The sequence below is a fragment of the Eucyclogobius newberryi genome, unplaced genomic scaffold (genome assembly GCF_026437365.1).
Source record: "Eucyclogobius newberryi isolate DKJ021-1_F unplaced genomic scaffold, fEucNew1.0.hap1 SCAF_41, whole genome shotgun sequence".
Lineage (NCBI taxonomy): Eukaryota > Metazoa > Chordata > Actinopteri > Gobiiformes > Gobiidae > Eucyclogobius > Eucyclogobius newberryi.
In genome coordinates, this window is record NW_027316068.1 from 114,336 (window position 1) to 390,083 (window position 275,748).

Consider the following 275,748-nt stretch of genomic DNA (forward strand, 5'->3'; position numbering starts at 1 on the left):
GCTTGGCGCTGTCCTCAGAAGCTTTGGTCTTACTCCGCACCTGAGTGGCCCCACCAAGGGCAAAGGGCACACTCTGGACCTGCTAATGACAAAGCGGGTTAACATTTCAAATTACAGTGTGGTAAATGTTACTTTGTCTGATGGTTTCTGTATTTCTCCAGGTGCAATGAGTTTGCAGTCTTCTTTGCAAGACTCAGTTCAGAACATTAAAAATACCATTATTTGCAGATAACAAGCACGCAGCCAGCTAGACAACTGGAGTTAATCCATTTTGCATTTTTGGCTGACAAAACTGTCCAAGAGATCACCACAAGTCTGAGTTCCACTACATGCTGCCTTTATGCATTGCCTACCAGATTTTTAAAGTCTACGGTGAGCAGTCTGTTGGCTCCAATCACTCAAAAAGTCAACATGTCGCTTGGATCTGGAATATTCCCAAGAGCCTTAAAACTGCGGTCATTAAGCCTCTCTTAAAGAAGAGCAGTCTTGATGCCACAGTGCTAAATAATTACCGGCCCATCTCAAACCTACTACTACTACTCAGTTGTCCAATATTTTATTTTTTTATCTTTTATTATCAAAAACATCTTACAAGTATTTACATATATTTACATAATTGTACAGACAAACATCGCACACAAGTGCAAGGGAATGGGATACACAAGGGCAGGGGGAGAAGAGACAAAAAATTACAGAAAATCAAACACACAATCATTCTTCAAACTTTCTTCAGTGATGGGGGGTGATGCCGTGGATGGGGGGGTGATGCCGGGGTCAGAAGATGATGTCCAGGTTTCCAGAGGGTATAAGGTGGATCAGGGTGTTGTGGGGGACGAGGTGGGTGATGAACCGGTGCTCTGCTGCCATGTGGAGGTCTCGGAGGTGTGCGGCCAAGAGTCCTTTGAAGATGGGCCAAGGTTCTGCTGTTTTATTGTCACGGAGATGGATGTTCCTGTTGAGATATAATGTATACTGGGCTATGGAGAGGGTTACAGTTGTCCATTCAGGCGTGCAAATTATTTACAATGACAGAAAATGCGCTGCTGTTACAAATTGGAATAAGAGATGGAAAAGTATCCCTGCACACACAGATTAACTGCACTCTTTTCACTTTTTGATTCTCAGTTTGTTGGCAAGGAATGACTGACGTAGACCCATTTTGGATGAAAACCGTGTTTTGCGTTTGTGGAAATGAGCATCACGCAAGGATGTATGGGCTCTGTGGCGCAATGGATAGCGCATTAGACTTCTAGGCATTAGTTGCAAGGGCTTTCAAAGGTTGTGGGTTGAGTCCCACCAGAGTCGCTAATGGTGAGAGCTCAGAGGGCAAGAAGAAAGAGGAAAAACATGTCCGAAATACCCTCTCAGCCTGTTGTTACCCCACTTGGGCTCTCAACAGAGTGAAGAGAACCATGAAGCAGGACAAAAGGGAAACTGAACAGAGAAGGAAGGGTGTTTCTATCCCTTATGTCTCTGGCCTGTCGGAAAAACTGCAGAGAATTTTTAGACAACACGAAGTCCCTGTTTATTTTAAACCAGGAAACACTTTAAGACAAAAACTGGTTCATCCTAAGGACAAGTTGCCGACTCAAAAACAGAGCAATGTAGTTTATTCGATCCAATGCAGTGAAGAAAGCTGTAAAGAACGGTACATAAGTGAGACAAAACAGCCTCTACACAAGAGGCTTTATCAGCACAGAAGAAATACAAGTTCAGGACCACAGAGCGCCGTGCATCTCCATCTTGAAGCCTCTAATCACTCGTTTGAAGACGGTGAGGTGAAGGTTTTAAGCAGGGAGAAAAGATGGTTTGAAAGAGGAGTCAAGGAAGCTATTTTTGTTAAAAAAGAAAAACCTTCTTTAAACAGAAATGGAGGGCTAAGATTTAATCTTCCTGTTATTTATAATGGGATACTGAACCCCTGGAAAGGTAGAGGACCAGGACCAGGACATTTAGATGCTAATCAGGTACTCAGGGTGGTTGAGCCAGGGTCTCACAAAGACAAAGAGGATTCTAATAGCCCATTAAAATTCTGAATAGGCTAGCTCGGTAGATACAGGGGGAGAGTTTCTGTTGAAACAAACAACTCTTTCTTACTTCAGGAAGGCTCCTCCCAATGGGCGGGTCTTACCACAGAACAGTATTAATATCGGAGTTCTCGATCTAAATTCTTTTATTGACAATGACTCTTGGATGAGAGTCGAAACGTCTATTTTTTCAAACTGAGTCCAGATGACTACAACTGAAGCTTTTTCTACAATGGTGAGAGAACATTTTTGTTTTTTACAATGGAACGTCTGCGCGCTTTACTATCTGATAAAAGGCACTGCTGAACAAGGTTTATTGCCAAGTGTGCTTGAAAAAGTAAGCAAATACATCGGCATTATGTCAAATAACATTATCTTGCAATTTTTCCTCAATATCCAGATTAACTGCAGTATATTGAGTGCGCAATAAATTGGCGAGAGTCGATTGATTGAAAGACTTCCAGTTTTTTTTATAGCTACATTGGTACAGGGGATTTAGCTCAACGGTAGAAAGATTGATGCCCTCGCTCTCCATTAAACAACGTTGATTGGACAGGGGCTGAACTTTCAAATGTTGCTGGCTCGCTTTAAAAAAAAAAAGATGTTGCGGCTTGTCGAGTCGCAAATATTTTATTGACTGAGCTGGATGTCTCTGTGGCGCAATTGGCCAGCGCGCTCGGCTGTTAACCGGGAGGTTGGTGGTTCGAGCCCACCCAGGGGCGACAAGCTATTTTGGAAGAGCTATCGCAGGCAAAATCCATGAGGTAACATTGTTTGCTGAATATCTACCTGAAACAGGTTGGAGTAACATTTTAGAGGCGCTGTGGCTTAGTTGGTCAAAGTGCCTGTCTAGTAAATCCCAGCAGTGCTTTCATGATAGCCTTTCAAGCAAATCAGTTGTTTACATGTACAGAAAAACATATCACCCGAAAGAGCTATTTTGCAATTATAGATTGAACAGTATCCCTGAATAAACAGAGTAAATGCACTCTTTTCACTCCTTGTTTCTCAGTTTGATGGTAAGGAATGATTGATGTAGACCGTTTTCGGATGACTGTTTTCTTTTGTGAAAAAGGGGAATCAGACAAAAGTTGCAAAGGCATTCAAAGGCTGTGAGTTCGAGACCCACCAGAGTCACTGTTGTAACCCCTGTTATCTACATTGGTAAATAGGAAAGCCTGCTTGTGTTATTAACTGATGAAAGGAACTGCTAAACTTGGTTCAATTACCACAGAATCCCAGTGTGCTATAGGCTGGCCACTGCTTGGTAGGAGTTTCCCGTACGTGAGTGACTGTTCCTTCCTTCCTTCACGCCCCGCTCAACCTCGTCTTCTTCTAAAGAGCTTGGCGCTGTCCTCAGAAGCTTTGGTCTTACTCCGCACCTGAGTGGCCCCACCAAGGGCAAAGGGCACACTCTGGACCTGCTAATGACAAAGCGGGTTAACATTTCAAATTACAGTGTGGTAAATGTTACTTTGTCTGATGGTTTCTGTATTTCTCCAGGTGCAATGAGTTTGCAGTCTTCTTTGCAAGACTCAGTTCAGAACATTAAAAATACCATTATTTGCAGATAACAAGCACGCAGCCAGCTAGACAACTGGAGTTAACCCATTTTGCATTTTTGGCTGACAAAATTGTCCAAGAGATCAGCACAAGTCTGAGTTCCACTACATGCTGCCTTTATGCATTGTCTACCAGATTTTTAAAGTCTACGGTGAGCAGTCTGTTGGCTCCAATCACTCAAAAAGTCAACATGTCGCTTGGATCTGGAATATTCCCAAGAGCCTTAAAACTGCGGTCATTAAGCCTCTCTTAAAGAAGAGCAGTCTTGATGCCACAGTGCTAAATAATTACCGGCCCATCTCAAACCTACTACTACTACTCAGTTGTCCAATTTTTTTTATTTTTATCTTTCGAGTCCCATCATTGTAAGCATTCAGCTGAGTGGCGCAGCGGAAGCGTGCTGGGCCCATGACCCAGAGGTCAATGGACTGAAGCCATGCTTTGCTAGGACATTTTTACTTGCATTGAAGGGGATTTTAATCAGAATGTATCAAGCTAGTCAGTAATGTGTTGGATGACTGAAGCCGATCTTCAGTGCAAGCTCCCCTTTCCACATTACCTTTGAATCTAGTAGCACATTGCTTTTGACCATCCTATACAGACTACTATGGCATCTTTAATCAAGGGGATGTAGCTCAGTGGTAGAGCGCTATGGATACAAGTGAAATGAAACTGGATGGGTGTCAAGAGAGGCATAGAAAAATCTCATCCATTTAGGATGCAGCATGCAATATGTAGTAATCAACCTTTAGCTGTTCCATGCAATGTAGCAGCAGTTGTACTTGAAAGCATCCCTTCACAGGGACTGGAACTTAAATCTAACTCCTTAGAACACTCGGCCAGAATATGTGGAGGAGCACAACACAAACTCAGAGCTGCTTGATAGTGCTTCTTACCCCATTTAAAAAAAAAAACTGTTTTAAAAATCACAAAGTGGCTCTATTTGGCTGAACCAAAAGCAAAATACAAATCCCGACATATGTGCTTCTTTCCATTACATGCAGAACCAAGCACATTTAGATATTAAAAATGCTTGTTTAAAAGCTGGTGACCCAACTATGTACTGTTCCTTAACCTCTCAAACATCAATGAGGCTTATGTTACAATTCAATCTGTTACACTTGATCTTTAAATTTCTCATATGGTCTAGGGGTTAGAATTTGTAGTTCTCGCCGAGGCAGCCTGGTCGACATTCCCAACTTCCAGTATGGGTATGTCTTGCCAAACCTGAGCTTACAATGCTTAATAAAACATGCTGTCTGCAGATATCATTGAAGCAATCCTGCAAGAATTCATGGAGGGTTAAATATGGTAATGTAATTGCGTTGGTTTCTGTATTTCTCCAGGTGCAATGAGTTTGCAGTCTTCTTTGCAAGACTCAGTTCAGAACATTAAAAATACCATTATTTGCAGATAACAAGCACGCAGCCAGCTAGACAACTGGAGTTAACCCATTTTGCATTTTTGGCTGACAAAACTGTCCAAGAGATCACCACAAGTCTGAGTTCCACTACATGCTGCCTTTATGCATTGCCTACTAGATTTTTAAAGTCTACGGTGAGCAGTCTGTTGGCTCCAATCACTCAAAAAGTCAACATGTTGCTTGGATCTGGAATATTCCCAAGAGCCTTAAAACTGTGGTCATTAAGCCTCTCTTAAAGAAGAGCAGTCTTGATGCCACAGTGCTAAATAATTACCGGCCCATCTCAAACCTACTACTACTACTCAGTTGTCCATTATTTTATTTTTTTTATCTTTTATTATCAAAAACATCTTACAAGTATTTACATATATTTACATACTTGTACAGACAAACATCTCATACAAGTGCAAGGGAATGGGATACACAAGGGCAGGGGGAGAAGAGACAACAAAATTACAGAAAATCAAACACACAATCATTCTCCAAACTTTCTTCAGTGATGGGGGTTGATGCCGTGGTTGGGGGTGGTGATGCCGAGGTCAGAAGATGATGTCCAGGTTTCCAGAGGGTATAAGGTGGATCAGGGTGTTGTGGGGGACGAGGTGGGTGATGAACCGGTGCTCTGCTGCCATGTCGAGGTGTCGGAGGTGTGCGGCTAAGAGTCCTTTGAAGATGGGCCAAGGTTCTGCTGTTTTATTGTCACGGAGATGGATGTTCCTGTTGAGATATAATGTATACCGGGCTATGGAGAGGGTTACTGTTGTCCATTCAGGCGTGCAAATTATTTACAATGACAGAAAATGCGCTGCTGTTACAAATTGGAATAAGAGATGGAAAAGTATCCCTGCACACACAGATTAACTGCACTCTTTTCACTTTTTGATTCTCAGTTTGTTGGCAAGGAATGACTGACGTAGACCCATTTTGGATGAAAACCGTGTTTTGCGTTTGTGGAAATGAGCATCACGCAAGGATGTATGGACTCTGTGGCGCAATGGATAGCGCATTGGACTTCTAGGCATTAGTTGCAAGGGCTTTCAAAGTTGTGGGTTGGAGTCCCACCAGAGTCGATAATGGTGAGAGAACAGTTTTGTTTTTTACAATGAAAAGTCTGCGCGCTTTACTATCTGATAAAAGGCACTGCTGAACGAGGTTTATTGCCAAGTGTGTTTGAAAAAGTAAGCAAATACATCGGCATTATGTCAAATAACATTATCTTGCAATTTTTCCTCAATATCCAGATTAACTGCAGTATATTGAGTGCGCAATAAATTGGTGAGAGTCGATTGATTGAAAGACTTCCAGTTTTTTTATAGCTACATTGGTACAGGGGATTTAGCTCAAAGGTAGAAAGATTGATGCCCTCGCTCTCCATTAAACACAGTTGATTGGACAGGGGCTGAACTTTCGAATGTTGCTGGCTCGCTTGTCGAGTCGCAAATATTTTGACAACTGGGCTGGATGTCTCTGTGGCGCAATTGGCCAGTGCGCTCGGCTGGTGACCAGGAGGTTGGTGGTTTGAGCCCACCCAGGGACGACAAGCTATTTTGGAAGAGCTATCGCAGGCAAAATCCACGAGGTAACATTGTTTGCTGAATATCTACCTGAAACAGGTTGGGGTAACATTTTAGAGGCGCTGTGGCTTAGTTGGTCAAAGTGCCTGTCTAGTAAATCCCAGCAGTGCCTTCATGATAGCCTTTCAAGCAAATCAGTTGTTTACATGTACAGAAAAACATATCACCCGAAAGAGCTATTTTGCAATTAGAGATTGAACAGTATCCCTGAATAAACAGAGTAAATGCACTCTTTTCACTCCTTGTTTCTCAGTTTGATGGTAAGGAATGATTGATGTAGACCGTTTTCGGATGACTGTTTTGCTTTTGTGAAAAAGGGGAATCAGACAAAAGTTGCAAAGGCATTCAAAGGCTGTGAGTTCGAGACCCACCAGAGTCACTGTTGTAACCCCTGTTATCTACATTGGTAAATAGGAAAGCCTGCTTGTGTTATTAACTGATGAAAGGAACTGCTAAACTTGGTTCAATTACCACAGAATCCCAGTGTGCTATAGGCTGGCCACTGCTTGGTAGGAGTTTCCCGTACGTGAGTGACTGTTCCTTCCTTCCTTCACGCCCCGCTCAACCTTGTCTTCTTCTAAAGAGCTTGGCGCTGTCCTCAGAAGCTTTGGTCTTACTCAGCACCTGAGTGGCCCCACCAAGGGCAAAGGGCACACTCTGGACCTGCTAATGACAAAGCGGGTTAACATTTCAAATTACAGTGTGGTAAATGTTACTTTGTCTGATGGTTTCTGTATTTCTCCAGGTGCAATGAGTTTGCAGTCTTCTTTGCAAGACTCAGTTCAGAACATTAAAAATACCATTATTTGCAGATAACAAGCACGCAGCCAGCTAGACAACTGGAGTTAACCCATTTTGCATTTGTGGCTGACAAAACTGTCCAAGAGATCACCACAAGTCTGAGTTCCACTACATGCTGCCTTTATGCATTGCCTACTAGATTTTTAAAGTCGATGGTGAGCAGTGTGTTGGCTCCAATCACTCAAAAAGTCAACATGTTGCTTGGATCTGGAATATTCCCAAGAGCCTTAAAACTGCGGTCATTAAGCCTCTCTTAAAGAAGAGCAGTCTTGATGCCACAGTGCTAAATAATTACCGGCCCATCTCAAACCTACTACTACTACTCAGTTGTCCAATTTTTTTTATTTTTATCTTTCGAGTCCCATCATTGTAAGCATTCAGCTGAGTGGCGCAGCGGAAGCGTGCTGGGCCCATGACCCAGAGGTCAATGGACTGAAGCCATGCTCTGCTAGGACATTTTTACTTGCATTGAAGGGGATTTTAATCAGAATGTATCAAGCTAGTCAGTAATGTGTTGGATGACTGAAGCCGATCTTCAGTGCAAGCTCCCCTTTCCACATTACCTTTGAATCTAGTAGCACATTGCTTTTGACCATCCTATACAGACTACTATGGCATCTTTAATCAAGGGGATGTAGCTCAGTGGTAGAGCGCTATGGATACAAGTGAAATGAAACTGGATGGGTGTCAAGAGAGGCATAGAAAAATCTCATCCATTTAGGATGCAGCATGCAATATGTAGTAATCAACCTTTAGCTGTTCCATGCAATGTAGCAGCAGTTGTACTTGAAAGCATCCCTTCACAGGGACTGGAACTTAAATCTAACTCCTTAGAACACTCGGCCAGAATATGTGGAGGAGCACAACACAAACTCAGAGCTGCTTGATAGTGCTTCTTACCCCATTTAAAAAAAAAAAACTGTTTTAAAAATCACAAAGTGGCTCTATTTGGCTGAACCAAAAGCAAAATACAAATCCCGACATATGTGCTTCTTTCCATTACATGCAGAACCAAGCACATTTAGATATTAAAAATGCTTGTTTAAAAGCTGGTGACCCAACTATGTACTGTTCCTTAACCTCTCAAACATCAATGAGGCTTATGTTACAATTCAATCTGTTACACTTGATCTTTAAATTTCTCATATGGTCTAGGGGTTAGAATTTGTAGTTCTCGCCGAGGCAGCCTGGTCGACATTCCCAACTTCCAGTATGGGTATGTCTTGCCAAACCTGAGCTTACAATGCTTAATAAAACATGCTGTCTGCAGATATCATTGAAGCAATCCTGCAAGAATTCATGGAGGGTTAAATATGGTAATGTAATTGCGTTGGTTTCTGTATTTCTCCAGGTGCAATGAGTTTGCAGTCTTCTTTGCAAGACTCAGTTCAGAACATTAAAAATACCATTATTTGCAGATAACAAGCACGCAGCCAGCTAGACAACTGGAGTTAACCCATTTTGCATTTTTGGCTGACAAAACTGTCCAAGAGATCACCACAAGTCTGAGTTCCACTACATGCTGCCTTTATGCATTGCCTACTAGATTTTTAAAGTCTACGGTGAGCAGTCTGTTGGCTCCAATCACTCAAAAAGTCAACATGTTGCTTGGATCTGGAATATTCCCAAGAGCCTTAAAACTGTGGTCATTAAGCCTCTCTTAAAGAAGAGCAGTCTTGATGCCACAGTGCTAAATAATTACCGGCCCATCTCAAACCTACTACTACTACTCAGTTGTCCATTATTTTATTTTTTTTATCTTTTATTATCAAAAACATCTTACAAGTATTTACATATATTTACATACTTGTACAGACAAACATCTCATACAAGTGCAAGGGAATGGGATACACAAGGGCAGGGGGAGAAGAGACAACAAAATTACAGAAAATCAAACACACAATCATTCTCCAAACTTTCTTCAGTGATGGGGGTTGATGCCGTGGTTGGGGGGGGTGATGCCGGGGTCAGAAGATGATGTCCAGGATTCCAGAGGGTATAAGGTGGATCAGGGTGTTGTGGGGGACGAGGTGGGTGATGAACCGGTGCTCTGCTGCCATGTCGAGGTGTCGGAGGTGTGCGGCTAAGAGTCCTTTGAAGATGGGCCAAGGTTCTGCTGTTTTATTGTCACGGAGATGGATGTTCCTGTTGAGATATAATGTATACCGGGCAATGGAGAGGGTTACAGTTGTCCATTCAGGCGTGCAAATTATCTACAATGACAGAAAATGCGCTGCTGTTACAAATTGGAATAAGAGATGGAAAAGTATCCCTGCACACACAGATTAACTGCACTCTTTTCACTTTTTGATTCTCAGTTTGTTGGCAAGGAATGACTGACGTAGACCCATTTTGGATGAAAACCGTGTTTTGCGTTTGTGGAAATGAGCATCACGCAAGGATGTATGGGCTCTGTGGCGCAATGGATAGCGCATTGGACTTCTAGGCATTAGTTGCAAGGGCTTTCAAAGGTTGTGGTTTGGAGTCCCACCAGAGTCGCTAATGGTGAGGGAACAGTTTTGTTTTTTACAATGAAAAGTCTGCGCGCTTTACTATCTGATAAAAGGCACTGCTGAACGAGGTTTATTGCCAAGTGTGCTTGAAAAAGTAAGCAAATACATCGGCATTATGTCAAATAACATTATCTTGCAATTTTTCCTCAATATCCAGATTAACTGCAGTATATTGAGTGCGCAATAAATTGGTGAGAGTCGATTGATTGAAAGACTTCCAGTTTTTTTATAGCTACATTGGTACAGGGGATTTAGCTCAAAGGTAGAAAGATTGATGCCCTCGCTCTCCATTAAACACAGTTGATTGGACAGGGGCTGAACTTTCGAATGTTGCTGGCTCGCTTGTCGAGTCGCAAATATTTTGTCAACTGGGCTGGATGTCTCTGTGGCGCAATTGGCCAGTGCGCTCGGCTGGTGACCAGGAGGTTGGTGGTTTGAGCCCACCCAGGGACGACAAGCTATTTTGGAAGAGCTATCGCAGGCAAAATCCACGAGGTAACATTGTTTGCTGAATATCTACCTGAAACAGGTTGGGGTAACATTTTAGAGGCGCTGTGGCTTAGTTGGTCAAAGTGCCTGTCTAGTAAATCCCAGCAGTGCCTTCATGATAGCCTTTCAAGCAAATCAGTTGTTTACATGTACAGAAAAACATATCACCCGAAAGAGCTATTTTGCAATTAGAGATTGAACAGTATCCCTGAATAAACAGAGTAAATGCACTCTTTTCACTCCTTGTTTCTCAGTTTGATGGTAAGGAATGATTGATGTAGACCGTTTTCGGATGACTGTTTTGCTTTTGTGAAAAAGGGGAATCAGACAAAAGTTGCAAAGGCATTCAAAGGCTGTGAGTTCGAGACCCACCAGAGTCACTGTTGTAACCCCTGTTATCTACATTGGTAAATAGGAAAGCCTGCTTGTGTTATTAACTGATGAAAGGAACTGCTAAACTTGGTTCAATTACCACAGAATCCCAGTGTGCTATAGGCTGGCCACTGCTTGGTAGGAGTTTCCCGTACGTGAGTGACTGTTCCTTCCTTCCTTCACGCCCCGCTCAACCTTGTCTTCTTCTAAAGAGCTTGGCGCTGTCCTCAGAAGCTTTGGTCTTACTCAGCACCTGAGTGGCCCCACCAAGGGCAAAGGGCACACTCTGGACCTGCTAATGACAAAGCGGGTTAACATTTCAAATTACAGTGTGGTAAATGTTACTTTGTCTGATGGTTTCTGTATTTCTCCAGGTGCAATGAGTTTGCAGTCTTCTTTGCAAGACTCAGTTCAGAACATTAAAAATACCATTATTTGCAGATAACAAGCACGCAGCCAGCTAGACAACTGGAGTTAACCCATTTTGCATTTGTGGCTGACAAAACTGTCCAAGAGATCACCACAAGTCTGAGTTCCACTACATGCTGCCTTTATGCATTGCCTACTAGATTTTTAAAGTCGATGGTGAGCAGTGTGTTGGCTCCAATCACTCAAAAAGTCAACATGTTGCTTGGATCTGGAATATTCCCAAGAGCCTTAAAACTGCGGTCATTAAGCCTCTCTTAAAGAAGAGCAGTCTTGATGCCACAGTGCTAAATAATTACCGGCCCATCTCAAACCTACTACTACTACTCAGTTGTCCAATTTTTTTTATTTTTATCTTTCGAGTCCCATCATTGTAAGCATTCAGCTGAGTGGCGCAGCGGAAGCGTGCTGGGCCCATGACCCAGAGGTCAATGGACTGAAGCCATGCTCTGCTAGGACATTTTTACTTGCATTGAAGGGGATTTTAATCAGAATGTATCAAGCTAGTCAGTAATGTGTTGGATGACTGAAGCCGATCTTCAGTGCAAGCTCCCCTTTCCACATTACCTTTGAATCTAGTAGCACATTGCTTTTGACCATCCTATACAGACTACTATGGCATCTTTAATCAAGGGGATGTAGCTCAGTGGTAGAGCGCTATGGATACAAGTGAAATGAAACTGGATGGGTGTCAAGAGAGGCATAGAAAAATCTCATCCATTTAGGATGCAGCATGCAATATGTAGTAATCAACCTTTAGCTGTTCCATGCAATGTAGCAGCAGTTGTACTTGAAAGCATCCCTTCACAGGGACTGGAACTTAAATCTAACTCCTTAGAACACTCGGCCAGAATATGTGGAGGAGCACAACACAAACTCAGAGCTGCTTGATAGTGCTTCTTACCCCATTTAAAAAAAAAAACTGTTTTAAAAATCACAAAGTGGCTCTATTTGGCTGAACCAAAAGCAAAATACAAATCCCGACATATGTGCTTCTTTCCATTACATGCAGAACCAAGCACATTTAGATATTAAAAATGCTTGTTTAAAAGCTGGTGACCCAACTATGTACTGTTCCTTAACCTCTCAAACATCAATGAGGCTTATGTTACAATTCAATCTGTTACACTTGATCTTTAAATTTCTCATATGGTCTAGGGGTTAGAATTTGTAGTTCTCGCCGAGGCAGCCTGGTCGACATTCCCAACTTCCAGTATGGGTATGTCTTGCCAAACCTGAGCTTACAATGCTTAATAAAACATGCTGTCTGCAGATATCATTGAAGCAATCCTGCAAGAATTCATGGAGGGTTAAATATGGTAATGTAATTGCGTTGGTTTCTGTATTTCTCCAGGTGCAATGAGTTTGCAGTCTTCTTTGCAAGACTCAGTTCAGAACATTAAAAATACCATTATTTGCAGATAACAAGCACGCAGCCAGCTAGACAACTGGAGTTAACCCATTTTGCATTTTTGGCTGACAAAACTGTCCAAGAGATCACCACAAGTCTGAGTTCCACTACATGCTGCCTTTATGCATTGCCTACTAGATTTTTAAAGTCTACGGTGAGCAGTCTGTTGGCTCCAATCACTCAAAAAGTCAACATGTTGCTTGGATCTGGAATATTCCCAAGAGCCTTAAAACTGCGGTCATTAAGCCTCTCTTAAAGAAGAGCAGTCTTGATGCCACAGTGCTAAATAATTACCGGCCCATCTCAAACCTACTACTACTACTCAGTTGTCCATTATTTTATTTTTTTTATCTTTTATTATCAAAAACATCTTACAAGTATTTACATATATTTACATAATTGTACAGACAAACATCACACACAAGTGCAAGGGAATGGGATACACGAGGGCAGGGGGAGAAGAGACAAAAAATTACAGAAAATCAAACACACAATCATTCTCCAAACTTTCTTCAGTGTTGGGGGTTGATGCCGTGGTTGGGGGGGGTGATGCCGAGGTCAGAAGATGATGTCCAGGTTTCCAGAGGGTATAAGGTGGATCAGGGTGTTGTGGGGGACGAGGTGGGTGATGAACCGGTGCTCTGCTGCCATGTCGAGGTGTCGGAGGTGTGCGGCTAAGAGTCCTTTGAAGATGGGCCAAGGTTCTGCTGTTTTATTGTCACGGAGATGGATGTTCCTGTTGAGATATAATGTATACCGGGCTATGGAGAGGGTTACAGTTGTCCATTCAGGCGTGCAAATTATTTACAATGACAGAAAATGCGCTGCTGTTACAAATTGGAATAAGAGATGGAAAAGTATCCCTGCACACACAGATTAACTGCACTCTTTTCACTTTTTGATTCTCAGTTTGTTGGCAAGGAATGACTGACGTAGACCCATTTTGGATGAAAACCGTGTTTTGCGTTTGTGGAAATGAGCATCACGCAAGGAGGTATGGACTCTGTGGCGCAATGGATAGCGTATTGGACTTCTAGGCATTAGTTGCAAGGGCTTTCAAAGGTTGTGAGTTGGAGTCCCACCAGAGTCGCTAATGGTGAGAGAACAGTTTTGTTTTTTACAATGAAAAGTCTGCGCGCTTTACTCTCTGATAAAAGGCACTGCTGAACGAGGTTTATTGCCAAGTGTGCTTGAAAAAGTAAGCAAATACATCGGCATTATGTCAAATAACATTATCTTGCAATTTTTCCTCAATATCCAGATTAACTGCAGTATATTGAGTGCGCAATAAATTGGTGAGAGTCGATTGATTGAAAGACTTCCAGTTTTTTTATAGCTACATTGGTACAGGGGATTTAGCTCAAAGGTAGAAAGATTGATGCCCTCGCTCTCCATTAAACACAGTTGATTGGACAGGGGCTGAACTTTCGAATGTTGCTGGCTCGCTTTAAAAAAAAAAAAAAAGATGTTGCCGCTTGTCGAGTCGCAAATATTTTGTCAACTGGGCTGGATGTCTCTGTGGCGCAATTGGCCAGTGTGCTCGGCTGTTGACCGGGAGGTTGGTGGTTTGAGCCCACCCAGGGACGACAAGCTATTTTGGAAGAGCTATCGCAGGCAAAATCCACGAGGTAACATTGTTTGCTGAATATCTACCTGAAACAGGTTGGGGTAACATTTTAGAGGCTCTGTGGCTTAGTTGGTCAAAGTGCCTGTCTAGTAAATCCCAGCAGTGCCTTCATGATAGCCTTTCAAGCAAATCAGTTGTTTACATGTACAGAAAAACATATCACCCGAAAGAGCTATTTTGCAATTAGAGATTGAACAGTATCCCTGAATAAACAGAGTAAATGCACTCTTTTCACTCCTTGTTTCTCAGTTTGATGGTAAGGAATGATTGATGTAGACCGTTTTCGGATGACTGTTTTGCTTTTGTGAAAAAGGGGAATCAGACAAAAGTTGCAAAGGCATTCAAAGGCTGTGAGTTCGAGACCCACCAGAGTCACTGTTGTAACCCCTGTTATCTACATTGGTAAATAGGAAAGCCTGCTTGTGTTATTAACTGATGAAAGGAACTGCTAAACTTGGTTCAATTACCACAGAATTCCAGTGTGCTATAGGCTGGCCACTGCTTGGTAGGAGTTTCCCGTACGTGAGTGACTGTTCCTTCCTTCCTTCACGCCCCGCTCAACCTTGTCTTCTTCTAAAGAGCTTGGCGCTGTCCTCAGAAGCTTTGGTCTTACTCAGCACCTGAGTGGCCCCACCAAGGGCAAAGGGCACACTCTGGACCTGCTAATGACAAAGCGGGTTAACATTTCAAATTATAGTGTGGTAAATGTTACTTTGTCTGATGGTTTCTGTATTTCTCCAGGTGCAATGAGTTTGCAGTCTTCTTTGCAAGACTCAGTTCAGAACATTAAAAATACCATAATTTGCAGATAACAAGCACGCAGCCAGCTAGACAACTGGAGTTAACCCATTTTGCATTTGTGGCTGACAAAACTGTCCAAGAGATCACCACAAGTCTGAGTTCCACTACATGCTGCCTTTATGCATTGCCTACTAGATTTTTAAAGTCAATGGTGAGCAGTCTGTTGGCTCCAATCACTCAAAAAGTCAACATGTTGCTTGGATCTGGAATATTCCCAAGAGCCTTAAAACTGCGGTCATTAAGCCTCTCTTAAAGAAGAGCAGTCTTGATGCCACAGTGCTAAATAATTACCGGCCCATCTCAAACCTACTACTACTACTCAGTTGTCCAATTTTTTTTATTTTTATCTTTCGAGTCCCATCATTGTAAGCATTCAGCTGAGTGGCGCAGCGGAAGCGTGCTGGGCCCATAACCCAGAGGTCAATGGACTGAAGCCATGCTCTGCTAGGACATTTTTACTTGCATTGAAGGGGATTTTAATCAGAATGTATCAAGCCAGTCAGTAATGTGTTGGATGATGGAAGCCGATCTTCAGCGCAAGCTCCCCTTTCCACATTACCTTTGAATCTAGTAGCACATTGCTTTTGACCATCCTATACAGACTACTATGGCATCTGTAATCAAGGGGATGTAGCTCAGTGGTAGAGCGCATGCTTTGCATGTATGAGGTCCTGGGTTCAATCCCCAGCATCTCCAGGCAAACCTGTTTTCTTTGCAATTGCCAGATTGCAGTGCGATAATTTTTAGAGAACTTAGCTTAAATATGTTATATCTTAAAAAGTGGAGCCCCAGTGGCCTAATGGATAAGGCACTGGCCTCCTAAGCCAGGGATTGTGGGTTCAAGTCCCATCTGAGGTGTATGAAAAGCATTGTCAGCTACAGTGACATTCATAAGTTATTTTTGGGCTTTGAGCAGTATAAATGATATCTCCTACTCTTTGGCTAATGGATATTCAAAAATCAAAATTGCATCCACAAGCTTAAAAAACTCAATAAATCCATTGCGAACTGTCACCTTGTCATATTATAATGCAGTGATAGTATGGTATTGAGTAGGTTTATTCTCATCTGATGGCGAGATAGATGCTCAAACGCAAGCTTCAGAGTAAACTCCCAGTCCTACATTACCTTTGAACCTCGCAGCACTAATAAAATTCAAACAATATTATTTCATCCATCCATCCACACTACTTGCAGGAAGGTGAGACAAAGTGGCCCACCCAGTTGGCCTGGGTTCAACTCCAGGTATGGGAACATAGTGGTCAGCCTTTTGGAAGACTTGAATCCACAGGATGAATAAGACACGCTGTGGATACAAGTGAAATGAAACTGGATGGGTGACAAGAGAGGCATAGAAAAATCTCATCCATTTAGGATGCAGCATGCAATATGTAGTAATCAACCTTTAGCTGTTCCATGCAATGTAGCAGCGGTTGTACTTGAAAGCATCCCTTCACAGGGACTGGAACTTAAATCTAACTCCTTAGAACACTCGGCCAGAATATGTGGAGGGGCACAACACAAACTCAGAGCTGCTTGATAGTGCTTCTTACCCCATTTAAAAAAAAACTGTTTTAAAAATCACAAAGTGGCTCTATTTGGCTGAACCAAAAGCAAAATACAAATCCCGATATATGTGCTTCTTTCCATTACATGCAGAACCAAGCACATTTAGATATTAAAAATGCTTGTTTAAAAGCTGGTGACCCAACTATGTACTGTTCCTTAACCTCTCAAACATCAATGAGGCTTATGTTACAATTCAATCTGTTACACTTGATCTTTAAATTTCTCATATGGTCTAGGGGTTAGAATTTGTAGTTCTCGCCGAGGCAGCCTGGTCGACATTCCCAACTTCCAGTATGGGTATGTCTTGCCAAACCTGAGCTTACAATGCTTAATAAAACATGCTGTCTGCAGATATCATTGAAGCAATCCTGCAAGAATTCATGGAGGGTTAAATATGGTAATGTAATTGCGTTGGTTTCTGTATTTCTCCAGGTGCAATGAGTTTGCAGTCTTCTTTGCAAGACTCAGTTCAGAACATTAAAAATACCATTATTTGCAGATAACAAGCACGCAGCCAGCTAGACAACTGGAGTTAACCCATTTTGCATTTTTGGCTGACAAAACTGTCCAAGAGATCACCACAAGTCTGAGTTCCACTACATGCTGCCTTTATGCATTGCCTACTAGATTTTTAAAGTCTACGGTGAGCAGTCTGTTGGCTCCACTCACTCAAAAAGTCAACATGTTGCTTGGATCTGGAATATTCCCAAGAGCCTTAAAACTGCGGTCATTAAGCCTCTCTTAAAGAAGAGCAGTCTTGATGCCACAGTGCTAAATAATTACCGGCCCATTTCAAACTTACTACTACTACTCAGTTGTCCATTATTTTAATTTTTTTATCTTTTATTATCAAAAACATCTTACAAGTATTTACATATATTTACATAATTGTACAGACAAACATCACACACAAGTGCAAGGGAATGGGATACACAAGGGCAGGGGGAGAAGAGACAAAAAATTACAGAAAATCAAACACACAATCATTCTTCAAACTTTCTTCAGTGATGGGGGGTGATGCCGTGGATGGGGGGGGTGATGCCGGGGTCAGAAGATGATGTCCAGGTTTCCAGAGGGTATAAGGTGGATCAGGGTGTTGTGGGGGACGAGGTGGGTGATGAACCGGTGCTCTGCTGCCATGTGGAGGTGTCGGAGGTGTGCGGCCAAGAGTCCTTTGAAGATGGGCCAAGGTTCTGCTGTTTTATTGTCACGGAGATGGATGTTCCTGTTGAGATATAATGTATACCGGGCTATGGAGAGGGTTACAGTTGTCCATTCAGGCGTGCAAATTATTTACAATGACAGAAAATGCGCTGCTGTTACAAATTGGAATAAGAGATGGAAAAGTATCCCTGCACACACAGATTAACTGCACTCTTTTCACTTTTTGATTCTCAGTTTGTTGGCAAGGAATGACTGACGTAGACCCATTTTGGATGAAAACCGTGTTTTGCGTTTGTGGAAATGAGCATCACGCAAGGATGTATGGGCTCTGTGGCGCAATGGATAGCGCATTGGACTTCTAGGCATTAGTTGCAAGGGCTTTCAAAGGTTGTGGGTTGAGTCCCACCAGAGTCGCTAATGGTGAGAGCTCAGAGGGCAAGAAGAAAGAGGAAAAACATGTCCGAAATGCCCTCTCAGCCTGTGGTTACCCCACTTGGGCTCTCAACAGAGTGAAGAGAACCATGAAGCAGGACAAAAGGGAAACTGAACAGAGAAGGAAGGGTGTTTCTATCCCTTATGTCTCTGGCCTGTCGGAAAAACTGCAGAGAATTTTTAGACAACACGAAGTCCCTGTTTATTTTAAACCAGGAAACACTTTAAGACAAAAACTGGTTCATCCTAAGGACAAGTTGCCGACTCAAAAACAGAGCAATGTAGTTTATTCGATCCAATGCAGTGAAGAAAGCTGTAAAGAACGGTACATAGGTGAGACAAAACAGCCTCTACACAAGAGGCTTTATCAGCACAGAAGAAATACAAGTTCAGGACCACAGAGCGCCGTGCATCTCCATCTTGAAGCCTCTAATCACTCGTTTGAAGACGGTGAGGTGAAGGTTTTAAGCAGGGAGAAAAGATGGTTTGAAAGAGGAGTCAAGGAAGCTATTTTTGTTAAAAAAGAAAAACCTTCTTTAAACAGAAATGGAGGGCTAAGATTTAATCTTCCTGTTATTTATAATGGGATACTGAACCCCTGGAAAGGTAGAGGACCAGGAACAGGACATTTAGATGCTAATCAGGTACTCAGGGTGGTTGAGCCAGGGTCTCACAAAGACAAAGAGGATTCTAATAGCCCATTAAAATTCTGAATAGGCTAGCTCGGTAGATATAGGGGGGGAGTTTCTGTTGAAACAAACAACTCTTTCTTACTTCAGGAAGGCTCCTCCCAATGGGCGGGTCTTACCACAGAACAGTATTAATATCGGAGTTCTCGATCTAAATTCTTTTATTGACAATGACTCTTGGATGAGAGTCGAAACGTCTATTTTTTCAAACTGAGTCCAGATGACTACAACTGAAGCTTTTTCTACAATGGTGAGAGAACATTTTTGTTTTTTACAATGGAACGTCTGCGCGCTTTACTATCTGATAAAAGGCACTGCTGAACAAGGTTTATTGCCAAGTGTGCTTGAAAAAGTAAGCAAATACATCGGCTTTATGTCAAATAACATTATCTTGCAATTTTTCCTCAATATCCAGATTAACTGCAGTATATTGAGTGCGCAATAAATTGGCGAGAGTCGATTGATTGAAAGACTTCCAGTTTTTTTTATAGCTACATTGGTACAGGGGATTTAGCTCAACGGTAGAAAGATTGATGCCCTCGCTCTCCATTAAACACAGTTGATTGGACAGGGGCTGAACTTTCGAATGTTGCTGGCTCGCTTTCAAAAAAAAAAGATGTTGCGGCTTGTTGAGTCGCAAATATTTTATTGACTGGGCTGGATGTCTCTGTGGCGCAATTGGCCAGCGCGCTCGGCTGTTAACCGGCAGGTTGGTGGTTCAAGCCCACCCAGGGGCGACAAGGTATTTTGGAAGAGCTATCGCAGGCAAAATCCACGAGGTAACATTGTTTGCTGAATATCTACCTGAAACAGGTTGGAGTAGCATTTTAGAGGCGCTGTGGCTTAGTTGGTCAAAGTGCCTGTCTAGTAAATCTCAGCAGTGCCTTCATGATAGCCTTTCAAGCAAATCAGTTGTTTACATGTACAGAAAAACATATCACCTGAAATAGCTATTTTGCAATTATAGATTGAACAGTATCCCTGAATAAACATAGTAAATGCACTCTTTTCACTCCTTGTTTCTCAGTTTGATGGTAAGGAATGATTGATGTAGACCGTTTTCGGATGACTGTTTTGCTTTTGTGAAAAAGGGGAATCAGACAAAAGTTGCAAAGGCATTCAAAGGCTGTGAGTTCGAGACCCACCAGAGTCACTGTTGTAACCCCTGTTATCTACATTGGTAAATAGGAAAGCCTGCTTGTGTTATTAACTGATGAAAGGAACTGCTAAACTTGGTTCAATTACCACAGAATCCCAGTGTGCTATAGGCTGGCCACTGCTTGGTAGGAGTTTCCCGTACGTGAGTGACTGTTCCTTCCTTCCTTCACGCCCCGCTCAACCTCGTCTTCTTCTAAAGAGCTTGGCGCTGTCCTCAGAAGCTTTGGTCTTACTCAGCACCTGAGTGGCCCCACCAAGGGCAAAGGGCACACTCTGGACCTGCTAATGACAAAGCGGGTTAACATTTCAAATTACAGTGTGGTAAATGTTACTTTGTCTGATGGTTTCTGTATTTCTCCAGGTGCAATGAGTTTGCAGTCTTCTTTGCAAGACTCAGTTCAGAACATTAAAAATACCATTATTTGCAGATAACAAGCACGCAGCCAGCTAGACAACTGGAGTTAACCCATTTTGCATTTTTGGCTGACAAAACTGTCCAAGAGATCACCACAAGTCTGAGTTCCACTACATGCTGCCTTTATGCATTGCCTACTAGATTTTTAAAGTCTACGGTGAGCAGTCTGTTGGCTCCAATCACTCAAAAAGTCAACATGTTGCTTGGATCTGGAATATTCCCAAGAGCCTTAAAACTGCGGTCATTAAGCCTCTCTTAAAGAAGAGCAGTCTTGATGCCACAGTGCTAAATAATTACCGGCCCATTTCAAACCTACTACTACTACTCAGTTGTCCATTATTTTAATTTTTTTATCTTTTATTACCAAAAACATCTTACAAGTATTTACATATATTTACATAATTGTACAGACAAACATCACACACAAGTGCAAGGGAATGGGATACACAAGGGCAGGGGGAGAAGAGACAAAAAATTACAGAAAATCAAACACACAATCATTCTTCAAACTTTCTTCAGTGATGGGGGGTGATGCCGTGGATGGGGGGGTGATGCCGGGGTCAGAAGATGATGTCCAGGTTTCCAGAGGGTATAAGGTGGATCAGGGTGTTGTGGGGGACGAGGTGGGTGATGAACCGGTGCTCTGCTGCCATGTGGAGGTGTCGGAGGTGTGCGGCCAAGAGTCCTTTGAAGATGGGCCAAGGTTCTGCTGTTTTATTGTCACGGAGATGGATGTTCCTGTTGAGATATAATGTATACCGGGCTATGGAGAGGGTTACAGTTGTCCATTCAGGCGTGCAAATTGTTTACAATGACAGAAAATGCGCTGCTGTTACAAATTGCAATAAGAGATGGAAAAGTATCCCTGCACACACAGATTAACTGCACTCTTTTCACTTTTTGATTCTCAGTTTGTTGGCAAGGAATGACTGACGTAGACCCATTTTGGATGAAAACCGTGTTTTGCGTTTGTGGAAATGAGCATCACGCAAGGATGTATGGGCTCTGTGGCGCAATGGATAGCGCATTGGACTTCTAGGCATTAGTTGCAAGGGCTTTCAAAGGTTGTGGGTTGAGTCCCACTAGAGTCGCTAATGGTGAGAGAACATTTTTGTTTTTTACAATGGAACGTCTGCGCGCTTTACTATCTGATAAAAGGCACTGCTGAACGAGGTTTATTGCCAAGTGTGCTTGAAAAAGTAAGCAAATACATCGGCATTATGTCAAATAACATTATCTTGCAATTTTTCCTCAATATCCAGATTAACTGCAGTATATTGAGTGCGCAATAAATTGGCGAGAGTCGATTGATTGAAAGACTTCCAGTTTTTTTTATAGCTACATTGGTACAGGGGATTTAGCTCAAAGGTAGAAAGATTGATGCCCTCGCTCTCCATTAAACACAGTTGATTGGACAGGGGCTGAACTTTCGAATGTTGCTGGCTCGCTTTAAAAAAAAAAGATGTTGCGGCTTGTCGAGTCGCAAATATTTTTTCGACTGGGCTGGATGTCTCTGTGGCGCAATTGGCCAGCGCGCTCGGTTGTTAACCGGGAGGTTGGTGGTTCGAGCCCACCCAGGGACGACAAGCTATTTTGGAAGAGCTATCGCAGGCAAAATCCACGAGGTAACATTGTTTGCTGAATATCTACCTGAAACAGGTTGGAGTAACATTTTAGAGGCGCTGTAGCTTAGTTGGTCAAAGTGCCTGTCTAGTAAATCCCAGCAGTGCTTTCATGATAGCCTTTCAAGCAAATCAGTTGTTTACATGTACAGAAAAACATATCACCCGAAAGAGCTATTTTGCAATTATAGATTGAACAGTATCCCTGAATAAACAGAGTAAATGCACTCTTTTCACTCCTTGTTTCTCAGTTTGATGGTAAGGAATGATTGATGTAGACCGTTTTCGGATGACTGTTTTCTTTTGTGAAAAAGGGGAATCAGACAAAAGTTGCAAAGGCATTCAAAGGCTGTGAGTTCGAGACCCACCAGAGTCACTGTTGTAACCCCTGTTATCTACATTGGTAAATAGGAAAGCCTGCTTGTGTTATTAACTGATGAAAGGAACTGCTAAACTTGGTTCAATTACCACAGAATCCCAGTGTGCTATAGGCTGGCCACTGCTTGGTAGGAGTTTCCCGTACGTGAGTGACTGTTCCTTCCTTCCTTCACGCCCCGCTCAACCTCGTCTTCTTCTAAAGAGCTTGGCGCTGTCCTCAGAAGCTTTGGTCTTACTCCGCACCTGAGTGGCCCCACCAAGGGCAAAGGGCACACTCTGGACCTGCTAATGACAAAGCGGGTTAACATTTCAAATTACAGTGTGGTAAATGTTACTTTGTCTGATGGTTTCTGTATTTCTCCAGGTGCAATGAGTTTCCAGTCTTCTTTGCAAGACTCAGTTCAGAACATTAGAAATACCATTATTTGCAGATAACAAGCACGCAGCCAGCTAGACAACTGGAGTTAACCCATTTTGCATTTTTGGCTGACAAAACTGTCCAAGAGATCACCACAAGTCTGAGTTCCACTACATGCTGCCTTTATGCATTGTCTACCAGATTTTTAAAGTCTACGGTGAGCAGTCTGTTGGCTCCAATCACTCAAAAAGTCAACATGTCGCTTGGATCTGGAATATTCCCAAGAGCCTTAAAACTGCGGTCATTAAGCCTCTCTTAAAGAAGAGCAGTCTTGATGCCACAGTGCTAAATAATTACCGGCCCATCTCAAACCTACTACTACTACTCAGTTGTCCATTATTTTATTTTTTTTATCTTTTATTATCAAAAACATCTTACAAGTATTTACATATATTTACATAATTGTACAGACAAACATCACACACAAGTGCAAGGGAATGGGATACACAAGGGCAGGGGGAGAAGAGACAAAAAATTACAGAAAATCAAACACACAATCATTCTTCAAACTTTCTTCAGTGATGGGGGGTGATGCCGTGGATGGGGGGGTGATGCCGGGGTCAGAAGATGATGTCCAGGTTTCCAGAGGGTATAAGGTGGATCAGGGTGTTGTGGGGGATGAGGTGGGTGATGAACCGGTGCTCTGCTGCCATGTGGAGGTGTCGGAGGTGTGCGGCCAAGAGTCCTTTGAAGATGGGCCAAGGTTCTGCTGTTTTATTGTCACGGAGATGGATGTTCCTGTTGAGATATAATGTATACTGGGCTATGGAGAGGGTTACAGTTGTCCATTCAGGCGTGCAAATTATTTACAATGACAGAAAATGCGCTGCTGTTACAAATTGGAATAAGAGATGGAAAAGTATCCCTGCACACACAGATTAACTGCACTCTTTTCACTTTTTGATTCTCAGTTTGTTGGCAAGGAATGACTGACGTAGACCCATTTTGGATGAAAACCGTGTTTTGCGTTTGTGGAAATGAGCATCACGCAAGGATGTATGGGCTCTGTGGCGCAATGGATAGCGCATTGGACTTCTAGGCATTAGTTGCAAGGGCTTTCAAAGGTTGTGGGTTGAGTCCCACTAGAGTCGCTAATGGTGAGAGAACATTTTTGTTTTTTACAATGGAACGTCTGCGCACTTTACTATCTGATAAAAGGCACTGCTGAACGAGGTTTATTGCCAAGTGTGCTTGAAAAAGTAAGCAAATACATCGGCATTATGTCAAATAACATTATCTTGCAATTTTTCCTCAATATCCAGATTAACTGCAGTATATTGAGTGTGCAATAAATTGGCGAGAGTCGATTGATTGAAAGACTTCCAGTTTTTTTTATAGCTACATTGGTACAGGGGATTTAGCTCAAAGGTAGAAAGATTGATGCCCTCGCTCTCCATTAAACACAGTTGATTGGACAGGGGCTGAACTTTCGAATGTTGCTGGCTCGCTTTAAAAAAAAAAAGATGTTGCGGCTTGTCGAGTCGCAAATATTTTTTCAACTGGGCTGGATGTCTCTGTGGCGCAATTGGCCAGCGTGCTCGGCTGTTAACCGGGAGGTTGGTGGTTTGAGCCCACCCAGGGACGAGAAGCTATTTTGGAAGCCAAAATCCACGGGGTAACATTGTTTGCTGAATATCTACCTGAAACAGGTTGGAGTAACACTTTAGAGGCGCTGTGGCTTAGTTGGTCAAAGTGCCTGTCTAGTAAATCCCAGCAGTGCTTTCATGATAGCCTTTCAAGCAAATCAGTTGTTTACATGTACAGAAAAACATATCACCCGAAAGAGCTATTTTGCAATTATAGATTGAACAGTATCCCTGAATAAACAGAGTAAATGCACTCTTTTCACTCCTTGTTTCTCAGTTTGATGGTAAGGAATGATTGATGTAGACCGTTTTCGGATGACTGTTTTGCTTTTGTGAAAAAGGGGAATCAGACAAAAGTTGCAAAGGCATTCAAAGGCTGTGAGTTCGAGACCCACCAGAGTCACTGTTGTAACCCCTGTTATCTACATTGGTAAAGAGGAAAGCCTGCTTGTGTTATTAACTGATGAAAGGAACTGCTAAACTTGGTTCAATTACCACAGAATCCCAGTGTGCTATAGGCTGGCCACTGCTTGATAGGAGTTTCCCGTACGTGAGTGACTGTTCCTTCCTTCCTTCACGCCCCGCTCAACCTTGTCTTCTTCTAAAGAGCTTGGCGCTGTCCTCAGAAGCTTTGGTCTTACTCAGCACCTGAGTGGCCCCACCAAGGGCAAAGGGCACACTCTGGACCTGCTAATGACAAAGCGGGTTAACATTTCAAATTACAGTGTGGTAAATGTTACTTTGTCTGATGGTTTCTGTATTTCTCCAGGTGCAATGAGTTTGCAGTCTTCTTTGCAAGACTCAGTTCAGAACATTAAAAATACCATTATTTGCAGATAACAAGCACGCAGCCAGCTAGACAACTGGAGTTAACCCATTTTGCATTTTTGGCTGACAAAACTGTCCAAGAGATCACCACAAGTCTGAGTTCCACTACACGCTGCCTTTATGCATTGCCTACTAGATTTTTAAAGTCGATGGTGAGCAGTCTGTTGGCTCCAATCACTCAAAAAGTCAACATGTTGCTTGGATCTGGAATATTCCCAAGAGCCTTAAAACTGCGGTCATTAAGCCTCTCTTAAAGAAGAGCAGTCTTGATGCCACAGTGCTAAATAATTACCGGCCCATCTCAAACCTACTACTACTACTCAGTTGTCCAATTTTTTTATTTTTATCTTTCGAGTCCCATCATTGTAAGCATTCAGCTGAGTGGCGCAGCGGAAGCGTGCTGGGCCCATAACCCAGAGGTAAATGGACTGAAGTCATGCTCTGCTAGGACATTTTTACTTGCATTGAAGGGGATTTTAATCAGAATGTATCAAGCCAGTCAGTAATGTGTTGGATGATGGAAGCCGATCTTCAGCGCAAGCTCCCCTTTCCACATTACCTTTGAATCTAGTAGCACATTGCTTTTGACCATCCTATACAGACTGCTATGGCATTTTTAATCAAGGGGTAGAGTGCATGCTTTGCATGTATGAGGTCCTGGGTTCAATCCCCAGCATCTCCAGGCAATCCTATTTTCTTTGCAATTGCCAGATTGCAGTGCGATAATTTTTAGAGAAATTCGCTTAAATATGTTAAATCTTCAAAAGTGGAGCCCCAGTGGCCTAATGGATAAGGCACTGGCCTCCTAAGCCAGGGATTGTGGGTTCAAGTCCCATCTGGGGTGTATGAAAAGCATTGTCAGCTACAGTGACATTCGTAAGTTGTTTTTGGGCTTTGAGCAGTATAAATGATATCTCCTACTCTTTGGCTAATGGATATTCAAAAATCAAAATTGCATCCACAAGCTTAAAAAACTCAATAAATCCATTGCGAACTGTCACCTTGTCATATTATAATGCAGTGATAGTATGGTATTGAGTAGGTTTATTCTCATCTGATGGCGAGATAGATGCTCAAACGCAAGCTTCAGAGTAAACTCCCAGTCCTACATTACCTTTGAACCTCGCAGCACTTATATAATTCAAACAATATTATTTCATCCATCCATCCACACTACTTGCAGGAAGGTGAGACAAAGTGGCCCACCCAGTTGGCCTGGGTTCAACTCCAGGTATGGGAACATAGTGGTCAGCCTTTTGGAAGACTTGAATCCACAGGATGAATAAGACAGGCTGTGGATACAAGTGAAATGAAACTGGATGGGTGTCAAGAGAGGCATAGAAAAATCTCATCCATTTAGGATGCAGCATGCAATATGTAGTAATCAACCTTTAGCTGTTCCATGCAATGTAGCAGCGGTTGTACTTGAAAGCATCCCTTCACAGGGACTGGAACTTAAATCTAACTCCTTAGAACACTCGGCTAGAATATGTGGAGGGGCACAACACAAACTCAGAGCTGCTTGATAGTGCTTCTTACCCCATTTAAAAAAAAAAACTGTTTTAAAAATCACAAAGTGGCTCTATTTGGCTGAACCAAAAGCAAAATACAAATCCCGACATATGTGCTTCTTTCCATTACATGCAGAACCAAGCACATTTAGATATTAAAAATGCTTGTTTAAAAGCTGGTGACCCAACTATGTACTGTTCCTTAACCTCTCAAACATCAATGAGGCTTATGTTACAATTCAATCTGTTACACTTGATCTTTAAATTTCTCATATGGTCTAGGGGTTAGAATTTGTAGTTCTCACCGAGGCAGCCTGGTCGACATTCCCAACTTCCAGTATGGGTATGTTTTGCCAAACCTGAGCTTACAATGCTTAATAAAACATGCTGTCTGCAGATAACATTGAAGCAATCCTGCAAGAATTCATGGAGGGTTAAATATGGTAATGTAATTGCGTTGGTTTCTGTATTTCTCCAGGTGCAATGAGTTTGCAGTCTTCTTTGCAAGACTCAGTTCAGAACATTAAAAATACCATTATTTGCAGATAACAAGCACGCAGCCAGCTAGACAACTGGAGTTAACCCATTTTGCATTTGTGGCTGACAAAACTGTCCAAGAGATCACCACAAGTCTGAGTTCCACTACACGCTGCCTTTATGCATTGCCTACTAGATTTTTAAAGTCGATGGTGAGCAGTCTGTTGGCTCCAATCACTCAAAAAGTCAACATGTTGCTTGGATCTGGAATATTCCCAAGAGCCTTAAAACTGCGGTCATTAAGCCTCTCTTAAAGAAGAGCAGTCTTGATGCCACAGTGCTAAATAATTACCGGCCCATCTCAAACCTACTACTACTACTCAGTTGTCCAATTTTTTTTATTTTTATCTTTCGAGTCCCATCATTGTAAGCATTCAGCTGAGTGGCGCAGCGGAAGCGTGCTGGGCCCATAACCCAGAGGTAAATGGACTGAAGCCATGCTCTGATAGGACATTTTTACTTGCATTGAAGGGGATTTTAATCAGAATGTATCAAGCCAGTCAGTAGTGTGTTGGATGATGGAAGCCGATCTTCAGCGCAATCTCCCCTTTCCACATTACCTATGAATCTAGTAGCACATTGCTTTTGACCATCCTATACAGACTGCTATGTCATTTTTAATCAAGGGGATGTAGCTCAGTGGTAGAGTGCATGCTTTGCATATATGAGGTCCTGGGTTCAATCCCCAGCATCTCCAGGCAATCCTATTTTCTTTGCAATTGCCAGATTGCAGTGCGATAATTTTTAGAGAACTTCGCTTAAATATGTTACATCTTCAAAAGTGGAGCCCCAGTGGCCTAATGGATAAGGCACTGGCCTCCTAAGCCAGGGATTGTGGGTTCAAGTCCCATCTGGGGTGTATGAAAAGCATTGTCAGCTACAGTGACATTCATAAGTTGTTTTTGGGCTTTGAGCAGTATAAATGATATCTCCTACTCTTTGGCTAATGGATATTCAAAAATCAAAATTGCATCCACAAGCTTAAAAAACTCAATAAATCCATTGCGAACTGTCACCTTGTCATATTATAATGCAGTGATAGTATGGTATTGATGGCGAGATAGATGCTCAAACGCAAGCTTCAGAGTAAACTCCCAGTCCTACATTACCTTTGAACCTCGCAGCACTTATAAAATTCAAACAATATTATTTCATCCATCCATCCACACTACTTGCAGGAAGGTGAGACAAAGTGGCCCACCCAGTTGGCCTGGGTTCAACTCCAGGTATGGGAACATAGTGGTCAGCCTTTTGGAAGACTTGAATCCACAGGATGAATAAGACACGCTGTGGATACAAGTGAAATGAAACTGGATGGGTGTCAAGAGAGGCATAGAAAAATCTCATCCATTTAGGATGCAGCATGCAATATGTAGTAATCAACCTTTAGCTGTTCCATGCAATGTAGCAGCGGTTGTACTTGAAAGCATCCCTTCACAGGGACTGGAACTTAAATCTAACTCCTTAGAACACTCTGCCAGAATATGTGGAGGGGCACAACACAAACTCAGAGCTGCTTGATAGTGCTTCTTACCCCATTAAAAAAAAAACTGTTTTAAAAATCACAAAGTGGCTCTATTTGGCTGAACCAAAAGCAAAATACAAATCCCGACATATGTGCTTCTTTCCATTACATGCAGAACCAAGCACATTTAGATATTAAAAATGCTTGTTTAAAAGCTGGTGACCCAACTATGTACTGTTCCTTAACCTCTCAAACATCAATGAGGCTTATGTTACAATTCAATCTGTTACACTTGATCTTTAAATTTCTCATATGGTCTAGGGGTTAGAATTTGTAGTTCTCGCCGAGGCAGCCTGGTCGACATTCCCAACTTCCAGTATGGGTATGTCTTGCCAAACCTGAGCTTACAATGCTTAATAAAACATGCTGTCTGCAGATATCATTGAAGCAATCCTGCAAGAATTCATGGAGGGTTAAATATGGTAATGTAATTGCGTTGGTTTCTGTATTTCTCCAGGTGCAATGAGTTTGCAGTCTTCTTTGCAAGACTCAGTTCAGAACATTAAAAATACCATTATTTGCAGATAACAAGCACACAGCCAGCTAGACAACTGGAGTTAACCCATTTAGCATTTTTGGCTGACAAAACTGTCCAAGAGATCACCACAAGTCTGAGTTCCACTACATGCTGCCTTTATGCATTGCCTACTAGATTTTTAAAGTCTACGGTGAGCAGTCTGTTGGCTCCAATCACTCAAAAAGTCAACATGTTGCTTGGATCTGGAATATTCCCAAGAGCCTTAAAACTGCGGTCATTAAGCCTCTCTTAAAGAAGAGCAGTCTTGATGCCACAGTGCTAAATAATTACCGGCCCATTTCAAACCTACTACTACTACTCAGTTGTCCATTATTTTAATTTTTTTATCTTTTATTATCAAAAACATCTTACAAGTATTTACATATATTTACATAATTGTACAGACAAACATCACACACAAGTGCAAGGGAATGGGATACACAAGGGCAGGGGGAGAAGAGACAAAAAATTACAGAAAATCAAACACACAATCATTCTTCAAACTTTCTTCAGTGATGGGGGGTGATGCCGTGGATGGGGGGGTGATGCCGGGGTCAGAAGATGATGTCCAGGTTTCCAGAGGGTATAAGGTGGATCAGGGTGTTGTGGGGGACGAGGTGGGTGATGAACCGGTGCTCTGCTGCCATATGGAGGTGTCGGAGGTGTGCGGCCAAGAGTCCTTTGAAGATGGGCCAAGGTTCTGCTGTTTTATTGTCACGGAGATGGATGTTCCTGTTGAGATATAATGTATACCGGGCTATGGAGAGGGTTACAGTTGTCCATTCAGGCGTGCAAATTATTTACAATGACAGAAAATGCGCTGCTGTTACAAATTGGAATAAGAGATGGAAAAGTATCCCTGCACACACAGATTAACTGCACTCTTTTCACTTTTTGATTCTCAGTTTGTTGGCAAGGAATGACTGACGTAGACCCATTTTGGATGAAAACCGTGTTTTGCGTTTGTGGAAATGAGCATCACGCAAGGATGTATGGGCTCTGTGGCGCAATGGATAGCGCATTGGACTTCTAGGCATTAGTTGCAAGGGCTTTCAAAGGTTGTGGGTTGAGTCCCACCAGAGTCGCTAATGGTGAGAGCTCAGAGGGCAAGAAGAAAGAGGAAAAACATGTCCGAAATGCCCTCTCAGCCTGTGGTTACCCCACTTGGGCTCTCAACAGAGTGAAGAGAACCATGAAGCAGGACAAAAGGGAAACTGAACAGAGAAGGAAGGGTGTTTCTATCCCTTATGTCTCTGGCCTGTCGGAAAAACTGCAGAGAATTTTTAGACAACACGAAGTCCCTGTTTATTTTAAACCAGGAAACACTTTAAGACAAAAACTGGTTCATCCTAAGGACAAGTTGCCGACTCAAAAACAGAGCAATGTAGTTTATTCGATCCAATGCAGTGAAGAAAGCTGTAAAGAACGGTACATAGGTGAGACAAAACAGCCTCTACACAAGAGGCTTTATCAGCACAGAAGAAATACAAGTTCAGGACCACAGAGCGCCGTGCATCTCCATCTTGAAGCCTCTAATCACTCGTTTGAAGACGGTGAGGTGAAGGTTTTAAGCAGGGAGAAAAGATGGTTTGAAAGAGGAGTCAAGGAAGCTATTTTTGTTAAAAAAGAAAAACCTTCTTTAAACAGAAATGGAGGGCTAAGATTTAATCTTCCTGTTATTTATAATGGGATACTGAACCCCTGGAAAGGTAGAGGACCAGGAACAGGACATTTAGATGCTAATCAGGTACTCAGGGTGGTTGAGCCAGGGTCTCACAAAGACAAAGAGGATTCTAATAGCCCATTAAAATTCTGAATAGGCTAGCTCGGTAGATATAGGGGGGAGTTTCTGTTGAAACAAACAACTCTTTCTTACTTCAGGAAGGCTCCTCCCAATGGGCGGGTCTTACCACAGAACAGTATTAATATCGGAGTTCTCGATCTAAATTCTTTTATTGACAATGACTCTTGGATGAGAGTCGAAACGTCTATTTTTTCAAACTGAGTCCAGATGACTACAACTGAAGCTTTTTCTACAATGGTGAGAGAACATTTTTGTTTTTTTACAATGGAACGTCTGCGCGCTTTACTATCTGATAAAAGGCACTGCTGAACGAGGTTTATTGCCAAGTGTGCTTGAAAAAGTAAGCAAATACATCGGCATTATGTCAAATAACATTATCTTGCAATTTTTCCTCAATATCCAGATTAACTGCAGTATATTGAGTGCGCAATAAATTGGCGAGAGTCGATTGATCGAAAGACTTCCAGTTTTTTTTTATAGCTACATTGGTACAGGGGATTTAGCTCAAAGGTAGAAAGATTGATGCCCTCGCTCTCCATTAAACACAGTTGATTGGACAGGGGCTGAACTTTCGAATGTTGCTGGCTCGCTTTAAAAAAAAAAGATGTTGCGGCTTGTCGAGTCGCAAATATTTTTTCGACTGGGCTGGATGTCTCTGTGGCGCAATTGGCCAGCGCGCTCGGCTGTTAACCGGGAGGTTGGTGGTTTGAGCCCACCCAGGGACGAGAAGCTATTTTGGAAGAGCTATCGCAGCCAAAATCCACGGGGTAACATTGTTTGCTGAATATCTACCTGAAACAGGTTGGAGTAACACTTTAGAGGCGCTGTGGCTTAGTTGGTCAAAGTGCCTGTCTAGTAAATCCCAGCAGTGCTTTCATGATAGCCTTTCAAGCAAATCAGTTGTTTACATGTACAGAAAAACATATCACCCGAAAGAGCTATTTTGCAATTATAGATTGAACAGTATCCCTGAATAAACAGAGTAAATGCACTCTTTTCACTGCTTGTTTCTCAGTTTGATGGTAAGGAATGATTGATGTAGACCGTTTTCGGATGACTGTTTTGCTTTTGTGAAAAAGGGGAATCAGACAAAAGTTGCAAAGGCATTCAAAGGCTGTGAGTTCGAGACCCACCAGAGTCACTGTTGTAACCCCTGTTATCTACATTGGTAAAGAGGAAAGCCTGCTTGTGTTATTAACTGATGAAAGGAACTGCTAAACTTGGTTCAATTACCACAGAATCCCAGTGTGCTATAGGCTGGCCACTGCTTGATAGGAGTTTCCCGTACGTGAGTGACTGTTCCTTCCTTCCTTCACGCCCCGCTCAACCTTGTCTTCTTCTAAAGAGCTTGGCGCTGTCCTCAGAAGCTTTGGTCTTACTCAGCACCTGAGTGGCCCCACCAAGGGCAAAGGGCACACTCTGGACCTGCTAATGACAAAGCGGGTTAACATTTCAAATTACAGTGTGGTAAATGTTACTTTGTCTGATGGTTTCTGTATTTCTCCAGGTGCAATGAGTTTGCAGTCTTCTTTGCAAGACTCAGTTCAGAACATTAAAAATACCATTATTTGCAGATAACAAGCACGCAGCCAGCTAGACAACTGGAGTTAACCCATTTTGCATTTTTGGCTGACAAAACTGTCCAAGAGATCACCACAAGTCTGAGTTCCACTACACGCTGCCTTTATGCATTGCCTACTAGATTTTTAAAGTCGATGGTGAGCAGTCTGTTGGCTCCAATCACTCAAAAAGTCAACATGTTGCTTGGATCTGGAATATTCCCAAGAGCCTTAAAACTGCGGTCATTAAGCCTCTCTTAAAGAAGAGCAGTCTTGATGCCACAGTGCTAAATAATTACCGGCCCATCTCAAACCTACTACTACTACTCAGTTGTCCAATTTTTTTTATTTTTATCTTTCGAGTCCCATCATTGTAAGCATTCAGCTGAGTGGCGCAGCGGAAGCGTGCTGGGCCCATAACCCAGAGGTAAATGGACTGAAGCCATGCTCTGCTAGGACATTTTTACTTGCATTGAAGGGGATTTTAATCAGAATGTATCAAGACAGTCAGTAATGTGTTGGATGATGGATGCCGATCTTCAGCGCAAGCTCCCCTTTCCACATTACCTTTGAATCTAGTAGCACATTGCTTTTGACCATCCTATACAGACTGCTATTGCATTTTTAATCAAGGGGATGTAGCTCAGTGGTAGAGTGCATGCTTTGCATGTATGAGGTCCTGGGTTCAATCCCCAGCATCTCCAGGCAATCCTATTTTCTTTGCAATTGCCAGATTGCAGTGCGATAATTTTTAGATAAATTCGCTTAAATATGTTACATCTTCAAAAGTGGAGCCCCAGTGGCCTAATGGATAAGGCACTGGCCTCCTAAGCCAGGGATTGTGGGTTCAAGTCCCATCTGGGGTGTATGAAAAGCATTGTCAGCTACAGTGACATTCATAAGTTCTTTTTGGGCTTTGAGCAGTATAAATGATATCTCCTACTCTTTGGCTAATGGATATTCAAAAATCAAAATTGCATCCACAAGCTTAAAAAACTCAATAAATCCATTGTGAACTGTCACCTTGTCATATTATAATGCAGTGATAGTATGGTATTGAGTAGGTTTATTCTCATCTGATGGCGAGATAGATGCTCAAACGCAAGCTTCAGAGTAAACTCCCAGTCCTACATTACCTTTGAACCTCGCAGCACTTATAAAATTCAAACAATATTATTTCATCCATCCATCCACACTACTTGCAGGAAGGTGAGACAAAGTGGCCCACCCAGTTGGCCTGGGTTCAACTCCAGGTATGGGAACATAGTGGTCAGCCTTTTGGAAGACTTGAATCCACAGGATGAATAAGACACGCTGTGGATACAAGTGAAATGAAACTGGATGGGTGTCAAGAGAGGCATAGAAAAATCTCATCCATTTAGGATGCAGCATGCAATATGTAGTAATCAACCTTTAGCTGTTCCATGCAATGTAGCAGCGGTTGTACTTGAAAGCATCCCTTCACAGGGACTGGAACTTAAATCTAACTCCTTAGAACACTCGGCCAGAATATGTGGAGGGGCACAACACAAACTCAGAGCTGCTTGATAGTGCTTCTTACCCCATTTAAAAAAAAAACTGTTTTAAAAATCACAAAGTGGCTCTATTTGGCTGAACCAAAAGCAAAATACAAATCCCGACATATGTGCTTCTTTCCATTACATGCAGAACCAAGCACATTTAGATATTAAAAATGCTTGTTTAAAAGCTGGTGACCCAACTATGTACTGTTCCTTAACCTCTCAAACATCAATGAGGCTTATGTTACAATTCAATCTGTTACACTTGATCTTTAAATTTCTCATATGGTCTAGGGGTTAGAATTTGTAGTTCTCGCCGAGGCAGCCTGGTCGACATTCCCAACTTCCAGTATGGGTATGTCTTGCCAAACCTGAGCTTACAATGCTTAATAAAACATGCTGTCTGCAGATATCATTGAAGCAATCCTGCAAGAATTCATGGAGGGTTAAATATGGTAATGTAATTGCGTTGGTTTCTGTATTTCTCCAGGTGCAATGAGTTTGCAGTCTTCTTTGCAAGACTCAGTTCAGAACATTAAAAATACCATTATTTGCAGATAACAAGCACACAGCCAGCTAGACAACTGGAGTTAACCCATTTAGCATTTTTGGCTGACAAAACTGTCCAAGAGATCACCACAAGTCTGAGTTCCACTACATGCTGCCTTTATGCATTGCCTACTAGATTTTTAAAGTCTACGGTGAGCAGTCTGTTGGCTCCAATCACTCAAAAAGTCAACATGTTGCTTGGATCTGGAATATTCCCAAGAGCCTTAAAACTGCGGTCATTAAGCCTCTCTTAAAGAAGAGCAGTCTTGATGCCACAGTGCTAAATAATTACCGGCCCATTTCAAACCTACTACTACTACTCAGTTGTCCATTATTTTAATTTTTTTATCTTTTATTATCAAAAACATCTTACAAGTATTTACATATATTTACATAATTGTACAGACAAACATCACACACAAGTGCAAGGGAATGGGATACACAAGGGCAGGGGGAGAAGAGACAAAAAATTACAGAAAATCAAACACACAATCATTCTTCAAACTTTCTTCAGTGATGGGGGGTGATGCCGTGGATGGGGGGGTGATGCCGGGGTCAGAAGATGATGTCCAGGTTTCCAGAGGGTATAAGGTGGATCAGGGTGTTGTGGGGGACGAGGTGGGTGATGAACCGGTGCTCTGCTGCCATGTGGAGGTGTCGGAGGTGTGCGGCCAAGAGTCCTTTGAAGATGGGCCAAGGTTCTGCTGTTTTATTGTCACGGAGATGGATGTTCCTGTTGAGATATAATGTATACCGGGCTATGGAGAGGGTTACAGTTGTCCATTCAGGCGTGCAAATTATTTACAATGACAGAAAATGCGCTGCTGTTACAAATTGGAATAAGAGATGGAAAAGTATCCCTGCACACACAGATTAACTGCACTCTTTTCACTTTTTGATTCTCAGTTTGTTGGCAAGGAATGACTGACGTAGACCCATTTTGGATGAAAACCGTGTTTTGCGTTTGTGGAAATGAGCATCACGCAAGGATGTATGGGCTCTGTGGCGCAATGGATAGCGCATTGGACTTCTAGGCATTAGTTGCAAGGGCTTTCAAAGGTTGTGGGTTGAGTCCCACCAGAGTCGCTAATGGTGAGAGCTCAGAGGGCAAGAAGAAAGAGGAAAAACATGTCCGAAATGCCCTCTCAGCCTGTGGTTACCCCACTTGGGCTCTCAACAGAGTGAAGAGAACCATGAAGCAGGACAAAAGGGAAACTGAACAGAGAAGGAAGGGTGTTTCTATCCCTTATGTCTCTGGCCTGTCGGAAAAACTGCAGAGAATTTTTAGACAACACGAAGTCCCTGTTTATTTTAAACCAGGAAACACTTTAAGACAAAAACTGGTTCATCCTAAGGACAAGTTGCCGACTCAAAAACAGAGCAATGTAGTTTATTCGATCCAATGCAGTGAAGAAAGCTGTAAAGAACGGTACATAGGTGAGACAAAACAGCCTCTACACAAGAGGCTTTATCAGCACAGAAGAAATACAAGTTCAGGACCACAGAGCGCCGTGCATCTCCATCTTGAAGCCTCTAATCACTCGTTTGAAGACGGTGAGGTGAAGGTTTTAAGCAGGGAGAAAAGATGGTTTGAAAGAGGAGTCAAGGAAGCTATTTTTGTTAAAAAAGAAAAACCTTCTTTAAACAGAAATGGAGGGCTAAGATTTAATCTTCCTGTTATTTATAATGGGATACTGAACCCCTGGAAAGGTAGAGGACCAGGAACAGGACATTTAGATGCTAATCAGGTACTCAGGGTGGTTGAGCCAGGGTCTCACAAAGACAAAGAGGATTCTAATAGCCCATTAAAATTCTGAATAGGCTAGCTCGGTAGATATAGGGGGGAGTTTCTGTTGAAACAAACAACTCTTTCTTACTTCAGGAAGGCTCCTCCCAATGGGCGGGTCTTACCACAGAACAGTATTAATATCGGAGTTCTCGATCTAAATTCTTTTATTGACAATGACTCTTGGATGAGAGTCGAAACGTCTATTTTTTCAAACTGAGTCCAGATGACTACAACTGAAGCTTTTTCTACAATGGTGAGAGAACATTTTTGTTTTTTTACAATGGAACGTCTGCGCGCTTTACTATCTGATAAAAGGCACTGCTGAACGAGGTTTATTGCCAAGTGTGCTTGAAAAAGTAAGCAAATACATCGGCATTATGTCAAATAACATTATCTTGCAATTTTTCCTCAATATCCAGATTAACTGCAGTATATTGAGTGCGCAATAAATTGGCGAGAGTCGATTGATCGAAAGACTTCCAGTTTTTTTTTTATAGCTACATTGGTACAGGGGATTTAGCTCAAAGGTAGAAAGATTGATGCCCTCGCTCTCCATTAAACACAGTTGATTGGACAGGGGCTGAACTTTCGAATGTTGCTGGCTCGCTTTAAAAAAAAAAGATGTTGCGGCTTGTCGAGTCGCAAATATTTTTTCGACTGGGCTGGATGTCTCTGTGGCGCAATTGGCCAGCGCGCTCGGCTGTTAACCGGGAGGTTGGTGGTTTGAGCCCACCCAGGGACGAGAAGCTATTTTGGAAGAGCTATCGCAGCCAAAATCCACGGGGTAACATTGTTTGCTGAATATCTACCTGAAACAGGTTGGAGTAACACTTTAGAGGCGCTGTGGCTTAGTTGGTCAAAGTGCCTGTCTAGTAAATCCCAGCAGTGCTTTCATGATAGCCTTTCAAGCAAATCAGTTGTTTACATGTACAGAAAAACATATCACCCGAAAGAGCTATTTTGCAATTATAGATTGAACAGTATCCCTGAATAAACAGAGTAAATGCACTCTTTTCACTCCTTGTTTCTCAGTTTGATGGTAAGGAATGATTGATGTAGACCGTTTTCGGATGACTGTTTTGCTTTTGTGAAAAAGGGGAATCAGACAAAAGTTGCAAAGGCATTCAAAGGCTGTGAGTTCGAGACCCACCAGAGTCACTGTTGTAACCCCTGTTATCTACATTGGTAAAGAGGAAAGCCTGCTTGTGTTATTAACTGATGAAAGGAACTGCTAAACTTGGTTCAATTACCACAGAATCCCAGTGTGCTATAGGCTGGCCACTGCTTGATAGGAGTTTCCCGTACGTGAGTGACTGTTCCTTCCTTCCTTCACGCCCCGCTCAACCTTGTCTTCTTCTAAAGAGCTTGGCGCTGTCCTCAGAAGCTTTGGTCTTACTCAGCACCTGAGTGGCCCCACCAAGGGCAAAGGGCACACTCTGGACCTGCTAATGACAAAGCGGGTTAACATTTCAAATTACAGTGTGGTAAATGTTACTTTGTCTGATGGTTTCTGTATTTCTCCAGGTGCAATGAGTTTGCAGTCTTCTTTGCAAGACTCAGTTCAGAACATTAAAAATACCATTATTTGCAGATAACAAGCACGCAGCCAGCTAGACAACTGGAGTTAACCCATTTTGCATTTTTGGCTGACAAAACTGTCCAAGAGATCACCACAAGTCTGAGTTCCACTACACGCTGCCTTTATGCATTGCCTACTAGATTTTTAAAGTCGATGGTGAGCAGTCTGTTGGCTCCAATCACTCAAAAAGTCAACATGTTGCTTGGATCTGGAATATTCCCAAGAGCCTTAAAACTGCGGTCATTAAGCCTCTCTTAAAGAAGAGCAGTCTTGATGCCACAGTGCTAAATAATTACCGGCCCATCTCAAACCTACTACTACTACTCAGTTGTCCAATTTTTTTTATTTTTATCTTTCGAGTCCCATCATTGTAAGCATTCAGCTGAGTGGCGCAGCGGAAGCGTGCTGGGCCCATAACCCAGAGGTAAATGGACTGAAGCCATGCTCTGCTAGGACATTTTTACTTGCATTGAAGGGGATTTTAATCAGAATGTATCAAGCCAGTCAGTAATGTGTTGGATGATGGAAGCCGATCTTCAGCGCAAGCTCCCCTTTCCACATTACCTTTGAATCTAGTAGCACATTGCTTTTGACCATCCTATACAGACTGCTATGGCATTTTTAATCAAGGGGATGTAGCTCAGTGGTAGAGTGCATGCTTTGCATGTATGAGGTCCTGGGTTCAATCCCCAGCATCTCCAGGCAATCCTATTTTCTTTGCAATTGCCAGATTGCAGTGCGATAATTTTTAGATAAATTCGCTTAAATATGTTACATCTTCAAAAGTGGAGCCCCAGTGGCCTAATGGATAAGGCACTGGCCTCCTAAGCCAGGGATTGTGGGTTCAAGTCCCATCTGGGGTGTATGAAAAGCATTGTCAGCTACAGTGACATTCATAAGTTCTTTTTGGGCTTTGAGCAGTATAAATGATATCTCCTACTCTTTGGCTAATGGATATTCAAAAATCAAAATTGCATCCACAAGCTTAAAAAACTCAATAAATCCATTGTGAACTGTCACCTTGTCATATTATAATGCAGTGATAGTATGGTATTGAGTAGGTTTATTCTCATCTGATGGCGAGATAGATGCTCAAACGCAAGCTTCAGAGTAAACTCCCAGTCCTACATTACCTTTGAACCTCGCAGCACTTATAAAATTCAAACAATATTATTTCATCCATCCATCCACACTACTTGCAGGAAGGTGAGACAAAGTGGCCCACCCAGTTGGCCTGGGTTCAACTCCAGGTATGGGAACATAGTGGTCAGCCTTTTGGAAGACTTGAATCCACAGGATGAATAAGACACGCTGTGGATACAAGTGAAATGAAACTGGATGGGTGTCAAGAGAGGCATAGAAAAATCTCATCCATTTAGGATGCAGCATGCAATATGTAGTAATCAACCTTTAGCTGTTCCATGCAATGTAGCAGCGGTTGTACTTGAAAGCATCCCTTCACAGGGACTGGAACTTAAATCTAACTCCTTAGAACACTCGGCCAGAATATGTGGAGGGGCACAACACAAACTCAGAGCTGCTTGATAGTGCTTCTTACCCCATTTAAAAAAAAAACTGTTTTAAAAATCACAAAGTGGCTCTATTTGGCTGAACCAAAAGCAAAATACAAATCCCGACATATGTGCTTCTTTCCATTACATGCAGAACCAAGCACATTTAGATATTAAAAATGCTTGTTTAAAAGCTGGTGACCCAACTATGTACTGTTCCTTAACCTCTCAAACATCAATGAGGCTTATGTTACAATTCAATCTGTTACGATTGATCTTTAAATTTCTCATATGGTCTAGGGGTTAGAATTTGTAGTTCTCGCCGAGGCAGCCTGGTCGACATTCCCAACTTCCAGTATGGGTATGTCTTGCCAAACCTGAGCTTACAATGCTTAATAAAACATGCTGTCTGCAGATATCATTGAAGCAATCCTGCAAGAATTCATGGAGGGTTAAATATGGTAATGTAATTGCGTTGGTTTCTGTATTTCTCCAGGTGCAATGAGTTTGCAGTCTTCTTTGCAAGACTCAGTTCAGAACATTAAAAATACCATTATTTGCAGATAACAAGCACACAGCCAGCTAGACAACTGGAGTTAACCCATTTAGCATTTTTGGCTGACAAAACTGTCCAAGAGATCACCACAAGTCTGAGTTCCACTACATGCTGCCTTTATGCATTGCCTACTAGATTTTTAAAGTCTACGGTGAGCAGTCTGTTGGCTCCACTCACTCAAAAAGTCAACATGTTGCTTGGATCTGGAATATTCCCAAGAGCCTTAAAACTGCGGTCATTAAGCCTCTCTTAAAGAAGAGCAGTCTTGATGCCACAGTGCTAAATAATTACCGGCCCATTTCAAACTTACTACTACTACTCAGTTGTCCATTATTTTAATTTTTTTATCTTTTATTATCAAAAACATCTTACAAGTATTTACATATATTTACATAATTGTACAGACAAACATCACACACAAGTGCAAGGGAATGGGATACACAAGGGCAGGGGGAGAAGAGACAAAAAATTACAGAAAATCAAACACACAATCATTCTTCAAACTTTCTTCAGTGATGGGGGGTGATGTCGTGGATGGGGGGGGTGATGCCGGGGTCAGAAGATGATGTCCAGGTTTCCAGAGGGTATAAGGTGGATCAGGGTGTTGTGGGGGACGAGGTGGGTGATGAACCGGTGCTCTGCTGCCATGTGGAGGTGTCGGAGGTGTGCGGCCAAGAGTCCTTTGAAGATGGGCCAAGGTTCTGCTGTTTTATTGTCACGGAGATGGATGTTCCTGTTGAGATATAATGTATACCGGGCTATGGAGAGGGTTACAGTTGTCCATTCAGGCGTGCAAATTATTTACAATGACAGAAAATGCGCTGCTGTTACAAATTGGAATAAGAGATGGAAAAGTATCCCTGCACACACAGATTAACTGCACTCTTTTCACTTTTTGATTCTCAGTTTGTTGGCAAGGAATGACTGACGTAGACCCATTTTGGATGAAAACCGTGTTTTGCGTTTGTGGAAATGAGCATCACGCAAGGATGTATGGGCTCTGTGGCGCAATGGATAGCGCATTGGACTTCTAGGCATTAGTTGCAAGGGCTTTCAAAGGTTGTGGGTTGAGTCCCACCAGAGTCGCTAATGGTGAGAGCTCAGAGGGCAAGAAGAAAGAGGAAAAACATGTCCGAAATGCCCTCTCAGCCTGTGGTTACCCCACTTGGGCTCTCAACAGAGTGAAGAGAACCATGAAGCAGGACAAAAGGGAAACTGAACAGAGAAGGAAGGGTGTTTCTATCCCTTATGTCTCTGGCCTGTCGGAAAAACTGCAGAGAATTTTTAGACAACACGAAGTCCCTGTTTATTTTAAACCAGGAAACACTTTAAGACAAAAACTGGTTCATCCTAAGGACAAGTTGCCGACTCAAAAACAGAGCAATGTAGTTTATTCGATCCAATGCAGTGAAGAAAGCTGTAAAGAACGGTACATAGGTGAGACAAAACAGCCTCTACACAAGAGGCTTTATCAGCACAGAAGAAATACAAGTTCAGGACCACAGAGCGCCGTGCATCTCCATCTTGAAGCCTCTAATCACTCGTTTGAAGACGGTGAGGTGAAGGTTTTAAGCAGGGAGAAAAGATGGTTTGAAAGAGGAGTCAAGGAAGCTATTTTTGTTAAAAAAGAAAAACCTTCTTTAAACAGAAATGGAGGGCTAAGATTTAATCTTCCTGTTATTTATAATGGGATACTGAACCCCTGGAAAGGTAGAGGACCAGGAACAGGACATTTAGATGCTAATCAGGTACTCAGGGTGGTTGAGCCAGGGTCTCACAAAGACAAAGAGGATTCTAATAGCCCATTAAAATTCTGAATAGGCTAGCTCGGTAGATATAGGGGGGGAGTTTCTGTTGAAACAAACAACTCTTTCTTACTTCAGGAAGGCTCCTCCCAATGGGCGGGTCTTACCACAGAACAGTATTAATATCGGAGTTCTCGATCTAAATTCTTTTATTGACAATGACTCTTGGATGAGAGTCGAAACGTCTATTTTTTCAAACTGAGTCCAGATGACTACAACTGAAGCTTTTTCTACAATGGTGAGAGAACATTTTTGTTTTTTACAATGGAACGTCTGCGCGCTTTACTATCTGATAAAAGGCACTGCTGAACAAGGTTTATTGCCAAGTGTGCTTGAAAAAGTAAGCAAATACATCGGCATTATGTCAAATAACATTATCTTGCAATTTTTCCTCAATATCCAGATTAACTGCAGTATATTGAGTGCGCAATAAATTGGCGAGAGTCGATTGATTGAAAGACTTCCAGTTTTTTTTATAGCTACATTGGTACAGGGGATTTAGCTCAACGGTAGAAAGATTGATGCCCTCGCTCTCCATTAAACACAGTTGATTGGACAGGGGCTGAACTTTCGAATGTTGCTGGCTCGCTTTAAAAAAAAAAAGATGTTGCGGCTTGTCGAGTCGCAAATATTTTATTGACTGGGCTGGATGTCTCTGTGGCGCAATTGGCCAGGGCGCTTGGCTGTTAACCGGGAGGTTGGTGGTTCAAGCCCACCCAGGGGCGACAAGGTATTTTGGAAGAGCAGGCAAAATCCACGAGGTAACATTGTTTGCTGAATATCTACCTGAAACAGGTTGGAGTAACATTTTAGAGGCGCTGTGGCTTAGTTGGTCAAAGTGCCTGTCTAGTAAATCCCAGCAGTGCCTTCATGATAGCCTTTCAAGCAAATCAGTTGTTTACATGTACAGAAAAACATATCACCTGAAAGAGCTATTTTGCAATTATAGATTGAACAGTATCCCTGAATAAACAGAGTAAATGCACTCTTTTCACTCCTTGTTTCTCAGTTTGATGGTAAGGAATGATTGATGTAGACCGTTTTCGGATGACTGTTTTGCTTTTGTGAAAAAGGGGAATCAGACAAAAGTTGCAAAGGCATTCAAAGGCTGTGAGTTCGAGACCCACCAGAGTCACTGTTGTAACCCCTGTTATCTACATTGGTAAATAGGAAAGCCTGCTTGTGTTATTAACTGATGAAAGGAACTGCTAAACTTGGTTCAATTACCACAGAATCCCAGTGTGCTATAGGCTGGCCACTGCTTGGTAGGAGTTTCCCGTACGTGAGTGACTGTTCCTTCCTTCCTTCACGCCCCGCTCAACCTCGTCTTCTTCTAAAGAGCTTGGCGCTGTCCTCAGAAGCTTTGGTCTTACTCATCACCTGAGTGGCCCCACCAAGGGCAAAGGGCACACTCTGGACCTGCTAATGACAAAGCGGGTTAACATTTCAAATTACAGTGTGGTAAATGTTACTTTGTCTGATGGTTTCTGTATTTCTCCAGGTGCAATGAGTTTCCAGTCTTCTTTGCAAGACTCAGTTCAGAACATTAAAAATACCATTATTTGCAGATAACAAGCACGCAGCCAGCTAGACAACTGGAGTTAACCCATTTTGCATTTTTGGCTGACAAAACTGTCCAAGAGATCACCACAAGTCTGAGTTCCACTACATGCTGCCTTTATGCATTGTCTACCAGATTTTTAAAGTCTACGGTGAGCAGTCTGTTGGCTCCAATCACTCAAAAAGTCAACATGTCGCTTGGATCTGGAATATTCCCAAGAGCCTTAAAACTGCGGTCATTAAGCCTCTCTTAAAGAAGAGCAGTCTTGATGCCACAGTGCTAAATAATTACCGGCCCATCTCAAACCTACTACTACTACTCAGTTGTCCATTATTTTATTTTTTTTTATCTTTTATTATCAAAAACATCTTACAAGTATTTACATATATTTACATAATTGTACAGACAAACATCACACACAAGTGCAAGGGAATGGGATACACAAGGGCAGGGGGAGAAGAGACAAAAAATTACAGAAAATCAAACACACAATCATTCTTCAAACTTTCTTCAGTGATGGGGGGTGATGCCGTGGATGGGGGGGTGATGCCGGGGTCAGAAGATGATGTCCAGGTTTCCAGAGGGTATAAGGTGGATCAGGGTGTTGTGGGGGATGAGGTGGGTGATGAACCGGTGCTCTGCTGCCATGTGGAGGTGTCGGAGGTGTGCGGCCAAGAGTCCTTTGAAGATGGGCCAAGGTTCTGCTGTTTTATTGTCACGGAGATGGATGTTCCTGTTGAGATATAATGTATACCGGGCTATGGAGAGCGGTACAGTTGTCCATTCAGGCGTGCAAATTATTTACAATGACAGAAAATGCGCTGCTGTTACAAATTGGAATAAGAGATGGAAAAGTATCCCTGCACACACAGATTAACTGCACTCTTTTCACTTTTTGATTCTCAGTTTGTTGGCAAGGAATGACTGACGTAGACCCATTTTGGATGAAAACTGTGTTTTGCGTTTGTGGAAATGAGCATCACGCAAGGATGTATGGGCTCTGTGGCGCAATGGATAGCGCATTGGACTTCTAGGCATTAGTTGCAAGGGCTTTCAAAGGTTGTGGGTTGAGTCCCACTAGAGTCGCTAATGGTGAGAGAACATTTTTGTTTTTTACAATGGAACGTCTGCGCGCTTTACTATCTGATAAAAGGCACTGCTGAACGAGGTTTATTGCCAAGTGTGCTTGAAAAAGTAAGCAAATACATCGGCATTATGTCAAATAACATTATCTTGCAATTTTTCCTCAATATCCAGATTAACTGCAGTATATTGAGTGCGCAATAAATTGGCGAGAGTCGATTGATTGAAAGACTTCCAGTTTTTTTTATAGCTACATTGGTACAGGGGATTTAGCTCAAAGGTAGAAAGATTGATGCCCTCGCTCTCCATTAAACACAGTTGATTGGACAGGGGCTGAACTTTCGAATGTTGCTGGCTCGCTTTAAAAAAAAAAAGATGTTGCGGCTTGTCGAGTCGCAAATATTTTTTCGACTGGGCCGGATGTCTCTGTGGCGCAATTGGCCAGCGCGCTCGGCTGTTAACCGGGAGGTTGGTGGTTTGAGCCCACCCAGGGACGAGAAGCTATTTTGGAAGAGCTATCGCAGCCAAAATCCACGGGGTAACATTGTTTGCTGAATATCTACCTGAAACAGGTTGGAGTAACACTTTAGAGGCGCTGTGGCTTAGTTGGTCAAAGTGCCTGTCTAGTAAATCCCAGCAGTGCTTTCATAATAGCCTTTCAAGCAAATCAGTTGTTTACATGTACAGAAAAACATATCACCCGAAAGAGCTATTTTGCAATTATAGATTGAACAGTATCCCTGAATAAACAGAGTAAATGCACTCTTTTCACTCCTTGTTTCTCAGTTTGATGGTAAGGAATGATTGATGTAGACCGTTTTCGGATGACTGTTTTGCTTTTGTGAAAAAGGGGAATCAGACAAAAGTTGCAAAGGCATTCAAAGGCTGTGAGTTCGAGACCCACCAGAGTCACTGTTGTAACCCCTGTTATCTACATTGGTAAATAGGAAAGCCTGCTTGTGTTATTAACTGATGAAAGGAACTGCTAAACTTGGTTCAATTACCACAGAATCCCAGTGTGCTATATGCTGGCCACTGCTTGGTAGGAGTTTCCCGTACGTGAGTGACTGTTCCTTCCTTCCTTCACGCCCCGCTCAACCTCGTCTTCTTCTAAAGAGCTTGGCGCTGTCCTCAGAAGCTTTGGTCTTACTCCGCACCTGAGTGGCCCCACCAAGGGCAAAGGGCACACTCTGGACCTGCTAATGACAAAGCGGGTTAACATTTCAAATTACAGTGTGGTAAATGTTACTTTGTCTGATGGTTTCTGTATTTCTCCAGGTGCAATGAGTTTGCAGTCTTCTTTGCAAGACTCAGTTCAGAACATTAAAAATACCATTATTTGCAGATAACAAGCACGCAGCTAGCTAGACAACTGGAGTTAACCCATTTTGCATTTTTGGCTGACAAAACTGTCCAAGAGATCGCCACAAGTCTGAGTTCCACTACATGCTGCCTTTATGCATTGCCTACTAGATTTTTAAAGTCTACGGTGAGCAGTCTGTTGGCTCCAATCACTCAAAAAGTCAACATGTCGCTTGGATCTGGAATATTCCCAAGAGCCTTAAAACTGCGGTCATTAAGCCTCTCTTAAAGAAGAGCAGTCTTGATGCCACAGTGCTAAATAATTACCGGCCCATCTCAAACCTACTACTACTACTCAGTTGTCCATTATTTTATTTTTTTTATCTTTTATTATCAAAAACATCTTACAAATATTTACATATATTTACATAATTGTACAGACAAACATCACACACAAGTGCAAGGGAATGGGATACACAAGGGCAGGGGGAGAAGAGACAAAAAATTACAGAAAATCAAACACACAATCATTCTTCAAACTTTCTTCAGTGATGGGGGGTGATGCCGTGGATGGGGGGGTGATGCCGGGGTCAGAAGATGATGTCCAGGTTTCCAGAGGGTATAAGGTGGATCAGGGTGTTGTGGGGGATGAGGTGGGTGATGAACCGGTGCTCTGCTGCCATGTGGAGGTGTCGGAGGTGTGCGGCCAAGAGTCCTTTGAAGATGGGCCAAGGTTCTGCTGTTTTATTGTCACGGAGATGGATGTTCCTGTTGAGATATAATGTATACCGGGCTATGGAGAGGGTTACAGTTGTCCATTCAGGCGTGCAAATTATTTACAATGACAGAAAATGCGCTGCTGTTACAAATTGGAATAAGAGATGGAAAAGTATCCCTGCACACACAGATTAACTGCACTCTTTTCACTTTTTGATTCTCAGTTTGTTGGCAAGGAATGACTGACGTAGACCCATTTTGGATGAAAACCGTGTTTTGCGTTTGTGGAAATGAGCATCACGCAAGGATGTATGGGCTCTGTGGCGCAATGGATAGCGCATTAGACTTCTAGGCATTAGTTGCAAGGGCTTTCAAAGGTTGTGGGTTGAGTCCCACTAGAGTCGCTAATGGTGAGAGAACATTTTTGTTTTTTACAATGGAACGTCTGCGCGCTTTACTATCTGATAAAAGGCACTGCTGAACGAGGTTTATTGCCAAGTGTGCTTGAAAAAGTAAGCAAATACATCGGCATTATGTCAAATAACATTATCTTGCAATTTTTCCTCAATATCCAGATTAACTGCAGTGTATTGAGTGCGCAATAAATTGGCGTGAGTCGATTGATTGAAAGACTTCAGTTTTTTTTATAGCTACAATGGTACAGGGGATTTAGCTCAAAGGTAGAAAGATTGATGCCCTCGCTCTCCATTAAACACAGTTGATTGGACAGGGGCTGAACTTTCGAATGTTGCTGGCTCGCTTTAAAAAAAAAAAGATGTTGCGGCTTGTCGAGTCGCAAATATTTTTTCGACCGGGCTGGATGTCTCTGTGGCGCAATTGGCCAGCGCGCTCGGCTGTTAACCGGGAGGTTGGTGGTTCGAGCCCACCCAGGGACGACAAGCTATTTTGGAAGAGCTATCGCAGGCAAAATCCACGAGGTAACATTGTTTGCTGAATATCTACCTGAAACAGGTTGGAGTAACATTTTAGAGGCGCTGTGGCTTAGTTGGTCAAAGTGCCTGTCTAGTAAATCCCAGCAGTGCTTTCATGATAGCCTTTCAAGCAAATCAGTTGTTTACATGTACAGAAAAACATATCACCCGAAAGAGCTATTTTGCAATTATAGATTGAACAGTATCCCTGAATAAACAGAGTAAATGCACTCTTTTCACTCCTTGTTTCTCAGTTTGATGGTAAGGAATGATTGATGTAGACTGTTTTCGGATGACTGTTTTCTTTTGTGAAAAAGGGGAATCAGACAAAAGTTGCAAAGGCATTCAAAGGCTGTGAGTTCGAGACCCACCAGAGTCACTGTTGTAACCCCTGTTATCTACATTGGTAAATAGGAAAGCCTGCTTGTGTTATTAACTGATGAAAGGAACTGCTAAACTTGGTTCAATTACCACAGAATCCCAGTGTGCTATAGGCTGGCCACTGCTTGGTAGGAGTTTCCCGTACGTGAGTGACTGTTCCTTCCTTCCTTCACGCCCCGCTCAACCTCGTCTTCTTCTAAAGAGCTTGGCGCTGTCCTCAGAAGCTTTGGTCTTACTCCGCACCTGAGTGGCCCCACCAAGGGCAAAGGGCACACTCTGGACCTGCTAATGACAAAGCGGGTTAACATTTCAAATTACAGTGTGGTAAATGTTACTTTGTCTGATGGTTTCTGTATTTCTCCAGGTGCAATGAGTTTGCAGTCTTCTTTGCAAGACTCAGTTCAGAACATTAAAAATACCATTATTTGCAGATAACAAGCACGCAGCCAGCTAGACAACTGGAGTTAACCCATTTTGCATTTTTGGCTGACAAAACTGTCCAAGAGATCACCACAAGTCTGAGTTCCACTACATGCTGCCTTTATGCATTGTCTACCAGATTTTTAAAGTCTACGGTGAGCAGTCTGTTGGCTCCAATCACTCAAAAAGTCAACATGTCGCTTGGATCTGGAATATTCCCAAGAGCCTTAAAACTGCGGTCATTAAGCCTCTCTTAAAGAAGAGCAGTCTTGATGCCACAGTGCTAAATAATTACCGGCCCATCTCAAACCTACTACTACTACTCAGTTGTCCATTATTTTATTTTTTTTATCTTTTATTATCAAAAACATCTTACAAATATTTACATATATTTACATAATTGTACAGACAAACATCACACACAAGTGCAAGGGAATGGGATACACAAGGGCAGGGGGAGAAGAGACAAAAAATTACAGAAAATCAAACACACAATCATTCTTCAAACTTTCTTCAGTGATGGGGGGTGATGCCGTGGATGGGGGGGTGATGCCGGGGTCAGAAGATGATGTCCAGGTTTCCAGAGGGTATAAGGTGGATCAGGGTGTTGTGGGGGATGAGGTGGGTGATGAACCGGTGCTCTGCTGCCATGTGGAGGTGTCGGAGGTGTGCGGCCAAGAGTCCTTTGAAGATGGGCCAAGGTTCTGCTGTTTTATTGTCACGGAGATGGATGTTCCTGTTGAGATATAATGTATACCGGGCTATGGAGAGGGTTACAGTTGTCCATTCAGGCGTGCAAATTATTTACAATGACAGAAAATGCGCTGCTGTTACAAATTGGAATAAGAGATGGAAAAGTATCCCTGCACACACAGATTAACTGCACTCTTTTCACTTTTTGATTCTCAGTTTGTTGGCAAGGAATGACTGACGTAGACCCATTTTGGATGAAAACCGTGTTTTGCGTTTGTGGAAATGAGCATCACGCAAGGATGTATGGGCTCTGTGGCGCAATGGATAGCGCATTAGACTTCTAGGCATTAGTTGCAAGGGCTTTCAAAGGTTGTGGGTTGAGTCCCACTAGAGTCGCTAATGGTGAGAGAACATTTTTGTTTTTTACAATGGAACGTCTGCGCGCTTTACTATCTGATAAAAGGCACTGCTGAACGAGGTTTATTGCCAAGTGTGCTTGAAAAAGTAAGCAAATACATCGGCATTATGTCAAATAACATTATCTTGCAATTTTTCCTCAATATCCAGATTAACTGCAGTGTATTGAGTGCGCAATAAATTGGCGTGAGTCGATTGATTGAAAGACTTCAGTTTTTTTTATAGCTACAATGGTACAGGGGATTTAGCTCAAAGGTAGAAAGATTGATGCCCTCGCTCTCCATTAAACACAGTTGATTGGACAGGGGCTGAACTTTCGAATGTTGCTGGCTCGCTTTAAAAAAAAAAAGATGTTGCGGCTTGTCGAGTCGCAAATATTTTTTCGACCGGGCTGGATGTCTCTGTGGCGCAATTGGCCAGCGCGCTCGGCTGTTAACCGGGAGGTTGGTGGTTCGAGCCCACCCAGGGACGACAAGCTATTTTGGAAGAGCTATCGCAGGCAAAATCCACGAGGTAACATTGTTTGCTGAATATCTACCTGAAACAGGTTGGAGTAACATTTTAGAGGCGCTGTGGCTTAGTTGGTCAAAGTGCCTGTCTAGTAAATCCCAGCAGTGCTTTCATGATAGCCTTTCAAGCAAATCAGTTGTTTACATGTACAGAAAAACATATCACCCGAAAGAGCTATTTTGCAATTATAGATTGAACAGTATCCCTGAATAAACAGAGTAAATGCACTCTTTTCACTCCTTGTTTCTCAGTTTGATGGTAAGGAATGATTGATGTAGACTGTTTTCGGATGACTGTTTTCTTTTGTGAAAAAGGGGAATCAGACAAAAGTTGCAAAGGCATTCAAAGGCTGTGAGTTCGAGACCCACCAGAGTCACTGTTGTAACCCCTGTTATCTACATTGGTAAATAGGAAAGCCTGCTTGTGTTATTAACTGATGAAAGGAACTGCTAAACTTGGTTCAATTACCACAGAATCCCAGTGTGCTATAGGCTGGCCACTGCTTGGTAGGAGTTTCCCGTACGTGAGTGACTGTTCCTTCCTTCCTTCACGCCCCGCTCAACCTCGTCTTCTTCTAAAGAGCTTGGCGCTGTCCTCAGAAGCTTTGGTCTTACTCCGCACCTGAGTGGCCCCACCAAGGGCAAAGGGCACACTCTGGACCTGCTAATGACAAAGCGGGTTAACATTTCAAATTACAGTGTGGTAAATGTTACTTTGTCTGATGGTTTCTGTATTTCTCCAGGTGCAATGAGTTTGCAGTCTTCTTTGCAAGACTCAGTTCAGAACATTAAAAATACCATTATTTGCAGATAACAAGCACGCAGCCAGCTAGACAACTGGAGTTAACCCATTTTGCATTTTTGGCTGACAAAACTGTCCAAGAGATCACCACAAGTCTGAGTTCCACTACATGCTGCCTTTATGCATTGTCTACCAGATTTTTAAAGTCTACGGTGAGCAGTCTGTTGGCTCCAATCACTCAAAAAGTCAACATGTCGCTTGGATCTGGAATATTCCCAAGAGCCTTAAAACTGCGGTCATTAAGCCTCTCTTAAAGAAGAGCAGTCTTGATGCCACAGTGCTAAATAATTACCGGCCCATCTCAAACCTACTACTACTACTCAGTTGTCCATTATTTTATTTTTTTTATCTTTTATTATCAAAAACATCTTACAAGTATTTACATATATTTACATAATTGTACAGACAAACATCACACACAAGTGCAAGGGAATGGGATACACAAGGGCAGGGGGAGAAGAGACAAAAAATTACAGAAAATCAAACACACAATCATTCTTCAAACTTTCTTCAGTGATGGGGGGTGATGCCGTGGATGGGGGGGTGATGCCGGGGTCAGAAGATGATGTCCAGGTTTCCAGAGGGTATAAGGTGGATCAGGGTGTTGTGGGGGACGAGGTGGGTGATGAACCGGTGCTCTGCTGCCATGTGGAGGTGTCGGAGGTGTGCGGCCAAGAGTCCTTTGAAGATGGGCCAAGGTTCTGCTGTTTTATTGTCACGGAGATGGATGTTCCTGTTGAGATATAATGTATACTGGGCTATGGAGAGGGTTACAGTTGTCCATTCAGGCGTGCAAATTATTTACAATGACAGAAAATGCGCTGCTGTTACAAATTGGAATAAGAGATGGAAAAGTATCCCTGCACACACAGATTAACTGCACTCTTTTCACTTTTTGATTCTCAGTTTGTTGGCAAGGAATGACTGACGTAGACCCATTTTGGATGAAAACCGTGTTTTGCGTTTGTTGAAATGAGCATCACGCAAGGATGTATGGGCTCTGTGGCGCAATGGATAGCGCATTGGACTTCTAGGCATTAGTTGCAAGGGCTTTCAAAGGTTGTGGGTTGAGTCCCACTAGAGTCGCTAATGGTGAGAGAACATTTTTGTTTTTTACAATGGAACGTCTGCGCGCTTTACTATCTGATAAAAGGCACTGCTGAACGAGGTTTATTGCCAAGTGTGCTTGAAAAAGTAAGCAAATACATCGGCATTATGTCAAATAACATTATCTTGCAATTTTTCCTCAATATCCAGATTAACTGCAGTATATTGAGTGCGCAATAAATTGGCGAGAGTCGATTGATTGAAAGACTTCCAGTTTTTTTTATAGCTACATTGGTACAGGGGATTTAGCTCAAAGGTAGAAAGATTGATGCCCTCGCTCTCCATTAAACACAGTTGATTGGACAGGGGCTGAACTTTCGAATGTTGCTGGCTCGCTTTAAAAAAAAAAGATGTTGCGGCTTGTCGAGTCGCAAATATTTTTTCGACTGGGCTGGATGTCTCTGTGGCGCAATTGGCCAGCGCGCTCGGCTGTTAACCGGGAGGTTGGTGGTTTGAGCCCACCCAGGGACGAGAAGCTATTTTGGAAGAGCTATCGCAGCCAAAATCCACGGGGTAACATTGTTTGCTGAATATCTACCTGAAACAGGTTGGAGTAACACTTTAGAGGCGCTGTGGCTTAGTTGGTCAAAGTGCCTGTCTAGTAAATCCCAGCAGTGCTTTCATGATAGCCTTTCAAGCAAATCAGTTGTTTACATGTACAGAAAAACATATCACCCGAAAGAGCTATTTTGCAATTATAGATTGAACAGTATCCCTGAATAAACAGAGTAAATGCACTCTTTTCACTCCTTGTTTCTCAGTTTGATGGTAAGGAATGATTGATGTAGACCGTTTTCGGATGACTGTTTTGCTTTTGTGAAAAAGGGGAATCAGACAAAAGTTGCAAAGGCATTCAAAGGCTGTGAGTTCGAGACCCACCAGAGTCACTGTTGTAACCCCTGTTATCTACATTGGTAAAGAGGAAAGCCTGCTTGTGTTATTAACTGATGAAAGGAACTGCTAAACTTGGTTCAATTACCACAGAATCCCAGTGTGCTATAGGCTGGCCACTGCTTGATAGGAGTTTCCCGTACGTGAGTGACTGTTCCTTCCTTCCTTCACGCCCCGCTCAACCTTGTCTTCTTCTAAAGAGCTTGGCGCTGTCCTCAGAAGCTTTGGTCTTACTCAGCACCTGAGTGGCCCCACCAAGGGCAAAGGGCACACTCTGGACCTGCTAATGACAAAGCGGGTTAACATTTCAAATTACAGTGTGGTAAATGTTACTTTGTCTGATGGTTTCTGTATTTCTCCAGGTGCAATGAGTTTCCAGTCTTCTTTGCAAGACTCAGTTCAGAACATTAGAAATACCATTATTTGCAGATAACAAGCACGCAGCCAGCTAGACAACTGGAGTTAACCCATTTTGCATTTTTGGCTGACAAAACTGTCCAAGAGATCACCACAAGTCTGAGTTCCACTACATGCTGCCTTTATGCATTGCCTACTAGATTTTTAAAGTCTACAGTGAGCAGTCTGTTGGCTCCAATCACTCAAAAAGTCAACATGTTGCTTGGATCTGGAATATTCCCAAGAGCCTTAAAACTGCGGTCATTAAGCCTCTCTTAAAGAAGAGCAGTCTTGATGCCACAGTGCTAAATAATTACCGGCCCATCTCAAACCTACTACTACTACTCAGTTGTCCAATTTTTTTTATTTTTATCTTTCGAGTCCCATCATTGTAAGCATTCAGCTGAGTGGCGCAGCGGAAGCGTGCTGGGCCCATAACCCAGAGGTAAATGGACTGAAGCCATGCTCTGATAGGACATTTTTACTTGCATTGAAGGGGATTTTAATCAGAATGTATCAAGCCAGTCAGTAATGTGTTGGATGATGGAAGCCGATCTTCAGCGCAATCTCCCCTTTCCACATTACCTTTGAATCTAGTAGCACATTGCTTTTGACCATCCTATACAGACTGCTATGGGATTTTTAATCAAGGGGATGTAGCTCAGTGGTAGAGTGCATGCTTTGCATATATGAGGTCCTGGGTACAATCCCCAGCATCTCCAGGCAATCCTATTTTCTTTGCAATTGCCAGATTGCAGTGCGATAATTTTTAGAGAACTTCGCTTAAATATGTTACATCTTCAAAAGTGGAGCCCCAGTGGCCTAATGGATAAGGCACTGGCCTCCTAAGCCAGGGATTGTGGGTTCAAGTCCCATCTGGGGTGTATGAAAAGCATTGTCAGCTACAGTGACATTCATAAGTTGTTTTTGGGCTTTGAGCAGTATAAATGATATCTCCTACTCTTTGGCTAATGGATATTCAAAAATCAAAATTGCATCCACAAGCTTAAAAAACTCAATAAATCCATTGTGAACTGTCACCTTGTCATATTATAATGCAGTGATAGTATGGTATTGAGTAGGTTTATTCTCATCTGATGGCGAGATAGATGCTCAAACGCAAGCTTCAGAGTAAACTCCCAGTCCTACATTACCTTTGAACCTCGCAGCACTTATATAATTCAAACAATATTATTTCATCCATCCATCCACACTACTTGCAGGAAGGTGAGACAAAGTGGCCCACCCAGTTGGCCTGGGTTCAACTCCAGGTATGGGAACATAGTGGTCAGCCTTTTGGAAGACTTGAATCCACAGGATGAATAAGACAGGCTGTGGATACAAGTGAAATGAAACTGGATGGGTGTCAAGAGAGGCATAGAAAAATCTCATCCATTTAGGATGCAGCATGCAATATGTAGTAATCAACCTTTAGCTGTTCCATGCAATGTAGCAGCGGTTGTACTTTAAAGCATCCCTTCACAGGGACTGGAACTTAAATCTAACTCCTTAGAACACTCGGCTAGAATATGTGGAGGGGCACAACACAAACTCAGAGCTGCTTGATAGTGCTTCTTACCCCATTTAAAAAAAAAAAAACTGTTTTAAAAATCACAAAGTGGCTCTATTTGGCTGAACCAAAAGCAAAATACAAATCCCGACATATGTGCTTCTTTCCATTACATGCAGAACCAAGCACATTTAGATATTAAAAATGCTTGTTTAAAAGCTGGTGACCCAACTATGTACTGTTCCTTAACCTCTCAAACATCAATGAGGCTTATGTTACAATTCAATCTGTTACACTTGATCTTTAAATTTCTCATATGGTCTAGGGGTTAGAATTTGTAGTTCTCGCCGAGGCAGCCTGGTCGACATTCCCAACTTCCAGTATGGGTATGTCTTGCCAAACCTGAGCTTACAATGCTTAATAAAACATGCTGTCTGCAGATAACATTGAAGCAATCCTGCAAGAATTCATGGAGGGTTAAATATGGTAATGTAATTGCGTTGGTTTCTGTATTTCTCCAGGTGCAATGAGTTTGCAGTCTTCTTTGCAAGACTCAGTTCAGAACATTAAAAATACCATTATTTGCAGATAACAAGCACGCAGCCAGCTAGACAACTGGAGTTAACCCATTTTGCATTTTTGGCTGACAAAACTGTCCAAGAGATCACCACAAGTCTGAGTTCCACTACATGCTGCCTTTATGCATTGCCTACTAGATTTTTAAAGTCTACGGTGAGCAGTCTGTTGGCTCCAATCACTCAAAAAGTCAACATGTTGCTTGGATCTGGAATATTCCCAAGAGCCTTAAAACTGCGGTCATTAAGCCTCTCTTAAAGAAGAGCAGTCTTGATGCCACAGTGCTAAATAATTACCGGCCCATCTCAAACCTACTACTACTACTCAGTTGTCCAATTTTTTTTATTTTTATCTTTCGAGTCCCATCATTGTAAGCATTCAGCTGAGTGGCGCAGCGGAAGCGTGCTGGGCCCATAACCCAGAGGTAAATGGACTGAAGCCATGCTCGGATAGGACATTTTTACTTGCATTGAAGGGGATTTTAATCAGAATGTATCAAGCCAGTCAGTAATGTGTTGGATGATGGAAGCCGATCTTCAGCGCAATCTCCCCTTTCCACATTACCTTTGAATCTAGTAGCACATTGCTTTTGACCATCCTATACAGACTGCTATGGCATTTTTAATCAAGGGGATGTAGCTCAGTGGTAGAGTGCATGCTTTGCATATATGAGGTCCTGGGTTCAATCCCCAGCATCTCCAGGCAATCCTATTTTCTTTGCAATTGCCAGATTGCAGTGCGATAATTTTTAGAGAACTTCGCTTAAATATGTTACATCTTCAAAAGTGGAGCCCCAGTGGCCTAATGGATAAGGCACTGGCCTCCTAAGCCAGGGATTGTGGGTTCAAGTCCCATCTGGGGTGTATGAAAAGCATTGTCAGCTACAGTGACATTCATAAGTTGTTTTTGGGCTTTGAGCAGTATAAATGATATCTCCTACTCTTTGGCTAATGGATATTCAAAAATCAAAATTGCATCCACAAGCTTAAAAAACTCAATAAATCCATTGCGAACTGTCACCTTGTCATATTATAATGCAGTGATAGTATGGTATTGAGTAGGTTTATTCTCATCTGATGGCGAGATAGATGCTCAAACGCAAGCTTCAGAGTAAACTCCCAGTCCTACATTACCTTTGAACCTCGCAGCACTTATATAATTCAAACAATATTATTTCATCCATCCATCCACACTACTTGCAGGAAGGTGAGACAAAGTGGCCCACCCAGTTGGCCTGGGTTCAACTCCAGGTATGGGAACATAGTGGTCAGCCTTTTGGAAGACTTGAATCCACAGGATGAATAAGACAGGCTGTGGATACAAGTGAAATGAAACTGGATGGGTGTCAAGAGAGGCATAGAAAAATCTCATCCATTTAGGATGCAGCATGCAATATGTAGTAATCAACCTTTAGCTGTTCCATGCAATGTAGCAGCGGTTGTACTTTAAAGCATCCCTTCACAGGGACTGGAACTTAAATCTAACTCCTTAGAACACTCGGCTAGAATATGTGGAGGGGCACAACACAAACTCAGAGCTGCTTGATAGTGCTTTTACCCCATTAAAAAAAAAAAAAACTGTTTTAAAAATCACAAAGTGGCTCTATTTGGCTGAACCAAAAGCAAAATACAAATCCCGACATATGTGCTTCTTTCCATTACATGCAGAACCAAGCACATTTAGATATTAAAAATGCTTGTTTAAAAGCTGGTGACCCAACTATGTACTGTTCCTTAACCTCTCAAACATCAATGAGGCTTATGTTACAATTCAATCTGTTACACTTGATCTTTAAATTTCTCATATGGTCTAGGGGTTAGAATTTGTAGTTCTCGCCGAGGCAGCCTGGTCGACATTCCCAACTTCCAGTATGGGTATGTCTTGCCAAACCTGAGCTTACAATGCTTAATAAAACATGCTGTCTGCAGATAACATTGAAGCAATCCTGCAAGAATTCATGGAGGGTTAAATATGGTAATGTAATTGCGTTGGTTTCTGTATTTCTCCAGGTGCAATGAGTTTGCAGTCTTCTTTGCAAGACTCAGTTCAGAACATTAAAAATACCATTATTTGCAGATAACAAGCACGCAGCCAGCTAGACAACTGGAGTTAACCCATTTTGCATTTTTGGCTGACAAAACTGTCCAAGAGATCACCACAAGTCTGAGTTCCACTACATGCTGCCTTTATGCATTGCCTACTAGATTTTTAAAGTCTACGGTGAGCAGTCTGTTGGCTCCAATCACTCAAAAAGTCAACATGTTGCTTGGATCTGGAATATTCCCAAGAGCCTTAAAACTGCGGTCATTAAGCCTCTCTTAAAGAAGAGCAGTCTTGATGCCACAGTGCTAAATAATTACCGGCCCATCTCAAACCTACTACTACTACTCAGTTGTCCAATTTTTTTTATTTTTATCTTTCGAGTCCCATCATTGTAAGCATTCAGCTGAGTGGCGCAGCGGAAGCGTGCTGGGCCCATAACCCAGAGGTAAATGGACTGAAGCCATGCTCGGATAGGACATTTTTACTTGCATTGAAGGGGATTTTAATCAGAATGTATCAAGCCAGTCAGTAATGTGTTGGATGATGGAAGCCGATCTTCAGCGCAATCTCCCCTTTCCACATTACCTTTGAATCTAGTAGCACATTGCTTTTGACCATCCTATACAGACTGCTATGGCATTTTTAATCAAGGGGATGTAGCTCAGTGGTAGAGTGCATGCTTTGCATATATGAGGTCCTGGGTTCAATCCCCAGCATCTCCAGGCAATCCTATTTTCTTTGCAATTGCCAGATTGCAGTGCGATAATTTTTAGAGAACTTCGCTTAAATATGTTACATCTTCAAAAGTGGAGCCCCAGTGGCCTAATGGATAAGGCACTGGCCTCCTAAGCCAGGGATTGTGGGTTCAAGTCCCATCTGGGGTGTATGAAAAGCATTGTCAGCTACAGTGACATTCATAAGTTGTTTTTGGGCTTTGAGCAGTATAAATGATATCTCCTACTCTTTGGCTAATGGATATTCAAAAATCAAAATTGCATCCACAAGCTTAAAAAACTCAATAAATCCATTGCGAACTGTCACCTTGTCATATTATAATGCAGTGATAGTATGGTATTGAGTAGGTTTATTCTCATCTGATGGCGAGATAGATGCTCAAACGCAAGCTTCAGAGTAAACTCCCAGTCCTACATTACCTTTGAACCTCGCAGCACTTATATAATTCAAACAATATTATTTCATCCATCCATCCACACTACTTGCAGGAAGGTGAGACAAAGTGGCCCACCCAGTTGGCCTGGGTTCAACTCCAGGTATGGGAACATAGTGGTCAGCCTTTTGGAAGACTTGAATCCACAGGATGAATAAGACAGGCTGTGGATACAAGTGAAATGAAACTGGATGGGTGTCAAGAGAGGCATAGAAAAATCTCATCCATTTAGGATGCAGCATGCAATATGTAGTAATCAACCTTTAGCTGTTCCATGCAATGTAGCAGCGGTTGTACTTTAAAGCATCCCTTCACAGGGACTGGAACTTAAATCTAACTCCTTAGAACACTCGGCTAGAATATGTGGAGGGGCACAACACAAACTCAGAGCTGCTTGATAGTGCTTCTTACCCCATTTAAAAAAAAAAAAACTGTTTTAAAAATCACAAAGTGGCTCTATTTGGCTGAACCAAAAGCAAAATACAAATCCCGACATATGTGCTTCTTTCCATTACATGCAGAACCAAGCACATTTAGATATTAAAAATGCTTGTTTAAAAGCTGGTGACCCAACTATGTACTGTTCCTTAACCTCTCAAACATCAATGAGGCTTATGTTACAATTCAATCTGTTACACTTGATCTTTAAATTTCTCATATGGTCTAGGGGTTAGAATTTGTAGTTCTCGCCGAGGCAGCCTGGTCGACATTCCCAACTTCCAGTATGGGTATGTCTTGCCAAACCTGAGCTTACAATGCTTAATAAAACATGCTGTCTGCAGATAACATTGAAGCAATCCTGCAAGAATTCATGGAGGGTTAAATATGGTAATGTAATTGCGTTGGTTTCTGTATTTCTCCAGGTGCAATGAGTTTGCAGTCTTCTTTGCAAGACTCAGTTCAGAACATTAAAAATACCATTATTTGCAGATAACAAGCACGCAGCCAGCTAGACAACTGGAGTTAACCCATTTTGCATTTTTGGCTGACAAAACTGTCCAAGAGATCACCACAAGTCTGAGTTCCACTACATGCTGCCTTTATGCATTGCCTACTAGATTTTTAAAGTCTACGGTGAGCAGTCTGTTGGCTCCAATCACTCAAAAAGTCAACATGTTGCTTGGATCTGGAATATTCCCAAGAGCCTTAAAACTGCGGTCATTAAGCCTCTCTTAAAGAAGAGCAGTCTTGATGCCACAGTGCTAAATAATTACCGGCCCATCTCAAACCTACTACTACTACTCAGTTGTCCAATTTTTTTTATTTTTATCTTTCGAGTCCCATCATTGTAAGCATTCAGCTGAGTGGCGCAGCGGAAGCGTGCTGGGCCCATAGCCCAGAGGTAAATGGACTGAAGCCATGCTCGGATAGGACATTTTTACTTGCATTGAAGGGGATTTTAATCAGAATGTATCAAGCCAGTCAGTAATGTGTTGGATGATGGAAGCCGATCTTCAGCGCAATCTCCCCTTTCCACATTACCTTTGAATCTAGTAGCACATTGCTTTTGACCATCCTATACAGACTGCTATGGCATTTTTAATCAAGGGGATGTAGCTCAGTGGTAGAGTGCATGCTTTGCATATATGAGGTCCTGGGTTCAATCCCCAGCATCTCCAGGCAATCCTATTTTCTTTGCAATTGCCAGATTGCAGTGCGATAATTTTTAGAGAACTTCGCTTAAATATGTTACATCTTCAAAAGTGGAGCCCCAGTGGCCTAATGGATAAGGCACTGGCCTCCTAAGCCAGGGATTGTGGGTTCAAGTCCCATCTGGGGTGTATGAAAAGCATTGTCAGCTACAGTGACATTCATAAGTTGTTTTTGGGCTTTGAGCAGTATAAATGATATCTCCTACTCTTTGGCTAATGGATATTCAAAAATCAAAATTGCATCCACAAGCTTAAAAAACTCAATAAATCCATTGCGAACTGTCACCTTGTCATATTATAATGCAGTGATAGTATGGTATTGAGTAGGTTTATTCTCATCTGATGGCGAGATAGATGCTCAAACGCAAGCTTCAGAGTAAACTCCCAGTCCTACATTACCTTTGAACCTTGCAGCACTTATATAATTCAAACAATATTATTTCATCCATCCATCCACACTACTTGCAGGAAGGTGAGACAAAGTGGCCCACCCAGTTGGCCTGGGTTCAACTCCAGGTATGGGAACATAGTGGTCAGCCTTTTGGAAGACTTGAATCCACAGGATGAATAAGACACGCTGTGGATACAAGTGAAATGAAACTGGATGGGTGTCAAGAGAGGCATAGAAAAATCTCATCCATTTAGGATGCAGCATGCAATATGTAGTAATCAACCTTTAGCTGTTCCATGCAATGTAGCAGCGGTTGTACTTTAAAGCATCCCTTCACAGGGACTGGAACTTAAATCTAACTCCTTAGAACACTCGGCTAGAATATGTGGAGGGGCACAACACAAACTCAGAGCTGCTTGATAGTGCTTCTTACCCCATTTAAAAAAAAAAACTGTTTTAAAAATCACAAAGTGGCTCTATTTGGCTGAACCAAAAGCAAAATACAAATCCCGACATATGTGCTTCTTTCCATTACATGCAGAACCAAGCACATTTAGATATTAAAAATGCTTGTTTAAAAGCTGGTGACCCAACTATGTACTGTTCCTTAACCTCTCAAACATCAATGAGGCTTATGTTACAATTCAATCTGTTACACTTGATCTTTAAATTTCTCATATGGTCTAGGGGTTAGAATTTGTAGTTCTCGCCGAGGCAGCCTGGTCGACATTCCCAACTTCCAGTATGGGTATGTCTTGCCAAACCTGAGCTTACAATGCTTAATAAAACATGCTGTCTGCAGATATCATTGAAGCAATCCTGCAAGAATTCATGGAGGGTTAAATATGGTAATGTAATTGCGTTGGTTTCTGTATTTCTCCAGGTGCAATGAGTTTGCAGTCTTCTTTGCAAGACTCAGTTCAGAACATTAAAAATACCATTATTTGCAGATAACAAGCACACAGCCAGCTAGACAACTGGAGTTAACCCATTTAGCATTTTTGGCTGACAAAACTGTCCAAGAGATCACCACAAGTCTGAGTTCCACTACATGCTGCCTTTATGCATTGCCTACTAGATTTTTAAAGTCTACGGTGAGCAGTCTGTTGGCTCCAATCACTCAAAAAGTCAACATGTTGCTTGGATCTGGAATATTCCCAAGAGCCTTAAAACTGCGGTCATTAAGCCTCTCTTAAAGAAGAGCAGTCTTGATGCCACAGTGCTAAATAATTACCGGCCCATCTCAAACCTACTACTACTACTCAGTTGTCCAATTTTTTTTATTTTTATCTTTCGAGTCCCATCATTGTAAGCATTCAGCTGAGTGGCGCAGCGGAAGCGTGCTGGGCCCATAACCCAGAGGTAAATGGACTGAAGCCATGCTCTGATAGGACATTTTTACTTGCATTGAAGGGGATTTTAATCAGAATGTATCAAGCCAGTCAGTAATGTGTTGGATGATGGAAGCCGATCTTCAGCGCAATCTCCCCTTTCCACATTACCTTTGAATCTAGTAGCACATTGCTTTTGACCATCCTATACAGACTGCTATGGCATTTTTAATCAAGGGGATGTAGCTCAGTGGTAGAGTGCATGCTTTGCATATATGAGGTCCTGGGTTCAATCCCCAGCATCTCCAGGCAATCCTATTTTCTTTGCAATTGCCAGATTGCAGTGCGATATTTTTTAGAGAACTTCGCTTAAATATGTTACATCTTCAAAAGTGGAGCCCCAGTGGCCTAATGGATAAGGCACTGGCCTCCTAAGCCAGGGATTGTGGGTTCAAGTCCCATCTGGGGTGTATGAAAAGCATTGTCAGCTACAGTGACATTCATAAGTTGTTTTTGGGCTTTGAGCAGTATAAATGATATCTCCTACTCTTTGGCTAATGGATATTCAAAAATCAAAATTGCATCCACAAGCTTAAAAAACTCAATAAATCCATTGCGAACTGTCACCTTGTCATATTATAATGCAGTGATAGTATGGTATTGATGGCGAGATAGATGCTCAAACGCAAGCTTCAGAGTAAACTCCCAGTCCTACATTACCTTTGAACCTCGCAGCACTTATATAATTCAAACAATATTATTTCATCCATCCATCCACACTACTTGCAGGAAGGTGAGACAAAGTGGCCCACCCAGTTGGCCTGGGTTCAACTCCAGGTATGGGAACATAGTGGTCAGCCTTTTGGAAGACTTGAATCCACAGGATGAATAAGACACGCTGTGGATACAAGTGAAATGAAACTGGATGGGTGTCAAGAGAGGCATAGAAAAATCTCATCCATTTAGGATGCAGCATGCAATATGTAGTAATCAACCTTTAGCTGTTCCATGCAATGTAGCAGCGGTTGTACTTTAAAGCATCCCTTCACAGGGACTGGAACTTAAATCTAACTCCTTAGAACACTCGGCTAGAATATGTGGAGGGGCACAACACAAACTCAGAGCTGCTTGATAGTGCTTCTTACCCCATTTAAAAAAAAAACTGTTTTAAAAATCACAAAGTGGCTCTATTTGGCTGAACCAAAAGCAAAATACAAATCCCGACATATGTGCTTCTTTCCATTACATGCAGAACCAAGCACATTTAGATATTAAAAATGCTTGTTTAAAAGCTGGTGACCCAACTATGTACTGTTCCTTAACCTCTCAAACATCAATGAGGCTTATGTTACAATTCAATCTGTTACACTTGATCTTTAAATTTCTCATATGGTCTAGGGGTTAGAATTTGTAGTTCTCGCCGAGGCAGCCTGGTCGACATTCCCAACTTCCAGTATGGGTATGTCTTGCCAAACCTGAGCTTACAATGCTTAATAAAACATGCTGTCTGCAGATATCATTGAAGCAATCCTGCAAGAATTCATGGAGGGTTAAATATGGTAATGTAATTGCGTTGGTTTCTGTATTTCTCCAGGTGCAATGAGTTTGCAGTCTTCTTTGCAAGACTCAGTTCAGAACATTAAAAATACCATTATTTGCAGATAACAAGCACACAGCCAGCTAGACAACTGGAGTTAACCCATTTAGCATTTTTGGCTGACAAAACTGTCCAAGAGATCACCACAAGTCTGAGTTCCACTACATGCTGCCTTTATGCATTGCCTACTAGATTTTTAAAGTCTACGGTGAGCAGTCTGTTGGCTCCAATCACTCAAAAAGTCAACATGTTGCTTGGATCTGGAATATTCCCAAGAGCCTTAAAACTGCGGTCATTAAGCCTCTCTTAAAGAAGAGCAGTCTTGATGCCACAGTGCTAAATAATTACCGGCCCATCTCAAACCTACTACTACTACTCAGTTGTCCAATTTTTTTTATTTTTATCTTTCGAGTCCCATCATTGTAAGCATTCAGCTGAGTGGCGCAGCGGAAGCGTGCTGGGCCCATAACCCAGAGGTAAATGGACTGAAGCCATGCTCTGATAGGACATTTTTACTTGCATTGAAGGGGATTTTAATCAGAATGTATCAAGCCAGTCAGTAATGTGTTGGATGATGGAAGCCGATCTTCAGCGCAATCTCCCCTTTCCACATTACCTTTGAATCTAGTAGCACATTGCTTTTGACCATCCTATACAGACTGCTATGGCATTTTTAATCAAGGGGATGTAGCTCAGTGGTAGAGTGCATGCTTTGCATATATGAGGTCCTGGGTTCAATCCCCAGCATCTCCAGGCAATCCTATTTTCTTTGCAATTGCCAGATTGCAGTGCGATATTTTTTAGAGAACTTCGCTTAAATATGTTACATCTTCAAAAGTGGAGCCCCAGTGGCCTAATGGATAAGGCACTGGCCTCCTAAGCCAGGGATTGTGGGTTCAAGTCCCATCTGGGGTGTATGAAAAGCATTGTCAGCTACAGTGACATTCATAAGTTGTTTTTGGGCTTTGAGCAGTATAAATGATATCTCCTACTCTTTGGCTAATGGATATTCAAAAATCAAAATTGCATCCACAAGCTTAAAAAACTCAATAAATCCATTGCGAACTGTCACCTTGTCATATTATAATGCAGTGATAGTATGGTATTGATGGCGAGATAGATGCTCAAACGCAAGCTTCAGAGTAAACTCCCAGTCCTACATTACCTTTGAACCTCGCAGCACTTATAAAATTCAAACAATATTATTTCATCCATCCATCCACACTACTTGCAGGAAGGTGAGACAAAGTGGCCCACCCAGTTGGCCTGGGTTCAACTCCAGGTATGGGAACATAGTGGTCAGCCTTTTGGAAGACTTGAATCCACAGGATGAATAAGACACGCTGTGGATACAAGTGAAATGAAACTGGATGGGTGTCAAGAGAGGCATAGAAAAATCTCATCCATTTAGGATGCAGCATGCAATATGTAGTAATCAACCTTTAGCTGTTCCATGCAATGTAGCAGCGGTTGTACTTGAAAGCATCCCTTCACAGGGACTGGAACTTAAATCTAACTCCTTAGAACACTCGGCCAGAATATGTGGAGGGGCACAACACAAACTCAGAGCTGCTTGATAGTGCTTCTTACCCCATTTAAAAAAAAAACTGTTTTAAAAATCACAAAGTGGCTCTATTTGGCTGAACCAAAAGCAAAATACAAATCCCGACATATGTGCTTCTTTCCATTACATGCAGAACCAAGCACATTTAGATATTAAAAATGCTTGTTTAAAAGCTGGTGACCCAACTATGTACTGTTCCTTAACCTCTCAAACATCAATGAGGCTTATGTTACAATTCAATCTGTTACACTTGATCTTTAAATTTCTCATATGGTCTAGGGGTTAGAATTTGTAGTTCTCGCCGAGGCAGCCTGGTCGACATTCCCAACTTCCAGTATGGGTATGTCTTGCCAAACCTGAGCTTACAATGCTTAATAAAACATGCTGTCTGCAGATATCATTGAAGCAATCCTGCAAGAATTCATGGAGGGTTAAATATGGTAATGTAATTGCGTTGGTTTCTGTATTTCTCCAGGTGCAATGAGTTTCCAGTCTTCTTTGCAAGACTCAGTTCAGAACATTAGAAATACCATTATTTGCAGATAACAAGCACGCAGCCAGCTAGACAACTGGAGTTAACCCATTTTGCATTTTTGGCTGACAAAACTGTCCAAGAGATCACCACAAGTCTGAGTTCCACTACATGCTGCCTTTATGCATTGCCTACTAGATTTTTAAAGTCTACGGTGAGCAGTCTGTTGGCTCCAATCACTCAAAAAGTCAACATGTTGCTTGGATCTGGAATATTCCCAAGAGCCTTAAAACTGCGGTCATTAAGCCTCTCTTAAAGAAGAGCAGTCTTGATGCCACAGTGCTAAATAATTACCGGCCCATCTCAAACCTACTACTACTACTCAGTTGTCCAATTTTTTTTATTTTTATCTTTCGAGTCCCATCATTGTAAGCATTCAGCTGAGTGGCGCAGCGGAAGCGTGCTGGGCCCATAACCCAGAGGTAAATGGACTGAAGCCATGCTCTGATAGGACATTTTTACTTGCATTGAAGGGGATTTTAATCAGAATGTATCAAGCCAGTCAGTAATGTGTTGGATGATGGAAGCCGATCTTCAGCGCAATCTCCCCTTTCCACATTACCTTTGAATCTAGTAGCACATTGCTTTTGACCATCCTATACAGACTGCTATGGCATTTTTAATCAAGGGGATGTAGCTCAGTGGTAGAGTGCATGCTTTGCATATATGAGGTCCTGGGTACAATCCCCAGCATCTCCAGGCAATCCTATTTTCTTTGCAATTGCCAGATTGCAGTGCGATAATTTTTAGAGAACTTCGCTTAAATATGTTACATCTTCAAAAGTGGAGCCCCAGTGGCCTAATGGATAAGGCACTGGCCTCCTAAGCCAGGGATTGTGGGTTCAAGTCCCATCTGGGGTGTATGAAAAGCATTGTCAGCTACAGTGACATTCGTAAGTTGTTTTTGGGCTTTGAGCAGTATAAATGATATCTCCTACTCTTTGGCTAATGGATATTCAAAAATCAAAATTGCATCCACAAGCTTAAAAAACTCAATAAATCCATTGTGAACTGTCACCTTGTCATATTATAATGCAGTGATAGTATGGTATTGAGTAGGTTTATTCTCATCTGATGGCGAGATAGATGCTCAAACGCAAGCTTCAGAGTAAACTCCCAGTCCTACATTACCTTTGAACCTCGCAGCACTTATATAATTCAAACAATATTATTTCATCCATCCATCCACACTACTTGCAGGAAGGTGAGACAAAGTGGCCCACCCAGTTGGCCTGGGTTCAACTCCAGGTATGGGAACATAGTGGTCAGCCTTTTGGAAGACTTGAATCCACAGGATGAATAAGACACGCTGTGGATACAAGTGAAATGAAACTGGATGGGTGTCAAGAGAGGCATAGAAAAATCTCATCCATTTAGGATGCAGCATGCAATATGTAGTAATCAACCTTTAGCTGTTCCATGCAATGTAGCAGCGGTTGTACTTTAAAGCATCCCTTCACAGGGACTGGAACTTAAATCTAACTCCTTAGAACACTCGGCTAGAATATGTGGAGGGGCACAACACAAACTCAGAGCTGCTTGATAGTGCTTCTTACCCCATTTAAAAAAAAAAACTGTTTTAAAAATCACAAAGTGGCTCTATTTGGCTGAACCAAAAGCAAAATACAAATCCCGACATATGTGCTTCTTTCCATTACATGCAGAACCAAGCACATTTAGATATTAAAAATGCTTGTTTAAAAGCTGGTGACCCAACTATGTACTGTTCCTTAACCTCTCAAACATCAATGAGGCTTATGTTACAATTCAATCTGTTACACTTGATCTTTAAATTTCTCATATGGTCTAGGGGTTAGAATTTGTAGTTCTCGCCGAGGCAGCCTGGTCGACATTCCCAACTTCCAGTATGGGTATGTCTTGCCAAACCTGAGCTTACAATGCTTAATAAAACATGCTGTCTGCAGATAACATTGAAGCAATCCTGCAAGAATTCATGGAGGGTTAAATATGGTAATGTAATTGCGTTGGTTTCTGTATTTCTCCAGGTGCAATGAGTTTGCAGTCTTCTTTGCAAGACTCAGTTCAGAACATTAAAAATACCATTATTTGCAGATAACAAGCACGCAGCCAGCTAGACAACTGGAGTTAACCCATTTTGCATTTTTGGCTGACAAAACTGTCCAAGAGATCACCACAAGTCTGAGTTCCACTACATGCTGCCTTTATGCATTGCCTACTAGATTTTTAAAGTCTACGGTGAGCAGTCTGTTGGCTCCAATCACTCAAAAAGTCAACATGTTGCTTGGATCTGGAATATTCCCAAGAGCCTTAAAACTGCGGTCATTAAGCCTCTCTTAAAGAAGAGCAGTCTTGATGCCACAGTGCTAAATAATTACCGGCCCATCTCAAACCTACTACTACTACTCAGTTGTCCAATTTTTTTTATTTTTATCTTTCGAGTCCCATCATTGTAAGCATTCAGCTGAGTGGCGCAGCGGAAGCGTGCTGGGCCCATAACCCAGAGGTAAATGGACTGAAGCCATGCTCTGATAGGACATTTTTACTTGCATTGAAGGGGATTTTAATCAGAATGTATCAAGCCAGTCAGTAATGTGTTGGATGATGGAAGCCGATCTTCAGCGCAATCTCCCCTTTCCACATTACCTTTGAATCTAGTAGCACATTGCTTTTGACCATCCTATACAGACTGCTATGGCATTTTTAATCAAGGGGATGTAGCTCAGTGGTAGAGTGCATGCTTTGCATATATGAGGTCCTGGGTTCAATCCCCAGCATCTCCAGGCAATCCTATTTTCTTTGCAATTGCCAGATTGCAGTGCGATATTTTTTAGAGAACTTCGCTTAAATATGTTACATCTTCAAAAGTGGAGCCCCAGTGGCCTAATGGATAAGGCACTGGCCTCCTAAGCCAGGGATTGTGGGTTCAAGTCCCATCTGGGGTGTATGAAAAGCATTGTCAGCTACAGTGACATTCATAAGTTGTTTTTGGGCTTTGAGCAGTATAAATGATATCTCCTACTCTTTGGCTAATGGATATTCAAAAATCAAAATTGCATCCACAAGCTTAAAAAACTCAATAAATCCATTGCGAACTGTCACCTTGTCATATTATAATGCAGTGATAGTATGGTATTGATGGCGAGATAGATGCTCAAACGCAAGCTTCAGAGTAAACTCCCAGTCCTACATTACCTTTGAACCTCGCAGCACTTATAAAATTCAAACAATATTATTTCATCCATCCATCCACACTACTTGCAGGAAGGTGAGACAAAGTGGCCCACCCAGTTGGCCTGGGTTCAACTCCAGGTATGGGAACATAGTGGTCAGCCTTTTGGAAGACTTGAATCCACAGGATGAATAAGACACGCTGTGGATACAAGTGAAATGAAACTGGATGGGTGTCAAGAGAGGCATAGAAAAATCTCATCCATTTAGGATGCAGCATGCAATATGTAGTAATCAACCTTTAGCTGTTCCATGCAATGTAGCAGCGGTTGTACTTGAAAGCATCCCTTCACAGGGACTGGAACTTAAATCTAACTCCTTAGAACACTCGGCCAGAATATGTGGAGGGGCACAACACAAACTCAGAGCTGCTTGATAGTGCTTCTTACCCCATTTAAAAAAAAAACTGTTTTAAAAATCACAAAGTGGCTCTATTTGGCTGAACCAAAAGCAAAATACAAATCCCGACATATGTGCTTCTTTCCATTACATGCAGAACCAAGCACATTTAGATATTAAAAATGCTTGTTTAAAAGCTGGTGACCCAACTATGTACTGTTCCTTAACCTCTCAAACATCAATGAGGCTTATGTTACAATTCAATCTGTTACACTTGATCTTTAAATTTCTCATATGGTCTAGGGGTTAGAATTTGTAGTTCTCGCCGAGGCAGCCTGGTCGACATTCCCAACTTCCAGTATGGGTATGTCTTGCCAAACCTGAGCTTACAATGCTTAATAAAACATGCTGTCTGCAGATATCATTGAAGCAATCCTGCAAGAATTCATGGAGGGTTAAATATGGTAATGTAATTGCGTTGGTTTCTGTATTTCTCCAGGTGCAATGAGTTTCCAGTCTTCTTTGCAAGACTCAGTTCAGAACATTAGAAATACCATTATTTGCAGATAACAAGCACGCAGCCAGCTAGACAACTGGAGTTAACCCATTTTGCATTTTTGGCTGACAAAACTGTCCAAGAGATCACCACAAGTCTGAGTTCCACTACATGCTGCCTTTATGCATTGCCTACTAGATTTTTAAAGTCTACGGTGAGCAGTCTGTTGGCTCCAATCACTCAAAAAGTCAACATGTTGCTTGGATCTGGAATATTCCCAAGAGCCTTAAAACTGCGGTCATTAAGCCTCTCTTAAAGAAGAGCAGTCTTGATGCCACAGTGCTAAATAATTACCGGCCCATCTCAAACCTACTACTACTACTCAGTTGTCCAATTTTTTTTATTTTTATCTTTCGAGTCCCATCATTGTAAGCATTCAGCTGAGTGGCGCAGCGGAAGCGTGCTGGGCCCATAACCCAGAGGTAAATGGACTGAAGCCATGCTCTGATAGGACATTTTTACTTGCATTGAAGGGGATTTTAATCAGAATGTATCAAGCCAGTCAGTAATGTGTTGGATGATGGAAGCCGATCTTCAGCGCAATCTCCCCTTTCCACATTACCTTTGAATCTAGTAGCACATTGCTTTTGACCATCCTATACAGACTGCTATGGCATTTTTAATCAAGGGGATGTAGCTCAGTGGTAGAGTGCATGCTTTGCATATATGAGGTCCTGGGTACAATCCCCAGCATCTCCAGGCAATCCTATTTTCTTTGCAATTGCCAGATTGCAGTGCGATAATTTTTAGAGAACTTCGCTTAAATATGTTACATCTTCAAAAGTGGAGCCCCAGTGGCCTAATGGATAAGGCACTGGCCTCCTAAGCCAGGGATTGTGGGTTCAAGTCCCATCTGGGGTGTATGAAAAGCATTGTCAGCTACAGTGACATTCATAAGTTGTTTTTGGGCTTTGAGCAGTATAAATGATATCTCCTACTCTTTGGCTAATGGATATTCAAAAATCAAAATTGCATCCACAAGCTTAAAAAACTCAATAAATCCATTGTGAACTGTCACCTTGTCATATTATAATGCAGTGATAGTATGGTATTGAGTAGGTTTATTCTCATCTGATGGCGAGATAGATGCTCAAACGCAAGCTTCAGAGTAAACTCCCAGTCCTACATTACCTTTGAACCTCGCAGCACTTATATAATTCAAACAATATTATTTCATCCATCCATCCACACTACTTGCAGGAAGGTGAGACAAAGTGGCCCACCCAGTTGGCCTGGGTTCAACTCCAGGTATGGGAACATAGTGGTCAGCCTTTTGGAAGACTTGAATCCACAGGATGAATAAGACACGCTGTGGATACAAGTGAAATGAAACTGGATGGGTGTCAAGAGAGGCATAGAAAAATCTCATCCATTTAGGATGCAGCATGCAATATGTAGTAATCAACCTTTAGCTGTTCCATGCAATGTAGCAGCGGTTGTACTTTAAAGCATCCCTTCACAGGGACTGGAACTTAAATCTAACTCCTTAGAACACTCGGCTAGAATATGTGGAGGGGCACAACACAAACTCAGAGCTGCTTGATAGTGCTTCTTACCCCATTTAAAAAAAAAAAACTGTTTTAAAAATCACAAAGTGGCTCTATTTGGCTGAACCAAAAGCAAAATACAAATCCCGACATATGTGCTTCTTTCCATTACATGCAGAACCAAGCACATTTAGATATTAAAAATGCTTGTTTAAAAGCTGGTGACCCAACTATGTACTGTTCCTTAACCTCTCAAACATCAATGAGGCTTATGTTACAATTCAATCTGTTACACTTGATCTTTAAATTTCTCATATGGTCTAGGGGTTAGAATTTGTAGTTCTCGCCGAGGCAGCCTGGTCGACATTCCCAACTTCCAGTATGGGTATGTCTTGCCAAACCTGAGCTTACAATGCTTAATAAAACATGCTGTCTGCAGATAACATTGAAGCAATCCTGCAAGAATTCATGGAGGGTTAAATATGGTAATGTAATTGCGTTGGTTTCTGTATTTCTCCAGGTGCAATGAGTTTGCAGTCTTCTTTGCAAGACTCAGTTCAGAACATTAAAAATACCATTATTTGCAGATAACAAGCACGCAGCCAGCTAGACAACTGGAGTTAACCCATTTTGCATTTTTGGCTGACAAAACTGTCCAAGAGATCACCACAAGTCTGAGTTCCACTACATGCTGCCTTTATGCATTGCCTACTAGATTTTTAAAGTCTACGGTGAGCAGTCTGTTGGCTCCAATCACTCAAAAAGTCAACATGTTGCTTGGATCTGGAATATTCCCAAGAGCCTTAAAACTGCGGTCATTAAGCCTCTCTTAAAGAAGAGCAGTCTTGATGCCACAGTGCTAAATAATTACCGGCCCATCTCAAACCTACTACTACTACTCAGTTGTCCAATTTTTTTTATTTTTATCTTTCGAGTCCCATCATTGTAAGCATTCAGCTGAGTGGCGCAGCGGAAGCGTGCTGGGCCCATAACCCAGAGGTAAATGGACTGAAGCCATGCTCTGATAGGACATTTTTACTTGCATTGAAGGGGATTTTAATCAGAATGTATCAAGCCAGTCAGTAATGTGTTGGATGATGGAAGCCGATCTTCAGCGCAATCTCCCCTTTCCACATTACCTTTGAATCTAGTAGCACATTGCTTTTGACCATCCTATACAGACTGCTATGGCATTTTTAATCAAGGGGATGTAGCTCAGTGGTAGAGTGCATGCTTTGCATATATGAGGTCCTGGGTTCAATCCCCAGCATCTCCAGGCAATCCTATTTTCTTTGCAATTGCCAGATTGCAGTGCGATATTTTTTAGAGAACTTCGCTTAAATATGTTACATCTTCAAAAGTGGAGCCCCAGTGGCCTAATGGATAAGGCACTGGCCTCCTAAGCCAGGGATTGTGGGTTCAAGTCCCATCTGGGGTGTATGAAAAGCATTGTCAGCTACAGTGACATTCATAAGTTGTTTTTGGGCTTTGAGCAGTATAAATGATATCTCCTACTCTTTGGCTAATGGATATTCAAAAATCAAAATTGCATCCACAAGCTTAAAAAACTCAATAAATCCATTGCGAACTGTCACCTTGTCATATTATAATGCAGTGATAGTATGGTATTGATGGCGAGATAGATGCTCAAACGCAAGCTTCAGAGTAAACTCCCAGTCCTACATTACCTTTGAACCTCGCAGCACTTATAAAATTCAAACAATATTATTTCATCCATCCATCCACACTACTTGCAGGAAGGTGAGACAAAGTGGCCCACCCAGTTGGCCTGGGTTCAACTCCAGGTATGGGAACATAGTGGTCAGCCTTTTGGAAGACTTGAATCCACAGGATGAATAAGACACGCTGTGGATACAAGTGAAATGAAACTGGATGGGTGTCAAGAGAGGCATAGAAAAATCTCATCCATTTAGGATGCAGCATGCAATATGTAGTAATCAACCTTTAGCTGTTCCATGCAATGTAGCAGCGGTTGTACTTGAAAGCATCCCTTCACAGGGACTGGAACTTAAATCTAACTCCTTAGAACACTCGGCCAGAATATGTGGAGGGGCACAACACAAACTCAGAGCTGCTTGATAGTGCTTCTTACCCCATTTAAAAAAAAAACTGTTTTAAAAATCACAAAGTGGCTCTATTTGGCTGAACCAAAAGCAAAATACAAATCCCGACATATGTGCTTCTTTCCATTACATGCAGAACCAAGCACATTTAGATATTAAAAATGCTTGTTTAAAAGCTGGTGACCCAACTATGTACTGTTCCTTAACCTCTCAAACATCAATGAGGCTTATGTTACAATTCAATCTGTTACACTTGATCTTTAAATTTCTCATATGGTCTAGGGGTTAGAATTTGTAGTTCTCGCCGAGGCAGCCTGGTCGACATTCCCAACTTCCAGTATGGGTATGTCTTGCCAAACCTGAGCTTACAATGCTTAATAAAACATGCTGTCTGCAGATATCATTGAAGCAATCCTGCAAGAATTCATGGAGGGTTAAATATGGTAATGTAATTGCGTTGGTTTCTGTATTTCTCCAGGTGCAATGAGTTTCCAGTCTTCTTTGCAAGACTCAGTTCAGAACATTAGAAATACCATTATTTGCAGATAACAAGCACGCAGCCAGCTAGACAACTGGAGTTAACCCATTTTGCATTTTTGGCTGACAAAACTGTCCAAGAGATCACCACAAGTCTGAGTTCCACTACATGCTGCCTTTATGCATTGCCTACTAGATTTTTAAAGTCTACGGTGAGCAGTCTGTTGGCTCCAATCACTCAAAAAGTCAACATGTTGCTTGGATCTGGAATATTCCCAAGAGCCTTAAAACTGCGGTCATTAAGCCTCTCTTAAAGAAGAGCAGTCTTGATGCCACAGTGCTAAATAATTACCGGCCCATCTCAAACCTACTACTACTACTCAGTTGTCCAATTTTTTTTATTTTTATCTTTCGAGTCCCATCATTGTAAGCATTCAGCTGAGTGGCGCAGCGGAAGCGTGCTGGGCCCATAACCCAGAGGTAAATGGACTGAAGCCATGCTCTGATAGGACATTTTTACTTGCATTGAAGGGGATTTTAATCAGAATGTATCAAGCCAGTCAGTAATGTGTTGGATGATGGAAGCCGATCTTCAGCGCAATCTCCCCTTTCCACATTACCTTTGAATCTAGTAGCACATTGCTTTTGACCATCCTATACAGACTGCTATGGCATTTTTAATCAAGGGGATGTAGCTCAGTGGTAGAGTGCATGCTTTGCATATATGAGGTCCTGGGTACAATCCCCAGCATGTCCAGGCAATCCTATTTTCTTTGCAATTGCCAGATTGCAGTGCGATAATTTTTAGAGAACTTCGCTTAAATATGTTACATCTTCAAAAGTGGAGCCCCAGTGGCCTAATGGATAAGGCACTGGCCTCCTAAGCCAGGGATTGTGGGTTCAAGTCCCATCTGGGGTGTATGAAAAGCATTGTCAGCTACAGTGACATTCATAAGTTGTTTTTGGGCTTTGAGCAGTATAAATGATATCTCCTACTCTTTGGCTAATGGATATTCAAAAATCAAAATTGCATCCACAAGCTTAAAAAACTCAATAAATCCATTGTGAACTGTCACCTTGTCATATTATAATGCAGTGATAGTATGGTATTGAGTAGGTTTATTCTCATCTGATGGCGAGATAGATGCTCAAACGCAAGCTTCAGAGTAAACTCCCAGTCCTACATTACCTTTGAACCTCGCAGCACTTATATAATTCAAACAATATTATTTCATCCATCCATCCACACTACTTGCAGGAAGGTGAGACAAAGTGGCCCACCCAGTTGGCCTGGGTTCAACTCCAGGTATGGGAACATAGTGGTCAGCCTTTTGGAAGACTTGAATCCACAGGATGAATAAGACACGCTGTGGATACAAGTGAAATGAAACTGGATGGGTGTCAAGAGAGGCATAGAAAAATCTCATCCATTTAGGATGCAGCATGCAATATGTAGTAATCAACCTTTAGCTGTTCCATGCAATGTAGCAGCGGTTGTACTTTAAAGCATCCCTTCACAGGGACTGGAACTTAAATCTAACTCCTTAGAACACTCGGCTAGAATATGTGGAGGGGCACAACACAAACTCAGAGCTGCTTGATAGTGCTTCTTACCCCATTTAAAAAAAAAAAACTGTTTTAAAAATCACAAAGTGGCTCTATTTGGCTGAACCAAAAGCAAAATACAAATCCCGACATATGTGCTTCTTTCCATTACATGCAGAACCAAGCACATTTAGATATTAAAAATGCTTGTTTAAAAGCTGGTGACCCAACTATGTACTGTTCCTTAACCTCTCAAACATCAATGAGGCTTATGTTACAATTCAATCTGTTACACTTGATCTTTAAATTTCTCATATGGTCTAGGGGTTAGAATTTGTAGTTCTCGCCGAGGCAGCCTGGTCGACATTCCCAACTTCCAGTATGGGTATGTCTTGCCAAACCTGAGCTTACAATGCTTAATAAAACATGCTGTCTGCAGATAACATTGAAGCAATCCTGCAAGAATTCATGGAGGGTTAAATATGGTAATGTAATTGCGTTGGTTTCTGTATTTCTCCAGGTGCAATGAGTTTGCAGTCTTCTTTGCAAGACTCAGTTCAGAACATTAAAAATACCATTATTTGCAGATAACAAGCACGCAGCCAGCTAGACAACTGGAGTTAACCCATTTTGCATTTTTGGCTGACAAAACTGTCCAAGAGATCACCACAAGTCTGAGTTCCACTACATGCTGCCTTTATGCATTGCCTACTAGATTTTTAAAGTCTACGGTGAGCAGTCTGTTGGCTCCAATCACTCAAAAAGTCAACATGTTGCTTGGATCTGGAATATTCCCAAGAGCCTTAAAACTGCGGTCATTAAGCCTCTCTTAAAGAAGAGCAGTCTTGATGCCACAGTGCTAAATAATTACCGGCCCATCTCAAACCTACTACTACTACTCAGTTGTCCAATTTTTTTTATTTTTATCTTTCGAGTCCCATCATTGTAAGCATTCAGCTGAGTGGCGCAGCGGAAGCGTGCTGGGCCCATAACCCAGAGGTAAATGGACTGAAGCCATGCTCTGATAGGACATTTTTACTTGCATTGAAGGGGATTTTAATCAGAATGTATCAAGCCAGTCAGTAATGTGTTGGATGATGGAAGCCGATCTTCAGCGCAATCTCCCCTTTCCACATTACCTTTGAATCTAGTAGCACATTGCTTTTGACCATCCTATACAGACTGCTATGGCATTTTTAATCAAGGGGATGTAGCTCAGTGGTAGAGTGCATGCTTTGCATATATGAGGTCCTGGGTTCAATCCCCAGCATCTCCAGGCAATCCTATTTTCTTTGCAATTGCCAGATTGCAGTGCGATATTTTTTAGAGAACTTCGCTTAAATATGTTACATCTTCAAAAGTGGAGCCCCAGTGGCCTAATGGATAAGGCACTGGCCTCCTAAGCCAGGGATTGTGGGTTCAAGTCCCATCTGGGGTGTATGAAAAGCATTGTCAGCTACAGTGACATTCATAAGTTGTTTTTGGGCTTTGAGCAGTATAAATGATATCTCCTACTCTTTGGCTAATGGATATTCAAAAATCAAAATTGCATCCACAAGCTTAAAAAACTCAATAAATCCATTGCGAACTGTCACCTTGTCATATTATAATGCAGTGATAGTATGGTATTGATGGCGAGATAGATGCTCAAACGCAAGCTTCAGAGTAAACTCCCAGTCCTACATTACCTTTGAACCTCGCAGCACTTATAAAATTCAAACAATATTATTTCATCCATCCATCCACACTACTTGCAGGAAGGTGAGACAAAGTGGCCCACCCAGTTGGCCTGGGTTCAACTCCAGGTATGGGAACATAGTGGTCAGCCTTTTGGAAGACTTGAATCCACAGGATGAATAAGACACGCTGTGGATACAAGTGAAATGAAACTGGATGGGTGTCAAGAGAGGCATAGAAAAATCTCATCCATTTAGGATGCAGCATGCAATATGTAGTAATCAACCTTTAGCTGTTCCATGCAATGTAGCAGCGGTTGTACTTGAAAGCATCCCTTCACAGGGACTGGAACTTAAATCTAACTCCTTAGAACACTCGGCCAGAATATGTGGAGGGGCACAACACAAACTCAGAGCTGCTTGATAGTGCTTCTTACCCCATTTAAAAAAAAAACTGTTTTAAAAATCACAAAGTGGCTCTATTTGGCTGAACCAAAAGCAAAATACAAATCCCGACATATGTGCTTCTTTCCATTACATGCAGAACCAAGCACATTTAGATATTAAAAATGCTTGTTTAAAAGCTGGTGACCCAACTATGTACTGTTCCTTAACCTCTCAAACATCAATGAGGCTTATGTTACAATTCAATCTGTTACACTTGATCTTTAAATTTCTCATATGGTCTAGGGGTTAGAATTTGTAGTTCTCGCCGAGGCAGCCTGGTCGACATTCCCAACTTCCAGTATGGGTATGTCTTGCCAAACCTGAGCTTACAATGCTTAATAAAACATGCTGTCTGCAGATATCATTGAAGCAATCCTGCAAGAATTCATGGAGGGTTAAATATGGTAATGTAATTGCGTTGGTTTCTGTATTTCTCCAGGTGCAATGAGTTTGCAGTCTTCTTTGCAAGACTCAGTTCAGAACATTAAAAATACCATTATTTGCAGATAACAAGCACACAGCCAGCTAGACAACTGGAGTTAACCCATTTAGCATGTTTGGCTGACAAAACTGTCCAAGAGAGCACCACAAGTCTGAGTTCCACTACATGCTGCCTTTATGCATTGCCTACTAGATTTTTAAAGTCTACGGTGAGCAGTCTGTTGGCTCCAATCACTCAAAAAGTCAACATGTTGCTTGGATCTGGAATATTCCCAAGAGCCTTAAAACTGCGGTCATTAAGCCTCTCTTAAAGAAGAGCAGTCTTGATGCCACAGTGCTAAATAATTACCGGCCCATTTCAAACTTACTACTACTACTCAGTTGTCCATTATTTTAATTTTTTTATCTTTTATTATCAAAAACATCTTACAAGTATTTACATATATTTACATAATTGTACAGACAAACATCACACACAAGTGCAAGGGAATGGGATACACAAGGGCAGGGGGAGAAGAGACAAAAAATTACAGAAAATCAAACACACAATCATTCTTCAAACTTTCTTCAGTGATGGGGGGTGATGTCGTGGATGGGGGGGGTGATGCCGGGGTCAGAAGATGATGTCCAGGTTTCCAGAGGGTATAAGGTGGATCAGGGTGTTGTGGGGGACGAGGTGGGTGATGAACCGGTGCTCTGCTGCCATGTGGAGGTGTCGGAGGTGTGCGGCCAAGAGTCCTTTGAAGATGGGCCAAGGTTCTGCTGTTTTATTGTCACGGAGATGGATGTTCCTGTTGAGATATAATGTATACCGGGCTATGGAGAGGGTTACAGTTGTCCATTCAGGCGTGCAAATTATTTACAATGACAGAAAATGCGCTGCTGTTACAAATTGGAATAAGAGATGGAAAAGTATCTCTGCACACACAGATTAACTGCACTCTTTTCACTTTTTGATTCTCAGTTTGTTGGCAAGGAATGACTGACGTAGACCCATTTTGGATGAAAACCGTGTTTTGCGTTTGTGGAAATGAGCATCACGCAAGGATGTATGGGCTCTGTGGCGCAATGGATAGCGCATTGGACTTCTAGGCATTAGTTGCAAGGGCTTTCAAAGGTTGTGGGTTGAGTCCCACCAGAGTCGCTAATGGTGAGAGCTCAGAGGGCAAGAAGAAAGAGGAAAAACATGTCCGAAATGCCCTCTCAGCCTGTGGTTACCCCACTTGGGCTCTCAACAGAGTGAAGAGAACCATGAAGCAGGACAAAAGGGAAACTGAACAGAGAAGGAAGGGTGTTTCTATCCCTTATGTCTCTGGCCTGTCGGAAAAACTGCAGAGAATTTTTAGACAACACAAAGTCCCTGTTTATTTTAAACCAGGAAACACTTTAAGACAAAAACTGGTTCATCCTAAGGACAAGTTGCCGACTCAAAAACAGAGCAATGTAGTTTATTCGATCCAATGCAGTGAAGAAAGCTGTAAAGAACGGTACATAGGTGAGACAAAACAGCCTCTACACAAGAGGCTTTATCAGCACAGAAGAAATACAAGTTCAGGACCACAGAGCGCCGTGCATCTCCATCTTGAAGCCTCTAATCACTCGTTTGAAGACGGTGAGGTGAAGGTTTTAAGCAGGGAGAAAAGATGGTTTGAAAGAGGAGTCAAGGAAGCTATTTTTGTTAAAAAAGAAAAACCTTCTTTAAACAGAAATGGAGGGCTAAGATTTAATCTTCCTGTTATTTATAATGGGATACTGAACCCCTGGAAAGGTAGAGGACCAGGAACAGGACATTTAGATGCTAATCAGGTACTCAGGGTGGTTGAGCCAGGGTCTCACAAAGACAAAGAGGATTCTAATAGCCCATTAAAATTCTGAATAGGCTAGCTCGGTAGATATAGGGGGGGAGTTTCTGTTGAAACAAACAACTCTTTCTTACTTCAGGAAGGCTCCTCCCAATGGGCGGGTCTTACCACAGAACAGTATTAATATCGGAGTTCTCGATCTAAATTCTTTTATTGACAATGACTCTTGGATGAGAGTCGAAACGTCTATTTTTTCAAACTGAGTCCAGATGACTACAACTGAAGCTTTTTCTACAATGGTGAGAGAACATTTTTGTTTTTTACAATGGAACGTCTGCGCGCTTTACTATCTGATAAAAGGCACTGCTGAACAAGGTTTATTGCCAAGTGTGCTTGAAAAAGTAAGCAAATACATCGGCATTATGTCAAATAACATTATCTTGCAATTTTTCCTCAATATCCAGATTAACTGCAGTATATTGAGTGCGCAATAAATTGGCGAGAGTCGATTGATTGAAAGACTTCCAGTTTTTTTTATAGCTACATTGGTACAGGGGATTTAGCTCAAAGGTAGAAAGATTGATGCCCTCGCTCTCCATTAAACACAGTTGATTGGACAGGGGCTGAACTTTCGAATGTTGCTGGCTCGCTTTAAAAAAAAAAAGATGTTGCGGCTTGTCGAGTCGCAAATATTTTTTCGACTGGGCTGGATGTCTCTGTGGCGCAATTGGCCAGCGTGCTCGGCTGTTAACCGGGAGGTTGGTGGTTTGAGCCCACCCAGGGACGAGAAGCTATTTTGGAAGAGCTATCGCAGCCAAAATCCACGGGGTAACATTGTTTGTGAATATCTACCTGAAACAGGTTGGAGTAACACTTTAGAGGCGCTGTGGCTTAGTTGGTCAAAGTGCCTGTCTAGTAAATCCCAGCAGTGCTTTCATGATAGCCTTTCAAGCAAATCAGTTGTTTACATGTACAGAAAAACATATCACCCGAAAGAGCTATTTTGCAATTATAGATTGAACAGTATCCCTGAATAAACAGAGTAAATGCACTCTTTTCACTCCTTGTTTCTCAGTTTGATGGTAAGGAATGATTGATGTAGACCGTTTTCGGATGACTGTTTTGCTTTTGTGAAAAAGGGGAATCAGACAAAAGTTGCAAAGGCATTCAAAGGCTGTGAGTTCGAGACCCACCAGAGTCACTGTTGTAACCCCTGTTATCTACATTGGTAAAGAGGAAAGCCTGCTTGTGTTATTAACTGATGAAAGGAACTGCTAAACTTGGTTCAATTACCACAGAATCCCAGTGTGCTATAGGCTGGCCACTGCTTGATAGGAGTTTCCCGTACGTGAGTGACTGTTCTTTCCTTCCTTCACGCCCCGCTCAACCTTGTCTTCTTCTAAAGAGCTTGGCGCTGTCCTCAGAAGCTTTGGTCTTACTCAGCACCTGAGTGGCCCCACCAAGGGCAAAGGGCACACTCTGGACCTGCTAATGACAAAGCGGGTTAACATTTCAAATTACAGTGTGGTAAATGTTACTTTGTCTGATGGTTTCTGTATTTCTCCAGGTGCAATGAGTTTGCAGTCTTCTTTGCAAGACTCAGTTCAGAACATTAAAAATACCATTATTTGCAGATAACAAGCACGCAGCCAGCTAGACAACTGGAGTTAACCCATTTTGCATTTTTGGCTGACAAAACTGTCCAAGAGATCACCACAAGTCTGAGTTCCACTACACGCTGCCTTTATGCATTGCCTACTAGATTTTTAAAGTCGATGGTGAGCAGTCTGTTGGCTCCAATCACTCAAAAAGTCAACATGTTGCTTGGATCTGGAATATTCCCAAGAGCCTTAAAACTGCGGTCATTAAGCCTCTCTTAAAGAAGAGCAGTCTTGATGCCACAGTGCTAAATAATTACCGGCCCATCTCAAACCTACTACTACTACTCAGTTGTCCAATTTTTTTTATTTTTATCTTTCGAGTCCCATCATTGTAAGCATTCAGCTGAGTGGCGCAGCGGAAGCGTGCTGGGCCCATAACCCAGAGGTAAATGGACTGAAGCCATGCTCTGCTAGGACATTTTTACTTGCATTGAAGGGGATTTTAATCAGAATGTATCAAGCCAGTCAGTAATGTGTTGGATGATGGAAGCCGATCTTCAGCGCAAGCTCCCCTTTTCACATTACCTTTGAATCTAGTAGCACATTGCTTTTGACCATCCTATACAGACTGCTATGGCATTTTTAATCAAGGGGATGTAGCTCAGTGGTAGAGTGCATGCTTTGCATGTATGAAGTCCTGGGTTCAATCCCCAGCATCTCCAGGCAATCCTATTTTCTTTGCAATTGCCAGATTGCAGTGCGATAATTTTTAGAGAAATTCGCTTAAATATGTTAAATCTTCAAAAGTGGAGCCCCAGTGGCCTAATGGATAAGGCACTGGCCTCCTAAGCCAGGGATTGTGGGTTCATGTCCCATCTGGGGTGTATGAAAAGCATTGTCAGCTACAGTGACATTCGTAAGTTGTTTTTGGGCTTTGAGCAGTATAAATGATATCTCCTACTCTTTGGCTAATGGATATTCAAAAATCAAAATTGCATCCACAAGCTTAAAAAACTCAATAAATCCATTGCGAACTGTCACCTTGTCATATTATAATGCAGTGATAGTATGGTATTGAGTAGGTTTATTCTCATCTGATGGCGAGATAGATGCTCAAACGCAAGCTTCAGAGTAAACTCCCAGTCCTACATTACCTTTGAACCTCGCAGCACTTATATAATTCAAACAATATTATTTCATCCATCCATCCACACTACTTGCAGGAAGGTGAGACAAAGTGGCCCACCCAGTTGGCCTGGGTTCAACTCCAGGTATGGGAACATAGTGGTCAGCCTTTTGGAAGACTTGAATCCACAGGATGAATAAGACACGCTGTGGATACAAGTGAAATGAAACTGGATGGGTGTCAAGAGAGGCATAGAAAAATCTCATCCATTTACGATGCAGCATGCAATATGTAGTAATCAACCTTTAGCTGTTCCATGCAATGTAGCAGCGGTTGTACTTGAAAGCATCCCTTCACAGGGACTGGAACTTAAATCTAACTCCTTAGAACACTCGGCTAGAATATGTGGAGGGGCACAACACAAACTCAGAGCTGCTTGATAGTGCTTCTTACCCCATTTAAAAAAAAAAACTGTTTTAAAAATCACAAAGTGGCTCTATTTGGCTGAACCAAAAGCAAAATACAAATCCCGACATATGTGCTTCTTTCCATTACATGCAGAACCAAGCACATTTAGATATTAAAAATGCTTGTTTAAAAGCTGGTGACCCAACTATGTACTGTTCCTTAACCTCTCAAACATCAATGAGGCTTATGTTACAATTCAATCTGTTACACTTGATCTTTAAATTTCTCATATGGTCTAGGGGTTAGAATTTGTAGTTCTCACCGAGGCAGCCTGGTCGACATTCCCAACTTCCAGTATGGGTATGTCTTGCCAAACCTGAGCTTACAATGCTTAATAAAACATGCTGTCTGCAGATAACATTGAAGCAATCCTGCAAGAATTCATGGAGGGTTAAATATGGTAATGTAATTGCGTTGGTTTCTGTATTTCTCCAGGTGCAATGAGTTTGCAGTCTTCTTTGCAAGACTCAGTTCAGAACATTAAAAATACCATTATTTGCAGATAACAAGCACGCAGCCAGCTAGACAACTGGAGTTAACCCATTTTGCATTTTTGGCTGACAAAACTGTCCAAGAAATCACCACAAGTCTGAGTTCCACTACATGCTGCCTTTATGCATTGCCTACTAGATTTTTAAAGTCTACGGTGAGCAGTCTGTTGGCTCCAATCACTCAAAAAGTCAACATGTTGCTTGGATCTGGAATATTCCCAAGAGCCTTAAAACTGTGGTCATTAAGCCTCTCTTAAAGAAGAGCAGTCTTGATGCCACCGGCCCATCTCAAACCTACTACTACTACTCAGTTGTCCATTATTTTATTTTTTTATCTTTTATTATCAAAAACATCTTACAAGTATTTACATATATTTACATAATTGTACAGACAAACATCACACACAAGTGCAAGGGAATGGGATACACAAGGGCAGGGGGAGAAGAGACAAAAAATTACAGAAAATCAAACACACAATCATTCTTCAAACTTTCTTCAGTGATGGGGGGTGATGCCGTGGTTGGGGAGGTGATGCCGGGATCAGAAGATGATGTTCAGGTTTCCAGAGGGTATAAGGTGGATCAGGGTGTTGTGGGGGACGAGGTGGGTGATGAACCGGTGCTCTGCTGCCATGTGGAGGTGTCGGAGGTGTGCGGCTAAGAGTCCTTTGAAGATGGGCCAAGGTTCTGCTGTTTTATTGTCACGGAGATGGATGTTCCTGTTGAGATATAATGTATACCGGGCTATGGAGAGGGTTACAGTTGTCCATTCAGGCGTGCAAATTATTTACAATGACAGAAAATGCGCTGCTGTTACAAATTGGAATAAGAGATGGAAAAGTATCCCTGCACACACAGATTAACTGCACTCTTTTCACTTTTTGATTCTCAGTTTGTTGGCAAGGAATGACTGACGTAGACCCATTTTGGATGAAAACCGTGTTTTGCGTTTGTGGAAATGAGCATCACGCAAGGATGTATGGGATCTGTGGCGCAATGGATAGCGCATTGGACTTCTAGGCGTTAGTTGCAAGGGCTTTCAAAGGTTGTGGGTTGGAGTCCCACCAGAGTTCCTAATGGTGTGAGAACATTTTTGTTTTTTACAATGGAAAGTCTGCGCGCTTTACTATCTGATAAAAGGCACTGCTGAAGGAGGTTTATTGCCAAGTGTGCTTGAAAAAGTAAGCAAATACATCGGCATTATGTCAAATAACATTATCTTGCAATTTTTCCTCAATATCCAGATTAACTGCAGTATATTGAGTGCGCAATAAATTGGTGAGAGTCGATTGATTGAAAGACTTCCAGTCTTTTTATAGCTACATTGGTACAGGGGATTTAGCTCAAAGGTAGAAAGATTGATGCCCTCGCTCTCTATTAAACACAGTTGATTGGACAGGGGCTGAACTTTCGAATGTTGCTGGCTCGCTTTAAAAAAAAAAAAGATGTTGCGGCTTGTCAAGTCGCAAATATTTTGTCAACTGGGCTGGATGTCTCTGTGGCGCAATTGGCCAGTGCGCTCGGCTGGTAACCGGGAGGTTGGTGGTTTGAGCCCACCCAGGGACGACAAGATATTTTGGAAGAGCTATCGCAGGCAAAATCCACGAGGTAACATTGTTTGCTGAATATCTACCTGAAACAGGTTGGGGTAACATTTTAGAGGCGCTGTGGCTTAGTTGGTCAAAGTGCCTGTCTAGTAAATCCCAGCAGTGCCTTCATGATAGCCTTTCAAGCAAATCAGTTGTTTACATGTACAGAAAAACATATCACCCGAAAGAGCTCTTTTGCAATTAGAGATTGAACAGTATCCCTGAATAAACAGAGTAAATGCACTCTTTTCACTCCTTGTTTCTCAGTTTGATGGTAAGGAATGATTGATGTAGACCGTTTTCGGATGACTGTTTTGCTTTTGTGAAAAAGGGGAATCAGACAAAAGTTGCAAAGGCATTCAAAGGCTGTGAGTTCGAGACCCACCAGAGTCACTGTTGTAACCCCTGTTATCTACATTGGTAAATAGGAAAGCCTGCTTGTGTTATTAACTGATGAAAGGAACTGCTAAACTTGGTTCAATTACCACAGAATTCCAGTGTGCTATAGGCTGGCCACTGCTTGGTAGGAGTTTCCCGTACGTGAGTAACTGTTCCTTCCTTCCTTCACGCCCCGCTCAACCTTGTCTTCTTCTTAAGAGCTTGGCGCTGTCCTCAGAAGCTTTGGTCTTACTCAGCACCTGAGTGGCCCCACCAAGGGCAAAGGGCACACTCTGGACCTGCTAATGACAAAGCGGGTTAACATTTCAAATTACAGTGTGATAAATGTTACTTTGTCTGATGGTTTCTGTATTTCTCCAGGTGCAATGAGTTTGCAGTCTTCTTTGCAAGACTCAGTTCAGAACATTAAAAATACCATTATTTGCAGATAACAAGCACGCAGCCAGCTAGACAACTGGAGTTAACCCATTTTGCATTTTTGGCTGACAAAACTGTCCAAGAGATCACCACAAGTCTGAGTTCCACTACACGCTGCCTTTATGCATTGCCTACTAGATTTTTAAAGTCGATGGTGAGCAGTCTGTTGGCTCCAATCACTCAAAAAGTCAACATGTTGCTTGGATCTGGAATATTCCCAAGAGCCTTAAAACTGCGGTCATTAAGCCTCTCTTAAAGAAGAGCAGTCTTGATGCCACAGTGCTAAATAATTACCGGCCCATCTCAAACCTACTACTACTACTCAGTTGTCCAAATTTTTTTAGTTTTATCTTTCGAGTCCCATCATTGTAAGCATTCAGCTGAGTGGCGCAGCGGAAGCGTGCTGGGCCCATAACCCAGAGGTAAATGGACTGAAGCCATGCTCTGCTAGGACATTTTTACTTGCATTGAAGGGGATTTTAATCAGAATGTATCAAGCCAGTCAGTAATGTGTTGGATGATGGAAGCCGATCTTCAGCGCAAGCTCCCCTTTTCACATTACCTTTGAATCTAGTAGCACATTGCTTTTGACCATCCTATACAGACTGCTATGGCATTTTTAATCAAGGGGATGCAGCTCAGTGGTAGAGTGCATGCTTTGCATGTATGAAGTCCTGGGTTCAATCCCCAGCATCTCCAGGCAATCCTATTTTCTTTGCAATTGCCAGATTGCAGTGCGATAATTTTTAGAGAAATTCGCTTAAATATGTTAAATCTTCAAAAGTGGAGCCCCAGTGGCCTAATGGATAAGGCACTGGCCTCCTAAGCCAGGGATTGTGGGTTCAAGTCCCATCTGGGGTGTATGAAAAGCATTGTCAGCTACAGTGACATTCGTAAGTTGTTTTTGGGCTTTGAGCAGTATAAATGATATCTCCTACTCTTTGGCTAATGGATATTCAAAAATCAAAATTGCATCCACAAGCTTAAAAAACTCAATAAATCCATTGCGAACTGTCACCTTGTCATATTATAATGCAGTGATAGTATGGTATTGAGTAGGTTTATTCTCATCTGATGGCGAGATAGATGCTCAAACGCAAGCTTCAGAGTAAACTCCCAGTCCTACATTACCTTTGAACCTCGCAGCACTTATATAATTCAAACAATATTATTTCATCCATCCATCCACACTACTTGCAGGAAGGTGAGACAAAGTGGCCCACCCAGTTGGCCTGGGTTCAACTCCAGGTATGGGAACATAGTGGTCAGCCTTTTGGAAGACTTGAATCCACAGGATGAATAAGACACGCTGTGGATACAAGTGAAATGAAACTGGATGGGTGTCAAGAGAGGCATAGAAAAATCTCATCCATTTACGATGCAGCATGCAATATGTAGTAATCAACCTTTAGCTGTTCCATGCAATGTAGCAGCGGTTGTACTTGAAAGCATCCCTTCACAGGGACTGGAACTTAAATCTAACTCCTTAGAACACTCGGCTAGAATATGTGGAGGGGCACAACACAAACTCAGAGCTGCTTGATAGTGCTTCTTACCCCATTTAAAAAAAAAAACTGTTTTAAAAATCACAAAGTGGCTCTATTTGGCTGAACCAAAAGCAAAATACAAATCCCGACATATGTGCTTCTTTCCATTACATGCAGAACCAAGCACATTTAGATATTAAAAATGCTTGTTTAAAAGCTGGTGACCCAACTATGTACTGTTCCTTAACCTCTCAAACATCAATGAGGCTTATGTTACAATTCAATCTGTTACACTTGATCTTTAAATTTCTCATATGGTCTAGGGGTTAGAATTTGTAGTTCTCACCGAGGCAGCCTGGTCGACATTCCCAACTTCCAGTATGGGTATGTCTTGCCAAACCTGAGCTTACAATGCTTAATAAAACATGCTGTCTGCAGATAACATTGAAGCAATCCTGCAAGAATTCATGGAGGGTTAAATATGGTAATGTAATTGCGTTGGTTTCTGTATTTCTCCAGGTGCAATGAGTTTGCAGTCTTCTTTGCAAGACTCAGTTCAGAACATTAAAAATACCATTATTTGCAGATAACAAGCACGCAGCCAGCTAGACAACTGGAGTTAACCCATTTTGCATTTTTGGCTGACAAAACTGTCCAAGAAATCACCACAAGTCTGAGTTCCACTACATGCTGCCTTTATGCATTGCCTACTAGATTTTTAAAGTCTACGGTGAGCAGTCTGTTGGCTCCAATCACTCAAAAAGTCAACATGTTGCTTGGATCTGGAATATTCCCAAGAGCCTTAAAACTGTGGTCATTAAGCCTCTCTTAAAGAAGAGCAGTCTTGATGCCACCGGCCCATCTCAAACCTACTACTACTACTCAGTTGTCCATTATTTTATTTTTTTATCTTTTATTATCAAAAACATCTTACAAGTATTTACATATATTTACATAATTGTACAGACAAACATCACACACAAGTGCAAGGGAATGGGATACACAAGGGCAGGGGGAGAAGAGACAAAAAATTACAGAAAATCAAACACACAATCATTCTTCAAACTTTCTTCAGTGATGGGGGGTGATGCCGTGGTTGGGGAGGTGATGCCGGGATCAGAAGATGATGTTCAGGTTTCCAGAGGGTATAAGGTGGATCAGGGTGTTGTGGGGGACGAGGTGGGTGATGAACCGGTGCTCTGCTGCCATGTGGAGGTGTCGGAGGTGTGCGGCTAAGAGTCCTTTGAAGATGGGCCAAGGTTCTGCTGTTTTATTGTCACGGAGATGGATGTTCCTGTTGAGATATAATGTATACCGGGCTATGGAGAGGGTTACAGTTGTCCATTCAGGCGTGCAAATTATTTACAATGACAGAAAATGCGCTGCTGTTACAAATTGGAATAAGAGATGGAAAAGTATCCCTGCACACACAGATTAACTGCACTCTTTTCACTTTTTGATTCTCAGTTTGTTGGCAAGGAATGACTGACGTAGACCCATTTTGGATGAAAACCGTGTTTTGCGTTTGTGGAAATGAGCATCACGCAAGGATGTATGGGATCTGTGGCGCAATGGATAGCGCATTGGACTTCTAGGCGTTAGTTGCAAGGGCTTTCAAAGGTTGTGGGTTGGAGTCCCACCAGAGTTCCTAATGGTGTGAGAACATTTTTGTTTTTTACAATGGAAAATCTGCGCGCTTTACTATCTGATAAAAGGCACTGCTGAAGGAGGTTTATTGCCAAGTGTGCTTGAAAAAGTAAGCAAATACATCGGCATTATGTCAAATAACATTATCTTGCAATTTTTCCTCAATATCCAGATTAACTGCAGTATATTGAGTGCGCAATAAATTGGTGAGAGTCGATTGATTGAAAGACTTCCAGTCTTTTTATAGCTACATTGGTACAGGGGATTTAGCTCAAAGGTAGAAAGATTGATGCCCTCGCTCTCTATTAAACACAGTTGATTGGACAGGGGCTGAACTTTCGAATGTTGCTGGCTCGCTTTAAAAAAAAAAAAGATGTTGCGGCTTGTCAAGTCGCAAATATTTTGTCAACTGGGCTGGATGTCTCTGTGGCGCAATTGGCCAGTGCGCTCGGCTGGTAACCGGGAGGTTGGTGGTTTGAGCCCACCCAGGGACGACAAGATATTTTGGAAGAGCTATCGCAGGCAAAATCCACGAGGTAACATTGTTTGCTGAATATCTACCTGAAACAGGTTGGGGTAACATTTTAGAGGCGCTGTGGCTTAGTTGGTCAAAGTGCCTGTCTAGTAAATCCCAGCAGTGCCTTCATGATAGCCTTTCAAGCAAATCAGTTGTTTACATGTACAGAAAAACATATCACCCGAAAGAGCTCTTTTGCAATTAGAGATTGAACAGTATCCCTGAATAAACAGAGTAAATGCACTCTTTTCACTCCTTGTTTCTCAGTTTGATGGTAAGGAATGATTGATGTAGACCGTTTTCGGATGACTGTTTTGCTTTTGTGAAAAAGGGGAATCAGACAAAAGTTGCAAAGGCATTCAAAGGCTGTGAGTTCGAGACCCACCAGAGTCACTGTTGTAACCCCTGTTATCTACATTGGTAAATAGGAAAGCCTGCTTGTGTTATTAACTGATGAAAGGAACTGCTAAACTTGGTTCAATTACCACAGAATTCCAGTGTGCTATAGGCTGGCCACTGCTTGGTAGGAGTTTCCCGTACGTGAGTAACTGTTCCTTCCTTCCTTCACGCCCCGCTCAACCTTGTCTTCTTCTTAAGAGCTTGGCGCTGTCCTCAGAAGCTTTGGTCTTACTCAGCACCTGAGTGGCCCCACCAAGGGCAAAGGGCACACTCTGGACCTGCTAATGACAAAGCGGGTTAACATTTCACATTACAGTGTGATAAATGTTACTTTGTCTGATGGTTTCTGTATTTCTCCAGGTGCAATGAGTTTGCAGTCTTCTTTGCAAGACTCAGTTCAGAACATTAAAAATACCATTATTTGCAGATAACAAGCACGCAGCCAGCTAGACAACTGGAGTTAACCCATTTTGCATTTTTGGCTGACAAAACTGTCCAAGAGATCACCACAAGTCTGAGTTCCACTACACGCTGCCTTTATGCATTGCCTACTAGATTTTTAAAGTCGATGGTGAGCAGTCTGTTGGCTCCAATCACTCAAAAAGTCAACATGTTGCTTGGATCTGGAATATTCCCAAGAGCCTTAAAACTGCGGTCATTAAGCCTCTCTTAAAGAAGAGCAGTCTTGATGCCACAGTGCTAAATAATTACCGGCCCATCTCAAACCTACTACTACTACTCAGTTGTCCAAATTTTTTTAGTTTTATCTTTCGAGTCCCATCATTGTAAGCATTCAGCTGAGTGGCGCAGCGGAAGCGTGCTGGGCCCATAACCCAGAGGTAATTGGACTGAAGCCATGCTCTGCTAGGACATTTTTACTTGCATTGAAGGGGATTTTAATCAGAATGTATCAAGCCAGTCAGTAATGTGTTGGATGATGGAAGCCGATCTTCAGCGCAAGCTCCCCTTTTCACATTACCTTTGAATCTAGTAGCACATTGCTTTTGACCATCCTATACAGACTGCTATGGCATTTTTAATCAAGGGGATGCAGCTCAGTGGTAGAGTGCATGCTTTGCATGTATGAAGTCCTGGGTTCAATCCCCAGCATCTCCAGGCAATCCTATTTTCTTTGCAATTGCCAGATTGCAGTGCGATAATTTTTAGAGAAATTCGCTTAAATATGTTAAATCTTCAAAAGTGGAGCCCCAGTGGCCTAATGGATAAGGCACTGGCCTCCTAAACCAGGGATTGTGGGTTGAAGTCCCATCTGGGGTGTATGAAAAGCATTGTCAGCTACAGTGACATTCGTAAGTTGTTTTTGGGCTTTGAGCAGTATAAATGATATCTCCTACTCTTTGGCTAATGGATATTCAAAAATCAAAATTGCATCCACAAGCTTAAAAAACTCAATAAATCCATTGCGAACTGTCACCTTGTCATATTATAATGCAGTGATAGTATGGTATTGAGTAGGTTTATTCTCATCTGATGGCGAGATAGATGCTCAAACGCAAGCTTCAGAGTAAACTCCCAGTCCTACATTACCTTTGAACCTCGCAGCACTTATATAATTCAAACAATATTATTTCATCCATCCATCCACACTACTTGCAGGAAGGTGAGACAAAGTGGCCCACCCAGTTGGCCTGGGTTCAACTCCAGGTATGGGAACATAGTGGTCAGCCTTTTGGAAGACTTGAATCCACAGGATGAATAAGACACGCTGTGGATACAAGTGAAATGAAACTGGATGGGTGTCAAGAGAGGCATAGAAAAATCTCATCCATTTACGATGCAGCATGCAATATGTAGTAATCAACCTTTAGCTGTTCCATGCAATGTAGCAGCGGTTGTACTTGAAAGCATCCCTTCACAGGGACTGGAACTTAAATCTAACTCCTTAGAACACTCGGCTAGAATATGTGGAGGGGCACAACACAAACTCAGAGCTGCTTGATAGTGCTTCTTACCCCATTTAAAAAAAAAAAACTGTTTTAAAAATCACAAAGTGGCTCTATTTGGCTGAACCAAAAGCAAAATACAAATCCCGACATATGTGCTTCTTTCCATTACATGCAGAACCAAGCACATTTAGATATTAAAAATGCTTGTTTAAAAGCTGGTGACCCAACTATGTACTGTTCCTTAACCTCTCAAACATCAATGAGGCTTATGTTACAATTCAATCTGTTACACTTGATCTTTAAATTTCTCATATGGTCTAGGGGTTAGAATTTGTAGTTCTCACCGAGGCAGCCTGGTCGACATTCCCAACTTCCAGTATGGGTATGTCTTGCCAAACCTGAGCTTACAATGCTTAATAAAACATGCTGTCTGCAGATAACATTGAAGCAATCCTGCAAGAATTCATGGAGGGTTAAATATGGTAATGTAATTGCGTTGGTTTCTGTATTTCTCCAGGTGCAATGAGTTTGCAGTCTTCTTTGCAAGACTCAGTTCAGAACATTAAAAATACCATTATTTGCAGATAACAAGCACGCAGCCAGCTAGACAACTGGAGTTAACCCATTTTGCATTTTTGGCTGACAAAACTGTCCAAGAAATCACCACAAGTCTGAGTTCCACTACATGCTGCCTTTATGCATTGCCTACTAGATTTTTAAAGTCTACGGTGAGCAGTCTGTTGGCTCCAATCACTCAAAAAGTCAACATGTTGCTTGGATCTGGAATATTCCCAAGAGCCTTAAAACTGTGGTCATTAAGCCTCTCTTAAAGAAGAGCAGTCTTGATGCCACCGGCCCATCTCAAACCTACTACTACTACTCAGTTGTCCATTATTTTATTTTTTTATCTTTTATTATCAAAAACATCTTACAAGTATTTACATATATTTACATAATTGTACAGACAAACATCACACACAAGTGCAAGGGAATGGGATACACAAGGGCAGGGGGAGAAGAGACAAAAAATTACAGAAAATCAAACACACAATCATTCTTCAAACTTTCTTCAGTGATGGGGGGTGATGCCGTGGTTGGGGAGGTGATGCCGGGATCAGAAGATGATGTTCAGGTTTCCAGAGGGTATAAGGTGGATCAGGGTGTTGTGGGGGACGAGGTGGGTGATGAACCGGTGCTCTGCTGCCATGTGGAGGTGTCGGAGGTGTGCGGCTAAGAGTCCTTTGAAGATGGGCCAAGGTTCTGCTGTTTTATTGTCACGGAGATGGATGTTCCTGTTGAGATATAATGTATACCGGGCTATGGAGAGGGTTACAGTTGTCCATTCAGGCGTGCAAATTATTTACAATGACAGAAAATGCGCTGCTGTTACAAATTGGAATAAGAGATGGAAAAGTATCCCTGCACACACAGATTAACTGCACTCTTTTCACTTTTTGATTCTCAGTTTGTTGGCAAGGAATGACTGACGTAGACCCATTTTGGATGAAAACCGTGTTTTGCGTTTGTGGAAATGAGCATCACGCAAGGATGTATGGGATCTGTGGCGCAATGGATAGCGCATTGGACTTCTAGGCGTTAGTTGCAAGGGCTTTCAAAGGTTGTGGGTTGGAGTCCCACCAGAGTTCCTAATGGTGTGAGAACATTTTTGTTTTTTACAATGGAAAGTCTGCGCGCTTTACTATCTGATAAAAGGCACTGCTGAAGGAGGTTTATTGCCAAGTGTGCTTGAAAAAGTAAGCAAATACATCGGCATTATGTCAAATAACATTATCTTGCAATTTTTCCTCAATATCCAGATTAACTGCAGTATATTGAGTGCGCAATAAATTGGTGAGAGTCGATTGATTGAAAGACTTCCAGTCTTTTTATAGCTACATTGGTACAGGGGATTTAGCTCAAAGGTAGAAAGATTGATGCCCTCGCTCTCTATTAAACACAGTTGATTGGACAGGGGCTGAACTTTCGAATGTTGCTGGCTCGCTTTAAAAAAAAAAAAGATGTTGCGGCTTGTCAAGTCGCAAATATTTTGTCAACTGGGCTGGATGTCTCTGTGGCGCAATTGGCCAGTGCGCTCGGCTGGTAACCGGGAGGTTGGTGGTTTGAGCCCACCCAGGGACGACAAGATATTTTGGAAGAGCTATCGCAGGCAAAATCCACGAGGTAACATTGTTTGCTGAATATCTACCTGAAACAGGTTGGGGTAACATTTTAGAGGCGCTGTGGCTTAGTTGGTCAAAGTGCCTGTCTAGTAAATCCCAGCAGTGCCTTCATGATAGCCTTTCAAGCAAATCAGTTGTTTACATGTACAGAAAAACATATCACCCGAAAGAGCTCTTTTGCAATTAGAGATTGAACAGTATCCCTGAATAAACAGAGTAAATGCACTCTTTTCACTCCTTGTTTCTCAGTTTGATGGTAAGGAATGATTGATGTAGACCGTTTTCGGATGACTGTTTTGCTTTTGTGAAAAAGGGGAATCAGACAAAAGTTGCAAAGGCATTCAAAGGCTGTGAGTTCGAGACCCACCAGAGTCACTGTTGTAACCCCTGTTATCTACATTGGTAAATAGGAAAGCCTGCTTGTGTTATTAACTGATGAAAGGAACTGCTAAACTTGGTTCAATTACCACAGAATTCCAGTGTGCTATAGGCTGGCCACTGCTTGGTAGGAGTTTCCCGTACGTGAGTAACTGTTCCTTCCTTCCTTCACGCCCCGCTCAACCTTGTCTTCTTCTTAAGAGCTTGGCGCTGTCCTCAGAAGCTTTGGTCTTACTCAGCACCTGAGTGGCCCCACCAAGGGCAAAGGGCACACTCTGGACCTGCTAATGACAAAGCGGGTTAACATTTCAAATTACAGTGTGATAAATGTTACTTTGTCTGATGGTTTCTGTATTTCTCCAGGTGCAATGAGTTTGCAGTCTCAGACTCAGTTCACAACATTAAAAATACCATTATTTGCAGATAACAAGCACGCAGCCAGCTAGACAACTGGAGTTAACCCATTTTGCATTTGTGGCTGACAAAACTGTCCAAGAGATCACCACAAGTCTGAGTTCCACTACATGCTGCCTTTATGCATTGCCTACTAGATTTTTAAAGTCTACGGTGAGCAGTCTGTTGGCTCCAATCACTCAAAAAGTCAACATGTTGCTTGGATCTGGAATATTCCCAAGAGCCTTAAAACTGTGGTCATTAAGCCGCTCTTAAAGAAGAGCAGTCTTGATGCCACAGTGCTAAATAATTACCGGCCCATCTCAAACCTACTACTACTACTCAGTTGTCCATTATTTAATTTTTTTTATCTTTTATTATCAAAAACATCTTACAAGTATTTACATATATTTACATAATTGTACAGACAAACATCACACACAAGTGCAAGGGAATGGGATACACAAGGGCAGGGGGAGAAGAGACAAAAAATTACAGAAAATCAAACACACAATCATTCTTCAAACTTTCTTCAGTGATGGGGGGTGATGCCGTGGTTGGGGAGGTGATGCCGGGATCAGAAGATGATGTTCAGGTTTCCAGAGGGTATAAGGTGGATCAGGGTGTTGTGGGGGACGAGGTGGGTGATGAACCGGTGCTCTGCTGCCATGTGGAGGTGTCGGAGGTGTGCGGCTAAGAGTCCTTTGAAGATGGGCCAAGGTTCTGCTGTTTTATTGTCACGGAGATGGATGTTCCTGTTGAGATATAATGTATACCGGGCTATGGAGAGGGTTACAGTTGTCCATTCAGGCGTGCAAATTGTTTACAATGACAGAAAATGCGCTGCTGTTACAAATTGGAATAAGAGATGGAAAAGTATCCCTGCACACACAGATTAACTGCACTCTTTTCACTTTTTGATTCTCAGTTTGTTGGCAAGGAATGACTGACGTAGACCCATTTTGGATGAAAACCGTGTTTTGCGTTTGTGGAAATGAGCATCACGCAAGGATGTATGGGATCTGTGGCGCAATGGATAGCGCATTGGACTTCTAGGCGTTAGTTGCAAGGGCTTTCAAAGGTTGTGGGTTGAAGTCCCACCAGAGTTCCTAATGGTGTGAGAACATTTTTGTTTTTTACAATGGAAAGTCTGCGCGGTTTACTATCTGATAAAAGGCACTGCTGAACGAGGTTTATTGCCAAGTGTGCTTGAAAAAGTAAGCAAATACATCAGCATTATGTCAAATAACATTATCTTGCAATTTTTCCTCAATATCCAGATTAACTGCAGTATATTGAGTGCGCAATAAATTGGCGAGAGTTGATTGATTGAAAGACTTCCAGTTTTTTTTATAGCTACATTGGTACAGGGGATTTAGCTCAAAGGTAGAAAGATTGATGCCCTCGCTCTCCATTAAACACAGTTGATTGGACAGGGGCTGAACTTTCGAATGTTGCTGGCTCGCTTTAAAAAAAAAATATGTTGCGGATTGTCGAGTCGCAAATATTTTATTGACTGGGCTGGATGTCTCTGTGGTGCAATTGGCCAGCGCGCTCGGCTGTTAACCGGGAGGTTGGTGGTTCGAGCCCACCCAGGGACGACAAGCTATTTTGGAAGAGCTATCGCAGGCAAAATCCACGAGGTAACATTGTTTGCTGAATATCTACCTGAAACAGGTTGGAGTAACATTTTAGAGGCGCTGTGGCTTAGTTGGTCAAAGTGCCTGTCTAGTAAATCCCAGCAGTGCCTTCATGATAGCCTTTCAAGCAAATCAGTTGTTTACATGTACAGAAAAACATATCACCCGAAAGAGCTATTTTGCAATTAGAGATTGAATAGTATCCCTGAATAAACAGAGTAAATTCACTCTTTTCACTCCTTGTTTCTCAGTTTGATGGTAAGGAATGATTGATGTAGACCGTTTTCGGATGACTGTGTTGCTTTTGTGAAAAAGGGGAATCAGAGAAAAGTTGCAAAGGCATTCAAAGGCTGTGAGTTCGAGACCCACCAGAGTCACTGTTGTAACCCCTGTTATCTACATTGGTAAATAGGAAAGCCTGCTTGTGTTATTAACTGATGAAAGGAACTGCTAAACTTGGTTCAATTACCACAGAATCCTAGTGTGCTATAGGCTGGTCACTGCTTGGTAGGAGTTTCCCGTACGTGAGTGACTGTTCCTTCCTTCCTTCACGCCCCGCTCAATCTTGTCTTCTTCTAAAGAGCTTGGCGCTGTCCTCAGAAGCTTTGGTCTTACTCAGCACCTGAGTGGCCCCACCAAGGGCAAAGGGCACACTCTGGACCTGCTAATGACAAAGCGGGTTAACATTTCAAATTACAGTGTGGTAAATGTTACTTTGTCTGATGGTTTCTGTATTTCTCCAGGTGCAATGAGTTTGCAGTCTCAGACTCAGTTCAGAACATTAAAAATACCATTATTTGCAGATAACAAGCACGCAGCCAGCTAGACAACTGGAGTTAACCCATTTTGCATTTGTGGCTGACAAAACTGTCCAAGAAATCACCACAAGTCTGAGTTCCACTACATACTGCCTTTATGCATTGCCTACTAGATTTTTAAAGTCTACAGTGAGCAGTCTGTTGGCTCCAATCACTCAAAAAGTGAACATGTTGCTTGGATCTGGAATATTCCCAAGAGCCTTAAAACTGCGGTCATTAAGCCGCTCTTAAAGTAGAGCAGTCTTGATGCCACAGTGCTAAATAATTACCGGCCCATCTCAAACCTACTACTACTACTCAGTTGTCCATTATTTTATTTTTTTTATCTTTTATTATCAAAAACATCTTACAAGTATTTACATATATTTACATAATTGTACAGACAAACATCACACACAAGTGCAAGGGAATGGGATACACAAGGGCAGGGGGAGAAGAGACAAAAAATTACAGAAAATCAAACACACAATCATTCTTCAAACTTTCTTCAGTGATGGGGGGTGATGCCGGGGTCAGAAGATGATGTCCAGGTTTCCAGAGGGTATAAGGTGAATCAGGGTGTTGTGGGGGACGAACCGGTGCTCTGCTGCCATGTGGAGGTGTCGGAGGTGTGCGGCTAAGAGTCCTTTGAAGATGGGCCAAGGTTCTGCTGTTTTATTGTCATGGAGATGGATGTTCCTGTTGAGATATAATGTATACCGGGCTATGGAGAGGGTTACAGTTGTCCATTCAGGCGTGCAAATTATTTACAATGACAGAAAATGCGCTGCTGTTACAAATTGGAATAAGAGATGGAAAAGTATCCCTGCACACACAGATTAACTGCACTCTTTTCACTTTTTGATTCTCAGTTTGTTGGCAAGGAATGACTGACGTAGACCCATTTTGGATGAAAACCGTGTTTTGCGTTTGTGGAAATGAGCATCACACGAGGATGTATGGGCGCAATGGATAGCGCATTGGACTTCTAGACATTAGTTGCAAGGGCTTTCAAAGGTTGTGGGTTGGAGTCCCACCAGAGTCGCTAATGGTGAGAGAACATTTTTGTTTTTTACAATGGAAAGTCTGCGCGCTTTACTATCTGATAAAAGGCACTGCTGAACGAGGTTTATTGCCAAGTGTGCTTGAAAAAGTAAGCAAATACATCGGCATTATATCAAATAACATTATCTTGCAATTTTTCCTCAATATCCAGATTAACTGCAGTATATTGAGTGCGCAATAAATTGGCGAGAGTTGATTGATTGAAAGACTTCCAGTTTTTTTTATAGCTACATTGGTACAGGGGATTTAGCTCAAAGGTAGAAAGATTGATGCCCTCGCTCTCCATTAAACACAGTTGATTGGACAGGGGCTGAACTTTCGAATGTTGCTGGCTCGCTTTAAAAAAAAAAAGATGTTGCGGCTTGTCAAGTCGCAAATATTTTATTGACTTGGCTGGATGTCTCTGCGGCGCAATTGGCCAGTGCGCTTGGCTGTTAACCGGGAGGTTGGTGGTTCGAGCCCACACAGGGATGGCAAGCTATTTTGGAAGAGCTATCGCAGGCAAAATCCACGAGGTAACATTGTTTGCTGAATATCTATCTACCTGAAACAGGTTGGAGTAACATTTTAGAGGCGCTGTGGCTTAGTTGGTCAAAGTGCCTGTCTAGTAAATCCCAGCAGTGCCTTCATGATAGCCTATCAAGCAAATCAGTTGTTTACATGTACAGAAAAACATATCACCCGAAAGAGCTATTTTGCAATTAGAGATTGAACAGTATCCCTGAATAAACAGAGCAAATGCACTCTTTTCACTCCTTGTTTCTCAGTTTGATGGTAAGGAATGATTGATGTAGACCGTTTTCGGATGACTGTTTTGCTTTTGTGAAAAAGGGGAATCAGACAAAAGTTGCAAAGGCATTCAAAGGCTGTGAGTTCGAGACCCACCAGAGTCACTGTTGTAACCCCTGTTATCTACATTGGTAAATAGGAAAGCCTGCTTGTGTTATTAACTGATGAAAGGAACTGCTAAACTTGGTTCAATTACCACAGAATCCCAGTGTGCTATAGGCTGGCCACTGCTTGGTAGGAGTTTCCCGTACGTGAGTGACTGTTCCTTCCTTCCTTCACGCCCCGCTCAACCTCGTCTTCTTCTAAAGAGCTTGGTGCTGTCCTCAGAAGCTTTGGTCTTACTCAGCACCTGAGTGGCCCCACCAAGGGCAAAGGGCACACTCTGGACCTGCTAATGACAAAGCGGGTTAACCCTTTAAGCGCCAAAGTCGCAGAAATGCAACTTTACCGTACAAGGAAATTAATGAAATAATAGTAGAAAATGAATCACTTCAGTCATTGGTCGGTTCGGTGCAACTTCCTCTTATTAGCCAGGTATTATCTAGGGCAGATCCGGTAAGGAAAAAAATGGCTGGAGGAAGTACACGTGGCATGCAATTTACAGCAGATTCTGACTCTGAAGGGTATTATCTCCCCGAGAGTGACGATGGATTTCCAAGTGGAGATGAAGGGACTTCGAAACAACGGACAGGTGCAAAGGACAGACGGAGGCGAGGAACCAGTGGAACCAGTGGCTGCAGTAAAACTTGCCCGGTGGATGAGAGCTGGGACATGCTGAGAGAGGTCGAGGTATTTGAGGCATGGATCAAACCTTTTGAAGACCCAGTTGGCTACACAGGAGAGATGGATCTGACGGATGCTAATCCATTTGATATTCTGTCACTCTTTCTGACCGATCAGTTTTGGACTTTCATTACTGATGAGACAAATAGATATTCACATCAGTGTATGGCACCTATGATTCTGAAGCCACATTCAAGATTTCTTGAGTGGTATGATGTATCAGTCACCGAAATGAAAGCTTTCTTCGCTTTGCATCTCTCCATGGGCCTTGTTGAGAAACCTGAAATCGAGGATTACTGGGGAACATTTTGGCTTACACAAACGCCTGGATTTGGAAATGTAATGTCAAGAAACAGATTTGAAATCATTCTTTCGTTCTTTCATTTTGTCAACAATAATGATTATGTGAGAACAGGCGAGCCCGGGCACGATAAACTGTTCAAAGTCCGCCCAATAATAGATTTGATTATTCCCAAATTTGCAGCAGTTTACAGTCCAATCAAGGAGCTTTCTTTAGATGAAATGACAATAGCTTTTAAGGGGAGATCTTCACTAAAATGTTACTCTCCGAATAAACCTGACAAATATGGCTATAGAGTGTATGCCCTGAGTGAAAGCTGTTCAGGGTATGTTTTGCGCTGGTCAATGCACACTGGACAGTACAAAAATAATGCAAGCAACATCAGTGCAACACACGCAGTTGTCCGTGAGTTGGTTTCTCCCTTTACGGGCAAAGGACACGAGATTTACATGGACAGTTACTATACCTCGCCTGTAATTGCAAATGAATTAGCAGATTTGGAAACTGGACTGTGTGGGACGGTAAGGATTACCAGGTTGGGGATGCCAAAATGCCTTGGTAAAAGTGTCTTACAGCTGAAAAAAGGAGATGACCCAGTTTTTTGCAGAAAGGGAAAACTCCTGGCTTGTGCTTGGCACGATACTAAACGTCTCACCATGTTGTCCACAGTCCATGGAAATGATTGTGTTCAGAGGAGGATCCGGTCCAAGACAGATGACACTGGCTTCCGTGACATCAAAAGACCTGTATGTGTCGACCAGTACAACGCCTACATGGGTGGAGTGGACACTGCTGACCAGAGGATGAAGACATACCTCTTTCCACACAGGTCCCGGAAATGGTATCATCGCATATTCAATGCCATTATAAGCATAAGTATTGTCAACTCACACATCATATACACCAAATCCACTCCAGGCCCACACAAACCTTTAAAGGTTTACATTCAGAACATTATTGATGGGCGGTTTTTGAGAATGACGTTTTTCGCAATCGAAACAGGTACATTTCCTGGTTGTGCGGCTACTGGGCAAGGAGCTCGTTTGACGGGCACACGAGAACCGCGATGGATGGGCCCCGTTCTGGTTTTATCCAGCTTCCAGGGCTCCTTCACAGCCGTAATGTCAAGTCATGGTTCGGAGGTGCGGAGGTGAGCGTCGGATCACGGAGCCTCTGAATGGAGCACCGCGCTCCCGCGCTCCCGCGCTCCTCCGCGCTCTAAGCGCCGCTCAGACCCGGCATGAGAGGGTCTATTTTCGGCTTGATTTTACCAGACTCCCGGGCACTTCCAGAAGCTTCCTGTTTGCTCTGATTGCTCGGGGCAGAGCACAGTGTCACGCTGACCACGGGCTGTACGCGTAGGTGACCGCTGGTTGTAAGGCGAATCACGGAGCCTCTGAATGGAGCACCGCGCTCCCGCGCTCCTCCGCGCTCTAAGTGCCGCTCAGACCCGGCATGAGAGGGTCTATTTTCGGCTTGATTTTACCAGACTCCCGGGCACTTCCAGAAGCTTCCTGTTTGCTCTGATTGCTCGGGGCAGAGCACAGTGTCACGCTGACCACGGGCTGTACGCGGAGGTGACCGCTGGTTGTAAGGCGAATCACGGAGCCTCTGAATGGAGCACCGCGCTCCCGCGCTCCTCCGCGCTCTAAGCGCCGCTCAGACCCGGCATGAGAGGGTCTATTTTCGGCTTGATTTTACCAGACTCCCGGGCACTTCCAGAAGCTTCCTGTTTGCTCTGATTGCTCGGGGCAGAGCACAGTGTCACGCTGACCACGGGCTGTACGCGGAGGTGACCGCTGGTTGTAAGGCGAATCACGGAGCCTCTGAATGGAGCACCGCGCTCCCGCGCTCCTCCGCGCTCTAAGCGCCGCTCAGACCCGGCATGAGAGGGTCTATTTTCGGCTTGATTTTACCAGACTCCCGGGCACTTCCAGAAGCTTCCTGTTTGCTCTGATTGCTCGGGGCAGAGCACAGTGTCACGCTGACCACGGGCTGTACGCGGAGGTGACCCGCTCCGTGATCTTAGCGCCGCCCAGACCCAGGGCCATCCACCCCGCACACGGCCAGACTTTGCCCGGCCAGGGAGCACCTTCTGCGGGTCGGAGGCTCCGGGTCGGAGCCCCTGGAGCCTGGAGCCCTCACCGGGCCCCGAACTCGGCTGCCGGAGGCAGTGCAGTGCCTCATGGATAAAAGGACACCCAGCCGGTCTCGAACTCGCGTGAGGCGGAGCAGGGATCATCCATGAATCAACCATGAAAATGGTACAAATCATGGTTCTATGTATACCAGACAAGGAGCTTGGTCTATTGGCACTCAAGACCCGCCATCGTAGGGCCCCGTTCTGGTTTTATCCAGCTTCGAAGGCTCCTGCGCACTGCGGGTTTGTTTACATTTTGCGGCTGTGGTTTGCTCCGGCTAACCTCACGCCGGACACGTTGGAAGCGAGGCCGAGACAGAGGTCCCACCAGGCGCGGGGCGTCAGTCTGACTGGCTTCCCCTGCGCCTGGCCCCTTGTCTCCGGAGATGGGACCGTCACTCACCCCCGCACTGAAGGACGCGCGGCTTGAAGGATGATGGCTGTGCTTAGCCCCTGTGCCAGGGGCTCTGAGCCAGTCCCCTTCAGCCTCAACGCGTCCGGTGGGAACACAGTCCGGGTCCACTGTCACTCACCCCTGCGCAGAAGGACGCGCGGCTTGGAGGATGATGGCTGCGCTTAGCCCCTGGCACAGGGGCTCTGCACCAGTCCCCTTCAGCCTCAACGCGTCCGGTGGAACAACAGTCCAGGCCCACTGTCACTCACCCCCGCACTGAAGAACGCGCGGCTTGGAGGATGATGGCTGCGCTTAGCCCCTGTTACAGGGGCTCTGCGCCAGTCTCCTTCAGCCTCAACGCGTCCGACGGAACCACAGTCCGGGTCCATTGTCACTCACCCCTGCGCAGAAGGACGCGCGGCTTGGAGGATGATGGCTGCGCTTAGCCCCTGGCACAGGGGCTCTGCACCAGTCCCCTTCAGCCTCAACGCGTCCGGTGGAACAACAGTCCAGGCCCTCTGTCACTCACCCCCGCACTGAAGGACGCGCGGCTTGAAGGATGATGGCTGTGCTTAGCCCCTGTGCCAGGGGCTCTGAGCCAGTCCCCTTCAGCCTCAACGCGTCCGGTGGGAACACAGTCCGGGTCCACTGTCACTCACCCCTGCGCAGAAAGACGCGCGGCTTGGAGGATGATGGCTGCGCTTAGCCCCTGGCACAGGGGCTCTGCACCAGTCCCCTTCAGCCTCAACGCGTCCGGTGGAACAACAGTCCAGGCCCACTGTCACTCACCCCCGCACTTAAGGACGCGCGGCTTGGAGGATGATGGCTGCGCTTAGCCCCTGTTACAGGGGCTCTGCGCCAGTCTCCTTCAGCCTCAACGCGTCCGACGGAACCACAGTCCGGGCCCACTGTCACTCACCCCTGCGCAGCAGGAGGCGCGGCTTGAAGGATGATGGCTGCGCTTAGCCCCTGGGCCCAAGGGCTCTGCACCAGTCCCCTTCAGCCTCAACGCGTCCGGTGGAACAACAGTCCAGGCCCTCTGTCACTCACCCCCGCACTGAAGGACGCGCGGCTTGAAGGATGATGGCTGTGCTTAGCCCCTGTGCCAGGGGCTCTGAGCCAGTCCCCTTCAGCCTCAACGCGTCCGGTGGGAACACAGTCCGGGTCCACTGTCACTCACCCCTGCGCAGAAAGACGCGCGGCTTGGAGGATGATGGCTGCGCTTAGCCCCTGGCACAGGGGCTCTGCACCAGTCCCCTTCAGCCTCAACGCGTCCGGTGGAACAACAGTCCAGGCCCACTGTCACTCACCCCCGCACTTAAGGACGCGCGGCTTGGAGGATGATGGCTGCGCTTAGCCCCTGTTACAGGGGCTCTGCGCCAGTCTCCTTCAGCCTCAACGCGTCCGACGGAACCACAGTCCGGGCCCACTGTCACTCACCCCTGCGCAGCAGGAGGCGCGGCTTGAAGGATGATGGCTGCGCTTAGCCCCTGGGCCCAAGGGCTCTGCGCCAGTCCCCTTCAGCCTCAACGTGTCCGATGGCTCTGCGCGGGGCGGGGGGCAGGGCCGGCGCATATTTTTGGTCCGACTCCGGTCCCTTCCTCGTCTCTGAGTTTGTAAAAAGCAGCGCCTGTCCAGGGCTCACTTTGCTATCAACTGGCTGGTCACCGCCATCGTAGGGCCCCGTTCTGGTTTCATCCAGCTTCGAAGGCTCCTGCGCACTGCGGGGTTGTAGGCATTTGTGGTCCTGATTTGCGCTGGCTCACCCTCACGCTGGACACAGCGCCAGATGATATATTTGGTCCGACTCCGGTCCCTTCCTCGTCTCTGAGTTTGTCAAATGCAGCGCCTGTCCAGGGCTCACTTTGCTATCAACTGGCTGGTCACCGCCATCGAAGGGCCCCGTTCTGGTTTCATCCAGCTTCGAAGGCTCCTGCGCACTGCGGGGTTGTAGGCATTTGTGGTCCTGATTTGCGCTGGCTCACCCTCACGCTGGACACAGCGCCAGATGATATATTTGGTCGGACTCCGGTCCCTTCCTCGTCTCTGAGTTTGTCAAATGCAGCGCCTGTCCAGGGCTCACTTTGCTATCAACTGGCTGGTTACCGCCATCGTAGGGCCCCGTTCTGGTTTCATCCAGCTTCGAAGGCTCCTGCGCACTGCGGGGTTGTAGGCATTTGTGGTCCTGATTTGCGCTGGCTCACCCTCACGCTGGACACAGCGCCAGATGATATATTTGGTCCGACTCCGGTCCCTTCCTCGTCTCTGAGTTTGTCAAATGCAGCGCCTATCCAGGGCTCACTTTGCTATCAACTGGCTGGTCACCGCCATCGTAGGGCCCCGTTCTGGTTTCATCCAGCTTCGAAGGCTCCTGCGCACTGCGGGGTTGTAGGCATTTGTGGTCCTGATTTGCGCTGGCTCACCCTCACGCTGGACACAGCGCCAGATGATATATTTGGTCGGACTCCGGTCCCTTCCTCGTCTCTGAGTTTGTCAAATGCAGCGCCTGTCCAGGGCTCACTTTGCTATCAACTGGCTGGTCACCGCCATCGTAGGGCACCGTTCTGGTTTCATCCAGCTTCGAAGGCTCCTGCGCACTGCGGGGTTGTAGGCATTTGTGGTCCTGATTTGCGCTGGCTCACCCTCACGCTGGACACAGCGCCAGATGATATATTTTGTCCGACTCCGGTCCCTTCCTCGTCTCTGAGTTTGTCAAATGCAGCGCCTGTCCAGGGCTCACTTTGCTATCAACTGGCTGGTCACCGCCATCGTAGGGCCCCGTTCTGGTTTCATCCAGCTTCGAAGGCTCCTGCGCACTGCGGGGTTGTAGGCATTTGTGGTCCTGATTTGAGCTGGCTCACTCTCACGCTGGACACAGCGCCAGATGATATATTTGGTCGGACTCCGGTCTCTTCCTCGTCTCTGAGTTTGTCAAATGCAGCGCCTGTCCAGGGCTCACTTTGCTATCAACTGGCTGGTCACCGCCATCGTAGGGCCCCGTTCTGGTTTCATCCAGCTTCGAAGGCTCCTGCGCACTGCGGGGTTGTAGGTATTTGTGGTCCAGAGCCCCGGCTCTAAATTAAACCTGTTACCCTAGTAGGCCGGCCTCCGGGTCCCCCTCTCTTCTTCGGTTATGGAGTACATTGGGCGCGGGGGCAGCCAGTGGAGGGCAAGGGCCCTGCCTCCAAGTGTGGTGTAGGGGACAGGGGAGCCAGGGCCTTGGGGTCCTGGTGCTTTTTATCTTTTAAAGTGGCTCAGAGTACCAAGGGCACGGACTTCCAGAGGGCTGCACCAAGGGTGTGTAGCTCGTGTGGGGGTGCTTAAGTGTGGGTACCCGGGGACGAAAGGTGGGCCAGGGCCGGCGCGAGCCTCTGTGGTGTGCTGGGCCGTTCCCTTGGTACTCCAGTCAGAGTACCAAGGGCACGGACTTCCAGGGGGCTGAACCAAGGGTGTGTAGCCCGTGTGGGGGTGCTTAAGTGTGGGTACCCGGGGACGAAGGGAGAGCCTGGTCCCCGGTGGTCATCCCCGGAGTCCCAGAGCCTGCAACCCGGGGAAGAGTGGCCCGTCCCCAGACTGAGTTTGGGGGAATGCCGGGTGGCTCTGGAGGTGCTCCGTGGGTTCCAGGGGGTGATCAGCGGAGGCCATGCCCAGCCAGAGTGTCCCTTCCCCGGGCAGAGTCTGGGGAGAGTGGGGGGTGGCTGTGGAGGTGCTCCGGGGGCTCCAGGGGTTCCAGGGGGTGATCAGCGGAGGCCATGCCCAGCCAGAGTGGCCCTTCCCCGGGCAGAGTCTGGAGGAGTGGGGGGTGGCTCTGGAGGTCCTCCGTGGGCTCCGGGGGTTCCAGGGGGTGCTCAGCGGAGGCCATGCCCGGCCAGAGTGGCCCTTCCCCGGGGTGAGTCTGCAGGAGTGGGGGGTGGCTCTAGAGGGCCTCCGGCGGTTCCAGGGGGTGCTCAGCGGAGGCCATGCCCAGCCAGAGTGGCCCTTCCCCGGGGTGAGTCTGGGGAGAGTGGGGGGTGGCTCTGGAGGGGCTCTGGGGGTTCCAGGGGGTGTTCGGCGGAGGCCATGCCCGGCCAGAGTGTCCCTTCCCCGGGCAGAGTCTGGGGAGAGTGGGGGGTGGCTCTGGAGGTGCTCCGGGGGCTCCAGGGGTTCCAGGGGGTGATCAGCGGAGGCCATGCCCAGCCAGAGTGGCCCTTCCCCGGGCAGAGTCTGGAGGAGTGGGGGGTGGCTCTGGAGGTCCTCCGTGGGCTCCGGGGGTTCCAGGGGGTGCTCAGCGGAGGCCATGCCCGGCCAGAGTGTCCCTTCCCCGGGCAGAGTCTGGGGAGAGTGGGGGGTGGCTCTGGAGGTGCTCCGGGGGCTCCAGGGGTTCCAGGGGGTGATCAGCGGAGGCCATGCCCAGCCAGAGTGGCCCTTCCCCGGGCAGAGTCTGGAGGAGTGGGGGGTGGTTCTGGAGGTCCTCCGTGGGCTCCGGGGGTTCCAGGGGGTGCTCAGCGGAGGCCATGCCCGGCCAGAGTGGCCCTTCCCCGGGGTGAGTCTGGAGGAGTGGGGGGTGGCTCTAGAGGGCCTCCGGCGGTTCCAGGGGGTGCTCAGCGGAGGCCATGCCCAGCCAGAGTGGCCCTTCCCCGGGGTGAGTCTGGGGAGAGTGGGGGGTAGCTCTGGAGGGGCTCTGGGGGTTCCAGGGGTGTTCGGCGGAGGCCATGCCCGGCCAGAGTGTCCCTTCCCCGGGCAGAGTCTGGGGAGAGTGGGGGGTGGCTCTGGAGGTGCTCCGGGGGCTCCAGGGGTTCCAGGGGGTGATCAGCGGAGGCCATGCCCAGCCAGAGTGGCCCTTCCCCGGGCAGAATCTGGGGAGAGTGGGGAGTGGCTCTGGAGGTTCTCCGGGGGCTCCAGGGGTTCCAGGGGGTGCTCAGTGGGGGCCATGCCCAGCCAGAGTGGCCCTTCCCCGGGGTGAGTCTGGAGGAGAGTGGGGGGTGGCTCTGGAGGTGCTCCAGGGGTTCCAGGGGGTGCTCGGCGGAGGCCATGCCCAGCCAGAGTGGCCCTTCCCCGGGCAGAATCTGGGGAGAGTGGGGGGTGGCTCTGGAGGTGCTCCGGGGGCTCCAGGGGTTCCAGGGGGTGCTCAGTGGGGGCCATGCCCAGCCAGAGTGGCCCTTCCCCGGTCAAAGTCTGGCCGTGTGCGGGGTGGATGATCCCTGCTCCGCCTCACGCAAGTTCGCGACCGGCTGGGTGCCCTTTTATCCATGAGGCACTGCACTGCCTCCGGCAGCCGAGTTCGGGGCCCGGTGAGGGCTCCAGGCTCCAGGGGCTCCGACCCGGAGCCTCCGACCCGCAGAAGGTGCTCCCTGGCCGGGCAAAGTCTGGCCGTGTGCGGGGTGGATGATCCCTGCTCCGCCTCACGCGAGTTCGAGACCGGCTGGGTGCCCTTTTATCCATGAGGCACTGCACTGCCTCCGGCAGCCGAGTTCGGGGCCCGGTGAGGGCTCCAGGCTCCAGGGGCTCCGACCCGGAGCCTCCGACCCGCAGAAAGTGCTCCCTGGCCGGGCAAAGTCTGGCCGTGTGCGGGGTGGATGATCCCTGCTCCGCCTCACGCGAGTTCGAGACCGGCTGGGTGCCCTTTTATCCATGAGGCACTGCACTGCCTCCGGCAGCCGAGTTCGGGGCCCGGTGAGGACTCCAGGCTCCAGGGGCTCCGACCCGGAGCCTCCGACCCGCAGAAGGTGCTCCCTGGCCGGGCAAAGTCTGGCCGTGTGCGGGGTGGATGATCCCTGCTCCGCCTCACGCGAGTTCGAGACCGGCTGGGTGCCCTTTTATCCAAGAATCAACTGGAGTGTAGAGCTTCTACGGGCCTCCAGGGGCACTGCCGACCCAGAGCTGTGCCCCGGCTTCAGTTCTCTGTATCTCAGGAAGTTTTTTATTTATACATTTATTTCATCCATAATCTCTGGCGCCTAAAGGGTTAACATTTCAAATTACAGTGTGGTAAATGTTACTTTGTCTGATGGTTTCTGTATTTCTCCAGGTGCAATGAGTTTGCAGTCTTCTTTGCAAGACTCAGTTCAGAACATTAAAAATACCATTATTTGCAGATAACAAGCACGCAGCCAGCTAGACAACTGGAGTTAACCCATTTTGCATTTTTGGCTGACAAAACTGTCCAAGAGATCACCACAAGTCTGAGTTCCACTACATGCTGCCTTTATGCATTGCCTACTAGATTTTTAAAGTCTACGGTGAGCAGTCTGTTGGCTCCACTCACTCAAAAAGTCAACATGTTGCTTGGATCTGGAATATTCCCAAGAGCCTTAAAACTGCGGTCATTAAGCCTCTCTTAAAGAAGAGCAGTCTTGATGCCACAGTGCTAAATAATTACCGGCCCATTTCAAACCTACTACTACTACTCAGTTGTCCATTATTTTATTTTTTTTTTTTATCTTTTATTATCAAAAACATCTTACAAGTATTTACATATATTTACATAATTGTACAGACAAACATCACACACAAGTGCAAGGGAATGGGATACACAAGGGCAGGGGGAGAAGAGACAAAAAATTACAGAAAATCAAACACACCATCATTCTCCAAACTTTCTTCAGTGATGGGGGTTGATGCCGTGGTTGGGGGGGGTGATGCCGGGGTCAGAAGATGATGTCCAGGTTTCCAGAGGGTATAAGGTGGATCAGGGTGTTGTGGGGGACGAGGTGGGTGATGAACCGGTGCTCTGCTGCCATGTGGAGGTGTCGGAGGTGTGCGGCCAAGAGTCCTTTGAAGATGGGCCAAGGTTCTGCTGTTTTATTGTCACGGAGATGGATGTTCCTGTTGAGATATAATGTATACCGGGCTATGGAGAGGGTTACAGTTGTCCATTCAATTGTTTACAATGACAGAAAATGCGCTGCTGTTACAAATTGGAATAAGAGATGGAAAAGTATCCCTGCACACACAGATTAACTGCACTCTTTTCACTTTTTGATTCTCAGTTTGTTGGCAAGGAATGACTGACGTAGACCCATTTTGGATGAAAACCGTGTTTTGCGTTTGTGGAAATGAGCATCACGCAAGGATGTATGGGCTCTGTGGCGCAATGGATAGCGCATTGGACTTCTAGGCATTAGTTGCAAGGGCTTTCAAAGGTTGTGGGTTGAGTCCCACTAGAGTCGCTAATGGTGAGAGAACATTTTTGTTTTTTACAATGGAACGTCTGCGCGCTTTACTATCTGATAAAAAGCACTGCTGAACGAGGTTTATTGCCAAGTGTGCTTGAAAAAGTAAGCAAATACATCGGCATTATGTCAAATAACATTATCTTGCAATTTTTCCTCAATATCCAGATTAACTGCAGTATATTGAGTGCGCAATAAATTGGCGAGAGTCGATTGATTGAAAGACTTCCAGTTTTTTTTTATAGCTACATTGGTACAGGGGATTTAGCTCAAAGGTAGAAAGATTGATGCCCTCGCTCTCCATTAAACACAGTTGATTGGACAGGGGCTGAACTTTCGAATGTTGCTGGCTCGCTTTAAAAAAAAAAGATGTTGCGGCTTGTCGAGTCGCAAATATTTTTTCAACTGGGCTGGATGTCTCTGTGGTGCAATTGGCCAGCGCGCTCGGCTGTTAACCGGGAGGTTGGTGGTTCGAGCCCACCCAGGGACGACAAGCTATTTTGGAAGAGCTATCGCAGGCAAAATCCACGAGGTAACATTGTTTGCTGAATATCTACCTGAAACAGGTTGGAGTAACATTTTAGAGGCGCTGTGGCTTAGTTGGTCAAAGTGCCTGTCTAGTAAATCCCAGCAGTGCCTTCATGATAGCCTTTCAAGCAAATCAGTTGTTTACATGTACAGAAAAACATATCACCCCAAAGAGCTATTTTGCAATTATAGATTGAACAGTATCCCTGAATAAACAGAGTAAATGCACTCTTTTCACTCCTTGTTTCTCAGTTTGATGGTAAGGAATGATTGATGTAGACCGTTTTCGGATGACTGTTTTGCTTTTGTGAAAAAGGGGAATCAGACAAAAGTTGCAAAGGCATTCAAAGGCTGTGAGTTCGAGACCCACCAGAGTCACTGTTGTAACCCCTGTTATCTACATTGGTAAATAGGAAAGCCTGCTTGTGTTATTAACTGATGAAAGGAACTGCTAAACTTGGTTCAATTACCACAGAATCCCAGTGTGCTATAGGCTGGCCACTGCTTGGTAGGAGTTTCCCGTACGTGAGTGACTGTTCCTTCCTTCCTTCACGCCCCGCTCAACCTCGTCTTCTTCTAAAGAGCTTGGCGCTGTCCTCAGAAGCTTTGGTCTTACTCAGCACCTGAGTGGCCCCACCAAGGGCAAAGGGCACACTCTGGACCTGCTAATGACAAAGCGGGTTAACATTTCAAATTACAGTGTGGTAAATGTTACTTTGTCTGATGGTTTCTGTATTTCTCCAGGTGCAATGAGTTTCCAGTCTTCTTTGCAAGACTCAGTTCAGAACATTAAAAATACCATTATTTGCAGATAACAAGCACGCAGCCAGCTAGACAACTGGAGTTAACCCATTTTGCATTTTTGGCTGACAAAACTGTCCAAGAGATCGCCACAAGTCTGAGTTCCACTACATGCTGCCTTTATGCATTGCCTACTAGATTTTTAAAGTCTACGGTGAGCAGTCTGTTGGCTCCAATCACTCAAAAAGTCAACATGTTGCTTGGATCTGGAATATTCCCAAGAGCCTTAAAACTGCGGTCATTAAGCCTCTCTTAAAGAAGAGCAGTCTTGATGCCACAGTGCTAAATAATTACCGGCCCATTTCAAACCTACTACTACTACTCAGTTGTCCATTATTTTAATTTTTTTTTTATCTTTTATTATCAAAAACATCTTACAAGTATTTACATATATTTACATAATTGTACAGACAAACATCACACACAAGTGCAAGGGAATGGGATACACAAGGGCAGGGGGAGAAGAGACAAAAAATTACAGAAAATCAAACACACCATCATTCTCCAAACTTTCTTCAGTGATGGGGGTTGATGCCGTGGTTGGGGGGGGGGTGATGCCGGGGTCAGAAGATGATGTCCAGGTTTCCAGAGGGTATAAGGTGGATCAGGGTGTTGTGGGGGACGAGGTGGGTGATGAACCGGTGCTCTGCTGCCATGTGGAGGTGTCGGAGGTGTGCGGCCAAGAGTCCTTTGAAGATGGGCCAAGGTTCTGCTGTTTTATTGTCACGGAGATGGATGTTCCTGTTGAGATATAACGTATACCGGGCTATGGAGAGGGTTACAGTTGTCCATTCAGGCGTGCAAATTGTTTACAATGACAGAAAATGCGCTGCTGTTACAAATTGGAATAAGAGATGGAAAAGTATTCCTGCACACACAGATTAACTGCACTCTTTTCACTTTTTGATTCTCAGTTTGTTGGCAAGGAATGACTGACGTAGACCCATTTTGGATGAAAACCGTGTTTTGCGTTTGTGGAAATGAGCATCACGGAAGGATGTATGGGCTCTGTGGCGCAATGGATAGCGCGTTGGACTTCTAGGCATTAGTTGCAAGGGCTTTCAAAGGTTGTGGGTTGAGTCCCACTAGAGTCGCTAATATTGAGAGAACATTTTTGTTTTTTACAATGGAACGTCTGCGCGCTTTACTATCTGATAAAAAGCACTGCTGAACGAGGTTTATTGCCAAGTGTGCTTGAAAAAGTAAGCAAATACATCGGCATTATGTCAAATAACATTATCTTGCAATTTTTCCTCAATATCCAGATTAACTGCAGTATATTGAGTGCGCAATAAATTGGCGAGAGTCGATTGATTGAAAGACTTCCAGTTTTTTTTTATAGCTACATTGGTACAGGGGATTTAGCTCAAAGGTAGAAAGATTGATGCCCTCGCTCTCCATTAAACACAGTTGATTGGACAGGGGCTGAACTTTCGAATGTTGCTGGCTCGCTTTAAAAAAAAAAGATGTTGCGGCTTGTCGAGTCGCAAATATTTTTTGACTGGGCTGGATGTCTCTGTGGCGCAATTGGCCAGCGCGCTCGGCTGTTAACCGGGAGGTTGGTGGTTTGAGCCCACCCAGGGACGACAAGCTATTTTGGAAGAGCTATCGCAGGCAAAATCCACGAGGTAACATTGTTTGCTGAATATCTACCTGAAACAGGTTGGAGTAACATTTTAGAGGCGCTGTGGCTTAGTTGGTCAAAGTGCCTGTCTAGTAAATCCCAGCAGTGCTTTCATGATAGCCTTTCAAGCAAATCAGTTGTTTACATGTACAGAAAAACATATCACCCGAAAGAGCTATTTTGCAATTATAGATTGAACAGTATCCCTGAATAAACAGAGTAAATGCACTCTTTTCACTCCTTGTTTCTCAGTTTGATGGTAAGGAATGATTGATGTAGACCGTTTTCGGATGACTGTTTTGCTTTTGTGAAAAAGGGGAATCAGACAAAAGTTGCAAAGGCATTCAAAGGCTGTGAGTTCGAGACCCACCAGAGTCACTGTTGTAACCCCTGTTATCTACATTGGTAAATAGGAAAGCCTGCTTGTGTTATTAACTGATGAAAGGAACTGCTAAACTTGGTTCAATTACCACAGAATCCCAGTGTGCTATAGGCTGGCCACTGCTTGGTAGGAGTTTCCCGTACGTGAGTGACTGTTCCTTCCTTCCTTCACGCCCCGCTCAACCTCGTCTTCTTCTAAAGAGCTTGGCGCTGTCCTCAGAAGCTTTGGTCTTACTCAGCACCTGAGTGGCCCCACCAAGGGCAAAGGGCACACTCTGGACCTGCTAATGACAAAGCGGGTTAACATTTCAAATTACAGTGTGGTAAATGTTACTTTGTCTGATGGTTTCTGTATTTCTCCAGGTGCAATGAGTTTCCAGTCTTCTTTGCAAGACTCAGTTCAGAACATTAAAAATACCATTATTTGCAGATAACAAGCACGCAGCCAGCTAGACAACTGGAGTTAACCCATTTTGCATTTTTGGCTGACAAAACTGTCCAAGAGATCGCCACAAGTCTGAGTTCCACTACATGCTGCCTTTATGCATTGCCTACTAGATTTTTAAAGTCTACGGTGAGCAGTCTGTTGGCTCCAATCACTCAAAAAGTCAACATGTTGCTTGGATCTGGAATATTCCCAAGAGCCTTAAAACTGCGGTCATTAAGCCTCTCTTAAAGAAGAGCAGTCTTGATGCCACAGTGCTAAATAATTACCGGCCCATTTCAAACCTACTACTACTACTCAGTTGTCCATTATTTTAATTTTTTTTTTATCTTTTATTATCAAAAACATCTTACAAGTATTTACATATATTTACATAATTGTACAGACAAACATCACACACAAGTGCAAGGGAATGGGATACACAAGGGCAGGGGGAGAAGAGACAAAAAATTACAGAAAATCAAACACACCATCATTCTCCAAACTTTCTTCAGTGATGGGGGTTGATGCCGTGGTTGGGGGGGGGGTGATGCCGGGGTCAGAAGATGATGTCCAGGTTTCCAGAGGGTATAAGGTGGATCAGGGTGTTGTGGGGGACGAGGTGGGTGATGAACCGGTGCTCTGCTGCCATGTGGAGGTGTCGGAGGTGTGCGGCCAAGAGTCCTTTGAAGATGGGCCAAGGTTCTGCTGTTTTATTGTCACGGAGATGGATGTTCCTGTTGAGATATAACGTATACCGGGCTATGGAGAGGGTTACAGTTGTCCATTCAGGCGTGCAAATTGTTTACAATGACAGAAAATGCGCTGCTGTTACAAATTGGAATAAGAGATGGAAAAGTATTCCTGCACACACAGATTAACTGCACTCTTTTCACTTTTTGATTCTCAGTTTGTTGGCAAGGAATGACTGACGTAGACCCATTTTGGATGAAAACCGTGTTTTGCGTTTGTGGAAATGAGCATCACGGAAGGATGTATGGGCTCTGTGGCGCAATGGATAGCGCGTTGGACTTCTAGGCATTAGTTGCAAGGGCTTTCAAAGGTTGTGGGTTGAGTCCCACTAGAGTCGCTAATATTGAGAGAACATTTTTGTTTTTTACAATGGAACGTCTGCACGCTTTACTATCTGATAAAAAGCACTGCTGAACGAGGTTTATTGCCAAGTGTGCTTGAAAAAGTAAGCAAATACATCGGCATTATGTCAAATAACATTATCTTGCAATTTTTCCTCAATATCCAGATTAACTGCAGTATATTGAGTGCGCAATAAATTGGCGAGAGTCGATTGATTGAAAGACTTCCAGTTTTTTTTTATAGCTACATTGGTACAGGGGATTTAGCTCAAAGGTAGAAAGATTGATGCCCTCGCTCTCCATTAAACACAGTTGATTGGACAGGGGCTGAACTTTCGAATGTTGCTGGCTCGCTTTAAAAAAAAAAGATGTTGCGGCTTGTCGAGTCGCAAATATTTTTTGACTGGGCTGGATGTCTCTGTGGCGCAATTGGCCAGCGCGCTCGGCTGTTAACCGGGAGGTTGGTGGTTTGAGCCCACCCAGGGACGACAAGCTATTTTGGAAGAGCTATCGCAGGCAAAATCCACGAGGTAACATTGTTTGCTGAATATCTACCTGAAACAGGTTGGAGTAACATTTTAGAGGCGCTGTGGCTTAGTTGGTCAAAGTGCCTGTCTAGTAAATCCCAGCAGTGCTTTCATGATAGCCTTTCAAGCAAATCAGTTGTTTACATGTACAGAAAAACATATCACCCGAAAGAGCTATTTTGCAATTATAGATTGAACAGTATCCCTGAATAAACAGAGTAAATGCACTCTTTTCACTCCTTGTTTCTCAGTTTGATGGTAAGGAATGATTGATGTAGACCGTTTTCGGATGACTGTTTTCTTTTGTGAAAAAGGGGAATCAGACAAAAGTTGCAAAGGCATTCAAAGGCTGTTAGTTCGAGACCCACCAGAGTCACTGTTGTAACCCCTGTTATCTACATTGGTAAATAGGAAAGCCTGCTTGTGTTATTAACTGATGAAAGGAACTGCTAAACTTGGTTCAATTACCACAGAATCTCAGTGTGCTATAGGCTGGCCACTGCTTGGTAGGAGTTTCCCGTACGTGAGTGACTGTTCCTTCCTTCCTTCACGCCCCGCTCAACCTCGTCTTCTTCTAAAGAGCTTGGCGCTGTCCTCAGAAGCTTTGGTCTTACTCCGCACCTGAGTGGCCCCACCAAGGGCAAAGGGCACACTCTGGACCTGCTAATGACAAAGCGGGTTAACATTTCAAATTACAGTGTGGTAAATGTTACTTTGTCTGATGGTTTCTGTATTTCTCCAGGTGCAATGAGTTTGCAGTCTTCTTTGCAAGACTCAGTTCAGAACATTAAAAATACCATTATTTGCAGATAACAAGCACGCAGCCAGCTAGACAACTGGAGTTAACCCATTTTGCATTTTTGGCTGACAAAACTGTCCAAGAGATCACCACAAGTCTGAGTTCCACTACATGCTGCCTTTATGCATTGCCTACTAGATTTTTAAAGTCTACGGTGAGCAGTCTGTTGGCTCCACTCACTCAAAAAGTCAACATGTTGCTTGGATCTGGAATATTCCCAAGAGCCTTAAAACTGCGGTCATTAAGCCTCTCTTAAAGAAGAGCAGTCTTGATGCCACAGTGCTAAATAATTACCGGCCCATTTCAAACCTACTACTACTACTCAGTTGTCCATTATTATTTATTTTTTTTATCTTTTATTATCAAAAACATCTTACAAGTATTTACATATATTTACATAATTGTACAGACAAACATCACACACAAGTGCAAGGGAATGGGATACACAAGGGCAGGGGGAGAAGAGACAAAAAATTACAGAAAATCAAACACACAATCATTCTTCAAACTTTCTTCAGTGATGGGGGGTGACGCCGTGGATGGGGGGGTGATGCCGGGGTCAGAAGATGATGTCCAGGTTTCCAGAGGGTATAAGGTGGATCAGGGTGTTGTGGGGGATGAGGTGGGTGATGAACCGGTGCTCTGCTGCCATGTGGAGGTGTCGGAGGTGTGCGGCCAAGAGTCCTTTGAAGATGGGCCAAGGTTCTGCTGTTTTATTGTCACGGAGATGGATGTTCCTGTTGAGATATAATGTATACCGGGCTATGGAGAGGGTTACAGTTGTCCATTCAGGCGTGCAAATTATTTACAATGACAGAAAATGCGCTGCTGTTACAAATTGGAATAAGAGATGGAAAAGTATCCCTGCACACACAGATTAACTGCACTCTTTTCACTTTTTGATTCTCAGTTTGTTGGCAAGGAATGACTGACGTAGACCCATTTTGGATGAAAACCGTGTTTTGCGTTTGTGGAAATGAGCATCACGCAAGGATGTATGGGCTCTGTGGCGCAATGGATAGCGCATTGGACTTCTAGGCATTAGTTGCAAGGGCTTTCAAAGGTTGTGGGTTGAGTCCCATTAGAGTCGCTAATGGTGAGAGAACATTTTTGTTTTTTACAATGGAACGTCTGCGCGCTTTACTATCTGATAAAAGGCACTGCTAAACGAGGTTTATTGCCAAGTGTGCTTGAAAAAGTAAGCAAATACATCGGCATTATGTCAAATAACATTATCTTGCAATTTTTCCTCAATATCCAGATTAACTGCAGTATATTGAGTGCGCAATAAATTGGCGAGAGTCGATTGATTGAAAGACTTCCAGTTTTTTTTATAGCTACATTGGTACAGGGGATTTAGCTCAAAGGTAGAAAGATTGATGCCCTCGCTCTCCATTAAACACAGTTGATTGGACAGGGGCTGAACTTTCGAATGTTGCTGGCTCGCTTAAAATAAAAAAAGATGTTGCGGCTTGTCGAGTCGCAAATATTTTTTCGACTGGACTGGATGTCTCTGTGGCGCAATTGGCCAGCGCGCTCGGCTGTTAACCGGGAGGTTGGTGGTTCGAGCCCACCCAGGGACGACAAGCTATTTTGGAAGAGCTATCGCAGGCAAAATCCACGAGGTAACATTGTTTGCTGAATATCTACCTGAAACATGTTGGAGTAACATTTTAGAGGCGCTGTGGCTTAGTTGGTCAAAGTGCCTGTCTAGTAAATCCCAGCAGTGCTTTCATGATAGCCTTTCAAGCAAATCAGTTGTTTACATGTACAGAAAAACATATCACCCGAAAGAGCTATTTTGCAATTATAGATTGAACAGTATCCCTGAATAAACAGAGTAAATGCACTCTTTTCACTCCTTGTTTCTCAGTTTGATGGTAAGGAATGATTGATGCAGACCGTTTTCGGATGACTGTTTTCTTTTGTGAAAAAGGGGAATCAGACAAAAGTTGCAAAGGCATTCAAAGGCTGTGAGTTCGAGACCCACCAGAGTCACTGTTGTAACCCCTGTTATCTACATTGGTAAATAGGAAAGCCTGCTTGTGTTATTAACTGATGAAAGGAACTGCTAAACTTGGTTCAATTACCACAGAATCCCAGTGTGCTATAGGCTGGCCACTGCTTGGTAGGAGTTTCCCGTACGTGAGTGACTGTTCCTTCCTTCCTTCACGCCCCGCTCAACCTCGTCTTCTTCTAAAGAGCTTGGCACTGTCCTCAGAAGCTTTGGTCTTACTCCGCACCTGAGTGGCCCCACCAAGGGCAAAGGGCACACTCTGGACCTGCTAATGACAAAGCGGGTTAACATTTCAAATTACAGTGTGGTAAATGTTACTTTGTCTGATGGTTTCTTTATTTCTCCAGGTGCAATGAGTTTGCAGTCTTCTTTGCAAGACTCAGTTCAGAACATTAAAAATACCATTATTTGCAGATAACAAGCACGCAGCCAGCTAGACAACTGGAGTTAACCCATTTTGCATTTTTGGCTGACAAAACTGTCCAAGAGATCACCACAAGTCTGAGTTCCACTACATGCTGCCTTTATGCATTGTCTACCAGATTTTTAAAGTCTACGGTGAGCAGTCTGTTAGCTCCAATCACTCAAAAACATGTCGCTTGGATCTGGAATATTCCCAAGAGCCTTAAAACTGCGGTCATTAAGCCTCTCTTAAAGAAGAGCAGTCTTGATGCCACAGTGCTAAATAATTACCGGCCCATCTCAAACCTACTACTACTACTCAGTTGTCCATTATTTTATTTTTTTTATCTTTTATTATCAAAAACATCTTACAAGTATTTACATATATTTACATAATTGTACAGACAAACATCACACACAAGTGCAAGGGAATGGGATACGCAAGGGCAGGGGGAGAAGAGACAAAAAATTACAGAAAATCAAACACACAATCGTTCTTCAAACTTTCTTCAGTGATGGGGGGTGATGCCGTGGATGGGGGGGTGATGCCGGGGCCAGAAGATGATGTCCAGGTTTCCAGAGGGTATAAGGTGGATCAGGGTGTTGTGGGGGATGAGGTGGGTGATGAACCGGTGCTCTGCTGCCATGTGGAGGTGTCGGAGGTGTGCGGCCAAGAGTCCTTTGAAGATGGGCCAAGGTTCTGCTGTTTTATTGTCACAGAGATGGATGTTCCTGTTGAGATATAATGTATACCGGGCTATGGAGAGGGTTACAGTTGTCCATTCAGGCGTGCAAATTATTTACAATGACAGAAAATGCGCTGCTGTTACAAATTGGAATAAGAGATGGAAAAGTATCCCTGCACACACAGATTAACTGCACTCTTTTCACTTTTTGATTCTCAGTTTGTTGGCAAGGAATGACTGACGTAGACCCATTTTGGATGAAAACCGTGTTTTGCGTTTGTGAAAATGAGCATCACGCAAGGATGTATGGGCTCTGTGGCGCAATGGATAGCGCATTGGACTTCTAGGCATTAGTTGCAAGGGCTTTCAAAGGTTGTGGGTTGAGTCCCATTAGAGTCGCTAATGGTGAGAGAACATTTTTGTTTTTTACAATGGAACGTCTGCGCGCTTTACTATCTGATAAAAGGCACTGTTGAACGAGGTTTATTGCCAAGTGTGCTTGAAAAAGTAAGCAAATACATCGGCATTATGTCAAATAACATTATCTTGCAATTTTTCCTCAATATCCAGATTAACTGCAGTATATTGAGTGCGCAATAAATTGGCGAGAGTCGATTGATTGAAAGACTTCCAGTTTTTTTATAGCTACATTGGTACAGGGGATTTAGCTCAAAGGTAGAAAGATTGATGCCCTCGCTCTCCATTAAACACAGTTGATTGGACAGGGGCTGAACTTTCAAATGTTGCTGGCTCGCTTAAAAAAAAAAAAGATGTTGCGGCTTGTCGAGTCGCAAATATTTTTTCGACTGGGCTGGATGTCTCTGTGGCGCAATTGGCCAGCGCGCTCGGCTGTTAACCGGGAGGTTGGTGGTTCGAGCCCACCCAGGGACGACAAGCTATTTTGGAAGAGCTATCGCAGGCAAAATCCACGAGGTAACATTGTTTGCTGAATATCTACCTGAAACAGGTTGGAGTAACATTTTAGAGGCGCTGTGGCTTAGTTGGTCAAAGTGCCTGTCTAGTAAATCCCAGCAGTGCTTTCATGATAGCCTTTCAAGCAAATCAGTTGTTTACATGTACAGAAAAACATATCACCCGAAAGAGCTATTTTGCAATTATAGATTGAACAGTATCCCTGAATAAACAGAGTAAATGCACTCTTTTCACTCCTTGTTTCTCAGTTTGATGGTAAGGAATGATTGATGTAGACTGTTTTCGGATGACTGTTTTCTTTTGTGAAAAAGGGGAATCAGACAAAAGTTGCAAAGGCATTCAAAGGCTGTGAGTTCGAGACCCACCAGAGTCACTGTTGTAACCCCTGTTATCTACATTGGTAAATAGGAAAGCCTGCTTGTGTTATTAACTGATGAAAGGAACTGCTAAACTTGGTTCAATTACCACAGAATCCCAGTGTGCTATAGGCTGGCCACTGCTTGGTAGGAGTTTCCCGTACGTGAGTGACTGTTCCTTCCTTCCTTCACGCCCCGCTCAACCTCGTCTTCTTCTAAAGAGCTTGGCGCTGTCCTCAGAAGCTTTGGTCTTACTCCGCACCTGAGTGGCCCCACCAAGGGCAAAGGGCACACTCTGGACCTGCTACTGACAAAGCGGGTTAACATTTCAAATTACAGTGTGGTAAATGTTACTTTGTCTGATGGTTTCTGTATTTCTCCAGGTGCAATGAGTTTGCAGTCTTCTTTGCAAGACTCAGTTCAGAACATTAAAAATACCATTATTTGCAGATAACAAGCACGCAGCCAGCTAGACAACTGGAGTTAACCCATTTTGCATTTTTTGCTGACAAAACTGTCCAAGAGATCACCACAAGTCTGAGTTCCACTACATGCTGCCTTTATGCATTGTCTACCAGATTTTTAAAGTCTACGGTGAGCAGTCTGTTGGCTCCAATCACTCAAAAAGTCAGCATGTCGCTTGGATCTGGAATATTCCCAAGAGCCTTAAAACTGCGGTCATTAAGCCTCTCTTAAAGAAGAGCAGTCTTGATGCCACAGTGCTAAATAATTACCGGCCCATCTCAAACCTACTACTACTACTCAGTTGTCCATTATTTTATTTTTTTTATCTTTTATTATCAAAAACATCTTACAAGTATTTACATATATTTACATAATTGTACAGACAAACATCACACACAAGTGCAAGGGAATGGGATACACAAGGGCAGGGGGAGAAGAGACAAAAAATTACAGAAAATCAAACACACAATCATTCTTCAAACTTTCTTCAGTGATGGGGGGTGATGCCGTGGATGGGGGGGTGATGCCGGGGTCAGAAGATGATGTCCAGGTTTCCAGAGGGTATAAGGTGGATCAGGGTGTTGTGGGGGATGAGGTGGGTGATGAACCGGTGCTCTGCTGCCATGTGGAGGTGTCGGAGGTGTGCGGCCAAGAGTCCTTTGAAGATGGGCCAAGGTTCTGCTGTTTTATTGTCACGGAGATGGATGTTCCTGTTGAGATATAATGTATACCGGGCTATGGAGAGGGTTACAGTTGTCCATTCAGGCGTGCAAATTATTTACAATGACAGAAAATGCGCTGCTGTTACAAATTGGAATAAGAGATGGAAAAGTATCCCTGCACACACAGATTAACTGCACTCTTTTCACTTTTTGATTCTCAGTTTGTTGGCAAGGAATGACTGACGTAGACCCATTTTGGATGAAAACCGTGTTTTGCGTTTGTGGAAATGAGCATCACGCAAGGATGTATGGGCTCTGTGGCGCAATGGATAGCGCATTGGACTTCTAGGCATTAGTTGCAAGGGCTTTCAAAGGTTGTGGGTTGAGTCCCACTAGAGTCGCTAATGGTGAGAGAACATTTTTGTTTTTTACAATGGAACGTCTGCGCGCTTTACTATCTGATAAAAGGCACTGCTGAACGAGGTTTATTGCCAAGTGTGCTTGAAAAAGTAAGCAAATACATCGGCATTATGTCAAATAACATTATCTTGCAATTTTTCCTCAATATCCAGATTAACTGCAGTATATTGAGTGCGCAATAAATTGGCGAGAGTCGATTGATTGAAAGACTTCCAGTTTTTTTTATAGCTACATTGGTACAGGGGATTTAGCTCAAAGGTAGAAAGATTGATGCCCTCGCTCTCCATTAAACACAGTTGATTGGACAGGGGCTGAACTTTCGAATGTTGCTGGCTCGCTTAAAAAAAAAAAAAGATGTTGCGGCTTGTCGAGTCGCAAATATTTTTTCGACTGGGCTGGATGTCTCTGTGGCGCAATTGGCCAGCGCGCTCGGCTGTTAACCGGGAGGTTGGTGGTTCGAGCCCACCCAGGGACGACAAGCTTTTTTGGAAGAGCTATCGCAGGCAAAATCCACGAGGTAACATTGTTTGCTGAATATCTACCTGAAACAGGTTGGAGTAACATTTTAGAGGCGCTGTGGCTTAGTTGGTCAAAGTGCCTGTCTAGTAAATCCCAGCAGTGCTTTCATGATAGCCTTTCAAGGAAATCAGTTGTTTACATGTACAGAAAAACATATCACCCGAAAGAACTATTTTGCAATTATAGATTGAACAGTATCCCTGAATAAACAGAGTAAATGCACTCTTTTCACTCCTTGTTTCTCAGTTTGATGGTAAGGAATGATTGATGTAGACCGTTTTCGGATGACTGTTTTCTTTTGTGAAAAAGGGGAATCAGACAAAACTTGCAAAGGCATTCAAAGGCTGTGAGTTCGAGACCCACCAGAGTCACTGTCGTAACCCCTGTTATCTACATTGGTAAATAGGAAAGCCTGCTTGTGTTATTAACTGATGAAAGGAACTGCTAAACTTGGTTCAATTACCACAGAATCCCAGTGTGCTATAGGCTGGCCACTGCTTGGTAGGAGTTTCCAGTATGTGAGTGACTGTTCCTTCCTTCCTTCACGCCCCGCTCAACCTCGTCTTCTTCTAAAGAGCTTGGCGCTGTCCTCAGAAGCTTTGGTCTTACTCCGCACCTGAGTGGCCCCACCAAGGGCAAAGGGCACACTCTGGACCTGCTAATGACAAAGCGGGTTAACATTTCAAATTACAGTGTGGTAAATGTTACTTTGTCTGATGGTTTCTGTATTTCTCCAGGTGCAATGAGTTTGCAGTCTTCTTTGCAAGACTCAGTTCAGAACATTAAAAATACCATTATTTGCAGATAACAAGCACGCAGCCAGCTAGACAACTGGAGTTAACCCATTTTGCATTTTTGGCTGACAAAACTGTCCAAGAGATCACCACAAGTCTGAGTTCCACTACATGCTGCCTTTATGCATTGTCTACCAGATTTTTAAAGTCTACGGTGAGCAGTCTGTTGGCTCCAATCACTCAAAAAGTCAACATGTCGCTTGGATCTGGAATATTCCCAAGAGCCTTAAAACTGCGGTCATTAAGCCTCTCTTAAAGAAGAGCAGTCTTGATGCCACAGTGCTAAATAATTACCGGCCCATCTCAAACCTACTACTACTACTCAGTTGTCCATTATTTTATTTTTTTTATCTTTTATTATCAAAAACATCTTACAAGTATTTACATATATTTACATAATTGTACAGACAAACATGTCACACAAGTGCAAGGGAATGGGATACACAAGGGCAGGGGGAGAAGAGACAAAAAATTACAGAAAATCAAACACACAATCGTTCTTCAAACTTTCTTCAGTGATGGGGGGTGATGCCGTGGATGGGGGGGTGATGCCGGGGTCAGAAGATGATGTCCAGGTTTCCAGAGGGTATAAGGTGGATCAGGGTGTTGTGGGGGATGAGGTGGGTGATGAACCGGTGCTCTGCTGCCATGTGGAGGTGTCGGAGGTGTGCGGCCAAGAGTCCTTTGAAGATGGGCCAAGGTTCTGCTGTTTTATTGTCACGGAGATGGATGTTCCTGTTGAGATATAATGTATACCGGGCTATGGAGAGGGTTACAGTTGTCCATTCAGGCGTGCAAATTATTTACAATGACAGAAAATGCGCTGCTGTTACAAATTGGAATAAGAGATGGAAAAGTATCCCTGCACACACAGATTAACTGCACTCTTTTCACTTTTTGATTCTCAGTTTGTTGGCAAGGAATGACTGACGTAGACCCATTTTGGATGAAAACCGTGTTTTGCGTTTGTGGAAATGAGCATCACGCAAGGATGTATGGGCTCTGTGGCGCAATGGATAGCGCATTGGACTTCTAGGCATTAGTTGCAAGGGCTTTCAAAGGTTGTGGGTTGAGTCCCACTAGAGTCGCTAATGGTGAGAGAACATTTTTGTTTTTTACAATGGAACGTCTGCGCGCTTTACTATCTGATAAAAGGCACTGCTAAACGAGGTTTATTGCCAAGTGTGCTTGAAAAAGTAAGCAAATACATCGGCATTATGTCAAATAACATTATCTTGCAATTTTTCCTCAATATCCAGATTAACTGCAGTATATTGAGTGCGCAATAAATTGGCGAGAGTCGATTGATTGAAAGACTTCCAGTTTTTTTTATAGCTACATTGGTACAGGGGATTTAGCTCAAAGGTAGAAAGATTGATGCCCTCGCTCTCCATTAAACACAGTTGATTGGACAGGGGCTGAACTTTCGAATGTTGCTGGCTCGCTTTAAAAAAAAAAAAGATGTTGCGGCTTGTCGAGTCGCAAATATTTTTTCGACTGGGCTGGATGTCTCTGTGGCGCAATTGGCCAGCGCGCTTGGCTATTAACCGGGAGGTAGGTGGTTCGAGCCCACCCAGGGACGACAAGCTATTTTGGAAGAGCTATCGCAGGCAAAATCCACAAGGTAACATTGTTTGCTGAATATCTACCTGAAACAGGTTGGAGTAACATTTTAGAGGCGCTGTGGCTTAGTTGGTCAAAGTGCCTGTCTAGTAAATCCCAGCAGTGCTTTCATGATAGCCTTTCAAGCAAATCAGTTGTTTACATGTACAGAAAAACATATCACCCGAAAGAGCTATTTTGCAATTATAGATTGAACAGTATCCCTGAATAAACAGAGTAAATGCACTCTTTTCACTCCTTGTTTCTCAGTTTGATGGTAAGGAATGATTGATGTAGACCGTTTTCGGATGACTGTTTTCTTTTGTGAAAAAGGGGAATCAGACAAAAGTTGCAAAGGCATTCAAAGGCTGTGAGTTCCAGACCCACCAGAGTCACTGTTGTAACCCCTGTTATCTACATTGGTAAATAGGAAAGCCTGCTTGTGTTATTAACTGATGAAAGGAACTGCTAAACTTGGTTCAATTACCACAGAATCCCAGTGTGCTATAGGCTGGCCACTGCTTGGTAGGAGTTTCCCGTACGTGAGTGACTGTTCCTTCCTTCCTTCACGCCCCGCTCAACCTCGTCTTCTTCTAAAGAGCTTGGCGCTGTCCTCAGAAGCTTTGGTCTTACTCCGCACCTGAGTGGCCCCACCAAGGGCAAAGGGCACACTCTGGACCTGCTAATGACAAAGCGGGTTAACATTTCAAATTACAGTGTGGTAAATGTTACTTTGTCTGATGGTTTCTGTATTTCTCCAGGTGCAATGAGTTTGCAGTCTTCTTTGCAAGACTCAGTTCAGAACATTAAAAATACCATTATTTGCAGATAACAAGCACGCAGCCAGCTAGACAACTGGAGTTAACCCATTTTGCATTTTTGGCTGACAAAACTGTCCAAGAGATCACCACAAGTCTGAGTTCCACTACATGCTGCCTTTATGCATTGCCTACCAGATTTTTAAAGTCTACGGTGAGCAGTCTGTTGGCTCCAATCACTCAAAAAGTCAACATGTCGCTTGGATCTGGAATATTCCCAAGAGCCTTAAAACTGCGGTCATTAAGCCTCTCTTAAAGAAGAGCAGTCTTGATGCCACAGTGCTAAATAATTACCGGCCCATCTCAAACCTACTACTACTACTCAGTTGTCCAATATTTTATTTTTTTTATCTTTTATTATCAAAAACATCTTACAAGTATTTACATATATTTACATAATTGTACAGACAAACATCGCACACAAGTGCAAGGGAATGGGATACACAAGGGCAGGGGGAGAAGAGACAAAAAATTACAGAAAATCAAACACACAATCATTCTTCAAACTTTCTTCAGTGATGGGGGGTGATGCCGTGGATGGGGGGGTGATGCCGGGGTCAGAAGATGATGTCCAGGTTTCCAGAGGGTATAAGGTGGATCAGGGTGTTGTGGGGGACGAGGTGGGTGATGAACCGGTGCTCTGCTGCCATGTGGAGGTCTCGGAGGTGTGCGGCCAAGAGTCCTTTGAAGATGGGCCAAGGTTCTGCTGTTTTATTGTCACGGAGATGGATGTTCCTGTTGAGATATAATGTATACTGGGCTATGGAGAGGGTTACAGTTGTCCATTCAGGCGTGCAAATTATTTACAATGACAGAAAATGCGCTGCTGTTACAAATTGGAATAAGAGATGGAAAAGTATCCCTGCACACACAGATTAACTGCACTCTTTTCACTTTTTGATTCTCAGTTTGTTGGCAAGGAATGACTGACGTAGACCCATTTTGGATGAAAACCGTGTTTTGCGTTTGTGGAAATGAGCATCACGCAAGGATGTATGGGCTCTGTGGCGCAATGGATAGCGCATTAGACTTCTAGGCATTAGTTGCAAGGGCTTTCAAAGGTTGTGGGTTGAGTCCCACCAGAGTCGCTAATGGTGAGAGCTCAGAGGGCAAGAAGAAAGAGGAAAAACATGTCCGAAATACCCTCTCAGCCTGTGGTTACCCCACTTGGGCTCTCAACAGAGTGAAGAGAACCATGAAGCAGGACAAAAGGGAAACTGAACAGAGAAGGAAGGGTGTTTCTATCCCTTATGTCTCTGGCCTGTCGGAAAAACTGCAGAGAATTTTTAGACAACACGAAGTCCCTGTTTATTTTAAACCAGGAAACACTTTAAGACAAAAACTGGTTCATCCTAAGGACAAGTTGCCGACTCAAAAACAGAGCAATGTAGTTTATTCGATCCAATGCAGTGAAGAAAGCTGTAAAGAACGGTACATAAGTGAGACAAAACAGCCTCTACACAAGAGGCTTTATCAGCACAGAAGAAATACAAGTTCAGGACCACAGAGCGCCGTGCATCTCCATCTTGAAGCCTCTAATCACTCGTTTGAAGACGGTGAGGTGAAGGTTTTAAGCAGGGAGAAAAGATGGTTTGAAAGAGGAGTCAAGGAAGCTATTTTTGTTAAAAAAGAAAAACCTTCTTTAAACAGAAATGGAGGGCTAAGATTTAATCTTCCTGTTATTTATAATGGGATACTGAACCCCTGGAAAGGTAGAGGACCAGGACCAGGACATTTAGATGCTAATCAGGTACTCAGGGTGGTTGAGCCAGGGTCTCACAAAGACAAAGAGGATTCTAATAGCCCATTAAAATTCTGAATAGGCTAGCTCGGTAGATACAGGGGGGGAGTTTCTGTTGAAACAAACAACTCTTTCTTACTTCAGGAAGGCTCCTCCCAATGGGCGGGTCTTACCACAGAACAGTATTAATATCGGAGTTCTCGATCTAAATTCTTTTATTGACAATGACTCTTGGATGAGAGTCGAAACGTCTATTTTTTCAAACTGAGTCCAGATGACTACAACTGAAGCTTTTTCTACAATGGTGAGAGAACATTTTTGTTTTTTACAATGGAACGTCTGCGCGCTTTACTATCTGATAAAAGGCACTGCTGAACGAGGTTTATTGCCAAGTGTGCTTGAAAAAGTAAGCAAATACATCGGCATTATGTCAAATAACATTATCTTGCAATTTTTCCTCAATATCCAGATTAACTGCAGTATATTGAGTGCGCAATAAATTGGCGAGAGTCGATTGATTGAAAGACTTCCAGTTTTTTTTATAGCTACATTGGTACAGGGGATTTAGCTCAAAGGTAGAAAGATTGATGCCCTCGCTCTCCATTAAACACAGTTGATTGGACAGGGGCTGAACTTTCAAATGTTGCTGGCTCGCTTTCAAAAAAAAAAAGATGTTGCGGCTTGTCGAGTCGCAAATATTTTTTCAACTGGGCTGGATGTCTCTGTGGCGCAATTGGCCAGCGCGCTTGGCTATTAACCGGGAGGTTGGTGGTTCGAGCCCACCCAGGAACGACAAGCTATTTTGGAAGAGCTATCGCAGGCAAAATCCACAAGGTAACATTGTTTGCTGAATATCTACCTGAAACAGGTTGGAGTAACATTTTAGAGGCGCTGTGGCTTAGTTGGTCAAAGTGCCTGTCTAGTAAATCCCAGCAGTGCTTTCATGATAGCCTTTCAAGCAAATCAGTTGTTTACATGTACAGAAAAACATATCACCCGAAAGAGCTATTTTGCAATTATAGATTGAACAGTATCCCTGAATAAACAGAGTAAATGCACTCTTTTCACTCCTTGTTTCTCAGTTTGATGGTAAGGAATGATTGATGTAGACCGTTTTCGGATGACTGTTTTCTTTTGTGAAAAAGGGGAATCAGACAAAAGTTGCAAAGGCATTCAAAGGCTGTGAGTTCCAGACCCACCAGAGTCACTGTTGTAACCCCTGTTATCTACATTGGTAAATAGGAAAGCCTGCTTGTGTTATTAACTGATGAAAGGAACTGCTAAACTTGGTTCAATTACCACAGAATCCCAGTGTGCTATAGGCTGGCCACTGCTTGGTAGGAGTTTCCCGTACGTGAGTGACTGTTCCTTCCTTCCTTCACGCCCCGCTCAACCTCGTCTTCTTCTAAAGAGCTTGGCGCTGTCCTCAGAAGCTTTGGTCTTACTCCGCACCTGAGTGGCCCCACCAAGGGCAAAGGGCACACTCTGGACCTGCTAATGACAAAGCGGGTTAACATTTCAAATTACAGTGTGGTAAATGTTACTTTGTCTGATGGTTTCTGTATTTCTCCAGGTGCAATGAGTTTGCAGTCTTCTTTGCAAGACTCAGTTCAGAACATTAAAAATACCATTATTTGCAGATAACAAGCACGCAGCCAGCTAGACAACTGGAGTTAACCCATTTTGCATTTTTGGCTGACAAAACTGTCCAAGAGATCACCACAAGTCTGAGTTCCACTACATGCTGCCTTTATGCATTGCCTACCAGATTTTTAAAGTCTACGGTGAGCAGTCTGTTGGCTCCAATCACTCAAAAAGTCAACATGTCGCTTGGATCTGGAATATTCCCAAGAGCCTTAAAACTGCGGTCATTAAGCCTCTCTTAAAGAAGAGCAGTCTTGATGCCACAGTGCTAAATAATTACCGGCCCATCTCAAACCTACTACTACTACTCAGTTGTCCAATATTTTATTTTTTTTATCTTTTATTATCAAAAACATCTTACAAGTATTTACATATATTTACATAATTGTACAGACAAACATCGCACACAAGTGCAAGGGAATGGGATACACAAGGGCAGGGGGAGAAGAGACAAAAAATTACAGAAAATCAAACACACAATCATTCTTCAAACTTTCTTCAGTGATGGGGGGTGATGCCGTGGATGGGGGGGTGATGCCGGGGTCAGAAGATGATGTCCAGGTTTCCAGAGGGTATAAGGTGGATCAGGGTGTTGTGGGGGACGAGGTGGGTGATGAACCGGTGCTCTGCTGCCATGTGGAGGTCTCGGAGGTGTGCGGCCAAGAGTCCTTTGAAGATGGGCCAAGGTTCTGCTGTTTTATTGTCACGGAGATGGATGTTCCTGTTGAGATATAATGTATACTGGGCTATGGAGAGGGTTACAGTTGTCCATTCAGGCGTGCAAATTATTTACAATGACAGAAAATGCGCTGCTGTTACAAATTGGAATAAGAGATGGAAAAGTATCCCTGCACACACAGATTAACTGCACTCTTTTCACTTTTTGATTCTCAGTTTGTTGGCAAGGAATGACTGACGTAGACCCATTTTGGATGAAAACCGTGTTTTGCGTTTGTGGAAATGAGCATCACGCAAGGATGTATGGGCTCTGTGGCGCAATGGATAGCGCATTAGACTTCTAGGCATTAGTTGCAAGGGCTTTCAAAGGTTGTGGGTTGAGTCCCACCAGAGTCGCTAATGGTGAGAGCTCAGAGGGCAAGAAGAAAGAGGAAAAACATGTCCGAAATACCCTCTCAGCCTGTGGTTACCCCACTTGGGCTCTCAACAGAGTGAAGAGAACCATGAAGCAGGACAAAAGGGAAACTGAACAGAGAAGGAAGGGTGTTTCTATCCCTTATGTCTCTGGCCTGTCGGAAAAACTGCAGAGAATTTTTAGACAACACGAAGTCCCTGTTTATTTTAAACCAGGAAACACTTTAAGACAAAAACTGGTTCATCCTAAGGACAAGTTGCCGACTCAAAAACAGAGCAATGTAGTTTATTCGATCCAATGCAGTGAAGAAAGCTGTAAAGAACGGTACATAAGTGAGACAAAACAGCCTCTACACAAGAGGCTTTATCAGCACAGAAGAAATACAAGTTCAGGACCACAGAGCGCCATGCATCTCCATCTTGAAGCCTCTAATCACTCGTTTGAAGACGGTGAGGTGAAGGTTTTAAGCAGGGAGAAAAGATGGTTTGAAAGAGGAGTCAAGGAAGCTATTTTTGTTAAAAAAGAAAAACCTTCTTTAAACAGAAATGGAGGGCTAAGATTTAATCTTCCTGTTATTTATAATGGGATACTGAACCCCTGGAAAGGTAGAGGACCAGGACCAGGACATTTAGATGCTAATCAGGTACTCAGGGTGGTTGAGCCAGGGTCTCACAAAGACAAAGAGGATTCTAATAGCCCATTAAAATTCTGAATAGGCTAGCTCGGTAGATACAGGGGGAGAGTTTCTGTTGAAACAAACAACTCTTTCTTACTTCAGGAAGGCTCCTCCCAATGGGCGGGTCTTACCACAGAACAGTATTAATATCGGAGTTCTCGATCTAAATTCTTTTATTGACAATGACTCTTGGATGAGAGTCGAAACGTCTATTTTTTCAAACTGAGTCCAGATGACTACAACTGAAGCTTTTTCTACAATGGTGAGAGAACATTTTTGTTTTTTACAATGGAACGTCTGCGCGCTTTACTATCTGATAAAAGGCACTGCTGAACAAGGTTTATTGCCAAGTGTGCTTGAAAAAGTAAGCAAATACATCGGCATTATGTCAAATAACATTATCTTGCAATTTTTCCTCAATATCCAGATTAACTGCAGTATATTGAGTGCGCAATAAATTGGCGAGAGTCGATTGATTGAAAGACTTCCAGTTTTTTTTATAGCTACATTGGTACAGGGGATTTAGCTCAACGGTAGAAAGATTGATGCCCTCGCTCTCCATTAAACAACGTTGATTGGACAGGGGCTGAACTTTCAAATGTTGCTGGCTCGCTTTCAAAAAAAAAAGATGTTGCGGCTTGTCGAGTCGCAAATATTTTATTGACTGAGCTGGATGTCTCTGTGGCGCAATTGGCCAGCGCGCTCGGCTGTTAACCGGGAGGTTGGTGGTTTGAGCCCACCCAGGGACGACAAGCTATTTTGGAAGAGCTATCGCAGGCAAAATCCACGAGGTAACATTGTTTGCTGAATATCTACCTGAAACAGGTTGGAGTAACATTTTAGAGGCGCTGTGGCTTAGTTGGTCAAAGTGCCTGTCTAGTAAATCCCAGCAGTGCTTTCATGATAGCCTTTCAAGCAAATCAGTTGTTTACATGTACAGAAAAACATATCACCCGAAAGAGCTATTTTGCAATTATAGATTGAACAGTATCCCTGAATAAACAGAGTAAATGCACTCTTTTCACTCCTTGTTTCTCAGTTTGATGGTAAGGAATGATTGATGTAGACCGTTTTCGGATGACTGTTTTCTTTTGTGAAAAAGGGGAATCAGACAAAAGTTGCAAAGGCATTCAAAGGCTGTGAGTTCGAGACCCACCAGAGTCACTGTTGTAACCCCTGTTATCTACATTGGTAAATAGGAAAGCCTGCTTGTGTTATTAACTGATGAAAGGAACTGCTAAACTTGGTTCAATTACCACAGAATCCCAGTGTGCTATAGGCTGGCCACTGCTTGGTAGGAGTTTCCCGTACGTGAGTGACTGTTCCTTCCTTCCTTCACGCCCCACTCAACCTCGTCTTCTTCTAAAGAGCTTGGCGCTGTCCTCAGAAGCTTTGGTCTTACTCCGCACCTGAGTGGCCCCACCAAGGGCAAAGGGCACACTCTGGACCTGCTAATGACAAAGCGGGTTAACATTTCAAATTACAGTGTGGTAAATGTTACTTTGTCTGATGGTTTCTGTATTTCTCCAGGTGCAATGAGTTTGCAGTCTTCTTTGCAAGACTCAGTTCAGAACATTAAAAATACCATTATTTGCAGATAACAAGCACGCAGCCAGCTAGACAACTGGAGTTAACCCATTTTGCATTTTTGGCTGACAAAACTGTCCAAGAGATCACCACAAGTCTGAGTTCCACTACATGCTGCCTTTATGCATTGTCTACCAGATTTTTAAAGTCTACGGTGAGCAGTCTGTTGGCTCCAATCACTCAAAAAGTCAACATGTCGCTTGGATCTGGAATATTCCCAAGAGCCTTAAAACTGCGGTCATTAAGCCTCTCTTAAAGAAGAGCAGTCTTGATGCCACAGTGCTAAATAATTACCGGCCCATCTCAAACCTACTACTACTACTCAGTTGTCCATTATTTTATTTTTTTTATCTTTTATTATCAAAAACATCTTACAAGTATTTACATATATTTACATAATTGTACAGACAAACATCACACACAAGTGCAAGGGAATGGGATACACAAGGGCAGGGGGAGAAGAGACAAAAAATTACAGAAAATCAAACACACAATCATTCTTCAAACTTTCTTCAGTGATGGGGGGTGATGCCGTGGATGGGGGGGTGATGCCGGGGTCAGAAGATGATGTCCAGGTTTCCAGAGGGTATAAGGAGGATCAGGGTGTTGTGGGGGACGAGGTGGGTGATGAACCGGTGCTCTGCTGCCATGTGGAGGTCTCGGAGGTGTGCGGCCAAGAGTCCTTTGAAGATGGGCCAAGGTTCTGCTGTTTTATTGTCACGGAGATGGATGTTCCTGTTGAGATATAATATATACTGGGCTATGGAGAGGGTTACAGTTGTCCATTCAGGCGTGCAAATTATTTACAATGACAGAAAATGCGCTGCTGTTACAAATTGGAATAAGAGATGGAAAAGTATCCCTGCACACACAGATTAACTGCACTCTTTTCACTTTTTGATTCTCAGTTTGTTGGCAAGGAATGACTGACGTAGACCCATTTTGGATGAAAACCGTGTTTTGCGTTTGTGGAAATGAGCATCACGCAAGGATGTATGGGCTCTGTGGCGCAATGGATAGCGCATTGGACTTCTAGGCATTAGTTGCAAGGGCTTTCAAAGGTTGTGGGTTGAGTCCCACCAGAGTCGCTAATGGTGAGAGCTCAGAGGGCAAGAAGAAAGAGGAAAAACATGTCCGAAATGCCCTCTCAGCCTGTGGTTACCCCACTTGGGCTCTCAACAGAGTGAAGAGAACCATGAAGCAGGACAAAAGGGAAACTGAACAGAGAAGGAAGGGTGTTTCTATCCCTTATGTCTCTGGCCTGTCGGAAAAACTGCAGAGAATTTTTAGACAACACGAAGTCCCTGTTTATTTTAAACCAGGAAACACTTTAAGACAAAAACTGGTTCATCCTAAGGACAAGTTGCCGACTCAAAAACAGAGCAATGTAGTTTATTCGATCCAATGCAGTGAAGAAAGCTGTAAAGAACGGTACATAAGTGAGACAAAACAGCCTCTACACAAGAGGCTTTATCAGCACAGAAGAAATACAAGTTCAGGACCACAGAGCGCCGTGCATCTCCATCTTGAAGCCTCTAATCACTCGTTTGAAGACGGTGAGGTGAAGGTTTTAAGCAGGGAGAAAAGATGGTTTGAAAGAGGAGTCAAGGAAGCTATTTTTGTTAAAAAAGAAAAACCTTCTTTAAACAGAAATGGAGGGCTAAGATTTAATCTTCCTGTTATTTATAATGGGATACTGAACCCCTGGAAAGGTAGAGGACCAGGACCAGGACATTTAGATGCTAATCAGGTACTCAGGGTGGTTGAGCCAGGGTCTCACAAAGACAAAGAGGATTCTAATAGCCCATTAAAATTCTGAATAGGCTAGCTCGGTAGATACAGGGGGGGAGTTTCTGTTGAAACAAACAACTCTTTCTTACTTCAGGAAGGCTCCTCCCAATGGGCGGGTCTTACCACAGAACAGTATTAATATCGGAGTTCTCGATCTAAATTCTTTTATTGACAATGACTCTTGGATGAGAGTCGAAACGTCTATTTTTTCAAACTGAGTCCAGATGACTACAACTGAAGCTTTTTCTACAATGGTGAGAGAACATTTTTGTTTTTTACAATGGAACGTCTGCGCGCTTTACTATCTGATAAAAGGCACTGCTGAACAAGGTTTATTGCCAAGTGTGCTTGAAAAAGTAAGCAAATACATCGGCATTATGTCAAATAACATTATCTTGCAATTTTTCCTCAATATCCAGATTAACTGCAGTATATTGAGTGCGCAATAAATTGGCGAGAGTCGATTGATTGAAAGACTTCCAGTTTTTTTTATAGCTACATTGGTACAGGGGATTTAGCTCAAAGGTAGAAAGATTGATGCCCTCGCTCTCCATTAAACAACGTTGATTGGACAGGGGCTGAACTTTCAAATGTTGCTGGCTCGCTTTCAAAAAAAAAAGATGTTGCGGCTTGTCGAGTCGCAAATATTTTTATTGACTAGGCTGGATGTCTCTGTGGCGCAATTGGCCAGCGCGCTCGGCTGTTAACCGGGAGGTTGGTGGTTCGAGCCCACCCAGGGGCGACAAGCTATTTTGGAAGAGCTATCGCAGGCAAAATCCATGAGGTAACATTGTTTGCTGAATATCTACCTGAAACAGGTTGGAGTAACATTTTAGAGGCGCTGTGGCTTAGTTGGTCAAAGTGCCTGTCTAGTAAATCCCAGCAGTGCCTTCATGATAGCCTTTCAAGCAAATCAGTTGTTTACATGTACAGAAAAACATATCACCCGAAAGAGCTATTTAGCAATTATAGATTGAACAGTATCCCTGAATAAACAGAGTAAATGCACTCTTTTCACTCCTTGTTTCTCAGTTTGATGGTAAGGAATGATTGATGTAGACCGTTTTCGGATGACTGTTTTCTTTTGTGAAAAAGGGGAATCAGACAAAAGTTGCAAAGGCATTCAAAGGCTGTGAGTTCGAGACCCACCAGAGTCACTGTTGTAACCCCTGTTATCTACATTGGTAAATAGGAAAGCCTGCTTGTGTTATTAACTGATGAAAGGAACTGCTAAACTTGGTTCAATTACCACAGAATCCCAGTGTGCTATAGGCTGGCCACTGCTTGGTAGGAGTTTCCCGTACGTGAGTGACTGTTCCTTCCTTCCTTCACGCCCCGCTCAACCTCGTCTTCTTCTAAAGAGCTTGGCGCTGTCCTCAGAAGCTTTGGTCTTACTCCGCACCTGAGTGGCCCCACCAAGGGCAAAGGGCACACTCTGGACCTGCTAATGACAAAGCGGGTTAACATTTCAAATTACAGTGTGGTAAATGTTACTTTGTCTGATGGTTTCTGTATTTCTCCAGGTGCAATGAGTTTGCAGTCTTCTTTGCAAGACTCAGTTCAGAACATTAAAAATACCATTATTTGCAGATAACAAGCACACAGCCAGCTAGACAACTGGAGTTAACCCATTTTGCATTTTTGGCTGACAAAACTGTCCAAGAGATCACCACAAGTCTGAGTTCCACTACATGCTGCCTTTATGCATTGTCTACCAGATTTTAAAAGTCTACGGTGAGCAGTCTGTTGGCTCCAATCACTCAAAAAGTCAACATGTCGCTTGGATCTGGAATATTCCCAAGAGCCTTAAAACTGCGGTCATTAAGCCTCTCTTAAAGAAGAGCAGTCTTGATGCCACAGTGCTAAATAATTACCGGCCCATCTCAAACCTACTACTACTACTCAGTTGTCCATTATTTAATTTTTTTTATCTTTTATTATCAAAAACATCTTACAAGTATTTACATATATTTACATAATTGTACAGACAAACATCACACACAAGTGCAAGGGAATGGGATACACAAGGGCAGGGGGAGAAGAGACAAAAAATTACAGAAAATCAAACACACAATCGTTCTTCAAACTTTCTTCAGTGATGGGGGGTGATGCCGTGGATGGGGGGGTGATGCCGGGGTCAGAAGATGATGTCCAGGTTTCCAGAGGGTATAAGGTGGATCAGGGTGTTGTGGGGGATGAGGTGGGTGATGAACCGGTGCTCTGCTGCCATGTGGAGGTGTCGGAGGTGTGCGGCCAAGAGTCCTTTGAAGATGGGCCAAGGTTCTGCTGTTTTATTGTCACGGAGATGGATGTTCCTGTTGAGATATAATGTATACCGGGCTATGGAGAGGGTTACAGTTGTCCATTCAGGCGTGCAAATTATTTACAATGACAGAAAATGCGCTGCTGTTACAAATTGGAATAAGAGATGGAAAAGTATCCCTGCACACACAGATTAACTGCACTCTTTTCACTTTTTGATTCTCAGTTTGTTGGCAAGGAATGACTGACGTAGACCCATTTTGGATGAAAACCGTGTTTTGCGTTTGTGGAAATGAGCATCACGCAAGGATGTATGGGCTCTGTGGCGCAATGGATAGCGCATTGGACTTCTAGGCATTAGTTGCAAGGGCTTTCAAAGGTTGTGGGTTGAGTCCCACCAGAGTCGCTAATGGTGAGAGCTCAGAGGGCAAGAAGAAAGAGGAAAAACATGTCCGAAATACCCTCTCAGCCTGTGGTTACCCCACTTGGGCTCTCAACAGAGTGAAGAGAACCATGAAGCAGGACAAAAGGGAAACTGAACAGAGAAGGAAGGGTGTTTCTATCCCTTATGTCTCTGGCCTGTCGGAAAAACTGCAGAGAATTTTTAGACAACACGAAGTCCCTGTTTATTTTAAACCAGGAAACACTTTAAGACAAAAACTGGTTCATCCTAAGGACAAGTTGCCGACTCAAAAACAGAGCAATGTAGTTTATTCGATCCAATGCAGTGAAGAAAGCTGTAAAGAACGGTACATAAGTGAGACAAAACAGCCTCTACACAAGAGGCTTTATCAGCACAGAAGAAATACAAGTTCAGGACCACAGAGCGCCGTGCATCTCCATCTTGAAGCCTCTAATCACTCGTTTGAAGACGGTGAGGTGAAGGTTTTAAGCAGGGAGAAAAGATGGTTTGAAAGAGGAGTCAAGGAAGCTATTTTTGTTAAAAAAGAAAAACCTTCTTTAAACAGAAATGGAGGGCTAAGATTTAATCTTCCTGTTATTTATAATGGGATACTGAACCCCTGGAAAGGTAGAGGACCAGGAACAGGACATTTAGATGCTAATCAGGTACTCAGGGTGGTTGAGCCAGGGTCTCACAAAGACAAAGAGGATTCTAATAGCCCATTAAAATTCTGAATAGGCTAGCTCGGTAGATACAGGGGGGGAGTTTCTGTTGAAACAAACAACTCTTTCTTACTTCAGGAAGGCTCCTCCCAATGGGCGGGTCTTACCACAGAACAGTATTAATATCGGAGTTCTCGATCTAAATTCTTTTATTGACAATGACTCTTGGATGAGAGTCGAAACGTCTATTTTTTCAAACTGAGTCCAGATGACTACAACTGAAGCTTTTTCTACAATGGTGAGAGAACATTTTTGTTTTTTACAATGGAACGTCTGCGCGCTTTACTATCTGATAAAAGGCACTGCTGAACGAGGTTTATTGCCAAGTGTGCTTGAAAAAGTAAGCAAATACATCGGCATTATGTCAAATAACATTATCTTGCAATTTTTCCTCAATATCCAGATTAACTGCAGTATATTGAGTGCGCAATAAATTGGCGAGAGTCGATTGATTGAAAGACTTCCAGTTTTTTTTATAGCTACATTGGTACAGGGGATTTAGCTCAACGGTAGAAAGATTGATGCCCTCGCTCTCCATTAAACAACGTTGATTGGACAGGGGCTGAACTTTCAAATGTTGCTGGCTCGCTTTCAAAAAAAAAAGATGTTGCGGCTTGTCGAGTCGCAAATATTTTATTGACTGAGCTGGATGTCTCTGTGGCGCAATTGGCCAGCGCGCTCGGCTGTTAACCGGGAGGTTGGTGGTTCGAGCCCACCCAGGGGCGACAAGCTATTTTGGAAGAGCTATCGCAGGCAAAATCCATGAGGTAACATTGTTTGCTGAATATCTACCTGAAACAGGTTGGAGTAACATTTTAGAGGCGCTGTGGCTTAGTTGGTCAAAGTGCCTGTCTAGTAAATCCCAGCAGTGCTTTCATGATAGCCTTTCAAGCAAATCAGTTGTTTACATGTACAGAAAAACATATCACCCGAAAGAGCTATTTTGCAATTATAGATTGAACAGTATCCCTGAATAAACAGAGTAAATGCACTCTTTTCACTCCTTGTTTCTCAGTTTGATGGTAAGGAATGATTGATGTAGACCGTTTTCGGATGACTGTTTTCTTTTGTGAAAAAGGGGAATCAGACAAAAGTTGCAAAGGCATTCAAAGGCTGTGAGTTCGAGACCCACCAGAGTCACTGTTGTAACCCCTGTTATCTACATTGGTAAATAGGAAAGCCTGCTTGTGTTATTAACTGATGAAAGGAACTGCTAAACTTGGTTCAATTACCACAGAATCCCAGTGTGCTATAGGCTGGCCACTGCTTGGTAGGAGTTTCCCGTACGTGAGTGACTGTTCCTTCCTTCCTTCACGCCCCGCTCAACCTCGTCTTCTTCTAAAGAGCTTGGCGCTGTCCTCAGAAGCTTTGGTCTTACTCCGCACCTGAGTGGCCCCACCAAGGGCAAAGGGCACACTCTGGACCTGCTAATGACAAAGCGGGTTAACATTTCAAATTACAGTGTGGTAAATGTTACTTTGTCTGATGGTTTCTGTATTTCTCCAGGTGCAATGAGTTTGCAGTCTTCTTTGCAAGACTCAGTTCAGAACATTAAAAATACCATTATTTGCAGATAACAAGCACGCAGCCAGCTAGACAACTGGAGTTAACCCATTTTGCATTTTTGGCTGACAAAACTGTCCAAGAGATCACCACAAGTCTGAGTTCCACTACATGCTGCCTTTATGCATTGCCTACCAGATTTTTAAAGTCTACGGTGAGCAGTCTGTTGGCTCCAATCACTCAAAAAGTCAACATGTCGCTTGGATCTGGAATATTCCCAAGAGCCTTAAAACTGCGGTCATTAAGCCTCTCTTAAAGAAGAGCAGTCTTGATGCCACAGTGCTAAATAATTACCGGCCCATCTCAAACCTACTACTACTACTCAGTTGTCCATTATTTTATTTTTTTTATCTTTTATTATCAAAAACATCTTACAAGTATTTACATATATTTACATAATTGTACAGACAAACATCGCACACAAGTGCAAGGGAATGGGATACACAAGCGCAGGGGGAGAAGAGACAAAAAATTACAGAAAATCAAACACACAATCATTCTTCAAACTTTCTTCAGTGATGGGGGGTGATGCCGTGGATGGGGGGGTGATGCCGGGGTCAGAAGATGATGTCCAGGTTTCCAGAGGGTATAAGGTGGATCAGGGTGTTGTGGGGGATGAGGTGGGTGATGAACCGGTGCTCTGCTGCCATGTGGAGGTGTCGGAGGTGTGCGGCCAAGAGTCCTTTGAAGATGGGCCAAGGTTCTGCTGTTTTATTGTCACGGAGATGGATGTTCCTGTTGAGATATAATGTATACCGGGCTATGGAGAGGGTTACAGTTGTCCATTCAGGCGTGCAAATTATTTACAATGACAGAAAATGCGCTGCTGTTACAAATTGGAATAAGAGATGGAAAAGTATCCCTGCACACACAGATTAACTGCACTCTTTTCACTTTTTGATTCTCAGTTTGTTGGCAAGGAATGACTGACGTAGACCCATTTTGGATGAAAACCGTGTTTTGCGTTTGTGGAAATGAGCATCACGCAAGGATGTATGGGCTCTGTGGCGCAATGGATAGCGCATTGGACTTCTAGGCATTAGTTGCAAGGGCTTTCAAAGGTTGTGGGTTGAGTCCCACCAGAGTCGCTAATGGTGAGAGCTCAGAGGGCAAGAAGAAAGAGGAAAAACATGTCCGAAATACCCTCTCAGCCTGTGGTTACCCCACTTGGGCTCTCAACAGAGTGAAGAGAACCATGAAGCAGGACAAAAGGGAAACTGAACAGAGAAGGAAGGGTGTTTCTATCCCTTATGTCTCTGGCCTGTCGGAAAAACTGCAGAGAATTTTTAGACAACACGAAGTCCCTGTTTATTTTAAACCAGGAAACACTTTAAGACAAAAACTGGTTCATCCTAAGGACAAGTTGCCGACTCAAAAACAGAGCAATGTAGTTTATTCGATCCAATGCAGTGAAGAAAGCTGTAAAGAACGGTACATAAGTGAGACAAAACAGCCTCTACACAAGAGGCTTTATCAGCACAGAAGAAATACAAGTTCAGGACCACAGAGCGCCGTGCATCTCCATCTTGAAGCCTCTAATCACTCGTTTGAAGACGGTGAGGTGAAGGTTTTAAGCAGGGAGAAAAGATGGTTTGAAAGAGGAGTCAAGGAAGCTATTTTTGTTAAAAAAGAAAAACCTTCTTTAAACAGAAATGGAGGGCTAAGATTTAATCTTCCTGTTATTTATAATGGGATACTGAACCCCTGGAAAGGTAGAGGACCAGGACCAGGACATTTAGATGCTAATCAGGTACTCAGGGTGGTTGAGCCAGGGTCTCACAAAGACAAAGAGGATTCTAATAGCCCATTAAAATTCTGAATAGGCTAGCTCGGTAGATACAGGGGGGGGGAGTTTCTGTTGAAACAAACAACTCTTTCTTACTTCAGGAAGGCTCCTCCCAATGGGCGGGTCTTACCACAGAACAGTATTAATATCGGAGTTCTCGATCTAAATTCTTTTATTGACAATGACTCTTGGATGAGAGTCGAAACGTCTATTTTTTCAAACTGAGTCCAGATGACTACAACTGAAGCTTTTTCTACAATGGTGAGAGAACATTTTTGTTTTTTACAATGGAACGTCTGCGCGCTTTACTATCTGATAAAAGGCACTGCTGAACAAGGTTTATTGCCAAGTGTGCTTGAAAAAGTAAGCAAATACATCGGCATTATGTCAAATAACATTATCTTGCAATTTTTCCTCAATATCCAGATTAACTGCAGTATATTGAGTGCGCAATAAATTGGCGAGAGTCGATTGATTGAAAGACTTCCAGTTTTTTTTATAGCTACATTGGTACAGGGGATTTAGCTCAACGGTAGAAAGATTGATGCCCTCGCTCTCCATTAAACAACGTTGATTGGACAGGGGCTGAACTTTCAAATGTTGCTGGCTCGCTTTCAAAAAAAAAAGATGTTGCGGCTTGTCGAGTCGCAAATATTTTATTGACTGAGCTGGATGTCTCTGTGGCGCAATTGGCCAGCGCGCTCGGCTGTTAACCGGGAGGTTGGTGGTTCGAGCCCACCCAGGGGCGACAAGCTATTTTGGAAGAGCTATCGCAGGCAAAATCCATGAGGTAACATTGTTTGCTGAATATCTACCTGAAACAGGTTGGAGTAACATTTTAGAGGCGCTGTGGCTTAGTTGGTCAAAGTGCCTGTCTAGTAAATCCCAGCAGTGCTTTCATGATAGCCTTTCAAGCAAATCAGTTGTTTACATGTACAGAAAAACATATCACCCGAAAGAGCTATTTTGCAATTATAGATTGAACAGTATCCCTGAATAAACAGAGTAAATGCACTCTTTTCACTCCTTGTTTCTCAGTTTGATGGTAAGGAATGATTGATGTAGACCGTTTTCGGATGACTGTTTTCTTTTGTGAAAAAGGGGAATCAGACAAAAGTTGCAAAGGCATTCAAAGGCTGTGAGTTCGAGACCCACCAGAGTCACTGTTGTAACCCCTGTTATCTACATTGGTAAATAGGAAAGCCTGCTTGTGTTATTAACTGATGAAAGGAACTGCTAAACTTGGTTCAATTACCACAGAATCCCAGTGTGCTATAGGCTGGCCACTGCTTGGTAGGAGTTTCCCGTACGTGAGTGACTGTTCCTTCCTTCCTTCACGCCCCGCTCAACCTCGTCTTCTTCTAAAGAGCTTGGCGCTGTCCTCAGAAGCTTTGGTCTTACTCCGCACCTGAGTGGCCCCACCAAGGGCAAAGGGCACACTCTGGACCTGCTAATGACAAAGCGGGTTAACATTTCAAATTACAGTGTGGTAAATGTTACTTTGTCTGATGGTTTCTGTATTTCTCCAGGTGCAATGAGTTTGCAGTCTTCTTTGCAAGACTCAGTTCAGAACATTAAAAATACCATTATTTGCAGATAACAAGCACGCAGCCAGCTAGACAACTGGAGTTAACCCATTTTGCATTTTTGGCTGACAAAACTGTCCAAGAGATCACCACAAGTCTGAGTTCCACTACATGCTGCCTTTATGCATTGCCTACCAGATTTTTAAAGTCTACGGTGAGCAGTCTGTTGGCTCCAATCACTCAAAAAGTCAACATGTCGCTTGGATCTGGAATATTCCCAAGAGCCTTAAAACTGCGGTCATTAAGCCTCTCTTAAAGAAGAGCAGTCTTGATGCCACAGTGCTAAATAATTACCGGCCCATCTCAAACCTACTACTACTACTCAGTTGTCCATTATTTTATTTTTTTTATCTTTTATTATCAAAAACATCTTACAAGTATTTACATATATTTACATAATTGTACAGACAAACATCGCACACAAGTGCAAGGGAATGGGATACACAAGGGCAGGGGGAGAAGAGACAAAAAATTACAGAAAATCAAACACACAATCATTCTTCAAACTTTCTTCAGTGATGGGGGGTGATGCCGTGGATGGGGGGGTGATGCCGGGGTCAGAAGATGATGTCCAGGTTTCCAGAGGGTATAAGGTGGATCAGGGTGTTGTGGGGGACGAGGTGGGTGATGAACCGGTGCTCTGCTGCCATATGGAGGTCTCGGAGGTGTGCGGCCAAGAGTCCTTTGAAGATGGGCCAAGGTTCTGCTGTTTTATTGTCACGGAGATGGATGTTCCTGTTGAGATATAATGTATACTGGGCTATGGAGAGGGTTACAGTTGTCCATTCAGGCGTGCAAATTATTTACAATGACAGAAAATGCGCTGCTGTTACAAATTGGAATAAGAGATGGAAAAGTATCCCTGCACACACAGATTAACTGCACTCTTTTCACTTTTTGATTCTCAGTTTGTTGGCAAGGAATGACTGACGTAGACCCATTTTGGATGAAAACCGTGTTTTGCGTTTGTGGAAATGAGCATCACGCAAGGATGTATGGGCTCTGTGGCGCAATGGATAGCGCATTGGACTTCTAGACATTAGTTGCAAGGGCTTTCAAAGGTTGTGGGTTGAGTCCCACCAGAGTCGCTAATGGTGAGAGCTCAGAAGGCAAGAAGAAAGAGGAAAAACATGTCCGAAATGCCCTCTCAGCCTGTGGTTACCCCACTTGGGCTCTCAACAGAGTGAAGAGAACCATGAAGCAGGACAAAAGGGAAACTGAACAGAGAAGGAAGGGTGTTTCTATCCCTTATGTCTCTGGCCTGTCGGAAAAACTGCAGAGAATTTTTAGACAACACGAAGTCCCTGTTTATTTTAAACCAGGAAACACTTTAAGACAAAAACTGGTTCATCCCAAGGACAAGTTGCCGACTCAAAAACAGAGCAATGTAGTTTATTCGATCCAATGCAGTGAAGAAAGCTGTAAAGAACGGTACATAAGTGAGACAAAACAGCCTCTACACAAGAGGCTTTATCAGCACAGAAGAAATACAAGTTCAGGACCACAGAGCGCCGTGCATCTCCATCTTGAAGCCTCTAATCACTCGTTTGAAGACGGTGAGGTGAAGGTTTTAAGCAGGGAGAAAAGATGGTTTGAAAGAGGAGTCAAGGAGGCTATTTTTGTTAAAAAAGAAAAACCTTCTTTAAACAGAAATGGAGGGCTAAGATTTAATCTTCCTGTTATTTATAATGGGATACTGAACCCCTGGAAAGGTAGAGGACCAGGACCAGGACATTTAGATGCTAATCAGGTACTCAGGGTGGTTGAGCCAGGGTCTCACAAAGACAAAGAGGATTCTAATAGCCCATTAAAATTCTGAATAGGCTAGCTCGGTAGATACAGGGGGGGAGTTTCTGTTGAAACAAACAACTCTTTCTTACTTCAGGAAGGCTCCTCCCAATGGGCGGGTCTTACCACAGAACAGTATTAATATCGGAGTTCTCGATCTAAATTCTTTTATTGACAATGACTCTTGGATGAGAGTCGAAACGTCTATTTTTTCAAACTGAGTCCAGATGACTACAACTGAAGCTTTTTCTACAATGGTGAGAGAACATTTTTGTTTTTTACAATGGAACGTCTGCGCGCTTTACTATCTGATAAAAGGCACTGCTGAACAAGGTTTATTGCCAAGTGTGCTTGAAAAAGTAAGCAAATACATCGGCATTATGTCAAATAACATTATCTTGCAATTTTTCCTCAATATCCAGATTAACTGCAGTATATTGAGTGCGCAATAAATTGGCGAGAGTCGATTGATTGAAAGACTTCCATTTTTTTTTTATAGCTACATTGGTACAGGGGATTTAGCTCAACGGTAGAAAGATTGATGCCCTCGCTCTCCATTAAACAACGTTGATTGGACAGGGGCTGAACTTTCAAATGTTGCTGGCTCGCTTTCAAAAAAAAAAGATGTTGCGGCTTGTCGAGTCGCAAATATTTTATTTACTGGGCTGGATGTCTCTGTGGCGCAATTGGCCAGCGCGCTCGGCTGTTAACCGGGAGGTTGGTGGTTCGAGCCCACCCAGGGGCGACAAGCTATTTTGGAAGAGCTATCGCAGGCAAAATCCATGAGGTAACATTGTTTGCTGAATATCTACCTGAAACAGGTTGGAGTAACATTTTAGAGGCGCTGTGGCTTAGTTGGTCAAAGTGCCTGTCTAGTAAATCCCAGCAGTGCTTTCATGATAGCCTTTCAAGCAAATCAGTTGTTTACATGTACAGAAAAACATATCACCCGAAAGAGCTATTTAGCAATTATAGATTGAACAGTATCCCTGAATAAACAGCGTAAATGCACTCTTTTCACTCCTTGTTTCTCAGTTTGATGGTAAGGAATGATTGATGTAGACCGTTTTCGGATGACTGTTTTCTTTTGTGAAAAAGGGGAATCAGACAAAAGTTGCAAAGGCATTCAAAGGCTGTGAGTTCGAGACCCACCAGAGTCACTGTTGTAACCCCTGTTATCTACATTGGTAAATAGGAAAGCCTGCTTGTGTTATTAACTGATGAAAGGAACTGCTAAACTTGGTTCAATTACCACAGAATCCCAGTGTGCTATAGGCTGGCCACTGCTTGGTAGGAGTTTCCCGTACGTGAGTGACTGTTCCTTCCTTCCTTCACGCCCCGCTCAACCTCGTCTTCTTCTAAAGAGCTTGGCGCTGTCCTCAGAAGCTTTGGTCTTACTCCGCACCTGAGTGGCCCCACCAAGGGCAAAGGGCACACTCTGGACCTGCTAATGACAAAGCGGGTTAACATTTCAAATTACAGTGTGGTAAATGTTACTTTGTCTGATGGTTTCTGCATTTCTCCAGGTGCAATGAGTTTGCAGTCTTCTTTGCAAGACTCAGTTCAGAACATTAAAAATACCATTATTTGCAGATAACAAGCACGCAGCCAGCTAGACAACTGGAGTTAACCCATTTTGCATTTTTGGCTGACAAAACTGTCCAAGAGATCACCACAAGTCTGAGTTCCACTACATGCTGCCTTTATGCATTGTCTACCAGATTTTTAAAGTCTACGGTGAGCAGTCTGTTGGCTCCAATCACTCAAAAAGTCAACATGTCGCTTGGATCTGGAATATTCCCAAGAGCCTTAAAACTGCGGTCATTAAGCCTCTCTTAAAGAAGAGCAGTCTTGATGCCACAGTGCTAAATAATTACCGGCCCATCTCAAACCTACTACTACTACTCAGTTGTCCATTATTTTATTTTTTTTATCTTTTATTATCAAAAACATCTTACAAGTATTTACATATATTTACATAATTGTACAGACAAACATCACACACAAGTGCAAGGGAATGGGATACACAAGGGCAGGGGGAGAAGAGACAAAAAATTACAGAAAATCAAACACACAATCGTTCTTCAAACTTTCTTCAGTGATGGGGGGTGATGCCGTGGATGGGGGGGTGATGCCGGGGTCAGAAGATGATGTCCAGGTTTCCAGAGGGTATAAGGTGGATCAGGGTGTTGTGGGGGATGAGGTGGGTGATGAACCGGTGCTCTGCTGCCATGTGGAGGTGTCGGAGGTGTGCGGCCAAGAGTCCTTTGAAGATGGGCCAAGGTTCTGCTGTTTTATTGTCACGGAGATGGATGTTCCTGTTGAGATATAATGTTTACCGGGCTATGGAGAGGGTTACAGTTGTCCATTCAGGCGTGCAAATTATTTACAATGACAGAAAATGCGCTGCTGTTACAAATTGGAATAAGAGATGGAAAGTATCCCTGCACACACAGATTAACTGCACTCTTTTCACTTTTTGATTCTCAGTTTGTTGGCAAGGAATGACTGACGTAGACCCATTTTGGATGAAAACCGTGTTTTGCGTTTGTGGAAATGAGCATCACGCAAGGATGTATGGGCTCTGTGGCGCAATGGATAGCGCTTTGGACTTCTAGGCATTAGTTTCAAGGGCTTTCAAAGGTTGTGGGTTGAGTCCCACTAGAGTCGCTAATGGTGAGAGAACATCTTTGTTTTTTACAATGGAACGTCTGCGCGCTTTACTATCTGATAAAAGGCACTGCTGAACGAGGTTTATTGCCAAGTGTGCTTGAAAAAGTAAGCAAATACATCGGCATTATGTCAAATAACATTATCTTGCAATTTTTCCTCAATATCCAGATTAACTGCAGTATATTGAGTGCGCAATAAATTGGCGAGAGTCGATTGATTGAAAGACTTCCAGTTTTTTTTATAGCTACATTGGTACAGGGGATTTAGCTCAAAGGTAGAAAGATTGATGCCCTCGCTCTCCATTAAACACAGTTGATTGGACAGGGGCTGAACTTTCGAATGTTGCTGGCTCGCTTTAAAAAAAAAAAAGATGTTGCGGCTTGTCGAGTCGCAAATATTTTTTCGACTGGGCTGGATGTCTCTGTGGCGCAATTGGCCAGTGCGCTTGGCTATTAACCGGGAGGTTGGTGGTTCGAGCCCACCCAGGGACGACAAGCTATTTTGGAAGAGCTATCGCAGGCAAAATCCACAAGGTAACATTGTTTGCTGAATATCTACCTGAAACAGGTTGGAGTAACATTTTAGAGGCGCTGTGGCTTAGTTGGTCAAAGTGCCTGTCTAGTAAATCCCAGCAGTGCTTTCATGATAGCCTTTCAAGCAAATCAGTTGTTTACATGTACAGAAAAACATATCACCCTAAAAGAGCTATTTTGCAATTATAGATTGAACAGTATCCCTGAATAAACAGAGTAAATGCACTCTTTTCACTCCTTGTTTCTCAGTTTGATGGTAAGGAATGATTGATGTAGACCGTTTTCGGATGACTGTTTTCTTTTGTGAAAAAGGGGAATCAGACAAAAGTTGCAAAGGCATTCAAAGGCTGTGAGTTCGAGACCCACCAGAGTCACTGTTGTAACCCCTGTTATCTACATTGGTAAATAGGAAAGCCTGCTTGTGTTATTAACTGATGAAAGGAACTGCTAAACTTGGTTCAATTACCACAGAATCCCAGTGTGCTATAGGCTGGCCACTGCTTGGTAGGAGTTTCCCGTACGTGAGTGACTGTTCCTTCCTTCCTTCACGCTCCGCTCAACCTCGTCTTCTTCTAAAGAGCTTGGCGCTGTCCTCAGAAGCTTTGGTCTTACTCCGCACCTGAGTGGCCCCACCAAGGGCAAAGGGCACACTCTGGACCTGCTAATGACAAAGCGGGTTAACATTTCAAATTACAGTGTGGTAAATGTTACTTTGTCTGATGGTTTCTGTATTTCTCCAGGTGCAATGAGTTTGCAGTCTTCTTTGCAAGACTCAGTTCAGAACATTAAAAATACCATTATTTGCAGATAACAAGCACGCAGCCAGCTAGACAACTGGAGTTAACCCATTTTGCATTTTTGGCTGACAAAACTGTCCAAGAGATCACCACAAGTCTGAGTTCCACTACATGCTGCCTTTATGCATTGTCTACCAGATTTTTAAAGTCTACGGTGAGCAGTCTGTTGGCTCCAATCACTCAAAAAGTCAACATGTCGCTTGGATCTGGAATATTCCCAAGAGCCTTAAAACTGCGGTCATTAAGCCTCTCTTAAAGAAGAGCAGTCTTGATGCCACAGTGCTAAATAATTACCGGCCCATCTCAAACCTACTACTACTACTCAGTTGTCCATTATTTTATTTTTTTTATATTTTATTATCAAAAACATCTTACAAGTATTTACATATATTTACATAATTGTACAGACAAACATCACACACAAGTGCAAGGGAATGGGATACACAAGGGCAGGGGGAGAAGAGACAAAAAATTACAGAAAATCAAACACACAATCATTCTTCAAACTTTCTTCAGTGATGGGGGGTGATGCCGTGGATGGGGGGGGGGGGGGGGTGATGCCGGGGTCAGAAGATGATGTCCAGGTTTCCAGAGGGTATAAGGTGGATCAGGGTGTTGTGGGGGTTGAGGTGGGTGATGAACCGGTGCTCTGCTGCCATGTGGAGGTGTCGGAGGTGTGCGGCCAAGAGTCCTTTGAAGATGGGCCAAGGTTCTGCTGTTTTATTGTCACGGAGATGGATGTTCCTGTTGAGATATAATGTATACCGGGCTATGGAGAGGGTTACAGTTGTCCATTCAGGCGTGCAAATTATTTACAATGACAGAAAATGCGCTGCTGTTACAAATTGGAATAAGAGATGGAAAAGTATCCCTGCACACACAGATTAACTGCACTCTTTTCACTTTTTGATTCTCAGTTTGTTGGCAAGGAATGACTGACGTAGACCCATTTTGGATGAAAACCGTGTTTTGCGTTTGTGGAAATGAGCATCACGCAAGGATGTATGGGCTCTGTGGCGCAATGGATAGCGCATTGGACTTCTAGGCATTAGTTGCAAGGGCTTTCAAAGGTTGTGGGTTGAGTCCCACCAGAGTCGCTAATGGTGAGAGCTCAGAAGGCAAGAAGAAAGAGGAAAAACATGTCCGAAATGCCCTCTCAGCCTGTGGTTACCCCACTTGGGCTCTCAACAGAGTGAAGAGAACCATGAAGCAGGACAAAAGGGAAACTGAACAGAGAAGGAAGGGTGTTTCTATCCCTTATGTCTCTGGCCTGTCGGAAAAACTGCAGAGAATTTTTAGACAACACGAAGTCCCTGTTTATTTTAAACCAGGAAACACTTTAAGACAAAAACTGGTTCATCCTAAGGACAAGTTGCCGACTCAAAAACAGAGCAATGTAGTTTATTCGATCCAATGCAGTGAAGAAAGCTGTAAAGAACGGTACATAAGTGAGACAAAACAGCCTCTACACAAGAGGCTTTATCAGCACAGAAGAAATACAAGTTCAGGACCACAGAGCGCCGTGCATCTCCATCTTGAAGCCTCTAATCACTCGTTTGAAGACGGTGAGGTGAAGGTTTTAAGCAGGGAGAAAAGATGGTTTGAAAGAGGAGTCAAGGAGGCTATTTTTGTTAAAAAAGAAAAACCTTCTTTAAACAGAAATGGAGGGCTAAGATTTAATCTTCCTGTTATTTATAATGGGATACTGAACCCCTGGAAAGGTAGAGGACCAGGACCAGGACATTTAGATGCTAATCAGGTACTCAGGGTGGTTGAGCCAGGGTCTCACAAAGACAAAGAGGATTCTAATAGCCCATTAAAATTCTGAATAGGCTAGCTCGGTAGATACAGGGGGGGAGTTTCTGTTGAAACAAACAACTCTTTCTTACTTCAGGAAGGCTCCTCCCAATGGGCGGGTCTTACCACAGAACAGTATTAATATCGGAGTTCTCGATCTAAATTCTTTTATTGACAATGACTCTTGGATGAGAGTCGAAACGTCTATTTTTTCAAACTGAGTCCAGATGACTACAACTGAAGCTTTTTCTACAATGGTGAGAGAACATTTTTGTTTTTTACAATGGAACGTCTGCGCGCTTTACTATCTGATAAAAGGCACTGCTGAACAAGGTTTATTGCCAAGTGTGCTTGAAAAAGTAAGCAAATACATCGGCATTATGTCAAATAACATTATCTTGCAATTTTTCCTCAATATCCAGATTAACTGCAGTATATTGAGTGCGCAATAAATTGGCGAGAGTCGATTGATTGAAAGACTTCCAGTTTTTTTTTATAGCTACATTGGTACAGGGGATTTAGCTCAACGGTAGAAAGATTGATGCCCTCGCTCTCCATTAAACAACGTTGATTGGACAGGGGCTGAACTTTCAAATGTTGCTGGCTCGCTTTCAAAAAAAAAAGATGTTGCGGCTTGTCGAGTCGCAAATATTTTATTGACTGGGCTGGATGTCTCTGTGGCGCAATTGGCCAGCGCGCTCGGCTGTTAACCGGGAGGTTGGTGGTTCGAGCCCACCCAGGGGCGACAAGCTATTTTGGAAGAGCTATCGCAGGCAAAATCCATGAGGTAACATTGTTTGCTGAATATCTACCTGAAACAGGTTGGAGTAACATTTTAGAGGCGCTGTGGCTTAGTTGGTCAAAGTGCCTGTCTAGTAAATCCCAGCAGTGCTGTCATGATAGCCTTTCAAGCAAATCAGTTGTTTACATGTACAGAAAAACATATCACCCTAAAAGAGCTATTTTGCAATTATAGATTGAACAGTATCCCTGAATAAACAGAGTAAATGCACTCTTTTCACTCCTTGTTTCTCAGTTTGATGGTAAGGAATGATTGATGTAGACCGTTTTCGGATGACTGTTTTCTTTTGTGAAAAAGGGGAATCAGACAAAAGTTGCAAAGGCATTCAAAGGCTGTGAGTTCGAGACCCACCAGAGTCACTGTTGTAACCCCTGTTATCTACATTGGTAAATAGGAAAGCCTGCTTGTGTTATTAACTGATGAAAGGAACTGCTAAACTTGGTTCAATTACCACAGAATCCCAGTGTGCTATAGGCTGGCCACTGCTTGGTAGGAGTTTCCCGTACGTGAGTGACTGTTCCTTCCTTCCTTCACGCCCCGCTCAACCTCGTCTTCTTCTAAAGAGCTTGGCGCTGTCCTCAGAAGCTTTGGTCTTACTCCGCACCTGAGTGGCCCCACCAAGGGCAAAGGGCACACTCTGGACCTGCTAATGACAAAGCGGGTTAACATTTCAAATTACAGTGTGGTAAATGTTACTTTGTCTGATGGTTTCTGTATTTCTCCAGGTGCAATGAGTTTGCAGTCTTCTTTGCAAGACTCAGTTCAGAACATTAAAAATACCATTATTTGCAGATAACAAGCACGCAGCCAGCTAGACAACTGGAGTTAACCCATTTTGCATTTTTGGCTGACAAAACTGTCCAAGAGATCACCACAAGTCTGAGTTCCACTACATGCTGCCTTTATGCATTGTCTACCAGATTTTTAAAGTCTACGGTGAGCAGTCTGTTGGCTCCAATCACTCAAAAAGTCAACATGTCGCTTGGATCTGGAATATTCCCAAGAGCCTTAAAACTGCGGTCATTAAGCCTCTCTTAAAGAAGAGCAGTCTTGATGCCACAGTGCTAAATAATTACCGGCCTATCTCAAACCTACTACTACTACTCAGTTGTCCATTATTTTTTTTTTTTTATATTTTATTATCAAAAACATCTTACAAGTATTTACATATATTTACATAATTGTACAGACAAACATCACACACAAGTGCAAGGGAATGGGATACACAAGGGCAGGGGGAGAAGAGACAAAAAATTACAGAAAATCAAACACACAATCGTTCTTCAAACTTTCTTCAGTGATGGGGGGTGATGCCGTGGATGGGGGGGGGGTGATGCCGGGGTCAGAAGATGATGTCCAGGTTTCCAGAGGGTATAAGGTGGATCAGGGTGTTGTGGGGGATGAGGTGGGTGATGAACCGGTGCTCTGCTGCCATGTGGAGGTGTCGGAGGTGTGCGGCCAAGAGTCCTTTGAAGATGGGCCAAGGTTCTGCTGTTTTATTGTCACGGAGATGGATGTTCCTGTTGAGATATAATGTATACCGGGCTATGGAGAGGGTTACAGTTGTCCATTCAGGCGTGCAAATTATTTACAATGACAGAAAATGCGCTGCTGTTACAAATTGGAATAAGAGATGGAAAAGTATCCCTGCACACACAGATTAACTGCACTCTTTTCACTTTTTGATTCTCAGTTTGTTGGCAAGGAATGACTGACGTAGACCCATTTTGGATGAAAACCGTGTTTTGCGTTTGTGGAAATGAGCATCACGCAAGGATGTATGGGCTCTGTGGCGCAATGGATAGCGCATTGGACTTCTAGGCATTAGTTGCAAGGGCTTTCAAAGGTTGTGGGTTGAGTCCCACTAGAGTCGCTAATGGTGAGAGAACATTTTTGTTTTTTACAATGGAACGTCTGCGCGCTTTACTATCTGATAAAAGGCACTGCTGAACGAGGTTTATTGCCAAGTGTGCTTGAAAAAGTAAGCAAACACATCGGCATTATGTCAAATAACATTATCTTGCAATTTTTCCTCAATATCCAGATTAACTGCAGTATATTGAGTGCGCAATAAATTGGCGAGAGTCGATTGATTGAAAGACTTCCAGTTTTTTTTATAGCTACATTGGTACAGGGGATTTAGCTCAAAGGTAGAAAGATTGATGCCCTCGCTCTCCATTAAACACAGTTGATTGGACAGGGGCTGAACTTTCGAATGTTGCTGGCTCGCTTTAAAAAAAAAAAAAATGTTGCGGCTTGTCGAGTCGCAAATATTTTTTCAACTGGGCTGGATGTCTCTGTGGCGCAATTGGCCAGCGCGCTCGGCTGTTAACCGGGAGGTTGGTGGTTTGAGCCCACCCAGGGACGACAAGCTATTTTGGAAGAGCTATCGCAGGCAAAATCCACAAGGTAACATTGTTTGCTGAATATCTACCTGAAACAGGTTGGAGTAACATTTTAGAGGCGCTGTGGCTTAGTTGGTCGAAGTGCCTGTCTAGTAAATCCCAGCAGTGCTTTCATGATAGCCTTTCAAGCAAATCAGTTGTTTACATGTACAGAAAAACATATCACCCGAAAGAGCTATTTTGCAATTATAGATTGAACAGTATCCCTGAATAAACAGAGTAAATGCACTCTTTTCACTCCTTGTTTCTCAGTTTGATGGTAAGGAATGATTGATGTAGACCGTTTTCGGATGACTGTTTTCTTTTGTGAAAAAGGGGAATCAGACAAAAGTTGCAAAGGCATTCAAAGGCTGTGAGTTCGAGACCCACCAGAGTCACTGTTGTAACCCCTGTTATCTACATTGGTAAATAGGAAAGCCTGCTTGTGTTATTAACTGATGAAAGGAACTGCTAAACTTGGTTCAATTACCACAGAATCCCAGTGTGCTATAGGCTGGCCACTGCTTGGTAGGAGTTTCCCGTACGTGAGTGACTGTTCCTTCCTTCCTTCACGCCCCGCTCAACCTCGTCTTCTTCTAAAGAGCTTGGCGCTGTCCTCAGAAGCTTTGGTCTTACTCCGCACCTGAGTGGCCCCACCAAGGGCAAAGGGCACACTCTGGACCTGCTAATGACAAAGCGGGTTAACATTTCAAATTACAGTGTGGTAAATGTTACTTTGTCTGATGGTTTCTGTATTTCTCCAGGTGCAATGAGTTTGCAGTCTTCTTTGCAAGACTCAGTTCAGAACATTAAAAATACCATTATTTGCAGATAACAAGCACGCAGCCAGCTAGACAACTGGAGTTAACCCATTTTGCATTTTTGGCTGACAAAACTGTCCAAGAGATCACCACAAGTCTGAGTTCCACTACATGCTGCCTTTATGCATTGTCTACCAGATTTTTAAAGTCTACGGTGAGCAGTCTGTTGGCTCCAATCACTCAAAAAGTCAACATGTCGCTTGGATCTGGAATATTCCCAAGAGCCTTAAAACTGCGGTCATTAAGCCTCTCTTAAAGAAGAGCAGTCTTGATGCCACAGTGCTAAATAATTACCGGCCCATCTCAAACCTACTACTACTACTCAGTTGTCCATTATTTTATTTTTTTTATCTTTTATTATCAAAAACATCTTACAAGTATTTACATATATTTACATAATTGTACAGACAAACATCACACACAAGTGCAAGGGAATGGGATACACAAGGGCAGGGGGAGAAGAGACAAAAAATTACAGAAAATCAAACACACAATCGTTCTTCAAACTTTCTTCAGTGATGGGGGGTGATGCCGTGGATGGGGGGGTGATGCCGGGGTCAGAAGATGATGTCCAGGTTTCCAGAGGGTATAAGGTGGATCAGGGTGTTGTGGGGGATGAGGTGGGTGATGAACCGGTGCTCTGCTGCCATATGGAGGTCTCGGAGGTGTGCGGCCAAGAGTCCTTTGAAGATGGGCCAAGGTTCTGCTGTTTTATTGTCACGGAGATGGATGTTCCTGTTGAGATATAATGTATACCGGGCTATGGAGAGGGTTACAGTTGTCCATTCAGGCGTGCAAATTATTTACAATGACAGAAAATGCGCTGCTGTTACAAATTGGAATAAGAGATGGAAAAGTATCCCTGCACACACAGATTAACTTCACTCTTTTCACTTTTTGATTCTCAGTTTGTTGGCAAGGAATGACTGACGTAGACCCATTTTGGATGAAAACCGTGTTTTGCGTTTGTGGAAATGAGCATCACGCAAGGATGTATGGGCTCTGTGGCGCAATGGATAGCGCATTGGACTTCTAGGCATTAGTTTCAAGGGCTTTCAAAGGTTGTGGGTTGAGTCCCACTAGAGTCGCTAATGGTGAGAGAACATTTTTGTTTTTTACAATGGAACGTCTGCGCGCTTTACTATCTGATAAAAGGCACTGCTGAACGAGGTTTATTGCCAAGTGTGCTTGAAAAAGTAAGCAAATACATCGGCATTATGTCAAATAACATTATCTTGCAATTTTTCCTCAATATCCAGATTAACTGCAGTATATTGAGTGCGCAATAAATTGGCGAGAGTCGATTGATTGAAAGACTTCCAGTTTTTTTTATAGCTACATTGGTACAGGGGATTTAGCTCAAAGGTAGAAAGATTGATGCCCTCGCTCTCCATTAAACACAGTTGATTGGACAGGGGCTGAACTTTCGAATTTTGCTGGCTCCCTTTAAAAAAAAAAAAGATGTTGCGGCTTGTCGAGTCGCAAATATTTTTTCAACTGGGCTGGATGTCTCTGTGGCGCAATTGGCCAGCGCGCTTGGCTATTAACCGGGAGGTTGGTGGTTCGAGCCCACCCAGGGACGACAAGCTATTTTGGAAGAGCTATCGCAGGCAAAATCCACAAAGTAACATTGTTTGCTGAATATCTACCTGAAACAGGTTGGAGTAAAATTTTAGAGGCGCTGTGGCTTAGTTGGTCAAAGTGCCTGTCTAGTAAATCCCAGCAGTGCTTTCATGATAGCCTTTCAAGCAAATCAGTTGTTTACATGTACAGAAAAACATATCACCCGAAAGAGCTATTTTGCAATTATAGATTGAACAGTATCCCTGAATAAACAGAGTAAATGCACTCTTTTCACTCCTTGTTTCTCAGTTTGATGGTAAGGAATGATTGATGTAGACCGTTTTCGGATGACTGTTTTCTTTTGTGAAAAAGGGGAATCAGACAAAAGTTGCAAAGGCATTCAAAGGCTGTGAGTTCGAGACCCACCAGAGTCACTGTTGTAACCCCTGTTATCTACATTGGTAAATAGGAAAGCCTGCTTGTGTTATTAACTGATGAAAGGAACTGCTAAACTTGGTTCAATTACCACAGAATCCCAGTGTGCTATAGGCTGGCCACTGCTTGGTAGGAGTTTCCCGTACTTGAGTGACTGTTCCTTCCTTCCTTCACGCCCCGCTCAACCTCGTCTTCTTCTAAAGAGCTTGGCGCTGTCCTCAGAAGCTTTGGTCTTACTCCGCACCTGAGTGGCCCCACCAAGGGCAAAGGGCACACTCTGGACCTGCTAATGACAAAGCGGGTTAACATTTCAAATTACAGTGTGGTAAATGTTACTTTGTCTGATGGTTTCTGTATTTCTCCAGGTGCAATGAGTTTGCAGTCTTCTTTGCAAGACTCAGTTCAGAACATTAAAAATACCATTATTTGCAGATAACAAGCACGCAGCCAGCTAGACAACTGGAGTTAACCCATTTTGCATTTTTGGCTGACAAAACTGTCCAAGAGATCACCACAAGTCTGAGTTCCACTACATGCTGCCTTTATGCATTGTCTACCAGATTTTTAAAGTCTACGGTGAGCAGTCTGTTGGCTCCAATCACTCAAAAAGTCAACATGTCGCTTGGATCTGGAATATTCCCAAGAGCCTTAAAACTGCGGTCATTAAGCCTCTCTTAAAGAAGAGCAGTCTTGATGCCACAGTGCTAAATAATTACCGGCCCATCTCAAACCTACTACTACTACTCAGTTGTCCATTATTTTATTTTTTTTATATTTTATTATCAAAAACATCTTACAAGTATTTACATATATTTACATAATTGTACAGACAAACATCACACACAAGTGCAAGGGAATGGGATACACAAGGGCAGGGGGAGAAGAGACAAAAAATTACAGAAAATCAAACACACAATCGTTCTTCAAACTTTCTTCAGTGATGGGGGGTGATGCCATGGATGGGGGGGGGTGATGCCGGGGTCAGAAGATGATGTCCAGGTTTCCAGAGGGTATAAGGTGGATCAGGGTGTTGTGGGGGATGAGGTGGGTGATGAACCGGTGCTCTGCTGCCATGTGGAGGTGTCGGAGGTGTGCGGCCAAGAGTCCTTTGAAGATGGGCCAAGGTTCTGCTGTTTTATTGTCACGGAGATGGATGTTCCTGTTGAGATATAATGTATACCGGGCTATGGAGAGGGTTACAGTTGTCCATTCAGGCGTGCAAATTATTTACAATGACAGAAAATGCGCTGCTGTTACAAATTGGAATAAGAGATGGAAAAGTATCCCTGCACACACAGATTAACTGCACTCTTTTCACTTTTTGATTCTCAGTTTGTTGGCAAGGAATGACTGACGTAGACCCATTTTGGATGAAAACCGTGTTTTGCGTTTGTGGAAATGAGCATCACGCAAGGATGTATGGGCTCTGTGGCGCAATGGATAGCGCATTGGACTTCTAGGCATTAGTTGCAAGGGCTTTCAAAGGTTGTGGGTTGAGTCCCACTAGAGTCGCTAATGGTGAGAGAACATTTTTGTTTTTTACAATGGAACGTCTGCGCGCTTTACTATCTGATAAAAGGCACTGCTGAACGAGGTTTATTGCCAAGTGTGCTTGAAAAAGTAAGCAAATACATCGGCATTATGTCAAATAACATTATCTTGCAATTTTTCCTCAATATCCAGATTAACTGCAGTATATTGAGTGCGCAATAAATTGGCGAGAGTCGATTGATTGAAAGACTTCCAGTTTTTTTTATAGCTACATTGGTACAGGGGATTTAGCTCAAAGGTAGAAAGATTGATGCCCTCGCTCTCCATTAAACACAGTTGATTGGACAGGGGCTGAACTTTCGAATGTTGCTGGCTCGCTTTAAAAAAAAAAAGATGTTGCGGCTTGTCGAGTCGCAAATATTTTTTCGTCTGGGCTGGATGTCTCTGTGGCGCAATTGGCCAGCGCGCTCGGCTGTTAACCGGGAGGTTGGTGGTTCGAGCCCACCCAGGGACGACAAGCTATTTTGGAAGAGCTATCGCAGGCAAAATCCACAAGGTAACATTGTTTGCTGAATATCTACCTGAAACAGGTTGGAGTAACATTTTAGAGGCGCTGTGGCTTAGTTGGTCAAAGTGCCTGTCTAGTAAATCCCAGCAGTGCTTTCATGATAGCCTTTCAAGCAAATCAGTTGTTTACATGTACAGAAAAACATATCACCCAAAAGAGCTATTTTGCAATTATAGATTGAACAGTATCCCTGAATAAACAGAGTAAATGCACTCTTTTCACTCCTTGTTTCTCAGTTTGATGGTAAGGAATGATTGATGTAGACCGTTTTCGGATGACTGTTTTCTTTTGTGAAAAAGGGGAATCAGACAAAAGTTGCAAAGGCATTCAAAGGCTGTGAGTTCGAGACCCACCAGAGTCACTGTTGTAACCCCTGTTATCTACATTGGTAAATAGGAAAGCCTGCTTGTGTTATTAACTGATGAAAGGAACTGCTAAACTTGGTTCAATTACCACAGAATCCCAGTGTGCTATAGGCTGGCCACTGCTTGGTAGGAGTTTCCCGTACGTGAGTGACTGTTCCTTCCTTCCTTCACGCCCCGCTCAACCTCGTCTTCTTCTAAAGAGCTTGGCGCTGTCCTCAGAAGCTTTGGTCTTACTCCGCACCTGAGTGGCCCCACCAAGGGCAAAGGGCACACTCTGGACCTGCTAATGACAAAGCGGGTTAACATTTCAAATTACAGTGTGGTAAATGTTACTTTGTCTGATGGTTTCTGTATTTCTCCAGGTGCAATGAGTTTGCAGTCTTCTTTGCAAGACTCAGTTCAGAACATTAAAAATACCATTATTTGCAGATAACAAGCACGCAGCCAGCTAGACAACTGGAGTTAACCCATTTTGCATTTTTGGCTGACAAAACTGTCCAAGAGATCACCACAAGTCTGAGTTCCACTACATGCTGCCTTTATGCATTGCCTACCAGATTTTTAAAGTCTACGGTGAGCAGTCTGTTGGCTCCAATCACTCAAAAAGTCAACATGTCGCTTGGATCTGGAATATTCCCAAGAGCCTTAAAACTGCGGTCATTAAGCCTCTCTTAAAGAAGAGCAGTCTTGATGCCACAGTGCTAAATAATTACCGGCCCATCTCAAACCTACTACTACTACTCAGTTGTCCATTATTTTATTTTTTTTATCTTTTATTATCAAAAACATCTTACAAGTATTTACATATATTTACATAATTGTACAGACAAACATCACACACAAGTGCAAGGGAATGGGATACACAAGGGCAGGGGGAGAAGAGACAAAAAATTACAGAAAATCAAACACACAATCATTCTTCAAACTTTCTTCAGTGATGGGGGGTGATGCCGTGGATGGGGGGGTGATGCCGGGGTCAGAAGATGATGTCCAGGTTTCCAGAGGGTATAAGGTGGATCAGGGTGTTGTGGGGGATGAGGTGGGTGATGAACCGGTGCTCTGCTGCCATGTGGAGGTGTCGGAGGTGTGCGGCCAAGAGTCCTTTGAAGATGGGCCAAGGTTCTGCTGTTTTATTGTCACGGAGATGGATGTTCCTGTTGAGATATAATGTATACCGGGCTATGGAGAGGGTTACAGTTGTCCATTCAGGCGTGCAAATTATTTACAATGACAGAAAATGCGCTGCTGTTACAAATTGGAATAAGAGATGGAAAAGTATCCCTGCACACACAGATTAACTGCACTCTTTTCACTTTTTGATTCTCAGTTTGTTGGCAAGGAATGACTGACGTAGACCCATTTTGGATGAAAACCGTGTTTTGCGTTTGTGGAAATGAGCATCACGCAAGGATGTATGGGCTCTGTGGCGCAATGGATAGCGCATTGGACTTCTAGGCATTAGTTGCAAGGGCTTTCAAAGGTTGTGGGTTGAGTCCCACTAGAGTCGCTAATGGTGAGAGAACATTTTTGTTTTTTACAATGGAACGTCTGCGCGCTTTACTATCTGATAAAAGGCACTGCTGAACGAGGTTTATTGCCAAGTGTGCTTGAAAAAGTAAGCAAATACATCGGCATTATGTCAAATAACATTATCTTGCAATTTTTCCTCAATATCCAGATTAACTGCAGTATATTGAGTGCGCAATAAATTGGCGAGAGTCGATTGATTGAAAGACTTCCAGTTTTTTTTATAGCTACATTGGTACAGGGGATTTAGCTCAAAGGTAGAAAGATTGATGCCCTCGCTCTCCATTAAACACAGTTGATTGGACAGGGGCTGAACTTTCGAATGTTGCTGGCTCGCTTTAAAAAAAAAAAGATGTTGCGGCTTGTCGAGTCGCAAATATTTTTTCGACCGGGCTGGATGTCTCTGTGGCGCAATTGGCCAGCGCGCTCGGCTGTTAACCGGGAGGTTGGTGGTTCGAGCCCACCCAGGGACGACAAGCTATTTTGGAAGAGCTATCGCAGGCAAAATCCACGAGGTAACATTGTTTGCTGAATATCTACCTGAAACAGGTTGGAGTAACATTTTAGAGGCGCTGTGGCTTAGTTGGTCAAAGTGCCTGTCTAGTAAATCCCAGCAGTGCTTTCATGATAGCCTTTCAAGCAAATCAGTTGTTTACATGTACAGAAAAACATATCACCCGAAAGAGCTATTTTGCAATTATAGATTGAACAGTATCCCTGAATAAACAGAGTAAATGCACTCTTTTCACTCCTTGTTTCTCAGTTTGATGGTAAGGAATGATTGATGTAGACTGTTTTCGGATGACTGTTTTCTTTTGTGAAAAAGGGGAATCAGACAAAAGTTGCAAAGGCATTCAAAGGCTGTGAGTTCGAGACCCACCAGAGTCACTGTTGTAACCCCTGTTATCTACATTGGTAAATAGGAAAGCCTGCTTGTGTTATTAACTGATGAAAGGAACTGCTAAACTTGGTTCAATTACCACAGAATCCCAGTGTGCTATAGGCTGGCCACTGCTTGGTAGGAGTTTCCCGTACGTGAGTGACTGTTCCTTCCTTCCTTCACGCCCCGCTCAACCTCGTCTTCTTCTAAAGAGCTTGGCGCTGTCCTCAGAAGCTTTGGTCTTACTCCGCACCTGAGTGGCCCCACCAAGGGCAAAGGGCACACTCTGGACCTGCTAATGACAAAGCGGGTTAACATTTCAAATTACAGTGTGGTAAATGTTACTTTGTCTGATGGTTTCTGTATTTCTCCAGGTGCAATGAGTTTGCAGTCTTCTTTGCAAGACTCAGTTCAGAACATTAAAAATACCATTATTTGCAGATAACAAGCACGCAGCCAGCTAGACAACTGGAGTTAACCCATTTTGCATTTTTGGCTGACAAAACTGTCCAAGAGATCACCACAAGTCTGAGTTCCACTACATGCTGCCTTTATGCATTGCCTACCAGATTTTTAAAGTCTACGGTGAGCAGTCTGTTGGCTCCAATCACTCAAAAAGTCAACATGTCGCTTGGATCTGGAATATTCCCAAGAGCCTTAAAACTGCGGTCATTAAGCCTCTCTTAAAGAAGAGCAGTCTTGATGCCACAGTGCTAAATAATTACCGGCCCATCTCAAACCTACTACTACTACTCAGTTGTCCATTATTTTATTTTTTTTTATCTTTTATTATCAAAAACATCTTACAAGTATTTACATATATTTACATAATTGTACAGACAAACATCACACACAAGTGCAAGGGAATGGGATACACAAGGGCAGGGGGAGAAGAGACAAAAAATTACAGAAAATCAAACACACAATCATTCTTCAAACTTTCTTCAGTGATGGGGGGTGATGCCGTGGATGGGGGGGTGATGCCGGGGTCAGAAGATGATGTCCAGGTTTCCAGAGGGTATAAGGTGGATCAGGGTGTTGTGGGGGATGAGGTGGGTGATGAACCGGTGCTCTGCTGCCATGTGGAGGTGTCGGAGGTGTGCGGCCAAGAGTCCTTTGAAGATGGGCCAAGGTTCTGCTGTTTTATTGTCACGGAGATGGATGTTCCTGTTGAGATATAATGTATACCGGGCTATGGAGAGGGTTACAGTTGTCCATTCAGGCGTGCAAATTATTTACAATGACAGAAAATGCGCTGCTGTTACAAATTGGAATAAGAGATGGAAAAGTATCCCTGCACACACAGATTAACTGCACTCTTTTCACTTTTTGATTCTCAGTTTGTTGGCAAGGAATGACTGACGTAGACCCATTTTGGATGAAAACCGTGTTTTGCGTTTGTGGAAATGAGCATCACGCAAGGATGTATGGGCTCTGTGGCGCAATGGATAGCGCATTGGACTTCTAGGCATTAGTTGCAAGGGCTTTCAAAGGTTGTGGGTTGAGTCCCACTAGAGTCGCTAATGGTGAGAGAACATTTTTGTTTTTTACAATGGAACGTCTGCGCGCTTTACTATCTGATAAAAGGCACTGCTGAACGAGGTTTATTGCCAAGTGTGCTTGAAAAAGTAAGCAAATACATCGGCATTATGTCAAATAACATTATCTTGCAATTTTTCCTCAATATCCAGATTAACTGCAGTATATTGAGTGCGCAATAAATTGGCGTGAGTCGATTGATTGAAAGACTTCCAGTTTTTTTATAGCTACAATGGTACAGGGGATTTAGCTCAAAGGTAGAAAGATTGATGCCCTCGCTCTCCATTAAACACAGTTGATTGGACAGGGGCTGAACTTTCGAATGTTGCTGGCTCGCTTTAAAAAAAAAAAGATGTTGTGGCTTGTCGAGTCGCAAATATTTTTTCGACCGGGCTGGATGTCTCTGTGGCGCAATTGGCCAGCGCGCTCGGCTGTTAACCGGGAGGTTGGTGGTTCGAGCCCACCCAGGGACTACAAGCTATTTTGGAAGAGCTATCGCAGGCAAAATCCACGAGGTAACATTGTTTGCTGAATATCTACCTGAAACAGGTTGGAGTAACATTTTAGAGGCGCTGTGGCTTAGTTGGTCAAAGTGCCTGTCTAGTAAATCCCAGCAGTGCTTTCATGATAGCCTTTCAAGCAAATCAGTTGTTTACATGTACAGAAAAACATATCACCCGAAAGAGCTATTTTGCAATTATAGATTGAACAGTATCCCTGAATAAACAGAGTAAATGCACTCTTTTCACTCCTTGTTTCTCAGTTTGATGGTAAGGAATGATTGATGTAGACTGTTTTCGGATGACTGTTTTCTTTTGTGAAAAAGGGGAATCAGACAAAAGTTGCAAAGGCATTCAAAGGCTGTGAGTTCGAGACCCACCAGAGTCACTGTTGTAACCCCTGTTATCTACATTGGTAAATAGGAAAGCCTGCTTGTGTTATTAACTGATGAAAGGAACTGCTAAACTTGGTTCAATTACCACAGAATCCCAGTGTGCTATAGGCTGGCCACTGCTTGGTAGGAGTTTCCCGTACGTGAGTGACTGTTCCTTCCTTCCTTCACGCCCCGCTCAACCTCGTCTTCTTCTAAAGAGCTTGGCGCTGTCCTCAGAAGCTTTGGTCTTACTCCGCACCTGAGTGGCCCCACCAAGGGCAAAGGGCACACTCTGGACCTGCTAATGACAAAGCGGGTTAACATTTCAAATTACAGTGTGGTAAATGTTACTTTGTCTGATGGTTTCTGTATTTCTCCAGGTGCAATGAGTTTGCAGTCGTCTTTGCAAGACTCAGTTCAGAACATTAAAAATACCATTATTTGCAGATAACAAGCACGCAGCCAGCTAGACAACTGGAGTTAACCCATTTTGCATTTTTGGCTGACAAAACTGTCCAAGAGATCACCACAAGTCTGAGTTCCACTACATGCTGCCTTTATGCATTGTCTACCAGATTTTTAAAGTCTACGGTGAGCAGTCTGTTGGCTCCAATCACTCAAAAAGTCAACATGTCGCTTGGATCTGGAATATTCCCAAGAGCCTTAAAACTGCGGTCATTAAGCCTCTCTTAAAGAAGAGCAGTCTTGATGCCACAGTGCTAAATAATTACCGGCCCATCTCAAACCTACTACTACTACTCAGTTGTCCATTATTTTATTTTTTTTATCTTTTATTATCAAAAACATCTTACAAGTATTTACATATATTTACATAATTGTACAGACAAACATCACACACAAGTGCAAGGGAATGGGATACACAAGGGCAGGGGGAGAAGAGACAAAAAATTACAGAAAATCAAACACACAATCATTCTTCAAACTTTCTTCAGTGATGGGGGGTGATGCCGTGGATAGGGGGGTGATGCCGGGGTCAGAAGATGATGTCCAGGTTTCCAGAGGGTATAAGGTGGATCAGGGTGTTGTGGGGGACGAGGTGGGTGATGAACTGGTGCTCTGCTGCCATGTGGAGGTCTCGGAGGTGTGCGGCCAAGAGTCCTTTGAAGATGGGCCAAGGTTCTGCTGTTTTATTGTCACGGAGATGGATGTTCCTGTTGAGATATAATGTATACTGGGCTATGGAGAGGGTTACAGTTGTCCATTCAGGCGTGCAAATTATTTACAATGACAGAAAATGCGCTGCTGTTACAAATTGGAATAAGAGATGGAAAAGTATCCCTGCACACACAGATTAACTGCACTCTTTTCACTTTTTGATTCTCAGTTTGTTGGCAAGGAATGACTGACGTAGACCCATTTTGGATGAAAACCGTGTTTTGCGTTTGTGGAAATGAGCATCACGCAAGGATGTATGGGCTCTGTGGCGCAATGGATAGCGCATTGGACTTCTAGGCATTAGTTGCAAGGGCTTTCAAAGGTTGTGGGTTGAGTCCCACCAGAGTCGCTAATGGTGAGAGCTCAGAGGGCAAGAAGAAAGAGGAAAAACATGTCCGAAATGCCCTCTCAGCCTGTGGTTACCCCACTTGGGCTCGCAACAGAGTGAAGAGAACCATGAAGCAGGACAAAAGGGAAACTGAACAGAGAAGGAAGGGTGTTTCTATCCCTTATGTCTCTGGCCTGTCGGAAAAACTGCAGAGAATTTTTAGACAACACAAAGTCCCTGTTTATTTTAAACCAGGAAACACTTTAAGACAAAAACTGGTTCATCCTAAGGACAAGTTGCCGACTCAAAAACAGAGCAATGTAGTTTATTCGATCCAATGCAGTAAAGAAAGCTGTAAAGAACGGTACATAAGTGAGACAAAACAGCCTCTACACAAGAGGCTTTATCAGCACAGAAGAAATACAAGTTCAGGACCACAGAGCGCCGTGCATCTCCATCTTGAAGCCTCTAATCACTCGTTTGAAGACGGTGAGGTGAAGGTTTTAAGCAGGGAGAAAAGATGGTTTGAAAGAGGAGTCAAGGAAGCTATTTTTGTTAAAAAAGAAAAACCTTCTTTAAACAGAAATGGAGGGCTAAGATTTAATCTTCCTGTTATTTATAATGGGATACTGAACCCCTGGAAAGGTAGAGGACCAGGACCAGGACATTTAGATGCTAATCAGGTACTCAGGGTGGTTGAGCCAGGGTCTCACAAAGACAAAGAGGATTCTAATAGCCCATTAAAATTCTGAATAGGCTAGCTCGGTAGATACAGGGGGGGAGTTTCTGTTGAAACAAACAACTCTTTCTTACTTCAGGAAGGCTCCTCCCAATGGGCGGGTCTTACCACAGAACAGTATTAATATCAGAGTTCTCGATCTAAATTCTTTTATTGACAATGACTCTTGGATGAGAGTCGAAACGTCTATTTTTTCAAACTGAGTCCAGATGACTACAACTGAAGCTTTTTCTACAATGGTGAGAGAACATTTTTGTTTTTTACAATGGAACGTCTGCGCGCTTTACTATCTGATAAAAGGCACTGCTGAACAAGGTTTATTGCCAAGTGTGCTTGAAAAAGTAAGCAAATACATCGGCATTATGTCAAATAACATTATCTTGCAATTTTTCCTCAATATCCAGATTAACTGCAGTATATTGAGTGCGCAATAAATTGGCGAGAGTCGATTGATTGAAAGACTTCCAGTTTTTTTTATAGCTACATTGGTACAGGGGATTTAGCTCAACGGTAGAAAGATTGATGCCCTCGCTCTCCATTAAACAACATTGATTGGACAGGGGCTGAACTTTCAAATGTTGCTGGCTCGCTTTAAAAAAAAAAAGATGTTGCGGCTTGTCGAGTCGCAAATATTTTATTGACTGGGCTGGATGTCTCTGTGGCGCAATTGGCCAGCGCGCTCGGCTGTTAACCGGGAGGTTGGTGGTTCGAGCCCACCCAGGGGCGACAAGCTATTTTGGAAGAGCTATCGCAGGCAAAATCCATGAGGTAACATTGTTTGCTGAATATCTACCTGAAACAGGTTGGAGTAACATTTTAGAGGCGCTGTGGCTTAGTTGGTCAAAGTGCCTGTCTAGTAAATCCCAGCAGTGCCTTCATGATAGCCTTTCAAGCAAATCAGTTGTTTACATGTACAGAAAAACATATCACCTGAAAGAGCTATTTTGCAATTATAGATTGAACAGTATCCCTGAATAAACAGAGTAAATGCACTCTTTGTTGTTTGTCCTTGTTTCTCAGTTTGATGGAAAGGAATGATTGATGTAGACCGTTTTCGGATGACTGTTTTGCTTTTGTGAAAAAGGGGAATCAGACAAAAGTTGCAAAGGCATTCAAAGGCTGTGAGTTCGAGACCCACCAGAGTCACTGTTGTAACCCCTGTTATCTACATTGGTAAATAGGAAAGCCTGCTTGTGTTATTAACTGATGAAAGGAACTGCTAAACTTGGTTCAATTACCACAGAATCCCAGTGTGCTATATGCTGGCCACTGCTTGGTAGGAGTTTCCCGTACGTGAGTGACTGTTCCTTCCTTCCTTCACGCCCCGCTCAACCTCGTCTTCTTCTAAAGAGCTTGGCGCTGTCCTCAGAAGCTTTGGTCTTACTCCGCACCTGAGTGGCCCCACCAAGGGCAAAGGGCACACTCTGGACCTGCTAATGACAAAGCGGGTTAACATTTCAAATTACAGTGTGGTAAATGTTACTTTGTCTGATGGTTTCTGTATTTCTCCAGGTGCAATGAGTTTGCAGTCTTCTTTGCAAGACTCAGTTCAGAACATTAAAAATACCATTATTTGCAGATAACAAGCACGCAGCCAGCTAGACAACTGGAGTTAACCCATTTTGCATTTTTGGCTGACAAAACTGTCCAAGAGATCACCACAAGTCTGAGTTCCACTACATGCTGCCTTTATGCATTGCCTACTAGATTTTTAAAGTCTACGGTGAGCAGTCTGTTGGCTCCAATCACTCAAAAAGTCAACATGTCGCTTGGATCTGGAATATTCCCAAGAGCCTTAAAACTGCGGTCATTAAGCCTCTCTTAAAGAAGAGCAGTCTTGATGCCACAGTGCTAAATAATTACCGGCCCATCTCAAACCTACTACTACTACTCAGTTGTCCATTATTTTATTTTTTTTATCTTTTATTATCAAAAACATCTTACAAATATTTACATATATTTACATAATTGTACAGACAAACATCACACACAAGTGCAAGGGAATGGGATACACAAGGGCAGGGGGAGAAGAGACAAAAAATTACAGAAAATCAAACACACAATCATTCTTCAAACTTTCTTCAGTGATGGGGGGTGATGCCGTGGATGGGGGGGTGATGCCGGGGTCAGAAGATGATGTCCAGGTTTCCAGAGGGTATAAGGTGGATCAGGGTGTTGTGGGGGATGAGGTGGGTGATGAACCGGTGCTCTGCTGCCATGTGGAGGTGTCGGAGGTGTGCGGCCAAGAGTCCTTTGAAGATGGGCCAAGGTTCTGCTGTTTTATTGTCACGGAGATGGATGTTCCTGTTGAGATATAATGTATACCGGGCTATGGAGAGGGTTACAGTTGTCCATTCAGGCGTGCAAATTATTTACAATGACAGAAAATGCGCTGCTGTTACAAATTGGAATAAGAGATGGAAAAGTATCCCTGCACACACAGATTAACTGCACTCTTTTCACTTTTTGATTCTCAGTTTGTTGGCAAGGAATGACTGACGTAGACCCATTTTGGATGAAAACCGTGTTTTGCGTTTGTGGAAATGAGCATCACGCAAGGGTGTATGGGCTCTGTGGCGCAATGGATAGCGCATTGGACTTCTAGGCATTAGTTGCAAGGGCTTTCAAAGGTTGTGGGTTGAGTCCCACTAGAGTCGCTAATGGTGAGAGAACATTTTTGTTTTTTACAATGGAACGTCTGCGCGCTTTACTATCTGATAAAAGGCACTGCTGAACGAGGTTTATTGCCAAGTGTGCTTGAAAAAGTAAGCAAATACATCGGCATTATGTCAAATAACATTATCTTGCAATTTTTCCTCAATATCCAGATTAACTGCAGTATATTGAGTGCGCAATAAATTGGCGAGAGTCGATTGATTGAAAGACTTCCAGTTTTTTTTATAGCTACATTGGTACAGGGGATTTAGCTCAAAGGTAGAAAGATTGATGCCCTCGCTCTCCATTAAACACAGTTGATTGGACAGGGGCTGAACTTTCGAATGTTGCTGGCTCGCTTTAAAAAAAAAAGATGTTGCGGCTTGTTGAGTCGCAAATATTTTTTCGACTGGGCTGGATGTCTCTGTGGCGCAATTGGCCAGCGCGCTCGGCTGTTAACCGGGAGGTTGGTGGTTCGAGCCCACCCAGGGACGACAAGCTATTTTGGAAGAGCTATCGCAGGCAAAATCCACGAGGTAACATTGTTTGCTGAATATCTACCTGAAACAGGTTGGAGTAACATTTCAGAGGCGCTGTGGCTTAGTTGGTCAAAGTGCCTGTCTAGTAAATCCCAGCAGTGCTTTCATGATAGCCTTTCAAGCAAATCAGTTGTTTACATGTACAGAAAAACATATCACCCGAAAGAGCTATTTTGCAATTATAGATTGAACAGTATCCCTGAATAAACAGAGTAAATGCACTCTTTTCACTCCTTGTTTCTCAGTTTGATGGTAAGGAATGATTGATGTAGACTGTTTTCGGATGACTGTTTTCTTTTGTGAAAAAGGGGAATCAGACAAAAGTTGCAAAGGCATTCAAAGGCTGTGAGTTCGAGACCCACCAGAGTCACTGTTGTAACCCCTGTTATCTACATTGGTAAATAGGAAAGCCTGCTTGTGTTATTAACTGATGAAAGGAACTGCTAAACTTGGTTCAATTACCACAGAATCCCAGTGTGCTATAGGCTGGCCACTGCTTGGTAGGAGTTTCCCATACGTGAGTGACTGTTCCTTCCTTCCTTCACGCCCCGCTCAACCTCGTCTTCTTCTAAAGAGCTTGGCGCTGTCCTCAGAAGCTTTGGTCTTACTCCGCACCTGAGTGGCCCCACCAAGGGCAAAGGGCACACTCTGGACCTGCTAATGACAAAGCGGGTTAACATTTCAAATTACAGTGTGGTAAATGTTACTTTGTCTGATGGTTTCTGTATTTCTCCAGGTGCAATGAGTTTGCAGTCGTCTTTGCAAGACTCAGTTCAGAACATTAAAAATACCATTATTTGCAGATAACAAGCACGCAGCCAGCTAGACAACTGGAGTTAACCCATTTTGCATTTTTGGCTGACAAAACTGTCCAAGAGATCACCACAAGTCTGAGTTCCACTACATGCTGCCTTTATGCATTGTCTACCAGATTTTTAAAGTCTACGGTGAGCAGTCTGTTGGCTCCAATCACTCAAAAAGTCAACATGTCGCTTGGATCTGGAATATTCCCAAGAGCCTTAAAACTGCGGTCATTAAGCCTCTCTTAAAGAAGAGCAGTCTTGATGCCACAGTGCTAAATAATTACCGGCCCATCTCAAACCTACTACTACTACTCAGTTGTCCATTATTTTATTTTTTTTATCTTTTATTATCAAAAACATCTTACAAGTATTTACATATATTTACATAATTGTACAGACAAACATCACACACAAGTGCAAGGGAATGGGATACACAAGGGCAGGGGGAGAAGAGACAAAAAATTACAGAAAATCAAACACACAATCATTCTTCAAACTTTCTTCAGTGATGGGGGGTGATGCCGTGGATAGGGGGGTGATGCCGGGGTCAGAAGATGATGTCCAGGTTTCCAGAGGGTATAAGGTGGATCAGGGTGTTGTGGGGGACGAGGTGGGTGATGAACTGGTGCTCTGCTGCCATGTGGAGGTCTCGGAGGTGTGCGGCCAAGAGTCCTTTGAAGATGGGCCAAGGTTCTGCTGTTTTATTGTCACGGAGATGGATGTTCCTGTTGAGATATAATGTATACTGGGCTATGGAGAGGGTTACAGTTGTCCATTCAGGCGTGCAAATTATTTACAATGACAGAAAATGCGCTGCTGTTACAAATTGGAATAAGAGATGGAAAAGTATCCCTGCACACACAGATTAACTGCACTCTTTTCACTTTTTGATTCTCAGTTTGTTGGCAAGGAATGACTGACGTAGACCCATTTTGGATGAAAACCGTGTTTTGCGTTTGTGGAAATGAGCATCACGCAAGGATGTATGGGCTCTGTGGCGCAATGGATAGCGCATTGGACTTCTAGGCATTAGTTGCAAGGGCTTTCAAAGGTTGTGGGTTGAGTCCCACCAGAGTCGCTAATGGTGAGAGCTCAGAGGGCAAGAAGAAAGAGGAAAAACATGTCCGAAATGCCCTCTCAGCCTGTGGTTACCCCACTTGGGCTCGCAACAGAGTGAAGAGAACCATGAAGCAGGACAAAAGGGAAACTGAACAGAGAAGGAAGGGTGTTTCTATCCCTTATGTCTCTGGCCTGTCGGAAAAACTGCAGAGAATTTTTAGACAACACGAAGTCCCTGTTTATTTTAAACCAGGAAACACTTTAAGACAAAAACTGGTTCATCCTAAGGACAAGTTGCCGACTCAAAAACAGAGCAATGTAGTTTATTCGATCCAATGCAGTAAAGAAAGCTGTAAAGAACGGTACATAAGTGAGACAAAACAGCCTCTACACAAGAGGCTTTATCAGCACAGAAGAAATACAAGTTCAGGACCACAGAGCGCCGTGCATCTCCATCTTGAAGCCTCTAATCACTCGTTTGAAGACGGTGAGGTGAAGGTTTTAAGCAGGGAGAAAAGATGGTTTGAAAGAGGAGTCAAGGAAGCTATTTTTGTTAAAAAAGAAAAACCTTCTTTAAACAGAAATGGAGGGCTAAGATTTAATCTTCCTGTTATTTATAATGGGATACTGAACCCCTGGAAAGGTAGAGGACCAGGACCAGGACATTTAGATGCTAATCAGGTACTCAGGGTGGTTGAGCCAGGGTCTCACAAAGACAAAGAGGATTCTAATAGCCCATTAAAATTCTGAATAGGCTAGCTCGGTAGATACAGGGGGGGAGTTTCTGTTGAAACAAACAACTCTTTCTTACTTCAGGAAGGCTCCTCCCAATGGGCGGGTCTTACCACAGAACAGTATTAATATCAGAGTTCTCGATCTAAATTCTTTTATTGACAATGACTCTTGGATGAGAGTCGAAACGTCTATTTTTTCAAACTGAGTCCAGATGACTACAACTGAAGCTTTTTCTACAATGGTGAGAGAACATTTTTGTTTTTTACAATGGAACGTCTGCGCGCTTTACTATCTGATAAAAGGCACTGCTGAACAAGGTTTATTGCCAAGTGTGCTTGAAAAAGTAAGCAAATACATCGGCATTATGTCAAATAACATTATCTTGCAATTTTTCCTCAATATCCAGATTAACTGCAGTATATTGAGTGCGCAATAAATTGGCGAGAGTCGATTGATTGAAAGACTTCCAGTTTTTTTTATAGCTACATTGGTACAGGGGATTTAGCTCAACGGTAGAAAGATTGATGCCCTCGCTCTCCATTAAACAACATTGATTGGACAGGGGCTGAACTTTCAAATGTTGCTGGCTCGCTTTAAAAAAAAAAAGATGTTGCGGCTTGTCGAGTCGCAAATATTTTATTGACTGGGCTGGATGTCTCTGTGGCGCAATTGGCCAGCGCGCTCGGCTGTTAACCGGGAGGTTGGTGGTTCGAGCCCACCCAGGGGCGACAAGCTATTTTGGAAGAGCTATCGCAGGCAAAATCCATGAGGTAACATTGTTTGCTGAATATCTACCTGAAACAGGTTGGAGTAACATTTTAGAGGCGCTGTGGCTTAGTTGGTCAAAGTGCCTGTCTAGTAAATCCCAGCAGTGCCTTCATGATAGCCTTTCAAGCAAATCAGTTGTTTACATGTACAGAAAAACATATCACCTGAAAGAGCTATTTTGCAATTATAGATTGAACAGTATCCCTGAATAAACAGAGTAAATGCACTCTTTGTTGTTTGTCCTTGTTTCTCAGTTTGATGGAAAGGAATGATTGATGTAGACCGTTTTCGGATGACTGTTTTGCTTTTGTGAAAAAGGGGAATCAGACAAAAGTTGCAAAGGCATTCAAAGGCTGTGAGTTCGAGACCCACCAGAGTCACTGTTGTAACCCCTGTTATCTACATTGGTAAATAGGAAAGCCTGCTTGTGTTATTAACTGATGAAAGGAACTGCTAAACTTGGTTCAATTACCACAGAATCCCAGTGTGCTATATGCTGGCCACTGCTTGGTAGGAGTTTCCCGTACGTGAGTGACTGTTCCTTCCTTCCTTCACGCCCCGCTCAACCTCGTCTTCTTCTAAAGAGCTTGGCGCTGTCCTCAGAAGCTTTGGTCTTACTCCGCACCTGAGTGGCCCCACCAAGGGCAAAGGGCACACTCTGGACCTGCTAATGACAAAGCGGGTTAACATTTCAAATTACAGTGTGGTAAATGTTACTTTGTCTGATGGTTTCTGTATTTCTCCAGGTGCAATGAGTTTGCAGTCTTCTTTGCAAGACTCAGTTCAGAACATTAAAAATACCATTATTTGCAGATAACAAGCACGCAGCCAGCTAGACAACTGGAGTTAACCCATTTTGCATTTTTGGCTGACAAAACTGTCCAAGAGATCACCACAAGTCTGAGTTCCACTACATGCTGCCTTTATGCATTGCCTACTAGATTTTTAAAGTCTACGGTGAGCAGTCTGTTGGCTCCAATCACTCAAAAAGTCAACATGTCGCTTGGATCTGGAATATTCCCAAGAGCCTTAAAACTGCGGTCATTAAGCCTCTCTTAAAGAAGAGCAGTCTTGATGCCACAGTGCTAAATAATTACCGGCCCATCTCAAACCTACTACTACTACTCAGTTGTCCATTATTTTATTTTTTTTATCTTTTATTATCAAAAACATCTTACAAATATTTACATATATTTACATAATTGTACAGACAAACATCACACACAAGTGCAAGGGAATGGGATACACAAGGGCAGGGGGAGAAGAGACAAAAAATTACAGAAAATCAAACACACAATCATTCTTCAAACTTTCTTCAGTGATGGGGGGTGATGCCGTGGATGGGGGGGTGATGCCGGGGTCAGAAGATGATGTCCAGGTTTCCAGAGGGTATAAGGTGGATCAGGGTGTTGTGGGGGATGAGGTGGGTGATGAACCGGTGCTCTGCTGCCATGTGGAGGTGTCGGAGGTGTGCGGCCAAGAGTCCTTTGAAGATGGGCCAAGGTTCTGCTGTTTTATTGTCACGGAGATGGATGTTCCTGTTGAGATATAATGTATACCGGGCTATGGAGAGGGTTACAGTTGTCCATTCAGGCGTGCAAATTATTTACAATGACAGAAAATGCGCTGCTGTTACAAATTGGAATAAGAGATGGAAAAGTATCCCTGCACACACAGATTAACTGCACTCTTTTCACTTTTTGATTCTCAGTTTGTTGGCAAGGAATGACTGACGTAGACCCATTTTGGATGAAAACCGTGTTTTGCGTTTGTGGAAATGAGCATCACGCAAGGATGTATGGGCTCTGTGGCGCAATGGATAGCGCATTGGACTTCTAGGCATTAGTTGCAAGGGCTTTCAAAGGTTGTGGGTTGAGTCCCACTAGAGTCGCTAATGGTGAGAGAACATTTTTGTTTTTTACAATGGAACGTCTGCGCGCTTTACTATCTGATAAAAGGAACTGCTGAACGAGGTTTATTGCCAAGTGTGCTTGAAAAAGTAAGCAAATACATCGGCATTATGTCAAATAACATTATCTTGCAATTTTTCCTCAATATCCAGATTAACTGCAGTATATTGAGTGCGCAATAAATTGGCGAGAGTCGATTGATTGAAAGACTTCCAGTTTTTTTTATAGCTACATTGGTACAGGGGATTTAGCTCAAAGGTAGAAAGATTGATGCCCTCGCTCTCCATTAAACACAGTTGATTGGACAGGGGCTGAACTTTCGAATGTTGCTGGCTCGCTTTAAAAAAAAAAAGATGTTGCGGCTTGTCGAATCGCAAATATTTTTTCGACCGGGCTGGATGTCTCTGTGGCGCAATTGGCCAGCGCGCTCGGCTGTTAACCGGGAGGTTGGTGGTTCGAGCCCACCCAGGGACGACAAGCTATTTTGGAAGAGCTATCGCAGGCAAAATCCACGAGGTAACATTGTTTGCTGAATATCTACCTGAAACAGGTTGGAGTAACATTTTAGAGGCGCTGTGGCTTAGTTGGTCAAAGTGCCTGTCTAGTAAATCCCAGCAGTGCTTTCATGATAGCCTTTCAAGCAAATCAGTTGTTTACATGTACAGAAAAACATATCACCCGAAAGAGCTATTTTGCAATTATAGATTGAACAGTATCCCTGAATAAACAGAGTAAATGCACTCTTTTCACTCCTTGTTTCTCAGTTTGATGGTAAGGAATGATTGATGTAGACTGTTTTCGGATGACTGTTTTCTTTTGTGAAAAAGGGGAATCAGACAAAAGTTGCAAAGGCATTCAAAGGCTGTGAGTTCGAGACCCACCAGAGTCACTGTTGTAACCCCTGTTATCTACATTGGTAAATAGGAAAGCCTGCTTGTGTTATTAACTGATGAAAGGAACTGCTAAACTTGGTTCAATTACCACAGAATCCCAGTGTGCTATAGGCTGGCCACTGCTTGGTAGGAGTTTCCCGTACGTGAGTGACTGTTCCTTCCTTCCTTCACGCCCCGCTCAACCTCGTCTTCTTCTAAAGAGCTTGGCGCTGTCCTCAGAAGCTTTGGTCTTACTCCGCACCTGAGTGGCCCCACCAAGGGCAAAGGGCACACTCTGGACCTGCTAATGACAAAGCGGGTTAACATTTCAAATTACAGTGTGGTAAATGTTACTTTGTCTGATGGTTTCTGTATTTCTCCAGGTGCAATGAGTTTGCAGTCTTCTTTGCAAGACTCAGTTCAGAACATTAAAAATACCATTATTTGCAGATAACAAGCACGCAGCCAGCTAGACAACTGGAGTTAACCCATTTTGCATTTTTGGCTGACAAAACTGTCCAAGAGATCGCCACAAGTCTGAGTTCCACTACATGCTGCCTTTATGCATTGTCTACCAGATTTTTAAAGTCTACGGTGAGCAGTCTGTTGGCTCCAATCACTCAAAAAGTCAACATGTCGCTTGGATCTGGAATATTCCCAAGAGCCTTAAAACTGCGGTCATTAAGCCTCTCTTAAAGAAGAGCAGTCTTGATGCCACAGTGCTAAATAATTACCGGCCCATCTCAAACCTACTACTACTACTCAGTTGTCCATTATTTTATTTTTTTTATCTTTTATTATCAAAAACATCTTACAAGTATTTACATATATTTACATAATTGTACAGACAAACATCACACACAAGTGCAAGGGAATGGGATACACAAGGGCAGGGGGAGAAGAGACAAAAAATTACAGAAAATCAAACACACAATCATTCTTCAAACTTTCTTCAGTGATGGGGGGTGATGCCGTGGATGGGGGGGTGATGCCGGGGTCAGAAGATGATGTCCAGGTTTCCAGAGGGTATAAGGTGGATCAGGGTGTTGTGGGGGACGAGGTGGGTGATGAACCGGTGCTCTGCTGCCATGTGGAGGTCTCGGAGGTGTGCGGCCAAGAGTCCTTTGAAGATGGGCCAAGGTTCTGCTGTTTTATTGTCACGGAGATGGATGTTCCTGTTGAGATATAATGTATACTGGGCTATGGAGAGGGTTACAGTTGACCATTCAGGCGTGCAAATTATTTACAATGACAGAAAATGCGCTGCTGTTACAAATTGGAATAAGAGATGGAAAAGTATCCCTGCACACACAGATTAACTGCACTCTTTTCACTTTTTGATTCTCAGTTTGTTGGCAAGGAATGACTGACGTAGACCCATTTTGGATGAAAACCGTGTTTTGCGTTTGTGGAAATGAGCATCACGCAAGGATGTATGGGCTCTGTGGCGCAATGGATAGCGCATTGGACTTCTAGGCATTAGTTGCAAGGGCTTTCAAAGGTTGTGGGTTGAGTCCCACCAGAGTCGCTAATGGTGAGAGCTCAGAGGGCAAGAAGAAAGAGTAAAAACATGTCCGAAATGCCCTCTCAGCCTGTGGTTACCCCACTTGGGCTCTCAACAGAGTGAAGAGAACCATGAAGCAGGACAAAAGGGAAACTGAACAGAGAAGGAAGGGTGTTTCTATCCCTTATGTCTCTGGCCTGTCGGAAAAACTGCAGAGAATTTTTAGACAACACGAAGTCCCTGTTTATTTTAAACCAGGAAACACTTTAAGACAAAAACTGGTTCATCCTAAGGACAAGTTGCCGACTCAAAAACAGAGCAATGTAGTTTATTCGATCCAATGCAGTGAAGAAAGCTGTAAAGAACGGTGCATAAGTGAGACAAAACAGCCTCTACACAAGAGGCTTTATCAGCACAGAAGAAATACAAGTTCAGGACCACAGAGCGCCGTGCATCTCCATCTTGAAGCCTCTAATCACTCGTTTGAAGACGGTGAGGTGAAGGTTTTAAGCAGGGAGAAAAGATGGTTTGAAAGAGGAGTCAAGGAAGCTATTTTTGTTAAAAAAGAAAAACCTTCTTTAAACAGAAATGGAGGGCTAAGATTTAATCTTCCTGTTATTTATAATGGGATACTGAACCCCTGGAAAGGTAGAGGACCAGGACCAGGACATTTAGATGCTAATCAGGTACTCAGGGTGGTTGAGCCAGGGTCTCACAAAGACAAAGAGGATTCTAATAGCCCATTAAAATTCTGAATAGGCTAGCTCGGTAGATACAGGGGGGGAGTTTCTGTTGAAACAAACAACTCTTTCTTACTTCAGGAAGGCTCCTCCCAATGGGCGGGTCTTACCACAGAACAGTATTAATATCGGAGTTCTCGATTTAAATTCTTTTATTGACAATGACTCTTGGATGAGAGTCGAAACGTCTATTTTTTCAAACTGAGTCCAGATGACTACAACTGAAGCTTTTTCTACAATGGTGAGAGAACATTTTTGTTTTTTACAATGGAACGTCTGCGCGCTTTACTATCTGATAAAAGGCACTGCTGAACAAGGTTTATTGCCAAGTGTGCTTGAAAAAGTAAGCAAATACATCGGCATTATGTCAAATAACATTATCTTGCAATTTTTCCTCAATATCCAGATTAACTGCAGTATATTGAGTGCGCAATAAATTGGCGAGAGTCGATTGATTGAAAGACTTCCAGTTTTTTTTATAGCTACATTGGTACAGGGGATTTAGCTCAACGGTAGAAAGATTGATGCCCTCGCTCTCCATTAAACAACATTGATTGGACAGGGGCTGAACTTTCAAATGTTGCTGGCTCGCTTTCAAAAAAAAAAGATGTTGCGGCTTGTCGAGTCGCAAATATTTTATTGACTGGGCTGGATGTCTCTGTGGTGCAATTGGCCAGCGCGCTTGGCTGTTAACAGGGAGGTTGGTGGTTCGAGCCCACCCAGGGGCGACAAGCTATTTTGGAAGAGCTATCGCAGGCAAAATCCATGAGGTAACATTGTTTGCTGAATATCTACCTGAAACAGGTTGGAGTAACATTTTAGAGGCGCTGTGGCTTAGTTGGTCAAAGTGCCTGTCTAGTAAATCCCAGCAGTGCCTTCATGATAGCCTTTCAAGCAAATCAGTTGTTTACATGTACAGAAAAACATGTCACCTGAAAGAGCTATTTTGCAATTATAGATTGAACAGTATCCCTGAATAAACAGAGTAAATGCACTCTTTGTTGTTTGTCCTTGTTTCTCAGTTTGATGGTAAGGAATGATTGATGTAGACTGTTTTCGGATGACTGTTTTCTTTTGTGAAAAAGGGGAATCAGACAAAAGTTGCAAAGGCATTCAAAGGCTGTGAGTTCGAGACCCACCAGAGTCACTGTTGTAACCCCTGTTATCTACATTGGTAAATAGGAAAGCCTGCTTGTGTTATTAACTGATGAAAGGAACTGCTAAACTTGGTTCAATTACCACAGAATCTCAGTGTGCTATATGCTGGCCACTGCTTGGTAGGAGTTTCCCGTACGTGAGTGACTGTTCCTTCCTTCCTTCACGCCCCGCTCAACCTCGTCTTCTTCTAAAGAGCTTGGCGCTGTCCTCAGAAGCTTTGGTCTTACTCCGCACCTGAGTGGCCCCACCAAGGGCAAAGGGCACACTCTGGACCTGCTAATGACAAAGCGGGTTAACATTTCAAATTACAGTGTGGTAAATGTTACTTTGTCTGATGGTTTCTGTATTTCTCCAGGTGCAATGAGTTTGCAGTCTTCTTTGCAAGACTCAGTTCAGAACATTAAAAATACCATTATTTGCAGATAACAAGCACGCAGCCAGCTAGACAACTGGAGTTAACCCATTTTGCATTTTTGGTTGACAAAACTGTCCAAGAGATCGCCACAAGTCTGAGTTCCACTACATGCTGCCTTTATGCATTGCCTACTAGATTTTTAAAGTCTACGGTGAGCAGTCTGTTGGCTCCAATCACTCAAAAAGTCAACATGTCGCTTGGATCTGGAATATTCCCAAGAGCCTTAAAACTGCGGTCATTAAGCCTCTCTTAAAGAAGAGCAGTCTTGATGCCACAGTGCTAAATAATTACCGGCCCATCTCAAACCTACTACTACTACTCAGTTGTCCATTATTTTATTTTTTTTATCTTTTATTATCAAAAACATCTTACAAATATTTACATATATTTACATAATTGTACAGACAAACATCACACACAAGTGCAAGGGAATGGGATACACAAGGGCAGGGGGAGAAGAGACAAAAAATTACAGAAAATCAAACACACAATCATTCTTCAAACTTTCTTCAGTGATGGGGGGTGATGCCGTGGATGGGGGGGTGATGCCGGGGTCAGAAGATGATGTCCAGGTTTCCAGAGGGTATAAGGTGGATCAGGGTGTTGTGGGGGATGAGGTGGGTGATGAACCGGTGCTCTGCTGCCATGTGGAGGTGTCGGAGGTGTGCGGCCAAGAGTCCTTTGAAGATGGGCCAAGGTTCTGCTGTTTTATTGTCACGGAGATGGATGTTCCTGTTGAGATATAATGTATACCGGGCTATGGAGAGGGTTACAGTTGTCCATTCAGGCGTGCAAATTATTTACAATGACAGAAAATGCGCTGCTGTTACAAATTGGAATAAGAGATGGAAAAGTATCCCTGCACACACGGATTAACTGCACTCTTTTCACTTTTTGATTCTCAGTTTGTTGGCAAGGAATGACTGACGTAGACCCATTTTGGATGAAAACCGTGTTTTGCGTTTGTGGAAATGAGCATCACGCAAGGATGTATGGGCTCTGTGGCGCAATGGATAACGCATTGGACTTGTAGGCATTAGTTGCAAGGGCTTTCAAAGGTTGTGGGTTGAAGTCCCACCAGAGTCGCTAATGGTGAGAGAACATTTTTGTTTTTTACAATGGAACGTCTGCGCGCTTTACTATCTCATAAAAGGCACTGCTGAACAAGGTTTATTGCCAAGTGTGCTTGAAAAAGTAAGCAAATACATCTGCATCATGTCAAATAACATTATCTTGCAATTTTTCCTCAATATCCAGATTAACTGCAGTATATTGAGTGCGCAATAAATTGGCGAGAGTCGATTGATTGAAAGACTTCCAGTTTTTTTTATAGCTACATTGGTACAGGGGATTTAGCTCAAAGGTAGAAAGATTGATGCCCTCGCTCTCCATTAAACACAGTTGATTGGACAGGGGCTGAACTTTCGAATGTTGCTGGCTCGCTTTAAAAAAAAAAAGATGTTGCGGCTTGTCGAGTCGCAAATATTTTATCGACTGGGCTGGATGTCTCTGTGGCCAGCGCGCTCGGCTGTTAACCGGGAGGTTGGTGGTTCGAGCTCACCCAGGGATGACAAGCTATTTTGGAAGAGCTATCGCAGGCAAAATCCACGAGGTAACATTGTTTGCTGAATATCTACCTGAAACAGGTTGGAGTAACATTTTAGAGGCGCTGTGGCTTAGTTGGTCAAAGTGCCTGTCTAGTAAATCCCAGCAGTGCCTTCATGATAGCCTTTCAAGCAAATCAGTTGTTTACATGTACAGAAAAACATATCACCTGAAAGAGCTATTTTGCAATTATAGATTGAACAGTATCCCTGAATAAACAGAGTAAATGCACTCTTTTCACTCCTTGTTTCTCAGTTTGATGGTAAGGAATGATTGATGTAGACCGTTTTCGGATGACTGTTTTGCTTTTGTGAAAAAGGGGAATCAGACAAAAGTTGCAAAGGCATTCAAAGGCTGTGAGTTCGAGACCCACCAGAGTCACTGTTGTAACCCCTGTTATCTACATTGGTAAATAGGAAAGCCTGCTTGTGTTATTAACTGATGAAAGGAACTGCTAAACTTGGTTCAATTACCACAGAATTCCAGTGTGCTATAGGCTGGCCACTGCTTGGTAGGAGTTTCCCGTACGTGAGTGACTGTTCCTTCCTTCCTTCACGCCCCGCTCAACCTTGTCTTCTTCTAAAGAGCTTGGCGCTGTCCTCAGAAGCTTTGGTCTTACTCAGCACCTGAATGGCCCCACCAAGGGCAAAGGGCACACTCTGGACCTGCTAATGACAAAGCGGGTTAACATTTCAAATTACAGTGTGGTAAATGTTACTTTGTCTGATGGTTTCTGTATTTCTCCAGGTGCAATGAGTTTCCAGTCTTCTTTGCAAGACTCAGTTCAGAACATTAGAAATACCATTATTTGCAGATAACAAGCACGCAGCCAGCTAGACAACTGGAGTTAACCCATTTTGCATTTTTGGCTGACAAAACTGTCCAAGAGATCACCACAAGTCTGAGTTCCACTACATGCTGCCTTTATGCATTGCCTACTAGATTTTTAAAGTCTACGGTGAGCAGTCTGTTGGCTCCAATCACTCAAAAAGTCAACATGTTGCTTGGATCTGGAATATTCCCAAGAGCCTTAAAACTGCGGTCATTAAGCCTCTCTTAAAGAAGAGCAGTCTTGATGCCACAGTGCTAAATAATTACCGGCCCATCTCAAACCTACTACTACTACTCAGTTGTCCAATTTTTTTTATTTTTATCTTTCGAGTCCCATCATTGTAAGCATTCAGCTGAGTGGCGCAGCGGAAGCGTGCTGGGCCCATAACCCAGAGGTAAATGGACTGAAGCCATGCTCTGATAGGACATTTTTACTTGCATTGAAGGGGATTTTAATCAGAATGTATCAAGCCAGTCAGTAATGTGTTGGATGATGGAAGCCGATCTTCAGCGCAAGCTCCCCTTTCCACATTACCTTTGAATCTAGTAGCACATTGCTTTTGACCATCCTATACAGACTGCTATGGCATTTTTAATCAAGGGGATGTAGCTCAGTGGTAGAGTGCATGCTTTGCATGTATGAGGTCCTGGGTTCAATCCCCAGCATCTCCAGGCAATCCTATTTTCTTTGCAATTGCCAGATTGCTGTGCGATAATCTTTAGATAAATTCGCTTAAATATGTTACATCTTCAAAAGTGGAGCCCCAGTGGCCTAATGGATAAGGCACTGGCCTCCTAAGCCAGGGATTGTGGGTTCAAGTCCCATCTGGGGTGTATGAAAAGCATTGTCAGCTACAGTGACATGCATAAGTTGTTTTTGGGCTTTGAGCAGTATAAATGATATCTCCTACTCTTTGGCTAATGGATATTCAAAAATCAAAATTGCATCCACAAGCTTAAAAAACTCAATAAATCCATTGTGAACTGTCACCTTGTCATATTATAATGCAGTGATAGTATGGTATTGAGTAGGTTTATTCTCATCTGATGGCGAGATAGATGCTCAAACGCAAGCTTCAGAGTAAACTCCCAGTCCTACATTACCTTTGAACCTCGCAGCACTTATATAATTCAAACAATATTATTTCATCCATCCATCCACACTACTTGCAGGAAGGTGAGACAAAGTGGCCCACCCAGTTGGCCTGGGTTCAACTCCAGGTATGGGAACATAGTGGTCAGCCTTTTGGAAGACTTGAATCCACAGGATGAATAAGACACGCTGTGGATACAAGTGAAATAAAACTGGATGGGTGTCAAGAGAGGCATAGAAAAATCTCATCCATTTAGGATGCAGCATGCAATATGTAGTAATCAACCTTTAGCTGTTCCATGCAATGTAGCAGCGGTTGTACTTTAAAGCATCCCTTCACAGGGACTGGAACTTAAATCTAACTCCTTAGAACACTCGGCTAGAATATGTGGAGGGGCACAACACAAACTCAGAGCTGCTTGATAGTGCTTCTTACCCCATTTAAAAAAAAAAACTGTTTTAAAAATCACAAAGTGGCTCTATTTGGCTGAACCAAAAGCAAAATACAAATCCCGACATATGTGCTTCTTTCCATTACATGCAGAACCAAGCACATTTAGATATTAAAAATGCTTGTTTAAAAGCTGGTGACCCAACTATGTACTGTTCCTTAACCTCTCAAACATCAATGAGGCTTATGTTACAATTCAATCTGTTACACTTGATCTTTAAATTTCTCATATGGTCTAGGGGTTAGAATTTGTAGTTCTCACCGAGGCAGCCTGGTCGACATTCCCAACTTCCAGTATGGGTATGTCTTGCCAAACCTGAGCTTACAATGCTTAATAAAACATGCTGTCTGCAGATAACATTGAAGCAATCCTGCAAGAATTCATGGAGGGTTAAATATGGTAATGTAATTGCGTTGGTTTCTGTATTTCTCCAGGTGCAATGAGTTTCCAGTCTTCTTTGCAAGACTCAGTTCAGAACATTAGAAATACCATTATTTGCAGATAACAAGCACGCAGCCAGCTAGACAACTGGAGTTAACCCATTTTGCATTTTTGGCTGACAAAACTGTCCAAGAGATCACCACAAGTCTGAGTTCCACTACATGCTGCCTTTATGCATTGCCTACTAGATTTTTAAAGTCTACGGTGAGCAGTCTGTTGGCTCCAATCACTCAAAAAGTCAACATGTTGCTTGGATCTGGAATATTCCCAAGAGCCTTAAAACTGCGGTCATTAAGCCTCTCTTAAAGAAGAGCAGTCTTGATGCCACAGTGCTAAATAATTACCGGCCCATCTCAAACCTACTACTACTACTCAGTTGTCCAATTTTTTTTATTTTTATCTTTCGAGTCCCATCATTGTAAGCATTCAGCTGAGTGGCGCAGCGGAAGCGTGCTGGGCCCATAACCCAGAGGTAAATGGACTGAAGCCATGCTCTGATAGGACATTTTTACTTGCATTGAAGGGGATTTTAATCAGAATGTATCAAGCCAGTCAGTAATGTGTTGGATGATGGAAGCCGATCTTCAGCGCAAGCTCCCCTTTCCACATTACCTTTGAATCTAGTAGCACATTGCTTTTGACCATCCTATACAGACTGCTATGGCATTTTTAATCAAGGGGATGTAGCTCAGTGGTAGAGTGCATGCTTTGCATGTATGAGGTCCTGGGTTCAATCCCCAGCATCTCCAGGCAATACTATTTTCTTTGCAATTGCCAGATTGCCGTGCGATAATTTTTAGATAAATTCGCTTAAATATGTTACATCTTCAAAAGTGGAGCCCCAGTGGCCTAATGGATAAGGCACTGGCCTCCTAAGCCAGGGATTGTGGGTTCAAGTCCCATCTGGGGTGTATGAAAAGCATTGTCAGCTACAGTGACATGCATAAGTTGTTTTTGGGCTTTGAGCAGTATAAATGATATCTCCTACTCTTTGGCTAATGGATATTCAAAAATCAAAATTGCATCCACAAGCTTAAAAAACTCAATAAATCCATTGTGAACTGTCACCTTGTCATATTATAATGCAGTGATAGTATGGTATTGAGTAGGTTTATTCTCATCTGATGGCGAGATAGATGCTCAAACGCAAGCTTCAGAGTAAACTCCCAGTCCTACATTACCTTTGAACCTCGCAGCACTTATATAATTCAAACAATATTATTTCATCCATCCATCCACACTACTTGCAGGAAGGTGAGACAAAGTGGCCCACCCAGTTGGCCTGGGTTCAACTCCAGGTATGGGAACATAGTGGTCAGCCTTTTGGAAGACTTGAATCCACAGGATGAATAAGACACGCTGTGGATACAAGTGAAATAAAACTGGATGGGTGTCAAGAGAGGCATAGAACAATCTCATCCATTTAGGATGCAGCATGCAATATGTAGTAATCAACCTTTAGCTGTTCCATGCAATGTAGCAGCGGTTGTACTTTAAAGCATCCCTTCACAGGGACTGGAACTTAAATCTAACTCCTTAGAACACTCGGCTAGAATATGTGGAGGGGCACAACACAAACTCAGAGCTGCTTGATAGTGCTTCTTACCCCATTTAAAAAAAAAAACTGTTTTAAAAATCACAAAGTGGCTCTATTTGGCTGAACCAAAAGCAAAATACAAATCCCGACATATGTGCTTCTTTCCATTACATGCAGAACCAAGCACATTTAGATATTAAAAATGCTTGTTTAAAAGCTGGTGACCCAACTATGTACTGTTCCTTAACCTCTCAAACATCAATGAGGCTTATGTTACAATTCAATCTGTTACACTTGATCTTTAAATTTCTCATATGGTCTAGGGGTTAGAATTTGTAGTTCTCACCGAGGCAGCCTGGTCGACATTCCCAACTTCCAGTATGGGTATGTCTTGCCAAACCTGAGCTTACAATGCTTAATAAAACATGCTGTCTGCAGATAACATTGAAGCAATCCTGCAAGAATTCATGGAGGGTTAAATATGGTAATGTAATTGCGTTGGTTTCTGTATTTCTCCAGGTGCAATGAGTTTCCAGTCTTCTTTGCAAGACTCAGTTCAGAACATTAGAAATACCATTATTTGCAGATAACAAGCACGCAGCCAGCTAGACAACTGGAGTTAACCCATTTTGCATTTTTGGCTGACAAAACTGTCCAAGAGATCACCACAAGTCTGAGTTCCACTACATGCTGCCTTTATGCATTGCCTACTAGATTTTTAAAGTCTACGGTGAGCAGTCTGTTGGCTCCAATCACTCAAAAAGTCAACATGTTGCTTGGATCTGGAATATTCCCAAGAGCCTTAAAACTGCGGTCATTAAGCCTCTCTTAAAGAAGAGCAGTCTTGATGCCACAGTGCTAAATAATTACCGGCCCATCTCAAACCTACTACTACTACTCAGTTGTCCAATTTTTTTTATTTTTATCTTTCGAGTCCCATCATTGTAAGCATTCAGCTGAGTGGCGCAGCGGAAGCGTGCTGGGCCCATAACCCAGAGGTAAATGGACTGAAGCCATGCTCTGATAGGACATTTTTACTTGCATTGAAGGGGATTTTAATCAGAATGTATCAAGCCAGTCAGTAATGTGTTGGATGATGGAAGCCGATCTTCAGCGCAAGCTCCCCTTTCCACATTACCTTTGAATCTAGTAGCACATTGCTTTTGACCATCCTATACAGACTGCTATGGCATTTTTAATCAAGGGGATGTAGCTCAGTGGTAGAGTGCATGCTTTGCATGTATGAGGTCCTGGGTTCAATCCCCAGCATCTCCAGGCAATCCTATTTTCTTTGCAATTGCCAGATTGCCGTGCGATAATTTTTAGATAAATTCGCTTAAATATGTTACATCTTCAAAAGTGGAGCCCCAGTGGCCTAATGGATAAGGCACTGGCCTCCTAAGCCAGGGATTGTGGGTTCAAGTCCCATCTGGGGTGTATGAAAAGCATTGTCAGCAACAGTGACATGCATAAGTTGTTTTTGGGCTTTGAGCAGTATAAATGATATCTCCTACTCTTTGGCTAATGGATATTCAAAAATCAAAATTGCATCCACAAGCTTAAAAAACTCAATAAATCCATTGTGAACTGTCACCTTGTCATATTATAATGCAGTGATAGTATGGTATTGAGTAGGTTTATTCTCATCTGATGGCGAGATAGATGCTCAAACGCAAGCTTCAGAGTAAACTCCCAGTCCTACATTACCTTTGAACCTCGCAGCACTTATATAATTCAAACAATATTATTTCATCCATCCATCCACACTACTTGCAGGAAGGTGAGACAAAGTGGCCCACCCAGTTGGCCTGGGTTCAACTCCAGGTATGGGAACATAGTGGTCAGCCTTTTGGAAGACTTGAATCCACAGGATGAATAAGACACGCTGTGGATACAAGTGAAATAAAACTGGATGGGTGTCAAGAGAGGCATAGAACAATCTCATCCATTTAGGATGCAGCATGCAATATGTAGTAATCAACCTTTAGCTGTTCCATGCAATGTAGCAGCGGTTGTACTTTAAAGCATCCCTTCACAGGGACTGGAACTTAAATCTAACTCCTTAGAACACTCGGCTAGAATATGTGGAGGGGCACAACACAAACTCAGAGCTGCTTGATAGTGCTTCTTACCCCATTTAAAAAAAAAAACTGTTTTAAAAATCACAAAGTGGCTCTATTTGGCTGAACCAAAAGCAAAATACAAATCCCGACATATGTGCTTCTTTCCATTACATGCAGAACCAAGCACATTTAGATATTAAAAATGCTTGTTTAAAAGCTGGTGACCCAACTATGTACTGTTCCTTAACCTCTCAAACATCAATGAGGCTTATGTTACAATTCAATCTGTTACACTTGATCTTTAAATTTCTCATATGGTCTAGGGGTTAGAATTTGTAGTTCTCACCGAGGCAGCCTGGTCGACATTCCCAACTTCCAGTATGGGTATGTCTTGCCAAACCTGAGCTTACAATGCTTAATAAAACATGCTGTCTGCAGATAACATTGAAGCAATCCTGCAAGAATTCATGGAGGGTTAAATATGGTAATGTAATTGCGTTGGTTTCTGTATTTCTCCAGGTGCAATGAGTTTCCAGTCTTCTTTGCAAGACTCAGTTCAGAACATTAGAAATACCATTATTTGCAGATAACAAGCACGCAGCCAGCTAGACAACTGGAGTTAACCCATTTTGCATTTTTGGCTGACAAAACTGTCCAAGAGATCACCACAAGTCTGAGTTCCACTACATGCTGCCTTTATGCATTGCCTACTAGATTTTTAAAGTCTACGGTGAGCAGTCTGTTGGCTCCAATCACTCAAAAAGTCAACATGTTGCTTGGATCTGGAATATTCCCAAGAGCCTTAAAACTGCGGTCATTAAGCCTCTCTTAAAGAAGAGCAGTCTTGATGCCACAGTGCTAAATAATTACCGGCCCATCTCAAACCTACTACTACTACTCAGTTGTCCAATTTTTTTTATTTTTATCTTTCGAGTCCCATCATTGTAAGCATTCAGCTGAGTGGCGCAGCGGAAGCGTGCTGGGCCCATAACCCAGAGGTAAATGGACTGAAGCCATGCTCTGATAGGACATTTTTACTTGCATTGAAGGGGATTTTAATCAGAATGTATCAAGCCAGTCAGTAATGTGTTGGATGATGGAAGCCGATCTTCAGCGCAAGCTCCCCTTTCCACATTACCTTTGAATCTAGTAGCACATTGCTTTTGACCATCCTATACAGACTGCTATGGCATTTTTAATCAAGGGGATGTAGCTCAGTGGTAGAGTGCATGCTTTGCATGTATGAGGTCCTGGGTTCAATCCCCAGCATCTCCAGGCAATACTATTTTCTTTGCAATTGCCAGATTGCCGTGCGATAATTTTTAGATAAATTCGCTTAAATATGTTACATCTTCAAAAGTGGAGCCCCAGTGGCCTAATGGATAAGGCACTGGCCTCCTAAGCCAGGGATTGTGGGTTCAAGTCCCATCTGGGGTGTATGAAAAGCATTGTCAGCTACAGTGACATGCATAAGTTGTTTTTGGGCTTTGAGCAGTATAAATGATATCTCCTACTCTTTGGCTAATGGATATTCAAAAATCAAAATTGCATCCACAAGCTTAAAAAACTCAATAAATCCATTGTGAACTGTCACCTTGTCATATTATAATGCAGTGATAGTATGGTATTGAGTAGGTTTATTCTCATCTGATGGCGAGATAGATGCTCAAACGCAAGCTTCAGAGTAAACTCCCAGTCCTACATTACCTTTGAACCTCGCAGCACTTATATAATTCAAACAATATTATTTCATCCATCCATCCACACTACTTGCAGGAAGGTGAGACAAAGTGGCCCACCCAGTTGGCCTGGGTTCAACTCCAGGTATGGGAACATAGTGGTCAGCCTTTTGGAAGACTTGAATCCACAGGATGAATAAGACACGCTGTGGATACAAGTGAAATAAAACTGGATGGGTGTCAAGAGAGGCATAGAACAATCTCATCCATTTAGGATGCAGCATGCAATATGTAGTAATCAACCTTTAGCTGTTCCATGCAATGTAGCAGCGGTTGTACTTTAAAGCATCCCTTCACAGGGACTGGAACTTAAATCTAACTCCTTAGAACACTCGGCTAGAATATGTGGAGGGGCACAACACAAACTCAGAGCTGCTTGATAGTGCTTCTTACCCCATTTAAAAAAAAAAACTGTTTTAAAAATCACAAAGTGGCTCTATTTGGCTGAACCAAAAGCAAAATACAAATCCCGACATATGTGCTTCTTTCCATTACATGCAGAACCAAGCACATTTAGATATTAAAAATGCTTGTTTAAAAGCTGGTGACCCAACTATGTACTGTTCCTTAACCTCTCAAACATCAATGAGGCTTATGTTACAATTCAATCTGTTACACTTGATCTTTAAATTTCTCATATGGTCTAGGGGTTAGAATTTGTAGTTCTCACCGAGGCAGCCTGGTCGACATTCCCAACTTCCAGTATGGGTATGTCTTGCCAAACCTGAGCTTACAATGCTTAATAAAACATGCTGTCTGCAGATAACATTGAAGCAATCCTGCAAGAATTCATGGAGGGTTAAATATGGTAATGTAATTGCGTTGGTTTCTGTATTTCTCCAGGTGCAATGAGTTTCCAGTCTTCTTTGCAAGACTCAGTTCAGAACATTAGAAATACCATTATTTGCAGATAACAAGCACGCAGCCAGCTAGACAACTGGAGTTAACCCATTTTGCATTTTTGGCTGACAAAACTGTCCAAGAGATCACCACAAGTCTGAGTTCCACTACATGCTGCCTTTATGCATTGCCTACTAGATTTTTAAAGTCTACGGTGAGCAGTCTGTTGGCTCCAATCACTCAAAAAGTCAACATGTTGCTTGGATCTGGAATATTCCCAAGAGCCTTAAAACTGCGGTCATTAAGCCTCTCTTAAAGAAGAGCAGTCTTGATGCCACAGTGCTAAATAATTACCGGCCCATCTCAAACCTACTACTACTACTCAGTTGTCCAATTTTTTTTATTTTTATCTTTCGAGTCCCATCATTGTAAGCATTCAGCTGAGTGGCGCAGCGGAAGCGTGCTGGGCCCATAACCCAGAGGTAAATGGACTGAAGCCATGCTCTGATAGGACATTTTTACTTGCATTGAAGGGGATTTTAATCAGAATGTATCAAGCCAGTCAGTAATGTGTTGGATGATGGAAGCCGATCTTCAGCGCAAGCTCCCCTTTCCACATTACCTTTGAATCTAGTAGCACATTGCTTTTGACCATCCTATACAGACTGCTATGGCATTTTTAATCAAGGGGATGTAGCTCAGTGGTAGAGTGCATGCTTTGCATGTATGAGGTCCTGGGTTCAATCCCCAGCATCTCCAGGCAATCCTATTTTCTTTGCAATTGCCAGATTGCTGTGCGATAATCTTTAGATAAATTCGCTTAAATATGTTACATCTTCAAAAGTGGAGCCCCAGTGGCCTAATGGATAAGGCACTGGCCTCCTAAGCCAGGGATTGTGGGTTCAAGTCCCATCTGGGGTGTATGAAAAGCATTGTCAGCTACAGTGACATGCATAAGTTGTTTTTGGGCTTTGAGCAGTATAAATGATATCTCCTACTCTTTGGCTAATGGATATTCAAAAATCAAAATTGCATCCACAAGCTTAAAAAACTCAATAAATCCATTGTGAACTGTCACCTTGTCATATTATAATGCAGTGATAGTATGGTATTGAGTAGGTTTATTCTCATCTGATGGCGAGATAGATGCTCAAACGCAAGCTTCAGAGTAAACTCCCAGTCCTACATTACCTTTGAACCTCGCAGCACTTATATAATTCAAACAATATTATTTCATCCATCCATCCACACTACTTGCAGGAAGGTGAGACAAAGTGGCCCACCCAGTTGGCCTGGGTTCAACTCCAGGTATGGGAACATAGTGGTCAGCCTTTTGGAAGACTTGAATCCACAGGATGAATAAGACACGCTGTGGATACAAGTGAAATAAAACTGGATGGGTGTCAAGAGAGGCATAGAACAATCTCATCCATTTAGGATGCAGCATGCAATATGTAGTAATCAACCTTTAGCTGTTCCATGCAATGTAGCAGCGGTTGTACTTTAAAGCATCCCTTCACAGGGACTGGAACTTAAATCTAACTCCTTAGAACACTCGGCTAGAATATGTGGAGGGGCACAACACAAACTCAGAGCTGCTTGATAGTGCTTCTTACCCCATTTAAAAAAAAAAACTGTTTTAAAAATCACAAAGTGGCTCTATTTGGCTGAACCAAAAGCAAAATACAAATCCCGACATATGTGCTTCTTTCCATTACATGCAGAACCAAGCACATTTAGATATTAAAAATGCTTGTTTAAAAGCTGGTGACCCAACTATGTACTGTTCCTTAACCTCTCAAACATCAATGAGGCTTATGTTACAATTCAATCTGTTACACTTGATCTTTAAATTTCTCATATGGTCTAGGGGTTAGAATTTGTAGTTCTCACCGAGGCAGCCTGGTCGACATTCCCAACTTCCAGTATGGGTATGTCTTGCCAAACCTGAGCTTACAATGCTTAATAAAACATGCTGTCTGCAGATAACATTGAAGCAATCCTGCAAGAATTCATGGAGGGTTAAATATGGTAATGTAATTGCGTTGGTTTCTGTATTTCTCCAGGTGCAATGAGTTTCCAGTCTTCTTTGCAAGACTCAGTTCAGAACATTAGAAATACCATTATTTGCAGATAACAAGCACGCAGCCAGCTAGACAACTGGAGTTAACCCATTTTGCATTTTTGGCTGACAAAACTGTCCAAGAGATCACCACAAGTCTGAGTTCCACTACATGCTGCCTTTATGCATTGCCTACTAGATTTTTAAAGTCTACGGTGAGCAGTCTGTTGGCTCCAATCACTCAAAAAGTCAACATGTTGCTTGGATCTGGAATATTCCCAAGAGCCTTAAAACTGCGGTCATTAAGCCTCTCTTAAAGAAGAGCAGTCTTGATGCCACAGTGCTAAATAATTACCGGCCCATCTCAAACCTACTACTACTACTCAGTTGTCCAATTTTTTTTATTTTTATCTTTCGAGTCCCATCATTGTAAGCATTCAGCTGAGTGGCGCAGCGGAAGCGTGCTGGGCCCATAACCCAGAGGTAAATGGACTGAAGCCATGCTCTGATAGGACATTTTTACTTGCATTGAAGGGGATTTTAATCAGAATGTATCAAGCCAGTCAGTAATGTGTTGGATGATGGAAGCCGATCTTCAGCGCAAGCTCCCCTTTCCACATTACCTTTGAATCTAGTAGCACATTGCTTTTGACCATCCTATACAGACTGCTATGGCATTTTTAATCAAGGGGATGTAGCTCAGTGGTAGAGTGCATGCTTTGCATGTATGAGGTCCTGGGTTCAATCCCCAGCATCTCCAGGCAATCCTATTTTCTTTGCAATTGCCAGATTGCTGTGCGATAATCTTTAGATAAATTCGCTTAAATATGTTACATCTTCAAAAGTGGAGCCCCAGTGGCCTAATGGATAAGGCACTGGCCTCCTAAGCCAGGGATTGTGGGTTCAAGTCCCATCTGGGGTGTATGAAAAGCATTGTCAGCTACAGTGACATGCATAAGTTGTTTTTGGGCTTTGAGCAGTATAAATGATATCTCCTACTCTTTGGCTAATGGATATTCAAAAATCAAAATTGCATCCACAAGCTTAAAAAACTCAATAAATCCATTGTGAACTGTCACCTTGTCATATTATAATGCAGTGATAGTATGGTATTGAGTAGGTTTATTCTCATCTGATGGCGAGATAGATGCTCAAACGCAAGCTTCAGAGTAAACTCCCAGTCCTACATTACCTTTGAACCTCGCAGCACTTATATAATTCAAACAATATTATTTCATCCATCCATCCACACTACTTGCAGGAAGGTGAGACAAAGTGGCCCACCCAGTTGGCCTGGGTTCAACTCCAGGTATGGGAACATAGTGGTCAGCCTTTTGGAAGACTTGAATCCACAGGATGAATAAGACACGCTGTGGATACAAGTGAAATAAAACTGGATGGGTGTCAAGAGAGGCATAGAACAATCTCATCCATTTAGGATGCAGCATGCAATATGTAGTAATCAACCTTTAGCTGTTCCATGCAATGTAGCAGCGGTTGTACTTTAAAGCATCCCTTCACAGGGACTGGAACTTAAATCTAACTCCTTAGAACACTCGGCTAGAATATGTGGAGGGGCACAACACAAACTCAGAGCTGCTTGATAGTGCTTCTTACCCCATTTAAAAAAAAAAACTGTTTTAAAAATCACAAAGTGGCTCTATTTGGCTGAACCAAAAGCAAAATACAAATCCCGACATATGTGCTTCTTTCCATTACATGCAGAACCAAGCACATTTAGATATTAAAAATGCTTGTTTAAAAGCTGGTGACCCAACTATGTACTGTTCCTTAACCTCTCAAACATCAATGAGGCTTATGTTACAATTCAATCTGTTACACTTGATCTTTAAATTTCTCATATGGTCTAGGGGTTAGAATTTGTAGTTCTCACCGAGGCAGCCTGGTCGACATTCCCAACTTCCAGTATGGGTATGTCTTGCCAAACCTGAGCTTACAATGCTTAATAAAACATGCTGTCTGCAGATAACATTGAAGCAATCCTGCAAGAATTCATGGAGGGTTAAATATGGTAATGTAATTGCGTTGGTTTCTGTATTTCTCCAGGTGCAATGAGTTTCCAGTCTTCTTTGCAAGACTCAGTTCAGAACATTAGAAATACCATTATTTGCAGATAACAAGCACGCAGCCAGCTAGACAACTGGAGTTAACCCATTTTGCATTTTTGGCTGACAAAACTGTCCAAGAGATCACCACAAGTCTGAGTTCCACTACATGCTGCCTTTATGCATTGCCTACTAGATTTTTAAAGTCTACGGTGAGCAGTCTGTTGGCTCCAATCACTCAAAAAGTCAACATGTTGCTTGGATCTGGAATATTCCCAAGAGCCTTAAAACTGCGGTCATTAAGCCTCTCTTAAAGAAGAGCAGTCTTGATGCCACAGTGCTAAATAATTACCGGCCCATCTCAAACCTACTACTACTACTCAGTTGTCCAATTTTTTTTATTTTTATCTTTCGAGTCCCATCATTGTAAGCATTCAGCTGAGTGGCGCAGCGGAAGCGTGCTGGGCCCATAACCCAGAGGTAAATGGACTGAAGCCATGCTCTGATAGGACATTTTTACTTGCATTGAAGGGGATTTTAATCAGAATGTATCAAGCCAGTCAGTAATGTGTTGGATGATGGAAGCCGATCTTCAGCGCAAGCTCCCCTTTCCACATTACCTTTGAATCTAGTAGCACATTGCTTTTGACCATCCTATACAGACTGCTATGGCATTTTTAATCAAGGGGATGTAGCTCAGTGGTAGAGTGCATGCTTTGCATGTATGAGGTCCTGGGTTCAATCCCCAGCATCTCCAGGCAATCCTATTTTCTTTGCAATTGCCAGATTGCCGTGCGATAATTTTTAGATAAATTCGCTTAAATATGTTACATCTTCAAAAGTGGAGCCCCAGTGGCCTAATGGATAAGGCACTGGCCTCCTAAGCCAGGGATTGTGGGTTCAAGTCCCATCTGGGGTGTATGAAAAGCATTGTCAGCAACAGTGACATGCATAAGTTGTTTTTGGGCTTTGAGCAGTATAAATGATATCTCCTACTCTTTGGCTAATGGATATTCAAAAATCAAAATTGCATCCACAAGCTTAAAAAACTCAATAAATCCATTGTGAACTGTCACCTTGTCATATTATAATGCAGTGATAGTATGGTATTGAGTAGGTTTATTCTCATCTGATGGCGAGATAGATGCTCAAACGCAAGCTTCAGAGTAAACTCCCAGTCCTACATTACCTTTGAACCTCGCAGCACTTATATAATTCAAACAATATTATTTCATCCATCCATCCACACTACTTGCAGGAAGGTGAGACAAAGTGGCCCACCCAGTTGGCCTGGGTTCAACTCCAGGTATGGGAACATAGTGGTCAGCCTTTTGGAAGACTTGAATCCACAGGATGAATAAGACACGCTGTGGATACAAGTGAAATAAAACTGGATGGGTGTCAAGAGAGGCATAGAACAATCTCATCCATTTAGGATGCAGCATGCAATATGTAGTAATCAACCTTTAGCTGTTCCATGCAATGTAGCAGCGGTTGTACTTTAAAGCATCCCTTCACAGGGACTGGAACTTAAATCTAACTCCTTAGAACACTCGGCTAGAATATGTGGAGGGGCACAACACAAACTCAGAGCTGCTTGATAGTGCTTCTTACCCCATTTAAAAAAAAAAACTGTTTTAAAAATCACAAAGTGGCTCTATTTGGCTGAACCAAAAGCAAAATACAAATCCCGACATATGTGCTTCTTTCCATTACATGCAGAACCAAGCACATTTAGATATTAAAAATGCTTGTTTAAAAGCTGGTGACCCAACTATGTACTGTTCCTTAACCTCTCAAACATCAATGAGGCTTATGTTACAATTCAATCTGTTACACTTGATCTTTAAATTTCTCATATGGTCTAGGGGTTAGAATTTGTAGTTCTCACCGAGGCAGCCTGGTCGACATTCCCAACTTCCAGTATGGGTATGTCTTGCCAAACCTGAGCTTACAATGCTTAATAAAACATGCTGTCTGCAGATAACATTGAAGCAATCCTGCAAGAATTCATGGAGGGTTAAATATGGTAATGTAATTGCGTTGGTTTCTGTATTTCTCCAGGTGCAATGAGTTTCCAGTCTTCTTTGCAAGACTCAGTTCAGAACATTAGAAATACCATTATTTGCAGATAACAAGCACGCAGCCAGCTAGACAACTGGAGTTAACCCATTTTGCATTTTTGGCTGACAAAACTGTCCAAGAGATCACCACAAGTCTGAGTTCCACTACATGCTGCCTTTATGCATTGCCTACTAGATTTTTAAAGTCTACGGTGAGCAGTCTGTTGGCTCCAATCACTCAAAAAGTCAACATGTTGCTTGGATCTGGAATATTCCCAAGAGCCTTAAAACTGCGGTCATTAAGCCTCTCTTAAAGAAGAGCAGTCTTGATGCCACAGTGCTAAATAATTACCGGCCCATCTCAAACCTACTACTACTACTCAGTTGTCCAATTTTTTTTATTTTTATCTTTCGAGTCCCATCATTGTAAGCATTCAGCTGAGTGGCGCAGCGGAAGCGTGCTGGGCCCATAACCCAGAGGTAAATGGACTGAAGCCATGCTCTGATAGGACATTTTTACTTGCATTGAAGGGGATTTTAATCAGAATGTATCAAGCCAGTCAGTAATGTGTTGGATGATGGAAGCCGATCTTCAGCGCAAGCTCCCCTTTCCACATTACCTTTGAATCTAGTAGCACATTGCTTTTGACCATCCTATACAGACTGCTATGGCATTTTTAATCAAGGGGATGTAGCTCAGTGGTAGAGTGCATGCTTTGCATGTATGAGGTCCTGGGTTCAATCCCCAGCATCTCCAGGCAATACTATTTTCTTTGCAATTGCCAGATTGCCGTGCGATAATTTTTAGATAAATTCGCTTAAATATGTTACATCTTCAAAAGTGGAGCCCCAGTGGCCTAATGGATAAGGCACTGGCCTCCTAAGCCAGGGATTGTGGGTTCAAGTCCCATCTGGGGTGTATGAAAAGCATTGTCAGCTACAGTGACATGCATAAGTTGTTTTTGGGCTTTGAGCAGTATAAATGATATCTCCTACTCTTTGGCTAATGGATATTCAAAAATCAAAATTGCATCCACAAGCTTAAAAAACTCAATAAATCCATTGTGAACTGTCACCTTGTCATATTATAATGCAGTGATAGTATGGTATTGAGTAGGTTTATTCTCATCTGATGGCGAGATAGATGCTCAAACGCAAGCTTCAGAGTAAACTCCCAGTCCTACATTACCTTTGAACCTCGCAGCACTTATATAATTCAAACAATATTATTTCATCCATCCATCCACACTACTTGCAGGAAGGTGAGACAAAGTGGCCCACCCAGTTGGCCTGGGTTCAACTCCAGGTATGGGAACATAGTGGTCAGCCTTTTGGAAGACTTGAATCCACAGGATGAATAAGACACGCTGTGGATACAAGTGAAATAAAACTGGATGGGTGTCAAGAGAGGCATAGAACAATCTCATCCATTTAGGATGCAGCATGCAATATGTAGTAATCAACCTTTAGCTGTTCCATGCAATGTAGCAACGGTTGTACTTTAAAGCATCCCTTCACAGGGACTGGAACTTAAATCTAACTCCTTAGAACACTCGGCTAGAATATGTGGAGGGGCACAACACAAACTCAGAGCTGCTTGATAGTGCTTCTTACCCCATTTAAAAAAAAAAACTGTTTTAAAAATCACAAAGTGGCTCTATTTGGCTGAACCAAAAGCAAAATACAAATCCCGACATATGTGCTTCTTTCCATTACATGCAGAACCAAGCACATTTAGATATTAAAAATGCTTGTTTAAAAGCTGGTGACCCAACTATGTACTGTTCCTTAACCTCTCAAACATCAATGAGGCTTATGTTACAATTCAATCTGTTACACTTGATCTTTAAATTTCTCATATGGTCTAGGGGTTAGAATTTGTAGTTCTCACCGAGGCAGCCTGGTCGACATTCCCAACTTCCAGTATGGGTATGTCTTGCCAAACCTGAGCTTACAATGCTTAATAAAACATGCTGTCTGCAGATAACATTGAAGCAATCCTGCAAGAATTCATGGAGGGTTAAATATGGTAATGTAATTGCGTTGGTTTCTGTATTTCTCCAGGTGCAATGAGTTTCCAGTCTTCTTTGCAAGACTCAGTTCAGAACATTAGAAATACCATTATTTGCAGATAACAAGCACGCAGCCAGCTAGACAACTGGAGTTAACCCATTTTGCATTTTTGGCTGACAAAACTGTCCAAGAGATCACCACAAGTCTGAGTTCCACTACATGCTGCCTTTATGCATTGCCTACTAGATTTTTAAAGTCTACGGTGAGCAGTCTGTTGGCTCCAATCACTCAAAAAGTCAACATGTTGCTTGGATCTGGAATATTCCCAAGAGCCTTAAAACTGCGGTCATTAAGCCTCTCTTAAAGAAGAGCAGTCTTGATGCCACAGTGCTAAATAATTACCGGCCCATCTCAAACCTACTACTACTACTCAGTTGTCCAATTTTTTTTATTTTTATCTTTCGAGTCCCATCATTGTAAGCATTCAGCTGAGTGGCGCAGCGGAAGCGTGCTGGGCCCATAACCCAGAGGTAAATGGACTGAAGCCATGCTCTGATAGGACATTTTTACTTGCATTGAAGGGGATTTTAATCAGAATGTATCAAGCCAGTCAGTAATGTGTTGGATGATGGAAGCCGATCTTCAGCGCAATCTCCCCTTTCCACATTACCTTTGAATCTAGTAGCACATTGCTTTTGACCATCCTATACAGACTGCTATGGCATTTTTAATCAAGGGGATGTAGCTCAGTGGTAGAGTGCATGCTTTGCATGTATGAGGTCCTGGGTTCAATCCCCAGCATCTCCAGGCAATCCAATTTTCTTTGCAATTGCCAGATTGCCGTGCGATAATTTTTAGATAAATTCGCTTAAATATGTTACATCTTCAAAAGTGGAGCCCCAGTGGCCTAATGGATAAGGCACTGGCCTCCTAAGCCAGGGATTGTGGGTTCAAGTCCCATCTGGGGTGTATGAAAAGCATTGTCAGCTACAGTGACATGCATAAGTTGTTTTTGGGCTTTGAGCAGTATAAATGATATCTCCTACTCTTTGGCTAATGGATATTCAAAAATCAAAATTGCATCCACAAGCTTAAAAAACTCAATAAATCCATTGTGAACTGTCACCTTGTCATATTATAATGCAGTGATAGTATGGTATTGAGTAGGTTTATTCTCATCTGATGGCGAGATAGATGCTCAAACGCAAGCTTCAGAGTAAACTCCCAGTCCTACATTACCTTTGAACCTCGCAGCACTTATATAATTCAAACAATATTATTTCATCCATCCATCCACACTACTTGCAGGAAGGTGAGACAAAGTGGCCCACCCAGTTGGCCTGGGTTCAACTCCAGGTATGGGAACATAGTGGTCAGCCTTTTGGAAGACTTGAATCCACAGGATGAATAAGACACGCTGTGGATACAAGTGAAATAAAACTGGATGGGTGTCAAGAGAGGCATAGAAAAATCTCATCCATTTAGGATGCAGCATGCAATATGTAGTAATCAACCTTTAGCTGTTCCATGCAATGTAGCAGCGGTTGTACTTTAAAGCATCCCTTCACAGGGACTGGAACTTAAATCTAACTCCTTAGAACACTCGGCTAGAATATGTGGAGGGGCACAACACAAACTCAGAGCTGCTTGATAGTGCTTCTTACCCCATTTAAAAAAAAAAACTGTTTTAAAAATCACAAAGTGGCTCTATTTGGCTGAACCAAAAGCAAAATACAAATCCCGACATATGTGCTTCTTTCCATTACATGCAGAACCAAGCACATTTAGATATTAAAAATGCTTGTTTAAAAGCTGGTGACCCAACTATGTACTGTTCCTTAACCTCTCAAACATCAATGAGGCTTATGTTACAATTCAATCTGTTACACTTGATCTTTAAATTTCTCATATGGTCTAGGGGTTAGAATTTGTAGTTCTCACCGAGGCAGCCTGGTCGACATTCCCAACTTCCAGTATGGGTATGTCTTGCCAAACCTGAGCTTACAATGCTTAATAAAACATGCTGTCTGCAGATAACATTGAAGCAATCCTGCAAGAATTCATGGAGGGTTAAATATGGTAATGTAATTGCGTTGGTTTCTGTATTTCTCCAGGTGCAATGAGTTTCCAGTCTTCTTTGCAAGACTCAGTTCAGAACATTAGAAATACCATTATTTGCAGATAACAAGCACGCAGCCAGCTAGACAACTGGAGTTAACCCATTTTGCATTTTTGGCTGACAAAACTGTCCAAGAGATCACCACAAGTCTGAGTTCCACTACATGCTGCCTTTATGCATTGCCTACTAGATTTTTAAAGTCTACGGTGAGCAGTCTGTTGGCTCCAATCACTCAAAAAGTCAACATGTTGCTTGGATCTGGAATATTCCCAAGAGCCTTAAAACTGCGGTCATTAAGCCTCTCTTAAAGAAGAGCAGTCTTGATGCCACAGTGCTAAATAATTACCGGCCCATCTCAAACCTACTACTACTACTCAGTTGTCCAATTTTTTTTATTTTTATCTTTCGAGTCCCATCATTGTAAGCATTCAGCTGAGTGGCGCAGCGGAAGCGTGCTGGGCCCATAACCCAGAGGTAAATGGACTGAAGCCATGCTCTGATAGGACATTTTTACTTGCATTGAAGGGGATTTTAATCAGAATGTATCAAGCCAGTCAGTAATGTGTTGGATGATGGAAGCCGATCTTCAGCGCAATCTCCCCTTTCCACATTACCTTTGAATCTAGTAGCACATTGCTTTTGACCATCCTATACAGACTGCTATGGCATTTTTAATCAAGGGGATGTAGCTCAGTGGTAGAGTGCATGCTTTGCATGTATGAGGTCCTGGGTTCAATCCCCAGCATCTCCAGGCAATCCAATTTTCTTTGCAATTGCCAGATTGCCGTGCGATAATTTTTAGATAAATTCGCTTAAATATGTTACATCTTCAAAAGTGGAGCCCCAGTGGCCTAATGGATAAGGCACTGGCCTCCTAAGCCAGGGATTGTGGGTTCAAGTCCCATCTGGGGTGTATGAAAAGCATTGTCAGCTACAGTGACATGCATAAGTTGTTTTTGGGCTTTGAGCAGTATAAATGATATCTCCTACTCTTTGGCTAATGGATATTCAAAAATCAAAATTGCATCCACAAGCTTAAAAAACTCAATAAATCCATTGTGAACTGTCACCTTGTCATATTATAATGCAGTGATAGTATGGTATTGAGTAGGTTTATTCTCATCTGATGGCGAGATAGATGCTCAAACGCAAGCTTCAGAGTAAACTCCCAGTCCTACATTACCTTTGAACCTCGCAGCACTTATATAATTCAAACAATATTATTTCATCCATCCATCCACACTACTTGCAGGAAGGTGAGACAAAGTGGCCCACCCAGTTGGCCTGGGTTCAACTCCAGGTATGGGAACATAGTGGTCAGCCTTTTGGAAGACTTGAATCCACAGGATGAATAAGACACGCTGTGGATACAAGTGAAATAAAACTGGATGGGTGTCAAGAGAGGCATAGAAAAATCTCATCCATTTAGGATGCAGCATGCAATATGTAGTAATCAACCTTTAGCTGTTCCATGCAATGTAGCAGCGGTTGTACTTTAAAGCATCCCTTCACAGGGACTGGAACTTAAATCTAACTCCTTAGAACACTCGGCTAGAATATGTGGAGGGGCACAACACAAACTCAGAGCTGCTTGATAGTGCTTCTTACCCCATTTAAAAAAAAAAACTGTTTTAAAAATCACAAAGTGGCTCTATTTGGCTGAACCAAAAGCAAAATACAAATCCCGACATATGTGCTTCTTTCCATTACATGCAGAACCAAGCACATTTAGATATTAAAAATGCTTGTTTAAAAGCTGGTGACCCAACTATGTACTGTTCCTTAACCTCTCAAACATCAATGAGGCTTATGTTACAATTCAATCTGTTACACTTGATCTTTAAATTTCTCATATGGTCTAGGGGTTAGAATTTGTAGTTCTCACCGAGGCAGCCTGGTCGACATTCCCAACTTCCAGTATGGGTATGTCTTGCCAAACCTGAGCTTACAATGCTTAATAAAACATGCTGTCTGCAGATAACATTGAAGCAATCCTGCAAGAATTCATGGAGGGTTAAATATGGTAATGTAATTGCGTTGGTTTCTGTATTTCTCCAGGTGCAATGAGTTTCCAGTCTTCTTTGCAAGACTCAGTTCAGAACATTAGAAATACCATTATTTGCAGATAACAAGCACGCAGCCAGCTAGACAACTGGAGTTAACCCATTTTGCATTTTTGGCTGACAAAACTGTCCAAGAGATCACCACAAGTCTGAGTTCCACTACATGCTGCCTTTATGCATTGCCTACTAGATTTTTAAAGTCTACGGTGAGCAGTCTGTTGGCTCCAATCACTCAAAAAGTCAACATGTTGCTTGGATCTGGAATATTCCCAAGAGCCTTAAAACTGCGGTCATTAAGCCTCTCTTAAAGAAGAGCAGTCTTGATGCCACAGTGCTAAATAATTACCGGCCCATCTCAAACCTACTACTACTACTCAGTTGTCCAATTTTTTTTATTTTTATCTTTCGAGTCCCATCATTGTAAGCATTCAGCTGAGTGGCGCAGCGGAAGCGTGCTGGGCCCATAACCCAGAGGTAAATGGACTGAAGCCATGCTCTGATAGGACATTTTTACTTGCATTGAAGGGGATTTTAATCAGAATGTATCAAGCCAGTCAGTAATGTGTTGGATGATGGAAGCCGATCTTCAGCGCAATCTCCCCTTTCCACATTACCTTTGAATCTAGTAGCACATTGCTTTTGACCATCCTATACAGACTGCTATGGCATTTTTAATCAAGGGGATGTAGCTCAGTGGTAGAGTGCATGCTTTGCATGTATGAGGTCCTGGGTTCAATCCCCAGCATCTCCAGGCAATCCAATTTTCTTTGCAATTGCCAGATTGCCGTGCGATAATTTTTAGATAAATTCGCTTAAATATGTTACATCTTCAAAAGTGGAGCCCCAGTGGCCTAATGGATAAGGCACTGGCCTCCTAAGCCAGGGATTGTGGGTTCAAGTCCCATCTGGGGTGTATGAAAAGCATTGTCAGCTACAGTGACATGCATAAGTTGTTTTTGGGCTTTGAGCAGTATAAATGATATCTCCTACTCTTTGGCTAATGGATATTCAAAAATCAAAATTGCATCCACAAGCTTAAAAAACTCAATAAATCCATTGTGAACTGTCACCTTGTCATATTATAATGCAGTGATAGTATGGTATTGAGTAGGTTTATTCTCATCTGATGGCGAGATAGATGCTCAAACGCAAGCTTCAAAGTAAACTCCCAGTCCTACATTACCTTTGAACCTCGCAGCACTTATATAATTCAAACAATATTATTTCATCCATCCATCCACACTACTTGCAGGAAGGTGAGACAAAGTGGCCCACCCAGTTGGCCTGGGTTCAACTCCAGGTATGGGAACATAGTGGTCAGCCTTTTGGAAGACTTGAATCCACAGGATGAATAAGACACGCTGTGGATACAAGTGAAATAAAACTGGATGGGTGTCAAGAGAGGCATAGAAAAATCTCATCCATTTAGGATGCAGCATGCAATATGTAGTAATCAACCTTTAGCTGTTCCATGCAATGTAGCAGCGGTTGTACTTTAAAGCATCCCTTCACAGGGACTGGAACTTAAATCTAACTCCTTAGAACACTCGGCTAGAATATGTGGAGGGGCACAACACAAACTCAGAGCTGCTTGATAGTGCTTCTTACCCCATTTAAAAAAAAAAACTGTTTTAAAAATCACAAAGTGGCTCTATTTGGCTGAACCAAAAGCAAAATACAAATCCCGACATATGTGCTTCTTTCCATTACATGCAGAACCAAGCACATTTAGATATTAAAAATGCTTGTTTAAAAGCTGGTGACCCAACTATGTACTGTTCCTTAACCTCTCAAACATCAATGAGGCTTATGTTACAATTCAATCTGTTACACTTGATCTTTAAATTTCTCATATGGTCTAGGGGTTAGAATTTGTAGTTCTCACCGAGGCAGCCTGGTCGACATTCCCAACTTCCAGTATGGGTATGTCTTGCCAAACCTGAGCTTACAATGCTTAATAAAACATGCTGTCTGCAGATAACATTGAAGCAATCCTGCAAGAATTCATGGAGGGTTAAATATGGTAATGTAATTGCGTTGGTTTCTGTATTTCTCCAGGTGCAATGAGTTTGCAGTCTTCTTTGCAAGACTCAGTTCAGAACATTAAAAATACCATTATTTGCAGATAACAAGCACGCAGCCAGCTAGACAACTGGAGTTAACCCATTTTGCATTTTTGGCTGACAAAACTGTCCAAGAGATCACCACAAGTCTGAGTTCCACTACATGCTGCCTTTATGCATTGCCTACTAGATTTTTAAAGTCTACGGTGAGCAGTCTGTTGGCTCCAATCACTCAAAAAGTCAACATGTTGCTTGGATCTGGAATATTCCCAAGAGCCTTAAAACTGCGGTCATTAAGCCTCTCTTAAAGAAGAGCAGTCTTGATGCCACAGTGCTAAATAATTACCGGCCCATCTCAAACCTACTACTACTACTCAGTTGTCCAATTTTTTTTATTTTTATCTTTCGAGTCCCATCATTGTAAGCATTCAGCTGAGTGGCGCAGCGGAAGCGTGCTGGGCCCATAACCCAGAGGTAAATGGACTGAAGCCATGCTCTGATAGGACATTTTTACTTGCATTGAAGGGGATTTTAATCAGAATGTATCAAGCCAGTCAGTAATGTGTTGGATGATGGAAGCCGATCTTCAGCGCAATCTCCCCTTTCCACATTACCTTTGAATCTAGTAGCACATTGCTTTTGACCATCCTATACAGACTGCTATGGCATTTTTAATCAAGGGGATGTAGCTCAGTGGTAGAGTGCATGCTTTGCATATATGAGGTCCTGGGTTCAATCCCCAGCATCTCCAGGCAATCCTATTTTCTTTGCAATTGCCAGATTGCAGTGCGATAATTTTTAGAGAACTTCGCTTAAATATGTTACATCTTCAAAAGTGGATCCCCAGTGGCCTAATGGATAAGGCACTGGCCTCCTAAGCCAGGGATTGTGGGTTCAAGTCCCATCTGGGGTGTATGAAAAGCATTCTCAGCTACAGTGACATTCATAAGTTGTTTTTGGGCTTTGAGCAGTATAAATGATATCTCCTACTCTTTGGCTAATGGATATTCAAAAATCAAAATTGCATCCACAAGCTTAAAAAACTCAATAAATCCATTGCGAACTGTCACCTTGTCATATTATAATGCAGTGATAGTGTGGTATTGATGGCGAGATAGATGCTCAAACGCAAGCTTCAGAGTAAACTCCCAGTCCTACATTACCTTTGAACCTCGCAGCACTTATAAAATTCAAACAATATTATTTCATCCATCCATCCACACTACTTGCAGGAAGGTGAGACAAAGTGGCCCACCCAGTTGGCCTGGGTTCAACTCCAGGTATGGGAACATAGTGGTCAGCCTTTTGGAAGACTTGAATCCACAGGATGAATAAGACACGCTGTGGATACAAGTGAAATGAAACTGGATGGGTGTCAAGAGAGGCATAGAAAAATCTCATCCATTTAGGATGCAGCATGCAATATGTAGTAATCAACCTTTAGCTGTTCCATGCAATGTAGCAGCAGTTGTACTTGAAAGCATCCCTTCACAGGGACTGGAACTTAAATCTAACTCCTTAGAACACTCGGCCAGAATATGTGGAGGGGCACAACACAAACTCAGAGCTGCTTGATAGTGCTTCTTACCCCATTTAAAAAAAAACTGTTTTAAAAATCACAAAGTGGCTCTATTTGGCTGAACCAAAAGCAAAATACAAATCCCGACATATGTGCTTCTTTCCATTACATGCAGAACCAAGCACATTTAGATATTAAAAATGCTTGTTTAAAAGCTGGTGACCCAACTATGTACTGTTCCTTAACCTCTCAAACATCAATGAGGCTTATGTTACAATTCAATCTGTTACACTTGATCTTTAAATTTCTCATATGGTCTAGGGGTTAGAATTTGTAGTTCTCGCCGAGGCAGCCTGGTCGACATTCCCAACTTCCAGTATGGGTATGTCTTGCCAAACCTGAGCTTACAATGCTTAATAAAACATGCTGTCTGCAGATATCATTGAAGCAATCCTGCAAGAATTCATGGAGGGTTAAATATGGTAATGTAATTGCGTTGGTTTCTGTATTTCTCCAGGTGCAATGAGTTTGCAGTCTTCTTTGCAAGACTCAGTTCAGAACATTAAAAATACCATTATTTGCAGATAACAAGCACACAGCCAGCTAGACAACTGGAGTTAACCCATTTAGCATGTTTGGCTGACAAAACTGTCCAAGAGATCACCACAAGTCTGAGTTCCACTACATGCTGCCTTTATGCATTGCCTACTAGATTTTTAAAGTCTACGGTGAGCAGTCTGTTGGCTCCACTCACTCAAAAAGTCAACATGTTGCTTGGATCTGGAATATTCCCAAGAGCCTTAAAACTGCGGTCATTAAGCCTCTCTTAAAGAAGAGCAGTCTTGATGCCACAGTGCTAAATAATTACCGGCCCATTTCAAACTTACTACTACTACTCAGTTGTCCATTATTTTAATTTTTTTATCTTTTATTATCAAAAACATCTTACAAGTATTTACATATATTTACATAATTGTACAGACAAACATCACACACAAGTGCAAGGGAATGGGATACACAAGGGCAGGGGGAGAAGAGACAAAAAATTACAGAAAATCAAACACACAATCATTCTTCAAACTTTCTTCAGTGATGGGGGGTGATGTCGTGGATGGGGGGGCTGATGCCGGGGTCAGAAGATGATGTCCAGGTTTCCAGAGGGTATAAGGTGGATCAGGGTGTTGTGGGGGACGAGGTGGGTGATGAACCGGTGCTCTGCTGCCATGTGGAGGTGTCGGAGGTGTGCGGCCAAGAGTCCTTTGAAGATGGGCCAAGGTTCTGCTGTTTTATTGTCACGGAGATGGATGTTCCTGTTGAGATATAATGTATACCGGGCTATGGAGAGGGTTACAGTTGTCCATTCAGGCGTGCAAATTATTTACAATGACAGAAAATGCGCTGCTGTTACAAATTGGAATAAGAGATGGAAAAGTATCTCTGCACACACAGATTAACTGCACTCTTTTCACTTTTTGATTCTCAGTTTGTTGGCAAGGAATGACTGACGTAGACCCATTTTGGATGAAAACCGTGTTTTGCGTTTGTGGAAATGAGCATCACGCAAGGATGTATGGGCTCTGTGGCGCAATGGATAGCGCATTGGACTTCTAGGCATTAGTTGCAAGGGCTTTCAAAGGTTGTGGGTTGAGTCCCACCAGAGTCGCTAATGGTGAGAGCTCAGAGGGCAAGAAGAAAGAGGAAAAACATGTCCGAAATGCCCTCTCAGCCTGTGGTTACCCCACTTGGGCTCTCAACAGAGTGAAGAGAACCATGAAGCAGGACAAAAGGGAAACTGAACAGAGAAGGAAGGGTGTTTCTATCCCGTATGTCTCTGGCCTGTCGGAAAAACTGCAGAGAATTTTTAGACAACACGAAGTCCCTGTTTATTTTAAACCAGGAAACACTTTAAGACAAAAACTGGTTCATCCTAAGGACAAGTTGCCGACTCAAAAACAGAGCAATGTAGTTTATTCGGTCCAATGCAGTGAAGAAAGCTGTAAAGAACGGTACATAAGTGAGACAAAACAGCCTCTACACAAGAGGCTTTATCAGCACAGAAGAAATACAAGTTCAGGACCACAGAGCGCCGTGCATCTCCATCTTGAAGCCTCTAATCACTCGTTTGAAGACGGTGAGGTGAAGGTTTTAAGCAGGGAGAAAAGATGGTTTGAAAGAGGAGTCAAGGAAGCTATTTTTGTTAAAAAAGAAAAACCTTCTTTAAACAGAAATGGAGGGCTAAGATTTAATCTTCCTGTTATTTATAATGGGATACTGAACCCCTGGAAAGGTAGAGGACCAGGAACAGGACATTTAGATGCTAATCAGGTACTCAGGGTGGTTGAGCCAGGGTCTCACAAAGACAAAGAGGATTCTAATAGCCCATTAAAATTCTGAATAGGCTAGCTCGGTAGATATAGGGGGGGAGTTTCTGTTGAAACAAACAACTCTTTCTTACTTCAGGAAGGCTCCTCCCAATGGGCGGGTCTTACCACAGAACAGTATTAATATCGGAGTTCTCGATCTAAATTCTTTTATTGACAATGACTCTTGGATGAGAGTCGAAACGTCTATTTTTTCAAACTGAGTCCAGATGACTACAACTGAAGCTTTTTCTACAATGGTGAGAGAACATTTTTGTTTTTTACAATGAAAAGTCTGCGCGCTTTACTATCTGATAAAAGGCACTGCTGAAGGAGGTTTATTGCCAAGTGTGCTTGAAAAAGTAAGCAAATACATCGGCATTATGTCAAATAACATTATCTTGCAATTTTTCCTCAATATCCAGATTAACTGCAGTATATTGAGTGCGCAATAAATTGGTGAGAGTCGATTGATTGAAAGACTTCCAGTCTTTTTATAGCTACATTGGTACAGGGGATTTAGCTCAAAGGTAGAAAGATTGATGCCCTCGCTCTCTATTAAACACAGTTGATTGGACAGGGGCTGAACTTTCGAATGTTGCTGGCTCGCTTTAAAAAAAAAAAAGATGTTGCGGCTTGTCAAGTCGCAAATATTTTGTCAACTGGGCTGGATGTCTCTGTGGCGCAATTGGCCAGTGCGCTCGGCTGGTGACCGGGAGGTTGGTGGTTTGAGCCCACCCAGGGACGACAAGCTATTTTGGAAGAGCTATCGCAGGCAAAATCCACGAGGTAACATTGTTTGCTGAATATCTACCTGAAACAGGTTGGGGTAACATTTTAGAGGCGCTGTGGCTTAGTTGGTCAAAGTGCCTGTCTAGTAAATCCCAGCAGTGCCTTCATGATAGCCTTTCAAGCAAATCAGTTGTTTACATGTACAGAAAAACATATCACCCGAAAGAGCTCTTTTGCAATTAGAGATTGAACAGTATCCCTGAATAAACAGAGTAAATGCACTCTTTTCACTCCTTGTTTCTCAGTTTGATGGTAAGGAATGATTGATGTAGACCGTTTTCGGATGACTGTTTTGCTTTTGTGAAAAAGGGGAATCAGACAAAAGTTGCAAAGGAATTCAAAGGCTGTGAGTTCGAGACCCACCAGAGTCACTGTTGTAACCCCTGTTATCTACATTGGTAAATAGGAAAGCCTGCTTGTGTTATTAACTGATGAAAGGAACTGCTAAACTTGGTTCAATTACCACAGAATTCCAGTGTGCTATAGGCTGGCCACTGCTTGGTAGGAGTTTCCCGTACGTGAGTAACTGTTCCTTCCTTCCTTCACGCCCCGCTCAACCTTGTCTTCTTCTTAAGAGCTTGGCGCTGTCCTCAGAAGCTTTGGTCTTACTCAGCACCTGAGTGGCCCCACCAAGGGCAAAGGGCACACTCTGGACCTGCTAATGACAAAGCGGGTTAACATTTCAAATTACAGTGTGATAAATGTTACTTTGTCTGATGGTTTCTGTATTTCTCCAGGTGCAATGAGTTTGCAGTCTCAGACTCAGTTCAGAACATTAAAAATACCATTATTTGCAGATAACAAGCACGCAGCCAGCTAGACAACTGGAGTTAACCCATTTTGCATTTGTGGCTGACAAAACTGTCCAAGAGATCACCACAAGTCTGAGTTCCACTACATGCTGCCTTTATGCATTGCCTACTAGATTTTTAAAGTCTACGGTGAGCAGTCTGTTGGCTCCAATCACTCAAAAAGTCAACATGTTGCTTGGATCTGGAATATTCCCAAGAGCCTTAAAACTGTGGTCATTAAGCCGCTCTTAAAGAAGAGCGGTCTTCATGCCACAGTGCTAAATAATTACCGGCCCATCTCAAACCTACTACTACTACTCAGTTGTCCATTATTTAATTTTTTTTATCTTTTATTATCAAAAACATCTTACAAGTATTTACATATATTTACATAATTGTACAGACAAACATCACACACAAGTGCAAGGGAATGGGATACACAAGGGCAGGGGGAGAAGAGACAAAAAATTACAGAAAATCAAACACACAATCATTCTTCAAACTTTCTTCAGTGATGGGGGGTGATGCCGTGGTTGGGGAGGTGATGCCGGGATCAGAAGATGATGTTCAGGTTTCCAGAGGGTATAAGGTGGATCAGGGTGTTGTGGGGGACGAGGTGGGTGATGAACCGGTGCTCTGCTGCCATGTGGAGGTGTCGGAGGTGTGCGGCTAAGAGTCCTTTGAAGATGGGCCAAGGTTCTGCTGTTTTATTGTCACGGAGATGGATGTTCCTGTTGAGATATAATGTATACCGGGCTATGGAGAGGGTTACAGTTGTCCATTCAGGCGTGCAAATTATTTACAATGACAGAAAATGCGCTGCTGTTACAAATTGGAATAAGAGATGGAAAAGTATCCCTGCACACACAGATTAACTGCACTCTTTTCACTTTTTGATTCTCAGTTTGTTGGCAAGGAATGACTGACGTAGACCCATTTTGGATGAAAACCGTGTTTTGCGTTTGTGGAAATGAGCATCACGCAAGGATGTATGGGATCTGTGGCGCAATGGATAGCGCATTGGACTTCTAGGCGTTAGTTGCAAGAGCTTTCAAAGGTTGTGGGTTGGAGTCCCACCAGAATTCCTAATGGTGTGAGAACATTTTTGTTTTTTACAATGGAAAGTCTGCGCGCTTTACTATCTGATAAAAGGCACTGCTGAAGGAGGTTTATTGCCAAGTGTGCTTGAAAAAGTAAGCAAATACATCGGCATTATGTCAAATAACATTATCTTGCAATTTTTCCTCAATATCCAGATTAACTGCAGTATATTGAGTGCGCAATAAATTGGTGAGAGTCGATTGATTGAAAGACTTCCAGTCTTTTTATAGCTACATTGGTACAGGGGATTTAGCTCAAAGGTAGAAAGATTGATGCCCTCGCTCTCTATTAAACACAGTTGATTGGACAGGGGCTGAACTTTCGAATGTTGCTGGCTCGCTTTAAAAAAAAAAAAGATGTTGCGGCTTGTCAAGTCGCAAATATTTTGTCAACTGGGCTGCATGTCTCTGTGGCGCAATTGGCCAGTGCGCTCGGCTGGTAACCGGGAGGTTGGTGGTTTGAGCCCACCCAGGGACGACAAGATATTTTGGAAGAGCTATCGCAGGCAAAATCCACGAGGTAACATTGTTTGCTGAATATCTACCTGAAACAGGTTGGGGTAACATTTTAGAGGCGCTGTGGCTTAGTTGGTCAAAGTGCCTGTCTAGTAAATCCCAGCAGTGCCTTCATGATAGCCTTTCAAGCAAATCAGTTGTTTACATGTGCAGAAAAACATATCACCCGAAAGAGCTCTTTTGCAATTAGAGATTGAACAGTATCCCTGAATAAACAGAGTAAATGCACTCTTTTCACTCCTTGTTTCTCAGTTTGATGGTAAGGAATGATTGATGTAGACCGTTTTCGGATGACTGTTTTGCTTTTGTGAAAAAGGGGAATCAGACAAAAGTTGCAAAGGCATTCAAAGGCTGTGAGTTCGAGACCCACCAGAGTCACTGTTGTAACCCCTGTTATCTACATTGGTAAATAGGAAAGCCTGCTTGTGTTATTAACTGATGAAAGGAACTGCTAAACTTGGTTCAATTACCACAGAATTCCAGTGTGCTATAGGCTGGCCACTGCTTGGTAGGAGTTTCCCGTACGTGAGTAACTGTTCCTTCCTTCCTTCACGCCCCGCTCAACCTTGTCTTCTTCTTAAGAGCTTGGCGCTGTCCTCAGAAGCTTTGGTCTTACTCAGCACCTGAGTGGCCCCACCAAGGGCAAAGGGCACACTCTGGACCTGCTAATGACAAAGCGGGTTAACATTTCAAATTACAGTGTGATAAATGTTACTTTGTCTGATGGTTTCTGTATTTCTCCAGGTGGAATGAGTTTGCAGTCTCAGACTCAGTTCACAACATTAAAAATACCATTATTTGCAGATAACAAGCACGCAGCCAGCTAGACAACTGGAGTTAACCCATTTTGCATTTGTGGCTGACAAAACTGTCCAAGAGATCACCACAAGTCTGAGTTCCACTACATGCTGCCTTTATGCATTGCCTACTAGATTTTTAAAGTCTACGGTGAGCAGTCTGTTGGCTCCAATCACTCAAAAAGTCAACATGTTGCTTGGATCTGGAATATTCCCAAGAGCCTTAAAACTGTGGTCATTAAGCCGCTCTTAAAGAAGAGCAGTCTTGATGCCACAGTGCTAAATAATTACCGGCCCATCTCAAACCTACTACTACTACTCAGTTGTCCATTATTTAATTTTTTTTATCTTTTATTATCAAAAACATCTTACAAGTATTTACATATATTTACATAATTGTACAGACAAACATCACACACAAGTGCAAGGGAATGGGATACACAAGGGCAGGGGGAGAAGAGACAAAAAATTACAGAAAATCAAACACACAATCATTCTTCAAACTTTCTTCAGTGATGGGGGGTGATGCCGTGGTTGGGGAGGTGATGCCGGGATCAGAAGATGATGTTCAGGTTTCCAGAGGGTATAAGGTGGATCAGGGTGTTGTGGGGGACGAGGTGGGTGATGAACCGGTGCTCTGCTGCCATGTGGAGGTGTCGGAGGTGTGCGGCTAAGAGTCCTTTGAAGATGGGCCAAGGTTCTGCTGTTTTATTGTCACGGAGATGGATGTTCCTGTTGAGATATAATGTATACCGGGCTATGGAGAGGGTTACAGTTGTCCATTCAGGCGTGCAAATTATTTACAATGCCAGAAAATGCGCTGCTGTTACAAATTGGAATAAGAGATGAAAAAGTATCCCTGCACACACAGATTAACTGCACTCTTTTCACTTTTTGATTCTCAGTTTGTTGGCAAGGAATGACTGACGTAGACCCATTTTGGATGAAAACCGTGTTTTGCGTTTGTGGAAATGAGCATCACGCAAGGATGTATGGGATCTGTGGCGCAATGGATAGCGCATTGGACTTCTAGGCGTTAGTTGCAAGGGCTTTCAAAGGTTGTGGGTTGGAGTCCCACCAGAGTTCCTAATGGTGTGAGAACATTTTTGTTTTTTACAATGGAAAGTCTGCGCGCTTTACTATCTGATAAAAGGCACTGCTGAACGAGGTTTATTGCCAAGTGTGCTTGAAAAAGTAAGCAAATACATCAGCATTATGTCAAATAACATTATCTTGCAATTTTTCCTCAATATCCAGATTAACTGCAGTATATTGAGTGCGCAATAAATTGGCGAGAGTTGATTGATTGAAAGACTTCCAGTTTTTTTTATAGCTACATTGGTACAGGGGATTTAGCTCAAAGGTAGAAAGATTGATGCCCTCGCTCTCCATTAAACACAGTTGATTGGACAGGGGCTGAACTTTCGAATGTTGCTGGCTCGCTTTAAAAAAAAAAGATGTTGTGGATTGTCCAGTCGCAAATATTTTATTGACTGGGCTGGATGTCTCTGTGGCGAAATTGGCCGGGACGCTCGGCTGTTACCTGGGAGGTTGGTGGTTCGAGCCCACCCAGGGACGACAAGCTATTTTGGAAGAGCTATCGCAGGCAAAATCCACGAGGTAACATTGTTTGCTGAATATCTACCTGAAACAGGTTGGAGTAACATTTTAGAGGCGCTGTGGCTTAGTTGGTCAAAGTGCCTGTCTAGTAAATCCCAGCAGTGCCTTCATGATAGCCTTTCAAGCAAATCAGTTGTTTACATGTACAGAAAAACATATCACCCGAAAGAGCTATTTTGCAATTAGAGATTGAATAGTATCCCTGAATAAACAGAGTAAATGCACTCTTTTCACTCCTTGTTTCTCAGTTTGATGGTAAGGAATGATTGATGTAGACTGTTTTCGGATGACTGTTTTCTTTTGTGAAAAAGGGGAATCAGACAAAAGTTGCAAAGGCATTCAAAGGCTGTGAGTTCGAGACCCACCAGAGTCACTGTTGTAACCCCTGTTATCTACATTGGTAAATAGGAAAGCCTGCTTGTGTTATTAACTGATGAAAGGAACTGCTAAACTTGGTTCAATTACCACAGAATCCCAGTGTGCTATAGGCTGGCCACTGCTTGGTAGGAGTTTCCCGTACGTGAGTGACTGTTCCTTCCTTCCTTCACGCCCCGCTCAACCTTGTCTTCTTCTAAAGAGCTTGGCGCTGTCCTCAGAAGCTTTGGTCTTACTCAGCACCTGAGTGGCCCCACCAAGGGCAAAGGGCACACTCTGGACCTGCTAATGACAAAGCGGGTTAACATTTCAAATTACAGTGTGGTAAATGTTACTTTGTCTGATGGTTTCTGTATTTCTCCAGGTGCAATGAGTTTGCAGTCTCAGACTCAGTTCAGAACATTAAAAATACCATTATTTGCAGATAACAAGCACGCAGCCAGCTAGACAACTGGAGTTAACCCATTTTGCATTTGTGGCTGACAAAACTGTCCAAGAAATCACCACAAGTCTGAGTTCCACTACATGCTGCCTTTATGCATTGCCTACTAGATTTTTAAAGTCTACAGTGAGCAGTCTGTTGGCTCCAATCACTCAAAAAGTGAACATGTTGCTTGGATCTGGAATATTCCCAAGAGCCTTAAAACTGCGGTCATTAAGCCGCTCTTAAAGTAGAGCAGTCTTGATGCCACAGTGCTAAATAATTACCGGCCCATCTCAAACCTACTACTACTACTCAGTTGTCCATTATTTTATTTTTTTTATCTTTTATTATCAAAAACATCTTACAAGTATTTACATATATTTACATAATTGTACAGACAAACATCACACACAAGTGCAAGGGAATGGGATACACAAGGGCAGGGGGAGAAGAGACAAAAAATTACAGAAAATCAAACACACAATCATTCTTCAAACTTTCTTCAATGATGGGGGGTGATGCCGGGGTCAGAAGATGATGTCCAGGTTTCCAGAGGGTATAAGGTGAATCAGGGTGTTGTGGGGGACGAACCGGTGCTCTGCTGCCATGTGGAGGTGTCGGAGGTGTGCGGCTAAGAGTCCTTTGAAGATGGGCCAAGGTTCTGCTGTTTTATTGTCATGGAGATGGATGTTCCTGTTGAGATATAATGTATACCGGGCTATGGAGAGGGTTACAGTTGTCCATTCAGGCGTGCAAATTATTTACAATGACAGAAAATGCGCTGCTGTTACAAATTGGAATAAGAGATGGAAAAGTATCCCTGCACACACAGATTAACTGCACTCTTTTCACTTTTTGATTCTCAGTTTGTTGGCAAGGAATGACTGACGTAGACCCATTTTGGATGAAAACCGTGTTTTGCGTTTGTGGAAATGAGCATCACACGAGGATGTATGGGCGCAATGGATAGCGCATTGGACTTCTAGACATTAGTTGCAAGGGCTTTCAAAGGTTGTGGGTTGGAGTCCCACCAGAGTCGCTAATGGTGAGAGAACATTTTTGTTTTTTACAATGGAAAGTCTGCGCGCTTTACTATCTGATAAAAGGCACTGCTGAACGAGGTTTATTGCCAAGTGTGCTTGAAAAAGTAAGCAAATACATCGGCATTATATCAAATAACATTATCTTGCAATTTTTCCTCAATATCCAGATTAACTGCAGTATATTGAGTGCGCAATAAATTGGCGAGAGTTGATTGATTGAAAGACTTCCAGTTTTTTTTATAGCTACATTGGTACAGGGGATTTAGCTCAAAGGTAGAAAGATTGATGCCCTCGCTCTCCATTAAACACAGTTGATTGGACAGGGGCTGAACTTTCGAATGTTGCTGGCTCGCTTTAAAAAAAAAAAGATGTTGCGGCTTGTCGAGTCGCAAATATTTTATTGACTTGGCTGGATGTCTCTGCGGCGCAATTGGCCAGTGCGCTTGGCTGTTAACCGGGAGGTTGGTGGTTCGAGCCCACACAGGGATGGCAAGCTATTTTGGAAGAGCTATCGCAGGCAAAATCCACGAGGTAACATTGTTTGCTGAATATCTATCTACCTGAAACAGGTTGGAGTAACATTTTAGAGGCGCTGTGGCTTAGTTGGTCAAAGTGCCTGTCTAGTAAATCCCAGCAGTGCCTTCATGATAGCCTATCAAGCAAATCAGTTGTTTACATGTACAGAAAAACATATCACCCGAAAGAGCTATTTTGCAATTAGAGATTGAACAGTATCCCTGAATAAACAGAGCAAATGCACTCTTTTCACTCCTTGTTTCTCAGTTTGATGGTAAGGAATGATTGATGTAGACCGTTTTCGGATGACTGTTTTGCTTTTGTGAAAAAGGGGAATCAGACAAAAGTTGCAAAGGCATTCAAAGGCTGTGAGTTCGAGACCCACCAGAGTCACTGTTGTAACCCCTGTTATCTACATTGGTAAATAGGAAAGCCTGCTTGTGTTATTAACTGATGAAAGGAACTGCTAAACTTGGTTCAATTACCACAGAATCCCAGTGTGCTATAGGCTGGCCACTGCTTGGTAGGAGTTTCCCGTACGTGAGTGACTGTTCCTTCCTTCCTTCACGCCCCGCTCAACCTCGTCTTCTTCTAAAGAGCTTGGTGCTGTCCTCAGAAGCTTTGGTCTTACTCAGCACCTGAGTGGCCCCACCAAGGGCAAAGGGCACACTCTGGACCTGCTAATGACAAAGCGGGTTAATAACCCTTTAAGCGCCAAAGTCGCAGAAATGCAACTTTACCGTACAAGGAAATTAATGAAATAATAGTAGAAAATGAATCACTTCAGTCATTGGTCGGTTCGGTGCAACTTCCTCTTATTAGCCAGGTATTATCTAGGGCAGATCCGGTAAGGAAAAAAATGGCTGGAGGAAGTACACGTGGCATGCAATTTACAGCAGATTCTGACTCTGAAGGGTATTATCTCCCCAAGAGTGACGATGGATTTCCAAGTGGAGATGAAGGGACTTCGAAACAACGGACAGGTGCAAAGGACAGACGGAGGCGAGGAACCAGTGGAACCAGTGGCTGCAGTAAAACTTGCCCGGTGGATGAGAGCTGGGACATGCTGAGAGAGGTCGAGGTATTTGAGGCATGGATCAAACCTTTTGAAGACCCAGTTGGCTACACAGGAGAGATGGATCTGACGGATGCTAATCCATTTGATATTCTGTCACTCTTTCTGACCGATCAGTTTTGGACTTTCATTACTGATGAGACAAATAGATATTCACATCAGTGTATGGCACCTATGATTCTGAAGCCACATTCAAGATTTCTTGAGTGGTATGATGTATCAGTCACCGAAATGAAAGCTTTCTTCGCTTTGCATCTCTCCATGGGCCTTGTTGAGAAACCTGAAATCGAGGATTACTGGGGAACATTTTGGCTTACACAAACGCCTGGATTTGGAAATGTAATGTCAAGAAACAGATTTGAAATCATTCTTTCGTTCTTTCATTTTGTCAACAATAATGATTATGTGAGAACAGGCGAGCCCGGGCACGATAAACTGTTCAAAGTCCGCCCAATAATAGATTTGATTATTCCCAAATTTGCAGCAGTTTACAGTCCAATCAAGGAGCTTTCTTTAGATGAAATGACAATAGCTTTCAAGGGGAGATCTTCACTAAAATGTTACTCTCCGAATAAACCTGACAAATATGGCTATAGAGTGTATGCCCTGAGTGAAAGCTGTTCAGGGTATGTTTTGCGCTGGTCAATGCACACTGGACAGTACAAAAATAATGCAAGCAACATCAGTGCAACACACGCAGTTGTCCGTGAGTTGGTTTCTCCCTTTACGGGCAAAGGACACGAGATTTACATGGACAGTTACTATACCTCGCCTGTAATTGCAAATGAATTAGCAGATTTGGAAACTGGACTGTGTGGGACGGTAAGGATTACCAGGTTGGGGATGCCAAAATGCCTTGGTAAAAGTGTCTTACAGCTGAAAAAAGGAGATGACCCAGTTTTTTGCAGAAAGGGAAAACTCCTGGCTTGTGCTTGGCACGATACTAAACGTCTCACCATGTTGTCCACAGTCCATGGAAATGATTGTGTTCAGAGGAGGATCCGGTCCAAGACAGATGACACTGGCTTCCGTGACATCAAAAGACCTGTATGTGTCGACCAGTACAACGCCTACATGGGTGGAGTGGACACTGCTGACCAGAGGATGAAGACATACCTCTTTCCACACAGGTCCCGGAAATGGTATCATCGCATATTCAATGCCATTATAAGCATAAGTATTGTCAACTCACACATCATATACACCAAATCCACTCCAGGCCCACACAAACCTTTAAAGGTTTACATTCAGAACATTATTGATGGGCGGTTTTTGAGAATGACGTTTTTCGCAATCGAAACAGGTACATTTCCTGGTTGTGCGGCTACTGGGCAAGGAGCTCGTTTGACGGGCACACGAGAACCGCGATCGATGGGCCCCGTTCTGGTTTTATCCAGCTTCCAGGGCTCCTTCACAGCCGTAATGTCAAGTCATGGTTCGGAGGTGCGGAGGTGAGCGTCGGATCACGGAGCCTCTGAATGGAGCACCGCGCTCCCGCGCTCCCGCGCTCCTCCGCGCTCTAAGCGCCGCTCAGACCCGGCATGAGAGGGTCTATTTTCGGCTTGATTTTACCAGACTCCCGGGCACTTCCAGAAGCTTCCTGTTTGCTCTGATTGCTCGGGGCAGAGCACAGTGTCACGCTGACCACGGGCTGTACGCGGAGGTGACCGCTGGTTGTAAGGCGAATCACGGAGCCTCTGAATGGAGCACCGCGCTCCCGCGCTCCTCCGCGCTCTAAGCGCCGCTCAGACCCGGCATGAGAGGGTCTATTTTCGGCTTGATTTTACCAGACTCCCGGGCACTTCCAGAAGCTTCCTGTTTGCTCTGATTGCTCGGGGCAGAGCACAGTGTCACGCTGACCACGGGCTGTACGCGGAGGTGACCGCTGGTTGTAAGGCGAATCACGGAGCCTCTGAATGGAGCACCGCGCTCCCGCGCTCCTCCGAGCTCTAAGCGCCGCTCAGACCCGGCATGAGAGGGTCTATTTTCGGCTTGATTTTACCAGACTCCCGGGCACTTCCAGAAGCTTCCTGTTTGCTCTGATTGCTCGGGGCAGAGCACAGTGTCACGCTGACCACGGGCTGTACGCGGAGGTGACCCGCTCCGTGATCTTAGCGCCGCCCAGACCCAGGGCCATCCACCCCGCACACGGCCAGACTTTGCCCGGCCAGGGAGCACCTTCTGCGGGTCGGAGGCTCCGGGTCGGAGCCCCTGGAGCCTGGAGCCCTCACCGGGCCCCGAACTCGGCTGCCGGAGGCAGTGCAGTGCCTCATGGATAAAAGGACACCCAGCCGGTCTCGAACTCGCGTGAGGCGGAGCAGGGATCATCCATGAATCAACCATGAAAATGGTACAAATCATGGTTCTATGTATACCAGACAAGGAGCTTGGTCTATTGGCACTCAAGACCCGCCATCGTAGGGCCCCGTTCTGGTTTTATCCAGCTTCGAAGGCTCCTGCGCACTGCGGGTTTGTTTACATTTTGCGGCTGTGGTTTGCTCCGGCTAACCTCACGCCGGACACGTTGGAAGCGAGGCCGAGACAGAGGTCCCACCAGGCGCGGGGCGTCAGTCTGACTGGCTTCCCCTGCGCCTGGCCCCTTGTCTCCGGAGATGGGACCGTCACTCACCCCCGCACTGAAGGACGCGCGGCTTGAAGGATGATGGCTGTGCTTAGCCCCTGTGCCAGGGGCTCTGAGCCAGTCCCCTTCAGCCTCAACGCGTCCGGTGGGAACACAGTCCGGGTCCACTGTCACTCACCCCTGCGCAGAAGGACGCGCGGCTTGGAGGATGATGGCTGCGCTTAGCCCCTGGCACAGGGGCTCTGCACCAGTCCCCTTCAGCCTCAACGCGTCCGGTGGAACAACAGTCCAGGCCCACTGTCACTCACCCCCGCACTGAAGAACGCGCGGCTTGGAGGATGATGGCTGCGCTTAGCCCCTGTTACAGGGGCTCTGCGCCAGTCTCCTTCAGCCTCAACGCGTCCGACGGAACCACAGTCCGGGTCCATTGTCACTCACCCCTGCGCAGAAGGACGCGCGGCTTGGAGGATGATGGCTGCGCTTAGCCCCTGGCACAGGGGCTCTGCACCAGTCCCCTTCAGCCTCAACGCGTCCGGTGGAACAACAGTCCAGGCCCTCTGTCACTCACCCCCGCACTGAAGGACGCGCGGCTTGAAGGATGATGGCTGTGCTTAGCCCCTGTGCCAGGGGCTCTGAGCCAGTCCCCTTCAGCCTCAACGCGTCCGGTGGGAACACAGTCCGGGTCCACTGTCACTCACCCCTGCGCAGAAAGACGCGCGGCTTGGAGGATGATGGCTGCGCTTAGCCCCTGGCACAGGGGCTCTGCACCAGTCCCCTTCAGCCTCAACGCGTCCGGTGGAACAACAGTCCAGGCCCACTGTCACTCACCCCCGCACTTAAGGACGCGCGGCTTGGAGGATGATGGCTGCGCTTAGCCCCTGTTACAGGGGCTCTGCGCCAGTCTCCTTCAGCCTCAACGCGTCCGACGGAACCACAGTCCGGGCCCACTGTCACTCACCCCTGCGCAGCAGGAGGCGCGGCTTGAAGGATGATGGCTGCGCTTAGCCCCTGGGCCCAAGGGCTCTGCGCCAGTCCCCTTCAGCCTCAACGTGTCCGATGGCTCTGCGCGGGGCGGGGGGCAGGGCCGGCGCATATTTTTGGTCCGACTCCGGTCCCTTCCTCGTCTCTGAGTTTGTAAAAAGCAGCGCCTGTCCAGGGCTCACTTTGCTATCAACTGGATGGTCACCGCCATCGTAGGGCCCCGTTCTGGTTTCATCCAGCTTCGAAGGCTCCTGCGCACTGCGGGGTTGTAGGCATTTGTGGTCCTGATTTGCGCTGGCTCACCCTCACGCTGGACACAGCGCCAGATGATATATTTGGTCCGACTCCGGTCCCTTCCTCGTCTCTGAGTTTGTCAAATGCAGCGCCTGTCCAGGGCTCACTTTGCTATCAACTGGCTGGTCACCGCCATCGAAGGGCCCCGTTCTGGTTTCATCCAGCTTCGAAGGCTCCTGCGCACTGCGGGGTTGTAGGCATTTGTGGTCCTGATTTGCGCTGGCTCACCCTCACGCTGGACACAGCGCCAGATGATATATTTGGTCCGACTCCGGTCCCTTCCTCGTCTCTGAGTTTGTCAAATGCAGCGCCTATCCAGGGCTCACTTTGCTATCAACTGGCTGGTCACCGCCATCGTAGGGCCCCGTTCTGGTTTCATCCAGCTTCGAAGGCTCCTGCGCACTGCGGGGTTGTAGGCATTTGTGGTCCTGATTTGCGCTGGCTCACCCTCACGCTGGACACAGCGCCAGATGATATATTTTGTCCGACTCCGGTCCCTTCCTCGTCTCTGAGTTTGTCAAATGCAGCGCCTGTCCAGGGCTCACTTTGCTATCAACTGGCTGGTCACCGCCATCGTAGGGCCCCGTTCTGGTTTCATCCAGCTTCGAAGGCTCCTGCGCACTGCGGGGTTGTAGGCATTTGTGGTCCTGATTTGAGCTGGCTCACTCTCACGCTGGACACAGCGCCAGATGATATATTTGGTCGGACTCCGGTCTCTTCCTCGTCTCTGAGTTTGTCAAATGCAGCGCCTGTCCAGGGCTCACTTTGCTATCAACTGGCTGGTCACCGCCATCGTAGGGCCCCGTTCTGGTTTCATCCAGCTTCGAAGGCTCCTGCGCACTGCGGGGTTGTAGGTATTTGTGGTCCAGAGCCCCGGCTCTAAATTAAACCTGTTACCCTAGTAGGCCGGCCTCCGGGTCCCCCTCTCTTCTTCGGTTATGGAGTACATTGGGCGCGGGGGCAGCCAGTGGAGGGCAAGGGCCCTGCCTCCAAGTGTGGTGTAGGGGACAGGGGAGCCAGGGCCTTGGGGTCCTGGTGCTTTTTATCTTTTAAAGTGGCTCAGAGTACCAAGGGCACGGACTTCCAGAGGGCTGCACCAAGGGTGTGTAGCTCGTGTGGGGGTGCTTAAGTGTGGGTACCCGGGGACGAAAGGTGGGCCAGGGCCGGCGCGAGCCTCTGTGGTGTGCTGGGCCGTTCCCTTGGTACTCCAGTCAGAGTACCAAGGGCACGGACTTCCATGGTATAGTACCAAGGGCACGGACCTCCAGGGGGCTGAACCAAGGGTGTGTAGCCCGTGTGGGGGTGCTTAAGTGTGGGTACCCGGGGACGAAGGGAGAGCCTGGTCCCCGGTGGTCATCCCCGGAGTCCCAGAGCCTGCAACCCGGGGAAGAGTGGCCCGTCCCCAGACTGAGTTTGGGGGAATGCCGGGTGGCTCTGGAGGTGCTCCGTGGGCTCCAGGGGGTGCTCGGCGGAGGCCATGCCCAGCCAGAGTGTCCCTTCCCCGGGCAGAGTCTGGGGAGAGTGGGGGGTGGCTGTGGAGGTGCTCCGGGGGCTCCAGGGGTTCCAGGGGGTGATCAGCGGAGGCCATGCCCAGCCAGAGTGGCCCTTCCCCGGGCAGAGTCTGGAGGAGTGGGGGGTGGCTCTGGAGGTCCTCCGTGGGCTCCGGGGGTTCCAGGGGGTGCTCAGCGGAGGCCATGCCCGGCCAGAGTGGCCCTTCCCCGGGGTGAGTCTGCAGGAGTGGGGGGTGGCTCTAGAGGGCCTCCGGCGGTTCCAGGGGGTGCTCAGCGGAGGCCATGCCCAGCCAGAGTGGCCCTTCCCCGGGGTGAGTCTGGGGAGAGTGGGGGGTGGCTCTGGAGGGGCTCTGGGGGTTCCAGGGGGTGTTCGGCGGAGGCCATGCCCGGCCAGAGTGTCCCTTCCCCGGGCAGAGTCTGGGGAGAGTGGGGGGTGGCTCTGGAGGTGCTCCGGGGGCTCCAGGGGTTCCAGGGGGTGATCAGCGGAGGCCATGCCCAGCCAGAGTGGCCCTTCCCCGGGCAGAGTCTGGAGGAGTGGGGGGTGGCTCTGGAGGTCCTCCGTGGGCTCCGGGGGTTCCAGGGGGTGCTCAGCGGAGGCCATGCCCGGCCAGAGTGTCCCTTCCCCGGGCAGAGTCTGGGGAGAGTGGGGGGTGGCTCTGGAGGTGCTCCGGGGGCTCCAGGGGTTCCAGGGGGTGATCAGCGGAGGCCATGCCCAGCCAGAGTGGCCCTTCCCCGGGCAGAGTCTGGAGGAGTGGGGGGTGGTTCTGGAGGTCCTCCGTGGGCTCCGGGGGTTCCAGGGGGTGCTCAGCGGAGGCCATGCCCGGCCAGAGTGGCCCTTCCCCGGGGTGAGTCTGGAGGAGTGGGGGGTGGCTCTAGAGGGCCTCCGGCGGTTCCAGGGGGTGCTCAGCGGAGGCCATGCCCAGCCAGAGTGGCCCTTCCCCGGGGTGAGTCTGGGGAGAGTGGGGGGTGGCTTTGGAGGGGCTCTGGGGGTTCCAGGGGGTGTTCGGCGGAGGCCATGCCCGGCCAGAGTGTCCCTTCCCCGGGCAGAGTCTGGGGAGAGTGGGGGGTGGCTCTGGAGGTGCTCCGGGGGCTCCAGGGGTTCCAGGGGGTGATCAGCGGAGGCCATGCCCAGCCAGAGTGGCCCTTCCCCGGGCAGAGTCTGGAGGAGTGGGGGGTGGCTCTGGAGGTCCTCCATGGGCTCCGAGGGTTCCAGGGGGTGCTCAGCGGAGGCCATGCCCGGCCAGAGTGGCCCTTCCCCGGGGTGAGTCTGGAGGAGTGGGGGGTGGCTCTAGAGGGCCTCCGGCGGTTCCAGGGGGTGCTCAGCGGAGGCCATGCCCAGCCAGAGTGGCCCTTCCCCGGGGTGAGTCTGGGGAGAGTGGGGGGTAGCTCTGGAGGGGCTCTGGGGGTTCCAGGGGTGTTCGGCGGAGGCCATGCCCGGCCAGAGTGTCCCTTCCCCGGGCAGAGTCTGGGGAGAGTGGGGGGTGGCTCTGGAGGTGCTCTGGGGGCTCCAGGGGTTCCAGGGGGTGATCAGCGGAGGCCATGCCCAGCCAGAGTGGCCCTTCCCCGGGCAGAATCTGGGGAGAGTGGGGAGTGGCTCTGGAGGTTCTCCGGGGGCTCCAGGGGTTCCAGGGGGTGCTCAGTGGGGGCCATGCCCAGCCAGAGTGGCCCTTCCCCGGGGTGAGTCTGGAGGAGAGTGGGGGGTGGCTCTGGAGGTGCTCCAGGGGTTCCAGGGGGTGCTCGGCGGAGGCCATGCCCAGCCAGAGTGGTCCTTCCCCGGGCAGAATCTGGGGAGAGTGGGGGGTGGCTCTGGAGGTGCTCCGGGGGCTCCAGGGGTTCCAGGGGGTGCTCAGTGGGGGCCATGCCCAGCCAGAGTGGCCCTTCCCCGGTCAAAGTCTGGCCGTGTGCGGGGTGGATGATCCCTGCTCCGCCTCACGCAAGTTCGAGACCGGCTGGGTGCCCTTTTATCCATGAGGCACTGCACTGCCTCCGGCAGCCGAGTTCGGGGCCCGGTGAGGGCTCCAGGCTCCAGGGGCTCCGACCCGGAGCCTCCGACCCGCAGAAGGTGCTCCCTGGCCGGGCAAAGTCTGGCCGTGTGCGGGGTGGATGATCCCTGCTCCGCCTCACGCGAGTTCGAGACCGGCTGGGTGCCCTTTTATCCATGAGGCACTGCACTGCCTCCGGCAGCCGAGTTCGGGGCCCGGTGAGGGCTCCAGGCTCCAGGGGCTCCGACCCGGAGCCTCCGACCCGCAGAAAGTGCTCCCTGGCCGGGCAAAGTCTGGCCGTGTGCGGGGTGGATGATCCCTGCTCCGCCTCACGCGAGTTCGAGACCGGCTGGGTGCCCTTTTATCCATGAGGCACTGCACTGCCTCCGGCAGCCGAGTTCGGGGCCCGGTGAGGACTCCAGGCTCCAGGGGCTCCGACCCGGAGCCTCCGACCCGCAGAAGGTGCTCCCTGGCCGGGCAAAGTCTGGCCGTGTGCGGGGTGGATGATCCCTGCTCCGCCTCACGCGAGTTCGAGACCGGCTGGGTGCCCTTTTATCCAAGAATCAACTGGAGTGTAGAGCTTCTACGGGCCTCCAGGGGCACTGCCGACCCAGAGCTGTGCCCCGGCTTCAGTTCTCTGTATCTCAGGAAGTTTTTTTATTTATACATTTATTTCATCCATAATCTCTGGCGCCTAAAGGGTTAACATTTCAAATTACAGTGTGGTAAATGTTACTTTGTCTGATGGTTTCTGTATTTCTCCAGGTGCAATGAGTTTGCAGTCTTCTTTGCAAGACTCAGTTCAGAACATTAAAAATACCATTATTTGCAGATAACAAGCACGCAGCCAGCTAGACAACTGGAGTTAACCCATTTTGCATTTTTGGCTGACAAAACTGTCCAAGAGATCACCACAAGTCTGAGTTCCACTACATGCTGCCTTTATGCATTGCCTACTAGATTTTTAAAGTCTACGGTGAGCAGTCTGTGGGCTCCAATCACTCAAAAAGTCAACATGTTGCTTGGATCTGGAATATTCCCAAGAGCCTTAAAACTGTGGTCATTAAGCCTCTCTTAAAGAAGAGCAGTCTTGATGCCACAGTGTTAAATAATTACCGGCCCATCTCAAACCTACTACTACTACTCAGTTGTCCATTATTTTATTTTTTTTATCTTTTATCATCAAAAACATCTTACAAGTATTTACATATATTTACATAATTGTACAGACAAACATCACACACAAGTGCAAGGGAATGGGATACACAAGGGCAGGGGGAGAAGAGACAAAAAATTTCAGAAAATCAAACACACAATCATTCTTCAAACTTTCTTCAGTGATGGGGGGTGATGCCGTGGATGGGGGGGTGATGCCGGGGTCAGAAGATGATGTCCAGGTTTCCAGAGGGTATAAGGTGGATCAGGGTGTTGTGGGGGACGAGGTGGGTGATGAACCGGTGCTCTGCTGCCATGTGGAGGTGTCGGAGGTGTGCGGCCAAGAGTCCTTTGAAGATGGGCCAAGGTTCTGCTGTTTTATTGTCACGGAGATGGATGTTCCTGTTGAGATATAATGTATACCGGGCTATGGAGAGGGTTACAGTTGTCCATTCAGGCGTGCAAATTATTTACAATGACAGAAAATGCGCTGCTGTTACAAATTGGAATAAGAGATGGAAAAGTATCCCTGCACACACAGATTAACTGCACTCTTTTCACTTTTTGATTCTCAGTTTGTTGGCAAGGAATGACTGACGTAGACCCATTTTGGATGAAAACCGTGTTTTGCGTTTGTGGAAATGAGCATCACGCAAGGATGTATGGGCTCTGTGGCGCAATGGATAGCGCATTGTACTTGTAGGCATTAGTTGCAAGGGCTTTCAAAGGTTGTGGGTTGGATTCCCACTAGAGTCGCTAATGGCGAGAGAACATTTTTGTTTTTTACAATGGAACGTCTGCGCGCTTTACTATCTGATAAAAGGCACTGCTGAACGAGGTTTATTGCCAAGTGTGCTTGAAAAAGTAAGCAAATACATCGGCATGATGTCAAATAACATTATCTTGCAATTTTTCCTCAATATCCAGATTAACTGCAGTATATTGAGTGCGCAATAAATTGGCGAGAGTCGATTGATTGAAAGACTTCCAGTTTTTTTTATAGCTACATTGGTACAGGGGATTTAGCTCAACGGTAGAAAGATTGATGCCCTCGCTCTCCATTAAACACAGTTGATTGGACAGGGGCTGAACTTTCGAATGTTGCTGGCTCGCTTTCAAAACAAAAAGATGTTGCGGCTTGTCGAGTCGCAAATATTTTATTGCAGGGCTGGATGTCTCTGTGGCGCAATTGGCCAGCGCGCTCGGCTGTTACCCGGGAGGTTGGTGGTTCGAGCCCACCCAGGGGCGACAAGGTATTTTGGAAGAGCTATCGCAGGCAAAATCCACGAGGTAACGTTGTTTGCTGAATATCTACCTGAAACAGGTTGGAGTAACATTTTAGAGGCGCTGTGGCTTAGTTGTTCAAAGTGCCTGTCTAGTAAATCCCAGCAGTGCCTTCATGATAGCCTTTCAAGCAAATCAGTTGTTTACATGTACAGAAAAACATATCACCTGAAAGAGCTATTTTGCAATTATAGATTGAACAGTATCCCTGAATAAACAGAGTAAATGCACTCTTTTCACTCCTTGTTTCTCAGTTTGATGGTAAGGAATGATTGATGTAGACCGTTTTCGGATGACTGTTTTCTTTTGTGAAAAAGGGGAATCAGACAAAAGTTGCAAAGGCATTCAAAGGCTGTGAGTTCGAGACCCACCAGAGTCACTGTTGTAACCCCTGTTATCTACATTGGTAAATAGGAAAGCCTGCTTGTGTTATTAACTGATGAAAGGAACTGCTAAACTTGGTTCAATTACCACAGAATCCCAGTGTGCTATAGGCTGGCCACTGCTTGGTAGGAGTTTCCCGTACGTGAGTGACTGTTCCTTCCTTCCTTCACGCCCCGCTCAACCTCGTCTTCTTCTAAAGAGCTTGGCGCTGTCCTCAGAAGCTTTGGTCTTACTCCGCACCTGAGTGGCCCCACCAAGGGCAAAGGGCACACTCTGGACCTGCTAATGACAAAGCGGGTTAACATTTCAAATTACAGTGTGGTAAATGTTACTTTGTCTGATGGTTTCTGTATTTCTCCAGGTGCAATGAGTTTGCAGTCTTCTTTGCAAGACTCAGTTCAGAACATTAAAAATACCATTATTTGCAGATAACAAGCACGCAGCCAGCTAGACAACTGGAGTTAACCCATTTTGCATTTTTGGCTGACAAAACTGTCCAAGAGATCACCACAAGTCTGAGTTCCACTACATGCTGCCTTTATGCATTGCCTACTAGATTTTTAAAGTCTACGGTGAGCAGTCTGTGGGCTCCAATCACTCAAAAAGTCAACATGTTGCTTGGATCTGGAATATTCCCAAGAGCCTTAAAACTGTGGTCATTAAGCCTCTCTTAAAGAAGAGCAGTCTTGATGCCACAGTGTTAAATAATTACCGGCCCATCTCAAACCTACTACTACTACTCAGTTGTCCATTATTTTATTTTTTTTATCTTTTATTATCAAAAACATCTTACAAGTATTTACATATATTTACATAATTGTACAGACAAACATCACACACAAGTGCAAGGGAATGGGATACACAAGGGCAGGGGGAGAAGAGACAAAAAATTTCAGAAAATCAAACACACAATCATTCTTCAAACTTTCTTCAGTGATGGGGGGTGATGCCGTGGATGGGGGGGTGATGCCGGGGTCAGAAGATGATGTCCAGGTTTCCAGAGGGTATAAGGTGGATCAGGGTGTTGTGGGGGACGAGGTGGGTGATGAACCGGTGCTCTGCTGCCATGTGGAGGTGTCGGAGGTGTGCGGCCAAGAGTCCTTTGAAGATGGGCCAAGGTTCTGCTGTTTTATTGTCACGGAGATGGATGTTCCTGTTGAGATATAATGTATACCGGGCTATGGAGAGGGTTACAGTTGTCCATTCAGGCGTGCAAATTATTTACAATGACAGAAAATGCGCTGCTGTTACAAATTGGAATAAGAGATGGAAAAGTATCCCTGCACACACAGATTAACTGCACTCTTTTCACTTTTTGATTCTCAGTTTGTTGGCAAGGAATGACTGACGTAGACCCATTTTGGATGAAAACCGTGTTTTGCGTTTGTGGAAATGAGCATCACGCAAGGATGTATGGGCTCTGTGGCGCAATGGATAGCGCATTGTACTTGTAGGCATTAGTTGCAAGGGCTTTCAAAGGTTGTGGGTTGGATTCCCACTAGAGTCGCTAATGGCGAGAGAACATTTATGTTTTTTACAATGGAACGTCTGCGCGCTTTACTATCTGATAAAAGGCACTGCTGAACGAGGTTTATTGCCAAGTGTGCTTGAAAAAGTAAGCAAATACATCGGCATGATGTCAAATAACATTATCTTGCAATTTTTCCTCAATATCCAGATTAACTGCAGTATATTGAGTGCGCAATAAATTGGCGAGAGTCGATTGATTGAAAGACTTCCAGTTTTTTTTATAGCTACATTGGTACAGGGGATTTAGCTCAAAGGTAGAAAGATTGATGCCCTCGCTCTCCATTAAACACAGTTGATTGGACAGGGGCTGAACTTTCGAATGTTGCTGGCTCGCTTTCAAAAAAAAAAGATGTTGCGGCTTGTCGAGTCGCAAATATTTTATTGCAGGGCTGGATGTCTCTGTGGCGCAATTGGCCAGCGCGCTCGGCTGTTACCCGGGAGGTTGGTGGTTCGAGCCCACCCAGGGGCGACAAGGTATTTTGGAAGAGCTATCGCAGGCAAAATCCACGAGGTAACGTTGTTTGCTGAATATCTACCTGAAACAGGTTGGAGTAACATTTTAGAGGCGCTGTGGCTTAGTTGTTCAAAGTGCCTGTCTAGTAAATCCCAGCAGTGCCTTCATGATAGCCTTTCAAGCAAATCAGTTGTTTACATGTACAGAAAAACATATCACCTGAAAGAGCTATTTTGCAATTATAGATTGAACAGTATCCCTGAATAAACAGAGTAAATGCACTCTTTTCACTCCTTGTTTCTCAGTTTGATGGTAAGGAATGATTGATGTAGACCGTTTTCGGATGACTGTTTTCTTTTGTGAAAAAGGGGAATCAGACAAAAGTTGCAAAGGCATTCAAAGGCTGTGAGTTCGAGACCCACCAGAGTCACTGTTGTAACCCCTGTTATCTACATTGGTAAATAGGAAAGCCTGCTTGTGTTATTAACTGATGAAAGGAACTGCTAAACTTGGTTCAATTACCACAGAATCCCAGTGTGCTATAGGCTGGCCACTGCTTGGTAGGAGTTTCCCGTACGTGAGTGACTGTTCCTTCCTTCCTTCACGCCCCGCTCAACCTCGTCTTCTTCTAAAGAGCTTGGCGCTGTCCTCAGAAGCTTTGGTCTTACTCATCACCTGAGTGGCCCCACCAAGGGCAAAGGGCACACTCTGGACCTGCTAATGACAAAGCGGGTTAACATTTCAAATTACAGTGTGGTAAATGTTACTTTGTCTGATGGTTTCTGTATTTCTCCAGGTGCAATGAGTTTGCAGTCTTCTTTGCAAGACTCAGTTCAGAACATAAAAAATACCATTATTTGCAGATAACAAGCACGCAGCCAGCTAGACAACTGGAGTTAACCCATTTTGTATTTTTGGCTGACAAAACTGTCCAAGAGATCGCCACAAGTCTGAGTTCCACTACATGCTGCCTTTATGCATTGCCTACTAGATTTTTAAAGTCTACGGTGAGCAGTCTGTTGGCTCCAATCACTCAAAAAGTCAACATGTCGCTTGGATCTGGAATATTCCCAAGAGCCTTAAAACTGCGGTCATTAAGCCTCTCTTAAAGAAGAGCAGTCTTGATGCCACAGTGCTAAATAATTACCGGCCCATCTCAAACCTACTACTACTACTCAGTTGTCCATTATTTTATTTTTTTTTATCTTTTATTATCAAAAACATCTTACAAGTATTTACATATATTTACATAATTGTACAGACAAACATCACACACAAGTGCAAGGGAATGGGATACACAAGGGCAGGGGGAGAAGAGACAAAAAATTACAGAAAATCAAACACACAATCATTCTTCAAACTTTCTTCAGTGATGGGGGGTGATGCCGTGGATGGGGGGGTGATGCCGGGGTCAGAAGATGATGTCCAGGTTTCCAGAGGGTATAAGGTGGATCAGGGTGTTGTGGGGGACGAGGTGGGTGATGAACCGGTGCTCTGCTGCCATGTGGAGGTGTCGGAGGTGTGCGGCCAAGAGTCCTTTGAAGATGGGCCAAGGTTCTGCTGTTTTATTGTCACGGAGATGGATGTTCCTGTTGAGATATAATGTATACCGGGCTATGGAGAGGGTTACAGTTGTCCATTCAGGCGTGCAAATTATTTACAATGACAGAAAATGCGCTGCTGTTACAAATTGGAATAAGAGATGGAAAAGTATCCCTGCACACACAGATTAACTGCACTCTTTTCACTTTTTGATTCTCAGTTTGTTGGCAAGGAATGACTGACGTAGACCCATTTTGGATGAAAACCGTGTTTTGCGTTTGTGGAAATGAGCATCACGCAAGGATGTATGGGCTCTGTGGCGCAATGGATAGCGCATTGGACTTCTAGGCATTAGTTGCAAGGGCTTTCAAAGGTTGTGGGTTGAGTCCCACTAGAGTTGCTAATGGTGAGGGAACATTTTTGTTTTTTACAATGGAACGTCTGCGCGCTTTACTATCTGATAAAAAGCACTGCTGAACGAGGTTTATTGCCAAGTGTGCTTGAAAAAGTAAGCAAATACATCGGCATTATGTCAAATAACATTATCTTGCAATTTTTCCTCAATATCCAGATTAACTGCAGTATATTGAGTGCGCAATAAATTGGCGAGAGTCGATTGATTGAAAGACTTCCAGTTTTTTTTATAGCTACATTGGTACAGGGGATTTAGCTCAAAGGTAGAAAGATTGATGCCCTCGCTCTCCATTAAACACAGTTGATTGGACAGGGGCTGAACTTTCGAATGTTGCTGGCTCGCTTTAAAAAAAAAAAGATGTTGCGGCTTGTCAAGTCGCAAATATTTTTTCGACTGGGCTGGATGTCTCTGTGGCGCAATTGGCCAGCGCGCTCGGCTGTTAACCGGGAGGTTGGTGGTTCGAGCCCACCCAGGGACGACAAGCTATTTTGGAAGAGCTATCGCAGGCAAAATCCACGAGGTAACATTGTTTGCTGAATATCTACCTGAAACAGGTTGGAGTAACATTTTAGAGGCGCTGTGGCTTAGTTGGTCAAAGTGCCTGTCTAGTAAATCCCAGCAGTGCCTTCATGATAGCCTTTCAAGCAAATCAGTTGTTTACATGTACAGAAAAACATATCACCTGAAAGAGCTATTTTGCAATTATAGATTGAACAGTATCCCTGAATAAACAGAGTAAATGCACTCTTTTCACTCCTTGTTTCTCAGTTTGATGGTAAGGAATGATTGATGTAGACCGTTTTCGGATGACTGTTTTGCTTTTGTGAAAAAGGGGAATCAGACAAAAGTTGCAAAGGCATTCAAAGGCTGTGAGTTCGAGACCCACCAGAGTCACTGTTGTAACCCCTGTTATCTACATTGGTAAATAGGAAAGCCTGCTTGTGTTATTAACTGATGAAAGGAACTGCTAAACTTGGTTCAATTACCACAGAATCCCAGTGTGCTATAGGCTGGCCACTGCTTGGTAGGAGTTTCCCGTACGTGAGTGACTGTTCCTTCCTTCCTTCACGCCCCGCTCAACCTCGTCTTCTTCTAAAGAGCTTGGCGCTGTCCTCAGAAGCTTTGGTCTTACTCAGCACCTGAGTGGCCCCACCAAGGGCAAAGGGCACACTCTGGACCTGCTAATGACAAAGCGGGTTAACATTTCAAATTACAGTGTGGTAAATGTTACTTTGTCTGATGGTTTCTGTATTTCTCCAGGTGCAATGAGTTTCCAGTCTTCTTTGCAAGACTCAGTTCAGAACATTAAAAATACCATTATTTGCAGATAACAAGCACGCAGCCAGCTAGACAACTGGAGTTAACCCATTTTGCATTTTTGGCTGACAAAACTGTCCAAGAGATCGCCACAAGTCTGAGTTCCACTACATGCTGCCTTTATGCATTGCCTACTAGATTTTTAAAGTCTACGGTGAGCAGTCTGTTGGCTCCAATCACTCAAAAAGTCAACATGTTGCTTGGATCTGGAATATTCCCAAGAGCCTTAAAACTGCGGTCATTAAGCCTCTCTTAAAGAAGAGCAGTCTTGATGCCACAGTGCTAAATAATTACCGGCCCATTTCAAACCTACTACTACTACTCAGTTGTCCATTATTTTAATTTTTTTTTTTATCTTTTATTATCAAAAACATCTTACAAGTATTTACATATATTTACATAATTGTACAGACAAACATCACACACAAGTGCAAGGGAATGGGATACACAAGGGCAGGGGGAGAAGAGACAAAAAATTACAGAAAATCAAACACACCATCATTCTCCAAACTTTCTTCAGTGATGGGGGTTGATGCCGTGGTTGGGGGGGGGTGATGCCGGGGTCAGAAGATGATGTCCAGGTTTCCAGAGGGTATAAGGTGGATCAGGGTGTTGTGGGGGACGAGGTGGGTGATGAACCGGTGCTCTGCTGCCATGTGGAGGTGTCGGAGGTGTGCGGCCAAGAGTCCTTTGAAGATGGGCCAAGGTTCTGCTGTTTTATTGTCACGGAGATGGATGTTCCTGTTGAGATATAATGTATACCGGGCTATGGAGAGGGTTACAGTTGTCCATTCAGGCGTGCAAATTGTTTACAATGACAGAAAATGCGCTGCTGTTACAAATTGGAATAAGAGATGGAAAAGTATTCCTGCACACACAGATTAACTGCACTCTTTTCACTTTTTGATTCTCAGTTTGTTGGCAAGGAATGACTGACGTAGACCCATTTTGGATGAAAACCGTGTTTTGCGTTTGTGGAAATGAGCATCACGGAAGGATGTATGGGCTCTGTGGCGCAATGGATAGCGCGTTGGACTTCTAGGCATTAGTTGCAAGGGCTTTCAAAGGTTGTGGGTTGAGTCCCACTAGAGTCGCTAATATTGAGGGAACATTTTTGTTTTTTACAATGGAACGTCTGCGCGCTTTACTATCTGATAAAAAGCACTGCTGAACGAGGTTTATTGCCAAGTGTGCTTGAAAAAGTAAGCAAATACATAGGCATTATGTCAAATAACATTATCTTGCAATTTTTCCTCAATATCCAGATTAACTGCAGTATATTGAGTGCGCAATAAATTGGCGAGAGTCGATTGATTGAAAGACTTCCAGTTTTTTTTTATAGCTACATTGGTACAGGGGATTTAGCTCAAAGGTAGAAAGATTGATGCCCTCGCTCTCCATTAAACACAGTTGATTGGACAGGGGCTGAACTTTCGAATGTTGCTGGCTCGCTTTAAAAAAAAAAGATGTTGCGGCTTGTCGAGTCGCAAATATTTTTTGACTGGGCTGGATGTCTCTGTGGCGCAATTGGCCAGCGCGCTCGGCTGTTAACCGGGAGGTTGGTGGTTTGAGCCCACCCAGGGACGACAAGCTATTTTGGAAGAGCTATCGCAGGCAAAATCCACGAGGTAACATTGTTTGCTGAATATCTACCTGAAACAGGTTGGAGTAACATTTTAGAGGCGCTGTGGCTTAGTTGGTCAAAGTGCCTGTCTAGTAAATCCCAGCAGTGCTTTCATGATAGCCTTTCAAGCAAATCAGTTGTTTACATGTACAGAAAAACATATCACCCGAAAGAGCTATTTTGCAATTATAGATTGAACAGTATCCCTGAATAAACAGAGTAAATGCACTCTTTTCACTCCTTGTTTCTCAGTTTGATGGTAAGGAATGATTGATGTAGACTGTTTTCGGATGACTGTTTTCTTTTGTGAAAAAGGGGAATCAGACAAAAGTTGCAAAGGCATTCAAAGGCTGTGAGTTCGAGACCCACCAGAGTCACTGTTGTAACCCCTGTTATCTACATTGGTAAATAGGAAAGCCTGCTTGTGTTATTAACTGATGAAAGGAACTGCTAAACTTGGTTCAATTACCACAGAATCCCAGTGTGCTATAGGCTGGCCACTGCTTGGTAGGAGTTTCCCGTACGTGAGTGACTGTTCCTTCCTTCCTTCACGCCCCGCTCAACCTCGTCTTCTTCTAAAGAGCTTGGCGCTGTCCTCAGAAGCTTTGGTCTTACTCCGCACCTGAGTGGCCCCACCAAGGGCAAAGGGCACACTCTGGACCTGCTACTGACAAAGCGGGTTAACATTTCAAATTACAGTGTGGTAAATGTTACTTTGTCTGATGGTTTCTGTATTTCTCCAGGTGCAATGAGTTTGCAGTCTTCTTTGCAAGACTCAGTTCAGAACATTAAAAATACCATTATTTGCAGATAACAAGCACGCAGCCAGCTAGACAACTGGAGTTAACCCATTTTGCATTTTTGGCTGACAAAACTGTCCAAGAGATCACCACAAGTCTGAGTTCCACTACATGCTGCCTTTATGCATTGTCTACCAGATTTTTAAAGTCTACGGTGAGCAGTCTGTTGGCTCCAATCACTCAAAAAGTCAACATGTCGCTTGGATCTGGAATATTCCCAAGAGCCTTAAAACTGCGGTCATTAAGCCTCTCTTAAAGAAGAGCAGTCTTGATGCCACAGTGCTAAATAATTACCGGCCCATCTCAAACCTACTACTACTACTCAGTTGTCCATTATTTTATTTTTTTTATCTTTTATTATCAAAAACATCTTACAAGTATTTACATATATTTACATAATTGTACAGACAAACATCACACACAAGTGCAAGGGAATGGGATACACAAGGGCAGGGGGAGAAGAGACAAAAAATTACAGAAAATCAAACACACAATCATTCTTCAAACTTTCTTCAGTGATGGGGGGTGATGCCGTGGATGGGGGGGTGATGCCGGGGTCAGAAGATGATGTCCAGGTTTCCAGAGGGTATAAGGTGGATCAGGGTGTTGTGGGGGATGAGGTGGGTGATGAACCGGTGCTCTGCTGCCATGTGGAGGTGTCGGAGGTGTGCGGCCAAGAGTCCTTTGAAGATGGGCCAAGGTTCTGCTGTTTTATTGTCACGGAGATGGATGTTCCTGTTGAGATATAATGTATACCGGGCTATGGAGAGGGTTACAGTTGTCCATTCAGGCGTGCAAATTATTTACAATGACAGAAAATGCGCTGCTGTTACAAATTGGAATAAGAGATGGAAAAGTATCCCTGCACACACAGATTAACTGCACTCTTTTCACTTTTTGATTCTCAGTTTGTTGGCAAGGAATGACTGACGTAGACCCATTTTGGATGAAAACCGTGTTTTGCGTTTGTGGAAATGAGCATCACGCAAGGATGTATGGGCTCTGTGGCGCAATGGATAGCGCATTGGACTTCTAGGCATTAGTTGCAAGGGCTTTCAAAGGTTGTGGGTTGAGTCCCACTAGAGTTGCTAATGGTGAGGGAACATTTTTGTTTTTTACAATGGAACGTCTGCGCGCTTTACTATCTGATAAAAAGCACTGCTGAACGAGGTTTATTGCCAAGTGTGCTTGAAAAAGTAAGCAAATACATCGGCATTATGTCAAATAACATTATCTTGCAATTTTTCCTCAATATCCAGATTAACTGCAGTATATTGAGTGCGCAATAAATTGGCGAGAGTCGATTGATTGAAAGACTTCCAGTTTTTTTTATAGCTACATTGGTACAGGGGATTTAGCTCAAAGGTAGAAAGATTGATGCCCTCGCTCTCCATTAAACACAGTTGATTGGACAGGGGCTGAACTTTCGAATGTTGCTGGCTCGCTTTAAAAAAAAAAAGATGTTGCGGCTTGTCAAGTCGCAAATATTTTTTCGACTGGGCTGGATGTCTCTGTGGCGCAATTGGCCAGCGCGCTCGGCTGTTAACCGGGAGGTTGGTGGTTCGAGCCCACCCAGGGACGACAAGCTATTTTGGAAGAGCTATCGCAGGCAAAATCCACGAGGTAACATTGTTTGCTGAATATCTACCTGAAACAGGTTGGAGTAACATTTTAGAGGCGCTGTGGCTTAGTTGGTCAAAGTGCCTGTCTAGTAAATCCCAGCAGTGCCTTCATGATAGCCTTTCAAGCAAATCAGTTGTTTACATGTACAGAAAAACATATCACCTGAAAGAGCTATTTTGCAATTATAGATTGAACAGTATCCCTGAATAAACAGAGTAAATGCACTCTTTTCACTCCTTGTTTCTCAGTTTGATGGTAAGGAATGATTGATGTAGACCGTTTTCGGATGACTGTTTTGCTTTTGTGAAAAAGGGGAATCAGACAAAAGTTGCAAAGGCATTCAAAGGCTGTGAGTTCGAGACCCACCAGAGTCACTGTTGTAACCCCTGTTATCTACATTGGTAAATAGGAAAGCCTGCTTGTGTTATTAACTGATGAAAGGAACTGCTAAACTTGGTTCAATTACCACAGAATCCCAGTGTGCTATAGGCTGGCCACTGCTTGGTAGGAGTTTCCCGTACGTGAGTGACTGTTCCTTCCTTCCTTCACGCCCCGCTCAACCTCGTCTTCTTCTAAAGAGCTTGGCGCTGTCCTCAGAAGCTTTGGTCTTACTCAGCACCTGAGTGGCCCCACCAAGGGCAAAGGGCACACTCTGGACCTGCTAATGACAAAGCGGGTTAACATTTCAAATTACAGTGTGGTAAATGTTACTTTGTCTGATGGTTTCTGTATTTCTCCAGGTGCAATGAGTTTCCAGTCTTCTTTGCAAGACTCAGTTCAGAACATTAAAAATACCATTATTTGCAGATAACAAGCACGCAGCCAGCTAGACAACTGGAGTTAACCCATTTTGCATTTTTGGCTGACAAAACTGTCCAAGAGATCGCCACAAGTCTGAGTTCCACTACATGCTGCCTTTATGCATTGCCTACTAGATTTTTAAAGTCTACGGTGAGCAGTCTGTTGGCTCCAATCACTCAAAAAGTCAACATGTTGCTTGGATCTGGAATATTCCCAAGAGCCTTAAAACTGCGGTCATTAAGCCTCTCTTAAAGAAGAGCAGTCTTGATGCCACAGTGCTAAATAATTACCGGCCCATTTCAAACCTACTACTACTACTCAGTTGTCCATTATTTTAATTTTTTTTTTTATCTTTTATTATCAAAAACATCTTACAAGTATTTACATATATTTACATAATTGTACAGACAAACATCACACACAAGTGCAAGGGAATGGGATACACAAGGGCAGGGGGAGAAGAGACAAAAAATTACAGAAAATCAAACACACCATCATTCTCCAAACTTTCTTCAGTGATGGGGGTTGATGCCGTGGTTGGGGGGGGGTGATGCCGGGGTCAGAAGATGATGTCCAGGTTTCCAGAGGGTATAAGGTGGATCAGGGTGTTGTGGGGGACGAGGTGGGTGATGAACCGGTGCTCTGCTGCCATGTGGAGGTGTCGGAGGTGTGCGGCCAAGAGTCCTTTGAAGATGGGCCAAGGTTCTGCTGTTTTATTGTCACGGAGATGGATGTTCCTGTTGAGATATAATGTATACCGGGCTATGGAGAGGGTTACAGTTGTCCATTCAGGCGTGCAAATTGTTTACAATGACAGAAAATGCGCTGCTGTTACAAATTGGAATAAGAGATGGAAAAGTATTCCTGCACACACAGATTAACTGCACTCTTTTCACTTTTTGATTCTCAGTTTGTTGGCAAGGAATGACTGACGTAGACCCATTTTGGATGAAAACCGTGTTTTGCGTTTGTGGAAATGAGCATCACGGAAGGATGTATGGGCTCTGTGGCGCAATGGATAGCGCGTTGGACTTCTAGGCATTAGTTGCAAGGGCTTTCAAAGGTTGTGGGTTGAGTCCCACTAGAGTCGCTAATATTGAGGGAACATTTTTGTTTTTTACAATGGAACGTCTGCGCGCTTTACTATCTGATAAAAAGCACTGCTGAACGAGGTTTATTGCCAAGTGTGCTTGAAAAAGTAAGCAAATACATAGGCATTATGTCAAATAACATTATCTTGCAATTTTTCCTCAATATCCAGATTAACTGCAGTATATTGAGTGCGCAATAAATTGGCGAGAGTCGATTGATTGAAAGACTTCCAGTTTTTTTTTATAGCTACATTGGTACAGGGGATTTAGCTCAAAGGTAGAAAGATTGATGCCCTCGCTCTCCATTAAACACAGTTGATTGGACAGGGGCTGAACTTTCGAATGTTGCTGGCTCGCTTTAAAAAAAAAAGATGTTGCGGCTTGTCGAGTCGCAAATATTTTTTGACTGGGCTGGATGTCTCTGTGGCGCAATTGGCCAGCGCGCTCGGCTGTTAACCGGGAGGTTGGTGGTTTGAGCCCACCCAGGGACGACAAGCTATTTTGGAAGAGCTATCGCAGGCAAAATCCACGAGGTAACATTGTTTGCTGAATATCTACCTGAAACAGGTTGGAGTAACATTTTAGAGGCGCTGTGGCTTAGTTGGTCAAAGTGCCTGTCTAGTAAATCCCAGCAGTGCTTTCATGATAGCCTTTCAAGCAAATCAGTTGTTTACATGTACAGAAAAACATATCACCCGAAAGAGCTATTTTGCAATTATAGATTGAACAGTATCCCTGAATAAACAGAGTAAATGCACTCTTTTCACTCCTTGTTTCTCAGTTTGATGGTAAGGAATGATTGATGTAGACTGTTTTCGGATGACTGTTTTCTTTTGTGAAAAAGGGGAATCAGACAAAAGTTGCAAAGGCATTCAAAGGCTGTGAGTTCGAGACCCACCAGAGTCACTGTTGTAACCCCTGTTATCTACATTGGTAAATAGGAAAGCCTGCTTGTGTTATTAACTGATGAAAGGAACTGCTAAACTTGGTTCAATTACCACAGAATCCCAGTGTGCTATAGGCTGGCCACTGCTTGGTAGGAGTTTCCCGTACGTGAGTGACTGTTCCTTCCTTCCTTCACGCCCCGCTCAACCTCGTCTTCTTCTAAAGAGCTTGGCGCTGTCCTCAGAAGCTTTGGTCTTACTCCGCACCTGAGTGGCCCCACCAAGGGCAAAGGGCACACTCTGGACCTGCTACTGACAAAGCGGGTTAACATTTCAAATTACAGTGTGGTAAATGTTACTTTGTCTGATGGTTTCTGTATTTCTCCAGGTGCAATGAGTTTGCAGTCTTCTTTGCAAGACTCAGTTCAGAACATTAAAAATACCATTATTTGCAGATAACAAGCACGCAGCCAGCTAGACAACTGGAGTTAACCCATTTTGCATTTTTGGCTGACAAAACTGTCCAAGAGATCACCACAAGTCTGAGTTCCACTACATGCTGCCTTTATGCATTGTCTACCAGATTTTTAAAGTCTACGGTGAGCAGTCTGTTGGCTCCAATCACTCAAAAAGTCAACATGTCGCTTGGATCTGGAATATTCCCAAGAGCCTTAAAACTGCGGTCATTAAGCCTCTCTTAAAGAAGAGCAGTCTTGATGCCACAGTGCTAAATAATTACCGGCCCATCTCAAACCTACTACTACTACTCAGTTGTCCATTATTTTATTTTTTTTATCTTTTATTATCAAAAACATCTTACAAGTATTTACATATATTTACATAATTGTACAGACAAACATCACACACAAGTGCAAGGGAATGGGATACACAAGGGCAGGGGGAGAAGAGACAAAAAATTACAGAAAATCAAACACACAATCATTCTTCAAACTTTCTTCAGTGATGGGGGGTGATGCCGTGGATGGGGGGGTGATGCCGGGGTCAGAAGATGATGTCCAGGTTTCCAGAGGGTATAAGGTGGATCAGGGTGTTGTGGGGGATGAGGTGGGTGATGAACCGGTGCTCTGCTGCCATGTGGAGGTGTCGGAGGTGTGCGGCCAAGAGTCCTTTGAAGATGGGCCAAGGTTCTGCTGTTTTATTGTCACGGAGATGGATGTTCCTGTTGAGATATAATGTATACCGGGCTATGGAGAGGGTTACAGTTGTCCATTCAGGCGTGCAAATTATTTACAATGACAGAAAATGCGCTGCTGTTACAAATTGGAATAAGAGATGGAAAAGTATCCCTGCACACACAGATTAACTGCACTCTTTTCACTTTTTGATTCTCAGTTTGTTGGCAAGGAATGACTGACGTAGACCCATTTTGGATGAAAACCGTGTTTTGCGTTTGTGGAAATGAGCATCACGCAAGGATGTATGGGCTCTGTGGCGCAATGGATAGCGCATTGGACTTCTAGGCATTAGTTGCAAGGGCTTTCAAAGGTTGTGGGTTGAGTCCCACCAGAGTCGCTAATGGTGAGAGCTCAGAGGGCAAGAAGAAAGAGGAAAAACATGTCCGAAATACCCTCTCAGCCTGTTGTTACCCCACTTGGGCTCTCAACAGAGTGAAGAGAACCATGAAGCAGGACAAAAGGGAAACTGAACAGAGAAGGAAGGGTGTTTCTATCCCTTATGTCTCTGGCCTGTCGGAAAAACTGCAGAGAATTTTTAGACAACACGAAGTCCCTGTTTATTTTAAACCAGGAAACACTTTAAGACAAAAACTGGTTCATCCTAAGGACAAGTTGCCGACTCAAAAACAGAGCAATGTAGTTTATTCGATCCAATGCAGTGAAGAAAGCTGTAAAGAACGGTACATAAGTGAGACAAAACAGCCTCTACACAAGAGGCTTTATCAGCACAGAAGAAATACAAGTTCAGGACCACAGAGCGCCGTGCATCTCCATCTTGAAGCCTCTAATCACTCGTTTGAAGACGGTGAGGTGAAGGTTTTAAGCAGGGAGAAAAGATGGTTTGAAAGAGGAGTCAAGGAAGCTATTTTTGTTAAAAAAGAAAAACCTTCTTTAAACAGAAATGGAGGGCTAAGATTTAATCTTCCTGTTATTTATAATGGGATACTGAACCCCTGGAAAGGTAGAGGACCAGGACCAGGACATTTAGATGCTAATCAGGTACTCAGGGTGGTTGAGCCAGGGTCTCACAAAGACAAAGAGGATTCTAATAGCCCATTAAAATTCTGAATAGGCTAGCTCGGTAGATACAGGGGGAGAGTTTCTGTTGAAACAAACAACTCTTTCTTACTTCAGGAAGGCTCCTCCCAATGGGCGGGTCTTACCACAGAACAGTATTAATATCGGAGTTCTCGATCTAAATTCTTTTATTGACAATGACTCTTGGATGAGAGTCGAAACGTCTATTTTTTCAAACTGAGTCCAGATGACTACAACTGAAGCTTTTTCTACAATGGTGAGAGAACATTTTTGTTTTTTACAATGGAACGTCTGCGCGCTTTACTATCTGATAAAAGGCACTGCTGAACAAGGTTTATTGCCAAGTGTGCTTGAAAAAGTAAGCAAATACATCGGCATTATGTCAAATAACATTATCTTGCAATTTTTCCTCAATATCCAGATTAACTGCAGTATATTGAGTGCGCAATAAATTGGCGAGAGTCGATTGATTGAAAGACTTCCAGTTTTTTTTATAGCTACATTGGTACAGGGGATTTAGCTCAACGGTAGAAAGATTGATGCCCTCGCTCTCCATTAAACAACGTTGATTGGACAGGGGCTGAACTTTCAAATGTTGCTGGCTCGCTTTAAAAAAAAAAAGATGTTGCGGCTTGTCGAGTCGCAAATATTTTATTGACTGAGCTGGATGTCTCTGTGGCGCAATTGGCCAGCGCGCTCGGCTGTTAACCGGGAGGTTGGTGGTTCGAGCCCACCCAGGGGCGACAAGCTATTTTGGAAGAGCTATCGCAGGCAAAATCCACGAGGTAACATTGTTTGCTGAATATCTACCTGAAACAGGTTGGAGTAACATTTTAGAGGCGCTGTAGCTTAGTTGGTCAAAGTGCCTGTCTAGTAAATCCCAGCAGTGCTTTCATGATAGCCTTTCAAGCAAATCAGTTGTTTACATGTACAGAAAAACATATCACCCGAAAGAGCTATTTTGCAATTATAGATTGAACAGTATCCCTGAATAAACAGAGTAAATGCACTCTTTTCACTCCTTGTTTCTCAGTTTGATGGTAAGGAATGATTGATGTAGACCGTTTTCGGATGACTGTTTTCTTTTGTGAAAAAGGGGAATCAGACAAAAGTTGCAAAGGCATTCAAAGGCTGTGAGTTCGAGACCCACCAGAGTCACTGTTGTAACCCCTGTTATCTACATTGGTAAATAGGAAAGCCTGCTTGTGTTATTAACTGATGAAAGGAACTGCTAAACTTGGTTCAATTACCACAGAATCCCAGTGTGCTATAGGCTGGCCACTGCTTGGTAGGAGTTTCCCGTACGTGAGTGACTGTTCCTTCCTTCCTTCACGCCCCGCTCAACCTCGTCTTCTTCTAAAGAGCTTGGCGCTGTCCTCAGAAGCTTTGGTCTTACTCCGCACCTGAGTGGCCCCACCAAGGGCAAAGGGCACACTCTGGACCTGCTAATGACAAAGCGGGTTAACATTTCAAATTACAGTGTGGTAAATGTTACTTTGTCTGATGGTTTCTGTATTTCTCCAGGTGCAATGAGTTTGCAGTCTTCTTTGCAAGACTCAGTTCAGAACATTAAAAATACCATTATTTGCAGATAACAAGCACGCAGCCAGCTAGACAACTGGAGTTAACCCATTTTGCATTTTTGGCTGACAAAATTGTCCAAGAGATCACCACAAGTCTGAGTTCCACTACATGCTGCCTTTATGCATTGTCTACCAGATTTTTAAAGTCTACGGTGAGCAGTCTGTTGGCTCCAATCACTCAAAAAGTCAACATGTCGCTTGGATCTGGAATATTCCCAAGAGCCTTAAAACTGCGGTCATTAAGCCTCTCTTAAAGAAGAGCAGTCTTGATGCCACAGTGCTAAATAATTACCGGCCCATCTCAAACCTACTACTACTACTCAGTTGTCCATTATTTTATTTTTTTTATCTTTTATTATCAAAAACATCTTACAAGTATTTACATATATTTACATAATTGTACAGACAAACATCACACACAAGTGCAAGGGAATGGGATACACAAGGGCAGGGGGAGAAGAGACAAAAAATTACAGAAAATCAAACACACAATCGTTCTTCAAACTTTCTTCAGTGATGGGGGGTGATGCCGTGGATGGGGGGGTGATGCCGGGGTCAGAAGATGATGTCCAGGTTTCCAGAGGGTATAAGGTGGATCAGGGTGTTGTGGGGGATGAGGTGGGTGATGAACCAGTGCTCTGCTGCCATGTGGAGGTGTCGGAGGTGTGCGGCCTAGAGTCCTTTGAAGATGGGCCAAGGTTCTGCTGTTTTATTGTCACGGAGATGGATGTTCCTGTTGAGATATAATGTATACCGGGCTATGGAGAGGGTTACAGTTGTCCATTCAGGCGTGCAAATTATTTACAATGACAGAAAATGCGCTGCTGTTACAAATTGGAATAAGAGATGGAAAAGTATCCCTGCACACACAGATTAACTGCACTCTTTTCACTTTTTGATTCTCAGTTTGTTGGCAAGGAATGACTGACGTAGACCCATTTTGGATGAAAACCGTGTTTTGCGTTTGTGGAAATGAGCATCACGCAAGGATGTATGGGCTCTGTGGCGCAATGGATAGCGCATTGGACTTCTAGGCATTAGTTGCAAGGCCTTTCAAAGGTTGTGGGTTGAGTCCCACCAGAGTCGCTAATGGTGAGAGCTCAGAAGGCAAGAAGAAAGAGGAAAAACATGTCCGAAATGCCCTCTCAGCCTGTGGTTACCCCACTTGGGCTCTCAACAGAGTGAAGAGAACCATGAAGCAGGACAAAAGGGAAACTGAACAGAGAAGGAAGGGTGTTTCTATCCCTTATGTCTCTGGCCTGTCGGAAAAACTGCAGAGAATTTTTAGACAACACGAAGTCCCTGTTTATTTTAAACCAGGAAACACTTTAAGACAAAAACTGGTTCATCCTAAGGACAAGTTGCCGACTCAAAAACAGAGCAATGTAGTTTATTCGATCCAATGCAGTGAAGAAAGCTGTAAAGAACGGTACATAAGTGAGACAAAACAGCCTCTACACAAGAGGCTTTATCAGCACAGAAGAAATACAAGTTCAGGACCACAGAGCGCCGTGCATCTCCATCTTGAAGCCTCTAATCACTCGTTTGAAGACGGTGAGGTGAAGGTTTTAAGCAGGGAGAAAAGATGGTTTGAAAGAGGAGTCAAGGAGGCTATTTTTGTTAAAAAAAGAAAAACCTTCTTTAAACAGAAATGGAGGGCTAAGATTTAATCTTCCTGTTATTTATAATGGGATACTGAACCCCTGGAAAGGTAGAGGACCAGGACCAGGACATTTAGATGCTAATCAGGTACTCAGGGTGGTTGAGCCAGGGTCTCACAAAGACAAAGAGGATTCTAATAGCCCATTAAAATTCTGAATAGGCTAGCTCGGTAGATACAGGGGGGGAGTTTCTGTTGAAACAAACAACTCTTTCTTACTTCAGGAAGGCTCCTCCCAATGGGCGGGTCTTACCACAGAACAGTATTAATATCGGAGTTCTCGATCTAAATTCTTTTATTGACAATGACTCTTGGATGAGAGTCGAAACGTCTATTTTTTCAAACTGAGTCCAGATGACTACAACTGAAGCTTTTTCTACAATGGTGAGAGAACATTTTTGTTTTTTACAATGGAACGTCTGCGCGCTTTACTATCTGATAAAAGGCACTGCTGAACAAGGTTTATTGCCAAGTGTGCTTGAAAAAGTAAGCAAATACATCGGCATTATGTCAAATAACATTATCTTGCAATTTTTCCTCAATATCCAGATTAACTGCAGTATATTGAGTGCGCAATAAATTGGCGAGAGTCGATTGATTGAAAGACTTCCAGTTTTTTTTTATAGCTACATTGGTACAGGGGATTTAGCTCAACGGTAGAAAGATTGATGCCCTCGCTCTCCATTAAACAACGTTGATTGGACAGGGGCTGAACTTTCAAATGTTGCTGGCTCGCTTTCAAAAAAAAAAGATGTTGCGGCTTGTCGAGTCGCAAATATTTTATTGACTGGGCTGGATGTCTCTGTGGCGCAATTGGCCAGCGCACTCGGCTGTTAACCGGGAGGTTGGTGGTTCGAGCCCACCCAGGGGCGACAAGCTATTTTGGAAGAGCTATCGCAGGCAAAATCCATGAGGTAACATTGTTTGCTGAATATCTACCTGAAACAGGTTGGAGTAACATTTTAGAGGCGCTGTGGCTTAGTTGGTCAAAGTGCCTGTCTAGTAAATCCCAGCAGTGCTTTCATGATAGCCTTTCAAGCAAATCAGTTGTTTACATGTACAGAAAAACATATCACCCGAAAGAGCTATTTAGCAATTATAGATTGAACAGTATCCCTGAATAAACAGAGTAAATGCACTCTTTTCACTCCTTGTTTCTCAGTTTGATGGTAAGGAATGATTGATGTAGACCGTTTTCGGATGACTGTTTTCTTTTGTGAAAAAGGGGAATCAGACAAAAGTTGCAAAGGCATTCAAAGGCTGTGAGTTCGAGACCCACCAGAGTCACTGTTGTAACCCCTGTTATCTACATTGGTAAATAGGAAAGCCTGCTTGTGTTATTAACTGATGAAAGGAACTGCTAAACTTGGTTCAATTACCACAGAATCCCAGTGTGCTATAGGCTGGCCACTGCTTGGTAGGAGTTTCCCGTACGTGAGTGACTGTTCCTTCCTTCCTTCACGCCCCGCTCAACCTCGTCTTCTTCTAAAGAGCTTGGCGCTGTCCTCAGAAGCTTTGGTCTTACTCCGCACCTGAGTGGCCCCACCAAGGGCAAAGGGCACACTCTGGACCTGCTAATGACAAAGCGGGTTAACATTTCAAATTACAGTGTGGTAAATGTTACTTTGTCTGATGGTTTCTGTATTTCTCCAGGTGCAATGAGTTTGCAGTCTTCTTTGCAAGACTCAGTTCAGAACATTAAAAATACCATTATTTGCAGATAACAAGCACGCAGCCAGCTAGACAACTGGAGTTAACCCATTTTGCATTTTTAGCTGACAAAACTGTCCAAGAGATCACCACAAGTCTGAGTTCCACTACATGCTGCCTTTATGCATTGTCTACCAGATTTTTAAAGTCTACGGTGAGCAGTCTGTTGGCTCCAATCACTCAAAAAGTCAACATGTCGCTTGGATCTGGAATATTCCCAAGAGCCTTAAAACTGCGGTCATTAAGCCTCTCTTAAAGAAGAGCAGTCTTGATGCCACAGTGCTAAATAATTACCGGCCCATCTCAAACCTACTACTACTACTCAGTTGTCCATTATTTTATTTTTTTTATCTTTTATTATCAAAAACATCTTACAAGTATTTACATATATTTACATAATTGTACAGACAAACATCACACACAAGTGCAAGGGAATGGGATACACAAGGGCAGGGGGAGAAGAGACAAAAAATTACAGAAAATCAAACACACAATCGTTCTTCAAACTTTCTTCAGTGATGGGGGGTGATGCCGTGGATGGGGGGGTGATGCCGGGGTCAGAAGATGATGTCCAGGTTTCCAGAGGGTATAAGGTGGATCAGGGTGTTGTGGGGGATGAGGTGGGTGATGAACCGGTGCTCTGCTGCCATGTGGAGGTGTCGGAGGTGTGCGGCCAAGAGTCCTTTGAAGATGGGCCAAGGTTCTGCTGTTTTATTGTCACGGAGATGGATGTTCCTGTTGAGATATAATGTATACCGGGCTATGGAGAGGGTTACAGTTGTCCATTCAGGCGTGCAAATTATTTACAATGACAGAAAATGCGCTGCTGTTACAAATTGGAATAAGAGATGGAAAAGTATCCCTGCACACACAGATTAACTGCACTCTTTTCACTTTTTGATTCTCAGTTTGTTGGCAAGGAATGACTGACGTAGACCCATTTTGGATGAAAACCGTGTTTTGCGTTTGTGGAAATGAGCATCACGCAAGGGTGTATGGGCTCTGTGGCGCAATGGATAGCGCATTGGACTTCTAGGCATTAGTTTCAAGGGCTTTCAAAGGTTGTGGGTTGAGTCCCACTAGAGTCGCTAATGGTGAGAGAACATTTTTGTTTTTTACAATGGAACGTCTGCGCGCTTTACTATCTGATAAAAGGCACTGCTGAACGAGGTTTATTGCCAAGTGTGCTTGAAAAAGTAAGCAAATACATCGGCATTATGTCAAATAACATTATCTTGCAATTTTTCCTCAATATCCAGATTAACTGCAGTATATTGAGTGCGCAATAAATTGGCGAGAGTCGATTGATTGAAAGACTTCCAGTTTTTTTATAGCTACATTGGTACAGGGGATTTAGCTCAAAGGTAGAAAGATTGATGCCCTCGCTCTCCATTAAACACAGTTGATTGGACAGGGGCTGAACTTTCGAATGTTGCTGGCTCGCTTTAAAAAAAAAAAAGATGTTGCGGCTTGTCGAGTCGCAAATATTTTTTCAACCTGGCTGGATGTCTCTGTGGCGCAATTGGCCAGCGCGCTCGGCTGTTAACCGGGAGGTTGGTGGTTCGAGCCCACCCAGGGACGACAAGCTATTTTGGAAGAGCTATCGCAGGCAAAATCCACGAGGTAACATTGTTTGCTGAATATCTACCTGAAACAGGTTGGAGTAACATTTTAGAGGCGCTGTGGCTTAGTTGGTCAAAGTGCCTGTCTAGTAAATCCCAGCAGTGCTTTCATGATAGCCTTTCAAGCAAATCAGTTGTTTACATGTACAGAAAAACATATCACCCGAAAGAGCTATTTTGCAATTATAGATTGAACAGTATCCCTGAATAAACAGAGTAAATGCACTCTTTTCACTCCTTGTTTCTCAGTTTGATGGTAAGGAATGATTGATGTAGACTGTTTTCGGATGACTGTTTTCTTTTGTGAAAAAGGGGAATCAGACAAAAGTTGCAAAGGCATTCAAAGGCTGTGAGTTCGAGACCCACCAGAGTCACTGTTGTAACCCCTGTTATCTACATTGGTAAATAGGAAAGCCTGCTTGTGTTATTAACTGATGAAAGGAACTGCTAAACTTGGTTCAATTACCACAGAATCCCAGTGTGCTATAGGCTGGCCACTGCTTGGTAGGAGTTTCCCGTACGTGAGTGACTGTTCCTTCCTTCCTTCACGCCCCGCTCAACCTTGTCTTCTTCTAAAGAGCTTGGCGCTGTCCTCAGAAGCTTTGGTCTTACTCAGCACCTGAGTGGCCCCACCAAGGGCAAAGGGCACACTCTGGACCTGCTAATGACAAAGCGGGTTAACATTTCAAATTACAGTGTGGTAAATGTTACTTTGTCTGATGGTTTCTGTATTTCTCCAGGTGCAATGAGTTTGCAGTCTTCTTTGCAAGACTCAGTTCAGAACATTAAAAATACCATTATTTGCAGATAACAAGCACGCAGCCAGCTAGACAACTGGAGTTAACCCATTTTGCATTTGTGGCTGACAAAACTGTCCAAGAGATCACCACAAGTCTGAGTTCCACTACATGCTGCCTTTATGCATTGCCTACTAGATTTTTAAAGTCGATGGTGAGCAGTGTGTTGGCTCCAATCACTCAAAAAGTCAACATGTTGCTTGGATCTGGAATATTCCCAAGAGCCTTAAAACTGCGGTCATTAAGCCTCTCTTAAAGAAGAGCAGTCTTGATGCCACAGTGCTAAATAATTACCGGCCCATCTCAAACCTACTACTACTACTCAGTTGTCCAATTTTTTTTATTTTTATCTTTCGAGTCCCATCATTGTAAGCATTCAGCTGAGTGGCGCAGCGGAAGCGTGCTGGGCCCATGACCCAGAGGTCAATGGACTGAAGCCATGCTTTGCTAGGACATTTTTACTTGCATTGAAGGGGATTTTAATCAGAATGTATCAAGCTAGTCAGTAATGTGTTGGATGACTGAAGCCGATCTTCAGTGCAAGCTCCCCTTTCCACATTACCTTTGAATCTAGTAGCACATTGCTTTTGACCATCCTATACAGACTACTATGGCATCTTTAATCAAGGGGATGTAGCTCAGTGGTAGAGCGCTATGGATACAAGTGAAATGAAACTGGATGGGTGTCAAGAGAGGCATAGAAAAATCTCATCCATTTAGGATGCAGCATGCAATATGTAGTAATCAACCTTTAGCTGTTCCATGCAATGTAGCAGCAGTTGTACTTGAAAGCATCCCTTCACAGGGACTGGAACTTAAATCTAACTCCTTAGAACACTCGGCCAGAATATGTGGAGGAGCACAACACAAACTCAGAGCTGCTTGATAGTGCTTCTTACCCCATTTAAAAAAAAAAACTGTTTTAAAAATCACAAAGTGGCTCTATTTGGCTGAACCAAAAGCAAAATACAAATCCCGACATATGTGCTTCTTTCCATTACATGCAGAACCAAGCACATTTAGATATTAAAAATGCTTGTTTAAAAGCTGGTGACCCAACTATGTACTGTTCCTTAACCTCTCAAACATCAATGAGGCTTATGTTACAATTCAATCTGTTACACTTGATCTTTAAATTTCTCATATGGTCTAGGGGTTAGAATTTGTAGTTCTCGCCGAGGCAGCCTGGTCGGCATTCCCAACTTCCAGTATGGGTATGTCTTGCCAAACCTGAGCTTACAATGCTTAATAAAACATGCTGTCTGCAGATATCATTGAAGCAATCCTGCAAGAATTCATGGAGGGTTAAATATGGTAATGTAATTGCGTTGGTTTCTGTATTTCTCCAGGTGCAATGAGTTTGCAGTCTTCTTTGCAAGACTCAGTTCAGAACATTAAAAATACCATTATTTGCAGATAACAAGCACGCAGCCAGCTAGACAACTGGAGTTAACCCATTTTGCATTTTTGGCTGACAAAACTGTCCAAGAGATCACCACAAGTCTGAGTTCCACTACATGCTGCCTTTATGCATTGCCTACTAGATTTTTAAAGTCTACGGTGAGCAGTCTGTTGGCTCCAATCACTCAAAAAGTCAACATGTTGCTTGGATCTGGAATATTCCCAAGAGCCTTAAAACTGTGGTCATTAAGCCTCTCTTAAAGAAGAGCAGTCTTGATGCCACAGTGCTAAATAATTACCGGCCCATCTCAAACCTACTACTACTACTCAGTTGTCCATTATTTTATTTTTTTTATCTTTTATTATCAAAAACATCTTACAAGTATTTACATATATTTACATACTTGTACAGACAAACATCTCATACAAGTGCAAGGGAATGGGATACACAAGGGCAGGGGGAGAAGAGACAACAAAATTACAGAAAATCAAACACACAATCATTCTCCAAACTTTCTTCAGTGATGGGGGTTGATGCCGTGGTTGGGGGTGGTGATGCCGAGGTCAGAAGATGATGTCCAGGTTTCCAGAGGGTATAAGGTGGATCAGGGTGTTGTGGGGGACGAGGTGGGTGATGAACCGGTGCTCTGCTGCCATGTCGAGGTGTCGGAGGTGTGCGGCTAAGAGTCCTTTGAAGATGGGCCAAGGTTCTGCTGTTTTATTGTCACGGAGATGGATGTTCCTGTTGAGATATAATGTATACCGGGCTATGGAGAGGGTTACTGTTGTCCATTCAGGCGTGCAAATTATTTACAATGACAGAAAATGCGCTGCTGTTACAAATTGGAATAAGAGATGGAAAAGTATCCCTGCACACACAGATTAACTGCACTCTTTTCACTTTTTGATTCTCAGTTTGTTGGCAAGGAATGACTGACGTAGACCCATTTTGGATGAAAACCGTGTTTTGCGTTTGTGGAAATGAGCATCACGCAAGGATGTATGGACTCTGTGGCGCAATGGATAGCGCATTGGACTTCTAGGCATTAGTTGCAAGGGCTTTCAAAGGTTGTGGGTTGGAGTCCCACCAGAGTCGATAATGGTGAGAGAACAGTTTTGTTTTTTACAATGAAAAGTCTGCGCGCTTTACTATCTGATAAAAGGCACTGCTGAACGAGGTTTATTGCCAAGTGTGCTTGAAAAAGTAAGCAAATACATCGGCATTATGTCAAATAACATTATCTTGCAATTTTTCCTCAATATCCAGATTAACTGCAGTATATTGAGTGCGCAATAAATTGGTGAGAGTCGATTGATTGAAAGACTTCCAGTTTTTTTATAGCTACATTGGTACAGGGGATTTAGCTCAAAGGTAGAAAGATTGATGCCCTCGCTCTCCATTAAACACAGTTGATTGGACAGGGGCTGAACTTTCGAATGTTGCTGGCTCGCTTGTCGAGTCGCAAATATTTTGTCAACTGGGCTGGATGTCTCTGTGGCGCAATTAGCCAGTGCGCTCGGCTGGTGACCAGGAGGTTGGTGGTTTGAGCCCACCCAGGGACGACAAGCTATTTTGGAAGAGCTATCGCAGGCAAAATCCACGAGGTAACATTGTTTGCTGAATATCTACCTGAAACAGGTTGGGGTAACATTTTAGAGGCGCTGTGGCTTAGTTGGTCAAAGTGCCTGTCTAGTAAATCCCAGCAGTGCCTTCATGATAGCCTTTCAAGCAAATCAGTTGTTTACATGTACAGAAAAACATATCACCCAAAAGAGCTATTTTGCAATTAGAGATTGAACAGTATCCCTGAATAAACAGAGTAAATGCACTCTTTTCACTCCTTTTTTCTCAGTTTGATGGTAAGGAATGATTGATGTAGACCGTTTTCGGATGACTGTTTTGCTTTTGTGAAAAAGGGGAATCAGACAAAAGTTGCAAAGGCATTCAAAGGCTGTGAGTTCGAGCCCACCAGAGTCACTGTTGTAACCCCTGTTATCTACATTGGTAAATAGGAAAGCCTGCTTGTGTTATTAACTGATGAAAGGAACTGCTAAACTTGGTTCAATTACCACAGAATTCCAGTGTGCTATAGGCTGGCCACTGCTTGGTAGGAGTTTCCCGTACGTGAGTGACTGTTCCTTCCTTCCTTCACGCCCCGCTCAACCTTGTCTTCTTCTAAAGAGCTTGGCGCTGTCCTCAGAAGCTTTGGTCTTACTCAGCACCTGAGTGGCCCCACCAAGGGCAAAGGGCACACTCTGGACCTGCTAATGACAAAGCGGGTTAACATTTCAAATTACAGTGTGGTAAATGTTACTTTGTCTGATGGTTTCTGTATTTCTCCAGGTGCAATGAGTTTGCAGTCTTCTTTGCAAGACTCAGTTCAGAACATTAAAAATACCATTATTTGCAGATAACAAGCACGCAGCCAGCTAGACAACTGGAGTTAACCCATTTTGCATTTGTGGCTGACAAAACTGTCCAAGAGATCACCACAAGTCTGAGTTCCACTACATGCTGCCTTTATGCATTGCCTACTAGATTTTTAAAGTCGATGGTGAGCAGTGTGTTGGCTCCAATCACTCAAAAAGTCAACATGTTGCTTGGATCTGGAATATTCCCAAGAGCCTTAAAACTGCGGTCATTAAGCCTCTCTTAAAGAAGAGCAGTCTTGATGCCACAGTGCTAAATAATTACCGGCCCATCTCAAACCTACTACTACTACTCAGTTGTCCAATTTTTTTTATTTTTATCTTTCGAGTCCCATCATTGTAAGCATTCAGCTGAGTGGCGCAGCAGAAGCGTGCTGGGCCCATGACCCAGAGGTCAATGGACTGAAGCCATGCTTTGCTAGGACATTTTTACTTGCATTGAAGGGGATTTTAATCAGAATGTATCAAGCTAGTCAGTAATGTGTTGGATGACTGAAGCCGATCTTCAGTGCAAGCTCCCCTTTCCACATTACCTTTGAATCTAGTAGCACATTGCTTTTGACCATCCTATACAGACTACTATGGCATCTTTAATCAAGGGGATGTAGCTCAGTGGTAGAGCGCTATGGATACAAGTGAAATGAAACTGGATGGGTGTCAAGAGAGGCATAGAAAAATCTCATCCATTTAGGATGCAGCATGCAATATGTAGTAATCAACCTTTAGCTGTTCCATGCAATGTAGCAGCAGTTGTACTTGAAAGCATCCCTTCACAGGGACTGGAACTTAAATCTAACTCCTTAGAACACTCGGCCAGAATATGTGGAGGAGCACAACACAAACTCAGAGCTGCTTGATAGTGCTTCTTACCCCATTTAAAAAAAAAAACTGTTTTAAAAATCACAAAGTGGCTCTATTTGGCTGAACCAAAAGCAAAATACAAATCCCGACATATGTGCTTCTTTCCATTACATGCAGAACCAAGCACATTTAGATATTAAAAATGCTTGTTTAAAAGCTGGTGACCCAACTATGTACTGTTCCTTAACCTCTCAAACATCAATGAGGCTTATGTTACAATTCAATCTGTTACACTTGATCTTTAAATTTCTCATATGGTCTAGGGGTTAGAATTTGTAGTTCTCGCCGAGGCAGCCTGGTCGACATTCCCAACTTCCAGTATGGGTATGTCTTGCCAAACCTGAGCTTACAATGCTTAATAAAACATGCTGTCTGCAGATATCATTGAAGCAATCCTGCAAGAATTCATGGAGGGTTAAATATGGTAATGTAATTGCGTTGGTTTCTGTATTTCTCCAGGTGCAATGAGTTTGCAGTCTTCTTTGCAAGACTCAGTTCAGAACATTAAAAATACCATTATTTGCAGATAACAAGCACGCAGCCAGCTAGACAACTGGAGTTAACCCATTTTGCATTTTTGGCTGACAAAACTGTCCAAGAGATCACCACAAGTCTGAGTTCCACTACATGCTGCCTTTATGCATTGCCTACTAGATTTTTAAAGTCTACGGTGAGCAGTCTGTTGGCTCCAATCACTCAAAAAGTCAACATGTTGCTTGGATCTGGAATATTCCCAAGAGCCTTAAAACTGTGGTCATTAAGCCTCTCTTAAAGAAGAGCAGTCTTGATGCCACAGTGCTAAATAATTACCGGCCCATCTCAAACCTACTACTACTACTCAGTTGTCCATTATTTTATTTTTTTTATCTTTTATTATCAAAAACATCTTACAAGTATTTACATATATTTACATACTTGTACAGACAAACATCTCATACAAGTGCAAGGGAATGGGATACACAAGGGCAGGGGGAGAAGAGACAACAAAATTACAGAAAATCAAACACACAATCATTCTCCAAACTTTCTTCAGTGATGGGGGTTGATGCCGTGGTTGGGGGTGGTGATGCCGAGGTCAGAAGATGATGTCCAGGTTTCCAGAGGGTATAAGGTGGATCAGGGTGTTGTGGGGGACGAGGTGGGTGATGAACCGGTGCTCTGCTGCCATGTCGAGGTGTCGGAGGTGTGCGGCTAAGAGTCCTTTGAAGATGGGCCAAGGTTCTGCTGTTTTATTGTCACGGAGATGGATGTTCCTGTTGAGATATAATGTATACCGGGCTATGGAGAGGGTTACTGTTGTCCATTCAGGCGTGCAAATTATTTACAATGACAGAAAATGCGCTGCTGTTACAAATTGGAATAAGAGATGGAAAAGTATCCCTGCACACACAGATTAACTGCACTCTTTTCACTTTTTGATTCTCAGTTTGTTGGCAAGGAATGACTGACGTAGACCCATTTTGGATGAAAACCGTGTTTTGCGTTTGTGGAAATGAGCATCACGCAAGGATGTATGGACTCTGTGGCGCAATGGATAGCGCATTGGACTTCTAGGCATTAGTTGCAAGGGCTTTCAAAGTTGTGGGTTGGAGTCCCACCAGAGTCGATAATGGTGAGAGAACAGTTTTGTTTTTTACAATGAAAAGTCTGCGCGCTTTACTATCTGATAAAAGGCACTGCTGAACGAGGTTTATTGCCAAGTGTGTTTGAAAAAGTAAGCAAATACATCGGCATTATGTCAAATAACATTATCTTGCAATTTTTCCTCAATATCCAGATTAACTGCAGTATATTGAGTGCGCAATAAATTGGTGAGAGTCGATTGATTGAAAGACTTCCAGTTTTTTTATAGCTACATTGGTACAGGGGATTTAGCTCAAAGGTAGAAAGATTGATGCCCTCGCTCTCCATTAAACACAGTTGATTGGACAGGGGCTGAACTTTCGAATGTTGCTGGCTCGCTTGTCGAGTCGCAAATATTTTGTCAACTGGGCTGGATGTCTCTGTGGCGCAATTGGCCAGTGCGCTCGGCTGGTGACCAGGAGGTTGGTGGTTTGAGCCCACCCAGGGACGACAAGCTATTTTGGAAGAGCTATCGCAGGCAAAATCCACGAGGTAACATTGTTTGCTGAATATCTACCTGAAACAGGTTGGGGTAACATTTTAGAGGCGCTGTGGCTTAGTTGGTCAAAGTGCCTGTCTAGTAAATCCCAGCAGTGCCTTCATGATAGCCTTTCAAGCAAATCAGTTGTTTACATGTACAGAAAAACATATCACCCGAAAGAGCTATTTTGCAATTAGAGATTGAACAGTATCCCTGAATAAACAGAGTAAATGCACTCTTTTCACTCCTTGTTTCTCAGTTTGATGGTAAGGAATGATTGATGTAGACCGTTTTCGGATGACTGTTTTGCTTTTGTGAAAAAGGGGAATCAGACAAAAGTTGCAAAGGCATTCAAAGGCTGTGAGTTCGAGACCCACCAGAGTCACTGTTGTAACCCCTGTTATCTACATTGGTAAATAGGAAAGCCTGCTTGTGTTATTAACTGATGAAAGGAACTGCTAAACTTGGTTCAATTACCACAGAATCCCAGTGTGCTATAGGCTGGCCACTGCTTGGTAGGAGTTTCCCGTACGTGAGTGACTGTTCCTTCCTTCCTTCACGCCCCGCTCAATTTTGTCTTCTTCTAAAGAGCTTGGCGCTGTCCTCAGAAGCTTTGGTCTTACTCAGCACCTGAGTGGCCCCACCAAGGGCAAAGGGCACACTCTGGACCTGCTAATGACAAAGCGGGTTAACATTTCAAATTACAGTGTGGTAAATGTTACTTTGTCTGATGGTTTCTGTATTTCTCCAGGTGCAATGAGTTTGCAGTCTTCTTTGCAAGACTCAGTTCAGAACATTAAAAATACCATTATTTGCAGATAACAAGCACGCAGCCAGCTAGACAACTGGAGTTAACCCATTTTGCATTTGTGGCTGACAAAACTGTCCAAGAGATCACCACAAGTCTGAGTTCCACTACATGCTGCCTTTATGCATTGCCTACTAGATTTTTAAAGTCGATGGTGAGCAGTGTGTTGGCTCCAATCACTCAAAAAGTCAACATGTTGCTTGGATCTGGAATATTCCCAAGAGCCTTAAAACTGCGGTCATTAAGCCTCTCTTAAAGAAGAGCAGTCTTGATGCCACAGTGCTAAATAATTACCGGCCCATCTCAAACCTACTACTACTACTCAGTTGTCCAATTTTTTTTATTTTTATCTTTCGAGTCCCATCATTGTAAGCATTCAGCTGAGTGGCGCAGCGGAAGCGTGCTGGGCCCATGACCCAGAGGTCAATGGACTGAAGCCATGCTCTGCTAGGACATTTTTACTTGCATTGAAGGGGATTTTAATCAGAATGTATCAAGCTAGTCAGTAATGTGTTGGATGACTGAAGCCGATCTTCAGTGCAAGCTCCCCTTTCCACATTACCTTTGAATCTAGTAGCACATTGCTTTTGACCATCCTATACAGACTACTATGGCATCTTTAATCAAGGGGATGTAGCTCAGTGGTAGAGCGCTATGGATACAAGTGAAATGAAACTGGATGGGTGTCAAGAGAGGCATAGAAAAATCTCATCCATTTAGGATGCAGCATGCAATATGTAGTAATCAACCTTTAGCTGTTCCATGCAATGTAGCAGCAGTTGTACTTGAAAGCATCCCTTCACAGGGACTGGAACTTAAATCTAACTCCTTAGAACACTCGGCCAGAATATGTGGAGGAGCACAACACAAACTCAGAGCTGCTTGATAGTGCTTCTTACCCCATTTAAAAAAAAAAACTGTTTTAAAAATCACAAAGTGGCTCTATTTGGCTGAACCAAAAGCAAAATACAAATCCCGACATATGTGCTTCTTTCCATTACATGCAGAACCAAGCACATTTAGATATTAAAAATGCTTGTTTAAAAGCTGGTGACCCAACTATGTACTGTTCCTTAACCTCTCAAACATCAATGAGGCTTATGTTACAATTCAATCTGTTACACTTGATCTTTAAATTTCTCATATGGTCTAGGGGTTAGAATTTGTAGTTCTCGCCGAGGCAGCCTGGTCGACATTCCCAACTTCCAGTATGGGTATGTCTTGCCAAACCTGAGCTTACAATGCTTAATAAAACATGCTGTCTGCAGATATCATTGAAGCAATCCTGCAAGAATTCATGGAGGGTTAAATATGGTAATGTAATTGCGTTGGTTTCTGTATTTCTCCAGGTGCAATGAGTTTGCAGTCTTCTTTGCAAGACTCAGTTCAGAACATTAAAAATACCATTATTTGCAGATAACAAGCACGCAGCCAGCTAGACAACTGGAGTTAACCCATTTTGCATTTTTGGCTGACAAAACTGTCCAAGAGATCACCACAAGTCTGAGTTCCACTACATGCTGCCTTTATGCATTGCCTACTAGATTTTTAAAGTCTACGGTGAGCAGTCTGTTGGCTCCAATCACTCAAAAAGTCAACATGTTGCTTGGATCTGGAATATTCCCAAGAGCCTTAAAACTGTGGTCATTAAGCCTCTCTTAAAGAAGAGCAGTCTTGATGCCACAGTGCTAAATAATTACCGGCCCATCTCAAACCTACTACTACTACTCAGTTGTCCATTATTTTATTTTTTTTATCTTTTATTATCAAAAACATCTTACAAGTATTTACATATATTTACATACTTGTACAGACAAACATCTCATACAAGTGCAAGGGAATGGGATACACAAGGGCAGGGGGAGAAGAGACAACAAAATTACAGAAAATCAAACACACAATCATTCTCCAAACTTTCTTCAGTGATGGGGGTTGATGCCGTGGTTGGGGGGGGTGATGCCGGGGTCAGAAGATGATGTCCAGGATTCCAGAGGGTATAAGGTGGATCAGGGTGTTGTGGGGGACGAGGTGGGTGATGAACCGGTGCTCTGCTGCCATGTCGAGGTGTCGGAGGTGTGCGGCTAAGAGTCCTTTGAAGATGGGCCAAGGTTCTGCTGTTTTATTGTCACGGAGATGGATGTTCCTGTTGAGATATAATGTATACCGGGCAATGGAGAGGGTTACAGTTGTCCATTCAGGCGTGCAAATTATCTACAATGACAGAAAATGCGCTGCTGTTACAAATTGGAATAAGAGATGGAAAAGTATCCCTGCACACACAGATTAACTGCACTCTTTTCACTTTTTGATTCTCAGTTTGTTGGCAAGGAATGACTGACGTAGACCCATTTTGGATGAAAACCGTGTTTTGCGTTTGTGGAAATGAGCATCACGCAAGGATGTATGGGCTCTGTGGCGCAATGGATAGCGCATTGGACTTCTAGGCATTAGTTGCAAGGGCTTTCAAAGGTTGTGGTTTGGAGTCCCACCAGAGTCGCTAATGGTGAGGGAACAGTTTTGTTTTTTACAATGAAAAGTCTGCGCGCTTTACTATCTGATAAAAGGCACTGCTGAACGAGGTTTATTGCCAAGTGTGCTTGAAAAAGTAAGCAAATACATCGGCATTATGTCAAATAACATTATCTTGCAATTTTTCCTCAATATCCAGATTAACTGCAGTATATTGAGTGCGCAATAAATTGGTGAGAGTCGATTGATTGAAAGACTTCCAGTTTTTTTATAGCTACATTGGTACAGGGGATTTAGCTCAAAGGTAGAAAGATTGATGCCCTCGCTCTCCATTAAACACAGTTGATTGGACAGGGGCTGAACTTTCGAATGTTGCTGGCTCGCTTTAAAAAAAAAAAAGATGTTGCCGCTTGTCGAGTCGCAAATATTTTGTCAACTAGGCTGGATGTCTCTGTGGCGCAATTGGCCAGTGCGCTTGGCTGTTGACCGGGAGGTTGGTGGTTTGAGCCCACCCAGAGACGACAAGCTATTTTGGAAGAGCTATCGCAGGCAAAATCCACGAGGTAACATTGTTTGCTGAATATCTACCTGAAACAGGTTGGAGTAACATTTTAGAGGCGCTGTGGCTTAGTTGGTCAAAGTGCCTGTCTAGTAAATCCCAGCAGTGCCTTCATGATAGCCTTTCAAGCAAATCAGTTGTTTACATGTACAGAAAAACATATCACCCGAAAGAGCTATTTTGCAATTAGAGATTGAACAGTATCCCTGAATAAACAGAGTAAATGCACTCTTTTCACTCCTTGTTTCTCAGTTTGATGGTAAGGAATGATTGATGTAGACCGTTTTCGGATGATTGTTTTGCTTTTGTGAAAAAGGGGAATCAGACAAAAGTTGCAAAGGCATTCAAAGGCTGTGAGTTCGAGACCCACCAGAGTCACTGTTGTAACCCCTGTTATCTACATTGGTAAATAGGAAAGCCTGCTTGTGTTATTAACTGATGAAAGGAACTGCTAAACTTGGTTCAATTACCACAGAATCCCAGTGTGCTATAGGCTGGCCACTGCTTGGTAGGAGTTTCCCGTACGTGAGTGACTGTTCCTTCCTTCCTTCACGCCCCGCTCAACCTCGTCTTCTTCTAAAGAGCTTGGCGCTGTCCTCAGAAGCTTTGGTCTTACTCCGCACCTGAGTGGCCCCACCAAGGGCAAAGGGCACACTCTGGACCTGCTAATGACAAAGCGGGTTAACATTTCAAATTACAGTGTGGTAAATGTTACTTTGTCTGATGGTTTCTGTATTTCTCCAGGTGCAATGAGTTTGCAGTCTTCTTTGCAAGACTCAGTTCAGAACATTAAAAATACCATTATTTGCAGATAACAAGCACGCAGCCAGCTAGACAACTGGAGTTAACCCATTTTGCATTTGTGGCTGACAAAACTGTCCAAGAGATCACCACAAGTCTGAGTTCCACTACATGCTGCCTTTATGCATTGCCTACTAGATTTTTAAAGTCGATGGTGAGCAGTCTGTTGGCTCCAATCACTCAAAAAGTCAACATGTTGCTTGGATCTGGAATATTCCCAAGAGCCTTAAAACTGCGGTCATTAAGCCTCTCTTAAAGAAGAGCAGTCTTGATGCCACAGTGCTAAATAATTACCGGCCCATCTCAAACCTACTACTACTACTCAGTTGTCCAATTTTTTTTATTTTTATCTTTCGAGTCCCATCATTGTTAGCATTCAGCTGAGTGGCGCAGCGGAAGCGTGCTGGGCCCATGACCCAGAGGTCAATGGACTGAAGCCATGCTCTGCTAGGACATTTTTACTTGCATTGAAGGGGATTTTAATCAGAATGTATCAAGCTAGTCAGTAATGTGTTGGATGACTGAAGCCGATCTTCAGTGCAAGCTCCCCTTTCCACATTACCTTTGAATCTAGTAGCACATTGCTTTTGACCATCCTATACAAACTACTATGGCATCTTTAATCAAGGGGATGTAGCCCAGTGGTAGAGCGCTGTGGATACAAGTGAAATGAAACTGGATGGGTGTCAAGAGAGGCATAGAAAAATCTCATCCATTTAGGATACAGCATGCAATATGTAGTAATCAAACTTTAGCTGTTCCATGCAATGTAGCAGCAGTTGTACTTGAAAGCATCCCTTCACAGGGACTGGAACTTAAATCTAACTCCTTAGAACACTCGGCCAGAATATGTGGAGGAGCACAACACAAACTCAGAGCTGCTTGATAGTGCTTCTTACCCCATTTAAAAAAAAAAACTGTTTTAAAAATCACAAAGTGGCTCTATTTCGCTGAACCAAAAGCAAAATACAAATCCCGACATATGTGCTTCTTTCCATTACATGCAGAACCAAGCAAATTTAGATATTAAAAATGCTTGTTTAAAAGCTGGTGACCCAACTATGTACTGTTCCTTAACCTCTCAAACATCAATGAGGCTTATGTTACAATTCAATCTGTTACACTTGATCTTTAAATTTCTCATATGGTCTAGGGGTTAGAATTTGTAGTTCTCGCCGAGGCAGCCTGGTCGACATTCCCAACTTCCAGTATGGGTATGTCTTGCCAAACCTGAGCTTACAATGCTTAATAAAACATGCTGTCTGCAGATATCATTGAAGCAATCCTGCAAGAATTCATGGAGGGTTAAATATGGTAATGTAATTGCGTTGGTTTCTGTATTTCTCCAGGTGCAATGAGTTTGCAGTCTTCTTTGCAAGACTCAGTTCAGAACATTAAAAATACCATTATTTGCAGATAACAAGCACGCAGCCAGCTAGACAACTGGAGTTAACCCATTTTGCATTTTTGGCTGACAAAACTGTCCAAGAGATCACCACAAGTCTGAGTTCCACTACATGCTGCCTTTATGCATTGCCTACTAGATTTTTAAAGTCTACGGTGAGCAGTCTGTTGGCTCCAATCACTCAAAAAGTCAACATGTTGCTTGGATCTGGAATATTCCCAAGAGCCTTAAAACTGTGGTCATTAAGCCTCTCTTAAAGAAGAGCAGTCTTGATGCCACAGTGCTAAATAATTACCGGCCCATCTCAAACCTACTACTACTACTCAGTTGTCCATTATTTTATTTTTTTTATCTTTTATTATCAAAAACATCTTACAAGTATTTACATATATTTACATACTTGTACAGACAAACATCTCATACAAGTGCAAGGGAATGGGATACACAAGGGCAGGGGGAGAAGAGACAACAAAATTACAGAAAATCAAACACACAATCATTCTCCAAACTTTCTTCAGTGATGGGGGTTGATGCCGTGGTTGGGGGTGGTGATGCCGAGGTCAGAAGATGATGTCCAGGTTTCCAGAGGGTATAAGGTGGATCAGGGTGTTGTGGGGGACGAGGTGGGTGATGAACCGGTGCTCTGCTGCCATGTCGAGGTGTCGGAGGTGTGCGGCTAAGAGTCCTTTGAAGATGGGCCAAGGTTCTGCTGTTTTATTGTCACGGAGATGGATGTTCCTGTTGAGATATAATGTATACCGGGCTATGGAGAGGGTTACTGTTGTCCATTCAGGCGTGCAAATTATTTACAATGACAGAAAATGCGCTGCTGTTACAAATTGGAATAAGAGATGGAAAAGTATCCCTGCACACACAGATTAACTGCACTCTTTTCACTTTTTGATTCTCAGTTTGTTGGCAAGGAATGACTGACGTAGACCCATTTTGGATGAAAACCGTGTTTTGCGTTTGTGGAAATGAGCATCACGCAAGGATGTATGGACTCTGTGGCGCAATGGATAGCGCATTGGACTTCTAGGCATTAGTTGCAAGGGCTTTCAAAGTTGTGGGTTGGAGTCCCACCAGAGTCGATAATGGTGAGAGAACAGTTTTGTTTTTTACAATGAAAAGTCTGCGCGCTTTACTATCTGATAAAAGGCACTGCTGAACGAGGTTTATTGCCAAGTGTGTTTGAAAAAGTAAGCAAATACATCGGCATTATGTCAAATAACATTATCTTGCAATTTTTCCTCAATATCCAGATTAACTGCAGTATATTGAGTGCGCAATAAATTGGTGAGAGTCGATTGATTGAAAGACTTCCAGTTTTTTTATAGCTACATTGGTACAGGGGATTTAGCTCAAAGGTAGAAAGATTGATGCCCTCGCTCTCCATTAAACACAGTTGATTGGACAGGGGCTGAACTTTCGAATGTTGCTGGCTCGCTTGTCGAGTCGCAAATATTTTGTCAACTGGGCTGGATGTCTCTGTGGCGCAATTGGCCAGTGCGCTCGGCTGGTGACCAGGAGGTTGGTGGTTTGAGCCCACCCAGGGACGACAAGCTATTTTGGAAGAGCTATCGCAGGCAAAATCCACGAGGTAACATTGTTTGCTGAATATCTACCTGAAACAGGTTGGGGTAACATTTTAGAGGCGCTGTGGCTTAGTTGGTCAAAGTGCCTGTCTAGTAAATCCCAGCAGTGCCTTCATGATAGCCTTTCAAGCAAATCAGTTGTTTACATGTACAGAAAAACATATCACCCGAAAGAGCTATTTTGCAATTAGAGATTGAACAGTATCCCTGAATAAACAGAGTAAATGCACTCTTTTCACTCCTTGTTTCTCAGTTTGATGGTAAGGAATGATTGATGTAGACCGTTTTCGGATGACTGTTTTGCTTTTGTGAAAAAGGGGAATCAGACAAAAGTTGCAAAGGCATTCAAAGGCTGTGAGTTCGAGACCCACCAGAGTCACTGTTGTAACCCCTGTTATCTACATTGGTAAATAGGAAAGCCTGCTTGTGTTATTAACTGATGAAAGGAACTGCTAAACTTGGTTCAATTACCACAGAATCCCAGTGTGCTATAGGCTGGCCACTGCTTGGTAGGAGTTTCCCGTACGTGAGTGACTGTTCCTTCCTTCCTTCACGCCCCGCTCAACCTTGTCTTCTTCTAAAGAGCTTGGCGCTGTCCTCAGAAGCTTTGGTCTTACTCAGCACCTGAGTGGCCCCACCAAGGGCAAAGGGCACACTCTGGACCTGCTAATGACAAAGCGGGTTAACATTTCAAATTACAGTGTGGTAAATGTTACTTTGTCTGATGGTTTCTGTATTTCTCCAGGTGCAATGAGTTTGCAGTCTTCTTTGCAAGACTCAGTTCAGAACATTAAAAATACCATTATTTGCAGATAACAAGCACGCAGCCAGCTAGACAACTGGAGTTAACCCATTTTGCATTTGTGGCTGACAAAACTGTCCAAGAGATCACCACAAGTCTGAGTTCCACTACATGCTGCCTTTATGCATTGCCTACTAGATTTTTAAAGTCGATGGTGAGCAGTGTGTTGGCTCCAATCACTCAAAAAGTCAACATGTTGCTTGGATCTGGAATATTCCCAAGAGCCTTAAAACTGCGGTCATTAAGCCTCTCTTAAAGAAGAGCAGTCTTGATGCCACAGTGCTAAATAATTACCGGCCCATCTCAAACCTAATACTACTACTCAGTTGTCCAATTTTTTTTATTTTTATCTTTCGAGTCCCATCATTGTAAGCATTCAGCTGAGTGGCGCAGCGGAAGCGTGCTGGGCCCATGACCCAGAGGTCAATGGACTGAAGCCATGCTCTGCTAGGACATTTTTACTTGCATTGAAGGGGATTTTAATCAGAATGTATCAAGCTAGTCAGTAATGTGTTGGATGACTGAAGCCGATCTTCAGTGCAAGCTCCCCTTTCCACATTACCTTTGAATCTAGTAGCACATTGCTTTTGACCATCCTATACAGACTACTATGGCATCTTTAATCAAGGGGATGTAGCTCAGTGGTAGAGCGCTATGGATACAAGTGAAATGAAACTGGATGGGTGTCAAGAGAGGCATAGAAAAATCTCATCCATTTAGGATGCAGCATGCAATATGTAGTAATCAACCTTTAGCTGTTCCATGCAATGTAGCAGCAGTTGTACTTGAAAGCATCCCTTCACAGGGACTGGAACTTAAATCTAACTCCTTAGAACACTCGGCCAGAATATGTGGAGGAGCACAACACAAACTCAGAGCTGCTTGATAGTGCTTCTTACCCCATTTAAAAAAAAAAACTGTTTTAAAAATCACAAAGTGGCTCTATTTGGCTGAACCAAAAGCAAAATACAAATCCCGACATATGTGCTTCTTTCCATTACATGCAGAACCAAGCACATTTAGATATTAAAAATGCTTGTTTAAAAGCTGGTGACCCAACTATGTACTGTTCCTTAACCTCTCAAACATCAATGAGGCTTATGTTACAATTCAATCTGTTACACTTGATCTTTAAATTTCTCATATGGTCTAGGGGTTAGAATTTGTAGTTCTCGCCGAGGCAGCCTGGTCGACATTCCCAACTTCCAGTATGGGTATGTCTTGCCAAACCTGAGCTTACAATGCTTAATAAAACATGCTGTCTGCAGATATCATTGAAGCAATCCTGCAAGAATTCATGGAGGGTTAAATATGGTAATGTAATTGCGTTGGTTTCTGTATTTCTCCAGGTGCAATGAGTTTGCAGTCTTCTTTGCAAGACTCAGTTCAGAACATTAAAAATACCATTATTTGCAGATAACAAGCACGCAGCCAGCTAGACAACTGGAGTTAACCCATTTTGCATTTTTGGCTGACAAAACTGTCCAAGAGATCACCACAAGTCTGAGTTCCACTACATGCTGCCTTTATGCATTGCCTACTAGATTTTTAAAGTCTACGGTGAGCAGTCTGTTGGCTCCAATCACTCAAAAAGTCAACATGTTGCTTGGATCTGGAATATTCCCAAGAGCCTTAAAACTGCGGTCATTAAGCCTCTCTTAAAGAAGAGCAGTCTTGATGCCACAGTGCTAAATAATTACCGGCCCATCTCAAACCTACTACTACTACTCAGTTGTCCATTATTTTATTTTTTTTATCTTTTATTATCAAAAACATCTTACAAGTATTTACATATATTTACATAATTGTACAGACAAACATCACACACAAGTGCAAGGGAATGGGATACACGAGGGCAGGGGGAGAAGAGACAAAAAATTACAGAAAATCAAACACACAATCATTCTCCAAACTTTCTTCAGTGTTGGGGGTTGATGCCGTGGTTGGGGGGGGTGATGCCGAGGTCAGAAGATGATGTCCAGGTTTCCAGAGGGTATAAGGTGGATCAGGGTGTTGTGGGGGACGAGGTGGGTGATGAACCGGTGCTCTGCTGCCATGTCGAGGTGTCGGAGGTGTGCGGCTAAGAGTCCTTTGAAGATGGGCCAAGGTTCTGCTGTTTTATTGTCACGGAGATGGATGTTCCTGTTGAGATATAATGTATACCGGGCTATGGAGAGGGTTACAGTTGTCCATTCAGGCGTGCAAATTATTTACAATGACAGAAAATGCGCTGCTGTTACAAATTGGAATAAGAGATGGAAAAGTATCCCTGCACACACAGATTAACTGCACTCTTTTCACTTTTTGATTCTCAGTTTGTTGGCAAGGAATGACTGACGTAGACCCATTTTGGATGAAAACCGTGTTTTGCGTTTGTGGAAATGAGCATCACGCAAGGAGGTATGGACTCTGTGGCGCAATGGATAGCGTATTGGACTTCTAGGCATTAGTTGCAAGGGCTTTCAAAGGTTGTGAGTTGGAGTCCCACCAGAGTCGCTAATGGTGAGAGAACAGTTTTGTTTTTTACAATGAAAAGTCTGCGCGCTTTACTCTCTGATAAAAGGCACTGCTGAACGAGGTTTATTGCCAAGTGTGCTTGAAAAAGTAAGCAAATACATCGGCATTATGTCAAATAACATTATCTTGCAATTTTTCCTCAATATCCAGATTAACTGCAGTATATTGAGTGCGCAATAAATTGGTGAGAGTCGATTGATTGAAAGACTTCCAGTTTTTTTATAGCTACATTGGTACAGGGGATTTAGCTCAAAGGTAGAAAGATTGATGCCCTCGCTCTCCATTAAACACAGTTGATTGGACAGGGGCTGAACTTTCGAATGTTGCTGGCTCGCTTTAAAAAAAAAAAAAAAGATGTTGCCGCTTGTCGAGTCGCAAATATTTTGTCAACTGGGCTGGATGTCTCTGTGGCGCAATTGGCCAGTGTGCTCGGCTGTTGACCGGGAGGTTGGTGGTTTGAGCCCACCCAGGGACGACAAGCTATTTTGGAAGAGCTATCGCAGGCAAAATCCACGAGGTAACATTGTTTGCTGAATATCTACCTGAAACAGGTTGGGGTAACATTTTAGAGGCTCTGTGGCTTAGTTGGTCAAAGTGCCTGTCTAGTAAATCCCAGCAGTGCCTTCATGATAGCCTTTCAAGCAAATCAGTTGTTTACATGTACAGAAAAACATATCACCCGAAAGAGCTATTTTGCAATTAGAGATTGAACAGTATCCCTGAATAAACAGAGTAAATGCACTCTTTTCACTCCTTGTTTCTCAGTTTGATGGTAAGGAATGATTGATGTAGACCGTTTTCGGATGACTGTTTTGCTTTTGTGAAAAAGGGGAATCAGACAAAAGTTGCAAAGGCATTCAAAGGCTGTGAGTTCGAGACCCACCAGAGTCACTGTTGTAACCCCTGTTATCTACATTGGTAAATAGGAAAGCCTGCTTGTGTTATTAACTGATGAAAGGAACTGCTAAACTTGGTTCAATTACCACAGAATTCCAGTGTGCTATAGGCTGGCCACTGCTTGGTAGGAGTTTCCCGTACGTGAGTGACTGTTCCTTCCTTCCTTCACGCCCCGCTCAACCTTGTCTTCTTCTAAAGAGCTTGGCGCTGTCCTCAGAAGCTTTGGTCTTACTCAGCACCTGAGTGGCCCCACCAAGGGCAAAGGGCACACTCTGGACCTGCTAATGACAAAGCGGGTTAACATTTCAAATTATAGTGTGGTAAATGTTACTTTGTCTGATGGTTTCTGTATTTCTCCAGGTGCAATGAGTTTGCAGTCTTCTTTGCAAGACTCAGTTCAGAACATTAAAAATACCATAATTTGCAGATAACAAGCACGCAGCCAGCTAGACAACTGGAGTTAACCCATTTTGCATTTGTGGCTGACAAAACTGTCCAAGAGATCACCACAAGTCTGAGTTCCACTACATGCTGCCTTTATGCATTGCCTACTAGATTTTTAAAGTCAATGGTGAGCAGTCTGTTGGCTCCAATCACTCAAAAAGTCAACATGTTGCTTGGATCTGGAATATTCCCAAGAGCCTTAAAACTGCGGTCATTAAGCCTCTCTTAAAGAAGAGCAGTCTTGATGCCACAGTGCTAAATAATTACCGGCCCATCTCAAACCTACTACTACTACTCAGTTGTCCAATTTTTTTTATTTTTATCTTTCGAGTCCCATCATTGTAAGCATTCAGCTGAGTGGCGCAGCGGAAGCGTGCTGGGCCCATAACCCAGAGGTCAATGGACTGAAGCCATGCTCTGCTAGGACATTTTTACTTGCATTGAAGGGGATTTTAATCAGAATGTATCAAGCCAGTCAGTAATGTGTTGGATGATGGAAGCCGATCTTCAGCGCAAGCTCCCCTTTCCACATTACCTTTGAATCTAGTAGCACATTGCTTTTGACCATCCTATACAGACTACTATGGCATCTGTAATCAAGGGGATGTAGCTCAGTGGTAGAGCGCATGCTTTGCATGTATGAGGTCCTGGGTTCAATCCCCAGCATCTCCAGGCAAACCTGTTTTCTTTGCAATTGCCAGATTGCAGTGCGATAATTTTTAGAGAACTTAGCTTAAATATGTTATATCTTAAAAAGTGGAGCCCCAGTGGCCTAATGGATAAGGCACTGGCCTCCTAAGCCAGGGATTGTGGGTTCAAGTCCCATCTGAGGTGTATGAAAAGCATTGTCAGCTACAGTGACATTCATAAGTTATTTTTGGGCTTTGAGCAGTATAAATGATATCTCCTACTCTTTGGCTAATGGATATTCAAAAATCAAAATTGCATCCACAAGCTTAAAAAACTCAATAAATCCATTGCGAACTGTCACCTTGTCATATTATAATGCAGTGATAGTATGGTATTGAGTAGGTTTATTCTCATCTGATGGCGAGATAGATGCTCAAACGCAAGCTTCAGAGTAAACTCCCAGTCCTACATTACCTTTGAACCTCGCAGCACTAATAAAATTCAAACAATATTATTTCATCCATCCATCCACACTACTTGCAGGAAGGTGAGACAAAGTGGCCCACCCAGTTGGCCTGGGTTCAACTCCAGGTATGGGAACATAGTGGTCAGCCTTTTGGAAGACTTGAATCCACAGGATGAATAAGACACGCTGTGGATACAAGTGAAATGAAACTGGATGGGTGACAAGAGAGGCATAGAAAAATCTCATCCATTTAGGATGCAGCATGCAATATGTAGTAATCAACCTTTAGCTGTTCCATGCAATGTAGCAGCGGTTGTACTTGAAAGCATCCCTTCACAGGGACTGGAACTTAAATCTAACTCCTTAGAACACTCGGCCAGAATATGTGGAGGGGCACAACACAAACTCAGAGCTGCTTGATAGTGCTTCTTACCCCATTTAAAAAAAAACTGTTTTAAAAATCACAAAGTGGCTCTATTTGGCTGAACCAAAAGCAAAATACAAATCCCGATATATGTGCTTCTTTCCATTACATGCAGAACCAAGCACATTTAGATATTAAAAATGCTTGTTTAAAAGCTGGTGACCCAACTATGTACTGTTCCTTAACCTCTCAAACATCAATGAGGCTTATGTTACAATTCAATCTGTTACACTTGATCTTTAAATTTCTCATATGGTCTAGGGGTTAGAATTTGTAGTTCTCGCCGAGGCAGCCTGGTCGACATTCCCAACTTCCAGTATGGGTATGTCTTGCCAAACCTGAGCTTACAATGCTTAATAAAACATGCTGTCTGCAGATATCATTGAAGCAATCCTGCAAGAATTCATGGAGGGTTAAATATGGTAATGTAATTGCGTTGGTTTCTGTATTTCTCCAGGTGCAATGAGTTTGCAGTCTTCTTTGCAAGACTCAGTTCAGAACATTAAAAATACCATTATTTGCAGATAACAAGCACGCAGCCAGCTAGACAACTGGAGTTAACCCATTTTGCATTTTTGGCTGACAAAACTGTCCAAGAGATCACCACAAGTCTGAGTTCCACTACATGCTGCCTTTATGCATTGCCTACTAGATTTTTAAAGTCTACGGTGAGCAGTCTGTTGGCTCCACTCACTCAAAAAGTCAACATGTTGCTTGGATCTGGAATATTCCCAAGAGCCTTAAAACTGCGGTCATTAAGCCTCTCTTAAAGAAGAGCAGTCTTGATGCCACAGTGCTAAATAATTACCGGCCCATTTCAAACTTACTACTACTACTCAGTTGTCCATTATTTTAATTTTTTTATCTTTTATTATCAAAAACATCTTACAAGTATTTACATATATTTACATAATTGTACAGACAAACATCACACACAAGTGCAAGGGAATGGGATACACAAGGGCAGGGGGAGAAGAGACAAAAAATTACAGAAAATCAAACACACAATCATTCTTCAAACTTTCTTCAGTGATGGGGGGTGATGCCGTGGATGGGGGGGGTGATGCCGGGGTCAGAAGATGATGTCCAGGTTTCCAGAGGGTATAAGGTGGATCAGGGTGTTGTGGGGGACGAGGTGGGTGATGAACCGGTGCTCTGCTGCCATGTGGAGGTGTCGGAGGTGTGCGGCCAAGAGTCCTTTGAAGATGGGCCAAGGTTCTGCTGTTTTATTGTCACGGAGATGGATGTTCCTGTTGAGATATAATGTATACCGGGCTATGGAGAGGGTTACAGTTGTCCATTCAGGCGTGCAAATTATTTACAATGACAGAAAATGCGCTGCTGTTACAAATTGGAATAAGAGATGGAAAAGTATCCCTGCACACACAGATTAACTGCACTCTTTTCACTTTTTGATTCTCAGTTTGTTGGCAAGGAATGACTGACGTAGACCCATTTTGGATGAAAACCGTGTTTTGCGTTTGTGGAAATGAGCATCACGCAAGGATGTATGGGCTCTGTGGCGCAATGGATAGCGCATTGGACTTCTAGGCATTAGTTGCAAGGGCTTTCAAAGGTTGTGGGTTGAGTCCCACCAGAGTCGCTAATGGTGAGAGCTCAGAGGGCAAGAAGAAAGAGGAAAAACATGTCCGAAATGCCCTCTCAGCCTGTGGTTACCCCACTTGGGCTCTCAACAGAGTGAAGAGAACCATGAAGCAGGACAAAAGGGAAACTGAACAGAGAAGGAAGGGTGTTTCTATCCCTTATGTCTCTGGCCTGTCGGAAAAACTGCAGAGAATTTTTAGACAACACGAAGTCCCTGTTTATTTTAAACCAGGAAACACTTTAAGACAAAAACTGGTTCATCCTAAGGACAAGTTGCCGACTCAAAAACAGAGCAATGTAGTTTATTCGATCCAATGCAGTGAAGAAAGCTGTAAAGAACGGTACATAGGTGAGACAAAACAGCCTCTACACAAGAGGCTTTATCAGCACAGAAGAAATACAAGTTCAGGACCACAGAGCGCCGTGCATCTCCATCTTGAAGCCTCTAATCACTCGTTTGAAGACGGTGAGGTGAAGGTTTTAAGCAGGGAGAAAAGATGGTTTGAAAGAGGAGTCAAGGAAGCTATTTTTGTTAAAAAAGAAAAACCTTCTTTAAACAGAAATGGAGGGCTAAGATTTAATCTTCCTGTTATTTATAATGGGATACTGAACCCCTGGAAAGGTAGAGGACCAGGAACAGGACATTTAGATGCTAATCAGGTACTCAGGGTGGTTGAGCCAGGGTCTCACAAAGACAAAGAGGATTCTAATAGCCCATTAAAATTCTGAATAGGCTAGCTCGGTAGATATAGGGGGGGAGTTTCTGTTGAAACAAACAACTCTTTCTTACTTCAGGAAGGCTCCTCCCAATGGGCGGGTCTTACCACAGAACAGTATTAATATCGGAGTTCTCGATCTAAATTCTTTTATTGACAATGACTCTTGGATGAGAGTCGAAACGTCTATTTTTTCAAACTGAGTCCAGATGACTACAACTGAAGCTTTTTCTACAATGGTGAGAGAACATTTTTGTTTTTTACAATGGAACGTCTGCGCGCTTTACTATCTGATAAAAGGCACTGCTGAACAAGGTTTATTGCCAAGTGTGCTTGAAAAAGTAAGCAAATACATCGGCTTTATGTCAAATAACATTATCTTGCAATTTTTCCTCAATATCCAGATTAACTGCAGTATATTGAGTGCGCAATAAATTGGCGAGAGTCGATTGATTGAAAGACTTCCAGTTTTTTTTATAGCTACATTGGTACAGGGGATTTAGCTCAACGGTAGAAAGATTGATGCCCTCGCTCTCCATTAAACACAGTTGATTGGACAGGGGCTGAACTTTCGAATGTTGCTGGCTCGCTTTCAAAAAAAAAAGATGTTGCGGCTTGTTGAGTCGCAAATATTTTATTGACTGGGCTGGATGTCTCTGTGGCGCAATTGGCCAGCGCGCTCGGCTGTTAACCGGCAGGTTGGTGGTTCAAGCCCACCCAGGGGCGACAAGGTATTTTGGAAGAGCTATCGCAGGCAAAATCCACGCGGTAACATTGTTTGCTGAATATCTACCTGAAACAGGTTGGAGTAGCATTTTAGAGGCGCTGTGGCTTAGTTGGTCAAAGTGCCTGTCTAGTAAATCTCAGCAGTGCCTTCATGATAGCCTTTCAAGCAAATCAGTTGTTTACATGTACAGAAAAACATATCACCTGAAATAGCTATTTTGCAATTATAGATTGAACAGTATCCCTGAATAAACATAGTAAATGCACTCTTTTCACTCCTTGTTTCTCAGTTTGATGGTAAGGAATGATTGATGTAGACCGTTTTCGGATGACTGTTTTGCTTTTGTGAAAAAGGGGAATCAGACAAAAGTTGCAAAGGCATTCAAAGGCTGTGAGTTCGAGACCCACCAGAGTCACTGTTGTAACCCCTGTTATCTACATTGGTAAATAGGAAAGCCTGCTTGTGTTATTAACTGATGAAAGGAACTGCTAAACTTGGTTCAATTACCACAGAATCCCAGTGTGCTATAGGCTGGCCACTGCTTGGTAGGAGTTTCCCGTACGTGAGTGACTGTTCCTTCCTTCCTTCACGCCCCGCTCAACCTCGTCTTCTTCTAAAGAGCTTGGCGCTGTCCTCAGAAGCTTTGGTCTTACTCAGCACCTGAGTGGCCCCACCAAGGGCAAAGGGCACACTCTGGACCTGCTAATGACAAAGCGGGTTAACATTTCAAATTACAGTGTGGTAAATGTTACTTTGTCTGATGGTTTCTGTATTTCTCCAGGTGCAATGAGTTTGCAGTCTTCTTTGCAAGACTCAGTTCAGAACATTAAAAATACCATTATTTGCAGATAACAAGCACGCAGCCAGCTAGACAACTGGAGTTAACCCATTTTGCATTTTTGGCTGACAAAACTGTCCAAGAGATCACCACAAGTCTGAGTTCCACTACATGCTGCCTTTATGCATTGCCTACTAGATTTTTAAAGTCTACGGTGAGCAGTCTGTTGGCTCCAATCACTCAAAAAGTCAACATGTTGCTTGGATCTGGAATATTCCCAAGAGCCTTAAAACTGCGGTCATTAAGCCTCTCTTAAAGAAGAGCAGTCTTGATGCCACAGTGCTAAATAATTACCGGCCCATTTCAAACCTACTACTACTACTCAGTTGTCCATTATTTTAATTTTTTTATCTTTTATTATCAAAAACATCTTACAAGTATTTACATATATTTACATAATTGTACAGACAAACATCACACACAAGTGCAAGGGAATGGGATACACAAGGGCAGGGGGAGAAGAGACAAAAAATTACAGAAAATCAAACACACAATCATTCTTCAAACTTTCTTCAGTGATGGGGGGTGATGCCGTGGATGGGGGGGTGATGCCGGGGTCAGAAGATGATGTCCAGGTTTCCAGAGGGTATAAGGTGGATCAGGGTGTTGTGGGGGACGAGGTGGGTGATGAACCGGTGCTCTGCTGCCATGTGGAGGTGTCGGAGGTGTGCGGCCAAGAGTCCTTTGAAGATGGGCCAAGGTTCTGCTGTTTTATTGTCACGGAGATGGATGTTCCTGTTGAGATATAATGTATACCGGGCTATGGAGAGGGTTACAGTTGTCCATTCAGGCGTGCAAATTGTTTACAATGACAGAAAATGCGCTGCTGTTACAAATTGCAATAAGAGATGGAAAAGTATCCCTGCACACACAGATTAACTGCACTCTTTTCACTTTTTGATTCTCAGTTTGTTGGCAAGGAATGACTGACGTAGACCCATTTTGGATGAAAACCGTGTTTTGCGTTTGTGGAAATGAGCATCACGCAAGGATGTATGGGCTCTGTGGCGCAATGGATAGCGCATTGGACTTCTAGGCATTAGTTGCAAGGGCTTTCAAAGGTTGTGGGTTGAGTCCCACTAGAGTCGCTAATGGTGAGAGAACATTTTTGTTTTTTACAATGGAACGTCTGCGCGCTTTACTATCTGATAAAAGGCACTGCTGAACGAGGTTTATTGCCAAGTGTGCTTGAAAAAGTAAGCAAATACATCGGCATTATGTCAAATAACATTATCTTGCAATTTTTCCTCAATATCCAGATTAACTGCAGTATATTGAGTGCGCAATAAATTGGCGAGAGTCGATTGATTGAAAGACTTCCAGTTTTTTTTATAGCTACATTGGTACAGGGGATTTAGCTCAAAGGTAGAAAGATTGATGCCCTCGCTCTCCATTAAACACAGTTGATTGGACAGGGGCTGAACTTTCGAATGTTGCTGGCTCGCTTTAAAAAAAAAAGATGTTGCGGCTTGTCGAGTCGCAAATATTTTTTCGACTGGGCTGGATGTCTCTGTGGCGCAATTGGCCAGCGCGCTCGGTAGTTAACCGGGAGGTTGGTGGTTCGAGCCCACCCAGGGACGACAAGCTATTTTGGAAGAGCTATCGCAGGCAAAATCCACGAGGTAACATTGTTTGCTGAATATCTACCTGAAACAGGTTGGAGTAACATTTTAGAGGCGCTGTAGCTTAGTTGGTCAAAGTGCCTGTCTAGTAAATCCCAGCAGTGCTTTCATGATAGCCTTTCAAGCAAATCAGTTGTTTACATGTACAGAAAAACATATCACCCGAAAGAGCTATTTTGCAATTATAGATTGAACAGTATCCCTGAATAAACAGAGTAAATGCACTCTTTTCACTCCTTGTTTCTCAGTTTGATGGTAAGGAATGATTGATGTAGACCGTTTTCGGATGACTGTTTTCTTTTGTGAAAAAGGGGAATCAGACAAAAGTTGCAAAGGCATTCAAAGGCTGTGAGTTCGAGACCCACCAGAGTCACTGTTGTAACCCCTGTTATCTACATTGGTAAATAGGAAAGCCTGCTTGTGTTATTAACTGATGAAAGGAACTGCTAAACTTGGTTCAATTACCACAGAATCCCAGTGTGCTATAGGCTGGCCACTGCTTGGTAGGAGTTTCCCGTACGTGAGTGACTGTTCCTTCCTTCCTTCACGCCCCGCTCAACCTCGTCTTCTTCTAAAGAGCTTGGCGCTGTCCTCAGAAGCTTTGGTCTTACTCCGCACCTGAGTGGCCCCACCAAGGGCAAAGGGCACACTCTGGACCTGCTAATGACAAAGCGGGTTAACATTTCAAATTACAGTGTGGTAAATGTTACTTTGTCTGATGGTTTCTGTATTTCTCCAGGTGCAATGAGTTTCCAGTCTTCTTTGCAAGACTCAGTTCAGAACATTAGAAATACCATTATTTGCAGATAACAAGCACGCAGCCAGCTAGACAACTGGAGTTAACCCATTTTGCATTTTTGGCTGACAAAACTGTCCAAGAGATCACCACAAGTCTGAGTTCCACTACATGCTGCCTTTATGCATTGTCTACCAGATTTTTAAAGTCTACGGTGAGCAGTCTGTTGGCTCCAATCACTCAAAAAGTCAACATGTCGCTTGGATCTGGAATATTCCCAAGAGCCTTAAAACTGCGGTCATTAAGCCTCTCTTAAAGAAGAGCAGTCTTGATGCCACAGTGCTAAATAATTACCGGCCCATCT

General features: G+C 43.5%; 88 non-coding genes across 88 annotated transcripts; all 88 read left to right on the top strand.

Moving 5' to 3' along the window:
* The first annotated feature begins 5,993 nt into the window (after positions 1-5,993).
* On the top strand, positions 5,994-6,083 carry trnar-ucu (transfer RNA arginine (anticodon UCU)). Its single transcript is given in 2 exon segments — positions 5,994-6,030; positions 6,049-6,083. It is a non-coding gene; the product is annotated as a tRNA-Arg (tRNA).
* Positions 6,084-15,651: 9,568 nt separating this feature from the next.
* trnaa-ugc (transfer RNA alanine (anticodon UGC)) lies at positions 15,652-15,723 on the top strand. The gene has a single exon. It is a non-coding gene; the product is annotated as a tRNA-Ala (tRNA).
* An 89-nt stretch (positions 15,724-15,812) lies between these two features.
* Positions 15,813-15,885, top strand: trnar-ccu (transfer RNA arginine (anticodon CCU)). The gene has a single exon. It is a non-coding gene; the product is annotated as a tRNA-Arg (tRNA).
* Positions 15,886-26,057: 10,172 nt separating this feature from the next.
* trnar-ccu (transfer RNA arginine (anticodon CCU)) lies at positions 26,058-26,130 on the top strand. Its single transcript has one exon. It is a non-coding gene; the product is annotated as a tRNA-Arg (tRNA).
* A 1,829-nt stretch (positions 26,131-27,959) lies between these two features.
* Positions 27,960-28,031, top strand: trnaa-ugc (transfer RNA alanine (anticodon UGC)). The gene has a single exon. It is a non-coding gene; the product is annotated as a tRNA-Ala (tRNA).
* Positions 28,032-28,120: 89 nt separating this feature from the next.
* Positions 28,121-28,193, top strand: trnar-ccu (transfer RNA arginine (anticodon CCU)). The gene has a single exon. It is a non-coding gene; the product is annotated as a tRNA-Arg (tRNA).
* Positions 28,194-33,371: 5,178 nt separating this feature from the next.
* trnaa-ugc (transfer RNA alanine (anticodon UGC)) lies at positions 33,372-33,443 on the top strand. Its single transcript has one exon. It is a non-coding gene; the product is annotated as a tRNA-Ala (tRNA).
* An 89-nt stretch (positions 33,444-33,532) lies between these two features.
* Positions 33,533-33,605, top strand: trnar-ccu (transfer RNA arginine (anticodon CCU)). Its single transcript has one exon. It is a non-coding gene; the product is annotated as a tRNA-Arg (tRNA).
* Positions 33,606-38,805: 5,200 nt separating this feature from the next.
* Positions 38,806-38,877, top strand: trnaa-ugc (transfer RNA alanine (anticodon UGC)). The gene has a single exon. It is a non-coding gene; the product is annotated as a tRNA-Ala (tRNA).
* Positions 38,878-38,966: 89 nt separating this feature from the next.
* trnar-ccu (transfer RNA arginine (anticodon CCU)) lies at positions 38,967-39,039 on the top strand. The gene has a single exon. It is a non-coding gene; the product is annotated as a tRNA-Arg (tRNA).
* Positions 39,040-47,533: 8,494 nt separating this feature from the next.
* On the top strand, positions 47,534-47,607 carry trnan-guu (transfer RNA asparagine (anticodon GUU)). The gene has a single exon. It is a non-coding gene; the product is annotated as a tRNA-Asn (tRNA).
* Positions 47,608-49,951: 2,344 nt separating this feature from the next.
* Positions 49,952-50,025, top strand: trnan-guu (transfer RNA asparagine (anticodon GUU)). Its single transcript has one exon. It is a non-coding gene; the product is annotated as a tRNA-Asn (tRNA).
* A 3,884-nt stretch (positions 50,026-53,909) lies between these two features.
* Positions 53,910-53,981, top strand: trnaa-ugc (transfer RNA alanine (anticodon UGC)). The gene has a single exon. It is a non-coding gene; the product is annotated as a tRNA-Ala (tRNA).
* Positions 53,982-54,070: 89 nt separating this feature from the next.
* trnar-ccu (transfer RNA arginine (anticodon CCU)) lies at positions 54,071-54,143 on the top strand. The gene has a single exon. It is a non-coding gene; the product is annotated as a tRNA-Arg (tRNA).
* Positions 54,144-55,974: 1,831 nt separating this feature from the next.
* trnaa-ugc (transfer RNA alanine (anticodon UGC)) lies at positions 55,975-56,046 on the top strand. Its single transcript has one exon. It is a non-coding gene; the product is annotated as a tRNA-Ala (tRNA).
* Positions 56,047-56,135: 89 nt separating this feature from the next.
* Positions 56,136-56,208, top strand: trnar-ccu (transfer RNA arginine (anticodon CCU)). Its single transcript has one exon. It is a non-coding gene; the product is annotated as a tRNA-Arg (tRNA).
* Positions 56,209-58,038: 1,830 nt separating this feature from the next.
* Positions 58,039-58,110, top strand: trnaa-ugc (transfer RNA alanine (anticodon UGC)). The gene has a single exon. It is a non-coding gene; the product is annotated as a tRNA-Ala (tRNA).
* An 89-nt stretch (positions 58,111-58,199) lies between these two features.
* On the top strand, positions 58,200-58,272 carry trnar-ccu (transfer RNA arginine (anticodon CCU)). Its single transcript has one exon. It is a non-coding gene; the product is annotated as a tRNA-Arg (tRNA).
* Positions 58,273-60,103: 1,831 nt separating this feature from the next.
* trnaa-ugc (transfer RNA alanine (anticodon UGC)) lies at positions 60,104-60,175 on the top strand. Its single transcript has one exon. It is a non-coding gene; the product is annotated as a tRNA-Ala (tRNA).
* An 89-nt stretch (positions 60,176-60,264) lies between these two features.
* trnar-ccu (transfer RNA arginine (anticodon CCU)) lies at positions 60,265-60,337 on the top strand. Its single transcript has one exon. It is a non-coding gene; the product is annotated as a tRNA-Arg (tRNA).
* Positions 60,338-62,166: 1,829 nt separating this feature from the next.
* On the top strand, positions 62,167-62,238 carry trnaa-ugc (transfer RNA alanine (anticodon UGC)). Its single transcript has one exon. It is a non-coding gene; the product is annotated as a tRNA-Ala (tRNA).
* An 89-nt stretch (positions 62,239-62,327) lies between these two features.
* Positions 62,328-62,400, top strand: trnar-ccu (transfer RNA arginine (anticodon CCU)). Its single transcript has one exon. It is a non-coding gene; the product is annotated as a tRNA-Arg (tRNA).
* Positions 62,401-64,208: 1,808 nt separating this feature from the next.
* trnaa-ugc (transfer RNA alanine (anticodon UGC)) lies at positions 64,209-64,280 on the top strand. The gene has a single exon. It is a non-coding gene; the product is annotated as a tRNA-Ala (tRNA).
* An 89-nt stretch (positions 64,281-64,369) lies between these two features.
* trnar-ccu (transfer RNA arginine (anticodon CCU)) lies at positions 64,370-64,442 on the top strand. The gene has a single exon. It is a non-coding gene; the product is annotated as a tRNA-Arg (tRNA).
* Positions 64,443-66,250: 1,808 nt separating this feature from the next.
* trnaa-ugc (transfer RNA alanine (anticodon UGC)) lies at positions 66,251-66,322 on the top strand. The gene has a single exon. It is a non-coding gene; the product is annotated as a tRNA-Ala (tRNA).
* An 89-nt stretch (positions 66,323-66,411) lies between these two features.
* Positions 66,412-66,484, top strand: trnar-ccu (transfer RNA arginine (anticodon CCU)). The gene has a single exon. It is a non-coding gene; the product is annotated as a tRNA-Arg (tRNA).
* Positions 66,485-68,313: 1,829 nt separating this feature from the next.
* trnaa-ugc (transfer RNA alanine (anticodon UGC)) lies at positions 68,314-68,385 on the top strand. Its single transcript has one exon. It is a non-coding gene; the product is annotated as a tRNA-Ala (tRNA).
* An 89-nt stretch (positions 68,386-68,474) lies between these two features.
* trnar-ccu (transfer RNA arginine (anticodon CCU)) lies at positions 68,475-68,547 on the top strand. Its single transcript has one exon. It is a non-coding gene; the product is annotated as a tRNA-Arg (tRNA).
* A 1,808-nt stretch (positions 68,548-70,355) lies between these two features.
* On the top strand, positions 70,356-70,427 carry trnaa-ugc (transfer RNA alanine (anticodon UGC)). The gene has a single exon. It is a non-coding gene; the product is annotated as a tRNA-Ala (tRNA).
* Positions 70,428-70,516: 89 nt separating this feature from the next.
* trnar-ccu (transfer RNA arginine (anticodon CCU)) lies at positions 70,517-70,589 on the top strand. The gene has a single exon. It is a non-coding gene; the product is annotated as a tRNA-Arg (tRNA).
* Positions 70,590-72,419: 1,830 nt separating this feature from the next.
* Positions 72,420-72,491, top strand: trnaa-ugc (transfer RNA alanine (anticodon UGC)). The gene has a single exon. It is a non-coding gene; the product is annotated as a tRNA-Ala (tRNA).
* Positions 72,492-72,580: 89 nt separating this feature from the next.
* trnar-ccu (transfer RNA arginine (anticodon CCU)) lies at positions 72,581-72,653 on the top strand. The gene has a single exon. It is a non-coding gene; the product is annotated as a tRNA-Arg (tRNA).
* A 1,969-nt stretch (positions 72,654-74,622) lies between these two features.
* trnar-ccu (transfer RNA arginine (anticodon CCU)) lies at positions 74,623-74,695 on the top strand. Its single transcript has one exon. It is a non-coding gene; the product is annotated as a tRNA-Arg (tRNA).
* Positions 74,696-76,525: 1,830 nt separating this feature from the next.
* On the top strand, positions 76,526-76,597 carry trnaa-ugc (transfer RNA alanine (anticodon UGC)). The gene has a single exon. It is a non-coding gene; the product is annotated as a tRNA-Ala (tRNA).
* An 89-nt stretch (positions 76,598-76,686) lies between these two features.
* Positions 76,687-76,759, top strand: trnar-ccu (transfer RNA arginine (anticodon CCU)). The gene has a single exon. It is a non-coding gene; the product is annotated as a tRNA-Arg (tRNA).
* A 5,179-nt stretch (positions 76,760-81,938) lies between these two features.
* trnaa-ugc (transfer RNA alanine (anticodon UGC)) lies at positions 81,939-82,010 on the top strand. Its single transcript has one exon. It is a non-coding gene; the product is annotated as a tRNA-Ala (tRNA).
* Positions 82,011-82,099: 89 nt separating this feature from the next.
* On the top strand, positions 82,100-82,172 carry trnar-ccu (transfer RNA arginine (anticodon CCU)). The gene has a single exon. It is a non-coding gene; the product is annotated as a tRNA-Arg (tRNA).
* A 2,693-nt stretch (positions 82,173-84,865) lies between these two features.
* trnat-ggu (transfer RNA threonine (anticodon GGU)) lies at positions 84,866-84,939 on the top strand. Its single transcript has one exon. It is a non-coding gene; the product is annotated as a tRNA-Thr (tRNA).
* A 1,466-nt stretch (positions 84,940-86,405) lies between these two features.
* trnaa-ugc (transfer RNA alanine (anticodon UGC)) lies at positions 86,406-86,477 on the top strand. Its single transcript has one exon. It is a non-coding gene; the product is annotated as a tRNA-Ala (tRNA).
* An 89-nt stretch (positions 86,478-86,566) lies between these two features.
* trnar-ccu (transfer RNA arginine (anticodon CCU)) lies at positions 86,567-86,639 on the top strand. The gene has a single exon. It is a non-coding gene; the product is annotated as a tRNA-Arg (tRNA).
* A 2,693-nt stretch (positions 86,640-89,332) lies between these two features.
* Positions 89,333-89,406, top strand: trnat-ggu (transfer RNA threonine (anticodon GGU)). The gene has a single exon. It is a non-coding gene; the product is annotated as a tRNA-Thr (tRNA).
* A 1,466-nt stretch (positions 89,407-90,872) lies between these two features.
* On the top strand, positions 90,873-90,944 carry trnaa-ugc (transfer RNA alanine (anticodon UGC)). The gene has a single exon. It is a non-coding gene; the product is annotated as a tRNA-Ala (tRNA).
* A 2,856-nt stretch (positions 90,945-93,800) lies between these two features.
* Positions 93,801-93,874, top strand: trnat-ggu (transfer RNA threonine (anticodon GGU)). Its single transcript has one exon. It is a non-coding gene; the product is annotated as a tRNA-Thr (tRNA).
* Positions 93,875-117,433: 23,559 nt separating this feature from the next.
* Positions 117,434-117,507, top strand: trnan-guu (transfer RNA asparagine (anticodon GUU)). The gene has a single exon. It is a non-coding gene; the product is annotated as a tRNA-Asn (tRNA).
* Positions 117,508-119,846: 2,339 nt separating this feature from the next.
* trnan-guu (transfer RNA asparagine (anticodon GUU)) lies at positions 119,847-119,920 on the top strand. Its single transcript has one exon. It is a non-coding gene; the product is annotated as a tRNA-Asn (tRNA).
* Positions 119,921-122,266: 2,346 nt separating this feature from the next.
* Positions 122,267-122,340, top strand: trnan-guu (transfer RNA asparagine (anticodon GUU)). The gene has a single exon. It is a non-coding gene; the product is annotated as a tRNA-Asn (tRNA).
* A 2,346-nt stretch (positions 122,341-124,686) lies between these two features.
* On the top strand, positions 124,687-124,760 carry trnan-auu (transfer RNA asparagine (anticodon AUU)). Its single transcript has one exon. It is a non-coding gene; the product is annotated as a tRNA-Asn (tRNA).
* Positions 124,761-128,057: 3,297 nt separating this feature from the next.
* Positions 128,058-128,131, top strand: trnan-auu (transfer RNA asparagine (anticodon AUU)). Its single transcript has one exon. It is a non-coding gene; the product is annotated as a tRNA-Asn (tRNA).
* Positions 128,132-147,330: 19,199 nt separating this feature from the next.
* Positions 147,331-147,404, top strand: trnan-auu (transfer RNA asparagine (anticodon AUU)). The gene has a single exon. It is a non-coding gene; the product is annotated as a tRNA-Asn (tRNA).
* Positions 147,405-155,555: 8,151 nt separating this feature from the next.
* trnan-auu (transfer RNA asparagine (anticodon AUU)) lies at positions 155,556-155,629 on the top strand. The gene has a single exon. It is a non-coding gene; the product is annotated as a tRNA-Asn (tRNA).
* A 2,347-nt stretch (positions 155,630-157,976) lies between these two features.
* Positions 157,977-158,050, top strand: trnan-guu (transfer RNA asparagine (anticodon GUU)). Its single transcript has one exon. It is a non-coding gene; the product is annotated as a tRNA-Asn (tRNA).
* A 2,345-nt stretch (positions 158,051-160,395) lies between these two features.
* Positions 160,396-160,469, top strand: trnan-guu (transfer RNA asparagine (anticodon GUU)). Its single transcript has one exon. It is a non-coding gene; the product is annotated as a tRNA-Asn (tRNA).
* An 8,138-nt stretch (positions 160,470-168,607) lies between these two features.
* On the top strand, positions 168,608-168,681 carry trnan-guu (transfer RNA asparagine (anticodon GUU)). The gene has a single exon. It is a non-coding gene; the product is annotated as a tRNA-Asn (tRNA).
* A 5,720-nt stretch (positions 168,682-174,401) lies between these two features.
* On the top strand, positions 174,402-174,475 carry trnan-guu (transfer RNA asparagine (anticodon GUU)). Its single transcript has one exon. It is a non-coding gene; the product is annotated as a tRNA-Asn (tRNA).
* Positions 174,476-181,726: 7,251 nt separating this feature from the next.
* trnaa-ugc (transfer RNA alanine (anticodon UGC)) lies at positions 181,727-181,798 on the top strand. Its single transcript has one exon. It is a non-coding gene; the product is annotated as a tRNA-Ala (tRNA).
* Positions 181,799-181,887: 89 nt separating this feature from the next.
* Positions 181,888-181,960, top strand: trnar-ccu (transfer RNA arginine (anticodon CCU)). The gene has a single exon. It is a non-coding gene; the product is annotated as a tRNA-Arg (tRNA).
* Positions 181,961-183,789: 1,829 nt separating this feature from the next.
* Positions 183,790-183,861, top strand: trnaa-ugc (transfer RNA alanine (anticodon UGC)). Its single transcript has one exon. It is a non-coding gene; the product is annotated as a tRNA-Ala (tRNA).
* Positions 183,862-183,950: 89 nt separating this feature from the next.
* Positions 183,951-184,023, top strand: trnar-ccu (transfer RNA arginine (anticodon CCU)). Its single transcript has one exon. It is a non-coding gene; the product is annotated as a tRNA-Arg (tRNA).
* A 1,829-nt stretch (positions 184,024-185,852) lies between these two features.
* trnaa-ugc (transfer RNA alanine (anticodon UGC)) lies at positions 185,853-185,924 on the top strand. Its single transcript has one exon. It is a non-coding gene; the product is annotated as a tRNA-Ala (tRNA).
* An 89-nt stretch (positions 185,925-186,013) lies between these two features.
* Positions 186,014-186,086, top strand: trnar-ccu (transfer RNA arginine (anticodon CCU)). Its single transcript has one exon. It is a non-coding gene; the product is annotated as a tRNA-Arg (tRNA).
* A 1,829-nt stretch (positions 186,087-187,915) lies between these two features.
* On the top strand, positions 187,916-187,987 carry trnaa-ugc (transfer RNA alanine (anticodon UGC)). Its single transcript has one exon. It is a non-coding gene; the product is annotated as a tRNA-Ala (tRNA).
* Positions 187,988-188,076: 89 nt separating this feature from the next.
* On the top strand, positions 188,077-188,149 carry trnar-ccu (transfer RNA arginine (anticodon CCU)). The gene has a single exon. It is a non-coding gene; the product is annotated as a tRNA-Arg (tRNA).
* A 1,829-nt stretch (positions 188,150-189,978) lies between these two features.
* trnaa-ugc (transfer RNA alanine (anticodon UGC)) lies at positions 189,979-190,050 on the top strand. The gene has a single exon. It is a non-coding gene; the product is annotated as a tRNA-Ala (tRNA).
* Positions 190,051-190,139: 89 nt separating this feature from the next.
* On the top strand, positions 190,140-190,212 carry trnar-ccu (transfer RNA arginine (anticodon CCU)). Its single transcript has one exon. It is a non-coding gene; the product is annotated as a tRNA-Arg (tRNA).
* Positions 190,213-192,041: 1,829 nt separating this feature from the next.
* Positions 192,042-192,113, top strand: trnaa-ugc (transfer RNA alanine (anticodon UGC)). Its single transcript has one exon. It is a non-coding gene; the product is annotated as a tRNA-Ala (tRNA).
* An 89-nt stretch (positions 192,114-192,202) lies between these two features.
* On the top strand, positions 192,203-192,275 carry trnar-ccu (transfer RNA arginine (anticodon CCU)). Its single transcript has one exon. It is a non-coding gene; the product is annotated as a tRNA-Arg (tRNA).
* Positions 192,276-194,104: 1,829 nt separating this feature from the next.
* On the top strand, positions 194,105-194,176 carry trnaa-ugc (transfer RNA alanine (anticodon UGC)). The gene has a single exon. It is a non-coding gene; the product is annotated as a tRNA-Ala (tRNA).
* Positions 194,177-194,265: 89 nt separating this feature from the next.
* Positions 194,266-194,338, top strand: trnar-ccu (transfer RNA arginine (anticodon CCU)). Its single transcript has one exon. It is a non-coding gene; the product is annotated as a tRNA-Arg (tRNA).
* Positions 194,339-196,167: 1,829 nt separating this feature from the next.
* Positions 196,168-196,239, top strand: trnaa-ugc (transfer RNA alanine (anticodon UGC)). The gene has a single exon. It is a non-coding gene; the product is annotated as a tRNA-Ala (tRNA).
* An 89-nt stretch (positions 196,240-196,328) lies between these two features.
* Positions 196,329-196,401, top strand: trnar-ccu (transfer RNA arginine (anticodon CCU)). Its single transcript has one exon. It is a non-coding gene; the product is annotated as a tRNA-Arg (tRNA).
* A 1,829-nt stretch (positions 196,402-198,230) lies between these two features.
* Positions 198,231-198,302, top strand: trnaa-ugc (transfer RNA alanine (anticodon UGC)). The gene has a single exon. It is a non-coding gene; the product is annotated as a tRNA-Ala (tRNA).
* Positions 198,303-198,391: 89 nt separating this feature from the next.
* trnar-ccu (transfer RNA arginine (anticodon CCU)) lies at positions 198,392-198,464 on the top strand. Its single transcript has one exon. It is a non-coding gene; the product is annotated as a tRNA-Arg (tRNA).
* A 1,829-nt stretch (positions 198,465-200,293) lies between these two features.
* On the top strand, positions 200,294-200,365 carry trnaa-ugc (transfer RNA alanine (anticodon UGC)). Its single transcript has one exon. It is a non-coding gene; the product is annotated as a tRNA-Ala (tRNA).
* An 89-nt stretch (positions 200,366-200,454) lies between these two features.
* Positions 200,455-200,527, top strand: trnar-ccu (transfer RNA arginine (anticodon CCU)). The gene has a single exon. It is a non-coding gene; the product is annotated as a tRNA-Arg (tRNA).
* A 1,829-nt stretch (positions 200,528-202,356) lies between these two features.
* Positions 202,357-202,428, top strand: trnaa-ugc (transfer RNA alanine (anticodon UGC)). The gene has a single exon. It is a non-coding gene; the product is annotated as a tRNA-Ala (tRNA).
* An 89-nt stretch (positions 202,429-202,517) lies between these two features.
* trnar-ccu (transfer RNA arginine (anticodon CCU)) lies at positions 202,518-202,590 on the top strand. Its single transcript has one exon. It is a non-coding gene; the product is annotated as a tRNA-Arg (tRNA).
* A 1,829-nt stretch (positions 202,591-204,419) lies between these two features.
* On the top strand, positions 204,420-204,491 carry trnaa-ugc (transfer RNA alanine (anticodon UGC)). Its single transcript has one exon. It is a non-coding gene; the product is annotated as a tRNA-Ala (tRNA).
* Positions 204,492-204,580: 89 nt separating this feature from the next.
* trnar-ccu (transfer RNA arginine (anticodon CCU)) lies at positions 204,581-204,653 on the top strand. Its single transcript has one exon. It is a non-coding gene; the product is annotated as a tRNA-Arg (tRNA).
* Positions 204,654-208,292: 3,639 nt separating this feature from the next.
* Positions 208,293-208,366, top strand: trnat-ggu (transfer RNA threonine (anticodon GGU)). Its single transcript has one exon. It is a non-coding gene; the product is annotated as a tRNA-Thr (tRNA).
* Positions 208,367-210,706: 2,340 nt separating this feature from the next.
* trnat-ggu (transfer RNA threonine (anticodon GGU)) lies at positions 210,707-210,780 on the top strand. The gene has a single exon. It is a non-coding gene; the product is annotated as a tRNA-Thr (tRNA).
* A 20,405-nt stretch (positions 210,781-231,185) lies between these two features.
* trnan-guu (transfer RNA asparagine (anticodon GUU)) lies at positions 231,186-231,259 on the top strand. The gene has a single exon. It is a non-coding gene; the product is annotated as a tRNA-Asn (tRNA).
* Positions 231,260-236,029: 4,770 nt separating this feature from the next.
* trnan-guu (transfer RNA asparagine (anticodon GUU)) lies at positions 236,030-236,103 on the top strand. The gene has a single exon. It is a non-coding gene; the product is annotated as a tRNA-Asn (tRNA).
* Positions 236,104-247,615: 11,512 nt separating this feature from the next.
* Positions 247,616-247,689, top strand: trnan-guu (transfer RNA asparagine (anticodon GUU)). The gene has a single exon. It is a non-coding gene; the product is annotated as a tRNA-Asn (tRNA).
* Positions 247,690-250,933: 3,244 nt separating this feature from the next.
* Positions 250,934-251,024, top strand: trnar-ucu (transfer RNA arginine (anticodon UCU)). Its single transcript is given in 2 exon segments — positions 250,934-250,970; positions 250,989-251,024. It is a non-coding gene; the product is annotated as a tRNA-Arg (tRNA).
* Positions 251,025-254,735: 3,711 nt separating this feature from the next.
* Positions 254,736-254,825, top strand: trnar-ucu (transfer RNA arginine (anticodon UCU)). Its single transcript is given in 2 exon segments — positions 254,736-254,772; positions 254,791-254,825. It is a non-coding gene; the product is annotated as a tRNA-Arg (tRNA).
* Positions 254,826-262,366: 7,541 nt separating this feature from the next.
* trnar-ucu (transfer RNA arginine (anticodon UCU)) lies at positions 262,367-262,456 on the top strand. Its single transcript is given in 2 exon segments — positions 262,367-262,403; positions 262,422-262,456. It is a non-coding gene; the product is annotated as a tRNA-Arg (tRNA).
* A 5,764-nt stretch (positions 262,457-268,220) lies between these two features.
* trnaa-ugc (transfer RNA alanine (anticodon UGC)) lies at positions 268,221-268,292 on the top strand. The gene has a single exon. It is a non-coding gene; the product is annotated as a tRNA-Ala (tRNA).
* Positions 268,293-268,381: 89 nt separating this feature from the next.
* Positions 268,382-268,454, top strand: trnar-ccu (transfer RNA arginine (anticodon CCU)). The gene has a single exon. It is a non-coding gene; the product is annotated as a tRNA-Arg (tRNA).
* The last annotated feature ends 7,294 nt before the right edge of the window (positions 268,455-275,748 follow it).